Source organism: Heterodontus francisci, chromosome 24, assembly GCF_036365525.1.
Source record: "Heterodontus francisci isolate sHetFra1 chromosome 24, sHetFra1.hap1, whole genome shotgun sequence".
Lineage (NCBI taxonomy): Eukaryota > Metazoa > Chordata > Chondrichthyes > Heterodontiformes > Heterodontidae > Heterodontus > Heterodontus francisci.
Genome location: NC_090394.1, coordinates 38897551 through 39185908, shown reverse-complemented (window position 1 = coordinate 39185908; position 288358 = coordinate 38897551). Strand labels below are relative to the sequence as shown.

The following is a 288358-nucleotide window of genomic DNA, read 5'->3' as shown; positions in this document are numbered from 1 at the left end:
CAGAAGCAGGGGTCATAGTCTAAGGATATGGGGTAAACCTTTCAGGACTGAGGTGAGGAGAAATTTCTTCGCCCAGAAAGTGGAATTCGCTACCACAGAAAGCAGTTGAGGCCAAAACATTGTATGTTTTCAAGAAGGAGTTAGATATAGCTCTTGGGGGCGAAAGGGATCAAAGGATATGGGGGGAAAGCGAGAACAGGTTACTGAGTTGGATGATCAGCCATGATCATAATGAATGGTGGATCAGGCTCGAAGGGCCAAATGGCCTACTCCTGCTCCTGTATTTTATGTTTCTATGTCCCACCTCTCCATACATAATATGCGGGAGGGGGGGGGCGGCGCGGGGAACGCACGGTTCGGCGCAATGATACTAATGAGTCCCTGCGCAAAATATCGCTGGTCTTGGCGGCGGCTGCTGAATGCGGGCAAGCTGCTGAGTTCAAAGGGTGTCGCCGCAGATCGCGGTGACCGAATAAAATTCAGCCCTATGCATTGTTATGATGACAAGTCACACAACTTTGGGTTGTATTCCCTGGAATTTAGATGGTTAAGGGACGATTTGATTGAAGTTTTCAAGGTATTAAGATAGGGAGAAAATATTTTCGCTGGTAGGGGAGTTTAGGATTGGGGCATAGTCTAAAATTAGAGCCAGTTCTTTCAGAAGTGAAATAAAAGCAAAATACTGCAGATGCTGGAAATCTGAAATAAAAACAGAAAGTGCTGGAAATACTCAACAGGTCTGGCAGCACCTGTGGAGGGAGAAGCAGAGTTAACGTTTCAGGTCAGTGGCCTTTCATCAGAACTGGCAAAGTTTTGAAATGTAATAGGTTTTAAGCAAATAAAGCAGGGGTGGGGGAAAATAGAACTAAAGAGAAGGTTTGTGATAGGACAGAGAGCTGGAGAGATTAACTCACAAGGAGGTCATGGGGCAAAGACAAAGAGGGTGTGCTAATGGTCTAGTGAAAGACAAAGCATTGGTGCAGAGGGAGTGTTAATGACAGAATAATGAGCAGCCCTAGCCAAAAGCACAAACATGAAAAAAACAGTAGGCAGGCACATGGTAAAAACCAAAAAAAAAAAGAACAAAATAAAATTTAAATAGAATAAAAAAGGGCCAGTCATGCTCTGAAATTATTGAACTCAATGTTCAGCCTGGTTGGCTGTAGCATGCCTAATCAGAAAATGAGGTGCTGCTCCTGGAAGACCCATCATTTCAGCTTGTTCCTGTCCCACTGAACTTATTTCTTCCTTTCTTGACTATATCTTTTCTCCCCCGTCCAGTCTCTTCCCACCTCCATCCGTGACTCTTCTGACGCCCTATGTCATCTTGACAATTTCCAGTTTCCTGGCCTTAACCGCCTCTTCTTCATTAAAGGAAACTGCAGGGGATGGGAACAATCGAAATGTGGAGCTTATTCAAGGAGCAGCTACTGCGTGTCCTTGATAAGTATGTACCTGTGAGGCAGGGAGGAAGTTGTCGAGCGAGGGAGCCGTGGTTTACTAAAGAAGTTGAAGCGCTTGTCAAGAGGAAGAAGAAGGCTTATGTTAGGATGAGACGTGCAGGCTCAGTTAGGGCGCTTGAGAGTTACAAGCTAGCCAGGAAGGATCTAAAAGGAGAGCTAAGAAGAGCAAGGAGAGGACACGAGAAGTCATTGGCGGATAGGATCAGGGAAAATCCTAAGGCTTTCTATAGGTATATCAGGAATAAAAGAATGACTAGAATTAGATTAGGGCAAATCAAGGATAGTAGTGGGAAGTTGTGTGTGGAATCAGAGGAGATAGGGGAAGTGTTAAATGAATATTTTGCGTCAGTATTTACAGTAGAGAAAGAAAATGTTGTCGAGGAGAATACTGAGATTCAGACTACTAGGCTAGATGGGATTGAGGTTCACAAGGAGGAGGTGTTATCAATTTTGGAAAGTGTGAAAATAGATAAGTCCCCTGGGCCAAATGGGATTTATCCTAGGATTCTCTGGGAAGCTAGGGAGGAGATTGCAGAGCCTTTGTCCTTGATCTTTATGTCGTCATTGTCGACAGGAATAGTGCCGGAAGACTGGCGGATAGCAAATGTTGTCCCCTTGTTCAAGAAGGGGAGTAGAGACAGCCCTGGTAATTATAGACCTGTGAGCCTTACTTCGGTTGTGGGTAAAATGTTGGAAAAGGTTATAAGAGACAGGATTTATAATCATCTTGAAAAGAATAAGTTCATTAGCGATAGTCAGCACGGTTTTGTGAAGGGTAAGTCGTGCCTCACAAACCTTATTGAGTTTTTCGAGAAGGTGACCAAACAGGTGGATGAGGGTAAAGCAGTGGATGTGGTGTATATGGATTTCAGTAAGGCGTTTGATAAGGTTCCCCATGGTAGGCTATTGCAGAAAATACGGAAGTATGGGGTTGAAGGTGATTTAGAGCTTTGGATCAGAAATTGGCTAGCTGAAAGAAGACAGAGGGTGGTGGTTGATGGCAAATATTCATCCTGGAGTTTAGTTACTAGTGGTGTACCGCAAGGATCTGTTTTGGGGCCACTGCTGTTTGTCATTTTTATAAATGACCTGGAAGAGGGTGTAGAAGGGTGGGTTAGTAAATTTGCGGATGACACTAAGGTCGGTGGAGTTGTGGCTAGTGCCGAAGGATGTTGTAGGGTACAGAGGGACATAGATAGGCTGCAGAGCTGGGCTGAGAGATGGCAAATGGAGTTTAATGCGGAAAAGTGCGAGGTGATTCACTTTGGAAGGAGTAACAAGAATGCAGAGTACTGGGCTAATGGGAAGATTCTTGGTAGTGTAGATGAACAGAGAGATCTTGGTGTCCAGGTGCATAAATCTCTGAAGGTTGCTACCCAGGTTAATAGGGCTGTTAAGAAGGCATATGGTGTGTTAGCTTTTATTAGTAGGGGGATCGAGTTTCGGAGCCACGAGGTCATGCTGCAGCTGTACAAAACTCTGGTGAGACCGCACCTGGAGTATTGCGTGCAGTTCTGGTCACCGCATTATAGGAAGGATGTGGAAGCTATGGAAAGGGTGCAGAGGAGATTTACTAGGATGTTGCCTGGTATGGAGGGAAGGTCTTACGAGGAAAGGCTGAGGGACTTGAGGTTGTTTTCGTTGGAGAGAAGGAGGAGGAGAGGTGACTTAATAGAGACATATAAGATAATCAGAGGGTTAGATAGGGTGGATAGTGAGAGTCTTTTTCCTCGGATGGTGATGGCAAAAACGAGGGGACATAGCTTTAAGTTGAGGGGTGATAGATATAGGACAGATGTCAGAGGTAGTTTCTTTACTCAGAGAGTAGTAGGGGCGTGGAATTCCCTGCCTGCAGCAGTAGTAGACTCGCCAACTTTAAGGGCATTTAAGTGGTCATTGGATAGACATATGGATGAAAATGGAATAGTGTAGGTCAGATGGTTTCACAGGTCGGTGCAACATCGAGGGCCGAAGGGCCTGTACTGCGCTGTAATGTTCTAATTCTAATTCTAATTCTAATTCTAATTCTAATTATGGACGCCTAATTTCTCTACACCTTCATCCCCCACCAGGATGGTTTGAGGGCTCTCTGCTTCTTCCTTGAACAGAGGCCCAACCAGTCCCCCATCCACCACCACCCTCCTCCGCCTGGCTGAACTTGTTCTCACGTTGAACAACTTCTCCTTCAACTCCACTCACTTCCTTCAAATAAAAGGTGTTGCTATGGGTACCCACATGGGTCCTAGTTATGCCTGTCTTTTTGTGGGGTATGTTGAATATTCCTTGTTCCAGTCCTACTCAGGCCCCCTCCCCCAACTCTTTTTCCGGTACATTGATGACTATATCGTTGCCGTTTTCTGCTCCCGCCCTGAACCTGAAATCTTCATCAACTTTTCTTCCAATTTCCACCCTTCTCTCACCTTTACATGGTCCATCTCCAACACTTCCCTTCCCTTCCTCGACTTCTCTGTCTCTATCTCTGGGGATAGACTGTCTACTAATATTCATTATAAGCCCATCGACTCCCACCGCTACCTTGAATACACTTCCTCACACCCTACCTCCTGTAAGGACTCCATTCCATTCGCCCAATTTCTCCATCTCCGACGCATCTGCTCTGATGATGCAACCTTCCACAATAGCGCTTCTGATATGTCTTCCTTTTTCCTCAACCGAGGATTCCCCCCCCCCCCCACCCGCAATGTGGTTGACAGGGTAGTCAACCTTGTCTGACTCATTTCCTGCACCTCTACCCTCACCCCTTCCCCTCCCTCCCAGAACAGCGCCAGGGTTCCCTTTGTCCTCACTTTCCACCCCACCAGCCTCCACATCCAAAGGATCATCCTCTGCCATTTCCGCCACCTCCAGCATGATGCCACCACCAAATGCATCTTCCTCTCCCCCCCACACCCCCCCCCCGTCAGCATTCCAAATGGATCGTTCCCTCCGCAACACCCTAGTCCACTCCTCCATTACCTCCAACACCTCATCCCCTTCCCACAGCATCTTCCCACACAATCACAGGTGGTGTAATACCTGCCCTTTTACCTCCTCTTTCCTCACTATCTAAGGCCCCAAACACTCCTTCCAGGTGAAGCAGCGATTTACTTGGACTTCTTTCAATTTAGTATACTGTATTCACTGCTCACAATGTGGTCTCCTCTACACTGGGGAGACCAAACGCAGATTGGGTGACTGCTTTGTGTAATACCTCCGCTCAGTCTGAAAAATGACCCCTAGCTTCCTGTTGCTTGGCCATTTCAACACAGCCCCCTGCTCTCATGCCCACATCTCTGGGCCTGCTGCAGTGTTCCAGTGAACATCAACGCAAGTTCAAGGAACAGCACCTCGTTTTCTGATTAGGCATGCTACAGCCAACTGGACTGAACATTGAGTTCAATAATTTCAGAGCATTATTTATTTTAATTTGTTCCATTGCCGGAACCAATCTTCCCAGAGGCGGGATAGGCTGACGTCAACTTTTCCACCCAGAGGCCAATTGAGGCCCTTAGGTGGCTTATTTACAGCCAATTAAGGGCCTCTTGCCACCACCACTGGGATCATTCCAGCAGCAGAAGGGCCTCCGCCACTCAGGAGGATGCCTTGGAAAACGAGGCACCCTCCCTGCGGGCTTGGAGGAGTTCCCTATTTTGTAGGCAAATTGTGGCCCATGGAGGAACCCCCCTCCCTTGGACTGAACGCCCACCCTCCAAACATCCCTCACCAGGGCCTTCTGGACTCACCTCACCTACCTTGGGTCCAGGATTCCAACACTGGGCCTGGGTTTGAAGCTTCTGCAGTACCGGCAGTGGCCTCCACTCCTGGTGATGCTGCTGATACTGTTGAGCTGCTGGCCATGTGATTGGTCGGCAGCTCCTGGGGGTGGTTACCCCCGACCCTATTACATGTTTAAAGGGACAGGGATCCAGCTCCTTCAACTTTGATGGCCAAAGACCAGAGGATCACTCATGGGGCGTGAAAACATGCAGAGGTGGGGTTCCCCTGACTTTTCAGCCCGTCACCAGAACACCTGTGTCCTGCACAAAATCCAACTCACAAGGTAATAGAAGTTTGGAACCCTCTTCCGCAAATATCGATTGATACAAGAGCAATTGTTAATTTTAAATTTGCCATTGATAGATTTTTGTTAACCAAAGGTATTGAGGGATATGGGGCAAAGGCAGGTATATGGAGTTAGGTCACAAATCAACCATGATCTCTTTGAATGGTGGAGCAGGTTCAAGGAGCTAAATGGTCTACTCCTGCTCCTATGTCCACTTTTATTTTGCACAGAAATTACTTATTTACAGAGCAACAGGGAAACAAGGAGGATGAGGGAGAAAAAGAATACATCCAGATCATTGTAGCACTGGAGCAGTTGTCAAGAGACTGGAAGTGGGAAGTATTTGGTGCCACAAGCTGTAATGTGTCCTGCAAGGTTCCAATAACCAGCGTGCTCACATGAACCACAGATAGACACAAACCACTGGCACACCACACAAACCCAACTTCTAGACTTTCTACCGGGATGCTCGCAGCAGTGCCCAGGAGACCACAGGGCTCCTTGTCATAGAGTCATAGAGTGCACACGCCCTTCAGTCTGTAAATTAATCCATCCCTGCAGAATGAAAAAGTAATACTCTGCTAGGCCAGTGAGAACAGGGTAAGCTACTTGGACAGATTTATTTACAGATAAAATGCATTGAAGCAAAAAAGATATAAAAATGTGAAAATGGTCCAATATCAAAACTTACATTGACATATCAAATGGTTTGACTACAGAAGTCCAACAATCTTGCAGCTCTCCACAGTGATTTCTTCATAATGTGGTCATTTAATATTCATGGAGTTTCTATTTACCTCTAATATGAAAGAAGCTAGGTAAATGAGAAGACAAGACCACAAGAGTATCTGTAGATTACAAGTGTGCTGTCTCTTTGATGCAGAATCACATTTACTGAGGATGATGAGCTTTGATCCAGGTTCATCCTTGACTCAGTGGTAGAACTCCCTCCTCTGAGTCAGAGGGTGCGGGTTAAAGCTCCACTCCAAAGATTTGAATATATAATCCAGGTTGACACTAATGTGGTACTGAGGGAGTGCTGCAATATCAGAGGTGAGACAAATGAGACATCAAGTAATAAGGAAGGTGCTTGTCTGAATTCAGGTGCCTGAAAGTACTTACCTGGTAGGGGAGAGACCATGATCAGTGGCCTTTGATCCTGTTCCAGGTAAGTTTTGAGTAAGATGGCTGTAACCAGTTCTAGAGCTTCCGGTCAGGGAGTGCTTAACACTGTTCAGGTGGTGGTGAAGGATAAGGAAGGTGTTGCACCTGTTGACCGTACTTTCTTCATGAAGAAAATCCTTATTGATTGCTGTGGATTCCAAGCTGTGGACATCTTCTGTCTCCAGGACTTCCCCAGCAGTGGATATTTCGACGTGACTTTCAAGAACATGGCGGGATGCATCAAGTTCCTGAAGGTGTTCAGGGAGAAGGGAAACCTGGTGCCGCTGTCGATCCTCACAATGGAGCTACTCTTCACGCTGTCATTGCAACATGACTGGGTGGTGACAATTCATCTCTATAACCCCCATGCTCCTGTCGTGGACGTACTCACCTTCCTCGCCAGGTACGTCGAGGTGGCCAGCAGCAGCACTGATGCCTTGCTGCCTACAAGACCGCCTCCTACCCCCCCCACTCCGATATCACCCCAGTAGAACAAACCCTGCATGAGAAACCAGGAGGGGTTTCTGAGCCCAACGAATGTGAAACAGCTTGCATACATTATGGGTACGCAGGAACATACGGAAGGACTCGGACTAGCAAGGACAAATGGTGTGGGAAGCAACAGCTAACTTAAAAAATGGGTATAAAGATTGCTTCAATTAACGTGCATAGCATTAAATCCACTACGCGATGTGTTTCAACCTTGGACTACCTCGCCAAGGTCAAAGCCTCACCTCAGCACCTACAGGCAGTGGTTGCGATGGTGGTCCCATGGGCCATCGATCTAGTCCGTTGGAAATGATTCACTTTCCTCCGGCCTGGGTAATCTGCTGCGGTGAGGCAACTTCACCATCTCTGAAGTTAAGGAGATGGTGGACGGTCGCCTCCTCATAGCAGATGTAATGTACAACAATGCTCTGCTCCGGTTGATCAACGTGCACGCCCCGGTTCAATGCAGCGAGCGACTGACCGTCTTCCAGCAGCTCCCACTGCTGCTGGCGACGTCCAGGCCGGTCATCCTAGGTGGTGACTTCAACTGCATCATCGATGCAGCTGGACGATCTGGCAGTGACAACAGCAAACTGGACACTACATCCAGATTCCTAATGGAAACAGTAAAAGATGCCAAGCTGCACGACGTCTTCAGCAAACCGACAGACGGAGCGCAGCGTAGATACGCCTGGTCAAGATTGGACGGATCTGCCCGTTCCAGGATTGACTTCCTGTTTGTGGTCCCGTGCTGTCACGGTCGGATCCACCGACGTCAAGTCGGTGTTCTCTGACCATTGCCAAGGGCAGTCACTCTCATCTCACCTCTTGAGTTCAGCTCCTTTGTCCATGTTTGAACCAAGGCTGTAATGAGGTCAGGAGCTGAGTGGCCCTGGCGGAACCCAAACTGAGCGTCACTGAGCAGGTTATTGCTAAGCAAGTACCGCTTGATGGCACTGTTGATGACACCTTCCATCACTTTACTGATGATTGAGAGTTGGCTGATGGGGCGGTAATTGGCTGGGTTGGATTTGTCCTGCTTTTTGTATACAGGACATACCTGGGCAATTTACCACTTTGCAAGGTAGATGCCAGTGTTGTAGCTGTACTGGAATAGCTTGGCTAGGGGCGCGGCAAGTTCTGGAGCACAGATCTTCACTACTTTTGCCAGAATATTATCAGGGCCCATAGCTTTTGCGGTATCCAGTGTCTTCACTCATTTCTTGATATTACGCGGAGTGAATCGAATTGGCTGAAGTCTGGCATCTGGGATGCGGGGGACTTCAGGAGGAGGCCGAGATGGATCATCAACTCGGCACTTCTGGCTGAAGATTGTTGCAAATGCTTCAGCCTTATCTTTCGCACTGATGTGCTGGACTCCCCCATCATTGAGGATGGGCATATTTGTGGAGCCAGCTCCTCCAGTTAGTTGTTTAATTGTCCACCACCATTCACGGCTGGGTGTGGCAGGACTGCAGAGCTTAGATCTGATCCGTTGGTTATGGGATCACTTAGCTCTGTCTATCGCATGCTGCTTATGCAGTTTGGCACACAGATAGTCCTGTGTTGTAGCTTCACCAGGTTGACACTTCATTTTGAAGTATGCCTGGTGCTGCTCCTGGCATGCCCTCCTGCACTCTTCATTGAACCAGGGTTGGTCTCCTGGCTTGATGGTAATGGTAGAGTGGGGGATATGCCGGGCCATGAGGTTACAGATTGTGGTTGAGTACAATTCTGCTGCTGATGATAGCCCACAGCGCCTCATGGATGCCCAGTTTTGCATTGCTAGATCTGTTCGAAATCTATCCCATTTAGCACGGTGATAGTGCCACACAACACGATGGACGGTATCCTCAATGTGAAGGCGGGACTTCGTCTCCACAAGGACTGTGCGGTGGTCACTCCTGCCAATACAGTCATGGACAGAAGCATCTGTGGCAGGCAGATTGGTGAGGACGAGGTCAAGTATGTTTTTCCCTCGTGTTGGTTCCCCCACCACCTGCCGCAGACCCAGTCTAGCAGCTATGTCCTTTAGGACTTGGCCAGCTCGGTCAGTAGAGGTGCTACCAAGCCACTCTTGGTGATGGACATTGAAGTCCCCCACCCAGAGTACATTTTGTGCCCTTGCCACCCTCAGTGCTTCCTCCAAGTGGTGTTCAACATGGTGGAGTACTGAGTCATCAGCTGAGGGAGGGCGGTAGGTGGTAATCAGTAGGAGGTTACCTTGCCCATGTTTGACCTGATGCCATGAGACTTCATGGGCAACTCCATCCCTACTGTATACCACTGTGCCACCACCTCTGGTGGGTCTGTCCTGCCAGTGGGACAGGACATACCCGGGGATGGTGATGGCAATGTCTGGGACATTGTCTGTAAGGCGTGATTCCGTGAGTATGACTATGTCAGGCTGTTGCTTGACTAGTCTGTGGGACTGCTCTCCCAACTTTAGCACAAGCCCCCAGATGTTAGTAAGGAGGACTTTGCAGGGTCGACAGGGCTGGGTTTGCCGTTGTCGTTTCCGGTGCCGAGGTCGATGTCGGGTGGTTCGTCCGGTTTCATTCCTTTTTATTGACTTCGTAGCAGTTAGGTACAACTGAGTGGCTTGCTGGACCATTTCAGAGGGCATGTAAGAGTTAACCACATCGCTGTGGGTCTGGAGTCACATGTAGGCCAGACCAGGTAAGGACAGAAGATTTCCTTCCCTCAAGGACATTAGTGAACCAGATGGGTTTTTACAACAATCGACAATGGTTTCATGGCCATCATTAGACTAGCTTTTAATTCCAAATTTATTAACTAAATTCAAATTCCACCTTCTGCTGTGGTGGGATTCGAACCCGTGTCCCGAGAGAAATACCCTGTGTCTCTGGGTTACTAGTCCAGTGATAATACCACTACGCCACCACCTAACCTCATCATCACCCTCATCAAAAAGCGGAAGGGGGAAGAGGGCGGAAATCAGAAATTGGTGGCCCATCTCACTGCTTAATGTTGACTACGAGATTCTGTCCAAAGTCATTGCCAGTCGGATCAAGTCTGCTCTGGAGTTGGTGATTCACCCTGACAAGACTTGAACTGTGCCCGGCAGGAAGATCTCTGATAGTCCTGCGCTACTCAGGGATACGATCGCCTATGTACGGGACAGGAGGGTGGACACATGCCTCATCAGCTTGGACCAGGAGGAGGCTTTTGACAGGATATCGCACACCCACATCATGCACATGCTTTCCAAAATGGGGTTTGGGGAGGGAATCTGCAATTGGATCAAACTGCTCTGCACAAATATCAGTAGTGCAGTCTCGATCAATGGGTGGGAATCAGAAAGTTTCCCAATCCAATCTGGAGTCAGACAGGGCTGTCCTCTCTCCCCTGTCTTGTTTGTTTGCTGTATCGAACCTTTCACTGAGTCCATTAGGATGGATGTGGGCATAAGAGGGGTGACAATCCCAGGCAGCGGAGGCACTCAGGTAAAAACCTCCCTGTACATGGACGACGTCGCCGTCTTCTGCTCGGATCCACTGTCCGTTCGCAGACTGATGAGCATCTGCGACCAGTTCAAACTGGCCTTGGGAGCCAAAGTTAACCTCGGAAAGAGTGAGGCCATGTTCTTTGGGAACTGGGCCGACCAATCCTTTGTGCCCTTCACCATCAGGTCAGTCCACCTGAAGGTGCTAGGGATATGGTTTGGAGGGGCTGGGGCATGCGCCAAAACCTGGAAGGAGAGAGTAGCCAGGGTACACCATAAACTGAGCATGTGGGAGCAGCGATCTCTCTCCATTGTGGGTAAGAACCTGGTCATTAGGTGCGAGGCGCTCACGTTGTTGCTGTATGTGGCGCAGATCTAGCCTATACTCCACTCCTGCGCTGTGGCGGTCACCCGAGCCATTTTCCACTTTATCTGGAGATCCAAAATGGACCGGGTCCGGAGGGACACGATGTTCAAACCTCTGGATAAGGGCAGGAAAAATGTACCCAAAGTCGCCCTCATCCTGATGATCACTTTCGTGTGCGGCTGCATCAAGTTGTGCGTAGAGCCCCAGTACGCAAACACCAAGTGTCACTACGTGCTGAGGTTCTATCTGTCTCCAATGTTACGAAGGATGGGTCTGGTCACATTGCCGCGGAACGCTCCATCCAGTTAGACCGTGCCGTACCACCTATCCTTCGTTGGAAAGTTTCTGCGGGAAAACTCCTTTGACCACCAATCCATCAGGCAGTGGTCTGCACGGAACATCCTCAAGGCCCTACGAGAAAAGGAGATGGTGGATCCGGTCGGATGGTTCTCCGAGCAGACTGTTAAAGTCATTTGACAGAATGTCTCATCACCAGAACTTTCAAACAAGCACCAAGATGTAGCTTGGCAGGTGGTGAGAAGGGCCGTCCCCGTCAGATCCTTCCTGCACGCCCGGAGTGTCGCCCCCTCCACACGCTGCCCTCGAGATGGCTGCGGTGGGGAAGAGACAGTTGCCCACCTCCTTCTGGAATGTGTCTTTGCAAAGCAGGTGTGGAAAGAGATGCAGTGGTTTTTGTTGAGGTTCATCCCAAGCAGCTCTGTAACACAGGAGCCTGTGCTCTACGGGCTGTTCCCAGGGACGCACACCGAGACAAACATCAACTGCTGCTGGAGGACCATCAATTCAGTGAAAGATGCTCTTTGGTCCACCTGAAACTTGCTGGTCTTCCAGCCCAAAGAGTTGTCCACGACTGAGTGTTGCAGACTGGCACATTCCAAGGTCCAGGACTATGTGCTTAGGGACGCACTAAATCTTCGGGCAGCCGCTGCAAAGGCTCAATGGGGAAAGACCACTGTGTAAGGCCCTCCCACCAAAGTGAACTGGGGCTGGACCCATGGGAAACCCCTCGGGCTGTATACACCAAATATGGGTTTGCTGTAAGTGTACATGGCATGTAAAATGGAATGCAAGGGTTGTGAGGCAACTCACTCCTGTATCGAAGAAAACTGATTTCCTTTGCACTTTTTGGAATGTCAACTTGGTGCTGTTTTGAACTGTTTTGTAATGAATTTTTTTTTTTACAGATTTTTATGAATAAAGTATATTTTTTGGGGGGAAAAAGGTGCCTGAAAGTGCAGGCATCCTAGTATCTATATAAATGGGACAGGCACCCACCTTTAATATGTAAATGACTTAATTTATGGGATTTGGAATAGGGTCCAGACCAGGGCAGACCTGTGAGATAAAGTCCCATTGCACTGCATTATTGGCAGAAGAGCAGGACTTCCAGAATTTTGGGGCTTTTATGTATTGGGTTTAAAGAGACAATTACCAAGCCAAAACTAGATAAAAACAGTTTTATGTTTGTGCTATCCATATTTTCAACCACCCTGCTTATTGCATGTGTTTAAAGAAGTGGGATCCTTACCTGATCGTTTTTTCATGATATAAGTAGATAGTTTGATCCTTCTTTACAATGTTGTAAAGAAAGGCAAGCAGCCTCTCACCTGAGTCAGGCAGAGGGGAAAGTGTCACTACCAAGGGGTGGAGGGTAAACAGGAATTTGGACTATCTGTACAGATGACTTTTAATCCTAGTTTTTTGTTGCAAATGATGGTTCCTTGTTGGTTTTGTGTTTGTGAGCTCCAGTCACAGACCAGAAGGGCCTACTTATCAATCAACCATTAGACAGGCAGTTGTCTCCATGAAAGTACTGACTCCTGCATGGTGTATTCCTATGATGCTACCTTCCTGCAGCTGTCCAACATTACTCTCAAACAAGCCCTTACCTTCACAGGGTCATTATCTGCAGAGTTCAATGGAGATTTGTAAAAAGGGATAGCTAACCTTAAATGGCAGAACAGATTACTTTGGATTTTACATTGCAAAGCAGAATCCAGAGCATGAATAGAAGCTTCTGTTTCGAAGCCTTTTGTAAAAACTTCTCCCTAAAGGACTCATAAGAATATTCAATTACAGAATCTGGCTGCAATATTCGCTAATACAAAAACCTCCAACCAATGTATGTGATGCCAGGCTATTCTGAGCTTAAACAAGATAACTTTGGCACTACCAACCCACCACATTCTAAAGTCATGCCAAAGTGGGACAGGATCTATTTTTTGTTTTGATGCTTTGCCAAAGAAACAGGAATCAGAAGGGTGTGTTCATTGGTGAGTATAATAATATGTTAGAATGATGGATCCTACATGTGAGGTCTATTGCGGTTTAAATGGGTGCTGACACAAAACCTGCCACAGACTCTGGTGGTAGTCATGGGGAATGAGGCTGAAAGAATTGTCCAAAGAGTAGGATTTTGAACTTTTGGGAAGCCTGAAGTACTTTTTCAATTCCTGGTTCTAGTATCTTCAGCTTGTGAGTCACCCTAGAGTTAAGAACTTCAACTCCTCGAAGGTCTGGTCATGTGAATATGATAAGCAATGATTGGTAACAAAGCATGATACTGTACCTCACCTGAGCTCCAAATCCCAGGCGTTCAGCTCGGGTGAAGAAGACTTGGTAACAGCCTATAATGTATTTGCAGTTTAATAGTCATTCATGTGAGGGGTCATTGTACCCTATGTCCTGCAGCAGTCGTCACCTGGTAGCCTCTTGAAAGAAGGTAATTTCAGCAATATTATTCTTGGTACTTTGGATTCTTTTGATTAGTGGACGTGACACAAAAAATAGTTCAAACAGTAGGATCCCTTCTATAAATTGGAGAGAATTCCCTGGATTGCTAACAAGAGGTTTGGGCAAGTTTTTCAATAAAAGCCAACTACTGATTGCCCAAGGAACAATATAGGTTATAAAGAGATCCTGATCTTGCAGCAGAGGACTTGTCAAGCCTTAAAGCAGATTGGGAAAAGCCCTAGCATTGTTAGTAGGTCTCAAAAATGTACTCAATGGCAGGTTAATCCAGAGCCATGGGAGAGCTATCAATTGTTAGAGTTCTTTGAGGATATAACAAGCAGAGTGGATAAAGGGGAACCAGTAGATGTTGTGTATTTGGATTTTCAGAAGGCATTGGATAAGGTGTCACATAAAAGATTATTGCGCAAAATAAGAGTTCAGGGTATTGGGGGTAATGTGTTGGCATGGATTGTGGATTGGTTAACACACAGAAGGCAGAGAGTCATGATTAATGGGTCTTTTTCAGGTTGGAAAAAGGATCGGGGTGCCACAAGGATCGGTCCCAGGGCCTCAACTATTTACTATCTATATTAATGACTTGGAGGAAGGGACAGAGTGTAGTGTATCCAAATTTGCTGGCGAAACAAAAATAGGTGGGAAGGCATGTTGTGATGAGGACACAAATAATCTGCAAAGGGATATAGATAGGTTAAGTGAGTGGACAAAAACCTGGCAGATGGATTCAGTGTGGGAAAGTGTGAGGTAATCCACTTTGGTAGGAAGAATAAAAAGGCAGATTATTATTTAGATGGAGAAAGACTACAAAATACTGCAGTACAGAGGGATCTGGGTGTTCTTGTGCATGAAACACAAAAAGTTAGCATGCAGGTGCAGCAAGTAATTAGGAAGGCAAATGGAATTTTGGCCTTTATTGCTGGGGGTTAGAGTTTAAAAATAGGGAAGTCTTGTTACAACTGTACAGGGTGTTGGTGAGGCCACACCTGGAGTACTGCAGACAGTTTTGGTCCCCGTATTTAAGGAAGGATATACTAGCATTGGAGGCAGTTCAGAAAACGTTCACGAGGCTGATTCCCGGGATGAAGGTGTTGTCTTATCAAAAATGGCTAAACAGGTTAGGCCTTTATTCATTGGAGTTTAGAAGAATGAGAGGTGATCTTATTGAAACATATAAGATTCTAAGGGGGTTTGACAGGGTAGATGTTGAGAATATGTTTCCACTGGTGGGGGAATCTCGAACTGGGGAAATAGTTACAGAATAAGGGGGCACTCATTTAAAACTGAGATGCGAAGGAATTTCTTTTCTCAGAGGGTGGTGAATCTCTGGAATTCTCTACCTCAGAGAGTTGTGGAGGCTAGGTCACTAAATGTATTTAAGGAGGAGGTAGATAGATTTTTGAAATTTCGGGGAGTCGAGGGTTATGCGGAGCAGGTCTGAAAGAGGAGTTGAGGCCAGGGACAGATCAGCCATGATCTTATTGAATGGCAGGGCAGGCTTGAGGGGCTGAATGGCCTACTCCTGCTCCTATTTCTTATGTTCTTATGTAATACCAATTATATTCAAGGCAGAGCAAAGGCATCATTGAGGCTAAGTCTCCAGTGGGAAGAAGCAGTATGAACAAAAATCTTGTTCTTGGCCAGTACAACCGGTGTATCGAGCATTACCTCTAGGGAAAACTGTGGGTGACAGGACGCAGATTGTGCCAAGGTTGTAGATCCTAAACAGTGAAGGGGTGCAGAAAGGAAAGCAATCCCAAAAATAGAACATGCCGCAGAGATTGGCTATCTGTCTTTGCAAAACTTGTCATGCCAGCTGGGAGATTCTGAGACACTGTGGTGTGATTTGTAGTACTTTAATTGACGATTTTTGGTAGCATTGATATTAATCAGAGATGCGGATTCTGACTGACTTGGGTGTGCCTGGAAGTCAACGGTTATCTCTTGCTGCATTTTAGGTTGAGACTAAAAAGTTCTGGGACACAGCCATTTAATGACTTGCTGTGATGCACCTGAGACAGTGCTTGTATTGATCAGTGAATAAGAAGGCTTGTGAACATTTAATATACAGTATAGACATTTGTCATTTGAAGAAAACTGCTCGAGCAAATATTTCAAGAAAAAAATTGAACCACTATAGGGGAAAATAACTAGAAAAGTTGCAAGTTAACAGGTATCATAGTGTAGTGGTTACAGTTTTGGACTTGTAGCCAAGACAGCATGGCCCAGATTTTCCTTCCAGCAGCAGGAGAATGGTAGAGCAGGATGGATGCTCAACCTCCAACCCTACAACAACCCAGATCCATTTTTCTGGGTGGAGTTATTGTCTATGCAGGACAGGCCCCCTAGTGGAGTTCCCGCTGACATGATCAACTATACCATCCTTCTCCAACACCTCTCCTCCATTATCCAGCTGAGTTAGTCTGCTCTCGCCTGGTCCCACTCTTACCTATCCAGTCATAGGCAGAGAATTTCCTGCAATGGCCTCTAGCATAATTAGTATTTTTTAATTAAACGGAGTAACTAAGTAATCTAAAGCTAAGCCATGGCAGGAGAACTCGCACCCGTGATATGCTCCTCCTGTGCTCTGTGGACAATCAGGGACACTTCCAGTGTCCCTGACGACCATGTGTGCAGGAAGTGTATCCATCTGCAGCCACTGGCTATGTACATTACGGAGCTGGAACTGCAGGTGGATTCACTGTGGAGCATCTGCAATGCTGAGATCGTCGTGGATAGCATGTTTAGCGAGGTGGTCACACCGCAGGCAAATGCTGCAAAGGCAGAAAGGGAATGGGTGACCACCAGACAGAGTAGATGAATTAACAGCGCAAATAAATATGAACGGTTATGATATAGTTGCGATTACGGAGACATGACTGCAGGGTGACCAAGCATGGGAACTAAACATCCAGGAGTATTCAATATTTAGGAAGGACAGGCAAAAAGGGAAAGCAGGTGGGGTAACGTTGTTAGTAAAGGAGGAAATCAATGCAATAGTGAGGAAGGATACTGGCTCGGAAAATCATGATGTGGAATCTGTATGGGTGGAGTAAGAAACACCAAGGGGCAGAAAACATTGGTGAAGTTTGTCTATTGGCCCCGAAACAGTAGTGGAGATGTAAGGGATGGCATTGAACAGGAAATTAGAGATGCATGCAATAAGGGTACAACTGTAATTGGTCAAACCAAATTAGCAATAATAATGTGGAGGAGGATTTCCTGGAGTGTGCACGTGATGGTTTTTAGAACAATACGTTGAGGAACCAACTTGCGAACAGGCTATCCTAGACTGGGTATTGTGCAATGAGAAAGGATTAATTAACAATCTTGTTATGCGAGGTCCCTTGGGGAGGAGCGACCATAACATGATAGAATTCTTCATTAAGATGGAGAGTGAAGTAGTTGAATCCGAAACTAGGGTCCTGAATCTAAATAAAGGAAACTACGAAGGTATAAGGCACGAGTTGGCTATGGTAGATTGGGGAACTTTACTAATAGGGTTGACGGTGGATAAGCAATGGATAATATTTAAAGAACGTGTGCATGAATTACAACAGTTATTCATTCCTGTCTGGCGCAAAAATAAAACTGGAGAGGTGGCTCAACTGTGGCTTACAAAAGAATTTGGGGATAGTATCAGATCCAAAGAGGAGGCATATAAAATTGCCAGAAAAAGCAGTAAGTCTGAGCATTGGGAGCAGTTCAGAGTTCAGCAAAGGAGGTCAAAGAGGTTGATAAAGCGGTGGAAAATAGAGTGAGAGTAAACTTGCGGGGAACATAAAAACTGACTGTAAAAGCTTCTATAAATATGTGAAGAGAAGAAGATTAGTGAAGATAAATGTAGGTCCCTTACAGTCAGAAATGGGGGAAATTATAATGGGGAACAAAGAAATGGCAGAACAATTAAACACATACTTTGGTTCTGTCTTCACAAAGGAGGACACAAATAACCTCCCAGAAATGTTAGGAAACCAAGGGTCGAATGAGAGAGAGGAACTGAAGGAAATCAGTATTAGTAAAAAGATAGTGCTTGGGAAATTAATGGGATTAAAGGCTGACAAATTCCCAGGGCCTGATAATCTACATCGCAGAATACTAAAGGAGTGGCCCTGGAAATAGTGGATGTATTGGTGGTCATCTTCCAAAATTCTATAGACTCTGGAGCAGTTCCTACAGATTGGAGGGTGGCAAATGTAACCCCACTATTTAAAAAGGAGGGAGAGAAAAAACAGGGAATTATAGACCAGTTAGCCTTACATCAGTAGTGGGGAAAATGCTGGAGTCTGTTATAAAGGATGTGATAGCAGAACACCTGGAAAGCATAAACAGGATTGGGCAAAGTCAGCATGGGTTTATGAAAGGAAAATCATGCTTAACATATCTACTGGAGTTCTTTGAGGATGTAACTAGTAGAATAGATAAGGGAGAACCAGTGGATGTGGTCTATTTGGATTTTCAGAAGGCTATTGATAAGGACCCACTGCAAAATTAAAGCCCATGGGATTGGGGGTAATATACTGGCATGGATTGAGAATTGGTTGACAGACAGGAAACAGAGAGTAGGAATAAACGGGTCTTTTTCCAGGTGGCAGGCAGTGACTAGTGGGGTACCGCAGGGATCGGTGCTTGAGCCCCAGCAATTCACAATATCTATTAATGACTTGGGTGAGGGAACTAAATGTAACATTTCCAAGTTTGCAGACGACACAAAGCTGGGGGGGAAATGTGAGCTGTGAGGAGGATGCAAAGAGGCTCCAATGTGATTTGGACAAGTTGGGTGAATGGGCAAATGCATTGCCGATGCAGTATAATGTGGATAAATGTGAGGTTATCCACTTTGGTTGTAAAAACAGAAAGGCAGATTATTATCTGAATGATGATAGATTGAGAAAGGGGGCGGTGCAACAAGACCGAGTGTCCTTGTGCACCAATCGCTGAAAGTAAGCATTCAGGTGCAGCAAGCAGTTAGGAAGGTGAATGGTATGTTGGCCTTCATTGCAAGAGGATTTGAGTACAGGAACAAGGATGTCTTACTACAGTTATACAGGGCCTTGGTGAGACCACATCTAAAGTATTGTGAGCAGTTTTGGTCTCCTTATCTGAGGAAGGATGTTCTTGCCATGGAGGGAGTACAAAGAAGATTTACTAGGCTGATTTCTGGGATGGCAGGATTGCCATATGAGGAGAGATTGGGTCGACTAGGCCTATATTCACTAGAGTTTAGAAGAATGAGAGGGAATCTCATAGAAACCTATAAAAATTCCAACAGGACTAGACAGGCTAGATGCAGGGATGATGTTCCTGATGGCTGGGGAGTCCAGAACCAGGGTTCACAGTCTCAGGATACGGGGTATGCCATTTAGAACCGAGATGAGGAGAAATTTCTTCACTCAGAGGGTGGTGAACCTGTGGAATTCTCTACGGCAGAAGTCAGTGGAGGCCAAGTCATTAAATATATTCAAGAAGGAGATAGATATATTTCTTAATGCCAAAGGGATTAAGGGATATGGGGAGAAAGCGGGAACAGGGTACTGAATTAGACAATCAGCCATGATCTTTTTTGAATGGCGGAGCAGGCCCAAAGGGTTGAACACTCCTGCTCCTATTTTCTATATTTCTATGTTTTCCCATTCTCTGGAGTCCCCCAAGGATCTATCCTTGGTTTCCTCCTTTTTCTCATCTACATGCTGCACCTCGTAAACATCATCTGAAAACATAATATCAGGTTCTACATGTACATTGACGATACCCAGCTCTCCCTCACCACCACCTCTATTGACCTCTCCGCTGTTGTCAGCCTGCTTGTCCAATATTCAGTCCTGGATGAGCTGCAAGTTCCTCTGATTAGACATCGAGAAAACCAAAGCCATGGTCTCTGACCCCTGCATGAACGCTGTACCTCACCGTTGATTCTATCACCCTTCCGGGTCACTGTCTTAGGTTGAACCAAACTATTTGCAACCTCTGTCTCCTGTATGGCCCTAAGTTGAGCTTCCAATTCCACATCCTGTCCATCAGAAAGATGTCCGACTTCCACCTCTGTAATATTGCCCATCTCCGCCCATGCCTCATCTCATCGACAGAAATCCTCAACCATACTTCATTTACCTCCAGATGCTGTGGTGCTTTCCTGGTCAGCATTCCACCTCCAAAAACTTCAGCTCATTCAAAATACTGCTGCCGGTATCCTGTCCCGCGCAAGTCCTGCTCATCCATCAACCCTATGCTCATTAACTTACACCAGCTGCCAGTCCCCCAACAGTTCAGATTTAAAATTCTCATCCTCCTACTTAATTCCTTTCATGGCCCCTTGTTATCTCATTCAGCCTTACAACCCTCTGAGAATTCTGTGTTTCTGTGCATCCTCTTCTCCCAATCATTGGTGGTTGTGCCTTTAATCTTATAGGGTGTGAAATACCCTCCCTAAACATCTCCACCTCTCTGCCTCACTCTCCTCTTAAGGTCCTCTTTAAAATCCACCTCCCCGACCAAGCTTTTAGTCAGCCTATCTATTACATTCCTCTTTGCCTTGGGGTCCATTTTTGTCTGATTTACACTCCTGTGAAGCACCTTGGGACATTTTTCTACGTTTAAAGGGCCCATATAAAATGCATGTTGCTCTACTGCTTCTTGGTGGAACATTGTTACCTTATTGACCAGTTGGATGGCTGGTTAAACAGCTCTGCACTTTTTTTCTTTCCAGTTCTGAAATATTCTGCTTCTTCAGTATATTGACAAATATTACAAATGTTATTCTTAGAAGTCTTTCCTTTCTAACGATCCTGTAGTGTAGGCTGAAACCATCTGATATTTCTGCCTCCAAGGTGGTGGAGGTTTTAATGCCAGTTTTTTTTTTCAATTTGCATCCAAGTTGGTCCATTCAAAGAATGGCAGTTGGTGGCAGTTGGACAGGGCCATTCTCCTTTGTTTGAATCTGATTGGTTGCTAGTCACTCTCTCCCATTGGCTGCCATTGTGTGTTTGTTTGTTTTAAATCCATCACCTTTGCATGGCTCAGATTGGTTCTATTCTATCTCCCATCAACCTGATACTGACAGTTCCGTTCAGGGCAAATTATCCAACACAGGCAAGGAATGTTCATACTTTGAAAGCATCACCCTCCTGGCCATTCCCAGTCTACATTATTTAGAAGGCTATACATGGCTGCTAATTCATTCTCCCAGAGTAGAATATATTCTGCTTTTATTTCCTGCCGGTAACTGTCACCTGCCTCTCCATTACTGCATGTTACCATTATTTCTCACCCCTTTCCTGCCTGTAACTGTCACCATTCATATTTATGGAAGATTTTGGTTATTGTACGTAGATACATTCTGTTAAAATGTATGATCTGGGTTCCGCTATTCAGGGCTGTGTTTGGAAGGGAGATTCTTCTGCCTCTGGGATCAATTACCATTCCTGATAAAGCTTTGGGGGCCTCACTTCTCTTTTACCTGGCAGGTTCACCTGAGGCCTTGCCAAGGGCAGAATAGGTAAACTTTCACAGGGGATTTCAACTTCCCCAATATTAACTGGGATAGTCTTAGTGTAAAAAGCTTAAAGGGGGTGGAATTCTTAAAGTGCATACAGGAGAGCTTTTTGAGCCAGTACGTAGAAAGTCCTACAAGAGAAGAGGCAGTACTGGATCTAATCCTCAGGAATGAAGCTGGACAAGTGGTAGAAGTGTCAGTGGGGGAGCATTTCGGGGATAGTAACCATAACTCTGTAAGATTTAAAGAGTTATGGAAAAGGACAAAGACGGGCCGGAAATAAAGGTACTAAATTGGGGGACGGCCGATTTCAATATGATAAACAACAGGATCTGGCCAAAGTGGACTGGGAGCAGCTACTTGTAGGAAAGTCTACATCAGACCAGTGGGAGTCATTCAAAGAGGAAATAGTGAGGGTTCAGAGCCAACATATACCCATTAAGGTGAAGGGTAGGACCAACAAGTCCAGGGAACTCTGGATGTCAAGGGATATAGAGGATTGGATCAGGAAAAAAAAGGAGCCTTATGGCAGATTTGGAGTGCTGAAAACAGCAGAGGCACTAGAGGAATATAGAAAGTGTAGGGGGTACTAAAAAAAGTAGGAGAGTGAAGAGGGGACATGAAAAAACACTGGTGGGAAAGATAAAGGAAAGTCCTAAGGCATTTTATAAGTATATTAAGGGCAAGAGGATAACCAGAGAAAGAGTGGGGCCCATTAGGAACCAAAGTGGCAAACACAGGTGAGGTTTTAAATGATTACTTTTCATCTGTGTTCACTATGGAGAAGGACGATGTAGGTGTAGAGATCAGGGAGGGGGATTGTGATATACTTGAACATATTAGCATTGAAAGGGAGGAGGTATTAGCTGTTTTAGAGAGCTTACAAGTGGATAAATCCCCAGGCCCAGATGAGATGTATCCCAGGCTGTTATGTGAGGCAAAGGAGGAGATAGCAAGGACTCTGACACAAATTTTCAAATCCTCTCTGACCACAGGAAAGGAACCAGAGGACTGGAGGACAGAGAATGTGGTGCCATTATTCAAGAAGGGTAGCAGGGATAAACCAGGTAATTACAGGCCGGAGAGGATGTGATTGCACTGGAGAGGGTGCAGAGGTGATTCACCAGGATGTTGCCTGGGATGGAGCATTTCAGCTATGAAGAGAGACTGAAAAGGCTAGGGTTGTTTTCCTTAGAGCAGAGAAGGCTGAGCGGGGACCTGATTGAGGCATACAAAATTATGAGGGGCATTGATAGGTTAGATAGGAAGAAACTTTTTCCCTTAGCAGAGGTGTCAATGACCAGGGGGCATAGATTTAAGGTAAGGGGCAGAAGGTTTAGAGGGGATTTGAGCAAAATTTTTTTCACCCAGAGGGTGGTTGAAATCTGGAACACACTACCTGAAGAGGTGGTAGAGGTAGGAACCCTCACAACATTTAAGAAGTATTTCGATGAGCACTTGAAAGGCCATAACATACAATGCTACGGGCCAAATGCTGGAAAATGGGATTAGAATAGTTAGGTGCTTGATGGCCGGCACAGACACAATGGCCCGAAGGGCCTGTTTCTGTGCTGTATAACTCTATGACTCTGTAACCTGGTGATCCCTTAAAGTGGGGTTTAGGGGAAAATGATCTTCCCACGGTAGTGGAACTAAAAGGGCCAGTGCAACCTGGGTGGAATCCTGGCCCAAATGAGTTTCTTCCCAAAGTGGAAATATTCCTTTTCACCACCCCAGAGCCCAGGAATTTCAGGACATCTCACACATGTACAAGAAATTCTCTACAAGGCCTTAGAGAAGGCATTAAATTTCCTAGTACTGTTCACACTAGATGGCCCCAGTACTCTTACCAGTAGTAACCCAAAATCAGTTGGCACCAAGGATCAAATGACGATCAATACCAATGTTACTCAAGCCCAAAGATCTCCTTCACATCACCAAAAAGGATGTACCAGCATTCAGCAAGCAAGCATCAGAATAATTTTTCTTCCATCAAAGGAAGCAGTCATCCACCTAAATACATTGGCCAGGATGGGTCAGTAACATAGCTGGCAACTTACAGGACTGACATATCTTTTGACTGGAGAAAAGAACACCAGAATACCCCTGTTTGTCTTGGGTACTGCCATGGCATCCTTATGTCCAACTGAGAGGGCAAACGAGACCTCAGTGTAGTGTCTCATCCAAATGACAGCACCTTTATCAGCACCGCACTGAAGTGTCAATTTGGATTATGTGCTCAAGTCTCTGGATTGGGGCTTGAACCCACATTGTCTTACTTGAAGGCTGCTAACCACTGAACCATTGCTGATACTTAAGGAAGGATCCATTATTCTACTGGACAATATATCGTAGACCACCAAACAGTGATTTTCAAACATTGATCAAAACATCACTCTGCAAATCCCAGATTGTTGACCATCATAAACAGATTAAGTGACCATTCATCTGAATGCCTCATTCGCCTATGTAACACAAACATCTGTACTCCAAAAAAAAGTTTCTTGTACAAAACAATTCTGAGACAAATAGTATCATCTTTTCTGGCAGTAAAAATTAATCTAATTCTTCCTTCATTTATACAATTTTCACTTTATTATAAATCAGGATTGTCCAACATATGGCCAGTGGGCCAGGATCCAGCCCGCCAAAGGTTCCCATCCGGCCTGCGGATGTACCTCAGAGATGAGAAATTATCCATTGCCTTCTTATTTCAGACCAGCTTTTTTAAAAAATCACGCTGTCAGTTTCACAGCTGACAAGTGCTGGCATTGGGAATAGTAGTTTCACAACTTCAGACAGATTCGGGGTTTTCCGGTGGGTTCCAACTTTTTTTAAAAGCAAAGATCTGGCAAATGGAGTATAATGTGGGAAAGTGTGAAATTGTCCACTTTGGCAGGAAGAATAAAAAAGAAGCATATTATCTAAATGATGAGAAATTGCAGAGCTCTGAGTTGCAGAGGGATGTGGGTGTCCTAGTGCATGAACTACAAAAGGTTAGTATGTAGGTATAGCACATAATTAGGAAAGCTAATAGAATGTTATTGTTTATCACAAGGAGAATTGAATACAGAAGTAGGGAGGTTATGCTTCAGCTATACAGGGCATTAGTGAGACCACATCTGGAGTACTGTGTACAGTACTGGTCTTATTTAAGGAAGGATGTAAATGCGTTGGAGGCAATACAGAGAAGGTTTACTAGACTAATACTTGGAATGAGTGGCCTGTCTTACGAGGAAAGGTTGGACAGGCTAGGCTTGTATTCGCTGGAAATTAGAAGAGTAAGAGGCGACTTGATTGAAACATATAAGATCCTGGGGAGTCTTGACAGGGTGGATGTGTAAAGGATGTTTCACCTTGTGGGAGAATCTCAAACTAGGGGTCACTGTTTAAAAATAAGGGGTCGCCCATTTAAGACAGAGATGAGGAGAAATTTTTTCTCTTAGAGGGTCGTGAGTCTTTGGAATTCTGTTCCTCAAAAGGCGATGGAAGCAGAGTCTTTGAATATTTTTAAGACAGAGGTAGATAGATTCTTGATAACAAGGGGGTGGAAGGTTATCGAGGGTAGGCGGGAATGTGGAATAATCAGTTCAGCCACGAACTTATTGAATGGCAGAGCAGGCTCGAGGGGTCGTGTGGCCTACTGCTGCTCCTAATTTGTATGTTTGTATGATCATATGTTCAAAAGGGGGGACAGAGAGAGAGGAGGGAAAGAGGAAGAACAGAGAGAGAGACGGAAGGGGGGAGTCAGAGAGACAGAGAGAGAGGGGAAAGATGGGCGACAGAGGGAGAGAGAGGGAAAGGGGGGACAGAGAGAGGGAAAGGTGGGGCACAACACAGAGGGGGGAGCATCACAGTGGGGGGGAAACACAGAAGGGGGGACAACACAGAGCAGGGGGAACAACACAGAAAGGGGGAGCAACACAGAGAGGGGGGCACAACACAGAGAGGGGGAACAACACAGAGAGGGGGGCACAACACAGAGAGGGGGAACAACATGGGGGGAAACAACTCAGAGGTGGGGGAACAACACAGAGAGGGGCAGAACAACACTGAGAGGGGGCAACAACACAGAGGGGGGGAACAACATGGGAGGGAAACAACACAGAGAGGGGCAGAACAACACTGAGAGGGGGGAACAACACAGAGAAGGGGGTAACACAGAGGACTGGATTTTAAAAGCCTGCCGCCAATCTCGGTGGCAAGCTCAAAAGATGGTGGCCTGCATGTGCGGGCCCCACACCAAACAGCCACCACCATCTCACATGGAAGGGGCGGGCTGTCCGTCACCGGCAATGGTGTCAACTGCCTGTGCATTTTTAAAGGGCAGCCAACCCTGCCGGCATATGTAAATTTTTAAAGATACCTCCCCCAAAATTTATCAAATAAATTTCTAATCCCCCTTTCCCACACACCCCCCCACCAATTACAATTACAATTACATTAACTATTTGCCTTTCCCTCCCCAAACTCTTACCTTTTATATCTGACCTTCCCCCCCACAAAGTGCAAAAAGTTTAAAGTTCATCCCTTACCATCATCCCATACACCAATTACATTTATTTGACTCCATTCCTCCCACCTCCCCACACCCCACCATTGAAAATCTTAACTTCTCCCCGCTCCCCACCAGTAACCCGCTGGCTTTCCCCAGACATGGAATTGATGGCACAGGAGTGCCAGCTGCTGTGCCAAAGATCGCGGCGGGCACATAAGATTTAAGGTAAGTTGATTTAAATTTATGCATGTCAGTAATTTAAATATTTAAATACAGGTCCTGTCTCCCAGCAGTGGGGGCCCACCCCGGAGCCTCGCGCTGCTGGGAGGATCCGGCTGGGCCCTCCTGGCGTCAGCCTCCGTGGCAGACCACTTCCGGAACCACCTTTCGCCCCCACCCCCACCCTGCCACAGAGCTCAATGTTGTGGGCTTGGTAAAATGCAGCCCAGAGAGGGGGGAACACAGAGAGGGGAGAACATAGAGACAGACAGACAGACAGACAGAGAGTGATCAAGATCACTCCTGATAGATGGACTTCTATGTGGAATACTCTGCATCGCTAAAAGTGTGCAGGCAAACATTGACCACTTGTGCAAGCAAAAAACCTCCACTAAATCAGTGTCCAACCTAGTGATGAGAAAGTAAGTCAATAAAGTAATCTTCTCATTTAAAGCTTCTTCACAAAAATGCAGATTTGTTGTTGTTTTGATTCATAGTAAGATAAATTTTTAATGCCTTTATTTCTCCAAAATTGTTTCATTGGCCCCCTATGTAAGACAAAAATTGTAATGTGGCTGCCCCACACAAAAAGGTTGGACAATGCTGTTATAAATGATAGTACATTTTTACATCCTTTTAAAAAAAATAAGCATAGAGAAAGACAGTGGCAGTCAAACAGACGATTAAATTAGCATTAATGAAATTACGCATGCAAGGTTCTTCACTGAGTAAGTCGGTGTTGGCCAAAATTTCACTTGGTGGAGTGTTCTCTGCCTCTTCCTTCTGATTCATCCCACAAAACCACAACAGAAAGGATATCAGCTTCGACCTTTCCTTCACTGATTCAGCTGTGGGGGAGAGAGAGAAATGCAATGATCCAACTTGCCAATTGTGAACATAATACCAGAAGATCTGATCATGGAACGGCACTGAAAAACTGGTGGCTTCTGCCCTGATTTGCTTGCCATGAAAATCATTCACCTGATCAAGACAATGCAAAAATGGCATGGAAATTCAGGGACAAGGTTCTCATCACAACTATGTATACTTCTGTTGGGTGGAGATTATTAGCCATAATCCTGGACCACTGCACACTAATATGCAGGGCGGCACAGTGGCGCAGTGGTTAGCACCGCAGCCTCACAGCTCCAGCGACCCGGGTTCAGTTCTGGGTCCTGCCTGTGCAGAGTTGGCAAATTCTCCGTGACCGTGTGGGTTTCTGCCGGGTGCTCTGATTTCCTCCCACAGCTAAAGACTTGCAGGTTGATAGGTAAATTGGCCATTGTAAATTGCCCCTAGTATAGGTAGGTGGTAGGGGAATATAGGAACAGGTGTAGTAGGAATATGGGATTAGTGTAGGATTAGTAATAAATGGGTGGTTAATGGTCGGCATAGACTCGGTGAGCTGAAGGGCCTGTTTCAGTGCTGTATCTCTAAATCTAAAAAAAATCTAGTGTAGGTAGGTGGTAGGAGAATGGTGGGGATGTGGTAGGGAATATGGGATTAATGTAGGATTAGTATAAATGGGTGGTTGCTGGTCGGCACAGACTCGGTGGGCCGAAGGGCCTGTTTCAGTGCTGTATCTGTAAATAAATAAAATAAAGATATGATCACAGAGGATTGCTTACCCACTGAGAGACTGGCATTGCTTTTGTTACTGACTTCCTCTAAATGAAGCTCACCACCTTCAGGCTGGTCTGGGAGAGAGTATAATTGATGACAGAATTATATATCAGTTATAATCGCGTTGCATTGTGTGTCAAAGCAATAATGGTGCCGGAGTGCTTACCTGTTGAGAGGCTGATGTTGTTTGTGTTGCCGATTTCTTCTCGGGGCAGCTTATCTCCTTCAGGTTGTCTCATTGTAGAATTCATTTTGTGTGCAGCTGGTAGAGAAAAAGTACAGTAGATTATGGAATTTTACTGGTAATGTGACGATGCTCGTAACCTATTCTGGCCTACGCAACCTTCCAACTATGTAGAAATCAGATTCTTCATTCATTGCACTTCACTAACCATCAGCCAGGCCAGTGAGAGAGCTGGAAATCTCTAATAGACAAAGAGTCCTTTAAGAGATTTTCCAAGTAACACATGTGAGTTCCCTTCCTGCATCTACAAGCTACCTGCTCATGATCCACCAGTTGAGAACATCGTGTCAGAGATAAAAGTTGACCTTAGACTCATATTAAATTGTGCCATAGGTCGGGTAGTTGTTACGTTTGCTTAAGTTGTGCCAAATCAAGGTCTTGTCACAAACATGTCAGGGAGAGGTTATTGGTGTGCCCCTAACACATTGTGTCAGTGCAATTATCATGGAGGACTCCTAGCCATTGATAGCGTGATTCTGCTCATGTTAGTAGTTCCTTGCCATGTAGCTTACCTTCTTTAGGCGGCCCTGCCACAGTATCAACTCTTTCAAAATGGGTGTACCACGTCAAGCGTCTAATCTAAGATTGAAGAAGAAAGATTATAACACAATGTACCAGTATGCTGATCTTGCTGTGGTTAAACAATCTTGGCTTGCAACATCAGACAAGTTCTGAAAGAACCCTGTTCATTTGACTCTCCAAGCAGACTTTATCCAGGCGGAATTTATGAGCGACAGGCACATGCACTTTGGGTGAGTCATTCCCAGTTATGTTCTCGTCCCATTTCCAGCGGGGTGCATTGCTCATCCTGATTTATTATCTTGTAGCCATGCTCCCTGGTTTCAGAGCCAGAAAGGATGTTCTGTTAGAGGCTATTTTCAGACTGGATAGATGTGGTGAATCTGGACTGATCTATGAAGACATTTCTAAAACGAAAAAAAATCTAAGGGTGGTGGCGAGTTGGACGGTGGTAAACAGGCAGTTAAAACTGCCCAAGGTAAAATTGCACCAGCCAGAAGCTGCCAGGATCCCACCGTTTGGTATTTTAACCTTCTACACTGAGCAGGTGGCAAGGACACCGAGCCAAAGCCGGTGGGGTCCTTTTTTACATTTGCATGTCGGTAATTGAGACAACTGCGATTTTAGCTTGAGGCCTGAGTGGGGAAGCTGCCCTAACGTTGCGCCGTGAAAGCCAGTCAGGACCAGACAGGCCCCTTCGGGCCTCACAAGGAAAACTGAGGCCTCCCCTTCTATACCGAATGAGATTCACACCCCCACTGCCACACTCCCCACCTCCTACATTGTGTCAATGGACACTCTCCATGCCTCCCAATTTTCCACACTTTTCATGGACCGCCCACCCAGAATTGCTGGGAGGCCAGCCAGTGAGATTTTAAATGAAACCCAGGAGCTAAAATCACCCGGGTTTCATTTCTGGAGCAGTGAATGCGTTTCCAATTCACCTCACCTTCCACCTGCCCAGAAACCATTGGAGTTAAAATCAGAGCCAATGTTTCTCATGATGTAGAGACATTAGTTATTGGCTCGGTTTTTACATAGGCAATGGTGGCCAAGCGTGTGCAGCCATTGCGTTGTGGAGAGGCCCAGCAACTTAAATGCGCACTGTAACGCATAAATCCAGAGGTAACGGTGGGCCAACCTCGCAGTATCAGTCGAGGACCTGCAGATTAAAATGAGAGATATAGCTGTAGCAAGAATTGGGCTGATTGCCCACTAGCAACAAATTATTCTGATCGATAAATTTGGGTATTTTGAGGGATTCTTCACATTTTGCGAATACTTAATGAGGACACAGGCACCTGAAGGGACCTTTCAAAACAGACACAAGTAGATTTTTCAACTCTCGTCAAATTTAATTTATCAGACTTTTTGAAAGTTCAAATGGATTTAACAAGATTTATCTGACGTTTAAAACATTTTAATGTAAATGACTTTTTAGCAATGATTTAACAGATGTTTTAAATGTTTCAATGTATATCACATTTTAAAATGATTTAGACTTTTAAAAAATGTTTTAATTTATGATTTCTTAAAGTGACTCTGTTCAAATTTATCTCATTTTAAAAAAATATGCTATAAATTTATGATTTTGTAAAGTGATTCTGATCAAATTAATCTGATTTAATCTTTTGTTCTCTTAACATTATAACACGCCAGAAACCGCAACAGCTGGATTTTGGCAGTATCTGTGGTTGTGGCTCCTAGTCACTGCACCATGTGATCCGCCCTTTCCACCCACGCTACAGAATGCTGCAGGACCAAGCTGAAACCCACACCTTCCTCCCTGGAGTTGAAATTTTTGCTCCCACCATTGCATCAGGCAAGTTCGCAGTTTAGTCCAAGATGAGTGGCAAACACATCGCTTCGCCACTGACTGCAAAACCTGGGCCGTTAAGATTTTAAAAATATTCACAATAACTCAAGCTACACTTCTCTGTCTCTCCCAAAACTGTTTGGTTTTGGACTTGGTAAAAGGTGGCAGCCCCGCTATGGGCCATCCTTCAATATATAATACACTTACTTCAGCTTCTTTTATTGGATCTGAGAGCAGTCAAATTTTTTACACTGAGAAACCCACAATAAAAGGGTCCAGTAGCATAGGCAGCACAGAGCCAATGTAGAAAGGAATATGAGAAATGATGAGGTAAATTCAACCCCACTCCCACTCTGTCCTCAGCCTCCTACACAGTTCTAATGAAACTCACTGGAAGCTCAAGGAACAGCATCTCATCTTTTGATTAGGCACTTTACAACCTTCCAGACTCAAAGCTGGGCTTAATTTTATCTTCCCTCTGGGGCAGTCCGGGAGGCATGGGGGTGCCCATAAAATGGCAAAGGAAGACAGGGGGTAGAGTGTCCATCGTCTTCCCACTGCCATGCCATCTTGCCAGCAGCAGGGAAGGTGGCAGATGGCTCTCCCACCCAGAGTCCAATTGAGCCACTTAAGTGGGTAATTAAGGGCCTTTTTCCACACCACCAACCCCCACCTCTGCTGTTGGCATTTTAGCAGTGGCAGATGGGCCCTCCATGTGGTAAACCTGCCTGCTAAACCCTGGTGGCCTCCCAGAGGCTCAGGTGGTGGCCCACAGTGGGGAGGGGGGACCCCAGTGGAAATGGCCACCCCTGCAGCAATGGCACCACCTGCCCTCACCAACCACCATACCAAACACCCCTACCCCACCCCCAAACCAGGGCCTGCCTGACTGGCCCTGGCACCCCCAGATTCCCCTTACCTGGTTGGGTGGGTGCCATCCTTCCATGGTGTCCTCTTCTTCCAGATGCAGCCCCAGCAGTGGTCACCACTCCCAGTGGAGCTGCTGAACTGCTGGCCCTCCAATTGACCGGCAGCTCTTGGAAGCGGGCAGCCATCCTTAATAGGGACAGCAGCCCCAACAGCAACAAATTAGTTGCCTGCCCCCTGTAAAATGTGGCTCCGGGTCCCACAGAACACCAAAGTGGATTCACAACCCCCACTTTCGGGCCCATTGGCGGGTTCTGCACCACGAAAACAGAAACCCGGCCACTGAGTTCAGCAATTTCAGATCATAATTAGGAAGCAGCTATGAAACCACAAGACTGAGGCTAATATCCACCTACAATGCAGTGATGTTCTCACACTTACTTCACCAAGTGTTCTATTCCAGAAAGCTAGTTGGTGAAGGATAGAACTGGAACCAATCTTTACATACTTTTATATCTATTTACAGGGTTACACATTACAGCAAACACCTCCTAATCCAACAACCACAGTTTTAGTCATTACCATTCCTACTATTTTTTCAGACAACAGGTGCTGTTCCCATTTATGGCTCTTCCAGACACATCTTTTGTTTCTTTACTTGTTCCGTTATCTTGTTCTGCACCATCATCCTTTTTGTCATTTAATCACTCCTGCTTCCCATTCTATCACAGACCTTCCTTTTTGTTCCTTTCTCCCCTCCCCTCCTTTCCCTACCTCTGTACTTGCTTAAAATGTCTCTAGCTTTTGCCAGTCCTGCCAAGAGGTCAACAACATGAAATGTTAACTGTCTCTGTTCTCTGTTCATTTTCAGATTTCCAGCTTCTGCAGTATTTTGCTTTTGATGTAGTAATGAGTAGCTGATGGGAAGTTTCAGTTTTAAAATGAGGAAGCAGCGAGGAAACCACAAGACTGAGGGTGACATCCACCTGCTATCCAGTGATGTTCTCACACTTAATTAACAAAGTGCTCTATTCCAGAAAGTCAGTTGGTGAAGGATAGAACTGGAACCAATCTTTACACACTATTATATCTATTCACAGAGTTACACATTACAAGCACACCACCTGCATACAATTAAACACAATTAGTATACAATTAACACAAAGGCTATGTCCGGCTCTCTTACTACTGTGAGGAAAACCACACTTGCCAAGAATGAGGCATATTAATTTTGTCATATGGAACATTAATTTTAAACTCTTACTGGACTGAAAACATGGCTGCACCTGCATTCTAAAAGGACAGTGGCTGGAAACATTTGCATTCTAAAAGACAGTTGCCTGGAGAAGACAATGGAACTGCTCCCTAATTCAATTAACCAGATAGATTTTGATTAAAAGACATTGAATGTATGAAAGTCAGCATTCCAGCCCCTACTGAGGATGTCTACTAAGGTTGAAAGAATCCACAAAACCTCGCCGGGCAGGTTGTTTTAAAAAAGGAGCTAATCATATGACTGGCCTGCTGGCCCAGGTTTGGTTGGAATCGTGCCATACAGAAAAAAACAGACTGCAACTGAACTTGAAGAGAGAGCATCTCATGAAAAGAGACTGCAACTAGATTTCAAGAAGATAACCTCTCCCTGTCTCTCTCTCTCCTTCTCTCATGCAAAGACAGGGATCCATGGAAGAAACTAAGCCTCAAGACAGAAAACCATTGAAATAAGTTTGTAAGTGTGCACTGGGCCCCAACGAGACAGGAAGATTTAACTGCAATCAAAGACTTAACATCGAACTCAAAAGACAGTAAATGTACTCCAGCTATTGCTTCATATCTTTCCCCTTGATTCTTTCTCCTTTTCCGTCTCTATCTGCACGTGTGTTTATCGCGTATGCATGCTAGCGTGATCGCGTCGGGTTTTTTTTAGCAGTTTTAACCAAATTAGAGTTTTAAGGTTAATAAACTTACACCTTTCTTGTTTAAATCTAAGAAAACCTGTCAGGTTGATTTCTTCACCATTACAACTGGAGAGCAGTGAACAAGGATTCACTGAGGGTAAGCTAAAAACACGGTGATTTAAAAATTAAACTCTGTTATGACCAAACCAGGAAAAGGCTGAGAGGGAACCCCTAGACCCTTTCTCACCTGGTTGTAACAGAAATTTGGGGGCTAGCGTCTGGATTCAACCCACAGAAAAACTAGAAATTTGAAGTGGGAAGTCAAATTGATCCAATCAAAAAGAGAAAAGATTTCAATACAGGTTTTCTTGTGGTTGTGTGTGCGAGAATACTAACATGTCTGCGACTAAAGCCAGTAGCTCCCCAAGCCAGGGTGAAGTAACTTGGGATAAGTTAAAAGCACTGTCTATGGAAGAGTTGAGCAAAATGGCTGAGCAGGGTGCGATCACTGTCCGCACCAAGGCTAGAACGTCCGAACTGCTAAGACTAGTGGCCAACCATTTTCCCTTGAATCTGAAGAAGCTGAAACAGGGTTAGAAATAGATTCCGACATGGTATTGCTAGCAAAGATACAAGTGGAACAGAGGAAACTTGAATTAGAAGACAGGGTAAGAGAAACAGAGAGACAGGAGAAAGAAAAAAGAGAGAGAGAGCAAAAGAAAGAACCTTCCAGAAGGAAAGTGAGGGAAGGGAACTGAGGCGACTTGAGTTAACTAGGGGGCGACAGAGTAACCCCAGTGTAAGCATGGCCAATATGGGGAATAGTAATTCGGGGCTGTGTACAGAGTTGTTAAAATATTCCCAAATGATCCTAAAATTCAATGAGGGAGATGTGAAAGCATTTTTTGTATCTTTTGAAAAACTTGCAAGGCAGTTTTAGTGGTCAGCTGAGGCTTGGACTCTCCTGCTACAAAACAAGTTAATAGGAAAAGCCCACGAGGTTTATTCCCTGTTTCCAGATGAGAGTTCATCCAATTATGAACTGACAAAAAAATGCTATCCTCGGGGCATATGAGTTAGTACTGGAAGCCTACCTCCAGAAGTTTAGAACCCTCAAGAAGCAAGGTGATCAAACTTACTTGGAGTTTGAGAGAAGTAAGCAGCTGGCTTTTGACCAGTGGCTGAGGGCTCTTAAAGTGCAGCTTAGGTATGAAAACTTCAGAGAGGTAATTCTGTCAGAGGAATTTAAAAACTCTCTCCCACTCTACATAAAGACACATGTAGAGAAGCAAAATGTTTCTAGAGCCAGGCAAGCCGCAGTTCTGGTTGATGAGTTTGCTTTAACATACAAGTCGGTTCCCCAGGGGAGAACCTTTCCTAGTTACCCCCACAAACCCGAAAAGGACAAAGGGTGGGAAGGTGATAGAAGCCCAAGCCATCCTGGGAGAGAAAGAAAAGCTGGAGACACAGGGGGCCCTCCTCCAGCCAAAAAGATAATGCTGCAAGTAGGAGTGAGACCCAGAGACCTGTGTGCTTCCGTTATAATAAGGCAGGTCATCTAATAGCTGACTACTGGACACTACGGGGAAAGCCTGAAGGGTTAATCAGGGCACACCCGCTCAGGGAAGGAGAAAGGATCCTGATGGAAAGCACAGCTGAACAAGCTGTGGCTTTAACTACAGTAATAGTAAGAGCTAGAAAATGTACTGCTGCAAGTGCAGGAAATTTTAATAGGATTCTGGAAAGTTATCAAGATTTTGTGTCTAAAGGGAGAGTAACCCGATACCCCTCGAGTGGGGCAAGCAAGCCCATAGTAATCCTCAGGGATACAGGGGCCACTAGATCCTTTTTTCTGCGAAAATGTTTGACCTTTCCCCCAGAGAGTGCAGTAAATACCAGAATGGTGGTGAATGGTATTGGAGGGCAGTGTACGTCTGTACCTTTACACCGGGTGCACCTGGAATGCGACGTAGTTTCGGGGCCAGTGACCATCGGGATTGTTCCTAGTTTGTCTTTGGATAGGGTTGACCTGCTCTGACATAATGATCTTGCAGGGGTGAAGGTGGTAGCTTCCCCAGTAGTGAAAAAGAAACCGCAGGAGGTCAGAGAGACAGGGCAGCGGCAGGAAACGGTCCCCTGCAGTTTGCCTGCATGTGTCGGTGAATTGGGCCATGCTCAAACCGGCTCCCCCAGAGGAGACTGAATTGGCACTGCAGGCAGATGACCATGAGGTCTGTCTGTCTGAGACTTTCTTTGGCACGTTAGAAGACCCAGGGAATAAATTAAATGAATCTTCCCTAGCTGAAGCTCAGCGAGCTGACCTAGTATACAGAGAGTTAGCACAGGCTGCCCAGTCTGAAATTGAAGCAGAGGGAGTCCCTGACTGCTACTATTTAAAGAATGAGGTACTGATGAGGAAGTGGAGTTGTCCTCACAGTCCTGAGAGCAAGGAGTGGACAGTGGTTCACCAATTAGTAGTGCCGCAGAGGTACCAGAGAGAAATATTAAGAATGGCCCATGAGATTACAGTGACTGTACATGTTGGTATATGAAAAACCAAAGCCTGCATAAGACAGCAGTTTGATTGGCCAAAACTCCACAAAGATGTGGTGCAGTACTGTAGGAGTTGCCACATGTGCCAGGTTGAGGGGAACCCCCAACCGACAGTGAAATCTGCACTCCTAAGTCCTGTATCGGCTTTTGGGAAATCCTCCAGCAGAGGGCTGGTGAATTGTAAGGGACCTTGCTGAGAACAAAAATGGACAGAAAAGCACAGGGCTGGTAAAAAAGTTAGAGCAGAAAGGGGAAAAAGGGACAAAAAGGACAGGTTAAAGGAAGACCAGGAGGAATCCCAAATGGAAACCCCTACTGTCCAGTCAGCAAACCCCAAAATATTGGAAATATTAAACTCCACATCCTCCTATGTAAATGCAGACATCAGAAGTACCCCACCAGAGTTGTTAACAGCATTTACAGAAACCTGAAGAGGCAAAGAAAGTCCTCAAGAAAACAGAGAAACTGTAAGGGTGATGCCTCACCTAGTCGAGATGCCGCTGGGGAGTACAGTAGAATCTGGACAAATACCTGCAAGCAGGAGTGTCCCAGAGGACAAAGGGAATATTAGCAAAGAATCCAACCCCACAGTCAGGCGAAAAGGGAACCAACCATCCCCTAATGTTGAAAAGCCCTTGCATGACTCATCAAAGCACTGAAAGAGAGTACAGAATGGATCCACCCACTACTGACTCTCATGAGCAGAACTCCACACTTGAGCTAATTACATCTAACCCTCCCCCTGCAGACCTCAACAGACACCCTAGGCAGTCATGGAAATGTGCAAAGTGAAAAACCACCCCAAAAATCACATGTATATTGGGATGCCAAACAGGGCAGTTTAAAGCAGCACTGCTACCAAGGAAAGACAGGCTGTAACATTTTTAGGATTTCTGAATGAATGAGAATGAATGAGAGAAATGCATGTGTGTTTTCCTGTACTTACTCTTCTCTCTATTCTCTTTTAATGTAATGCTCTTCTAAAATTGCAGTTCATTCTGCTGGATGTGGAGGTGTTAGGAAAACCACACCTGCCAAAAATGAGGCATATTAATTTTGTCATATGGAACATTAATTTTAAACTCTTCCTGCACTGAAAACATGGCTGCACCTGCATTCTGAAAGGGCAGCAGCTGGAAACATTTGAATTCTAAAAGACAGTTGCCTGGAGAAGACAATGGAACTGCTCCTGATTCAATTAACCAGATACATTTTGATCAAAAGACATTGAATGTGTAAAAGTCAGCATTCCAGCCCCTGCTGAGGATGTCTACTAAAATTGAAAGAATCCACAAAACCTCACCGGGCAGGTTGTTCCAAAAAAGGAGCTAATCATATGATTGGCCTAGGTTTGGTTTGAATTGTGCCACACAGAAAAAGACAGACTGCAACTGAACTTGAAGAGAGAGCATCTCTCCCTGTCTCTCTCTCTCTTTCACAAAAAGAAGAGACTGCAACTGGATTTCAAGAAGACAACCTCTTCCTGTCTCTCTCTCTCCCTCTCACGCAAAGGCAGGGACCCACGGAAGAAACTAAGCCTCAAGACAGAAAACCATCGAAACAAGTTTGGAACTGTGCACAGAGCTCCTATGAGACGGCAAGATTTAACTGCAATCAAAGACTTTACGTCGAACTCAAAAGACAGTAAATGAACTCCAGCTATTGCTTCAAATCTTTCCCTTAGATTCTTTCTCCTTTTCTGTCTCTATCTGCATGTCTGTTTATCGCGTAAGCTTTCTAGCATGGTCACGGCACGTATTTTTAGTAGTTTTAACCGAATTAGAGTTTTAAGGTCAATAAACTTATACCTTTCTTGTTTAAATCTAAGAAAACCTGTCTGGTTGATTTCTTTGCCATTAGAATTGGAGAGCAGTGAACAAGGATTCACTGAGGGGAAGCTAAAAACACGGTGTTTTAAAAATTCAGCCCTGTTGTGGCCAAACCAGGAAAAGGCTGAGAGGGAACCCCTAGACCACTTTCTCACCTGGTCGTAACACTATTCAACCACATTCACTTCAGTTTTACAAGCAAATATGAACATACAAAATTGACAGGCAAGAAAAGACCAGCTGGTCTATCAAGCTTGCCCCACACATCATGAAGATTGGAGCATCATGACGAGATACTTCCCTCCCCTTTCCAGAGACTCACTACTCTCTGGGAAAAGAGGAATCGCCTAACATCCAACTACTCATGTGCGGTTTAAATACACATCCCCTGGTTCTGTAAGTACACCAAGGTCCTTAAGCCTCTCTCTTAGCTGAGCTCAATTTTGTTTTTGAAGTGACTGAATCATTTACCTTTTCTGGATCTGGAGGTTTTGTACTGAGACTGATGACCACCACAACGATCAGTGTAAAGACAGAAAGGATGATGGAAAAGTGCAGGTAATGAACGTACTTGGTCACCAGAGGCCGGTTATCAGGGTGGCCACACAGAGGCTCTGGGTAAATAAAATCCAAAGCCATTCGAATGCAACCGGCCAGGATCCCTGTGAAGAGGCCCCAGAACGCGCCCTGTGCATACAAGCAGAGTCAGACATGAGTTCCATAGTTCATCCAATACCTCAATGAGACACATTCTCTGCAAGATTTTTTTTTACATTGAAAAGCAAAAGTAAAAGGGTCACCACCACCTTCCCAGGGACAATTAGGGATGGGCAATAAATACTGGCCTAGCCAGTGACACCTAGATCCCATGAAAGAATAAATAATAAATAAATAAAATAAAGCAAAGTAGTATACCGAAAAAATAGCCTGAGCCTTCTGAGCTCTGCCACCAGACAATCTTTTACAGGACCTGCAGGAAGAAGCTGATCGCTAACCTCCTGACTAATTGGTGGTGCCTGGGAGGTACGTCATTGTTTTAACTAATATTCCAGAATTTGAACACAATTTTCCTTGGTGCAAATGGATTAAAGATCATTGAATAGCTGGGACAGGCTCTGCTCTGTTTTCTGATAAATGGAACATACAGTTTTTTGTAAATTCTCTTTGGGCTGCCCTTTACCTAATTGAGAAGTTCTGGTACATTGCCAGATGTGCAAAGGGATAGTACGAGAGAGTACTCCCCATCTTTTCAGGGAGACACTGGGCTTCCAATTGGTGTATCCCTTTGTCATTGCTAACAATAGGAGCTCACCAAATAGAATTGACCTAGAGCCCAGGTAGCTTCAGTATATCACCTTATATTAACTGAAAGTTAATAGTAAAATCTGAAAGTTAATAGTAAAATAAATCTTAGAGCAACAGGCACCATCTCATTTGTTCGTTTCCAGAAGCAGCCAGCTATGAAGACCACAGCGACAGGCGGCTGTAGGTAGGAGCTGATAGACTGGATGTACATGAAGAGCTGGCCACCTTGGCTCATTTGCACCAAAGGAATCCACAGGACAGATAGCGCCACCAGGACTAGAACAAACACCCTGGAACAAATGAAAAATCAAATTTAGAAACGGCGCATAGAAGCCTTGTCTCCACTCAATGCTAATGCAACAAGACACTGGTGAAACTTTTCTGCATCTGTAATTTCCTATTTAACAACTTTTTTTTGCAAATTCCTAAAGGAAAGGCTTTTTGTACCGACATGGGAGTTGGGGAGGTGGGGGATGCTGAATATCCACCAAAACTTCAGTGGAAGCCCATTAGAATGGCCAGAAACCATGCTGGGACTCAGTTACGTTAGGTTCTGATCCAACAACAGGATTTATGGGATGGCTTTGTAGAAGTGATCCCTTTGTCCACCTTTTACAGGGCTATCGACATAAGGAGACAGGAGTGCTGACAGCAACTGCAAATGTCGAAGATCCTGCAGCCTGGGGTATGCTAGGGACTTGGGATATGGTTGTGTTGATACACTTGGAACAGGCCAACCAACTGGCAGTTCTAGGGACCATAGCTGGACTGATAAAGTGATATTAAGGCAACTGAATCTTCTTGGGATGAATTGGTACCCTCCCCCCCCCCCCCCTCCACACCCCGCCTAGACTTTTCTACATCTTCAGTGGGGGTTAGTGCCCCAAATGCACCCCTATCCTGCCGAAGGCATCTAAATCAGATGATCTCTGCTGCCCCTACGAACATTGGTGGGATAAGCAGCAGGGTTAATAAGTGGCACTGATGTGAAGATGCAACATTCCATGGATTTTTGCAGTGATACAAATAGGGTGGACATTCAATTTAATTCGGTGCATTTAAACTTTGCTGATTTCCCCCTACCATATTTCCCCTCCCTCCATCATACCTCCTTGTAGCCTTCTCTGATCTAAGGAGAATAATCCCAGTTTCTCCAGTCATTCCACATAATTAATTACTCATCCTTCAAACGAATCTAGTAAACCTCTTCTGCACCCTTTCCAAAGCCTTCATGTCCTTCCTAAAGTGGACCAGAATCCAGAATTGGACACAATACTCTAGCTGAAAAGTAATTGAAGAAAAATGCCACAGATAGAAGTGCTCAGATAACGAAAGCTTTATTGAAAGGAGAGGAGTGCTGGAAAATGGGATTAGAATAGTTAGGTGCTTGATGGCCGGCATAGACACGATGGGACGAAGAGCCTGTTTCTGTCATGTATAACTCTATGACTCTATGAGTATGAAAAAGGGCATAAAGATAAATGGAGAGAGAGCGAGACAGAGGAGCAGAAGGAGGAGGGAAATCCAGAAAGCCTCTTGTTGAACATGAAAATAGCTGATTTTATTTCTTAATGGTAAACACATTACAATCCTTCACTGAAGGGCTGTGGCAGATAAAGATAAAGATATGCATATTGAGAGGAGATCATTCTGAACACATACTGCAAGTGCTGGTTTGAGAATCGAGAATTGTTCAAAGTGCTTCAGATATCCCAGTGTTGTGATGCAGGAGCATTGCACAGAACAGCCTATGTTTACGGGAAGTAGTGGAAGCTTTGTAGCTTATAATTCAATGCAGGTTGAATTTCACATCTTCTCCATTGCTAAAGCTGCATCCAAGAAGCTCAGTTTCTTTTTAAATTCCAATCACTTTCCCCTCACTAACTCTTCAGCTCTATTTAAAGTTAAAGCCTGTCCAAGACTTGAATACCTTTCCCATACCTCAGGATGTTCTTTCAGAACCTCTCTCTTAATACTGGTATGAGGTAAAGTTCGTCATCGAATAGAGAATACCACTCTCACCTCTCGCTTCCAATCTCTCTCAGTTGGGAATTTTCTGGTCCCTATTTTATTGATACTTTAATGATAGGTGAAATTTGAGAATTTAGGGACATTCTCTTGACATCAGTAAGTGATGTATCAATGTTAACAATTGGCTAGATGTAGACTGAACAAGTCTACTCTGATCTAAGCATGGGGTTTGGAAGCTAACATTTATATAGCCCTTTTAATGTAAAACGTCCCAAGGCACTGGAAATAGAGGTAAGTAAGAAAGGTAGCCGCTGAGCCAGGAAGGGACGGTTTGAGTATATAAGATTAAGAAGTGATATAAGGGAGGTTTTGAAGATGATTAAAGGAATTGATAGGGCAGATAGTGTCACAAAAGGGTTTTTTTTGTACTCAGAACTTAGAATTCTTTGTGTTTTAAAAGCTGAGAAAAAGATTTTTGTTCAGTGGAAGAGACCTGCAAATAATTGGAATTTCTGCAATGTTTTGAAAGGAAATTTGTAACAACAGTTGAACTTTATGGGTGCTTTGAAAGAAAGTCGAACTTGTACAAGGACAGGAAAGCCAGCAATTTCAAGGAAACCACAGGAGTTTGACCTTTCTTCAGAGCACTTTTTGAGTGACATGGAGAGACACCAGGCTAGATTTTACCAGCTTCTTGATGCCATGGATGATGGCGGGGAGGCCGTAAAATACTTGCGGGAGCAACCCCCCCAAGACCCACGACCTTGCCTCGCCTTCTGTGATCTAATGAGGGGAAGTACCACCCTGGCGGCGGAGGGGCAGTACAGAGGTTCAACTTCCTTTCAAAGCATCCCTGAAGTTCAACTGTTGTTATGAACTTCCTTTCAAAACATTGCAGGAATTCAAATTATTTGCATGCGTCTTCCACTGAACAAAAATCATACGGAGCTCCAAGACGAGACACTAGTAGGGATGGGGGAGGAGTGCAAATTTCAGGGTGTGGGGGAAGGGGGGAAAGGACTTTTGATTGATGGGGTGGATGGTGGGAAGGGGCCAAGGTTTAAAGGAGCTAAAGGTCGGGGGAGGAAAAGGTGAGGATCAGACCAAAACTTTTTTGGGGGGAATGTCTAATTAATCCATCGATTCTTCCTCGGGGGTGTGTGTGAGGGCAATGAGAATGTTATTAGGTGTTTCACTTACATTTGCACCATGTTTTATCTTTAAAAATTTAAATGTCATGTAAGGGCTTGAAGCCCTTTAAAAATGGCGCCGGTGCCAGCACAGTGGCGCCGGACACCGTTGCCAGGGACGCAGCAGCCGCCCCCTCTATATCACTGGGGGCGGCCGCTCCATCCCCTCCATTTAAATGAGCCCCCGCGTGTAATATCGTGGGGGCTTGGCGGCAGCACTTCTGTGTCGGAAGGGCGCTGACTTCACAGTGCGCCGCCGCAAAGTGCGGCCATGATAAAATTCAGCCCACTGTGACTGGAAATGTGACCATGTTCAGGAAGGTTCTTTTTTCACCTTGGACCCTTTAAAAAGCCAGTGAATTGGACAATGGGCAGGCATTTGAAATGTTTGCTTTGACCTGCCTGGAACAAGAGAGGGAGATCCAGAAAAATGTTACCTCTCTCTGTGGCGCAGTGGTTAGCACCACAGCCTCACAGCTCCAGCGACCTGGGTTTGATTCTGGGTACTGCCTGTGTGGAGTTTGCAAGTTCTCCCTGTGACCACGTGGGTTTTCGCCGGGTGCTCTGGTTTCCTCCCACAGCCAAAGACTTGCAAGTTGATAGGTAAATTGGCCATTGTAAATTGCCCCTAGTGTAGGTAGGTGGTAGGGAATATGGGATTGCTGTAGGGTTAGTATAAATGGGTGGTTGTTGGTCGGCACAGACTTAGTGGGCTGAAGGGCCTGTTTCAGTGCTGTATCTCAAAATAAATAAAAAGGAATCCTGCATTTGAAAGGTGGCAGATTCCTATTGCCTCCATTCTCTGAAGTATTCCTGCATCCAGAGTGGTTCCTGCTGCCTCCTGTGTTTTGGAAGATCCTGAAATCTTAAGAAAGCTTCTACTGCTAGACTGCTGTTTTAAAACCCCAAGCAGACCTGTTGTTGCACCACTGCTGAAAGATCTGTGTGACACCTGCTGCAGACAAATTGACTTGAAAAGCCTACCCATCACAGATTGTTCATCAACCTCGCCCGGACAGACTTCGAGTGGCATCCGACTATTCGACTCTGGGACACCTCACCATACCAAAAACATCCTACCAGAACATGATAAACTCAATTATTTTTATTATTCCTTCTATTCCTTAGAAACAACAGTAAACCAAAACTCCTTTATCCCCAGTAAACCATTTTTTAAAAATGTATGTGTATGTGCATGAGGATTAGGTAAATAAGGAGTTTTTCATATATAGATTTCTCTCATTAGTAGTTAAGACCTATTATTTCGTTTGTAATAAATAGTTAATTTTGTTGTTGTTTAAAGAAACCTGGTTTGGTGTGCTTTATTCTGGGGAAAAACTACAGTGTTTAATTTGGCTATTCTTCAGTAGGTGGGGAACTTTATTTGATATGCTATGACCTGTGAAGTAGTGGGACTGAATTAACAGTGCATTACTCCCGCTTTGGTCTAACATATTAATTGGGGACTCTTGTCAGGAGTGTTTCCAACGCTAACTATGTTAATTGTAAGGAGAGTAAATAATTGAGGGGAAAAAAACAACCAGGTTTCTTGTGTAATAGGGTAAAGTCTACACCACTGGAATGGCATTAGCAGCTACTGCAGTTTTTTTGGGAAAGGAGAATATGTCCCTCAGTGACTTGACAACTTTAACCAAGATTAAACTAAAAGATTTGGCAGCACAATTGGGGTTAGAATAGAAATCAGGTGCTAAAAAACCAGAGATAATTGATGTAATAACCCAACATTTAAAATTGGAAGAAGAAAAAGAAGAACAAGAAGATAGTAAGTCAGAGAGTGATGCAGTTGAATTGGCTAAAATTCAGATAGAAATGAAAAAACTTGAGCAGGAACAAGAAATGAAAAAATTTGTGCAGCAAAAGAAATGGCAATTAGAAAACTTGAACTTCAGACAGAAAGTGAAAGAGAAGAGAAGGAATTTAGATTAAAAGAGATGGAACTAAGACAAACGAGTGGTCTTGACTCCAGGGAAAATTCTGGTCAGGAAGAATCTGAATCCAGCCCAGGACCCAGTGAAAAGCTGTTTAAATTTATACAAACGCTCCCTAAGTTTGAGGAAAGGGACATAGAGGCATTTTTCATTTCTTTTGAAAAAATAGCCAAACAAATGAAATGGCCAAAGGAAGGCTGGACACTGCTTATGCAAAGCAAGTTGATGGGCAGAGCTCATGATGTTTATACCATGCTTTCTGAAGAGGCTTCTGCAGATTATGCGATGGCAAAAAAGGCTATTCTCGCTGCGTATTAGTTAGTCCCTGAAGCTTACCAACAGAAGTTTCAGAATCTCCGGAGATTGGCTGGGCAGACCTGTGTAGAATTTGAGAGAGTATAGCAAATTAATTTTGATCGTTGGATATGGGCAATAAAGATGGAAGCCATGTATGAGAACCTTAGAGAACTGATTCTCTTGGAAGAATCTCTCCAGTAGTGAGAACTCATGCAGAGAACCAAAAAGTTTCAAAAGCCAGGCAAGCAGCAGAAATCGCTGATGATTTCGAGCTTGTGAGTAAGCCAAAACCCTTTGTCCGTCACCCCTACAAACCAGAGATGGATAGAAAGTGGGAGAGTGAAAGGAAGGTAAGAAGCCGGGGACAAGATGGAACAGCTGGAAATGCCCTGGAATCCCCTCCTCCAGGCAGAAAGGAAGGTGCTGAGGGTAGAAGTGAGGTCCACAAGCCTAAGTGTTATCATTGCCACAAGGTGGGACATCTTCGTTCAGAATGCTGGAAGTTGCGAGGTAAACCCATGGGACTTGTTAGGGTACACAAGTGCACAGAAAGGGGCTCTGACTGAGAGTACAGCAGAACAGGCTGTAGCTTTAATGGCAGCTGTAAAACCAGATACAAAAACTAAATTGAGTGTAGAGGTTGAAAATAAGATATCTGAAAGTTATAGGGAATTCTTGTCAAAAGGAAAAGTAACTCCATAGCCCTCAAGTAAGGCAGACAAACCTATTCTAACACTTAGGTATACAGGAGCAAGCCAAACTCTTTTGCTGGCGAAAGGTATAACATTTCCACCAGAGAGCGCACTGAATGCTAAAGTTTTAGTTAATGGTATTGTCGGGGAGTACATACCTGTACCTTTGTATCGAGTGCACCTAGAGTGTGACCTAATGTCTGGGATGGTAACTGGAGGAGTTGTCCATAGTTTGCCAGTAGAGGGAATTGACCTACTCAGAGGGAATGATTGCATTGGAGCAAAAGTATCAGTTTCTCCTGCAGTCGCCGGGATAAGCCAGGATGTACAACCTTCGCCACACATGAATTGGATGGAGGGGAATCTATTCCGATAAAACAGCATTCTTACCACTTAAGTCCAGGCCCAAGAGAAAGCAGAAATCTAAAACATGCTGGAAAACAACTTAATTGAACCTTGTCAAAGCAGCTGGAGTTCGCCAATAGTATTAGTGCCTAAACTTGATGGGTCAATCCAACTTTGCATTGAATACAGAAAAGTCAATGCAGTAACGAAGGCAGACTCCTACCCAATTCCTTGCTTAGAAAACTGTATCAACAGAATGGGCAGTGCCATGTTACATACAGAGATAGATTTGTTAAAGGGATACTGGTAAGTTCCTTTGACACCTCAAGCTAAGAAAGAATCCGTTTTTGTCACATTGGACGGGGTTTTCCAGTATCAAGTAATACCATACAGGTTAATAGATACTCAAAACCTTCTCAGAGACTAGTGAACCCAGTAGTGGCCAGTGTTCCTAACTGTGCAGTTCACCTTGTTAAGGTGCTGGTCTATAGGGACACTTGGAAGGAACACATGAAACAACTGGGAGGCTATATTTGGAAGGTTGCAATTGGCTGATTGGGAGAATCTTTGTGGAAAAGTTTAAACCTCAAAATGCCAGAATATTCAGATGGAGTTTATTATTACAGCCTTATCACTTGAAGATTATACACATTTTAGGAAAAAACAATGTTACCGCAGATGCTTTGTCACGAATTTAACTTTGTTGAGTTACATGAGTAACAATGGTACAAAGCAAGGTTGTGTTAACTACCAATAGAGTGAATGAAGGGCGTGTGTGCAAAAATGTGTTTAAAATGTTTTCAACTCCTATTTTTACATTGTAACGAAATGCATTTAAAAATGGCATTACATTTCGCCAAGGGCAGAGGTGTTACAAAAGTTTTTTTTTAACTCAGAACTTAGAATTCTGTGTGTTTTAAAAGCTGAGAAAAAGATTTGTGTTCAGTGGAAGAGACCTGCAAATAATTGGAATTTATGCAATGTTTTGAAAGGAAATTTGTAACAACAGTTGAACTTTATGGGTGCTTTGAAAGAAAGTTGAACTTGTACAAGGACAGGAAAGCCAACAATTTCAAGGAAACCACAGGAGTTTGACCTTTCTTCAGAGCAGTTTTTGAGTGACATGGAGAGACACCAGGCTGGATTTTACCAGCTTCTTGATGCCGTGAATGATGGCGGGGAGGCCGTAAAATATTTGAGGGAGCAACCCCCCCAAGACCAGCAATTTCAAGGAAACCATAGGGGTTTTGACCTTTTTTCAGCTTCTGAGTGACAAGGGGGACACTGTGTCTGGAAATGTGACCAAGTTCAGGAAGGTTCTTTTATTCACCTTTGACCCTTTAAAAAGCTGGTGAATTGGACAAAAGGCAGGTATTTGAAATCTTTGCTTTGACCTGCCTGGAACAAGAGAGGGAGACCCAGAAAAGTGTTACCTCTCTCTGTGAAGGAGACTTGCATCTCTTAAAAAGGAATCCTGCATTTGAAAGGTGGCAGATTCCTATTGCCTCCAGTCTCTGAAGAATTCCTGTATCCGGAGTGGTTCCTGCTGCCTCCTGTGTTTTGGGAGATCCTGAAATCTTAAGAAAGCTTCTACTGCTAGACTGCTGTTTTAAAACCCCAAGCAGACCTGTTGTTGCACCCCTGCTGAAAGATCTGTGTGACACCTGCTGCAGACAAATTGACTTGAAAAGCCTACCCATCACAGATTGTTCATCAACCTCGCCTGGAGAGACTTCGAGTGGCATCCGACTATTCGACTCTGGCACACTTCACCATACCAAAAACATACTACCAGAACATGATAAACTCAATTATTTTTATTATTCCTTCTATTCCTGAGAAACGGCCGTAAACCAAAAATCCTTTTCCCCTGGTTAACCTTTTTTTTATTGAATGTATGTGTGTGTGTGCATGAATGTTAAGGAAATAAGGAGTTTTTCATATATAGATTTCTTAGATTAGCAGTTAAGACATATTATTTCTTTTCCAATAAATAGTTAATATCGTTTTTGTTTAAAGAAACCTGGTTTGGTGTGCTTTATTCTGGGTAAACTACAGTATTATTCTGGAAAATTACAGTATTTAATTTGGCTATTCTTCAGTACGTGGGAAACTTTATTTGATATGCTTTGACCTGTGGAGTAGTGGGACTGAATTAACAGTGCATTACTCCTGCCTTGGTCATAACAATAGAAAGAAATTATTTCCTCTTGTCCTGTATAGGTTTGGAGGTGGCTAGAATAAGGGGACCTTATAATTAGACCAAGGCCAATCAGAAGTGATGTTAGGAAGCACTTCTTCACACAAAGGGTAATGGAAATCTAGAATTTTCTCTTCTAAAAAGCTCTCAAGGTTGGGAGTCATTTGAAAATTTCAAAACTGGGATTGCAATTTTTTATTAGGCAAGGGTATTAATGGATACAGAGCCAGGGTGTATGATGGAATTAAGATATGTTCAGCCATAATTTCATTGAATGGCGAAACCGTCTCGAGGGGCTGAGTGGCTTACTCCTGTTCCTACTCAAAGTATTGATCAGAAGCTAGGTCAAATAGCAAGGGTTTGAGACAGTGTATAGTAACAAAGAATCATTTCTAAGACAGGTAATTCAGATCTATGAAGGCACAGCAAAAAGCCAAAGTTTTATTTAATTTTATTAAATTTAGAGTCCAAAAGTATTGGAATTTTATTCTTTCATGGGATGTGGGTTTTGCTGACAAGGCCTGCATTTATTGCTTATCCATAATAGTCCTTGAGAAGGTGGTGGTGAGCCACCTTCTTGAACTGCTGCAGTCCATCTGGTGTGGGTTCTCCCACAGTGTTGTTACAAAGGGTGTTCCAGGTTTTAGACCCAGCAACAGTGAGGGACTGGTGACATATTTCCAAGTCAGGATGGTGTGTGGCTTGGAGGGGAACTTGCAGGTGGTGGTGTTCCCATGCACCTGCTGTCCTTGTTCTTCTAGTTGGAAGAGGTCAGGGATTTGGAAGGTGCTGTCGAAGGTGGCGTGGTGAGTTGCTGCAGTGCATGTTGTAGATGGTACACACTGCTGCAACTGTGCATCGGTGGTGGAGGCAATGAATGTGGAAGGTGGTGGATCGGGTGCCGATCAAGCGGGCTGCTTTGTCCTGGATGATGTTGAGCTTCCTGAGTGTTGTTGGAGTAGCACTCATCCAGGCAAGTGGAGATTATTCCATCGCAGTCCTGACTTGTGCCTTGTAAATGGTGGAAAGGCTTTTGGGAGTCAAGAGGTGGGTTACTCGGTGCAGAATTCCCAGCCTCTGACCTGCTCTTGTAGCCACAATATTTATGTGACTACTCCAGTTCAGTTTCTGCTCAATGGTAACCCCTAGGATGTGATGCCACACTCAGTTAAATGCTGTCTTGATATCGTGTGCGATTACTCACACCTGACCTTTTTTTTTTAGAGATACAGCACTGAAACAGGCCCTTCGGCCCACCGAGTCTGTGCCGACCATCAACCACCCATTTATACTAATCCTACACTAATCCCATATTCCTATCACATCCCCACCTGTCCCTATATATTTCCCTACCACCTACCTATACTAGGGGCAATTTATAATGGCCAATTAACCTATCAACCTGCAAGTCTTTGGCATGTGGGAGGAAACCGGAGCACCCGGAGGAAACCCACGCAGACACAGGGAGAACTTGCAAACTCCGCACAGGCAGTACCCAGAATCGAACCCGGGTCCCTGGAGCTGTGAGGCTGCGGTGCTAACCACTGCGCCACTGTGCCGACCTCTTGCGTTCAGCTCTTTTGTCCATGTTTGGAGCAAGGCTGTAATGAGGTCAGGAGCTGTGTGTCCCTGGTGGAACCCAAAATGAGCATCGGTGAGCAGGATATTGCTGTTTATGTGATACTTGATAGCACTTCCATCACTTTGCTGATGTTCGCAAGTAGACTGATGGGGCAATAATTGGCCAGATGGATTTGGCCTGCATTTTGTGGATAGAACATACCTGGGCAATTTTCCACATTGTCGGATAGATGCCAGTGTTGTAGCTGTACTGGAACAGCTTGGCTAGGGGCGCGGCTAGTTCTGGAGCACAGGTCTTCAGTACTACTGCCAGGATGTTGTTAGGACCCTTAGCTTTTGCAGTATCCAGTGCTTTTAACCGTTTCTTGATATCATGTGGAGTGTATCAGCTTGGCTGAAGACTGGCATCTGTGATGCTGGGAACCTCAGGAGGGGGCAGCGATGGATCATCCACTCGGCATTTCTGGCTGAAGATGATTATGAATGCTTCACCCTTATCTTTGCACTGGTGTGCTGGGCTCCCCCATCATTGAGGATGGGAATATTTGTGGAACCTCCTCCTCTTGTTAGTTGTTTAATTGTCCACCACCATTCACAACTGAATGTGGCAGGACTGCAGAGCTTTGATCTAATCTATTGGTTGTGGGATTGCTTCGCTCTGTTGCATGCTGCTTCCGCTGTTCGGCAAGCAAGGAGTCCTGTGTTGTAGAAATGTGATGATAAAGTAAACCTGAGAGGTACCTAAACACAGAAAATCATTGCAAAAGAGCTAGTGTATCCAAGGTCACATTTGGTACAAACAAGTTGGATTGTTACATAGAGTCATATTGTACATAGTCATCAGTACACAAAAGATGCAAGTGTGGAATGGACGGCTGGATTTACCTATTGAGGATATAGCAACCACAGGTTCAACCTCAACAGTATTGTCTTTATTACTTGACAGATTAAAGACTGAGAGAGTGATTTAAGACCAAATCCATCACTGTGAAATTCCTGAAGTGAGAGGATTTAATTGTGAGGTGGAGCCAAGGCTTTCTGCTTTCCAACCTCCAGTTGAGCTGGGGCAGACAGCAGCAGGGTGATGCACAGAGTATCATTTGGCCATGTCATCTCTTGCACCTCCCCCACCCCTGATTTTCCTGGGGTGAGCCTTGTTGGATGTCCAGTACCTCCACTGTATCTGGGTGAATGTATAACAACATTCAAATGAGGGAAACACGGTTTCCATTTGACTCAAGGGCATTCTGTTTGTCTCAGCTCTCCAGCATTGAAAAACCATCAATAAAGAGGGAGGGTAAAATATTATTGCCAACCAAGACCTATGCAAATGGGGGGTGGGGGGGTGCGCAGGGGTACTTAAACCACTCTTTCATTTAAAAAATTGCCAATTAGTAGGCAGCACAGAAGTGATTACATCCCAACGGTGCCATAACCCCAGAGATCAGCTGTATCATAACTCCAATGTTCTGGTGACCACTCCCCACCCCAATACCCCCCACCACCACTGCAAGGCCAAAAATCCATTCAGGGTCAGGGGGCATCTCCACCCCTGTGCCACCCTACCCCCTGCACTCCCTCCACCCCCAGTGATGGAGCCCAATCAACGAGGGGTGGGAGAAAATCTAGGTCAAAATATCCAGAAATACTTGAGAAATGTAAAATGTTTGAGGATTGCATATGAGGGATTAGTAATTTTGGGAAATAGGGAAACTCTTCACAAGGCGTCATTTTATAATACTACAGGAGTACTGATAATATTTACAATTGAATAGAGCAAGTGAATTATTTAGTTGTAAATAAAGATTGATCTTTATTGGTTTTAAAGTAAGGAAGATGTAATGAGTTTACCTTTGAGTATGTAAATTTTAAGATGCTTTTGGTGTCGGTAATGCCACAATTAATGTTCTGGTTAGATCCTGACTAAAAAAATCAGTCAGTTTTCAGGATGGAGTTTCCGAGCTAGCAATGAAATGCTGTGCATAAAATTGTTTAAGACCCAGAATAAATCTACTTACTTTCTTCATATTCTGGATTATTATTTGGAGCTCTAACAAATGACGGCCAAAGCTCTCCCTCAATGTTCCTGGCTAAATCGTTGCCATATTTCCTTACATGACAACAGTAACTGCAATTCAAAGCATTCACTGTACGTAAAGCATTTTATGATGTTTCTGACAAACATGATAGAAAAACATTCCCTCCCCTCCCCCCCCCCCCCCCACCCCCCACACCTCCCTTGCTGCATGATGGCATCGAAAAGCTACCAGAGATAAGAAGCTCTTGCAATGAGGACAGGATGAAGATACTGGAACTATCTCCACTGGGGCAAAGAAGACAAACAGAGTGTAAGAAGAAGGAAAGACTCAGTAAAGAAGGTCCAGTGTTTTGAGAAACTAGGAAACAACTAAAGGAGGTGAGAATATGATGAGTCTTGATTTCAACACAATTACAAGACAAGGAGAGGAAGAACATGTAGGATGGTATATTAAACATTTTGGTCAGAAAAACAAAAGAGGGTCCATGTTGCTTATGGACAGATAGTAATTGTACTTTCGCCTGGACCTTCTTCTTCCCAGGCAGCTCAGTATTTTCCTACCTGCCAACAATCATAAGCTCCCACTCAGGGCAGTGAGGTCGGATGTGGTGCCAGACGTCCATTGTAAATATTGTACTCGCACTGTTAAAAATTGAAGTGAGGGAAGACATGAGGGCAGCGATCATTACTGACATCATCAGGCCTCGCAGTCCTGCAGTGGAACAGTGAGAACAAGAATGGGGTCAAACTGAGATTTGTACTAAAAATTGCATCATAACAGTGACTGAGTTACAGAGGGTGACAGAACAGTGCCAGGATAGAGTGGTACTTTTATTAAGTCATCAGTGTATCCTGTGAAGCAACACACAACCATATCAACTCTGCCTCTATCTGGTTATGAGTCATGCTTAACCAATCACCCTCCTTTTCTGCAGATCTATCACACCAACATGGGGAAGAGGAAAATGAGAGGGAGAGCATCTTCCTCGTGGACTACATACAAACTAGGAGCAGGAGTCGGCCCCTCGAACCTGCTCCGCCATTCCATAAGAGCATGGCTGATCTGTTTGTGGACTCAACTCCACATTCCTGACCACTCCCAATACCCTTTCAGTCCCTTGTCAAGAATCTGTCTATCGTTGCTTTAAAAACATTCAATGACCCTGCATCCACCACTCGTTGGGCAAGAGATTTCCACAGACTAACGACTGTTAATCTGTTAATTGTGTATCAATGATTTGATTATATGCAGTTGGAGGGTGTTAATTGGGGTCTTAATTGAGCACTTATAAGCAGACACTTACTGAGACTGGTGAAGGGTTTTGAGTGAGGATCTACTTGTTTGTAATCCTTTTATTCTGCACAATAAATGTGAAACTGAGTAAAGATACTGTGACGGAAACCATATCTGCCAAATGGAAACATATTAATTTCGTCATATGGAACACTAATTGAATGCTTACTGGACATTGAAAATAACTTGTTTAAGAAGACCCCAGAGCAGTGGCTGAAAACACGGCTGCAAATTTGCATTTTGAGAGACAGTTGCACAGAGAGACAATGGAAGTGCTCCCTGATTCAATTAGCCAGATGGGTTTTGTCACTCGTGATGATCAAAAGACATTGAGAGTCATTGTCTGTGTAAGAGCCAGCATTCCACCCCACCCCACTCCGCCCATTGAGTGTGTCTGATAAGCTTTGAAGAATCAGCAAACCTCGCAGGCGATGCTGTCTCAGACAAAGAGCTAGTCACATGACTAACCTGCTAGCCAACCTGGGAATAGATTGAATTGTGCTCACAGAAAAGTTTTGGCAGACTGCAATTTTGAAGATCAAAGAGAAACAAGGTCTCTCTCTCTCTCTCTCTGTCTCTGTCTCTCTCTCTCTCTCTCATGCAAAGTTCCAGGGACCCACGGAAGTAACTTAAGCCTCAAGACAGAAGACACCTGCAACCTTCTGGTATCAGTGAAACAAGTATGAAAGTGTGCACTGGGCCCCAATGAGAACTGCAAGACTTAACTTCAATCAAAGATTTTACATCCAACCCAAAACCAGTGATTGAACACCATTTACTACTTCAAACCTTCCCCCTTTAATTCTTTCTACTCCTTTGTATTTATTTGTGTGTGTGTTTATCACGTATGCACACTAGCATGATTGCATCATGTATTCTTAATAGTTTTAACTGAGTTAGAGTTTTAAGGTTAATAAACGTACACCTTTTTTGTTAAACTTGATAAAACCTGTCTGGTTGATTCCTTTACAATTACAATGAGAGAGCAGTGAGCAAGGACTCACGGAGGGGAAGCTAAAAACATTATGTTTTAAAAGTTAAACCCTGTTACGGCCACACCAGGAAAAGGTTGAGAGGGGAGCCCTATACCCCTTCCTCACCTTGTCGTAACAATATGCTCCAGCATTATCCTTTCATAACAAGCTTTCTGGAGTTTAACATGGTAGCAGAGGATGGTTGCCTAAAGCTGAAAGTTGGAAACTATGAATTTTTTTTTTACATAGAAAACTAAAATCTCACGGGCTATTGGGGAAAATATAGCAGAAAGCAAGTGTAAATTGTGCGGGTATGATTACCCTCTGATGTTCTGGGAGTCTGAACCATATGACCAGTGGAAGAATGAAGTGTATATGTGGATATGGGTTTCATCTCTACCAAAGAGGAAACAAGGGATGGCCTTTGCGTTGTAACTTCCTGCCGAAAGTAAAATCAGAAGTAAAGTGTTTTGTGGATGCTTGTCAGTTGGATACTGATGAAGGGTTGGATCTTCACTTCGAATTCTTGGATGAAATTTACAAGAAAGTTGATCTATTGAATGAGGCATGGCCAGACTTTGATAGATTTTGGAAAACAGATAGTTATTCAATGGAGGAATATATCATAGACTTTAACAGACTGTATAGAAGATTGAAGAAATTCAACATGGAGATCCTTGGTTCAATGTTAGCATTTGAATTGCTAGATTGTGCTAGGGTGTCGCATATGGACAGGCTCTTGGTTCTAACTGAGGTTCAGTTCTTGGACAAAGACTCCCTGTTGGATCAAATGTCTGCTGCCTTAAAGAAATTCCTGGGGAAACATTCATTTCCTGCAGCCCTGGTAGAACAAACAAGGCATTCTGCAGTGGCACAAAGAATGGAGGACTCAGTGTTTACTGGATTTCAAAATGGTCACGATACTGGAAGCAGGCGTAAGTACAATGGAAGAGTTAAAGACAGGAGGAATAAGGATGAAAGCCCCTTTAGCAGGTCTGGCAGAATTGGAACAGCAATCATAGGTGAATGAACCCCAGGAGTGCCCAAGGAACAGTTAATAGGTGCTTCAGATGTGACTCAAAGTATTATTATGCGATGAACTGCCCTAAATGAAGGGGCAGAGTCCTCATAATAACACACAATACAGAGAATTCTGAGGCAGAAGAGGAAGATACTGATGAATCTGAATGAATCGTATTAGTCACAAGGAGTTTTAGTCCAGTGATGAATGTGTTAGTTGCAGATTGGTTCAACTGTGCTGTATTAGATAGTGCTTGCATGTCGACAGTACGTGGAACTGATTGGTTATAATGTTATCCGGATTCACTTAGCAGTGAGGAACAACGCAAGGTTAAGGAATATAAAAGTACTACTAGGTTTGGTGATGACAGAACATTGAAGTCACTAAAGAGAGTAGTAATTCTATGTAAAATAGCTGGAGTAAGCCACTTTATCAGTACTGATGTATCTCTAGTGAGATATCTTTACTGTTGAGTAAGCCTTCAATGAAAAAGGCACAAATGAAACTTGATATGGAGCATGAGACGGCAATTGTTTTTGGAAAGTCAATGAATTTGTAGTTTACCCAGTCAGGGCATTATTGTATACCCTTAACAAAACCTGATGTTTATAATCAAAGTGTTAGAGAGGTATTACTGGCATCAGGTGTTAAGAATCAGAGATAGAAAGCAAATTGTCTCAAAGTTATACAGACAATTTACTCACTCTTCTTGTCAGAGAATAAAAACCCTACTAAAAGATGCAGGTGTGATTGATGAAAAGTATACGAGGATAATATAAGAGATTAGTGAAAAGTGTGAAATCTGTAAAAAGTGTCAGAGGACACCATCACATCCTATTGTCAGCCTTCCATTAGCACATGACTTTAACAAGGTCGTTGCCATGGATTTAAAGATATGGGACAAAGACAAGAATATTTCATTCTACATTTTTCGACCTAGCAACTAGATTTAGTCTTTCTACAACAATAAATAGTAAGGTCAAAAGGTTGATTATAGACAAAATTATGGAGAAATGGATAGGGACTGGACTTGGAGCAGCAGCCAAGTTTCTGACTGATAATGAAAGGGAATTTGCCAATGACGACTTCAGAGATGTGTGAAAACATGAACATTATGTTATGAATACTGCAGCTGAAATTTCTTTCAGCAATGGGCTCTGTGAAAGGAATCACGCAGTGGTTGATGAAATGCTGCATAAAATCTTAGCTGACTGGCCAAACTGCAAGTTAACAATTGCCCTGGCATGGGCAGCTCATGCGAAAAATTCACTTCAGATGGTTGCAGGATATCGCCCCTATCAATTGGTCTATAGGCAGAATCCCAAATTGCCTTCTCTACTGTGTGACAGTCCTCCTCCTCTAGAAGGTACTACAATTAATTCATTTTTTCTGCACATTTGAATGCTTTACGTGCAGGGAGACGGCCTTTCATCAAGGCTGAGGTCTCTGAGAAAATTCAGAGAGCTCTGAGGCATCATATAAGGCCATCTGAGATGGAATTTAACTCAGGAGATTTGGTGTATTATAAAAGGGAGGGTCATAGGGAATGGAAGGGCCCTAGTAAGGTAATTGGTTATGATGGTAAGTCAGTAGTTATCAGGCATGGAAATCAAACTGTTAATGTTCATTCCTCACGATTAGTCGGGATTGATTACAAAATCTCAGAATCTGAGAAGCTGATAGAGGGAAACGATGCACCTTGTACCTCAAATACTCATGTGTTTTGTGATGAAGGTCCTGAGGAACAGAATGAGGTAGATCAAGGGTTGGATAGTAATGTGAGGGATCATGATGCTCAGGAAAGAGCTATCGCATCCAAAGGACAATGCCTCGAGTAGACACTCGGGTGACATATATTCCAGAAGGGTCCAATAAATGGAGGGATGCAACAATTGTGGGAAGTGCAGGAACATCTACAGACAAGTTTAAATATTGGTTAAATGTTCAAGATGATGGCCAACAAGCAAAGGCCATAGACTGGTAGAATGGGGTGAAAGAGTGGAGAGTAAGAAAATGCAGTGCAAGTTCTAATATTGGGTCTGGAAGTGACTCTTGCATAAGGAAGCAATCACGTACTGGAGAAAGAGCCTCCGATAAAGTGCGAGGGAGATTTTCTAGCAGTAGTTCCGAAAGACATCAAAGTGCTAATAGAGGCTGTAGTATGAACAGATTTCACAATGAAACGAAGGCTAGAGGGCAATCTCGGAATAGAACTAGAAGCAGAAGTCCTCGTGACAGTGAAGTTTTAGTGGCCGCCAATAAACTTGAGGATAAACTAATGAGAGAAGCAAAACACAAGGAATTAGAGATTTGGAGAGAGTCTGGAGTTTATTCTGCAGTACTAGGTAGCGGACAGCCGGCCTTGTCACATAAATGGATTTGTACTGAAAAAAGTCCTTTCTGATGGAGCTTATAAGGCTAAAATGAAGCTAGTTGAAAGAAGGTTTGAAGAGTGACTGAGTGATAGAAATGTTAGAGTGGACTCTCCCACAGCTGGAAAAGTAATCTTGAAAATCCTTTTAGCTCTAATGGCCACATATTCATGGAAGACATAAAAGCCGCATTTCTGCAGGGTGATATTTTTCAAGAGAGGAGTGTTTCTGAAACCACCTAAAGAGGCAGCAGATGCAGAAAGAAAACTATGGAAACTGAACAAATGCATCCATAGCCTTAATGATGCTTCCAGGGTGTGGTATTTCTTGGTAAGATCTGTTTTTATTGAAAATTGGTTGTGTTCAACTAAAAGCAGATCCTGTGATGTTTTATTGGTATCATAAAGGGAAACTTTCAGGCATTTTCATGATGCATGTTGATGATTTCTTATGGGGTGGTACTGCAGATTTTGAGAAATATGTTATCAATAAGATTAGGGCAGAATTTAAGATTTGGAATCAGGCTTGTGGGGCCTTTAAATATATTGGTTTAGATAGTAAGCAGACTAAGTATGGAATAACTTTAAATCAACAATCCTATTTAGAGAGTGTTACTCTCATCCCAGTTAATTGTGTTAGGTCATCACAGAAGGATGATGATGTATCTAAAGCAGAGACTGAACAATTGCAAGGTTTGATTCGTCAATTAAACTGCTTGTGCTCTCAGACTCGGCCTGATGCGAGTTTTGATGTGCTGGAGTTAAGCACGATGATGAAACATCCAAAAGTTGAGAATGTTTTATGGGGAAATAAAACATTAAAAAAAGCTACACCTGGAGAAATGTGTACTGAAGTTCCCATCCTTAGGTGACCCAAAGAACATGAAGCTGATAATCTTTAGTGATGCTTCACATGCTAATTTTGCTGATGGGTATTCGAGTTGGTTTCATAATATTTCTGATAGGTGCAAATGGAAAATATTGTCCTTAAGCTTGAGAGGCTAAGAAAATGAAATGGATCGTTAAAGGCACTTTAGCTGTGGAAACACTGGGTCTTGTGGAGGCAATGGATCAGTCGATATGGATATTTGTCAAATATTTTGGGTGAAATTCTGAACAAGGGACATACTGAAGATAAGATACCCGTTGAAAGTTATGTGGATAATCATTCTTTGTGGGACAATGTACACTCTACAAAAAGTGTGAGTGAGAAAAGACTACGTATTGACCTTGCTGGATTGAAATAAATTCTGGAGAGAAAAGAAATCTCCAAACTTAAATGGGTAGATGTAAGTCATCAGCTATCCAATTGTTTCACAAAAAGAAATGCTCGTACAAAGAAATTGTTAGGGGTGCTAGAGGAGGGGCATCTCACAATGTAATACTTTGTACCCAATATGGAATTTATTTTGAAATGTTCTTTGAGCATGTTAATCCAAGTTGTATTATAAAAGGAAGAAGGGAATCTGTTACTCTGTTAATTGTGTATCAATTATTTGATTAGATACAGCTGGAGGGTGTTAATTAGGGTCTTACTTGAGCACTTATAAGTAGACACTTATTGATACTGGTGGAGGGTTTTAACAAGCTTTAACAAGGGTTTTAATAGCGACCCTCTGAGAGAAAAAAATTCTCCTCATCTCTCTGTCTTAAATAGGAGACCCCTGATTTTAAACTGTGCCCTCTAGTTTTTGTCTTCACACAAGGGGAAACATCCTTTCAACATTCACCTGTCAAGTCCCCTCAGGATCTTATATGTTTCAATAATATCACCTCTCATCCTTCTAAACTCCACCGAATGCAGACCAAACCTGTCCAATCTCATCCAATAAGATAACTCACTCACCCCAGGAATCAGTCAAGTGAACCTTCTCTGAACTGCTTCCAATTGTTTCTTAAGTAAGGAGATGAAAACTGTTCACAATGTGGTCTCACCAATGCCCTGTACAACTGTAGCAAAACATCTCTACTTTTATATTCCATTTCCCTTGCAATAAATGACAATATTGCATTTGCCTTCTTAATCGCTTGCTGTACCTGCATACTAACCTTTTGTGTTTCATGTACTAGGACACCCAGATCCCTCTGCAGCTCAGAGTTCTCAATCTCTCTCCATTTAAATAATATGTTGCTTTTCTATTCTTCCAGCCAAAGTGGACAAGTTCACACTTTCCCACATAATACTCCATCTGCCAAATCTTTGCCCATTCATTTAACCTATCCATATCCCTATACCCTCTTCACAACTTACTCTCCTACCTATCTTTGTGTCATCAGCAATTTTAGCAACCATAATTTCTGTCCCTTCATCCAAGCCATTGATATAGATTATAAATAGTTGAGACACCAGCACTGTTCCTTGTGGCACTCCACTAGTTACAGTTTGCCACCTGAAAAGGATCCATTTATGTCTACTCTCTGTTTCCTGTTAGCTAACCAATCCTCTATCCATGCTGCTATGCTACCCTCTACACCATAGGCTCTTATTTTGTTTAGTAACTGTTGATATGGCACCTTGTCAAATGCCTTCTGGAAATCTAAGTACACCACATCCACAGGTTCTCCTTTATCCACATTGCTTGTTACTTCTTCAAATTAGTTAAACACGATTTCCCTTTCACAAAACCATGTTGACTCTGCCTGATTGCATTGAGTTTTCCGAAATGACCTGCTATAACCGCCTTAATAATAAATTCCAGCATTTTCACTAGGCTGCATTTGCTGACAACGCAACCACTAGGCGGCGCTGCACTGGCACATGCACAAATGCAGCCTGTTTCACTTAAACGTCACAGTCTGTGATGTTAAGGCAGCTGCCAGGACTAAAGATGACGCTGCTCAAATAATCACAGAATGACAAAGTAAACCTATGATGGCACGCAATAGAAATCTAAAGTATAGTACCTCTGACAGTGCTGCACAATTCTAATTGATTTCAGTGCCATTCCGCTCTGGCCACTCGCTCTCTGCCTCCTGCTTCCTTCCCGCACCGCGCCGCCCTAAGAAGCAAGGCGATGTAGGAGCATGTGGCAGAGAGGAGGGAAGCGGCGCTGCCTTGAGCTAGCATCTGGAGGGATGGGGGAGAGAGTGGGTGGTGGGGGGGGAGAGAGCAGGTGGCGGGGGGTGGGCGAGGCGGGGTAGGGGATGGAGCGGAGCGGCCAGAGAGAGCGGTGAGGTGGTGGGGGGGGGAGAGAGAGCGGCGTGGTAGGGAGCGGAGCCAACAAGACGCGTTGCACGAAGATGTACATGTTACGTGATGACGTTGTCGGCGCATGTGCTAACCAGTCCTGGCAAGTCGGAATGCCACGCACGCACAGAGAGCAGGAGCCGATCTGCGCATGTGCACATCTTGGCGCAGCCTGAAGACGTCAGCGGCCGGCTGCATTGTCAGGAATCACTTTGTTTTCACTATGACAGATGTTAAGCTAACTGGCCTGTCGTTTCCTGCTTTCTGTCTTCCTCCTTTCTTGAATAGCAGAGTTACATTCGCTATTTTCCAATCTTATGGGACCTTTCCAGAATCAAGGGAATTTGGGAAAATTAAAACCAATGCATCCACTATCTCAGCAATCACTTCTTTTAAGACCCAAGAATGAAGTCCATCAGGACCTAGGGACTTGTCAGCCTTTAGTTATAATAATTTTCTCAGTACCCTTTCCCTGATAATAGTAATTGTTTTATGTTCCTCCTTCTTTTCAACTCTTGAATCACAATTATTTGTGGGATGATATTTATATCCTCCAGAGTGAAGACAGATGCAAAATATCTGTTCAATTCCTCTGTCATTTCCTTATTTTCCATTATTAACTCCCCAGACTCACTCTCTACAGAACCAACATTCACTTTGAAATACCTGTAGAAACTCTTATTATTCGTTTTTATATTTCTACCTAGCTTTCTATCGTACTTCAATTTCTATCTCAATATTCCTTTAGTCATACTTTGCTGTTTTTTATATTTTGTTCAATCTTCTGACCTGCCTCTACTTTTCGTTCAATTGGACGCTTTCTCTTTCAATTTGATACCATCTTTAATTTCCTTAGTTATCCACAGATGGTGCGTCCTTCCCTTAGAGTCTTTCTTTCTCACTAGAATGTATCTTTGCTGAGTGTTATGAAATATCTCCTTAAATGTCTGCCACTGCATCTCTACTGACCGATCCCTTAACCTAATTTCCCAGTTTAATTAGCCAGCTTTGTCTTCAAACCCTCATAATTACCCTTACTTAAGTTTAAAAGACTAGTCTTAGATCCACTCTTCTCACCCTCAAACTGAATGCATAATTAAATCATGTTGTGATCACTGCTACCTAGGGGCCCTTCACTATGAGGTCATTAATTAATCCTGTCTTGTTACACATTACCAAATCTAGAGTAGCCTGCTCTCTGGTTGGCTCTAGAACATGCTGCTCTAAGAAACTGCCCCAAAAACAGACTAAGAAAATTATGATGAAGATGGGGAGGATGTGACGGTAAATCCCCCTCATAAGTTCCTGGACTACGATCCTCTGCCACAACTCTTCAATCTGACCCCTGTGTCAACTTGCCCTTTCACTCCCACACACCAGTTGAGATACTTTCTCCTGGAAGGGAATTAGAAATAAGAACTAAAGATGGCAATCCATCTGTGTGAGAAAAAAAGGACGATCATGTAGCTTAGAAGAAAAAAGTCTCCTAAAGGGTATTAGTAAGAATATTCCCAGATTAACTTTCTGGCACTGTTTATGCTAATGATGGTTTTAATGGAAGGACCTGTTGGGATCCAGCAGCTTCAAGAAATGCCAGGTCCACTCGAATGGTCTGATGGGAAGAGCAGAACACAAGGTTTATCCCTGGATCAAGAGAAACATCACAGTGACAATAAATCATTTTTGCTGATAGCTACTTTTCACACTGTCCCTGATTAATTCTCCACTCAGACAGTGGTGAGAATGTGGAAATCACACCTACACGGAGTGGTTCAGGTGACTAGCATAGATGCATTTAAGGAGGAGTTAAATAAGTACATGAGGAAAAAAGGAATGGGATTTGCTGATAGGGTGGATTGAAGTAAATAGAGAACAAGGAGGCTAGTGTAGAGCATAAACACCAGCATAGACCAGTTTCTGTGCTGCAAATTCTATGTAATTGGATTGTTTGTACCTCCTGGCAGCAACTCCATTACTAGCTTTGGGTAGGCAATATCCGAGCAACCAACTGCATTCCCACAAATTCTGCGACAGGTATCAGCATCAGCACAAGCCACCTCGTCTAAAACATAAATGACGATACAGGTAAAAGTTTTGAGTATAAGGAAGATGTCACTCCATGAAATTCTGACAATGCCCAAAGTACAGACATCTCCTCACACTTACCCACAAACAGCACTCGGCTGATCATGCCTGGAAGCACCATTATGAAAACGGGCAAGATTTTCAAGTAGACAGCAAACAAGGAGCCACCTTTGGCATGAAGCAGTGTCTTGGCAGAGAGTGACCTCTGGACGATGACCTGAAGTTTAACACAACATGACAGGATCATTGAACACAATATTGCAAATGGTGGAAATCTGAAATTCAAAGACCAAAAATTTATCTGTAAAGAGAGGTTATGATATTTCAGATGTGTACCCTTCATCAGAACACTGGGGTCACTTCTTCAGACATCAACTTAGGCCTGATGTTAAGACAATTTCACTTCTAAACAATCTAATAATTGCCCCCGGTTGCCACTTCCAGGTCTGAAACTATTGACACTTCATCAACATCTTCTGCTTGGAATTTTACTTGAACAAGCACCAGCACAGGGACAGCTACTCAGAAAAAAATAGTTATTGAGAAAAAGAAACAAAACGGGATGATACTGAATCATTCTTCTGAAATTATAGATGGGACCAATGACCTGTGTCCACAAATGCTGGCAGTAGTCATCATATGAACATACGAACATACAAATTAGGAGCAGGAGTAGGCCACTTGGCCCTTCGAGCCTACTCTGCCATTCAATAAGTTCATGGCTGAACTGATTACTCCACATTTCCACCTACCTCCGATAACCTTCCATTCCCTTGCTTAAAAATATTCAAAGACTCTGCTTCCACCGCCTTTTGAGGAAGAGAATTCCAAAGATTCATGACCCTCTGAGAGAAAAAATTTCTCCTCATCTCTGTCTTAAATGGGTGACCCCTTATTTTTAAAAAGTTACCTCTAGTTCTAGATTCTCCCACAAGGGGAAACATCCCTTCCACATCCACCCTGTCAAGACCCGTCAGGATCCTATATGTTTCAATCAAGTCGCCTCTTACTCTTCTAAATTCCAGCGGATACAAGCCTAGCCTGTCCAATCTTCCCTCATAAGACAGCCTGCCCATTCCAGGTATTAGTCTAGTAAAATTTCTCTGTACTGCATCCAATGCATTTACATCCTTACTTAAGTAAGGAGACCAATACAGTACACAGTACTCCAGATGTGGTCTCACCAATGCCCTGTACAACTGAAGCACAGCCTCCCTACCTTTGTATTCAATTCCCCTTGCGATAAACAATAATATTCTATTATCTTTCCTAATTATGTGCTGTACCTGCATACTAACCTTTTGCGATTCATGCACAAGGACACCCAGATCCCTCTGCATCTCAGAGCTCTGCAATCTCTCACCATTTAGATAATATGCTTCTTTTTTATTCTTCCTGCCAAAGTGGACAATTTCACACTTTCCCATATTATATTCCATTTGCCATGTCTTAACCTATCTCTATCCCTTTGTAGCCCCCTTATGTCCTCCACAAGTTACTTTCTTACCAATCTTTGTGTCAGTTTGATAAAGTGCCATATGACAGGCTTGTCAGCAAAACTGAAGCCCATGGAAAAAAAAGGGACAGTAGCATCATTGGTACGAAGCTGGCTGAGTGACAGGAAACAAAGATTAGTTTAGTTTAGTTTAGCGATACAGCACTGAAACAGGCCCTTCGGCCCACCGAGTCTGTGCCGACCATCAACCACCCATTTATACCAATCCTACACTAATTCCATATTCCTACCACATCCCCACCTGTCCCTACATTCCCCTACCACCAACCTATACTAGGGGCAATTTATAATGGCCAATTAACCTATCAACCAGCAAGTCTTTGGCATGTGGGAGGAAACCGGAGCACCCGGAGGAAACCCACGCAGGCACAAGGAGAACTTGCAAACTCCACACAGGCAGTACCCAGAATTGAACCCGGGTCGCTGGAGCTGTGAGGCTGCGGTGCTAATCACTGCGCCACTGTGCCGCCCTAGTGAATTAGTGGTGAATGGTTACGTTTCGGACAGGAAGAAGGTAAATAGTGGGATTCCCCAGGGATCAGTGTTAGGCCCCCTGCTTTTTTGATGTATATTAATGACCTAAACTTGGGTGTACAGGGCACAATTTCAAAATTTGAGGATGACACAAAATTTGGAAGTATTGTGAACTGTGAGGAGGATATTAATAGACTTCAAGAGGACACAGACTGACTGATGGAATGGGAAGACAAGTGGCAGATGAAATTTAATGCAGAGAAGTGTGAAATGATACATTTTAGTAGGAAGAAAGAGGAGAGGCAATGTGAAATAACAGCTGCAATTCTAAAGTGGGTACAGGAGTGAAGGGACCTGGGCATATATGCGCACAAATCATTGAAGACAGCAGAGCAGGTTGAGAATGTGGTTAATAAAACATATGGGATCCTGGGCTTTATAAATAGAGGCATAGAATACAAAATCAAGGAAGTTACGGTAAACCTGTATAAAGTGCTGGTTCGGCCTCACTTGGAGTATTGTGTCAAATTCTGGGCACTACACTTTAGGAAGGATGTGAAAGTATTAGAGAGGGTACAGAAAAGACTTACGAGAATGGTTCCAAGGATAAGGGACTTCAGTTATGTGGATAGATTGGAGAAGCTGGGGCTGTTCTCCTTGGAGAAGAGAAGGTTGAAAGGAGATTTGATAGATGTTTTCTAAATCATGAGGTGTCTGGACAGAGTAGATAAGGAACTGTTCTTATTGATGGAAGGGTTGAGAACCAAAGGACACCGATATAAGGTGAATGGCAAAAGAAGCAACAGCGACATGAGGAAAAATCATCAATGGACTGTCTAAAGATTCCTATCCTTCCCTTCCTCAAACATACAGAAACCTTTTCCCAGTCCAGCCCATGAAATTATAATCAGTAGTAACAGATCAGTAAGGAGGCAGATGGAGTGAGAAGCAAACGCAATGACCGAGAAATTAGTCTGGGCCCAATGCATTCAGTTTCATCCCCCAGCTAGTTTGTGCTGAGAGAAGATTTTAAAAACGTAGTGAATTCGAGCCAATCGTATACACAAGCATAGAAGAGGCAATGTGTTAAGGCAGGAAATAGCAATAGGCGACTCCAAGTTTAGTTTCGAAAGCTCAGAAGAGAAGGTTGAGGTATGACATACTATTACTAATAGTAACTATAGGATGGTACCTGATCAGTGCACCAATACCAGATGGAAGGGATAGTCATTCCAATCAATACACCTGGCCAAGGAAAGTCAGAGGTCACAGGATCACGAAAAATGTGGAAAGCGTCTTTTCTCGGGAGGCCACAGGTTGTGTTGAGGTCACGGACACTTGGAATGGCATGGAAATACATTTCCTGAAGGCCTGAGTAACCTTCAACTTTAACGAAAGCTGTAGAGCAGAGACTTGTTTCATTGAACTAGCAGAAAAATACACTTCCATCCAGTTAACTGAAGGCTGAATTTGTACTCTGGAAGCCAAATAACACCATACAAAAAAGTATCCAACACCACTTTAAAAAAAGAATTCCTTTGGAATGTTTTTGAAGACACAATCTTTGTACAGAGCCATTTAATGAAGACTATCCTTTTGTGTAAAAGGGATCTTCTATTTCCTTTCTACCTCATTTTTAAAGGTTTTCTTCGCTCCCCCTTTCTCTCCCTAGCAATTGGTGATATTGCATTATATGGGTTATTCTGAGCTCACTGCAATGAGAAGCTCAAGCGAAGTTGCAGGTAGTTTTCATTCTCTTCCTGTGAGGACGCACTATGCCTCTGAGCAATATTCACCCACTGAGGTGCACTGGGACCTCACTATGTGAGGCATCACTGGTTTGAATCCCCTGTTACATTTTTTATGAGTGAGGAGGCATCAGCTTGGAGACAGTTCAGGAACAAAGTGAAATCTCTGAATTTATCAGTTTCCAGGATACATTTAATTTTATGCAAACATTATTCTTGTAGTATTCTAACAAATTCAATATCCTAGTCACAACGGTGAGAAGTGACAGTGTGAATTGCCCAGCTCTCACTGTAACAGGATACTGGACCCAATATAACCACATCTTCCAAAGAAGCAAAGACTATCTCTACCTGGAAATCTCTCCCTGGAAAATATCCACAATCGTTATCAGATTTCAATGAACCTGTGCTCAAAGGGAATGCGGTTTGGAGAACTGCTGCTAGCATTGCAACCCTATTCCTGACCCTCTCTCCCCACAAGACTGTGGAATCAGTGAACTTAATAATGTGTTGAAAATGAGATTAGAGACCTCATAAGTACCGGGTCAAGCAGTGACTCGGGGCAGAACAATCCAGCAACAAGACTGCCTTTATAAATGCAGTTGGCTCCTCCATTCCTTTAATATCAGCTCCAATAATGTGATGGGTATTGGCCCAAACTTTGTGACTGGTATCGGCTTTTACCATATGACTGGTATCAACCCTCTTTGTGCCAGTCCAGTGCAGCAGAGAGTCAGTTTTGATTCATATCACTGCAAGTTCTAACATTGGACACTCCATTCAAGTGCACTTACCATATCCCATGAGGATCAGAGCTCCAATCAGCATGATCACTGTCTGTAGCGCATCAGTGTATATTACAGCCGCCAGTCCACCTGTCAAATAAGATAAAGCAAAACTAAGCTGCACTCGGTTGGTGCAAATATCACCACCTTTTAAAAAAACACATAAAAAGAATGATGATGTAACCTCAACTGGAATCAGGAGAGAGATGAGAATTTCTGGGGCAGATACTGTGACAGGATGGTGTGGCTGTATTAACATATCATTACGCTTCACAGGGGGAGAATGTGCAATTTCTCAAACCTACCTCCAACAGTGTAGAGAGTGGTGATTGCCAGTAATCCAATCACTGCGATATACAAGTTCCAGTGAAGAGCTTGTTGAATAAAGACAGCTCCAGCATAGATATCAACCTGCACACAATACATTTACCACAAGATACATTACTCAGCAATATGTCACCACATAACCCCCACAGTCGAGCTCAAATTCCACCCATTCAGTGATTTATACTGCTGGGTTTGGGAGGAGAGTTATATATTGTGCTTATATATAAGTGATGCCACATAGTATTTATTCTTCACTCTAGCAGTCCTCAATCCCATGCACCTGCACTAACCCCATAGCCTTTATACAAGTGATACTGCTCAGTTTCTGTTTCAGTCATTTGTACATTTCTCTTCGCTCCTTTGCATCAATCTGTTTCTCAATGCTATATTCCTCCCAGAGATTCTTCCTACAGGGCATGTGCAGCTTTTCTTCCTTATTCCACTCGTAATAATTTCAGGTTAGGTTCGTACAGTTTGAATTTGCTAATCCTTGGTGTGTGTCCTGCAGATGTAGCAATACACTGTTTTCCTGCAATGGAAGTGTTGCTACACAGTCTTCAGTTGGCCTTTTCAAAATTGCATACTTACAGATATCTTTGTGAATATATAGATGAACAAATAGAGAATTGCAATAAAGAGCCGAATCCTTTGGCCTCCAAATCGTTTTAGTAAATATTCAGGCATAGTAGTGACCTGCAGAGAGAGAATATATTCATCTCTATTATAACACTGATAGAACGGAGCCAATTACACGGGAATCAGAAGGAAACGAGGCAGGGGGGAGTTCTTTTGGAACATTTCCAAAGCAAGAGAGATTAGTGCAGCGAAAGTGAATCACAGGCCCACCCATTAGATGAAGGAGAAATTGAAATGGACTGTCCATGAAAATAACAGGAAGTCACCACAGGTCAGGCAGCTATGAAAAGGTGTCATTGGATATTGTGCCAGTCATGACTCATTGGTAGCACTCTTGCCTTGGAGTCTTAAGGTTGTGGGTTGAAGCCCCACTCTGGAGGCTTGAGCGCTTGATAGTAGGCTGATGCTCCACTGCAATGCTAAGACAGAGGTGCTGTCTTTCAAATGAGATATGAAACTAAGACCTTGTCCGCCCTCTTAGGTGAATGTAAAAGATCCCATGGCAGTGGTTAAAAGATGTGGAAGGGATCCTAAATCCATTCTTATCTTTCCCAGAGCTCCATGTTTGAATCCCTCCAATCAGGTTTCCACCCCTGTCACAGTATTGCAACAACTTGTCAAAGTCATGAATGGCATCCTATGATCTGTCAATAGCCTTTGACACACCATCCTCCTCCAGTGCCTTTCCACTGTTGTCTAGCTGGGTGGGACAGTTCTCACCTTGTTCCATTCTTATTTATCTAATCGTAGCCAGAGAATCACTTGCAATGGCTTCTCTTCACACCCGCGCACGTTACCTCTGGTGTCCCCCAAGGATATATCCTTGGCCCTCTCCTATTTCTTGTCTACACGCTGCCCCTCGGCGACATCATTCAGAAGCATGGCATTAGTTTTCACATGTACGCTGATGACACACAGCTCTACCTCATCACCACCTCTCTTGACTCTTCCACTGTTGCTAAATTATCAGACAGTTTATCCGACATCCAGCACTGGATGAGCAGAAATTTCCTCCAATTAAATATTGAAAAGACTGAAGCCAATGTTTTCAGTCCCTGCTCCAAACTTCATTCCCTAGCTATCGACTCCATCCCTCTCCCAGGCAACAATCTGAGTTTAAGCCAATCTGTTTGCAACGTTGGTGTCACATTTGACCCAGAGATGAGCTTCTGACCTCATATTTGTGCTATCACTAAGACTGCCTATTTCCACCTCCATAACATCATCTGACTACACCCCTGTCTCAGCTCATCTGCTGCTGTAGCCCTCATTCATGCCTTTGTTACCTCCAGACTTGACTATTCCAATGCTTTCCTGGCTGGTCTCTCACATTTTACGCTCCATAAACTTAAGGTCATCCAAAATTCTGCTGCTCGTGTCTTAACTTGCACCAAGTCCCATTCACCCATCACCCCTGTGTTCGCTGACCTTCACTGCCTCCCCCTTAAGCAACATCTTGATTTTAAAATTCTCATCCTTGTTCTCAAATCCCTCCATGGCCTTGTCTCTCCCTATCTCTGTAATCTCCTCCAGCCCTACAACCCTCCAGGATATCTGCACTCCTCTAATTATGAATCCCTGATTTTAATCACTCAGTTGTCTCGGCCCTAAGCTCTGGAATTCCCTCCCTCTCCACCTCTCTATCCTCCGACCTATTTCACCAAACTTTTGGTCATCTGACCTAATATTTCCGTTTGTGACTCGGTGTCATATTTTGTTTTATAATGCTCCAATGAAGTACCTTGGGACATTTTATTATGTTAAAGGTGCTATAAAAATGTAAGTTTTTGATGATGGCCCACCCAATATTTATCCCTCAACCAACATCATTTTTAAAAATTGTTCATTTTGTTGGACTTTGCTCTGCATAAATTGACTGCTGCAACAGTGTCTATACTTCAAAAAAAACTAAATTAGTTTTGCATTTTGGGAGATCCTGAAGTTGTGAAATGCAAGGTTTTTTTTAACATTGATTGACGCAATAAGTCAAGCACCCTATTATCGTTGTATCATGTAGAAGGCGAATTAGATGTTCCTTGGTCTTTTCTTGTCTAGAAATTCCTATCTTCCTACATGTTTTAGAACTGCCTTTACAGCTGGCTGGAGATCACCTACTGTGCCAATTGGGAGGGAATTCCACGAAAGCCACTGCATGCACTTTCCGTGCTAGTGGAACTGATCCCTCGTAAACAGAGAGAGATCTCAACAGAGAGCTGCTCAGTCAAATAAAATCTCCTAAAATTGATTGTAATCAGGAGGATTGTAACACCTGGTTAAACTGCTTACTTTCTGCCCAGAGAAACCGAGGAGAGATCAAATAAAAAGTGGAAATCAGAAATTTTCCAGTGAACGGAGGTGACCAGTTTGTTCGAGAAAAGTTGAAAAACTTTACCTCAGCTGCAATGTAGATGGGGAGAAAAAACCATGCCAGCAGGATCAGAATAATCATTCCCTAGAAAAAGAAAAGGAGAAATTACTACAGTATAACTGGAGCAAGAAGATTCTATTACCAAATGTTATGGTCTTACGCTTTCAGGCAACAGTAACCTTCACCCCAGTGACCACCTCCCACCCAAGTGACTGCCCCCTGACGGTCACCGATGCCCACCCATGACCTGCCTCCCCCTCACTGTGACCACACCCTCAGCCCCCGACCGAAGACGTTGAAATAAAATAAGACAAAGCTCTAGACAAGTTGAATCGATTTAAAACAACACAAATGGAAGGAGGGAATGGTATTTATCCCAGTGTACTGAGCGAGGCATTAACAATCATTATGAGTCATAGAGTTATACAGCACAGAAATAGGCCCTTCGGTCCATCGTGTCCGTGCCGGCCATCAAGCACCTATCTATTCTAATCCCATTTTCCAGCACTTGGCCCATAGCCTTGTATGCTATGGCGTTTCAAGTGCTCATCTAAATACTTCTTAAATGTTGTGAGGGTTCCTGCCTCTACCACCCCTTCAGGCAGTGTGTTCCAGATTCCAACCACCGACTGGGTGAAAATTTTTTTTCTTAAATCCCCTCTAAACCTCCTGTCCCTTACGTTAAATCTATGCCCCCTGGTTATTGACACCACCGCTAAGGGAAAAAGTTTCTTCCTATCTACCCTATCTATGCCCCTCATAATTTTGCATACCTCAATCAGGTCCCCTCTCAGCCTTCTGTGCTCTAAGGAAAACAACCCAAGCCTATCCAATCTCTCTTCATAGCTGAAATGCTCCAGCCCAGGCAACATCCTGGTGAATCTCCTCTGCACCCTCTCCGGTGCAATCACATCCTTCCTATAGTGTGGCAACCAGAACTATACACAGTACTCCAGCTGTGGCCAAACTAGCATTTTATACAGCTCCATCATAACCCCCCTGCTCTTATATTCTATACCTCGGCTAATAAAGGCAGGTATCCCATATGCATTCCTAACCACCTTATCTACCTGTGCTGCTGCCTTCAGTAATCTTTGGACAAGTACACCAAGGTCCCTCTGACCCTCTGTACTTCCTCATGTCCTACCATCCATTGTATATTCCCTTGCCTTGTTACACCTCCCAAAATGCATCACCTCACACTTTTCAGGATTAAATTCCATCTGCCCGTTTTACCAGCCTATCTATATCGTCCTGTAATCTAAAGCTTTCCTCCTCAGTATTTACGACACCACCAATTTTCGTGTCATCTGTGAACTTACTGATCATACCTCCTATATTCACGTCTAAATCATTAATGTACACTACAAATGGCAAGGGTCCCAGCAACGGTCCCTGTGGTACACCACTGGTCACAGGCTTCCAATCACAAAAACAACCCTCGACCATTACTATCTGCCTCCTGCCACGAAGCCAATTTTGGATCCAATTTGCCAAATTGCCCTGGATCCCATCGGCTCTTACCTTCTTGACCAATCTCCCATATGGGACCTTATCAAAAGCCTTTCTGAAGTCCATGTAGACTACATCAACTGCTTTGCCCTCATCTACACACTTAGTCATCTCCTCGAAAAATTCAATCAAATTTGTTAGACATGATCTCCCCTGACAAAGCCATGCTGACTATCCTTGATTAATCCCTGCCTCTCCAAGTGGAGATTAATCCTGTCCCTCAGAATATTTTCCAATAGACTCACCGGCCTATAATTACCTGGTTTATCCCTGATACCCTTCTTGAATAATGAGGGAGTCACTGGACATTGAATAAGTAGATTGCGAACAGGCCAATATAATGACCATATTCAAAAGGTCTGCAACCATTTAAGGAAGAGTTAGATGCAGCAATGTTGGACTGTTGGATGAATGATCTATAATTATCTTGTGAACTCTCTGAAAATCAGAAATTTCTTTCCCACGTAGTATTGAAAATGTGTTAAAAAGTTATTCTATTCATTAATTACTTTAAAAAGGAACTTGGCAAATGCCTAACTAACAACAGATCAGGGTAATAAGAGTAAACATAGACAGATGATTTGAATACTTTATGTAACACCAGACTAGACCTGAAGTGTAAACACAAGAAATGCTGGAAATACTCAGCAGGTTTGGCAGCATCTGTGGAGAGAGAAGCAGAGTTAACATTTAAGGTCAGTGACCTTTCATCAGAACTGGCAAATGTTAGAAATGTAATAGGTATTAAGCAAATAAAGTGGGGGTGGGGCGGGAGATAACAAAAGGCAAGGTGTTGATAGGACAGAGGGTCACAGAGAATAACTGACCAGAAGGTCATGGAGCATAGGCAAACAGTATGTTAATGGTGTGCTGAAAGACAAAGAGTTAGTGCCGGGAGCGTGTTAAATGACAGAAAAATGAACTGCCCTGGCCCAAAGCACAAACATGAAAAAAACCAGTAGGTAGGCACATGCTAAAAAATGAATGATGAACCACTTAACTATTTAAACTAAATAAAAATAATAAATAATAAAAAAGACAAAATAACTAAAAATAAAAAGGGGAGCCCGTCATGCTCTGAAATTATTGAACTCAATGTTCAGTCCGGCAAGTTTGAGCGTGCCTAATCGGTAAATGAGGTGCTGTTCCTCGAGCTTGCGTCGATGTTCACTGGAACACTGCAGCAATTCCAGGACAGAGATGTGAGCATGAGAGCAGGGGGGAGTGTTGAAATGGCAAGCAACCGGAAGCTCAGGGTCATGCTTTCAGACTGAGTGGAGGTGTTCCGCAAAGCAGTCAGCCAATCTGCACTTGGTCCCCCCAATGAAGAGGAGACCACACTGTGAGCAGCGAATACAGTATACTAAATTGAAAGAAGTACAAGTAAATCGCTGCTTCACCTGAAAGGAGTGTTTGGGGCCCTGGATAGTGAGGAGAGAGGACCTAAAAGGGCAGGTGTTACACCTCCTGCGATTGCATGGGAAGGTGCTGTGGGAAGGGGACGAGGTGTTGGGGGTAATGGAGGAGTGGACCAGGATGTCGCAGAGGGAACAATCCCTTTGGAATGCTGACAGGGGAGGGGAGGGGAAGATACGTTTGGTAGTGGCATCACACTGGATGTGGCAGAAATGGTGGAGGATGATCCTTTGGATGTGGAGGCTGGTGGGGTGGAAAGTGAGGACAAGGGGAGCCCTGTCGTGGTTCTGGGAGGGAGGGGAAGAGGTGAGGGTAGTGGTGCAGGAAATGGGCTGGACACGGTTGAGGGCCCTGTCAACCACAGTGGGGGGAATCCTTGGTTGAGGAAAAAGGAAGACATATCAGACGCGTTGTCATGGAAGGTAGCATCATCAGAGCAGATGCATGGGTGATGGAGAAACTTGGAGAATGGAATGGAGTCCTTACAGGAGGCAGGGTGTGAAGAAGTGTAGTCGGGGTAGCTGTGGGAGTCGGTGGGCTTATAATGAATATTAGTAGACAGCCTATCCCCCGAGATGGAGACAGAGAAGTCGAGGAAAGGAAGGGAAGTGTCGGAGATGGACCATGTAAAGGTGAGAGAAATTGGAAGCAATGTTGATAACGTTTTTCAGTTCGGGGCGGACGCAGGAAAGGGCACTGATACAGTCATCAATGGAACAGAATAAGAGTTGGGGGAGGGTCCTGAGTAGGACTGGAACAAGGAATGTTCAACATATCCCACAAAAGGACAGGCATAACTAGGACCCATGCGGGTACCCTTGGCAACACTTTTTACTTGAAGGAAGTGGGTGGAGTTGAAGGAGAAGTTGTTCAATGTGAGAACAAGTTCAGCCAACGGAGGAGGGTGGTGGATGGGGACTGGTTGGACCTCTGTTCAAGGAAGAAGCGGAGAGCCCTCAAACCATCTTGGTGGGGGATGGAGGTGTAGAGAGATTGAACCTTTGTTACCTCTTGCCCCACTCCTACTTTATTTGCTTAAAACCTAATAATTTCTAACATTTGCCAGTTCTGATGAAGGGTCACTGACCTGAAATGTTAACTCTGCTTCTCTCTCCACCGATGCTGCCAGACCTGCTGAGTGTTTCCAGCATTTCTTGTTTCTATTTCAGATTTCCAACAAGTGTATTATTTTGCTTTTATAGACTTGAAATGTTATTTGTAGAATCTAAATGGTCAGGGTTGAATATTGTAGATTGGTAATGTAACAGCAATATTCTGGAGATTTGCCTCAATTTATTCATTATAACGAAGAACAAAAAACAATGAACAAAGAACAGTACAGCACAGGACCAGGCCATTCGGCCCTCCAAGCCTGCGCCGATCTTGATGCCTGTCTAAACTAAAACCTTCTGCACTTCCGGGGTCTGTAACCTTCTATTCCCATCCTATTCATGTATTTGTCAAGATGCCTCTTAAACGTCACTATCGTAACTGTTTCCACCACCTCCCCCGGCAGCAAGTTCCAGGCACTCACCACCCTCTGTGTAAAGAACTTGCCTCGCACATCCCCTCTAAACTTTGCCCTCGCACCTTAAACCTATGAATCCTCGTAACTGACTCTTCCACCCTGGGAAAAAGCTTCTGACTATCCACTCTGTCCATGCCGCTCATAACTTTGTAAACCTCTATCATGTCACCCCTCCACCTCCGTCATTCCAGTGAAAACAATCCGAGTTTATCCAATCTCTCCTCATAGCTAATACCCTCCAGACCAGGCAACATCCTGGTAAACCTCCTCTGCACCCTCTCCAAAGCCTCCACATCCTTCTGGTAGTGTGGCGACCAGAATTGCACGCAATATTCCAAGTGTGGCCTAACTAAGGTTCTGTACAGCTGCAGCATGACTTGCCTATTTTTATACTCTATGCCCTGACCGATGCAGGCAAGCATGCCGTATGCCTTCTTGACTACCTTATCCACCTGCGTTGCCACTTTCAGTGATCTGTGGACCTGTACGCCCAGATCGCTCTGCCTGTCAATACTCCGAAGAGTTCTGCCATTTACTGTATACTTCCCACCTGTATTAGACCTTCCAAAATGCATTACCTCACATTTGTCCGGATTAAACTCCATCTGCCATTTCTCCGCCCAAGTCTCCAACCGATCGATATCCTGCTGTATCCTCTGACAATCCTCATCACTATCCGCAACTCCACCAACCTTTGTGTCGTCCGCAAACTTACTAATCAGACCAGCTACATTTTCCTCCAAATCATTTATATATACTACAAAGAGCAAAGGTCCCAGCACTGATCCCTACGGAACACGACTAGTCACATCCCTCCATTCAGAACAGCACCCTTCCACTGCTACCCTCTGTCTTCTATGACCGAGCCAGTTCTGTATCCATCTTGCCAGCTCCCCTCTGATCCCGTGTGACTTCACCTTTTGTACCAGTCTGCCATGACGGACCTTGTCAAAGGCTTTATTGAAGTCCATATAGATAACATCCATTGCCCTTCCTTCATAAATCATCTTCGTCACAAAAAACTCAATCAAGTTAGTGAGACACGACCTCCCCTTCACAAAACCAAGCTGCCTCTCGCTAATAAGTTCATTTGTTTCCAAATGGGAGTAAATCCTGTCCCGAAGAATCCTCTCTAATAATTTCCCTCCCACTGACGTAAGGCTCACCGGCCTGTAATTTCCTGGATTATCCTTGCTACCCTTCTTAAACAAAGGAGCAACATTGGCTATTCTCCAGTCCTCTGGGACCTCACCTGAAGCCAATGAGGATACAAAGATCTCTGTCAAGGCCCCAGCAATTTCCTTCCTTGCCTCCCTCAGTATTCTGGGGTAGATCCCATCAGGCCCTGGGGACTTATCTACCTTAATGTTTTTCAAGACGCCTAACATCTCCTCCTTTTTGATATCAACATGACCCAGACTATCTACACTTCCTTCCCTAGACTCATCATCCACCAAGTCCTTCTCTTTGGTGAATACTGATGCAAAGTACTCATTTAGTACCTCGCCCATTTCCTCTGGCTCCACGCATAGATTCCCTCCTCTGTCCTTGAGTGGGCCAACCCTTTCCCTGGCTACCCTCTTGCTCTTTATATACGTATAAAAAGCCTTGGGATTCTCCTTAATCCTGTTTGCCAATGACTTTTCATGACCCCTTTTAGCCCTCCTGACTCCTTGCTTAAGTTCCTTCCTACTTTCTTTATATTCCTCAAGGGCTTCGTCTGTTCCCAGCCTTCTAGCCCTTACGAATGCTTTTTGTTTTTGACTAGCTAAAGAATGAATTTTCATTTATATATCTTATTTCCTGTCCTCAGTATGTTCCAAAGCACTTCGTAGTCAATGAATTATTTTGTTATATAGGAATATAGTGTAGCACACAACTAAATCCTGCAAACGTGAGATAAAGAGCCAGTTAATGTATCTTGGTGATGTTCGTTCAAGGATAAATATTGGCAGGACTTCAGGACAGCTCCCCTGGACTTCTTAACAATGTATTATGGGAACTTTTAAGTCTACCTGAACAAGCAGACAGGGGTTTTGTCCAAAAGATTTAACCTTTAACAACACAGCATGCGCTCAATACAACACTGAAGTGGTACCTAGATTACGTGCTGAAGACTATGGGGTGGGGCTTTAACTCATGACCTTCAGATGTGATCTAGTTTAGCAAAGGGAACTGAAATGGGTATTAGGCCCTCCACTTCAATGGGTTTGAAGCTCAGGAAGTCTAAGGAGTCCTAAATAACATGATGACTGATGCACTCCCTGTGCATTTCAGTCGTGTGCAACTAGCAACAAAAGTTGGTAGGCCATGGATCAGATTTGTACCCAAAAAAAACCAGGTGAACCGAGGTCCAATTTTGCACCCATTGTTAGCTATCTTTGAGACAAGCTGTCACTTGTGTAGCTACAGATGTTATAATCCTATTATCATTTCAGATGGTTAAATAACCTGTTTATTTACTTGTGATCCTTAGATGACCTGATTTACTTGGTTAACAATAAAAGACATATATAACACAACTTGGAGAGGGAAGAGAGAGCCTTTATAAACAGGTAACCTTTCTATACTAACTCATAAAACAAAACAAGCGTGTTACTGGAGCTCACGTTGAACTCATACGCACTGACAGCAATCCCGGAGGCTGCTCCTGTGCCAGCCAATCCGATGAAATGGCCACTTCCCACATTGCTGGCAAACAGCGATGCTCCAATCTAAAGGAGGAAAGTGAAAGAAGTCTCAGACCAGTCAGTGTCAAGTTCTATAATCGACAGTCAACAAATGAGGTCACAAGCCAGAATACTCACCGGCCACCATACCATGTTCTTCCCAGCTAAAAAGTAGCCTTTAACAGTGTTCCTCTTTGTCCTATGCATAGACTGACAGAAACAATAATGTGTCATTCTTAATCCAAGATAATTTTGTTCTAGCGACTGTAAGATCTCACATCAAAACAGTGATCCATTCCTTTCTCCTCGATCCAAGACTGACCCTCAAAGCTCTCCAGATGGGTGTAACGGTCCATCTGGAATCTTTGTGGTGCCTCATCCTGAAAAAAAGTTGGAGGGCAATCCGTTCCTGCCATTTTCACACAGGAGATTTTCCTATGACAACAGGAGGCCACTCAGCCCATCGTGTCTCTGCTGGCTATCCGATTAGTCCCACACCCCTGCTCTTTCCCCAAAACTCTGCAAATGTTTTCCCTTCAAATATTTATCCAATTTCCTTTGAAAGTTACTACTGAATCTGATTTCACCAACCTTTCACGTAGTGCATTCCAGATAACAACGCGCTACATGTGTTTTTTTTCCTCATGTCTACTCTAGTTCTTTTGCCAATCACCGTAGGTCTGCATCCTCTGGCTGTTGACCCTGCTGCCACTAGTTTCTCCTTATTTTCTCTATCAAAACCATTCATGATTTTGAATACCTCTATCAAATCTCCCCTTAACCTTTTCTGCTCTAAGAACACTAATCCCAGCTTCTCCAGTATCTTCACATATCTAAAGTCCCTCATTTTGGGTATCATTCTAGTAAATCTCTTCTGCATCCTCTTAAGGCCTTGATATCCTTCCTAAAAGGTGTGATACCCAGAATTGAACACAATACTCCAGTTGAAGGTTTATAAAGGTTTAGCATAACTTCCTTGCTTTTGTACTCTATGAGAGAAAAATTCGATTAGACCCAATATTCAGTGCAGGGATCACGATATGCGGTTATCCCCCGCTTGGTCCTGTTGAGGTGGACAGTATGCAAACTGCATGCTATCTGCTCATCAACCCCAGTTATAGCATGCAGACCCGTGCAAAATGCATTGCTGACTGGCTACACACACAGCAAGGGACCCAGTGCATGCATGGCAAGCACGACGCACAGCAAGCCTCCACTTCTCAAAAGCAGCCTGCCCCTCTTAAAGGAGAGCTGCGACGGGAGCTGTTGGAACAGTCTCAGGAAGGCTTTGATGGAAGGCAAATGGATCCATGGGCCAGAGAGAGTACTCCTGGGTTTTCAGATACACACAGGAGGTCAGTGATGGAGGTCAAAAGGAGCAGCAAAGCCAAGTTTCCACACAGGGCCAGGAAGCAGAACACATGTTTAACTGGGAGTGAGTAAGAGAGGCCATTAACAAGATCTGCAAGGTCCAAATGGCAGGCTGTTTAACATCACAATCTGCCTACTCTGCATACTTATGGCACATACATGGCACGCTCACACTAATGCCTTTACAGTCACAGTGTACCACACAGGCTGTGCTGTAAGTGACCAGAAGAGCGCCAGCCAATATTTTTACAATTTTGGGCTTCTATAGCGCAGCATCAGTGGCACTATAAAGCCCAATTTCACAATCTGTGACTATTAATAAGGCCAAGGATCCTGTATGCTTTTACAATAGCCTTTTCAACTTGTCCTGCCACCACCACATCTGGTCACTGCATAACATGCTTGTGTACATCTCCCTCTTCCCACCACAAATATACCATCATTCACAAACATTTCTCTATTAGCTGAACTCACACAACTCACATCCATCATCCCATCCATCACCATCCTCTACCCCGACTAATAAAATTGGCTTCCAGCGAACACAGCCCTTACCCAGAGTCCTACAGCCAAGACAAATAATAAATAGATGACCAGGACCACAATATCAGCCACATCCAGTATCTGCTGTGCTCTTGGAGTTTGGGCAGGGTCCACTGTGCTGGCTGGGGTGTTAGTTGTCTGCTCCATGGCCAACGGGATCTTGGTCTTCATCTCCATATCTCAGGCTTTGATGAGAATATTTTAAAAAAAGAATCAAATCGGATTTCATAATTGGAAAAATGAAATGATCACAATATTCTGTTAATAAATGCCAAAAAAGCACCTTAAAACTATCTTTAATTTGACAGTCTTATCTCGGAGAGTGTTGATAGAGTAGGTAGACCCTGCTGAATGCTTCTTACCTGAATTTCAGGTATAACTTTTTGCCTTTAGATAGGCATCACACAGTAATACTGAGCTACACTGTCTCAGCACTCATATGCGAGGGGCTACCACGGAAACAGGCAGAAGCAGGAAATCCTCCAGTACCAGTGGGAGCTGCTGTCCGAACAAGGCTCAGAAGAAAATGTGCTCTTTCTATACTTCTGAAAGATCAAATTCCAATCTTAGGTGTTATTAAGTAAATGAATAAATTCACTTTGGGTTAAAGTTTAAGTCAAATGTATTTATCTGATGTTAATTTATGCACAGCCAGGGAGCATCAAATCCTGTAAAAATCAACTGAACCTTGGAGTCCTTTAACAGCTTTCTCCTTATCTCCCAACAGCCTAGTATTCTGCAGTGTTCTCTTCCACTCTGATTAGTATCACTCTCTAGTTCCACAGGATGTCAACAACTTGCTCCCAGACCTCTGGCAATGTCACTGCTAGGAGTTTTATGAGAATGCTGCACCTTTATGCACCAATTGATACGAACAAACAAACGTACGAGTTAGCAGCAGGAGTAGGCCACTCAGCCCTTCAAGCCTGCTCTGCCATTCAATAAGATCACAGCTGATCTGATTGTACCCTCAACTCCACATTCCCGCCTACCCCCAAATACCTTTCACCTCCTTGTTTATCAAGAATCTATCTACCTCTGTCTTAAAAATATTCAAAGACTCTGCTTCCACCGCGTTTTGAGAAAGAGAGTTCCAAAGACTCACGACCCTCTGAGAGAAAAAAATTCTCCTCATCTCTGTCTTATATCAGCGACTCCTTATTTTTAAACAGTGACCCCTAGTTCTAGATTCTCCCACAAGGGGAAACATCCTTTCCATATCCACCCTGTCAAGACCCCTCAGAATCTTATATGTTTCAATCAAGTCACCTCTTACTCTTCTAAACTCCAGCGGATAAAAGCTTAGCCTGTCCAATCTTGCCTCATAAGACAACCCGCCCATTCCAGGTATTAGTCTAGTAACCTTCTCTGAACTGCTTCCAACACATTTACATCCTTCCTTAAATAAGGAGACTAGTACTGTACACAGTACTGCAGATGTGGTCTCACCAATGCCCTGTATAGCTGAAGCATAACCTCCCTACTTTTGTATTCAATTCCCCTCGCAATAAACAATAACATTCTATTAGCTTTCCTAATTACTTACAGTCCCTGCATACTAACCTTTTGTGATTCATGCACTAGGACACCCAGATACCTCAGCATCTCAGAGCTCTGCAATCTCTCACCATTTAGATAATATGCTTTTTCAGTCTTCCTGCCAAAATGGACAATTTCACCTTTTCCCACATTATTCTCCATTTGCCAGATCTTTATCTACTCACTTAACCTATCTCTATCCCTTTGTAGGCTTCTTATGTCCTCTTCACAATTTACTTTCCTACCTATCTTTGTGTCATCAGCAAATTTAGCAACCATACCTTCAGTCCCTTCATCCAAGTCATCTAAATAAATTGTAAAAAATCGAGGCCCCAGCACTGATCATCACACTATCTTTATCAGGACAAGTATAGGTGACATTCTCAACTAACGGAATCTTGCTTGCAAAGGGAAGTTTATCAAAAAATCATGGGTGGATTGCCTGCGACTTTCCATCCAATTATGTCAGTCAATGGAAAACTGGATTAAGCATCCACAATTATTCGTTAAGTTACCCGCTGTGGCTGAAGCTTCACCAACAATTTTGGGGCCTTGGAAAATTGCAGTCCAAAAGTCCTCATTGACTTTGCTTTACTGAAGTTCAAGTAAGAAAAACTGCATTCTCAATGTGAATGTAGGGCAGTCACAGAATCACAGAATTGTTACAATGCAGAAGGAGGCCATTCAGCCCATTGTGTCTGCACTGGCCCTCCGAAAGCACAACTCCCTCAGTTCCGTTCCCCCGCCTTCACCCCATAACCCTCCACATTTTTCCTTTATATATAACAGTCTAATTCCCTTTTGAATGCTTCAATTGAACCTGCCTCCATCACATCCTCAGGCAGCGCATTCCAGACCTTAACCACTCACTGCATGAAAAAGTTTTTCCTCATGTCACTCTGGCTTCTCTTACCAAATACTTTAAATCTGTGCCCTCTCGTTCTCGATCCTTTCACGAGTGGGAACAGTTTTTCTCTATCTACTCTGTCCAGACTCCTTATGATATTGAATACCTCTATCAAATCACCTCTCAGCCTTCTCTTCTCCAAGGAAAACAGTCCTAACTTCTCCAATCGATCTACATAACTGAAATTCCTCATCCCTGGAACCACTCTCATGAATCTTTTCTGTACTCTCTCCAATGCCCTCACATCTTTCCTAAAGTGCGGTGCCCAGAATTGGACGCAATATTTCAGCTGAGGCTGAACTAGTGTCTTATACAAGTTCAACATAACTTAATTGCTCTTGTACTCTATGCCCCTATTAATAAAGCCCAGGATACTGTATGCTTTATTAAATGCTTTCTCAACCTGTCCTGCCACCTTCATTGACTTATGCACATATACACCTAGGTCCCTCTGCTCCTGCATCCACTTTAAAATTGTGCCCTTTATTCTATATTGTTTCCTCATGTTCTTCCTACCACAATGAATCACTTCACATTTCACTGCATTGAACTTCATCTGCCCCTTGTCTGCCCATTCTACAACTTGTCTATGTCCTTTTGAAGTTCTACACTATTCTCCTCACAGTTCACAATGCTTCCAAGTTTCATATCATCTGCAAACTTTGAAATTGTGCCCTGTACACCAAGGTCTAGGTCATTAATATATATCAGGAAGTGCAAGGGTCCCAACACTGATCCCTGGGGAACTCCACTGCAAATCTTCATCCAGCCCGAAAAACATCCATTAACCACTACTCTTTGTTTACTGTCACTCAGCTAATTTCGTATTCATTACTACCATCCCTTTTATTCCATGAGCTACAAGTTTGCTCACAAGTCTGTTGTGTGGCACTGTATCAAATGCCTTATGAAAGTCCATGTACATTAACAGCATTGCCGTCATCAACCCTCTCCGTTACCTCCTCAGAAAACTCCAGCAAGTTAGTTAAACATGATTTTCCCTTAAGAAATCCGTGCTGCTTTCCTTAATTAACTCGCATTTGTCCATGTGACTATTGATTTTTGTCCCAAATTATTTTTTCTAGAACTTTCCCCACCACTGAAGTTAAACTGACTGGCCTGTAGTTGCTGGGCTTATCTTTACACCCTTTTTTGAACTAGGGTGTAACATTTGCAATTCCCCGGTCCTCTGGCACCACCCCTGAGTCTAAGAAGACTGAAAAATTATGGCCAGTGCCTCTGCTATTTCCACCCTCACTTCCCTCAGTATCTTTGGATCTTATCCGGCCCTGGTGCTTTATACACTTTAAGTTCAGACAGCCTATCTAATACTTACTCTTTATCAATTTTAAACCCCTCTAGTATCTGACTTACCTCCCAATTCAACATTGCCTGGGTTGCATCTTCTTCTTTGGTAAAGACAGATGCAAAGTATTCATTTAATACCTCAGCTATGCCCTCTGCCTCCATGTGTAAATCTCCTTTCTGGTCTCTAATCGGCCCCACTCCTCCTTTTACCACCTTTTAGCTATTTATATGCTTATAGAAAACTTTGGGATTTCCTTTAGTGCTAGCTGCCAGTTTCTTTTCATGCTCTCTCTTTGCTTCTTTATTTGCCTTTTCAATTGCCTCTCTGGACCTTCTATATTCAGTCTGGTTCTCAATAGTATTTTCTACCTGGCACCTATCATAAGCACACTTTTTCTTCATTATCTTAATCTCAACTTCTTTTGTCATCCAGGGAGCTCTGGATTTGTTTGCTCTACTTTTCCCCTTTGAGTGAACATTCCTTGACTGTGCCCCAACTACCTCTTCTTTGAAGGTAGCCCATAGTTCATCTATCAGTTTTCCTGCCAGCTTTTGACTCCAATTTATTCGCCCCAGCTCCACTCTTACCCCATTGAAATTGGCCTTCCCCCAGTTAATTATTCTTACTCTGGATTGCTCTTTGTCCTTTTCCATAGTCAGCCTAAACCTTATGATACAATGATCACTATCCCCTCAATGCTCTCCTACTGATATTTGATCGACTTGGCCCACCTCATTCCCAAGAACCAGGTCTAGCAGTGTTGGGAAATAAACCACTTTTCACTCTGTGTCCAGTGTCAGCATTAAGTAAACACTGGTAGATCAGGTGTTGCATTGGTAACAGGCTGGGTAAAACACCCTCTACAAAGTTTTCTAGGTTAAATGTAACATCAATGATGCAGAGTGAAGCCCCGACTACACTTCTCATCAACATGACTTTGCCCAATCTCAGAAGGTCACTTAGACCACACCAATACAACATTTTGTTTTTCTCTACCAGCCTTACTTCTATCTGATCACTAGATGATCTTGCAGATGAATACTAATTAGGGAGCAGTTTTGGGCTATGAAATTGTACTCAGTAGGATCTGAACTAAGACGATCCAAACATTGAACAAGAGATTGTCATTCCTTCAACTTTAAATGGATTAGGACCCAATCCAAGTGTTCAAAGCACAATTGATCTTAAATGAGCAGGAATAGGAGGGGTGAATTATTACTCACCGTCAACTCTGATAAGATTAACACTAAGATTCTAGAAAGTACAATGTACAAAGTTAATAATGGACATTGTCAGGTGATAAAGATCAACCTGTTGATCAATCTGTAACTGCAATAGAAAGGATTTGCATTTACAATGCACCTTTCATCATTTCAGGACATCCCAAAGTGCTTTACAGCTTTTGAAGTGTAGTCATTGCTGCAATGTAGGAAATGCGACCCCCAATTTATACACAACAAATTCCAAGACACTCGCTAACACATTTCCCTTTCTCTTGCAGGACAAGATGGAACACAACCAAAAGGAGCTAAACAGAGGAGATAGGCACTCCTGCATTTTCTAACCCTATGGAGGAGATGATGCTGACTATCATTGCGATGCTCATTGCTGATGCCTAGAGCAGCTGAAACCATCAAAGATGATGGTATCCTCACACCTCATCCTCCTTCTCACATCCCACTTCCCTTCATCCCATACTCTCTTCTGATTTACAAGTTGCAGATGATGTAAGCATGCACCTCCTACTTTCCACCTTCCCTGTACCACCACCTTACACTTGTGCCTTTTTCCTTTCAGATACCCAAGAGCTGCAACATAGCCAGGCAGTGAAGGAACAGCAACAAAAGATTGTTGGTGAAGACACAGCACTATTGCTTGATTTCACACTTGCAACCACCAGCTCAGATACAGACACTGTGCATAGCTTAGAGGATAGATTAGAGGCAAAGCTGCACATGATGATACACTGGATACAACTGGGCTGAAGCCAGGGGAGGGGGCAAGGATAGTGCAGGTGCAGCTAGAGGGTGAGGTCACACATGGGTTCCACTGCAGAAGATTCAGATGAACATTCAATGGTATGCACAATGAAATTCTTGGGGCATTGGGAAGCTTGTCAGAAAGAGTGCAGCCAATGTCAAGGAACATGGAGGAGTCCAGCACCAACTTGTCACATGGCTTTGTCCAGAGCTTGGAGTCCATTCTTTCCAGCAAGGGGGTGGTGGTCAACTCCATTTGCATACTCGTGGACCCAACCATGCTGCAGCATCTGATGGCTGATGTTGCAGCTTCCAGTGCAGCACACACAACAGCAACTCAACATCTGGGTGCTGCGATGGAAACTCAGACTGCTGTCATGCAAAGTCAGCTTGTTGCAATGCAAACTCAAGTTGCTGCCATCATGGCTGTGGATTACAGTGTACGAAAGAGCTTGCAAGGTGCCACAGCAGTCCAGCAATCTGTCTTCTAACAAATTACTAGGATTTCTGAGGCACCACCCTGATGTTTCATGGAGCACAAACCAACCGTCCTGTCTCTGGAAGACAGAAGTCATCTTCACACCCCTGTTTCTCTGCCAGTGCCCTTACTGTTGCCTGTCAGCCAGCCATCCTTGACTGCCACAGTCAATTCCAAGATGGTGCAATACACAGCCAGGCCTTCTAAGCCCAGAGTTGCTCTCTCCAATGCCATTTTCAGCTTCTTACACTGAAAGTCAGTAGCCCTCCGCTAGTTGTTCTACAAACACTGGGGTAGCACTGCATAGAAGCACTAGAAACATAGAAACATAGAAAATAGGAGCAGGAGTAGGCTATTCAGCCCTTCGAGCCTGCTCCGCCATTCATTATGATCATGGCTGATCATCCAACTCAGTAGCCTGTTCCCACTTTTGCCCCATACCCTTTGATCCCTTTCGACCCAAGAGCTATATCTAACTCCTTCTTGAAAACATACAATGTTTTGGCCTCAAATGCTTTCTGTGGTAGCGAATTCCATTGGCTCACCACTCTCTGGGTGAAGAAATTTCTCCTCATCTCAGTCCTGAAAGGTTTACCCCGTATCCTGAAACTATGACCCCTGGTTCTGGACTCCGCCACCATCAGGAACATCATTCCTGCATCTACCCTGTCAAATCCTGTTAGAATTTTATAGGTTTCTATGAGATCCCCCCTCACTCTTCTGAACTCCAATGAATGTAATCCTAACCAACTCAATCTCTCCTCATACATCAGTCCCGCCATCCCAGGAATCAGTCTGGAAAACCTTCGCTGCACTCCCTCTATAGCAAGAACATCCTTCCTCAGATAAAGAGACCAAAATTGCACACATAGTTCCAGGTGTGGCCTCACCAAGGCCTTGTATAATTGCAGCAAGACATCCCTGCTCCTGTACTCGAATCCTCTCGCTATGAAGGCCAACATACCATTTGCCTTTTTTACCGCTTGTTGCACCTGCATGCTTACCTTCAGCGACTGGTGTACGACAACACCCAGGTCTCGCTGCATATTCCCCTCTCAGTTTATAGCCGTTCAGATAATAATCTGCCTTCCTGTTTTTGCTACCAAAGTGGATAACCTCACATTTATCCACATTATACTGCATCTGCCATGCATTAGCCCACTCACTCAACTTGTCCACATCACCCTGAAGCCTCTCTGCATCCTTCTCACAACTCACCCTCCCACCCAGTTTTGTGTCATCTGCAAATTTGGAGATATTACATTTAGTTCCCTCATCTAAATCATTAATGTATATTGTGAATAGCTGGGGTCCTAGCACCGATCCCTGTGGTACCCCACAAGTCACTGCCTGCCATTCAGAAAAAGACCCATTTATCCCTACTCTTTGTTTCCTGTCTGCCAACCAATTTTCTATCCATCGCAATACACTACCCCCAATCCCATGCACTTTAATTTTACACGCTAATCTCTTATATGAGACTTTGTCGAAAGCCTTCTGAAAGTCCAAATAAACCACATCCACTGGCTCCCCCTCATCAACTCTACTAGTTACATCCTCGAAGAATTCTAGTAGATTTGTCAAGCATGATTTTCCTTTCGTAGATACACGCTGACTCTGCCCGATTCTACCACTGTTCTCTAAGTGCTCTGCTATAAAATCTTTGATAATGGACTCTGGAATTTTCCCCACTACTGACGTCAGGCTGACTGGTCTATAATTCCCTGCTTTCTCTCTACCTCCCTTTTTAAATAGTGGGGATACATTAACTACCCTCCAATCTGTAGGAACTGTTCCAGAGTCTATAGAATCTTGGAAGATGACCACCAATGCATCCACTATTTCTAGGGCCATTTCCTTAAGTACTCTGGGATGCATACCATCAGGCCCTGGGGATTTATTGGCCTTCAATCCCATCAATTTCCCCAACACCATTTCTCTACTAATACTGATTCCTTTCAGTTCCTCTCTCTCACTAAGCCCTGCGTTCCCCAACATTTCTGGTATGATATTTGTGTCCTCCTTTGTGAAGACAGAACCAAAGTTTGCATTTAGTTGATCAGCCATTTCTTTATTGCCCATAATAAATTCCCCTGTTTCTCACTGTAAAGGACCTACATTTGTCTTCAACAATCTTTTTCTCTTCACATACCTATAGAAACTTTTACAGTCAGTTTTTATGTTCCCCGCAAGCTTGCTCTCGTACTCTATTTTCCCCTTCTTAATCAATCCCTTGGTCCTGCTTTGCTGCATTCTAAACTGCTCCCAATCCTCAGGTCTGTTGTTTTTCCTGGCAAATTTATATGCCTCTTCCATGGATCTAATGCTATCTCTAATTTCCCTTGTTTTCCATGGTTTGGCTACCTTTCCCGTTTTACTTTTGCGCCAGACAGGGATAAACAATTGTTGCAGTTCATCCATGCACTCTTTAAATGTTTGCCATTGCCTATCCACCGTCATCCCTTTAAGTAACGTTTCCCAATCCGTCATAGCCAACTCGCGCCTCATACCTTCATAGTTTCCTTTACTAAGATTCAGGACCCTACATCCAGGGAGAAGACTCGGAGGGTGGAGTTCCGGACTGGTGAGTTACCTCGGGTGGAAAAAAACTGGGAAAAAAAACCTGAAAAAGTGATGTCACAGGAACGCTGTGACCTGATTGGCTGGTAGGGAATCTGCACTGAATTTGAAAATAAGACATTGATTAAAATTGGTTAAAACCCGAATTAACTAATTAATTAATAAGTAGAGGAGTAACTAAACCGGAGGGAGGAGATTACCGTATTTAGCATTTAATATTTATAGTAGAAATCTAGCGCTAGGGACCATATAGTTAATTGTAACTCAATTTAGTAAGGATTTAACAAGTATTTAAGTATTTATTGTAAATTAATTTATTAATTAGTGCTAGAAATGTCAGTTAGAGGGGTAAAGTGCTTCACCTGTGAGATGTGGGAGATCCGTGACGCTTCCAGCATTCCGGACAACAACATCTGCAGGAAGTGTACCCAATTGCAGCTCCTCACAGACCGCATGGATTGGTTGGAGCAGCAATTGAATGCACTTAGGAGCATGCAGGTGGCGGAAAGCATCATAGACAGGAGTTTTAGAGACGTGGTTACACCCAAGGTGCAGGCAGATAGATGGGTGACCGCTAGAAGGGGCAGGCAGTCAGTGCAGGAATCCCCTGTGGCTATCCCCCTCTCTAACAAGTATACCGTTTTGGATACTGTTGGGGGGGATGGCCTATCAGGGGAAAACAACAGCAGCAGCCAGAGCAGTGGCACCACGGCTGGCTGTGTTGTTCAGCAGGGAGGGAGAAAGCGCAGAAGAGCAATAGACATAGGGGACTCTATAGTTAGGGGCACAGATAGGCACTTCTGTGGACGTGAAAGAGACTCCAGGATGGTATGTTGCCTCCCTGGTGCCAGGGTCAAGGATGTCTCTGAACGGGCAGGGGGCATTCTGAAGGGGGAGGGTGAACAGCCAGACGTTGTGGTACACATTGGTATTAACGACATAGGCAGGAAGAGTGACGAGATCCTGCAGGGGGAGTTCAGGGAGTTAGGTAGAAAGTTAAAAAAGTAGTCCTCTAGGGTTGTAATCTTGGGATTACTCCCTGTGCCACGTGCCAGTGAGGCTAGAAATAGGAAGATAGTGCAGCTAAACACGTTGCTGAACAGCTGGTAGGAGGGAAGGTTTCAGATATCTGGATCATTGGGATCTCTTCCGGGACAGGTGGGACCTGTACAAGAAGGACGGGTTGCATCTAAACTGGAGGGGCACAAATATCCTGGCTGCGAGGTTTGCTAGCGTCACTTGGGAGGGTTTAAACTAGTGTGGCAGGGGGATGGGAACCAGAGCAGTAGGTCAGCAGGTGAAATAAATGAGGGGGAACTAGTAAATAAGGCCAGTAAGACTAAGAGGAAGAGCAGGCAGGGAGATGTTGTTGAGCACAGTGGGACTGGTGGTCTGAAGTGCATTTGTTTCAATGCGAGAAGTATAACAGGTAAGGCAGATGAACTTAGAGCTTGGATTAGTACTTGGAAATATGATGTTGTTGCTATTACAGAGACTTGGTTGAGGGAAGGGCAGGATTGGCAGCTAAACGTTCCAGGATTTAGAAGCTTCAGGCGGGATAGAGGGGGATGTAAAAGGGGTGGGGGAGTTGCATTCCTGATTAAGGAGAATATCACAGCTGTACTGCGGGAGGACACCTCAGAGAGGTCATACAGCGAGGCAATATGGGTAGAGCTCAGGAATAGGAAGGGTGCAGTCACAACGTTGGGGGTTTACTACAGGCCTCCCAACAGCCAGCGGGAGGTAGAGGAACAGATATGTAGACAGATTTTGGAAAGATGTAAAAGCAACAGGGTTGTAGTGGTGGGTGATTTTAACCCCCTATATTGACTGGGACTCACTTAGTGCTAGGGGCTTGGATGGGGCAGAATTTGTAAAGAGCATCCAGGAGCACTTCTTGAAACAATATGTAGATAGTCCAACTAGGGAAGGGGCCGTACTGGACCTGGTATTGGGGAATGAGCCCGGCCAGGTGGTCGAAGTTTCAGTAGGGAAGCATTTCGGGAGCAGTGACCATAATTCTGTAAGTTTTAAGGTACTTGTGGATAAGGATAAGAGTAGTCCTCGGGTTAACGTGCCAAATTGGGGGAAGGCTAATTATAACAATATTAGGCAGGAACTGAAGAATTTAGATTGGGGGCGGCTGTTTGAGGGTAAATCAACATCTGACGTGGGAGTCTTTCAAACTTCAGTTGATTAGAGTCCAGGACCGGCATGTTCCTGTGAGGAAGAAAGATAAGTTTGGCAAGTTTCGGGAACCTTGGATAACGAGGGATATTGTGAGCCTAGTCAAAAAGAAAAAGGAAGCATTCGTAAGGGCTAGAAGGCTGGGAACAGACGAAGCCCTTGAGGAATATAAAGAAAGTCTTCTTCCTTGGCCTCCTTGTCTCGGGAGACAATGGGTAAGCGCCTGCAGGTGGTCAGTGGTTTGTGGAGCAGCGCCTGGAGTGGCTATAAAGGCCAATACTAGACTGACAGACTCTTCCACAGGTGCTGCAGATAAAATTGGTTGTCAGGGCTGTTTTGCAGTTGGCTCTCCCCTTGCGCTTCTGTCTTTTTTCCTGCCAACTGCTAAGTCTCTTCGACTCGCCACACTTTAGCCCCACCTTTATGGCTGCCCGCCAGCTCTGGCGATCGCTGGCAACTGACTCCCACGACTTGTGATCAATGTCACAGGACTTCATGTTGCATTTGCAGACGTCTTTAAAGCGGAGACATGGACCACCGGTGGGTCTGATACCAGTGGCGAGCTCGCAGTACAAAGTATCCTTGGGGATCCTGCCATCTTCCATGTGGCTCACATGGCCAAGCCATCTCAAGCGCCACTGACTCAGTAGGGTGTATAAGCTGGGGATGTTGGCTGCCTCGAGGACTTCTGTGTTGGAGATATGGTCCTGCCACATGATGCCAAGGATTCTCCGGAGGCAGCGAAGATGGAATGAATTGAGACGTCGCTCTTGTCTGACATATGTTGTCCAGGCCTCGCTGCCGTAGAGCAAGGTACTGAGGACACAGGCTTGATACACGCGGACTTTTGTGTTCCGTGTCAGTGCGCCATTTTCCCACATTCTCTTGGCCAGTCTGGACATAGCAGTGGAAGCCTTTCCCATGCGCTTGTTGATTTCTGCATCGAGAGACAGGTTACTGGTGAAATCAACAGAAATCAACAAGCGTAAAGAAAGTAGGAAGGAACTTAAGCAAGGAGTCAGGAGGGCTAAAAGGGGTCATGAAAAGTCATTGGCAAACAGGATTAAGGAGAATCCCAAGGCTTTTTATACGTATATAAAGAGCAAGGTACTAAATGAGTACTTTGCATCAGTATTCACCAAAGAGAAGAACTTGGTGGATGATGAATCTAGAGAAGGGAGTGTAGATAGTCTGGGTCATGTCGATATCAAAAAGGAGGAGGTGTTGGGCATCTTGAAAAACATTAAGGTAGATAAGTCCCCAGGGCCTGATGGGATCGACCCCAGAATACTGAGGGAGGCAAGGGAGGAAATTGTTGGGGCCTTGATAGAAATCTTTGTATCCTCATTGGCAACAGGTGAGGTCCCAGCAGACTGGAGAATAGCCAATGTTGTTCCTTTGTTTAAGAAGGGTAGCAAGGATAATACAGGAAATTATAGGCCGATGAGCCTTACGTCAGTGGTAGGGAAATTATTGGAGAGGATTCTTCAGGACAGGATTTACTCCCATTTGGAAACAAATGAACTTATTAACGAGAGGAGACATGGTTTTGTGAAGGGGAGGTCGTGTCTCACTAACTTGATCGGGTTTTTTGAGGAAGTGACGAAGAAGGGCAGTGGATGTTTTCTACATGGACTTCAGTAAAGCCTTTGACAAGGTCCCTCATGGCAGATTGATACAAAAGGTGAAGTCACACGGGATCAGAGGTGAGCTGGCAAGATGGATACAGAACTGGCTCGGTCATAGAAGACAGAGAGTAACAGTGGAAGGGTGCTGTTCTGAATGGAGGGCTGTGACTAGTGGTGTTCCGTAGGGATCAGTGCTGGGACCTTTGCTGTTTGTAGTATATATAAATGATTTGGAGGAAAATGTAGTTGGTCTGATTAGTAAGTTTGCGGACGACACATAGATTGGTAGAGTTGCGGATAGTGATGAGGATTGTCAGAGAATACAGTAGGATATAGATCAGTTGGAGACTTGGGCGGAGAAATGGCAGATGGAGTTTAATCCGGACAAATGTGAGGTAATGCATTTTGGAAGGTCTAATACAGGTGGGAAGTATACAGTAAATGGCAGAACCTTTAGGAGTATTGACAGGCAGAGAGATCTGGACGTACAGGTCCACAGATCACTGAAAGTGGCAACGCAGGTGTATAAGGTAGTCAAGAAGGCATACAGCATGCTTGCCTTCATCGGTCGGGGTATAGAGTATAAAAATTGGCAAGTCATGCTGCAGCTGTACAGAACCTTAGTTAGGCCACACTTGGAATATTGCGTGCAATTCTGGTCGCCACACTACCAGAAGGATGTGGAGGCTTTGGAGAGGGTGCAGAAGAGGTTTACCAGGATGTTGCCTGGTCTGGAGGGTATTAGTTATGAGGAGAGGTTGGATAAACTCGGTTCTGAAGAAGGGTCACTGACCTGAAACGTTAACTCTGCTTCTCTCTCCACAGATGCTGCCAGACCTGCTGAGTATTTCCAGCATTTCTTGTTTTTATTTCAGATTTCCAGCATCCGCAGTGTTATGCTTTTGTATTTGGATAAACTCGAATTGTTTTCACTGGAACGACGGAGGTGGAGGGGCGACATGATAGAGGTTTACAAAGTTATGAGTGGCATGGACAGAGTGGATAGTCAGAAGCTTTTTCCCAGGGTGGAAGAGCCAGTTACTAGGGGATTTAGGTTTAAGCTGCGAGGGGCAAAGTTTAGAGGGGATGTGCGAGGCAAGTTTTTTACATACAGGGTGGTGAGTGCCTGGAACTTGCTGCCGGGGGAGGTGGTGGAAGCAGGTACAATAGCGATGTTTAAGAGGCATCTGGACAAATACATGAATAGGATGGGAATACAGGAATACGGACCCCGGAAGTGCAGAAGGTTTTATTTTAGACAGGCATCGAGATCGGCGCAGGCTTAGAGGGCCGAATGGCCTGTTCCTGTGCTGTACTTTTCTTTGTTCTTTGTCTCAGAATCAACTACGTCACTCTCCATCTTGATGAAGAATTCTATCATATTATGGTCGCTCGTCCCCAAGGGGACTCGCACCACTAGATTGTCAATTATTCCTCTCTCATTACACAATACCCAGTCCAGGATGGCCTTTTCTCTAGTTAGTTCCTCAACGTATTGGTCTAGAAAACCATCCCGTATATACTCCAAGAATTCATCCTCTATCGTATTGTGACTAATTTGATTTGCCCAATCTATATGCAGATGAAAGTCACCCAAAATTACAGATGTTCCTTTATCGCATGCATCTCTAATTTCCTGTTTAATGCCATTCCCAAAATCACCACTACAGTTTGGGGTTCTGTATACAACCCCACTAACGTTTTTTGCCCCTTAGTGTTTCTCAGCCCTACCCATACAGATTCCACATCGTCAGAGCTAATATCTTTCCTCACTATTGCGTTAATTTTCTCTTTAACCAAAAGGCAACTCCACCACCTTTTGCTTTTTGTCTGTCCTTCCTAAGTACTGAATACCCCTGAATGTTCATTTCCCATCCCTGGTTACCTTGTAGCCTTGTCTCCGTAATCCCTACTATATCATACCCGTTTACATCTATTTGCGCGATTAATTCATTCACTTTATTGCGAATGCTCCGCACGTTAAGGCACAAAGCCTTAGGCTTATCTTTTTAACATTACTTGTCCCCTTCCCATTATTTTTCACTGTGGTCCTGTTTGATTCTGGCCCTTGATTTCTCTGCCTATCACTTTTCTTATTCCCCTTACTGTCTTTTGTTCTTGTCTTTGATCCCCCCTCCGCTGACTCCTTGCAAAGGTTCCCATCCCCCTGCCATTTTAGTTTAAGCAAAGGCATGCTGAAGACAGGCACTAAGGGAATACGCAAGACTGATTAGTTGACTTTTGTATGCAATATGGCACAATTTAATTTATACATTTGGTTTGGAATGTTTATTTTGTGGTGGCTTTCATTTTTGCATTGTGGCCAAGTGGACTCTGTGATGGTCAGTGATAGATGGTCAGTGAGTATCTGGTTTATGCAGAAGCCTTGAAGTCAGAGAATGCTCCTTCAGCACTGCCACACCACTCCTTGTAGGCTTTTGCAGCATTAAACAACAATAGAAAGCACCAAAAACTATTGCAATCAAGGCACGGGCCAGTAGAAACCAATCAGCAACTAACTTGTAAGTAGTTGATTATCTCTTTAAATAGTGCTGGTTGTGGGTGCCCCTCCTGCTGCTGAATCCATGTTCTGCTGTGCAAGAAACATTAACTGGAGCATTGAGCTCCAAAATGGCACCACTGGCATCAAATCAGCATCATACGCTGATTGACATCACAATCTGCCTGCTCTGCATACTTCCGGTGACCATTCATTGCATATGTTCAGGGAAAATTGTGTTTAACTAACTTGCTTGAGTTTTTTGATGAGTTGACAGAGAGGGTTGATGAGGATAATGTGGTTGATGTGGTGTACACGGACTTCCAAAAGGCATTTGATAAAGTGCCACACAACAGGCTTGTCAGCAAAGTTAGAGCCCATGGAATAAAAGGAACATTAGCAGCATGGATACGAAATTCGCTGGGTGACAGGAAACAGAGATTAGTGGTGAATGGTTGTTTTTCGGATTGGAGGAAGGTATATCATGGGGTTCCCCAGAGGTCAGTGTTAGGGCCCCTACTTTTCTTGATGTATATTAATGACCTATACTTGGGCATACAGGGCACAATTAAAATTTGTAGATGACACAAAACTTGGAAATATTGTGAACTGTGAGGAGGATAGTGATAGACTTCAAGAGGACAAAGACAGGCTGATGGAATGGGCGGACAAGTGGCAGATGAAATTTAATCCAGAAAAGTGTGAAGAGGTTCATTTTGTTAGGAAGAACAAGGAGAGGCAGCATAAAATAAGGGGTACAATTCTAAAAGGAGTGCAGGAACAGAGGGACCTGGGAGTATATGTGAACAAATCATTGCAGGGGGCAGGGTAGGTTGAGAAAGTGATTAATAAAGCATACAGGATCCTGGGCTTTATAAATAGGGACATAGAGTACAAAAGCAAAGAAATTATGATAAATCTGCATAAACCTAGTTCAACCTCAACTGGAGAATTGTGTCCAGTTCTGAGCACCACACTTTAGGAAGGATGTGAAGGCATTAGAGAGAGTGCAGAAAAGATTCACGAGAATTGTTCCAGGTATGAGGAACTTCAGTTACATGGAGAAGCAGGGGTTCTTCTCCTTGGAGAAGAGAAGATTAAAAGGAGATTTGATAGAGGTGTTCAAAAATCATGAGGCGTCTGGAAAGAGTAAATAGGGAGAAACTGTTCCCGATGGTGGAAGGATCAAGAACCAGAGCTCACCGATTTAAGGAGATTGGCAAAAGAAGCAATGGCAACATGAGGAAAAACCTTTTTATGCAGCAAATGGTTAGGATCTGGAATGTACTGCCAGAGAATGTGGTGGAGACAGACTCAATCATGCTTTGAAAAGGGATTGGATTGTTATTTGAAGAGAAAACATTTGCAGGGCTATGGGGAAAAAATGGAAAGTGAGACTAGCTGAGTTGCTCTTTCAGAGAGCCAGCACAGACACGATGGTCCGAATGGCTTTCTTCTGTGCTGTAACCATTCTATGATTCTTTGATTTTACGTGCTAACACCATCACAAATATGATATCTGCACAAATCAACCCAAAAGTGTGCACATGCACTGCGAATGCCATTTTGGAGCTCTAAGTGGCACCCAAAAAGTATATGCTAACAACCTTAATTTCTTGTCCAAGGCATTTTAAATGGACACCAAGAAGTATTCCCATAGACAATAATATCAGCATTAGATAATTTTACTTACACAGAGCAGCATGTTTATTGCTGCAAGGCTGAGTGCATGCATGACCCCAAGGACACTATGAGACAGCATACTTTGAGCTGAGACATTAAGCACAAAGATGCATTTCAGGAAGTTCTGGGGATTTCAAGTTGTTAATTGCCTCGTATACTGCTTAACGAGTGGTTTATAATTATTGTTGCTGATGCATGCTGATTTGCTGGGCTCTTCATGATTTATAATGGAATTTAATCTTACAGAAACTTCACTGTTCAAAGTTTACAAGTGTATAGCTGGGACATGGCTCAAAGCATGTTCAATAAATTTGGTGTTAACAAACCGAACATCTACTTTACACATCATGGTGCAGCTAATATTCAAAACTATCTCAACTGTTAAATATTTTTACCATTTAATAATTTCCGCCATGTGTAATGTGAAGTAGCAAGATGTGGGAGCTTATAGGATTGCCAACTCTGGTTGAATACATTCCTGGAGATTTAATCACATGACCTTCTCGCTTCCAATGTCCTTGCACAGTCAAACAGCCTATTGTCCCATCTCCAATACATTTATAAACAATAATAAACAACAGTGTTCAAAGGAAATGAAAAGAAGTTTTATGCCTGTCCGATGTTTCTCCTGGGTTGCTTAAACATTATTCTTTAATTCCTGGAGGGTTGGCAATCATAATGGAATATAACATTGCATTGAATAGAACAATACGTATTTTTCTTATTCCTAATTGTGTTGTCTCATATTTGGAGCGGTTACTGATTTGGTTATCTCAGCAAGACCTATCAGACAATCTGTCTTCCCTGTCTTTATTTGCTTTTTATTCGCTAGCTTCTAGGGTTTTGACACTGTCAGCTGTCGGTGCGTACTACCATGGTTTACTGCTGATCCCATTCATGTGGATGATTTTATGTATTCCACTCAGATTGACCAATAACATGAATTGGGTGATGGGGAAGTTACATCCTCACAACAAACTTTGAGACTTGGGTGTTCCTCTGTTCATCCTTAAGCTTTCAAAAAGAATTTATTGTTTTTGTGGCTGCTCTTTGTTCAATTTACTGGATTACATTTCATTTGACCTTTAGGTACCTGACTTTGTGGTTTAGCTGATTTAAAAAAGCAAATATATAGTGACCATTAACTTTGTCTTATTTACATAATTGTAGAGCATGGTAATCCTTCTTATCAGATGGATAGTAGAGTGGACCTGTTGTTTGAAACTGGAGCCTGACTGAGATTCTTGTAAAGAGAAAGGAACTTGCATTTCTATAGCACTATTCACAATCTCAGAATATCCCAAACTGTTCTATAGTCAATGAAGGACTTTTGAAGTACAGTCACTGTTGCAATGGAAAACACAGCAGCCAATTTGCACACAGTAAGGTGCCACAAACAGCAATGTGAAAATGACTAGGTAATTTTCTTTTATTTTTAGTGATGTTTCGTTTTCATAGACCTGAAAATCCTTATTTTTCTTGTTTTGACTGCCCCTGCGGTAAACCTAGTAAATCAGAGGCTGTGACCTACTGTCAATGTGTGACTACTTCGGTGTGTGCAATTCTGGTTAAGTTCTACTTGACCTGAGACTGGTTAACCTTTTGTTTTTTTTATTGGATGAATGACAGCATGCTGGTCTAAAATAACAAATAAAAGCTTGACACTTCCAAATGCTGCTGGTGTTCAGCCAAAGCTGTGAATTTCCATTTTGGCAAGTGGTGTACAGACTCCAGCATTCAACCACAGCAAAATATTTCTAGCTCTATAATGGAGGAAAACATCTCAAAAGCATCTTGCAGTTAAGAGTGCAAAAACAAATGGATACTGCAGGAGTGTATAATGGAGAGGGTTGGGAGACTTTCAATGTAGCAAATTGCATCACAGTGCATAGGAATGGTTGAAAGGAAGGGTTTTGAAGATACTTCTGGAAGGGAGGTGGAGAAAAGATATGCAGGGAGTTGTAGAGGACAGAATTGTTATCAGAGCAATCAATGTTACATCTAAGCAGAAATTTCCTTTAGTTGGAGAATGAATGAACAAACTTTGAAAGCAAGCAAGGCTCGTCCACTGTGATCTATTTGCTAATGATTCATAGCCAGATCCCAGGTTGGCAGCTGAAGTAGCTTCTTAGGACACTGAAGGACCTAGAGGTACATAATCAAATCTGCTCACTGAATCCCATAGACATCATTACCAGATGGAAGCTGGGGATCAATGATGCTGTTCACAATTTTGTTCAATAACCCCAACAAATGTCTGGGAATTAAAATTTCTACATTTTTCAATGATGTGGAAATTCAAAAAAAAATGTGATCAGCCTATCATTTAAAGTGAGAGAGGGGAAATGATTTGGTCCAAATTTTTTAAATCATGAAAGGAATCGATGGATGGTGGGGCAAATTTTCATCTTTGTCTCCATAATAATCAGGCAGGTTCTCTTGCTTCTGTATATCATTTTCACCAGTGTTTCTGCAACTCTTACACTCACTCACCATTTTGTTGATTTTAAAATTATGGTGTTCATTGACAAATGCTTCCAGTCTTATTCTATCCCCGCAGCTCCACGCCTACCCATATCTCACCTCTCTAACCATGCCTTTTGGGAGGGGGGGAACGAGGAGTGGAGGACACCTCCCCTAATTCCCCACAACCCCTTCATTCCCTCCCTCCCCGACTTGTTCAGTATCCAACCTCACCCTTTTATAAGAAGCACTGTGGTGCAATTTGCTACATTGAAAGTGCTGGAGATGTGATTGAATTTCAATATTAATTCCAAAGACAGACAAAAGATTCCAAATTCCGATTAACTAACTCTTTTATTGCCAACTTTAATTACTTGTATGTGTACAATACAAAATGAAAATTAAGATTCATTCTGCACATTAGTAAGCGTGAACCCAATCTCCAGCTGCAGCAGTTTTATAAACAAGGGAAATAAATAATATTCACTATTGAAACGCATCATCTGACAGACAGTTGGGTTCCAGAGAATCACCCGCTGGATATCTCACAAGTATTACTCATCACTGCCCTGTGGAACTCAAAGTCATTTCATCACCTTTACTTTACTGCCACATCACTGGGTTTTCACATTCACCCAGTCGGATTGTATTTATTTTTCAGATAGGGCAATTTACCTGCTATGCAGTGGATGGGCATACGTTATATGATACAACTCAAAATATTGAACTTTATTTGTCATTATAGAGAATGGAGCAGTGGAATGAGCTCAGAATTGATGAAGGCCTACTTTCCTTCTCAAACAGACAAAATATTTTTCCACATGTCGCAGTGGTGCAGTGGTTAGCACTGCAGCCTCACAGCTCCAGCGACCAGGGTTCAATTCTGGGTACTGCCTGTGTGGAGTTTGCAAGTTCTCCCTGTGTCTGCGTGGGTTTCCGCCAGGTGCTCCGGTTTCCTCCCACAGCCAAAGACTTTCAGGTTGATAGGTAAATTGGCCATTATAAATTGCCCCTAGTATAGGTCGGTGGTAGAGGAATATAGGGGATGTGGTAGGAATATGGGATTAGTGTAGGATTAGTATAAATGGGTGGTTGTTGGTCGGCACAGACTCGGTGGGCCGAAGGGCCTGTTTCAGTGCTGTATCTCAAAATAAAAAAATAAAAATAATGTCCCAAGGCAATGGGGGGAGAAACCAGCCCGAAATGGTGCTTATAGCAACTTGGTTCAGAGGTTGTCCTCCTGACCTGAACAGTGTAGGGTTCGAGTCCCAGGACTGCCCATAACAGTTAGGCCTGGTGATCTAGTACCTGGATCCTCAGACAGAGTGAGTCCAGAGAGGTTGTTTCTATTTATTCATGCATCAAAAAATAAGGATGTGTGGAAGCACTACGCCTCTCTCTAGAGGGGGGGGGGGTTCAGCGAGTAAATGCATCACGTGCTGTGTCATACTGAATGTCCAGGTTCCATCTCCAGCCTGTCCGTAGCTAACTGATCTCCATTGGATGGAGATGTGGGGCAGGGCAGTCAATGGCTCAGCAACCGTGGGCTACCAGATGGGAAAACCAGGTGGAGTGTCTGTGCCTTCCCACAGTCCAACAGCTCGTGCTGGAGAATGGAAGCGTGCAGACATCAAGCATAGACAGGACAGGATTACCCATGGCTGAAGTGCCTGCCCATGCACGCTGTGCAGGTTCACAGGTGAATAATGGTCACTGGGCAAAGTGTTGGATGGCAGCTGGTGCTCTTGGAACTGTACCCCTGGAAAAGTCAGCTTGTTCAGGAGAAAGAGAGGACAATTGGCAAAGAAAGTTTGTTAATGTTAACTAAGTGTCATTTCAATGAATATTTAAGGATAAAGGCCCCCTGCAGCCTTGTTCTGGAGCCTTCCTTTAAAGTCACTTAAAATCCTTGCAACCTTCTGACACAGGGAGTGTCACTGGCTGCAAAGTGGTTAATTATTCAGTCTCCATTCAAGAGGGTGTTCCTTTAAGAGAGATGTGTGCATGTGATGAAACCGAGCTGTGCTATGGCAGGGGAGACTGTTCTTACTGAAGGCAGCTGGCATCAACCTGGTTGAAATGCTTCCTTTTTTCTGGTGACACTATGAGGCACAGCCTAGATCAGAGCTCACACTGAGTTCAAATCGACAGGTATTTTATCTCCATGAATATTTCCTAATTAATCTGGACTTCAGATAGTACACTGACTCAAAAAGCTGTAATGAGTTTATAAACATATTAACTAGGCTCAACCGAAATGGGTTCTGCGCATGGACTGCTCGACCTCTGAAGAACTATGTACCACAATCAGAGACAGCACAGGCAAAAGAGCCTCACAATCTCCGGATGTAAACAGGACTGGATTCAGATTCACTTAGCATAATGATCCAACCAGATGGGCACTCATGCTTGAGAAGAGAGCGAGCTCCATTGTCGTTGACGTAGATAAATAAGGACAGCGATTTTATATTTTATAAAAGTGGCATTATTTGAATAAATAGTATTTTCAGACACAATGTTCAGAAGCATCGTACTAGGGTACAAATCGCTGCTTAAAAAGAGTTCCATCTTTCTGTATCTTTTTAACTCACATAGCAAATACCATACAGTACCTAGGACTGTAAAGGCTCTTGCAATGTTTTAGGAAGAAAGCACAGGTTGTAAAGTCTAGTGAGAATTGACTAAACGAGTAGTAACCACAATAACAAAGGACTGGGCCAAACACCTGCTTAAAAGAGCAAAAAAAAAGCAAATTTTCAAGCTCTCAGAAAGGGATCCTCTCCCTTTCAGATAAGGAACAGGATGGGGAGGGGGTTGGAATCTTGGCTTCTGAAATGTGCTTTGCCTATGATGAACATTCTACATCAGAAATAAAGGGGACTTTTATTTTTAAAAATACAAACACTTGTGAACGAGTGCTTGGTGGTATGAATAACCTCTCCTGCTTCTGGGGTGTCAGTAATGGCAGGCCCACAGACCACAGTTGTGGATGTTGGTTCCAGAAAGGCTCCCAAATCTCTCATGGATTTCAGTTTTGGTTTCTCCCTCTCCTGAAGCCCCTAACTACGAACTGGAGAATGCTTCCACTGGCTTCAGCCACCCTCCGGTACCTTCCTACATTGGCCATTATTATTGTGCATGTACATGGACGGCGAATGTTGCCAGAATGTTCAACCATTGGGAGCATCACAGCAGAAGCACATCCTGTCCTTAACCAATATCCGCACATCCACAGTTTCCAGAAAGAGTCACTGGGTGGTGACCAGGTGTGGAAACTCTGAGTGATTATTTCCCTCTCTAACCCAGCAGAGCTGGTGTCAAGTGTGATCTCCCAACTGCTGCTAACATCACATTAGCTAACTCAGCACAGGGTGGAGGGCACATCTAGGATAGTCTGATCTGTTTATCTCAGTTTCACACTGGGAAGTGCTCTTACGCACCAGCCCATCAGTTGAACCATAATGATGTTAACCTTAAATGGAGTAATTCATGGTTGATCAAGCATCTACTTGAGACGGTAGAAGGTGAACTACATGGACCTTGGTTTTTCATTGCCTAATAATTCCTGTGTTCCTATATTCACAAGTCCAGGTTTGAGTACTTATCCCTATCTACTTACCCAGCTGGGTGTACTGACTCATACCTACCTGTTTCAAAGTGGACTGAACTCACCGATCGGTGCAATTTTAAACTGAGCCCACCTGGCCAGGTACTCAGTGTGACTCTGACATCAGATGCTCTGTTGTTGACTCTGTATCCTATCTGTTTCACATGACTTAGTTATTTAGGATGGGTGAGGAAAGAATTGCTGCCAACCAAAACATTCAAAGTGAGGCATTGCAGGTAAGGGCAGTAGGGAACTAGGAGCTCTCGGTTATTGGGGGAGAGGGTATAAAGGGTTTTGGATGAGTGAATGGGGACATAAAATATAAAGAAGAGGGCAGAGGAGGAAAGGATGCAGCTTCCACTGCCTCTCTACTGTGGGACCAAAGTTAATCAAAGTGAAGGAAACTGATACTGAGAGGCTCACATTGAGGAATTGACCTTGAGTTCAAGCCTCCAACAGTCAATGATATGATCTGTGTTTATTTAATTGTAACAAAACAACAGTGGGGGCAGCCATGTGACAGGCAATAGATAGGTGTCGATTCTGTAGCTGTGCTGCATTGTTGTCAAGTTGATCTCAGAGATGCCGCATCCAATTAGCCACTCCTCTTTCCAACGCTGTCATTACACAGAGCTCCTGATGCTGGGATTGTTTAGCATCTTATTCATATGTCAGTCAAACAAAACTGCACTTTTTGGCAAAACTGCTGTAAATGGGGAAGCATCATTCATGTCACCAGGCGAGTGGGGAAACCACCTTCAAGTTCTGCAGGTTCACAGAGGCCTGAGTATCGTTGTATGCCTTCTGTAATTCACAAAATATCACTGCATGGGTTAGCAAAACATTATGGTTCAGTTCCCATCACATAGTTCTAAATGCTATGTTCGATTGGTAAACAAGAATACCCAGGAAGGGTTCCAAACTGCTCAACACTTTTTCAGTTCTAGAGTAAGTTCGTATATCACCAGCAGTAACTACCAAATGTCCCACAGACAACTGATTCAGAGTTTTGTCATATAACAGTGTTGTAACATCCTACCCCCAGCAGTGGCAACTGTGCTAGTCTGTGCCATTTTAGGCTGATCTCAAATGCGTGACTCAAAGACTGATGTGGTAGAAGTGGGTTCCAGTTCATGGGGCACTGGCACCAGTACTGGGGAAAGTGGTGGCTGTACCGTTGGGACAGTCCACACCTGAACTGTGCTGGGTCCGGTGTTCTGGCGAGCTGCATAACTAGGGAAGTAGAGAGGGTTTTAAACTGAATAGTAGGGGCAAGGGATCAAATTTGGGAAGATATGGTAAATCAAGGAGTAGAGACAAGGCAAGAGAGAAAGGTATTAATATGGGAAATGATAAACAGACTGTGACAGGAAGGGACTGAGTGTACAATTCTAAGAATAAATCAAAAAATAAGGCTAGAGGTTACAAAAATAATAAAAAGGAGAAAACTAAAGGCTCTGTATCTGAATGCACGTAGCATTTGAAACAAAACAGATGAACTGACAGCGCAAATAGAAATAAATAAGTACAATCTGATAGCCATTACAGAGACATGGCTGCATGCCGACATAGATTGGGACCTGAATATTGAAGGGTACATGGCATTTAGGAAGGACAGGAAGCTAGGAAAAGGTGGAGGGGTAGCTCTGTTAATTAATGATGGTATTAGCGCAATCGAGAGGGATGACCTAAGTTCAGGAAACCAGGATGTAGAAGCAGTTTGGGTAGAGATGAGAAATGATAAAGGCAAGAAGTCTCTTATAGAAGTGGTGTACAGGTCACCTAACATTAACCACACGGTAGGATGGGGTATAAAGGAAGAAATAATGGCAGCTTCTCAGAAAGGTACAGCAATAATTATGGGGAATTTTAACCTCCATATAGACTGGAAAAATCAGATGGGAAAGAGGAAGCCTAGATGAGGAGTACATATAATGTTTTCGGGATAATTTCCTGAAATAGTACATTCTGGAGCCAACCAGAGAGCAGGCTATAGTAGAGCTGGTATTGTGCAACGAGATAGGATTAATTAATGACCTCATAGTTAAGGCAGTAGCAGCAATCATAATATGATAGAATTTTACATTCAGTTTGAGGGAGAGAAGAGTGGGTCCAAGACTAGTATTTTAAACTTAAATAAGGGCAATTATGAGGGCATGAAAGCAGAGCTAGCTAAAGTGAACTGGCAAATCAGGTTAAAGGATAGGTCAATAGAGATGCAGTGGCGAACATTTAAGGGGATATTGCAGAATACATAGAATAGATACATTTCAACGAGAAAGAAAAATTCCAAGGGTGGGACCTGCCATCCGTGGTTAACTAAAACAGTTACAGATAGTATCAAACTTAAAGAAAAAGCATATAATTGTGCAAAGTTGGGAGGCAGGTCAGAAGATTGGACAGAATATAAAAAACCGAACAGAATGACAAAGATTAATAAGGAAGGTAAAATGACAGTACGAGAGAAAGATAGCTAACAATATAAAGACAGATAATAAGAGTTGCTATAGATATTTCAAAAAGAGTTAACAAAGTGAGCATTGGTCCTATTGAAAGTGAGTCTGGGGAATTAATAATGGATAATAAGGTGATGGCAGATGAATTGAACAGATATTTTGCATCAGCCTTCACTATTGAGTATGCAAGTAACATCCCAGTATCAGCTGTAAGTCAGGAAATGGAAGGGAGGGAGGAACTCAAGAAAATTACAATCACCAGGGAAGTGGTACTGAACAAATTATTGGAGCTGCGGGCTGACAAGTCCCCGGGTCCTGATGGACTTCATCCTAGGGTGTTAAAAGAAGTGGCTAGTGAGATAGTTGATGCATTAGTTTTAATTTTCCAAAATTCCCTAGATTTGAGGAAGGTTCCATTAGATTGGAAAATAGCAAATGTAACTCTTTTATTCAAAAAGAGAGGGAAACAGAAAGCAGGAAACTACAGGCCAGTTAGTTTAACATCTGTCTTAGGGAAAATGTTAGAAGCTATTATTAGAGACGTTATAGCAGGGCATTTAGAAGATTCAAGGTAATCAGGCAGAGTCAACATGGTTTTGTGAAAGGGAAATTATGTTTAACCAATTTATTGGAGTTCTTTGAGGGAGTTACATGTGCTGTTGGTAAAGGGGAACCGGTGGATGTATTGTACTTAGATTTCCAGAAGGCATTTGATAAGGTGCCACATCAAAGGTTATTGCAGAAAATAAAAGCTCATAGTGTAGGGGGTAACATATTGGCATGGATAGAAGATTGGCTGGCTAACAGGAAACAGAGAGTCGGCATAAATGGGTCATTTTCTGGTTGGCAAGATGTAAGGAGTGGTGTGCCACAGGGATCTGTGCTGGGGCCTCAACTTTTTAAATTTATATAAATGACTTAGATGAAGGGACCAAAGGTATGGTTGCTAAATTTGCTGATAACACAAAGATAGGTAGGAAAGTAACTTGTGAAGTGGACATAAGGGGGCTACAAAGGGATATAGATAGGTTAACTGAGTGGGGCAAAGACCTAGCAAATGGTGTATAATGTGGGAAAATGTGAAATTGTCCACTTTGGCAGGAAGAATAAAAAAGAAGCATATTATCTAAATGGTGAGAGATTGCAGAGCTCTGAGATGCAGAAGGATCTGGATGTGCTAGTGCACGAATCGCAAATGTTAGTATGCAGGTACAGCACATGATTAGGAAAGCTAATAGAATGTTATTATTTATCGCGAGGGTAATTGAATACAGAAGTAGGGAGGTTATGCTTCAGCTATACAGGGCATTGGTGAGACCACATCTGGAGTAGTGTGTACAATACTGGTCTCCTTATTTAAGTAAGGATGTAAATGCATTGGGGGTTTTACGAGTCTAGTGTCTGGAATGGGTGGGCTGTCTTACAAGGAAAGATTGGACAGGCTAGGTTTGTATCCGCTGGAATTTAGAAGAGTAAGAGGCAACTTGATTGAAACATATAAGATCTTGACAGGGTGTATGTGGAAAGGATGTTTCCCCTTGTGGGAGAATTGAGAACTAGGGGTCACTGTTTAAAAATAAGGGGTCGCCCATTTAAGACAGAGATGAGGAGAAATTTTTTCTCTCAGAGGGTCGTGAGTCTTTGGAATTCTGTTCCTCAAAAGGCGATGGAAGCAGTGTCTTTGAATATTTTTAAGGCAGATGTATATAGATTCTTGATAAGCAAGGGGGTGAAAGGTTATCGGGGATAGGTGGAAATGTGGAGTAATCAGTTCAGCTATGAACTTACTGAATGGTGGAGTAGGCTCGAGGGGCTGAATGGCCTACTCCTGCTCCTAATTCGCATGTTAGTATGTATTTAACTAAAACTAATTTATCAGGTTCAAAGCTTATGCCTTAGTGTTCCTAATTGATCCCAGTCGTGGCAGCAGGGTCTCTGGAAATGACTGAGTCATACAGCCAATTATATACTTTTTTCATCACTAGCCATTGGCATTTCTTTGGTGTTCTAGTGGCAGGGCAGGTTCCATGGCATTGGATGCTGACGCTACGACAGAACCAGTTACACAAAGAGCAACGTGGGGAACACCACAATTGTTATAACTCTGATGTATGTCCAGCGCATGTAAATAAAGAGAAACCTATCCAATTTAAAACAAAGACATATATATAATCTCTATTCCTACCTCCTGATTCTGTCAATATTCATCCCCCACCCCACCCCCCGTCCCATACTTCCCAATATATAACCAACACACTGGGACAAAAAATCTAACCTTATGCTCACACAAAGGGTCTAAATTGAAAGAAATGTTGACTTGCTTTGAAAGACCATGAGCTCACAAACTCACCCTGCTGGGAATCTCTGCCAAAGGCCCTGCTGGGATCCTCCATTACCAACCCTGCTGGGAACCTTCATCAATGGCCCTGCTGGTAACATCCATCAACAGCCCTGCTGAGAACATCCATCAATGGCTCTGCTGGGAACCTCCACCACCAGCCCTACTGGAAACCTTCATCGAAAGGCCTGCTGGGAACCTTCACCACCAACCCTGCTGGGAACCTCCACCAATGCCCCTCCTGGGAACCTCCAATGGCTCTGTTGGGAACCTTCACCAATGGCCCTGCTGGCAACCTCCAACAGCCCTGCTGTGAACCCCCATCAACAGCCCTGCTGAGAACATCCCTCAACAGCCCTGTGGGGAACCTCCACCACAAACCCTAATGGAAACCACCACCAGCCCTGCTGGGAACCTTCACCACCAACCCTGCTGGGAACCTCCACCAATGGCCCTCCTGGGAACCTCCACCAATGGCCCTCCTGGGAATCTCCACCAAAGGCCCTCCTGGGAACCTCCACCAAAGGCCCTGCTGGGAACCTCCACCAAAGGCCCTGCTGGGAACCTCCACCACAGACCCTGCTGGGAACCTCCACCACAGACCCTGCTAGGAACCTCCACCACAGACCCTGCTGGGAACCTCCACCACAGACCCTGCTGGGAACCTCCACCACAGACCCTACTGGGAACCTTCATCGACAGCCTTGCTGGGCACCTCCATCGACAGCCTTGCTGGGCACCTCTACCAAAGGCCCTGCTGGGCACCTCCACAACCAACCCTACTGTGAACCTCCACAACCAACCTTACTGGGAACCTCCATCACCAATCCTGCTGGGAACCTCCACCACCAGCCCTGCTGGGGATCTCCACCACCAGCCCTGCTGGGGATCTCCACCACCGGCCCTGCTGGGAACCTCCACCAACGGCCCTGCTGGGAACCTCCACCAACGGCCCTGCTGTGAACCTCCACCAAAGACCCTGCTGTGAACCTCCACCAATGTTTGTGCTGGGAGAAGGAAATGGTGTCCTTACTGGAAGTATGGTGGAATGAAGTCTTATAACTGCTTTTGTGGGAGTTGGTGGGCTTGTAATAGATGCCAGTTGAATTCTTCATGTGTAAGTCTGAACCTATCTTCATACAAATTCTGCATATGAACAGCAGCAGAAACCCCAGCCAAGAGGACGCGAGCTCAACTGTGCAACTCTAACTGTGCTCATCTAACCATGCACAGACTGCACCTGGGCAACATAGTCATAGAGTTATACATCACAGAAACAGGCCCTTTGGCCCATCATGTCCATGGTGGCCATCAAGCCTATCGATTCTAATCCCATTTTCCAGCACTTGGCCCGAAGCCTTGTATGCTATGGTGTTTCAAGTGCTCATCTGAATACTTCTTAAATGTTGTGAGGGTTCCTGCCTCTACCACCTCTTCAGGCAGTGTGTTCCAGATTCCAACCACTCTCTGGGTGAAAATGTTTTTCCTCAAATCCCCTCTAAACCTCCTGCCCCTTAGCTTAAATCTATGCCCCTGGTTATTGACACCTCCACTAAGGGAAAACGTCTCTTCCTATCTAACCTATCAATACTCCTCAAAATTTTGTATACCTCAATCAGGTCCCCCTTCAGCCTTCTCTGCTCTAAGGAAAACAACCCTAGCCTGTCCAGTCTCTCTTCATAGCTGAAATGTTCCAGCCCCGGCAACATCCTGGTGAATCTCCTCTGCACTCTCTCCAGTGCAATCACATCCTTCTTATAATGTGGTGACCAGAACTGTATACAGTACTCCAGCTGTGGCCTAACTAGCATTTTATACAGCTCCATCATAACCTCCCTCCTCTTATATTCTATTCCTCGGCTAATAAAGGCAAGTATCCCATATGCCTTACTAACCACCTTATCTACCTGTGCTGCTGCCTTCAGTGATCTATGGACAAGTGCACCAAGGACCCTCTGACCCTCTGTACTTCCTAGGGTCCTACCATCTATTGTATATTCCCTTGCCTTGTTAGTGCTCCCAAAATGCATCACCTCACACTTCTCAGGATTAAATTCCATTTGCCACTGCTTAGTTTAGAGATACAGCACTGAAACAGGCCCTTCGGCCCACCGAGTCTGTGCCGACCATCAACCACCCATTTATACTAATCCTACACTCATCCCATATTCCTACCACATCCCCACCTGTCCCTATATTTCCCTACCACCTACCTCTACTAATGGCAATTTATAATGGCCAATTTACCTACCAACCTGCAAGTCTTTTGGCTTGTGGGAGGAAACCGGAGCACCCGGAGAAAGCCCACGCAGACACAGGGAGAACTTGCAAACTCCACACAGGCAGTACCCAGAATTGAAGCCGAGGCTGCAGGTGCTAACCACTGCGCCGCTCTGACCATCTTACCAGCCCATCTATATCATCCTGTAATCTAAGGCTTTCCTCCTCAGTATTTACAACACCACCAATTTTCGTGTCATTTGCAAACTTACTGATCATACCTCCTACATCCACATCTAAATCATTAATGTACATTACAAACAGCAAGGGTCCCAGCACCGATCCCTGCGATACACCACTGGTCACAGGCTTCCAATCACAAAAACAATCTTCGACCATCACAATCTGCCTCCTGCCGCTAAGCCAATTTTGGATCCAATTTGCCAATTTGCCCTGGATCCCATGGCCTCTTACCTTCTTGACCAATCTCCCATGCGGGACCTTATCAAAGGCTATAGTGAAGTCCATGTAGACTACATCAACTGCTTTACCCTCATCTACACACCTAGTCATCTCCTCGAAAAATTCAATCAAGTTTGTTAGACATGATCTCCCCCTGACAAAGCCATGCTGACTATCCCTGATTAATCCCTGCCTCTCCCAGAGGAGATTAATCCTGTCCCTCAGAATTTTTTCCAATAGTTTCCCTACCACTGATTTTAGACTCACTGGCCTGTAATTACCTGGTTTATCCCTGCGACCCTTCTTGAATAATGATACCACATTCGCTGTCCTCCTGTGGCCAGAGAGGATTTGAAAATTTGTGTCAGAGCCCCTGCAATCTCCTCCCTTGCCTCAGATAGCAGGCTGGGATACATCTCATCTGGGCCTGGGGATTTATGCACTTTTAATCCTGCTAAAACCGCTAAACCTACTCCCCCCTTTCAATGCTAATTTGTTCAAGTATATCACAATCCCCCTCCCTGAACCCTACACCTACATTGTCCTTCTCTATAGTGAACACAGATGAAAAGTAATCATTTTAAACCTCACCTACGTCCTCCGGCTCCACACACACATTGCCACTTCGGTCCCTAATGGGCCCTACTCTTTCCCTGGTTATCCTCTTGCCCTTAATATAATATAAGATCATAAGAACTAGGAGCAGGAGTAGCAATTCAGCCCCTCGAGCCTGCTCCGCCATTCAATACGATCATAGCTGATCTCACCTCGGCCTCAACTCCACTTTCCTGCCCGTTCTCCATAACCCTTCAACCCATTACTAATTAAAAATCTGCCCATCTCCTCCTTAAATCTACTCAATGTCCCAACATCCACCGCACTCTGGGGTACTGAATTCCACAGACTCACGACCCTTTGAGAGAAGTAATTTCTCCTCATCTCTGTTTTAAATCTGCTACCCCTTATCCTAAAACTATGACCCCTCATTCTAGATTGCCCCACCAGAGGAAACATCCTCTCTACGTCTACTTTGTCAATCTCCTTAATCATCTTATATACCTCAATTAGATCTCCTCTCATTCTTCTAAACTCGAGAGAGTAAAGGCCTAAACTGCTCAATCTCTCTTCATAAGACAAACCCCTCATCTCTGGAATCAATCTAGTGAACCTCCTCTGAACTGCCTCCAATCTATCTACATCCCTCCTCAAGTAAGGGGACCAAAACTCTATGCAATACTCCAGGTGCGGTCTCACTAATGCCTTGTACAGTTGCAACACTTCCCTACTTTTATGCTCTATTCCTTTAGCAATAAATGCCAAAATTCCATTTGCCTTCCTTATTACCTGCTGCGCCTGCATACTAGTTTTCTGCAATTTCATGCACGAGGACACCCAGATCCCTCTGCACCGAAGCACTCTGAAGTTTCTCTCCAGTTAGATAATAATTTGGCTTTCTATTCTTCTGACCAAAATGGATAACCTCACACTTATCCACATTAAACTCCATCTGCCAAATTTGGCCCATTCACCTAACATATCCATATCCATTTGTAAATTTCTTATTTCTTTATTGCAACTTACTATCCCACCTATTTTAGTGTCATCTGCAAATTTGGCTATAGTACCTTCTATCCCTGCATCCAAGTCATTAATATAGATTGTAAATAGTTGGGGCCCGAGGATCAAACCCTGTGGCACCCCACTAGTTACATCTTGCCAGCCAGAAAAGGACCCATTTATCCCAACTTTCTGTTTTCTGTTGGTTAGCCAATTCTCTATCCAAGTTAATAAATTGCCCCTAACCCCAAGTGATCTTACCTTGTGTATTAACCTTTTGTGCGGCACCTTATGAAATGCCTTCTGGAAGTCCAGATATACAACATCTACAGGATCCCCAATATCCACTTTACTTGTTACATCTTCGAAGAACTCTAGCAAATTAGTCAAACACGATTTACCCTTCATAAAATCATGCTGACTCTGATGGATTGCGCCTTGGGATTTTCCTTTAATCTTGCCTGCCAGTGTTTTTTCATGCCCCCTCTTCGCTTTCCTAATTACATTTTTAAGTACCCCCCTATACTTCCTATACTCAAGGGCCTCCACTGTTTTCAGCCCTCTGAATCTGCCATAAGCCTCCTTTTTTTTCTATATCCAATCCTCTCTATCTCTTGACATCCAGGGTTCCTTGGACTTGGTGGTCCTACCCTTCACCTTTACAGCAACATATTGGCCCTGAACTCTCACTATTTCCTTTTTGAATGACTCCCACTGGTCTGATGTAGTCTTTCCTACAAGTAGCTGCTCCCAGTCCACTTTGGCCAGATCCTGTTTTATCGGCCTTCCCCCAATTCAGTACCTTTATTTCCTGTCCATCTTTGTCCTTTTCCGTAACTACCTCAAATCTTAGAGTTATAGTAACTATCCCCAAAATGCTCCCCCACTGACACTTCTACCACTTGTCTGTCTTCATTCCCTAAGATTAGGTCCACCACTGCAACTTCTCTTGTACGACTTTCTACGAGCTGGCTCAAAAAGCTCTCCTGGATGCACTTTAAGAATTCCTCTCCCTTTAAGCCTTTTGCACTAAGACTATCCCAGTTCATATTGGGGAAGTTGAAATCCCCTACTATTATTACCCTATTATTTTTACACCTCTCTGAGATTTGCCTACATATCTACTCCTCTATCTCTCCCTGACTGTTTGGAGGCCTGTAGTACACTTCCAGCAAAGTGATTGCCCTCTTTTTGTTTTTAAGTTCTACCCATGTGACCTCATTTGAGGAATCTTCTAAGATATTGTCCCTCCTTACTGCAGTAATTGATTCCGTGATCAATAGTGCAATGCCACCTCCTTTTTACACCCGCACCCCACCCCCCCCCCCCCCCCCCCCCCCCACCCTGTCATGCTTGAAGATTCTATACCCTGGAATATTGAGCTTCCAGTCCTGCCCTTCCCTCAGCCATGTCTCTGTGATAGCAATATCATAACAAACCCAGGAGTCCCAGTCTGCACATGTCCCTATATCACCAGAGGATATCCTTACCTAACTATGCCATCCGGGGAGCTGAAACTGACATTTGAAAAGTAGTCACCGCCATGAAACAATTTGGACTTTTACCCTTCCTCTTGATTCACCCTGTGATTATGAAATTACATTCCTTTTCAACCTCTCCTGCTCACTATCTAATCTATTCAACTTGAGCAGATGATCAACTTTATTACCTTCCTCATTGCTAAATTCCAGTCATAATCACACCCTTTTGATTCTGTCGCATTATTCATTATGAATGTCATTCTTCCTTGAACTCAACAGCTGACTTTGGGAAACATTCTACACGGTTACACATCCGTCCCATCTCCATCTTCCACATTCAGACACAATACTATGACCCCGCAAGATGGCAGAATGCATTTCAAATGTTTGTTTCCTGGATTATCATGCATTCCCTCTCTTCTTTGTATACAATATAATTATCATATACTTCCTTCTATGTCTGTCACGTGGTTATATATTAACCCCCATGTATATGTTCGCATAATACCCATAGCACATTATCATACACACAGTCAAATAACCCTTCCCATATATATCATATGCACTATGATATATTTCTGTGTATATCATACGTCCTTGTACATATTTCCCAGGTATACATCACACATTCCCTTGGTGTACGCCACACATTCTATTACATAATGCCATACATTCATCTAACCTATTCCCCAACAATGTATATCATATTTCCTTGTCACATATTCTCTCCATGTGTACTACAAATCACATGACCTAACCATGTTCTCAGATATTTCTTCCTGTTTACATCATATGCAACACCACATAGTCCCCCTGCTCCGTGTATATTACAAGCATCTGTAATATATTCCCTCATGTATGACACATTCGTGTTACATACTTACTCGATGTTACGCATTCCCTTTCCTCTGCAAGACCTGTGCTGTCACTATCCAGGTCCAGGTCAAGCTCTCCCACAATTCCCCTAACAACACCAAAATGGCAATAACCAAAGTTTCAGATGACATTCTTTGTGACTGCCATCTTGCTGTATTATTCCCTCCTCATTCTCTTTGCAGCCTTTGACTCAGTCAATCACACATACTTCCTCCAGCTCTCTGAAATTACCCTTGCCCAATTCCACTCATCTATCCAATCATAGCTACAGCATCTCTCACAATGGCAATTATTACTGCCCTCACATCTTTACCTCCAGAGTCCCCCAAAGATCCATCCTTGGCCTTTCTTCTTCCTTATTTACATGCTGCAGCCTTGCATCCTCCATAGACGGACTCAACTTCCATATATATGGCAATGATACTCCATTCTGTTTCTCCACCACCTCTGTTGAGCCTTCATGGCTTCTGTTGTACTAGCATTTGTCTGACATACACTCTGACATGAGCCTAAACTTTCTCAAGCTAAACAATGCGAGGTCCAAATTCTTCAACTTCAATCCCCACCACAAAATTTGTATGCTCTCCATCAAATTGAGCTCCCTCTGTGTCATTACCTAGGGCTGAACATACTGTTCAGAACTGTGGGATTTTGTTCAACCCTGAGCAGAGTATCCGACCCAACATCCGCTTCATTACAAACACCACCTACTTCCAACTCCATAACATCATGCCCCACACCCCTCTCCATTCCTCCATCTGCCGCTGAAACCCTCATCTATGTCTTCAAAACCTCAAGCCCTGATTGCTCCAATGCTGCTCTGGCTGATCTCCCATTGTCCACACTTAGTAAATTTCACTTCATCCTAAACTATGTATTATGTACTTCACATATCCCCGTTGTATGTCTACATATATGTCTCCATATATATCGCATATTTCCCTTGTGTACAGTAAGCACGGATCATATATTCCCCTGTATAAATCTTTTCAAACACTGTCAGGAAGTTCTGACTTGCTGTTTGGTTTCATTTCTGAGATATTGTTTTGGTTGAGTTGGGTGTGGACGGTGTTTGAAAAGCAGTTGAAGATCAACCTGCCAAGGAATAAACCCAAGATCATCTTTCCTACACCTCTCTAAGAGACCCTGAGAGATCCAGTGTGTCAGCTCCTCTTTCCTCTTGTTGCTGACAAATCATGTGCATTCAGTGTGATAATGGAAACCCCTGGTGCCACATTTCTCCTGGAAAGCCTAGCAGATTATTTCTCGATATCTCCAGAACGAACTGCTCCAGAAAAGATCTCAGTGAGCTGTCACTGTATATCTGGATGCCAGACCAAAAGGAACCACTGACGTCCTTCCATACCTTCTCCTTTTTTCTTCAAGAATTAGCATGTATTTGGCCAAAGTATTCCTTTTTTGTAAAGCTTTTTGTAGAGCTCTGTAGAGAGAATTTCTTAATTTTTTCAGTGTGTGGGGGTTTGTGTATGGGTATTTTAAAAGGGAAACTTCATACTTCAAAGTTAATACTTTGCTTTGTTACTGGATAAGTCTTGTTTTATAATAAACTGATAATTTTGTTGTTTATTAAAGAAACCCAGTTGATGTATTTTATTCGGGGATAAAGAGTAGAGTATATGATTGATTGGTACCTGGGTAAACATTCAAATATATGTTGTGACCTGTGGAGCTGTGGAACTAATAAAGATTGCATTCCTCCCACCTCGGTAGTAACAGTATAAATCTGCGCATGCGCACACTGACGTCACCATGCAATGATGCCAGACGTAATGAAGTCCAAGTGTTGCCTCACCCTTAATAGCTGCATTCGCTGCCTCCATTCCCCCCAACAGTACCCCTCTTCAGCCACTCACTTCCCGCACACCTCACCACTTCCCCTTACCCCTGGGTCACTACCTCCTGGCTTCACCACTTCACCCTCCACCCCCACCCCTTGGCCACTCGCTCCTGGCCTCGCTGATTTCCCCCCCCTTGGCTAATGGTTCCTGCCTGCTTCCCCTTGGCTCGGCCGCTCAGTCCCAACCCCGCTGCATCCCGTACCTCGGCCACTTGCCCCCCGCTGCCCACCAGGCCCCGCGGCCACTCACTCCACACCTTGCCGCTTCAACCGCTTGCTTTCCACTTCCCCCCACCCCACCCCCCAACCTCCCCCCCGTCAGCTGCTCACTCCCCATGCGCAGCCTGGAGAAGCAGTGGGAATGAGCCGCTGAGAGTGGAGCAAGTGGCCGAGGGGTGGCGGGGGCAACACGGAGAGTGAGCGGCTGAGGATAGGAAGCAGTGAGGTAGGGAGCAAATGGCTGAGGGGAGGCAGCAGCGGGGCTGGGAGCGAGTGGCGAGCAAACGGGCATATGAGGAAGCGGCAAAGAGAAGCACAATGGCAGGAGGGAGCAGGATACTGTTGGGGTTGAATGGAGGCGGCCATTGCAGCCATTGAGGGAATTTGGGTTTAATTGTTTTTATGTGACAAATGGAGCAGCGCCATCGTTATTACTGGCAGCTGCCTGAGACGTCACAGACAGTGACTTTTCAGTCAATGAGGTTGCATTTGCACATGTTCCCATACTGTGCCACCTAATGGTTGCCTTGTCAGCAAACATAGCCTTTTGGAAATGTTCAGTGTGACTGGTGGCTAATAACGGCACTGATTTTCTGCAGGGTAATCTGCTAAACTATACCTCAAACTTTGTGATAAATTCTGCAAATATCCCGAAGAAAGCTTCAGTCGTGGTCATCTTTGAATCTTCTCCAAAAAACGTTGAGACTTTATTGAACTCCTCAATGGCTCGATTCTGCAGGGAGTCGAGGGAAGCAATGACGGGCTGGGCGTCCCCCAGGAATGCCTGACACACCAGTTAAGACTGAAATAGCAATACAGATCAGCTCTTGAGAACTTAAGGAGCCTTTCAAATCTTGAGCGGTGTGATTTGGGCCAGGTTCAAGCCTCACTTCACTGCAGGAATCACTTTATCAACCTGCTTCATCCATTTTTAGACTATTTGATGTCCAGCATAGGAAATGTTTACTCTCGTGTGACAAACTCCTGTTCCCTTGACATTTCTTACGGATTTTATACAACATCACAACATGCAACTTGTACAAAATAGCATGCTTTACTTACAGAATCAAGGTAACTTTCTGGGCATCTAACCTGCATTATACCTGACCTGGGAATGCTTGATGTGGCAGTGGAGATGGAGCTTTACTCTATCTCTAAACCATGCTGTACCTGACCTTTAAGTGTTGGATGGTACACTGCTGTTGTGGTATCCATGATCCCAAAGGACCATAGGCATCTCTCTCCATTAGAGAGAGAGAAAGTTGGTAACATATAGCTTGAGGGGCACCACTACTCAAGGGTGGGGCAAGGTGAGGAGGCAGGCCTACGTGATTTATCACAGCCAGTATAGGGATTGAGCCCACGTTGTTGGCATCCTCCTGCATCACATTCTAGCTGTCTAGGCAACTGAGCTAATCGACCCACATGGTACATAGAGTGTAGAGACATACCTGACATACAAAACTGATGGGTATGAAAAGACCGGACAGTCCATTAAGTCTGCCACACACTATAATGGCCGGAGCATCGTGACTTAACACTTACCTTCCACCCCCTCTGCTGCCGTGTAATCTCCTGCGAGAGACAAAAAAAGAAACACCCAGAGGCAATAATGGAAAATATACTCTAGGCCAGAGTTGTCCAAACTCTCCACGTGGGGGGGCCCACATTGCCAGTTTTGTCTTACGTAGAGGGCCGGTGAGACAATTTTGGAAAGATAACAGCATTAAATATTTATCTTACTATTCATCAAAACAACAACAAATGTACATTCTTGTAAAGAAGCTTTATGAGAAGACTAATTTGTTGACTTACTTTTCCTTCACTATGTTGGACACTGATTTAGTGAGCTACCTGGCATTTTTTTTGTTTGCACAAGTAGTCAGTGTTTGCCCGCACACTTGATGTAGCGATGCGGAGTATTCTAGATAGATGTTCATCTGTCAGGAGTGATCTTGATCAATCTCTCTCCCTCACTCTATCTCTCTCTTTGTTTTCCCCCCTCTCTGTGTTGTTTTGCCCCCCCCCCCTCCATTTGTGTTGTTTCACGCCCTGTCTCTCTCTGTCCTCCACTCTGTGTCTCTGTTCTTCCCCCCCCCTCTGTCTCTCTGTCCTCCACCCTGTGTCTCTGTTCTGCCCCCCTCTGTCTCCCTGTTCCCCCTCTGTCTCCCTTTTCTCTCTCTCTGTCTCCCTTTTCTCTCTCTCTGTCTCCCTTTTCTCTCTCTCTGTCCCCTTTTCTCTCTCTATCTCTCTCTGACAGTTGCAGAGAGCAAGAACGTTCAGCAGCTGGTTGGTCAGTTTTTTTTTAAAAGATCGCAAGTCACAGCTGACAGGTGCTGACAGCAAGAACAGCAGTTTCTGAACTTTGGACAGATTTGAGGTTTTCCAACAGGTTCTGACTTTTTTTTTTTAAAAAGCCTGCTGGAAAACCCCGAATCTGTCCAAAGTTCGGAAACTGCTGTTCCCACTGTCAACTGTGAAACTGATAGCACAATGTTTTAAAAGCCGGTCTGAAAGAAGAAGCCAATGGGAAATTTCTCCTGTCTAGTCACGGACTCCTGGCAAGGGTGAGAAATGGCCTGGGTACACTTTACATCCACAAACCTGATGGAAACCTTTGGCGGGCCGAATCCTGGCCCACGGGCCATATGTTGGACAACCCTGTTCTAGGGAATACCTATCTGACCCCCTCAGGCCACAAAAACCACTCCAGGAGATCACATGGTCATATATAATGACATACACAATATAAACAAAGATCATATGCACCGAGAGTGGCTGCCTCAGTGTTTTCTGTTTGAAAGGATACGGTCATGACTGCAGCAAATCTGTCCTCATCGGTGACTGCCATGTTTTCACAAGCTGTCTGTATATCCTTCCTGGTTGTGTGGATATCGATAATTTCAGTAGTTATCGTTCTCTGATTAACTGGAAAAAAGGGACAGTTTTATATTCTTCTGGGTCTTTTGCCCGTCCTGAATTGTTCCAATTCTTGTATCTTAGATTGTGAGTGAGCCGTCCTTCTCCACAATTTTGACATTGTCTGTCCTTACCTTGAGATCTAGATAAGCTTTAGTAATATGGATGGGAAGTGAACTGCAAACCCTGTTTAGTAATTGTTTTTAGCTACTGGGCAATGTCTTCACAATGTCTCACTCCTGTCTTTGAAAACAGTAAAACATCACCATCAATCCTAGTGTTAAGTTAGCAATATCAAGCAAATTTCTTTTATCAAAAAGAATACACACATATATAACTGTCACACACTACAGTTATAGATTTACAGCAAATATCCTTTCACCTAACTCCAAAATTCACATCACAGGTAATGACCATTTCCAAATCAGCTTTTCTAGGTCTTTAACAGCACCAACACTCCAACATCCAATATTTTGGGGGTCTTCACTAAACAGAAGTTTAACTGGGCCGACCATATCAACATTTTGGCTACAGAACAAGATTGAGGCTGGGTGCTCTGTGGAGATTGTCTCACCTTCTGAACCCTCAAAGCCTCTCAGCTCAATGCAAGGCTCAAGTCAGCAGTGTGATAGAATATTCACCTCTAATCCAGATGTAAGCAGCCACAACAACACTCGAACACCTTAACACCATCCTGCTAATGGTGGAGGGTCTCAAAGTTCCATCTTATGGGTTCTTGGCAAAGTAAAACATTTTTGGTTATCAGTGACTTACTTGTCACCATATAATCTGAGCACAGAGACTCAGTTCCCTTTCAGGCAGACACTGTTTAATGTTTTTAGCTAACCTTTTGCAGCAAGTGCCACAGTTGGAATCTCCTTGGCAAAATCCAGCAGCTCAGGAAAGTGCTGGCTCAGTGATTTGGCAAGAATGTGCAAGAAAGTAGATTTCCCATCCACAGTCTTCGTGGTGTCAAGCTGGGGCAGAAACATACACATCAAATGAGAAATGAAGCACGGAAAACTTACCAAACTCAAATAAAAGAAGTTTCCAACACTGTTAACCTCTCTCCTAGGGATGCAAACACAATTTACCACTTTTCTCCCCTTCCCCAAGGGACATCAGCACAATTACCACTACCCACCCCTCCCCCAGCGAGTGTCGACATTGCTAACCATTTACTCCATTTCCATTCCCAGCAGCTGATGATAGCCATTAATTACCCTTCTCCATTCCCCTAGGGGTATCAATACAATTAATCACTCCCCTTTCCTGTCACAGAAACTGCTGCCACCATTAATCATGACCATCTCCCCACACCGCACAAGCATTTCCAACTCAATTAATTAATCCCACATCTTCCCTCTCACACAGACCCAACAACAAAAGCAACTTCCTTGGGAGCCTCCATTAACATTGACACCAACTCATTATTTAATTACATTTGAACTCAGCAGATGTTACAGTCTGTTGCTCACCTCTGTCAGGAAATTAATTTTAAATCCTGTGGTTTTTGGGCTCTTAGGCTGTCCATTGTTGAGGTAATTTCCCATTGCAAGAACAAACTGTCAGAGTAAAGATGAAGAAACAATTACCAGGGAGTAAGAAGAATGCTGGTAAACCACAGCACTTTGACATATGAACGCAACAGATTCTGCTCTGGATTCCTGTCCATGCACAGATTCTCCCACTGGATTATCCCCACTGCATCTTCCATCAGACACATGGGGCTCCAGCTGCAGCATCACAACTCACTGAAGGAACACAGAGACCCATACATACATCAGGTAAGACCCACACAGACAGAGAGTGAGACCCATAAAGACACTCACAGACAGACCCACAGAGACACATGCAGGGAGAGACCCACAGAGACAAACACAGACACAAATACACAGGCAGGGGTCCACACAGAGACACCTACACAGACAGAAGATGTACATTGAGGCAGAGAAATAAAGAAAAAAAACTCACCTTTGACATCCTCAGTACATCCCAAAGTGCATTGAAGCCAATAAAGTATCTTTCAAAAATACTCAATTTTGCAATGATGGGAAACAAGGCGGCACAGTGGCGCAGTGGTTAGCACTGCAGCCTCACAGCTCCAGCGACCCGGGTTCAATTCTGGGTACTGCCTGTGTGGAGTTTGCAAGTTCTCCCTGTGTCTGCGTGGGTTTCCTCCGGGTGCTCCGGTTTCCTCCCACAGCCAGAAGACTTGCAGGTTGATAGGTAAATTGGCCATTATAAATTGCCCCTAGTATAGGTAGGTGGTAGGGGAATGTAGGTACAGGTGAGGATGTGGTAGGAATATGGGATTAGTGTAGGATTAGTATAAATGGGTGGTTAATGGTCGGCACAGACTCGGTGGGCCGAAGGGCCTGTTTCACTGCTGTATCTCCAAATCAAAAATCTAAATCTAAATCAATCAGCATATAGCAAGGTCCCACAAACAAATGACAGGAGAATCTAGTTTGATAGTGTTGTTGAGGAATATATTGGCCATCACATCAGCAGTATTCCCCTGTTCTTCTTTAAATATAGTGTCACGGGATCTTTCACATCTGCCTGAAAGGGCAGATGGGGCCTCGGTTTAATTTCACCATTTAATTTAAATGGTACCTTCAACAGTGCAGCACTTCCTTGGTACAGAACTGGAGTGTCTGCCAGGATTAAGGGCTCAAGTCCTGGAGTGGGACATGAACCCACAACCTACTGACTACCAGAGAGCTGGTGCTGCACCATACCAATAACATTGCACACATACAACAACCACAGCACAATACTGCAGCAATGCGGTATTATTTTCAATCCCACTTGTTGCTGCCTTGCCTTACAGGCAGGGATTGAGATGTGAACTGGAGCCTATTAAATCTACCAGGAGCTAGTCTGTTACCTCCAGAATCTTTGCCAGCTTCTTGCCACTTTTCAACTCGGCTGACGCCTTGTAGATACACTGCAGTCCTGCTTTTATCTCCTCTGTCTTCTCCTGCAATGTGATCTTGAAATGCAAGCTCTTCAGTCTGATTTTATACTCCTTCACTGACAGCATCTACACACATACAAGGATACAGAAGGGAAGGCTTTTCATGAATCCGTACTAAAGAACGAAGCTTTGGGCAAAAATATGAAGCAGGGATGTGATTTTCTCTTTCCTTTCTTGAGGCTGCTGATTTCTGCTGGGCACCCAAGTTTCTGTTTTTCATTGTGAATCTAGGCTGTAGGCCAGTAGCTACCTTCCACAATTCACTGCATAAACACCTCTGTCTCCCCACTTCCTTCTCTTTTCAGAGCCTCCCGAAAACCTATCTTTAACTAAGCTTTAGATCATACTCCAAGAAGGGCCCTGTGACTTTTTACTCCATTAAAGATGCTATATAAATGCAAGTAGTGATTACAGGACGCGGCAATAAGGCCTAGTGGAGTAAATAACCAACCATGACAATCCAGAAGCAACATTATTACAACAATAAGAACTTTATTGTAGATCTTCAGGGTAAAGGTCATTGGGGTTGAAGTCTCAATGTGGCAAAGTAGCTACAGGTGAAAAGGATCCTGGGGACTACACAGGAACAGGAGGAGGCCATTCAGACATTCGAGGCTGTTACATTGTTCATTTAGATCATAGCTGATCTCATAGAATCATAGAAATTTATGGCACAAAAGGAGGCTATTCGGCCCATCATGTCTTTGTCAGTTGAAGATCTATACAGCCTAATCCCACTTTCTTTTGATCTGAGACCTTGTAGGTTACAGCACTTCAAGTACTGAACAGTCTGCCATGTGGGATCTTGTCAGAAGCCTTGCTGAAATCCATGTAGACTACATCAAATATGCTACCCTCATTGACCCTCACTGCTACCACCTCAAAAATTTCAACCAAGTTAGTCAGACACAACCTTCCATTAACAAATCCATGCTGATCTGTATCTTAACTCATATGAACATACAACCATACGAATTAGGAGCGGGAGTAGGCCACTTAGCCCTTCGAGCCTGTTCCACCATTCAGTAAGTTCATGGCTGAACCAATTACTCTACAATTCCGCCTACCTCCAATAACCTTTTGCCCCCTTGCTTATCAAGAATCTAACTAGCTCTGCCTTAAAAATATTCAAAGACTGTACTTCCACCAGCTTTTGAGAAAGAGAGTTCCAAAGACTCATGACCCTCCGAGAGAAAAAATGTCTTCTTATCTCTGTCTTAAATGGGCGACCCCTTATTTTTAAACAGTGACCCCTAGTTCTAGATTCTCCCACAAGAGGAAACATCCTTTCCACATCCACCCTGTCAAGACCCCTCAGAATCTTATATATTTCAATCAAATCGCCTCTTACTCTTTTAAACTCCAGCGGATACAAACCTAGCCTGTCCAACCTTTCCTCATAAGACAACCCGCTCATTCCAGCTATTAGTCGAGTAAACCTTCTCTGAACTGCTTCCAACACGTTTACATCCTTCCTTAAATAAGGAGACCAATACTGTACACAGTACTCCAGATGTGGTCTCACCAATGCCCTGTATAGCTGAAGCATAACCTCCCTAGTTTTATATTCAATTCCCCTCGCAATAAACAATAACATTCTATTAGCTTTCCTAATTACTTACTGTACCTACATACTAACCTTATGCCATTCATGCACGAGGACACCCAAAACCCCCTGCATCTCAGAGCTCTGCATCTCTCACCATTTAGATAATATGCTGCTTTTTTATTCTTCCTGCCAAAGTAGACAATTTCACATTGTCCCACATTATACTCCATTTGCCAAGTCTTTGCCCACGCACTTAACCTATCCATATCCCTTTGTAACCTCTTTATGTCCTCTTCACAGCCTACTGTCCTACCTGTCTTTGTGTCATCAGCAAATTTAGCAATCATACTTTCGGTTCCTTCAGCCAAGTCATTTATATAAATTGTAAAAAGTTGAGGTCCCAGCACTGATCCCTGTGGCACACCATTCATTACATCTTTCCAACCAAAAAATGACCCATTAATGCCTACTCTCTGATTCCTGTTAGCCAGCCAATCTTCTATCCATGCCAATATGTTACCCCTTATAACATGAGCTTTTATTTTCTACAATAACCTTTGATGTGGCACTTGGAAATCTAAGTACAGTACCTCCATCGGTTCCCCTTTATCCACAGCACATGTAACTCCCTCAAAGAACTCCAATAAATTTGTTAAACATGACTTCCCTTTCACAAAATCATGTTGACCATGCCTGATTACCTTAAACTTTTCTAAGGGCCCTGCTACGACATCTTTAATAATAGATTCTAACATTTTCCCTATGACAGATGTTAAGCTAACTGGCCTGTGGCTTTCTGTCTCCCTCCCTTTTTGAATAAAGGAGTCACATTTGCTATTTTCCAATCTAATGGAACCTTCACTGAATCTAGGGAATTTTGGAAAATTAAAACCAATGCATCAACTACCTCACTAGCTACTTCTTTGAAGATCCTAGGATGAAGTTCATTAGGACCTAGGGACTTGTCAGCCCGCAGCTCCAATAATTTGTTCAATATCTACCTGCCTTGGTCCTGTAATCTTTCATACCCTTACCCAACAAATATTTATCAATCTCAATTTTGAAATTTTCAATTGAAGCCTGCACCTCAACAGCTTTTGTGGGAGAGAGTTCCCGATTTCCACAACACGTTGCATGAAGTGTTTCCTGGCATCATCGCTGAATGGCCTAACTCTAATTTTCAAGTTATGTCACCTTGTTCTGGACTCCACCCACCAGAGGAAACGGTTTCTCTCTATCTGCCCCATCGACTCCAAAGTATAGGGCAGGCTGGTGAATGGCAATTTAAGTGCTTGTGACATAGAACGGGAGCAGTGCCAGTTTCTCTGGGACCCACCTGTAGGGCGAACTGGTCTGGGTCACTCAGCTTACTGGGGTCAGCCATGTGCCTCCTGAAGTTCTTCAGCTCTTCCTCATCAGGAGCATAGAGCAGCAACTGCTTAATGTGAGAGGGCTCCAGACGATCGTTCTCCATTGTCATGAGGATCCGGTGGAGTTCTTGAGCCGAGAGCTTCAGGTGGGCAATGAGAATAGCTGACAGAAACAAACCCAGAGGGAGAATCAGTCATTGAAGAAAGGGAGGGGTGGAGAGGACATATTGAGTTATTGACAGGTATACTTGAAAATGAAACCGAAGGAAAGTGGGAACAATTTAACTGGTCCACTCACCATTAGACAGAGGAACTGGGGGACAAGAATAGCTGTTCAAACCCTCCTATACTCTCCAGCTTATAACTAAATAGAGAAGGCAAAAAGCAGCAACCTCCCAACTCTCTCCCAGTGGCTAATCCCTGTTCCATTCCAATCAGGCCCCAACCCTTCACTATCCCCATCCATCCAAACACCAGGCCCTAGCCCTCTGCTCTCCCCCTGCCCAGTCCCTCCCAACACAAGGACCAATCCCTCCTCTCTCTCTCTGTCTAGTCCACTTTCCTCATCGGGACCCTGTCCCTTACTCTCTCTCTCACCACGTAATCCCCCTCCCCCCATTACCAGTCCCCAATCCACCACACTCTAAGTGCCTCTCCCACCCAACATCACAACCCTGCCCTCCTTTCTCTCCTAGTCCAGTACCCCTTCCCTCCCAACAGCAGGCTCCAGCTCTCTACTTGCTCCCAGTTTCTAAACCTTTAATTCTTTTTAGAGAGGACTGTGAACTGGGAGAAAGAGAAGGCCTGGGGCTTGGGCCAGGACAGACGAAGGCAGTAGTGGGCTAGCTACTGGCAAGAACCCCAACTCTCAGCTGCTCTTTCACCTCTGCATGTTGTTACTTTTCCTCATCTATCTCTACTAGCCATGTCAATCCCAGTACCTGATAGCTGATATCTTCCCTTAGGCTTCGGGGCTTTATAAAAAAGGACAAAAGGATCCAAATTGAGTGAAATTGAGAAACTAGCATCAGTCACAGAGTGAATCACAGATGTACAGAGGAGAGAGGAGACAGAGGTAACAAGAAATGTGTAAGAGGGAGTGAGGGAATGGGGTTTTATACCAAGAGAAATTGCCCATGAGCAATTCTAGGAGGTTTTCTAATTAAAACAGGCCATTCTGTGCCCAGCTCTGCTGCAGCACATTGACTGTGGAGTGGGGGGGGGGGGTGGGGTGGGGTGGTGGAGGGTGCTTACACATGTTGTAGGCCTTTTTACGGGACAGCACTTCCACCACATCCTTCTTCTTAAAAGTTTCAGGTACAAAACTTGCTTCTGCAAAAAGAAAGTGAGAGAATAAGAAGAAATGCTCTAACAAGTACCACAAAGATCATCATGTGTCACTGGCCAGCACCAACCCATGTCAGGGCCATGAGACAAGTGTCCGCATAGGCCAAATGATGATTGCCCCAAATGGACAGAGTCTCCGAAAGGGAAAAACCTGAGTGTAGTGCATTATTCACCACTGAGGGTAGCCTGGCTTCATCCACATAACCAGTGACTAAACTACAGTGCGAATACACCAGCACTTTGGCGCATACAGACTGCCACGCACACAGTGTACAATTACTACTTGGCACATACTGTGCATACTCACTGCCTGGCACACACACAGTCTGGTGCACACTTTTAACCCGGCACACTCAGATGATGTGACACACTGTTGGGTTGGTGGGCAATGCCAGGCTGTCACTTACTGTTTGGTTTCTGGGTCCCAAAGTGCAACTCCAGATCCAGGTACTTGACCATGTCACTCAGCTTGTCATAATCCGAGTCTTCTCCAAACTGAGAAAAATGAAGGAAAGTGATTTGCGAAGATAACTGATTATCAGATGGTTTCACATCAACAAGGCACAGCACAGAATCCTTCTTATTACACAGTGACCGAGCTCCCACTGCTCTCCCTCACACTGAAGGCCACTCAGTGGACTGAGCCTGTTGCAAAGCTGGATTTGCATTTGGAAACATGACACACAGACAATGTGGGGAGCACAGTCCCTGTAATACAAGAAAACTAACAAAAAATTCTGCAACTGGGCCAAACAGCTTCCTGCCCCAGTCAGGCCCCGACTTCTGGACATACATGTGCTCACCCATTCACTTCCAAACCCGTGACCTCTACCACCTAGAAGGACAAGGGCAGCAAATGCATGGAAATGCCACCACATGCAAGTTCCCCTCCAAGTCACATACCATCCTGACTTGGAACTATATTGCCGTTCCTTCAATGTCACTGGGTCAAAATCCTGGAACTCCCTTCCTAACAGCACAGCAGGTGTACCTACCCCACATGGACTGCAGTGGTTCAAGAAGGCAGCTCACCACCACCTTCTCAGGGGCAATTAGGGATGGGTAATAAATGCTGGCCTAGCCAGCGATGCCCACATCCCATGAACAAATAAAAAAAAAATTCCCTCTCCTGACTCTTGTTGGCATAGGGCTCCATCGGCAGCAGTTGTCCCTCTGTCTCTCACTCAATTGCCATTTTTCATGTTTAAGCCCAGCAGACAATCTGACTGAGAGACATATCATAGACAAGGGTTAATCTGGACTACACATGCACATGCACATTTTCAGCCAGGTCACCGAATAATGATCAGGAGCAAGAACCCTCCAATTTTCCCCAACATATTCCAGGATGTTGAGACAAAAAGCACTGCTGCTACCACCATGGTTGAGAACAGCTAACTCAGCGCAATCTGAGATGGAGATCTGGATCCCTTCTGGTCTGTAATTAGTGCCTGCGTGTTTTCAGTGTCACAGCAACTATCTACTTTTTATAATGCTTCAGGTTCCCGTGTAAAATAATTACTGTTACCACTATGCAAAATTGACAGGCAGGAAAAGACTTGCTGGTCTATCAAACCTCATAATGGCTGGATAATTCTGACTACATACATCACCTTGCGCAACCCACTCCACTCCCCTCCCCCACCACTCACCATAGCCATGTAATCTTTTAGGAGAAGCGAAAAACCCAACAAGGGAAACAATACACTGGAAAATTTATCTCCGACCCCCTCTCAGGCAATCAAAACTAATCCAGGAGATCACATAGACCAAGTGTTATCTACAAAGCCACCTATCTCCATTTGATACAGGCTCTGTTCTATTCAAGGAGGTCCAACTCCATCATGAAGATAGAGTGTCAGCATCCACCACACTTTTATCCAGTATCCAAAGTAGAGGTTATTCTCCATGGACTGAGTGCTGGAGACATTGACCATGTGGATAGAGCATTTGAACCGCTAACCGTGCAGGCTGAAACCTGGCACTGCTGACTACATGGACTGAATGTTGGATCCATTGAGTGCATGGACTCAATGCTAAGCTGAGCACTATAGCTGAAGTCACTGATTGCTTGAGCCACTGAATACATATGTCATGAATGGATCAACTGTAAAGACCTGAATTCCCCAGTTATTCCCCTACCTGGCCCTGGTCATTGCCCCAAACTTCTCACCTTCCTGAAGTCAGAAATCCCTTCCCATTTTGTCTCTACCATGCCCACACCAAAGTCAGAGTTCATACTCTCTCTGTCACACCATGGCTTTACGGGTTAAACTTGGTAGGTCAACAGGAGCAAGCTGCAGGAACGCTAAAGGAGTTGCTTCACACACCTGACCCCAAATGGTCCCTTCGGAGTTCTCCACTTGCTCCCATCGCAGCCTCTTCACGCTCATGTGACTGGATTCGCTTCTGCGGTGAAACCCACGGTGCAGTGGAGGGGGGCCAGATGAACTTGGCAACGGAGGTGGGGGAGGTGGGGGAGGGAGGGGCATGGACTGATGCTGGCTGGAGGAGTAAGAGGGCGGTGGAGGCAACGGAGGTGGGGGCGGTGGTGGGATAACCCTTTTCAACTCTGAGATTAAGGTGATGGGTTTCGGGTCATTGAATTGTATGGGTGGAGGGGGAGGGGGGCTTTGAGGTGGGGGTGGGATAGGATCCGAACATGAAGAATATGTCAAGGAACTTCCATCGTCGCTGCTGCTGACGTACTCACTGGGGCTGCTTGGGTCATTGGTGCCGTAGATTCCCTGTTCCTCTGGAAAGGTCATCTTTGAAAAAAAAGAGCAAATCAATCAAGAAAAGAAAAAGGGCAGCTACAAAAACCCCATCCTCGCATCTTCTTCCCATCGACAAAACCCCATCCTCGCATCACCTTCCCATCAACAAAACCCCATCCTCGCATCTCCTTCCCATCAACAAAATCCCACTCGCACCTCCTTCCCATCAACAAAGCCTCATCCTCACATCTCCTTCCCATCAACAAAACCCCACTCGCACCTCCTTCCCATCGACAAAACCCCATCCTCGCATCTCCTTCCCATCGACAAAACCCCATCCTCGCATCTCCTTCCCATCGACAAAGCCCCATCCTCGCATCTCCTTCCCATCAACAAAACCCCATCCTCGCACCTCCTTCCCATCAACAAAACCCCACTCGCACCTCCTTCCCATCGACAAAACCCCATCCTCGCATCTCCTTCCCATCAACAAAGCCCCATCCTCACATCTCCTTCCCATCGACAAAACCCCACTCGCACCTCCTTCCCATCGACAAAACTCCATCCTTGCATCTCCTTCCCATCAACAAAACCCCATCCTCGCATCTCCTTCCCATCAACAAAACCCCACTCGCACCTCCTTCCCATCGACAAAACCCCATCCTCGCATCTCCTTCCCATCGACAAAACCCCACTCGCGCCTCCTTCCCATCGACAAAGCCCCATCCTCGCATCTCCTTCCCATCAACAAAACCCACTCGCACCTCCTTCCCATCAACAAAACCCCACTCGCACCTCCTTCCCATCAACAAAACTCCATCCTCGCATCTCCTTCCCATCAAAAAAACCCCACTCGCACCTGCTTCCCATCGACAGAGCCCCATCCTCGCAACTTACCATCTATATAACCTTCTCAGAACCTCCTTTCGGTTTATAAAGAAACCATTCATTGAGATTTGACCTTTTTCCTTATTCACGGTTATCTGTTATTTTATATACAACCCACTTCAACCCTACAATTAGATTCCAGCCCGTAACTCATTCCTGAGGTTCTGTATTTCTCAGCTCCTTGGTGAGATTCCTATCTGTAATTCAGGTCAGGGTAACTAATATCTCGCGATATCTATCTGTAATAAATTAAAAATCTTAAAATGTACAAAAGTGGATAGGAAAAGAACCAGCTGGTCCCTCAAACCTGGCCCACTAGACATGGTGTGACCCTTGCAAACCATCACCTCTATTCCCCCCAGTGATCTCTCCCCTATGACCCTCCTCCCCCCAATATCCCTCCTCCCTCAAATGGCCCGCCTCCCTAATGACCGTCCTTCCCCGAATGATCCCCCTCCCCCAATGACTCACTTCCCCCAAATGTCCCACCTCCCCACCTATGACCTCCCCCAATGACCCACCTTCCCCCTCCCCGGTGACCCTCCTTGCTCTTACCCCAAAGACCCTCCTTCCCCCAAAGACCCTCCTCCTCACAATGAACCTCCTCACTGAAAATGCCCAATAGCCTGCCTCTCCCAGTGACCCCGTCTTTAATAATCTTCATTCCCCCAGTCACCCCCTTCTCCTGTGACCTTTTAAATATTTGACACTCAGGAAATTGTCTGGTTCACTTCTGAAGGTGGACCCCCTCTCACTATGAAGCTGAATACCTGTTAATTGTCAAAAGCTCTTGAAAAACTTACTTCTTCATAGTCATTCTCTGGGGTCATGAACTCATCCATGATGGTCACTTTTTGTCCCAGTTGCTCACTCAGAGCGTCCAGGAACCGGTCCGTATCACGGCTGCGAGGAGGCCGGGAGAAGGTGAAGAGCTTCTTGCGGCGACTCGGGGGGCTGTTTATGATCTCCATGTTCTGTGGCGAGGGGCTAGGGCTGCCATCCAAGCTGACGTAGGGGTGTGGGTCTGAATTAGTGGGGGAGGGGTCATTGGGAGGGTGACAGCGACAGGGGTGTATGGGAAGAGGCTCAGTTTGCCATGACAGAGACATACCCAACTTTTTGCTGCCTGCAACAGAAACAAAAGTAATTATTTCAAAAATTCTCTTTCACAGATCCACATTAAATAAATAGCAATAAACAGACAGCTCTTTAGTGCTGACACCATTTTGTGCTAGACAGATTTCAGCAGCCAATGCCATTGCACCCCCTCACATACTCGATTGGCCAAATGGTTTCCTACTGTGCTGTACTATTTTATGATAAGAACAGTACAGCTACTGGCGGGGAGAAGCTGCAATTGGCCTCAGTACCCTGTGTAAGGGAGAGAGCCGACCCATTATTCTACATTACAACAGGGTCAACACTTCAAAAAGCACTTCATTGCCTGTAAGGTGTTTTGGAACATCCTGAGGTGGTGAAAGGTGTTGTAGGTGTGATCCTGCAGCAACCCCTTCAGGTACAGTAGCCAATGTTCTTTCTGCTAAAACTCCTATAGTTTCTGCTATTTAACTCTGCAGTGTTCCCACCAACGTTATACAAGCAAATGAGGTGTCCTTACAGCCACCCAACAGCCCTGAAGGCAGGAGAGCCAGTACACTCCAATCACTAGTGGGCAGGACAGGCCAGGTACAGTTGGCACTGTTTCTGGACCAAAGATCTGTGCAGCATATTGCACTGACTAAGAAAAGTTGGGATAGGGGATCAGGTGAGGCAGAGGTTAAAGACATAATGGCAGTGGTACCCATGTGTACGTGCAGTCATTGATGTGGAATCTGGCCCACACTACGGATGTGGTCTTGGCCCCTTAAGTCACTCAATTAAAATAACTAACAGTTGTGCCAGTTCCTGATTGAGTGCTGCTTCACAGAGCAGCCTGTGGAGGGAGTGATTGAGAAAAACTTTTAGGCTGAAGGTGGCGTCACTCTACCTGAATGGCTCAGCTGTTCGGGTACCGGAGATGTTCTGGGCAGAGATGGTTTCATCAGTTTTCCAGAGTAGCCTGACCCTCCGCGGGCTTCTATTTCAGCATAGACAGGAGATATCTGAGAACAAAATCCCACTCCAGTCAGCATCACAGAGAGAGAAGACAACAACAATAACAACTTACATTTATATAACACCTTTAACATAAAAAACATCCCAAGGCACTTTACAGGAGCATTATAAAACAAAATATGACGCCATGTAAGGAGGCATTAGGTCAGATGACCAAAGCTTGGTCAAAAAGGTAGGTTTTAAGGAGTGTCTTCAAGAAGGAAAGTGAGGTAGAGAGACAGAGAGGTGTAGGAAGGGAATTCCAGAGCTTAGGACCTAGGAAATGAAAGCATGGCCACCAATGGTGGAGCTCAAGAGGCTGGACTTAGATGAGTGCAGTTATCTTGGAGGGTTGTGGCGCTGAAGGAAATTGCAGAGAAAGGGAGGAGCAAGGCCACGCAGGGATTTGAAAACAAGGATTTGAGACACATGCAGCAGAGTTTTGGATGGCCTCAAGTTCACAGAGAGTTGAATGCGGGAGAACAGCCAGCAGTGTGCTGTAATAATCAAGTCTAGAGGTAACAAAGGCATGAATGAGGGTTTCTGCAGCAAATTTGCTGAGATCGGGGCAAAGTCAGGCAACGTTACTGAGGTGGAAATAGGTGGTTTTAGTGATGCCATGAATACGTGGTCAGAAACTCACCTCAGAGTCAAATATGAGACCAGGGTTACGAACAGACTGATTTAATCTCAGACTGTTGCCAGGGAGAGGAATAGAGGCCATAGCTAGGGACCAGAGTTTGGAGCAGGGACTGAAAACAATAGCTTCAGTCTTCCCAATACTTAACTGGAGATAATTTCTGCTCATCCAGTGCTGGATGTTTGGATAAGCAGTCTGATAATTTAGAAACAGTGGAGAGGCAAAAGAAGTGGTGGTGAGCTAGAGCTGGGTGTCGTCAGTGTACATGTGAAAGCTAACACTGTGCTTTTGAATGATGCCACCGAGGGGCAGCATGTAGATGAGAAATAGGAGGGGGCCAAGGATAGATTCTTGGGGGACACCAGAGGTTACAGTGCACGAGCAGAACTGTTCTGATGAAGAATCACAGATCTGAAACTTTAACTCTGTTTCTCTCTCCACAGATGCTGCCAGACCTGCTGAGTATTTCCAGCACTTTCTGTTCTCATTACTGTCAAAATTAGATGCTTTAATCTCAGTACAGACTATCAGGCAGTGATGAGCAATAGAGGGCTGAGTGCCGGGGAAGGGCTGAGTGTTTGATGGAGATGGATGAATGATAGGGTCGGGAAAGTGAATAAAGAGGAGAGGCAAGTGATAGGGAAGTGTGAATGAAAGAAGGAATAAGATATAGAAAATGGTGAGGAGTGTGATATCGGGAAGGATGAATAATAGAAGGGGTTAAGCAATAGGCAGGGGTGAAGTATGGGAGGGAATGTGATACAGATGGCGTAACACAGGCTGCGGGTGCAGTTGGTTGGGGGTCACAGTTAGGGGAATGTTTCTATGGGGTGGGGTTGTAATATGGGAAATGCATCACAGAAAGGGTGGCTGAGAATACATCAAAACATGAGCACTCACCTTTCTCAGGTTGGGTGTCTCAGGAAGGGATGTACCATCTCCTGCTTGTCGCTCCCCAGGGGTAAGGCGCATATATGAATCCCCTGCATCCCCAGCACCTCCTGCAAATAACAGACATATACAACTGGGTTTACAATCAACAAGTCATGGTATATTGGACAGTGTTCCAGTGAGGGGTGTGGGGTATATTAGAGAATGTTATATTGAGGGGTGTGAAGTATGTCAATGATTTTTCAGAAGTACACAGTATTGCAGAAATTATTTAAATGAACAAGTACACAATGTCACAACTTGTTTTGATTGATAAAGACAATCAAGATAGATCCCAGGGTTGAATGATGTTGTTGGTAATAGCTTCACACTGATTGGATAGGCCTGAGTAACCAGACATTGGCTTGTACAGTGGAAGCAATATTGCCTCTGAGCCAGATCGTCATGGGTCAAGTCCCACTGCACAGACCTGAGCACAAAATCTAGGCTGACACTTCAGTACAGTACTGAGGGTATGCTGCACTGTCAGAGGTGTCACCTTTGAAGAAGATGTTAAACTGAGGCCCTGTCAGCCCTTAGCTGAATGCAAAACATCCTATGGCACTAATCAAAAGAGAGTATGGGTTGCAGGGACAAGGAATGTGAGTGCTAGTCTGGTTTTGTAGTTCTGATGCTAAGGAAGCCCCTGAGAATATCTCCCTTGCCTTGAATAGAGCTCTCAGTGTCCCTTCAAATGCCTTTAAAGACCCAGATCGGAGCTGTCAGATAACAGGAGCTGATGTTTCACAAGGTCTCTTGAATTCCTTCATACATTGCTTTTGTGGCTGAGCTCCAAGGTATTTATTTCTTTTTAAAATGAGCAGTGAAACATTCTTCTCTTAATATAAATCACTTTAATTACCAAATTCGGGAGAGGCAGACAGGATACAATTACCTCATTACCATAAAACAATCTGCCTTTTATTAAATACTCTGGAATTCAGCAATTCAACTCCAAATCCAACTCAAATATGGACAGTAAAAAAAAATCCTCAAACTAAGAGTAACATATTGAATCACAAAAAAAAGTAACAACCTCAGCAAGCAACAAACCCACATATATAGAGTAACAGACCCAATCTCAGAAAGAATAACAAATCCAATTTCAAACAGACAATAACAAAATCAAACACCAGAACAAATTGAAATTCCAATTTAGAGAAAACAAACCTAATCTAAAAAAGAACAATCCCACCTCAGTGTTATAAATCAAACCTCAAATACAAGGAAAGTAACAAGGCCAACTTCAAACTCCAATAACATTGCCAATTTTGGCTGGACATATTCCTGGAGGTGTCATCACATGACCTCCTACCTCCAACTGCCCTGTTCCCACACTCCTGTCATTGTTCAATATGTCCATCCTCACAGCGCCCTGCCTTCCCACACCAATTCAAAAGCGAATCGACATTTTGTTGTCTGATGATTCTTGACTGTCAGTTGAACAGCCTTTTATCCCAAATGTCCAATATTTTTAGAACTAGTAAACAAGTGTCGAAAAAAATAAATACACAATTTTTTAATGTCCCTGTATTTTTTTCTCTTGGGAATTGTTCACAGCAGTATCCTGGAGATTAATCTTTAATCCATGGAGACCCCAGACTCTGAGTACCAAAAAAAAAGCAGACAGTTTGATGGTAATACGACCAAAACAGACAGGGTCCTAGGCTGCATTGCCTAGACTTTTCAGTATAAAACTAGGGTGACAATAAAGGGTTTAAAAAAGCTTTGTGGGTGAGACCTCATTTATGTGCAACAAAATGATCCCTGGTCCAAGGGCATTGAAATCAACTTTGTGCTTCAGGTTTGCATTTGTTGAAGGGCATAGACTTAAGAGGGACCTGATTAAAATTATTAAGGACTTAAATAACATACAAGCAGATAGACTGTTTAAGGTAATGGGCTATGTAGAACAGGAGCCACCAGAAAGAAGGGAATGAAGTTGGATTTGAGGAAGCTTTATTTCTAGAGATCAACCTGTGAAACAGCGACCTGGGGATGACGGGGTGGACTCACTCCTTGCAATCTTTCAAGAAGGTGTTAGACATATTTTTTGGAAACCTACTGGAGATCATAGCACAAGGAAAGTAAGATTTTAGATAATAATCAATGGGTAGGGGTTTGCCTTGGACTTGCTCGACTACCTGACAACGGATTTTTTTGACAGAGGTTTCCTGAATTGATTGCAGTGAATTAGATATGTTACCTGCAGCCAATTCAACAGGCAATTAGATCTATACTTGAAAAGTAGACATTTGCAAGGGCTATTGGCAAAGAGCAAGGGACTAGAACAAATTGGATAGCTCTTTCAAAGAACCAGCACATACACAAAGGCCTGAATGGTTTCCTGTGATGAAAGATTCTCAGTCTGCGTATCTTTTGTCTCTACAGATGGGGAAAGTGTTGACACAGGATGAATCCAATAAGAAGTGGAGTAAGTGTATAAAGGTCTGATTGCCATTTCTCATCCCGTGTACACAACATAGAATTTTTTAAAAACTCAAATAAAGCCGGTTACAAACCCAACCTCAGATAGAGTGTAACAAATCCAACCTCAAAGAGAGAGTAATTAACCCAACCTCAAATAAAGAGAGGAATAAACCCAACCTCAAACAGAGAGAGTAACAAACCCAACCTCAAACTAAGAGAGTAATAAACCCAACCTCAAACAGAGAGAGTAACAAACCCAACCTCAAACTAAGAGAGTAACAAACTCAACCTCAAACTAAGAGAGTAACAAACCCAACCTCAAACTAAGAGAGTAGTAAATCCAACCTCAAACAGCGAGAGTAACAAACTCAACCTCAGAGAGTAACAAATCCAAACTCAAACCGAAAGAGTAACAAATCCAACCTGAGAGAGTAGTAAATCCAACCTCAAATAGAAAAATCAATAAACCCAACCTCAAATAGAGGGAGTAACAAACCCAACCTCAAATAGAGAGTAATAAAACCTATCTCAAATAGTGAAAGTAATAAATTCACACTCAAGGCCAAGTAGCAGATAGTCCAGGTCAGTGACTGTTACTGGAAAATATGCAGCCAGTCAATCAGACCAGTGTATTGCAGGTATGAACATGTTGTAATTACATAGAGAATGCAACAGTATCTGAGAGAGGATCGATAATTTAGTTGAGAAAGTCTCCAATCCAAGACAGTAGCCTGTTTTTTTCTCACTGCCGCTGAAGGGCCCGCCATGTTTGTCAAGCATTTTCAGTGCTATTGCTAATCTGATTTCTGCTGGTCATAATCTTAGGTCATTTATGATAAAGAATGGGAAGAAAATCTGTGATGTGTAACAAAACAAATATAATAAAGGAGGTGAGAAACTTAGCAGCAAGAGGCTATCAGGTGTTAGGTGAGGAACCAAATGACCAAGTGAAAATGGAAAGATTAATGCCTGGATGTGGAATGTTGTTTTTCCATTTACTACCCGATTTTCCTACTGGCTGCTGACTCTCTCAGTTGGTATTATTTTAGGTTCAGAAGTTGGGAAGATTTACAGTGTGTGGTTGGTTACTGCTGTTTAGTAAGCTTGGACTGAATGAGATCAGCCTTGGTAGCTTGCCTTATTTCTGTTAGTCTTTCTCTCCCATATAACCCAGGAAACTGCCTACATGGCTGAAAAATGAAAGAATGTGTGTTGTACTCATTCAGGTTATGGTTTATCCAACATTGATCCCCTTAGGAATAGCAGACATGGAACACATTCTGAAAAAAAAACTGAGGTTAAGTCCCAACAGGCACTTTAATAACTGTCTATAACTGGAGAATGTGTACTGCAGCTCACTCTGCTGAGTCACACAGAGCCAGCAGCTACGCTGTGTTTTTGATAAACACCCAGTTCTCTTCGGGAGGAGAGCTACTTGTCAACAAGTAAGAGATAGCCAGGTTAACATTATGGGTTAGACCCTCCTTTGTAACTGCATCTTTTGCCTTTACAGATGCTGACTGCTTTGCTGTTCATATTTCACCATTTTCTATTGATATTTTAGATTTCCAGTGTCTTCCTTTAATCCTCATGGTTTACTTTAAGATTCTCTCTCTCTCAAGCAGAGCCATCTGATAAGCTCAATGCTGCTGTCTCACTGTGGCCATGTTCTTCCTTCAGTGAGACAATGTTTCACACACCTGTGGTGCCCTGTATATCAAGGGATGAGCAGAAAGGCTTTCCTCCTTCCCAGAGAAATGGCAACAAATGCAAGGTGTTTCTCATGAGCATGGATTGGAACAGTTTGCAATAATGACAGTAGTGTAGATTCCAATTTTCAAGGGCCACAGAAAGTCATGTGACTCTTTAAGCAGTGATAATTAGTATTTTGGTGTCAGTTCAGCTGTGGTTCAGTGGGTTGCAATTTTACCTGAGTCCCAGTCAAGAGACTTGAGCACAATATTCCAGGCCAATACTCCCAGTGCAGTACTGAGGGAGTGTAGATCAAAGATTAGCTTTGTAGAAATAATTCATATAGACTGACAAATTATGTTTTCCTTATTGACATTACACAGAGGTGCCATCTTCCTGATGACAGGTTAAACCCAGGTCCCGTGTGCCTTCTCAGGTAGATATAACAGATCCCATGGCACTATTTCAAAGAATATTTCTCCCACAACCAACATCACAAAAACAGATTATCTAGTCATTATCACCTTGCTGCGTTCGTCCTCATCCACAGTTGCACAGGGGGTGGAGCTGTGCTGAGCACACTGGCTGCTGAATCTAGAATAATAAAAAACCTGTGCTACACTTGGACATACGTTTACCATCCAGCCATGACCACTGAATCAGAACCAGCTACACTATAATATTACTTTGAGTGCACCTGCACCATCCAACGTCTCAGAGTTGTGATTGAACTCAGGCCAAACCTCTTTGCGAGGCATAGAAGGGAGGGCCTGCTGAGCCTACATATGAAGCAATGTCGCAACGACTGTCGATTACGAAATTGCAAACTCCAACTAGCAGTCAGTGAAGACTGAAGGTTCAAACCTCAAAGTTAAATCAACAATGGGCATGTCTGCCACTTCTTTGGAAGCATCAAAGCACGGCAGCCACGAGGCATACCACTGTATTCAGCTTTTTAACTTGGCAAGTTTCCATGAATGATGAGAATGTATCAAATAATAAAGCAAATAAATGTATTGAGAAATATTCACATGTCTTATGATGATAATTTGACCATCTGTGCCACCTTTGTGTTCATAATTCTTTAATTTTTCTCTTCCAGCCACTATGGCTTGGTGCAACCCGGACATTAGCAGCTGATGTGGAGGCAGTCTGCTCATTCTGCTGCTCTGGATGACCCCAGTGGGTGTCCTCTGGAAGCATGGAGCCTTGAGGGCTCCATCCTACTGGAGGTCTCCTACACTGGTGCAATCAGAGCGGTGGGGTGTGGGGGGAGAGGAGACGCCACTTACCCAGGATAGGCCTGACAGGAAGGCCTCGGGGCAGCTGGCATGCGCGACTCCTCCATCTGTGTGCACGATGGCACCTGCCTGTCTTCTTGAGGGGAAGGTGCACCCGGATGGAGGCCAAGGTGCCTCATCCCCTTCTCGCTTAGTAACTGGTGAACAGAGCCCATGGCTACAGCAATGGAATTCAGGTCAGAGCGCATGTGGGTCGAGTGCTCTCCATGGTGGTCGCCATCCTCTCCATGGAGGAAGCCATTAGTTCACATGCCTGAGACATGGCAGATGTCATGGCTTGCATGAACTCCTCCATCGCACATGCAAAGCTAACATGACCTCTGGCATCTCCAACATATGTTCCCCATGCATCTGCCGCATTTCCAACAGACTTCTTGTAGCCGCGATCAAACGATCATCATCATCGTGGGGCTCAGCAGGGGCTTGGTCCCCAGTAGACCTCTGAATGTCAGGGGACTGGGCTGAAACATGCACACTAAGCTGCTGGGGCATATCTGTGTTGTGCCCACCAGATTGTGACCCTGATTCTATGTGCAAACCACCTGTGGACCGTGTGGATGTAACTGTGCTGATGGAAGTTGCAGAAGAGGCAGGTGACGGAACTGGCATCATTGTCCCCAGAGACGAAGTCAACATTTTGATGGCGTGTTGCCATGCAATTGTGGGCACCTGCAGTGGAGAACAAACAGAAACACATGAAGCATCACCACAACATGAGATCATCAGTTTTTCATGCAATTATCCTGTGTGCCCATTTGGCTTCAACATTAAGGTTGGCACTTCATCTTTACACCGAGATGATCCAGCTTCGCCGTCCACGATGGATCGTCTTCCCTCCTCTCTGGGAGTCTGCACTGCCTCCTCCTCTGCTGGGGTCAGGTGTCTCAAGTCAGGTACACCACCCCCTGTTTATTGCGTTCACATTCATTGTGGGTCTGCTTGTCCTGCATGAGAAAGTGCTGATTTAATGACATGTCAAGTGACATCCCTTGTCCATATCCATCCCCATCACTTATTCTGGCCTGTCAGTCGCATGCTCCATCCAAGCTCTACCAGAAGCGAGACTTGCACTTTCGCTGAACACAAATGCTATTTGGCACCAGGATGACCACATAATCAACCGCCTGGCATGAAGTTTTACGGATCCCATGAGACACCATTTGTAAAACTTCGGACTCATCATGTACCCTCGCCGATCTGAGCAGGTCATTAACACGTTTCCTACACTGCGCCCAGGTTCTTCGTGTAACCCCACAGATCTACACCTCCTCTGCCATCTCCATCCAGGCTGCCTTGGTCAGGCGGGAGGTCTTCTGATGCCACCTGTAGGGAAGAGAACTTCCCACATTTCTCTGACAGCCTGGAGGTGCACCTGCAAGGAGGCATCACTGCACCGTGGGGTTGGTCTCTGCCTACTGACTGCCATTTTAGTGGTGGTGGTGATGAAAATATGACGACAAAAGCATAGGGAGATGCTGATGGTGTGGGAGAGTTGTAAAGACAGGTGAGGCTGGGTAAGAAATTAGAATAATTTAAGTGAAAGAATATAGAAATCTCTGCCTCCTGAAGTTAATCGGAAAAGCTGATGATCTTTCATGACTGCAATGAAGGCTGATTTATAACCCTGCCGTAAATGGTGCTTAGCAGAATGATGGTGGGTTCCACCAATGAAAAACATTCCCCACCGCATGATGTTATGAAAGTGCTCCTACTTAAAAAAAAAAATTTTTTGAGGATTCGTATTTTAGAATCATGGACACTAGTTTATTTGGGAAAACTGAAAAGACTCCATGGCTGTTTTTTACAAGTTCACTGAAAGGACACTTGAGATGCTGTGTTTGAAAACAACCTTTACTGGATGTCACATGCCTTAAGATAAATAGACAATAGAAACCTTGGTGACTTGGGGAAGATGTTTACAGAGAAGTGACATTATGATTTATGAGTGGGTTTCGCTTCTGAGATGTTGCTTTGGTTCTGTTGGGGTGTGGACTGTGTTTGAAAACAGTTGGAGAGCAACCTGCTAAGAGAGAAGCACCCAGCTTGCCTCCTTCCTCCTGTCTCTGTAAAACGCTGCATATCAAGTGTGTGGGAGCTAAAACCCCTGATGTCGCGTTTCTTCTGAGGAGCTCCTGGAAAGCCTGCCAGATTAATTCTCCACGCCGCCTGAAAAGAACTGCTCCAGAAAAGCTCCCAGTGACCCCTCTACATGTTCTCGGATGCCAGGCTGTGTGCCATTTTGGGACACAACATATCTCATCCATTTTCTTCAAGAATTAACAAGTATTTGGTCAAAGTATTCTTTTTTTGTCTTTTTTTTTTGTAAAAGAGCTCTGCAGAGAAAATTTTTTTTTTCTTTAACCAGTGTGTGTGTGAGTGTGTGTGTATGGGGTTATTTAAAAAGGGAACTTTCATATTTCAATCTGTGTGTTAATGCTTTGCTTCTTTACTGGATAAGTCTTGCTTTATAATAAACTGATTATTTGTTGCTTATTAAAGAAACCCAGTTGGTGTATTTTATTCAGGGATAAAAAGTAGAGCATATGATTGACTGTATTGGTAACTGGGTGAACATTTAAATATATATTGTGACCTGTGGAGAAGTGGAACTAGAAAAGACAGTGCACTCTTCCCGCCTCGGTCGTAACAATGATCGCACCCGTCACCTGTGCCCATCGCCATAACTTTAATTTTAAATTATAATCGCATGGGAACTGGTAAAAAGGGATGGAGCAGAAGTGCTGCCAACTTCCGATTCTGCTGTTAGTAAAGCTACGAGATGGATAAAATCTCACCCTACAACACTAACTTCAAAAGTACTTCACTGGCTGCAAACCACATTGGGACATCCTGAGGGTGTGAAATTCTTCATATTAAAGCAAGTCTTGCTTTCTTTTGCACTAAATAACACATCACCCTTCAAGGTTTATGAATAAAGTCACTGTAAGCAGTGGTTACCTTCGTCCTGTTTGCTGCACCTATTGGCAATTTCTGGTTGCTGAAGCTGTATGTTTTTTTACTGTGTAGGTAACGCTAAAAAGAGCTGAGGGGAGATACCAGACCATTCCTTTAAACAATGTTCATGCCTGGCAAAGTCCAGGTCTCGCACCTTCCTGCGGATGGGTGATGTCATGCTGTACTAATTATATGTGGCTGTAAAGACCAGCACTTCAGCACAACCTGAAACTGAAGGGAAATTCGTCTGGGATTCCTCACCAGCGTAAATCTGAAATTCCAGGTCTCACAGAAGCGTCTTTGCTGAACTTACACCATCCCCTAATCCAGACATTTCAAGGCCTGTCATTTTAATCTTCGGACACCCACTCTATTGATGTCATCCTCCACACAAGATCAGATGACAGGTTGTTCAACCTTGCCCCTCTTAGAGCGAAGACCAAAGTACGAAGGTCCTCATCAGGGAACTCCTCTTTGCTGACGATGCTGCATTAACATCCCACACAGAAGAGTGTCTGCACAGACTCATCGACAGGATTGTGGCTGCCTGCAATGAATTTGGCCTAAACATCAGCCTCAAGAAAACGAACATCATGGGACAGGACGTCAGAAATGCTCCATCCATCAATATCGGCGACCACGCTCTGGAAGTGGTTCAAGAGTTCACCTACCTAGGCTCAACTATCACAAGTAACCTGTCTCTCGATGCAGAAATCAACAAGTGCATGGGAAAGGCGTCGCTGCTATGTCCAGACTGGCCAAGAGAGTGTGGGAAAATGGCACACTGACACGGAACACAAAAGTCCGAGTGTCTCAAGCCTGTGTTCTCAGTACCTTGCTCTATGGCAGCGAGACTGGACAACGTATGTCAACCAAGAGCGACGTCTCAATTCATTCCATCTTCGCTGCCTCCAGAGAATCCTTGGCATCAGTTGGCAGGACCGTATCTCCAACGCAGAAGTCCTCAAAGCGGCCAACCTTCCCAGCATATACACCCTACTGAGCCGGTGGAGCTTGAGATGGCTTGGCCATGTGAGCACAATGGAAGATGGCAGGATCCCCAAGGACACATTGTGCAACGAGCTCATCACTGGTATCAGACCCACCGGCCATCCATGTCTCCACTTTAAAGATGTCTGCAAACGCGACATGAAGTCCTGTGACATTGACCACAAGTCGTGGGAGTCAGTTGCCAGTGATCGCCAGAGCTGGCGGACAGCCATAAAGGCAGGGCTAAAGAGTGGCAAGTTGAAGAGACTTAGCTGTTGGCAGGAAAAAAGACAGAAGCGCAAGGAGAGAGCCAACTGTGTAACAGCCCCGACAACCAATTTTATCTGCAGCGCCTGTGGAAGAGTCTGTCACTCTAGAATTGGCCTTTATAGCCACTCCAGGCGCTGCTCCACAAACCACTGACCACTTCCAGGTGCTTACCCATTGTCTCTCGAGACAAAGAAAGAGAAGGTCAGCTGAATGACTTGAAGCAGGTCAGCAGATTAAATTTGTGGAAATAGTATTTATAGATCATGTTCGTACAAGAAAATTAAATGGAATCGTCTCAGGCAAAGTGAATGGAACAGGTCTTGAGCCCAGCAATAATTCATCTGATTAAACCTGAAGAAGGTGTTATATTAGAAAGCAATAGGAGCTGATCAAGACAACTGAAACATTGAGTTGCTAAATAAAGTAACCAGTAAGCATTGAACACACTCATCCTGCAGCTGTGAACTAGCTTTCCGTAACGGCCACTGATTGCTACATGTATTATAAGTTTAATCATAATTTAATAAAAGTTTTTTTTCCATTTAGCCCTTCTTTCATGAAGGTGCTTATTTTTGCTGAGATACACTTCATGTACGCTAACCCTGTACCTCAGCCATGTGTCTAATATGTGAACGAAGGCAATGAGTGTCAATAGGAAATTCAGCTGCAGAAGGAATCATAACCGAGCCTGTTTCTGTACTCATCCAATGTCCAGACATATACCTTGCAGCAAGGTTTGCTGGACGGTGCTCAAGAGCAAGGACTTCCAACCAAATCATTGTATGTACTAGATCACCAAACAGGGACACATCCTTCACTCAATCATGCCCATAAAATACTCATACCTCTTGTGGATTCTTTTGAAGTACGAACACGCACGCTTCCATGATAGACCGACGAGGTTCTGACAGAGTTACGGCGAGGCCCTTCAGATATCAGCTCACCTTCTGCGGACTCTGCAGTAGAGAGAGGATCAAAAGTGGTCACAAGTGAAGATCAACAGAATGGATGAATTTTAAACACTCTGCTTGTAAGAATCAAAAGGAAACTCTAGCATTCCAATCAAAATTTTAAACAAGATAACATAGGTGGCATTGTGTCAACAAATCCCGATACAGGGATCAGTCAGTGCGTGTGAGAAATCACAGGGATGAGCCAGTGTGACACAGAGATGATAAACAGATTTGAGGCACTGTGACACAGAGTTAATCCGGGCATTCAGTGATATAGAACTTCTCCTTTGCAAAGTATTGTAATACATTGCAAGAATTTATACTCGAGGGCTGTGAACTTCCAATTGGTGAAATGCCAGAAAGTTCTGATAGACCTCATGTGTGCGTTGATATTTTTGACAGTTACTTAATCCAGTGCAAACAGCAAAACAAAAGGCTCCTGTCTCCTACATGCTCAATCATTCCTTTCTCGGATTCCACAGGTGGCACTCCTTGGGCAACCTTGCACAAACTCCTTTTCCAATCAGCTCATCTCACCTGCGGCTGCCTTGTATCCCAGGAATCTGGCAATCTTCTGGTGGCAATGTTCCTGCTCCTCATATGTCAGCAGCTGATAAATGAACTGCCAGATCACCTGTTTCGCTGGCGTGTCCAGCACAGGATAGATGTCAACAATCAGAGTATCGATGTTCCTGTGGGAGAACAAGTGAAGATTCAGTCCAGAGCTCATTAAAGGCAGGCAGACAGTTCTGCTTTGGGTCTTACTGCAGAGGTTCAGAACACTGAGAACTACAGAGGAAAAACAATCTGGGCTCTGATTTTCCACCATCAGGAAACGCTCCATTCTTCCTGCCATAACTTCAGCAAGAGATCCTGGAGAAACAGTGTGAATGGGCACCAGTACATTTCACCTGTACAGGACCCACAGTGTGTGAGCTGATCTCTGTACAGGACCACAGTGTGTGAGCTGATCACTGTACAGGACCCACAGTGTGTGAGCCGATCTCTGTACAGGACCACAGTGTGTGAGCTGATCACTGTACAGGACCCACAGTGTGTGAGCCGATCTCTGTACAGGACCCACAGTGTGTGAGTCGATCTCTGTACAGGACCCACAGTGTGTGAGCTGATCTCTGTACAGGCCCCACAGTGTGTGAGCTGATCTCTGTACAGGCCCCACAGTGCGTGAGCTGATCTCTGTACAGGCCCCACAGTGCGTGAGCTGATCTCTGTACAGGACCCATAGTGTGTGAGCTGATCTCTGTAAAGGCCCCACAGTGTGTGAGCAGATCTCTGTACAGGACCCACAGTGTGTGAGCTGATCTCTGTGCAGGACCCACAGTGTGTGAGCTGATCTCCGTACAGGACCCACAGTGTGTGAGCTGATCTCTGTACAGGCCCCACAGTGTGTGAGCTGATCTCTGTACAGGACCCACAGTGTGTGAGCTGATCACTGTACAGGACCCACAGTGTGTGAGCTGATCTCTGTACAGGCCCCACAGTGTGTGAGCTGATCTCTGTACAGGCCCCACAGTGTGTGAGCTGATCTCTGTACAGGCCCCACAGTGTGTGAGCTGATCTCTGTACAGGACCCACAGTGTGTGAGCTGATCTCCGTACAGGACCCACAGTGTGTGAGCTGATCTCTGTACAGGCCCCACAGTGTGTGAGCTGATCTCTGTACAGGACCCACAGTGTGTGAGCTGATCTCTGTAAAGGCCCCACAGTGTGTGAGCTGATCACTGTACAGGACCCACAGTGTTTGAACTGATCACTGTACAGGACCCACAGTGTGTGAGCTGATCTCTGTAAAAGGCACCACAGTGTGTGAGCTGATCTCTGTACAGGACCCCAGTGTGTGAGCTGATCACTGCATAGGACCCACATCATGTGAGCTGATCTCTGTAAAGGTCCCACAGTGTGTGAGCTCATTACTGTACAGGACCCACAGTGTGTGAGCTGATCTCTGTACAGGACCCAAAGCGTGTGAGCTGATCTCTGTAAAAGGCCCCACAGTGTGTGAGCCGATCTCTGTACAGGACCCACAGTGTGTGAGTCGATCTCTGTACAGGACCCACAGTGTGTGAGCTGATCTCTGTAAAAGGCCCCACAGTGTGTGAGCCGATCTCTGTACAGGACCCACAGTGTGTGAGTCGATCTCTGTACAGGACCCACAGTGTGTGAGCTGATCTCTGTAAAAGGACCCACAGTGTGTGAGTCGATCTCTGTACAGGACCCACAGTGTGTGAGCTGATCTCTGTAAAAGGCCCCACAGTGTGTGAGTCGATCTCTGTACAGGACCCACAGCGTGTGAGCTGATCTCTGTACAGGACCCACAGTGTGTGAGCTGATCTCTGTACAGGACCCACAGTGTGTGAGCTGATCTCTGCACAGGACCCACAGTGTGTGAGCTGATCTCTGTAAATGCCCCACAGCGTGTGAGCTGATCTCTGTACAGGACCCACAGTGTTTGAACTGATCACTGTACAGGACCCACAGTGTGTGAGCTGATCTCTGTACAGGACCCACAGTGTGTGAGCTGATCTCTGTAAAGGCCCCACAGTGTGTGAGCTGATCACTGTACAGGACCCACAGTGTTTGAACTGATCACTGTACAGGACCCACAGTGTGTGAGCTGATCTCTGTGCAGGACCCACAGTGTATGAGCTGATCTCTGTACAGGACCCACAATGTGTGAGCTGATCTCTGTACAGGATACACAGTGTGTGAGCTGATCTCTGTACAGGACCCACAGTGTGTGAGCTGATCTCTGTACAGGACCCACAGTGTGTGAGCTGATCTCTGTACAGGACCCACAGTGTGTGAGCTGATCTCTGTACAGGCTCCACACTGTGTGAGCTGATCTCTGCACAGGACCCACAGTGTGCGAGCTGATCTCTGCACAGGACCCACAGTGTGTGAGCTGATCTCTGCACAGGACCCACAGTGTGTGATCTGATCTCTGCACAGGACCCACAGTGTGTGAGCTGATCCCTGTACAGGACCCACAGTGTGCGAGCTGATCTCTGCACAGGCTAAGCTCCGTTGCGACGACAGCATGGACCTGCATGGTGCCTACCTGTGCTGGAAGAAGCCCTCGAGAGCCTTGCAGACACTGTATCGCTCCTGCGGGGTCAGGAGGTGCTCCAGTTGCTGGATGAAAGTTCTCCCTTGGAACTTTATACTGGATGGCAGGATTTCAGCCACCCACTGGAGAGATGTCAGTGACGAGGTGTATGAGGGAGAGTCCACAGGGTCTGGCTCTGAGCATTGCACCAGGAGGAAGAGAAGAGAAACAGATTATATACACAGGCACAAGGACCCAGACAGAAATACACACACATACACACATGTCCATACAATCAGGACCTTTCGCACAGGCATACACATGCATGAATACATAAACTAACAGACATACAGATACACATTTCCCATAGAAATATAGAATTATAGAAACAGCACAGAAAGAAGCCATTTGGCTCATCGAGCTTCTGCTGGCTCTTTGAAAGAACAGTTGTGCTTAGTCCCATATCATTTTTCCCTTTCCTCATGCTTGTACCACAGAATCACAGAATTGTTACAGTGCAGAAGGAGGCCATTTGGCCCATCCTGTCCAGACTGGTTTTCTGAATGAGCAATTCACCTAATGCCATTCCTCGTTTTCTCCCCGTAACCCTGCACATTCTTGCTTTTCAGATAACAGTAATTCCCTTTTGAATGCCTCAATTGAACCTGCCTCCATCACACTCTCAGGTAGTGCATTACAGATCCTAACAAATTGCTGCATGAAGAAGTTTTTCCTCATGTCACTTTTGCTTCTTTTGTCAATTACTTTAAATCTGTGCCCTCTTGGTTTCGATCCTTTCATCTACTCTGTCCAGACCTCTCATGATTTCAAATACCTCTATCAAATTACCTCTCAGCCTTTTCTTCTACAAGGAAAAAAGTCCCAACTTCTCCAATCTGTCTTCATACCCGAAGTTCCTCATCCCTGGAACCATTCTCGTGACTCTTTTCTGCACTCCCTCCAATGCCTTCACATCTTTCCTAAAGTGCGGCACCCAGAACTGGACACAATACTCCAGCTGAGGCCGAACTAGTGTCTTATACAAGTTTAACATAACGTCCTTGCTCTTGTACTCCATGCCCCTATTAATAAAGCATAGGATAGTGTATGCTTTATTAACTGCACTCTCAACCTGTCCTGCCACCTTCAATGATTTATGCACATATATCCCAGGTCCCTCTGCTCTTGCATCCCCTTTAGTGTTGTACCCTTTATGTTATATTGTCTCTCCATGTTCTTCCTACCAAAATGAATCACTTCACGTTTTCCTGCATTGAACTTCATCTGCCACTTGTCTGCCCATTCCACCAACTTGTCCACATTCTTTTGAACTTGTCCACGTCCTCCTCACAGTTAACAATGCTTCCAAGTTTTGTATCATCCGCAAATTTTGAAATTGTACCCTGTACACCGAGGTCCAGGTCAGTAATATATATGAGGAACAGCAAGGGTCCCAACACTGACCCCTGGGGAACTCCACTACAAACCTTCCTTTAGCCCGAAGAACATCTATTAACCACTACTCTCTGTTTCCTGCTACTCAGCCAATTTTGCATCATGTTGCTACTGTCCCCTTTATTCCATGAGCTATAATTTTGCTCACAAATCTGTTGTGTGGCACTGTATCAAATGCCTTTTGGACACCACATCAACAGCATTGCCCTTGTCAACCCTCTCTGTTCCCTCTTCAAAAAGTTAGTTAAACATGATTTTCCCTTAATGAATCCATAGTTTGTGGCTACTGAATATTTTCTTTTCACCCTGGTCATTGGGACAGCCTGGGGTAACGTATCTACATAGTACATAGTTAAATCAGTCTAGGCCATAAGCGAGGCAAGAGCTGGGCTATGTCATGATGTTAACTGAATGTTATGTGGTCTTGCATATTAGAATATAATAAGGTACATGCTGTACAAGTTAGGAGATCATCTGACCTGGGGGTTCAAAGGTCAGATAGCACATATTGAAGGATTGTATCTGTCGAGTAAAGATGGCTGAATAAAGTTTGTGAAGCAAGTTAAATCTCAGTCTTGCTAAGTGGCATTACTGGAGGATCAGACAGTGGCGGTGAGGTCTAAAATATTGGATTAGGTTACTCAACCGCTACAGTTGGATATGGCTTTTGGTGGATTGGTGGAATATGCTGGGATTAGGGGTGTAAATCCATTTGATCCCAACGGTGAAGACAGTATAGTGAGTGTGTGATGGGTCGCATGGCTTGAAGAGTTTGAGGCTTACACGGACAGCAAAGGCCTGTTTCTCAATGGGGCAACGTCGACGCAGCGAGCACAACGGAGAGCTTTGTTGCTGTACAAGGCTGGGGCATCAGTGAGAGAGACATTCAAAATACTTAATGGCACAGAACAGGATGATTATTAGAAGGCCATGGTTGCATTAAACAATCATTATATGGTGAAGATGAATGCAACATTTCAGTGACTTTTTCGATAGATGAAGCAGATAGGTGGGGAAACTGTTGCGCAATGTTTTACTCGATTGCGCCAAGATGTAATTATGGAAATGATTTGGATAATTAGCTCAGGAATCAAGTCATACAAGTTTCCAGCCGAACTACTTGAAGTGCAAGTTGCTTGAAAAAGATGTGTTAACCTTGGCAGAAACATTGAGGGTGGCGTCTTTGTTTGAAGCTGTGGAAGCTCAATTCCAGTTGATGAAGTTGGATGCAGACACTTCAGCTTCAGAATGTCCTAGATCAAAGTCAAGCCAATTGAGCAAGCTCAGATTTTCTAGACAGCTAGGTAGGAATGGCTCAAGTAAGATGGAAGAAGAGTGCTTCAAATGTGGAAATTTGGGACATTTTGGGAAGGATTCTCGCTGCCCTGCTAAAGGCAAGACATGCAGAAATTGGGAGGAAAGGATCACTCTGCTAGGAAGTGCAGAAGCAAAACTGGGTAGGGAGAAAAGTCTGGAAAGGAAAACTGAGGACAGAGGAATGGAAAAAGCAGAAATATATGCTGAGTAGAGAATGATGAGGAAAATGATGATGAATGTTATGAGGAATACATGTTTGGAGTCAATGATGGGAAACGTGGAAAAGTTCCAGTGCTGATTGGTGGGTGCAAGTAGACATCATTGTGAATACTGGAAGTGACAGCAATGTGATTGATAGGACATTGTGGGAAGAATTGAGTAAAGAATTGAGTGCACATCACGGAAATGTGTGAAGAAGTTGTATCCATACACATCCAAGATACCGCTTCAAACTGTGGGATGTTTCATGGATGTAGTGCAAGGAGGTGATGATAAGGTAGATGCAGAGTTCATGGTCATCGAGAGAAAGGGAAACCACTCATGGGCAGAGAGATGGCTCAAGCTTTAGGGGTGTTGCATATTGGCTTGAAGGTGAACTTGGCGAAGTCATTTGCTGAACTGAAGGAGGCGTTCTAACATGTTTTCCAAGGAATAGAAAAGCTTTGTGATCATCAGGTGAAGCTGACCATTGATGACAATACCAAGACAGTAGTTTACCCAGTACGAAGAGCACCTTTTGGATTGAGGAGCAAGGTTGAAGCTAAGATCCAAGAGCTCATTGATCTAGATATTGTTGAATCAGTAGAAGAACAAACACCTAGGGTGAGTCCAGTAGTGATAGTGCCCAAGCAAAATGTAGGCATAAGACTGTACATTGACATGAGGCAGGTGAATGAGGCAGTGGTTAGAGAATGCCATCCTATACCAACTGTAGATGAGATACTCCAGGAGATGTCAACAAGTAAGGTGTTTTCCAAGTTGGACTTAAAGTGGGTACCACCAGCTAGAGTTGCACCCAGACTCTAGGAAGGTGACAGCGTTTGTCACACACTGTGGACTGTACCGATACAAAAGGCTGTTATTTGCCATAAACGCAGCACCTGAGATTTACCAACACGAAATCAATTCAAGGTGTTCCAGGAGTGGCCAATATTTCAGATGACATCATTGCTCATGGTGCCTCTCATGAGGATCATGATGAGAGGTTGAGACTAGTGTTGGCAAGATTGCAAGCAGGAGTCTAACAGTGAATGCAGACAAATTCCTATTTGGAGTGTCAAAGTTAATATTTATGGGACACAAGTTGATAAGCCAAGGCATTAATCAAGTAACAGAGAAAGTTAAAGCAGCGGTAGAGGCAAGAGAACCACAAAATGCCAGTGAGGCGAGGAGTTTTCTTGGTCTTGTAAACTATTGTACAAAATTCATACCAAACTTCGCTACAATGGCTGATCCATTGAGGAAGTTAACAAGGGAGAATAAATGATTGGTTTTTGGCCAAGGGCAGAAGGATGCATTCAGAGAGTCATGGTCCTGTCGTTTTTATTTCCGGGAATATACGGTGTGCCTTTAAGGCTTGCAAAAGATCAGTACTGCTTTAAGAACCAGCAAGCCTCAGGAGTTGGAAAAAGTGCATTTTTGGTTGCTATTTGGAGACTGCAATTCAAAGGGTGCATTCTCATTACCTTGGATACAGCCACTTGGACTGAGCATCAAGCGATACATTTGTTACAATTCAATTTTGAACTGGCTTTTTAGTTGAAGACAGTCTGTTCTAACAGAACGCAGACAGACAGCTGGTGTTAGCACTTGAAAGAAGAGCACTCAGCCATTTAAACTGAAGGAAGAGAATTTAGTCTGTTTAATCATTATTATCTCTCAAAATTCTAAAAAGTCAAGACAAAACAGAGATCTCTGATCATTTAAACTGAAGGAAGGAAAGCTTCAAGTACTGCTGGAATTAGACTACGGACTGTTCTACTGTGGAAGAACCTATTTTTCCCATCGGACAGCTGTGAGGATTTCAAGCAACATTGGACTGTAAATTTGAAAGGACTCTAATTTTTTCTATTTTAAATGTTGTTTATATCTTCATAGTGTTCAAGAATTTAGTTTTTTTAATTAAACAGTTAATTTGTTGATTTAAAGACACCTGGTTTAGTTAGCCGCATTCTAATAGATGGTACAATTTGGCTGGGTCTTTCTTTAATTTGGAAAGTTTAAAATGATATGTTAGGCAATCTGTGAAGGGACAGGATTGAATTAACAGTGTGCTTCTCCCACCACAATCAGAATCGTATATTTTTTTGGGGGACTTTGACTGGAGCGGTCGGTCATGACAAGAGCACTGAAGGAAAGCTTGATGAGTAGTCACACTCTTGGATATTATGATCCCCAAGCACCAACGAAGGTCATTGCAGAGGCCAGTCTGGTGGCACTAGGAGCAGTGTTAGTACTGACACACGCTAGAGGACCAAAAGTCATCAATTATGCAAGCTGGTCTTTGACGTATGTGGAGAGGCGATATTCTTAGAGAAAGAGGCCTTGGGACTGATCTGGGCATGTGAAAGATTTCATGCATACATGTTTGGCATCGAAATTGAGTTGCTGACAGACCATAAACCACTGAGGCGATATACTCTCCAAAGTCAAAACCATGTGCTCGGATTGAGATGTGGGTACTCAGACTTTAGCAATGCAAGTACAAGGTTAGTCACATGATGGGGATGACAAGCATTGCAGATTCGCTATCAAGACTACTGAAAGTGGACAAACGGTCCATGCTAGAGAAGGAAGTGGAATCGTTAGTGCGATTTGTAACGGTACACTCGACACCCAGAGCAATGACAGCTAGGAAGATATAGAGAGTCAGACAGAGATCCAGAACTAGAAGACATCAGGCAGAGGATCCAGACAGGAGAGTGGGAGAAGTGTTTCTACAAGTTCTATGATGCTGTGAGAGATGAACTGTGCACAATGGGGAAATGTGTGCTCAGACTCGTGGTGCCAAGCCAGCTAAAGAATAGAATGGTGACATTGGCTCATGAAGGACATTTAGGAATGGTCAGTATGAAGCAGAACCTGAGAACCAAGGTTTGGTGACCTGGAATGGAGAAAGAGGCAGAAAATAGGGCTGTTAAGAAGGCATATGGTGTGTTAGCTTTTATTAGTAGGGGGATCGAGTTTCAGAGCCACGGGGTCATGATGCAGCTGTACAAAACTCTGGTGAGACCGCACCTGGAGTATTGCGTGCAGTTCTGGTCACCGCATTATAGGAAGGATGTGGAAGCTATGGAAAGGGTGCAGAGGAGATTTACTAGGATGTTGCCTGGTATGGAGGGAAGGTCTTACGAGGAAAGGCTGAGGGACTTGAGGTTGTTTTCGTTGGAGAGAAAGAGGAGGAGAGGTGACTTAATAGAGACATATAAGATAATCAGAGGGTTAGATAGGGTGGATAGTGAGAGTCTTTTTCCTCGGATGGTGATGGCAAACACGAGGGGACATAGCTTTAAGTTGAGGGGTGATAGATATAGGACAGATGTCAGAGGTAGGTTCTTTACTCAGAGAGTAGTAGGGGCGTGGAACGCCCTGCCTGCAACAGTAGTAGACTCGCCAACTTTAAGGGCATTTAAGTGGTCATTGGATAGACATATGGATGAAAATGAAATAGTGTAGGTCAGATGGTTTCACAGGTCGGCACAACATCGAGGGCCGAAGGGCCTGTACTGTGCTGTAATGTTCTAATTGTAAAAAAAAAAAATTTGGCAAATCCCATCATGGACATAAAGTCATTAGCAACCCCAACCCACCTGAACCAATACGCAGCACATTGTTACCAGCCAGACCATGCGAAGACATGGCTGTAGATTTTTTAGGCTTGTTTCCGTCAGGAGAGTCAATTCTGATTGTGTTTGACCATTACAGCCAGTACTACAAGTACATTATGATAAAGTCTACAACAGCAGAGAAAACAGTGACAGCACTGACTGAGATATTTGCGAGGCATGGTTTGCCAGTTACTTTGTACTCAGACAATGAGTTACAATTTATCTCACAGATGTTTGCTGACTACATGCAGGTTACAGGGATCTATCATCACAGTGACACCAAAATGGCCATAAGCTAATAGAGAGGTGGAACGTCAGAACCAATCTCTAGGGAAGCGGATGAGAGTTGCCAAGCTGAAGGCAAAGAATAGAAGGAGGCAGTTCTGTCACATGTGGCAGTGTACAGAGCAATTCCACATACTACGACAGGGAACAGCCCAGCAGAGTTGCTATTTGGGCAAAAATCTGCATCAAGATGCCAGAAATCAGAGATATCATTGTTGATCAAGAAGTTCAAGACCATGATGCTAAGAAGAAGGGTGGTCAAAGTTTTATGCAGATCATAGAAGGGGTGCCAGAGAGTCTGATGTGATGCCAAGTGATGAAATGCTAGCTAGGCAAGCGATTTCAAACAAGATGGGCACAACATTCTTTCCAGAACCCTATAATGTTATTTCCAAGACTGGAAATAGGGTGACTGTGAGGTCACCAGAAGGAGTAGAATATATCAGAAAAACGTCATATGTCAAGAAATATCAGCATCGCAGTAGTTCAATGATGCAGAACCCTGAGTCCGAACCAAATTTGGTTCCAGATCAAGATGCACAGATGGTGGAACAGCAAATAGCAGTTCAACATTGACAGGAGGTTCAGATGGCCATAGGGACTGATGAGGCACCTGGACCAGGGACCAGAGACTCCAGAGTTTCTGACAGCATGCTAAAAGCTTGCAGTCCAGAGGCACAGATGAAGGCTCATGAAAGGAAGCCGATACGGTCAAGTCAAGGGACGATAATAGTTCCTGAGATGGCAGGCAGAGCCACGGATTTTATCTAATGTGCATGTATTCATTTGTGTAATGTCAGAAAATCATGGACATGTTTTCAGACTGATGGGGAGGGATGTCATGATGATAACTGTGTGTAATATGGACTTGCATATTTGATACAATATGGTACTCACATATTAGATAGAATACGATACATGGGTGTACTAGTTAGGAGATTATCTGACCTGGGGGTTCAAAGGTCAGATAGCACATTTTGAAGGACTGTATCTGCAGAGTAAAGATGGCTAAATAAAGTCTATGAAACAAGTTAAATCTCAGTCTTGCTAAGTGTCGTTACTGAAGGATCCAACACCAGCAGTTCCTGGAACTGTCCATGTGATTGTGCCACTGGGACCAGCAGCAGCTATGAAACTGGTTTTATCCTGTGACTAACGCAGTGTAATCTTCAGTAAAGGTCATGTATCCTGAGATTCTCTCCCCTACATCGCTCTCCTCCTACGTGACAATAGTGACTAAACTTCAATAGTTATTCATTAGCTGTAGAGCACTTTGGGACATCCTGAGGTCATGAAAGGTGCTTTATAGAAAGTTCTTACTTAAAAAAACAGAATTCACACCTACACCCAAATGTTGAATGCAAACATATTGAAAAATACTTGCCCCTTCCTCTACCCACTCAGGCCCCACACAATGGTTCCGCCACTTGGGAGACAAGTCTTCCCAGAATTAGGAACCAAACTCACTAAATCACACCCATCCTAACAGCCTGTTAAAGCAGCTCTGTCATCAGAAACATGAAAGTGAATTTGGATAATGGCAGGTGACAAATACTGTCCACCAGAAGGCGCTGTCAGGCAGCAAATAGAGAAAAAGTGCACATCCACCCAGGACAGACTATCTTGGTGTGTTGTACATACTTGGGAACAGGAGATTCTCAATCAGAATTCTGTTTCCAGCCATCATTAAACTGTGTCACTAACATAGGAGAGGGACGTAGGAAGCGAGAGAGTCCCAAGACACGTGACCCTTCACTGAAGATCCCAGCTGCTTTGGTCTCAATGCCACAGGATGAAGTAAATAGACTTTGGTAAGAATGAGGGTGATGAGTATGCAGGAATTTATGCAAGAGCAGAGTTGGGCAGCAGAGTAACGCTTACTTTATTGAACAAATGGTAACTTTTCATTTACACTGCAAATAACTCTTTCCCTGCTGAATTAACATTTAGTGGCTAGAAATTAGGCTCCATAACACCGCTGGAGACAATGCCATGGAAGCCAAGGGCCTCAGAATGATACACACAGCGGTTCTGGCTGCTTCCAGCACAGTCCATCTGGTGCCCCATGCTGGGAAGAGCACTAGCGAGGGTGTGCACTCAGAGCGCTCAGCTGGTCAGATCGAAACATTAAACAGCTGTTCCAGCTGATTTACTACATGTCCTTGTTGAGCTGTGCAGATCCACTGAACTCATGCTCTATCCACTCACAAAAGAACATGCATTCAGGTACAAAAGGGATCCCCTCACTAGTGCTATTTAAAGGACCATTTACTTGCAGGTAAGGTGTTTTAGACTAACTTCTGCTATTCAAAAGATTGTGGAAGAACATTGGAGATTTTGTGATGTGTTGCTGGATTTGGGAAGGAGTGTTAGGAACATAGGAACAGTAGTAGGCCATTCAGCCCTTCAATGGCCATTCTAGATCATGGCTGATCGTCTACCTCAATGCTATATTCCCGCACTATCTCCATATCCCTTGATGTCATTAGCAACTAGAAATCTATTGATCTCTGTCTTGAACTTACTCAGTGACTGAGCTTCCACCACCCCCTGGGTCAGAGAATTCCAAAGATTCACCACCCTCTGAGTGAAGAAGTTCCTCCTCATCTCAGTACTAAATGGCTTGCCCTTTATTCTGAGATTGTGTCCCCTGGTTCTAGACCCCACAGCTAGGGGAAACATCTTTTCTGCATCTACCCTGTATATCCCTTTAAGAATTGTGTACGTTTCCACGAGATCGCCTCTCATTCTTCTAAACTCCAGAGAATACAGGCCCGGTCTCTTCAATCTCTCCTCATAGGACAATCCCACCATCCCATGAATCAGTCTGGTGAACCTCCGCTGCATTCTCTCTATGACAAGTATATCTTTCCTCAGGCAAGTGGACCAGAACTGCACACAATATTCCAGGTGCGGCCTCACCAATGTTCTATGCAATTGAAGCAAGACTCAAATCCTCTTGCGATAAAGGCTAACATATTGTTTGCCTTCCTAATTGCTTGCTGCACCTGCATGTTAGCTTTCAGTGACTTATGAACAAGGACAAATAGGTTCCTTTGGACATCAACACTTTCCAATCTCTCACCATTTAAGAAATACTCTGCACCTCCATTCCTCCCACCAAAATGGATAACCTCACACTTATCCACATTATATTCCATCTGCCATGTTCTTGCCCACTCACTCAGCCTGTCCGAATCCCCTTGAAGCCTCTTTGCATCCTCCTCACAACTCACATTCCCACCAAGTTTTGTGTCATCTGCAAACTTGGAAATATTACAATTTGTCCCCACATCCAAATCATTGATATAGATTGTGAACAGCTGGGACCCAAGCACTGATCCTTGAGGTACCCCATTGGTCACAACCTGCCAACCTGAGAATGACATATTTCATAGAGTCATAGAGTTATATAGCACAGAAACAGGCCCTTCGGCACATAGTGTCCATGCTGGCCATCAAGCACCTATCCTAATCCCATTTTCCAGCACTTGGCCCGTAGCCTAGTATGCTATGGTGTTTCAAGTGTTCATCTCAATACTTCTTAAATGTTGTGAGGGTTTCTGCCTCGACCACCCCTTCAGGCAGTGTGTTCCAGATTCCAACCACCCTCTGGGTGAAAAATGGTTTCCTCAAATGTCCTCTAAACCTCCTGCCCCCTACCTTAAATGTATGCCCCCTGGTTATTGACACCTCCGCTAAGGGAAAAAGTTTCTTCCTATCTACCCTATCTATGCCACTCATAATTTTGTATACCTCAATTAGGTCCCCCCTCAGCCTTCTCTGCTCTTAGGAAAATAACCCTAGCCTATCCAGTCTCTCTTCATAGCTGAAATGCTCCAGCCCAGGCAACATCCTGGTGAATCTCCTCTGCACCCTCTCCAGTGCAATCACATTCTTCCTATAGTGTTGCGACCAGAACTGTACACAGTACTCCAGCTGTGGCCTGACCAGCGTTTTATACAGCTCCATCATAACCTCCCTGCTCTTATATTCTATGCCTTGGCTAATAAAGGCAAGTATCCCGTAGGCCTTACTAAGCACCTTATCTACCTGTGCTGCTGCCTTCAGTGATCTATGGACAAGTACACCAAGGTCCCTCTGACCCTCTGTACTTCCTAGGGTCCTACCACCCATTGTATATTCCCTTGCCTTGTTAGTCTTCCCAAAATGCATCACCTCAGACTTCTCAGGATTCAATTCCATTTGCCACTGCTCCGCCCATCTTACCAGCCCATCTATGTCGTCCTATTATCTAAGGCTTTCCTCCTCACTGTTTACGACACCACCAATTTTCGTGTCATCTGCAAACTTACTGATCATACCTCCTATATTCACGTCAAAATCATTAATGTACACTACAAACAGCAAGGGTCCCAGTACCGATCCCTGTAGTACACCACTGGTCACAGGCTTCCAATCGCAAAAACAACCGTCGACCATCACCCTCCTCCTGCCACTAAGCCAATTTTGGATCCAATTTGCCAAATTGCCCGGGATCCCATGGGCTCTTACCTCCTTAACCACTCTCCCACCTTATCAAAATATATCATCCCTCCTTACTGCAGTAATTGACTCCTTAATCAGTAGTGCAATGCCACCTCCTCTTTTACATCACGCCCCCCTCTTCCCCCCACCGCCCCCCCATCCGTCATGCCTGAAGATTCTATACCCTGGAATATTGAGTTGCCAGTCCTACCCTTCCCTCCATCATGTCTCTGGGATAGCAATAATATCATATTCCCATGTGGTAATCAATGCCCTCAATTCATCTGCCTTGTAAGACTCCTTGCGTTAAAATAGATGCAATCCAGCCTTGCATTATTCGCTTGTGCCTTAACAGGTCTATATTTGCTCTGCCTTACAGACTGACTTAGTTTCTCTTCTATATTTGGCTATGCATCACCCTCTACTGTACTCTGTATCCCATCCCTCTGCCAAATTAGTTTAAACCCGCCAAAATCACGAGCAAAGCTCCCTGAAAGAATGTTGGTCCTGTTCTGGTTCAGGCACAACCTGTCCGACTTGTACAGGTCCCACCTTTGCCAGAAACAGACCAAGTGATCCAGGAAACTAAAGCCATCCCACCTGCACCATCTCTTCAGCCATGCATTCATCTGCTCTATCATAAGATCATAAGAACTAGGAGCAGGAGTAGGCCGTCCGGCCCCTCGAGCCTGCTCCGCCATTCAATAAGATCATGGCTGATCTTTTCGTGGACTCAGATCCACTTACCCGCGCTCTCACCGTATCCCTTAATTCCTTTATTGTTCAAAAAGATATCTACCTTAGCTTTAAAAACGTTTACTGAAGAAGTGTCAACTACTTCACTGGGCAAGGAATTCCATAGATTAACAACCCTCTGGGTGAAGAAGTTCCTTCTTAATTCAGTCCTAAATCTGCTCCCTCTAATCTTGAGGCTATGCCCTCTTGTCCTAGCTTCACCTGCCAGTGGAAACATCCTCTCTACTTGTATCTTATCTATTACCTTCATAATTTTATATGTTTCTATAAGATCCCCCCTCATTCTTCTGAATTCCAATGAATATTTAGCTTAGATTTAGTTTAGAGATACAGCACTGAAACAGGCCCTTCGACCCACTGAGTCTGTGCCGACCATCAACCACCCATTTATACTAATCCTACACTAATCCCATATTCCTACCACATCCCCACCTGACCCTATATTTCCCTACCACCTACCTATACTAGGGACAATTTATAATGGCCAATTTACCTACCAACCTGCAAGTCTTTTGGCTTGTGGGAGGAAACCGGAGCACCCGGAGAAAACCCACGCAGACACAGGGAGAACTTGCAAACTCCACACAGGCAGTACCCAGAATTGAACCCGGGTCGCTGGAGCTGTGAGGCTGCGGTGCTAACCACTGCGCCACTGTGCCACCCAATCTACTCAGTCTCTCCTCATAAGCCAACCCCCTCAACTCCAGAATCAACCTAGTGAACCTCCTCTGCACCCTCTCCAGTGCCAGTACATCCTTTCTCAAGTAAGGAGACCAAAACTGCACACAGTACTCCAGGTGCGGCCTCATCAGAACCTTATACAGCTGCAACATAACCTCTCTGCTTTTAAACTCAATCCCTTTAGCAATGAAGGACAAAATTCCATTTGCCTTCCTAATTACTTGCTGTACCTGCAGACCAACCTTCTGCGATTCATGTACAAGGACACCCAGGTCCCTCTGCATAGCAGCATGCTGCAACTTTTTACCATTCAAGTAATAATCCTTTTTACTGTTACTCCTACCAAAATGAATGACTTCACATTTATTAACATTGTATTCCATCTGCCAGACCTTTGCCCACTCACTCAATGTATCTATGTTCCTCTGCAAAGTTTCACAGTCATCTGCACACTTTGCTCTGCCACTCATCTTCGTGTTATCTGCAAACTTTGACACCCTACACGTGGTCCCCAACTCCAAATCATCTATATAAATTGTAAATAATTGCGGTCCCAACACCGATCCCTGAGACACACCACTAGTGACTGATTGCCAACCAGAATAGCACTCATTTATCCCCACTCTCTGCTTCCTGTTAGTCAACCAATCCTCTATCCATGCTAATACTTTACCCCTAACGCCATGCATCCTTATCTTATGCAGCAGCCTCTTGTGCGGCACCTTGTCGAAGGCCTTTTGGAAATCTAGGTACACCACATCCACTGGGTCCCCATTGTCCACCTTGCTCGCAATGTCATCATAGAATTCCAAAATATTTGTCAAGCATGACCTGCCCTTCATGTACCCATGCTGCGTCTGCCCAACGGGACAATTTCTATCGAGATGCCCTGCTATTTCTTCCTTGATAACAGACTCAAGCATCTTCCCCACTACAGAGGTTAAGCTAACCGGTCTATAATTCCCCACCTTTTGTCTACCTCCCTTTTTAAACAGTGGCGTCACATCTGCTGTTTTCCAATCTGCTGGGACTACCCCAGAGTCCAGCGAATTTTGGAAAATTACTGCCAGTGCACCTGCTATTTCTCCCGCCATCTCTTTTAGTACCCTGGGATGCATTCCATCAGGGCCAGGAGACTTATCAATCCTTAGCTCCATTAGCTTGCCCAACACTACCTCTTCCGTAATAAAGATTGTTTCCAGGTCCTCACCTACGTTCGTCTCTTTGTCAATTACTGGCATGTTATTAATGTCCTCCACTGTGAAGACCGATACAAAATACCTGTTCAATGCCTCGGCCAATTCATCATATCCCATAACTAAATTCCCCTTCTCATCCTCTAAAGGACCAACGTTTACTTTAGCCACTCTTTTTCGTTTTATATATTTATAGAAACTTTTGCTATCTGTCTTTATATTCTGTACTAGTTTTTTCTCATGTTCTATTTTACTTTTCTTTATAGCTCTTTTTGTGGCTTTCTGTTGACCTTTAAAGTTTTCCCAATCTTCTAGTTTCATGCTGTTTTTGGCCACTTTGTATGCCTTCTCTTTCAATTTGATAGCCTCCCTTATTTCCTTAGACACCCATGGCAGATTACCCCTTTTCTTCCAGTCCTTCCTTTTCATTGGAATATACTTTTGCTGAGCACTTTGAAAAATTACTTTGAAAGTCCTCCACTGCTCGTCAACTGTCCCACCATAAAATCTTTGTTTCCAGTCTACTTTAGCCAAGTCCTCCCTCATTCTATTGTAGTCCCCCTTGTTCAAGCGCAGGACCCTAGTATTGGATTTTATCTTCACACTCTCCATCTGTATTCTAAATTCAACCATACTGTGATCACTCCTTCCAAAAGGATCCCTAACTATGAGGTCATTAATTATTCCTGTCTCATTACACAGGACTAGATCTAGGATCGCTTGCTCCCTCGTTGGTTCCATTACATACTGTTCAAGAAAACTATCATGGATACACTCAACGAACTCCTCCTCAAAGCTACCCTGACTGAGCTGGTTCAACCAATCTACATGTAGATTAAAATCCCCCATGATAATTGCCGTACCATTTTTACAGGCATTAGTTATTTCTTTGTTTATTGCCCGCCCGTGGCACTAGCACGTGGCACCAGGAGTAATCCAGAGATTACAACCTTTGAGGTCCTACTTTTTACCTAGCTCCCTAAATTCTTGTTGCAGGACTTCATCCTTCGTTCTACCTATGTCTTTGGTACCAATGTGAACCACGACCTCTGACTGTTCACCCTCCCCCTTCAGAATGTCCTGCAACCGCTCCATGACATCCTTGACCCTAGCACCAGGGAGGCAACATACCATCCTGGAGTCACATTTGCTGCCACAGAAACGCCTATCTGTACCTATTATGATCGAATCCCCCATCACTATAGCTCTCCCACTCTTTTTCCTCCCCTCCTGTGCAGCTGAGCCACCTGTGGTGCTACAGACTTGGCTCTTGCTGCATTCTGCTGAGAAGTTATCTCCCCCAACAGTATCCAAAGAGAAAAATCTGTTAGAGAGGGAGATGCACCCAGGGGACTCCTGCACTACCTACCTAGTTCTTCTATTCTGCCTGGCGGTCACCCATTCCCTTTCTGCCTGAGCAGTCTTTACTTGCGGTGTGACCACCTCCCTGTACGTGCTATCCATGATGGTCTCAGCCTTGTGGATACTCCACAGTGTCCCCAGCCACTGCTCCAGATCTGAAACAGATTTCGAGTAGCTGCAGCTGGAGACACTTGCTGCACACATGTTCACCCAGGACACTGGAAGTGTCCCTGACTTCCCACATTGCACAGGAGGAGCACTCCACGCTGCCGAGCTGCCCTGCCATGACTTACCCTTAATTTACTCCCTCAAATTACTCAAAAATTAGAGATTATTTACACCAGGGACCTTGGTTCCCTAAAAAACACTACTTACGATATAAAAAACACTGTCGACCTTACCTTTCACTTTACTTTAGTTACTAACCCAGCTATTTACTGATACTCCCTAACAACAGCTACTCATCAACCAATCACATTGCAGCTTTCCTGTGATTTCACTGTTCACTTTGTTTTCAAACTCAGGCATGCCTGGACTCCTCTCCACTCCTCTCCCAGACGGTAAGTGCTCTGGGCCGCGATCCTCGGGCTCTATTTATCGGCTCCCAGCTCAGTGTTCTTCCCGCAGGTCCGCTCCTCTCCAGACGGTAAGTGACCTAGGCCGTGATCTTCAGGCTCTATTTATCCGCTCCCTGCTCCGTGTTCTTCCCACAGGTCCACTCCTCTCCATTCCTCTCCCAGATGGTAAGACGGTAAGCATTTATTCCTACTCTGTGTTTTCTGCCTGTTACCCAATTCTCAATCCATGCTAGTATATTACCCCCAATCCATGGCGCTTTTATTTTGCTTAGTAACCTCTTACGTGGGACTTTGTCAAAGCCTTCTGAAAATCCAAATCCAAATAGTAACATCTTGAAAAATTGCTAACAAGTTTGACAAACATTATTTCCCCTTCATAAATCCATGTTGACTCTGCCCAATCAGACCATTATTTTCTAAGTGTCCAGTAATCACATCCTTTATAATAGATTCTAATATTTTCCCTACTACCAACGTTAGGCTAACAGGTCTTCTGTTCCCCATTTTCTCTCTCCCTCCTTTCTTAAACAGTGGGGTTACATTTGCAACCTTCCAATCTGCAGGCACCATTGCAGAATTTATAGAATTTTGAAAGATGCTCACCAATGCATCCACTATCTCTGTAGCCATCTCTTTCAACACTCCAGGGTAAAGATCATCAGGTCCTGGAGATTTGTCAACTTTCAGTCCCATTAATTTCTCCAATACTAGTTTTTTTACTAATCCTAATTTCTTTCAGCTCCTCATCCTCACAGGGAGGGCAGAGATTTGGTGACCTGTCCACACAAAGGTTGCAACAGGTATGGGGGCTGTTGTTGCAATGCCTTTGGGTCTGCAACACAACCAGGAGATGGAGCAGAGGCTGCAAAGAGGGCAAGCTCCATGTGGAGGGGGAAGGAGGAGAAGTTGGAGGGAGAAGAGGAGGCAGGAAGGAGGCATCTGGGATGTCTTCACGCCAATGAGCTGCCCGTGAATGCCTGCTCAGACCGCGTTTCCCTTAGGTTGTCATCCCTTCACCACCATTGCTCCACTATACCCCACATTCCCACTCATCTGCAATGTCTCATCACAGCATCCTCTTGGCCAAAATCCTGCAATAAAAGCCACCAGCAAATTCCTTGCCATAACATCTTCATCAAACAACACATCCAATCATACAAGCAAAAATGAACTATTCATTCTTGTGCATTCTCTTAGTGCCTTTCTTATGGATGCCTTTGCCTGTCCTAGTGCTCCTACATAGTGCTGCCCCAAAGGCTGCAGCATGGCCGGTGGAAAACTTTTACTGGTGGAGACTGCAGATGACCTTGCAGGACAATCTCAAGCAGCTCTGGGCCTTGAAGGTCTGGCTTCAGATGGCAGCATCTTGCATGGGCAGCAGCAGTTTGGGCCTGCTGGTTGAGAGGCAACAGCAAGGGCACTGATCAAATGGCAGTAGTGGGAGCATGAATGCTGTCATCCACTAGCCACTACCACTGCCACCTCAGGTGGTGCCTCAACAATCCTAGTAATCTAAAAGCAAAATACTGCGGATGCTGGAAATCTGAAACAAAAACAAGAAATGCTGGATTCACTCAGCAGGTCTGGCAGCATCTGTGGAAAGAGAAGCAGAGTTAACGTTTCGGGTCAGTGACCCTTCTTCGGAACTGACAAATATTAGAAAAGTCACAGATTATAAACAAGTGAGGTGGGGGTTGGGCAAGAGATAACAAAGGAGAAGGTGCAGATTGGACCAGGCCACATAGCTGACCAAAAGGTCACGGAGCAAAGGCAAACAATATGTTAATGGTGTGTTGAAAGACAAAGCATTAGTACAGATTAGGTGTGAATATACTGAATATTGAACATCAGCAAGTGCAAACCTGAAGAAAAACAACCTGAAAAAAACAGTGGGTAAGCAAACTGAACAAACTAAGATGAAATGAAATAAATGCAAAAAAAGATTGTAAAAAATGTAAAAAGGAATGCAAAAAAGAAAAGGAAGAAAAAATAACAAAAAATGACTAAAAATGAAAGTAAAGTGGGGGGCTGTCATGCTCTGAAATTATTGAACTCAATGTTCAGTCCGGCAGGCTGTAGTGTGCCTAATCGGTAGATGAGATGCTGTTCCTCGAGCTTGCGTTGATGTTCACTGGAACACTGCAGCAATCCCAGGACAGAGATGTGAGCATGAGAGCAGGGGGGAGTGTTGAAATGGCAAGCAACCGGAAGCTCAGGGTCCTGCTTGCGGACTGAGCGGAGATGTTCCGCAAAGCGGTCACCCAGTCTGCGCTTGGTCTCCCCAATGTAGAGGAGACCACACTGTGAGCAGCGAATACAGTATACTACATTGAAAGAAGTACAAGTAAATCGCTGCTTCACCTGAAAGGAGTGTTTGGGGCCTGGGATAGTGAGGAGAGAGGAGGTAAATGGGCAGGTATTACACCTCCTGCGATTGCAAGGGAAGGTGCCCTGGGACGGGGACGAGGTGGTGGGGGTAATGGAGGAGTGGACCAGGGTGTCGCGGAGGGAACAATCCCTTCGGAATGCTGACAGGGGAAGGGAGGGGAAGATGCGACTGGTAGTGGCATCACGCTGGAGGTGGCGAAAATGGCGGAGGATGATCCTTTGGATATGGAGGCTGGTGGGATGAAAAGTGAGGACAAGGGGAACCCTGTCACGGTTCTGGGAGGGAGGGGAAGGGGTGAGGGTAGAGGTGCGGGGAATGGGTCGGACACGGTTGAGGGCCCTGTCAACCACAGTGGGGGGAAATCCTCGGTTGAGGAAAAAGGAGGTCATATCAGAAGCACCGTCATGGAAGGTAGCATCATCAGAGCAGATGCGTCGGAGACGGAGAAACTGGGAGAATGGAATGGAGTCCTTACAGGAGGTAGGGTGTGAAGAAGTGTAGTCGAGGTAGCTGTGGGAGTCAGTGGGCTTATAATGGATATTGGTAGACAACCTATCCCCAGAGATGGAGACAGAGAAGTCGAGGAAGGGAAGGGAAGTGTCAGAGATGGACCATGTAAAGGTGAGAGAAGGGTGGAAATTGGAAGCAAAGTTGATAAAGTTTTCTAGTTTGGGGCGGGAGCAGGAAACGGCACCGATACAGTCATCAATGTACCGGAAAAAGAGTTGGGGGAGGGGGCCTGAGTAGGACTGGAACAAAGAATGCTCGACATATCCCACAAAAAGACAGGCATAACTAGGACCCATGCGGGTACCCATAGCAACACCTTTTACTTGAAGGAAGTGAGCGGATTGAAGGAGAAGTTGTTCAATGTGAGAACAAGTTCAGCCAGGCAGAGGAGGGTGGTGGTGGATGGGGACTGGTTGGGCCTCTGTTCAAAGAAGAAGCGGAGAGCCCTCAAACCGTCCTGGTGGGGGATGGAGGTGTAGAGCGATTGGACGTCCATAGTGAAGAGGAGGCGGTTGGGACCAGGAAACTGGAAATTGTCAAAATGACGTAGGGCGTCAGAAGAGTCACAGATGTAGGTGGGAAGAGACTGGACCAGCAGAGAAAAGATAGAGTCTAGATAGGAAGAAATGAGTTCAGTTGGGCAGGAGCAGGCTGACACAATGGGTCTGCCGGGACAGTCCCGTTTGTGGATTTTGGGAAGGAGGTAGAAGCGGGCTGTCCGGGGTTGCGGGACTATGAGGTTGGAAGCTGTAGAGGGAAGATCTCCAGAGGAGATGAGGTCAGTGACAGTCCTTTGGACGGTGGCTTGATGTTCGGTGGTGGGGTCATGGTCCAGAGGGAGGTAGGAAGAGGTGTCTGTGAGTTGGCGTTGAGCTTCTGCAAGGTAGAGGTCGGTACGCCATACAACAACAGCACCACCCTTGTCTGCAGGTTTGATGACCATGTCGGGGTTAGACCTGAGAGAACGGAGTGCCTCAAGTTCAGAGGGGGACAGGTTAGAGTGAGTGAGGGGGGCAGAGAAATTGAGACGACCAATGTCTTGCCGACAGTTTTCAATGAACCCTAGTAATCTGTTGGAGGGTAAATTGTGTCAGAGCTTGCGTGTCCCTTTGAGCTCTGAAATTCGCATCCATGATGGCAGCAGTCTGAGCCTACATGGATCTCATGACTTCCTCCTGAGCTTCCATGTAGCATTCAGACATTGAGTGGCTTCTGCCTGTGCTGCAATGGAAGCTGAGACGTCGGTCACATCGTTGCATCACGAGCTGGTCCACAAGTGATGTTATGGAGTTGGTCGCCAGTTCCACTATGGAAAGAATTGGTTCCAAGACCTGCAAGATGCCTTGTGCCAAATCACAGCCCAACTTGGCCATGCTCCTTGACAGTGAGAACAGGCTGTCTGGCAGCCTTGCCAATGCACTAAGGATCTCGGTGTGCAGGTTCATCAGCTTTTTCCTGTGTGCTGCCCTATCAAAGTCCTCATCGGAGTCCCCTGCAGCAGAACTCGTCTGTAACTTCGCCCTCTGGTAAGCAGGCACACGAGTTATTATTTCTCCTGGTCTGGTTGCAGCCCACTTGTGCCTGGTGACTCACCATGTGCTGATCTCAACTATATACTAGCCTCCAAAGTTCATGAAGTGCCAGTATCTGAGCTGGTGGCTGTGAGTGTCAGATCTAGTGATGGTACCTTGTTTTAATTTGCATTTGTTGCCTCCATAATTGCCTTGAGAAGGTGGTGGTGAGTCGCCTTCCAAACTGCTGCAGTCCATCTGGTGTAGGTACACCCACAGTGCTGTTAGGGAGTTCCAGGATTTTGACCCAGCAACAGTGAAAGAACGGCGATATGGTTCCAAGTAAGGATGGTGTGTGGCTTGGAGGGGAACTTGCAGGTAAGTGGTGTTCCCGTGCATCTGCTGCCCTTGTCCTTCTAGGTGGTAGAGGTCAGGGGTTTGGAAGGTGCTATCGAAGGAAGTTTGATGAGCTTCTGCAAAGTATCTTGTAGATGGTACCCACTGCTGCCACTGTGCGCCGCTGGTAGAGAGAGTGAATGTTGAAGGTGGTGGATGGGGTGCTGATCAACTGGGCTCTTTGTTCTAGATGGTGTCTAGCTTCTTCAGTATTGTTGGAGCTGCACTCATCCAGACAAGTGGAGGGTATTCCATCACACTCCTGATTTGTGTATTGTAGATGGTAGACAGGCTTTGAGAAGTCTACATGGACTTCAGTAAGGTTTTTGATAAGGTCCCGCATGGGAGATTGGTCAAGAAGGTAAGAGCCCATGGGATCCAGGGCCAGTTGGCAAACTGGATCCAAAATTGGCTTAGTGACAGGAAGCAGAGGGTGATGGTCGAGGGTTGCTTTTGTGATTGGAAGCCTGTGACCAGTGGTGTACCACAGGGATCAGTGCTGGGACCCTTGCTGTTTGTAGTGTACATTAATGATTTAGACCTGAATATAGGAGGTATGATCAGTAAGTTTTCAGATGACATGAAAATTGGTGGTGTCGTAAATAGTGAGGAGGAAAGCCTTAGATTACAGGACAATATAGATGGGCTGGTAGGATGGGCAGAGCAGTGGCAAATGGAATTTAATCCTGAGAAGTCTGAGGTGATGCATTTTGGAAAGACTAACAAGGCAAGGGAATATACAATGGGTGGTAGGACCCTAGGAAGTACAGAAGGTCAGAGGGTCCTCGGTGCACTTGTCCATAGATCACTGAAGGCAGCAGCACAGTTAGATAAGGTGGTTAGGAAGGCATATGGGATACTTGCCTTTATTAGCCAAGGCATAGAATATAAGAGCAGGGAGATTATGATGGAGCTGTATAAAACGCTGGTCAGGCCACAGCTGGAGTACTGTGTACAGTTCTGGTCGCAACACTATAGGAAGAATGTGATTGCACTGGAGAGGGTGCAGAGGAGATTCACCAGGATGTTGCCTGGGCTGGAGCATTTCAGCTATGAAGAGAGACTGGATAGGCTAGGGTTATTTTCCTAAGAGCAGAGAAGGCTGAGGGGAAACCTGATTGAGGTATACAAAGTTATGAGGGGCATAGATAGGATAGATAGGAAGAAACTTTTTCCCTTAGTGGAGGTGTCAATGACCAGGGGGCATAGATTTAAGCTAAGGGGCAGGAGGTTTAGATGGGATGTGAGGAAATATTTTTTCACCCAGAGGGTGGTTGGAATCTGCCTGAAGGGGTGGTAGAGGCAGGAACCCTCACATCGTTTAAGAAGTATTGAGATGAGCACTTGAAATGCCATAGCATACAAGGCTTCGGGCCCAGTGCTGGAAAATGGGATTAGAATAGATTGGCTTGATGGCCGGCACAGACACAGTGGCCCTAAGGCCTGTTTCTGTGCTGTATAACCCTATGACTCTATGACTCTAAGTCAGGAGGTGAGGTACTCACCTTAGAATTCCCAGCCTCTGGCCTGCTCTTTTAGTCACAGTATTTCTATGGCTGGTCCATTCTGGTCAATAGTAAACCCCAATATGTTGCTAGTGGGGGATTCAGCAATGGTAATGTCATTGAATGTCAAGGGAGATGACTAGATTCTCTCTTGTTGGAGATGATCATTGTTACTTGCCACTCATCAGTCCAGCTTGAATGTTGTCCAGGTCTTGCTGCATCTGGACACTGACTGCGGCCTCAGTATCTGTGTAGTCGTGAATGGCACTGAATACCGTGCAATCATCAGCGACCATCCCCACATCTGACCTTATAATGGAGGAAAGGTCATTGGTGAAGCAGCTGGAGATTGTTGGGCCTAGGACAGTACCCTGAGGAACTCCTGCAGCCATGTCCTGGGGCTTAGATGCTTGGCTTCCAACAACAAAACCTTTATCCTTTGTGCTGGGGATGACTCCAACCAGTGAGAGATTTCCCTGATTCCCATTGACTTCAATTTTGCTAGGGCTCCTTGATTCCATACTTGGTCAAACACTGCCTTGATGTCAAGGGCAGTAACTCTCACCTCACCTCTTGAATTCAGACTTCTTCATCAGTGGTATGGTGTTGCTCTCTCTCTTTCTTCTGGGGCTGCTTTGGCTGGACAGGTGACAGGTCCTGGTTATCTAAAAGCATAAATGGTTTAATGTTTAATGCTTACACCATCTGCAGTTTGCATATCATGCCAGATAGCAGCATAAGGGCGACGTGGATGTTGAAAAGGGGCATAAGGCAGTAACATACTGTCATCCATTATGCTCATGGTGATGTTAGATGCTACTGGTTCCATCATAGCCCACTCCATGATGCGCAACACCATCTCCTCCATAGGGCTCAGGAGATGAATGCATATCTGTCCCTCACCATTTCGGCTTTGCTCCCTTCTACTGTGGGCAGCCTTGCTCTGCAAGAGAGAGGAGAGAATGTTAGTGGATGTGTAGCACTGTATTTGGGTGTTGTACCTACCACAGCTGAATAGCTGAAGGTATGTGGAAGCAGTGGGAAGTGGGTGTGAGGCCGGAAATATTGGAAGGTGTGTGAGAGTAAGGTGGAGTATACCAAATGTTAGGATTGAGTCGTGAGTGTTAGGGACTGCTGATGTGTGAGTGATGCGGATGTGATGCATTGAGCAGCATGAGAGGCTGGTGGAGCAGTGAGTAGGTGATGTCATGTGAAGAGACATCCGCTGACTTTTACCACCCGCGTGCAGTCATTGAACTTCTTCTGGCACTGGTGCCAGGTCCTCGGGGCCAAACTCTGGGAATTGGCCCCAAGACCATTTGCTCCCATTCCCTTCAGAGGGTGATCCTTGTGGGCCTCATGTGGTCCCGCAGAAACATAAAATCTCTTCTCCTGTCGACCTCCACCACTAAGGCCTCCAGAGTTGCATCCATGAACATAGGGGCTCCATTTTTGCAGCTTCTATTTGCAGCCAGTTTCAGTACAGGTAGTTAGCAGCAACTCCCTTCCAATGAGTGCAATTCCCCTTTAAGAGGGGCAGGCTGCCTTTACAGGAGTTCCTCAGGATAGTGCCCTAGGCCCAACTATCTTCAGCTGCTTCATCAATGACCTTCCTTCAATCATAAGGTCAGAAATGGGGATGTTCGCTGATGACTGCACAATGTTCAGCACCATTCGCAACTCCTCAGATACTGAAGCAGTCTGTGTAGAAATGCAGCAAGACCTGTACAATATCCAGACTTGGGTTGATAAGTGGCAAGTAACATTCGCGCCACACAAGTGCCAGGCAATGACCATCTCCAACAAGAGAGAATCTAACCATCTCCCCTTGACATTTAATGGCATTACCATCGCTGAATCTTCGACTATCAACATCCTGGGGGATACCATTGACCAGAAACTGAACTGGAGCAGCCATATAAATACCGTGGCTACAAGAGCAGGTCAGAGGCTAGGAATCTTGCACCGAGTAACTTGCCTTCTGACTCCCCAAAGTCTGTCCACAAGGCACAAGTCAGGAGTGTGATGGAATATTCTTCACTTGCCTGGATGGGTGCAGCTCCAACAGCACTCAAGAAGCTCGACACCATCCCGGACAAAGCAACCCGCTTGATTGGCACCCCATCCACCAACATTCACTCCCTTCACCACCAAAGTGCAGTGGCAGCAGTGTGTACCATCTACAAGATGCACTGCAGCAATGCACCAAGGCTCCTTAAACAGCACCTTCCAAACCCACGACCTCTACTACCTAGAAGGACAAGAGCAAAAAATGCGTGGTAACACCATCACCTGCAAGTTCCCCTCCAAGTCACACACCATCCTGACTTGGAACTATATCACTGTTCCTTCACTGTCGCTGGGTCAAAAACCTGGAACTCCCTTCCTAACAGCACTGTGGGTGTACCTAACCCACATGGTCTGCAGCAGTTCAAGAAGGCAGCTCACCCCGACCTTCTCAAGGGAAATTAGGGATGGGCAATAAATGCTGGCCTAGCCAGCAACACCCACATCCCATGAACGAATAAAAAAAAAGGAGCTGGCTAGCTGAACTACGAGTATCAGCATCTTCTGGGCGCCCTGCTGAGCACTCAGCCAAGCATGAATTGCAACAACTGCACACGAAAACAGGCCTTGCTGAAATTTTAGCCCTTACTCTTCATTTACACAGTGAGTAACCCTTACCATGTTGAATAAACTGTAACTGTTCATTCACACAGTGAGTAACCCTTATCCTGCTGAGTTACACAGTGAGTAACCCTCAACCTACTGAATGTATAGCAATTCCCTACAGTTACGCATGGAGTAACCTTTACCCCACTGAATGTACAGTAACTGTACAATTGAACAGAAAGTAATCAATTCCTCACTGAACAGACAGTAACTTAAGGTTCTACATTGGTTAACCCTTACCCTGCTGAACAAAGCTGAGTAGTTACAAAATAAGTAATTTTTACATTCCTAAACAAATGATAACTCCGAAGAATCATTATCCTGCTGAATAAACAGTAACCTATAAATCTTGGTGTAGCAGGAAAGGTGGGAGTTATGGTCCATCACAGAGCCAGACCTTCCATCCTTCAGCTGGGTTACCAGAAGGAGGATCATGCCTCAGGTTCTGTGTTCTGGGATTTTTATAAAAGGGACATGTTATATCGCAAATCTCACCTTAAATTTTATGAAGTGTCAAAGTTAAAACATACATCTGGAATTTACCAATGTATAATATTGGATGGAATGGATTTTCTGTGGCAATGAGAGTTACAAATTTGCCAAGATTGGCAGATAGGTGCTGATGTGTTAGAATCTGTATTATATGTGTTCGGCAGAGGGTCTGGACTGTTACAAACAGCCACAGCCCGTTCAAGCAGTTTTTGAGGAGTAGTTTTCTGTGCAACGTTGACCTTAAATCTGCGGAAGGGCCTCTTGTAAAGCACAGGTGACTCCACCTATACAACACTCTTACCTAAACACCCCAATGGGAATTTCTTTTGAGGGGTTCTCCCAATTGGAGCAAAGCCCATTTACGCAGTTTATCTGGGTTTTCAGCCAAAGATCAGGAGAATCCAATGGCACATTACAGTGAAACAGTATTACACTCGCTAATGGTGTCTGGCAGCAACTCCACTTACCAAGGGGGTAATTAAAAGGCCCGTCTTCCACCACGAGAGTGGGCATTGCTCCACTACCTTGTAACATGGCCACCACCTTCTCATGGGAGCAGTTTCTAAAACACACGCAAAGAAACTTGGTTACCAAGCAATCACACTGTTGCTCACAGTTGGCAGGGTTTAATTCCACACACACACAACTGGAACAAACTGTTTGCTCACAGAACAACTGAAAACCAGCAGGCGCTGTACTCTGGGGCCTACATTTGGATCCAGCTAAGATTGATTTAATGAGCCCCTTTCACTTGACAGTCTCAATCACATTCCAAGATGTTGAAACTCCTACCTGTCCTTTATCTGTCAATCTCACTCAGACAGGCTCTGGGATGGTTGGTTTTGGAAATGATGCACTGATGCAGTCGGAGGTGCTCTTCTCTAGTTGAAGTTAAAGCACTTGTTGGGACAGAGGAGAGCTTTACCCTTTATCTCTCAGGTACCATACCTGACCTGGGATTGTTTGATTGGACAATGTAGAGGGAGCTTTACTCTATATCTAACCTGTGCTTTACCTGACCTGGGAGTATTTGATGGGACAGGGTAGAGGGAGTTTTACTCTGTATGTGCCCTGGACTATACCTGACCTGGGAATGTCTGATTTGGCAGTGTACAGACAGCTTTACTCTGTATGTACTTTGTGCTCTTGCCCAACAGTAACAAATTATCATGTGTTAATATGTGCAATACATGCAGTAAACATACTGAACTCACCTCATGTCCAGCCCATTGAGAAACAGAATTCGATCTCCTGCCTTCAATCCAGATTTCTCAGCTGGACTTCCTGAAAGAGACACATTGTGAGCAATAGAGGGAGATCCAGCAAACATATGTTAGCCATCACTATCACCAGAAGTTTTAGACTAGCATAATTTTCCCACTTTATTTTACTGTCCCCTCCCTCTCCATCCCAGTTAACCCGAGCCTATGGGATGTGTTATTGCAGCACCACTCTGAACAGGCAGGAGACGAGCTCTGGACAATGGAGTCTGTGCCTTCCCCCAGCTGCCACCCCTACTGCACCGCATCCCCATATTCCCAATGCTACAGTGCCTCCTATGCCTTCAATTGCTGGAGCACCATCCATGCTCCCTCACGGCCACCCTAAGTGTGAGGCTGTGCATTCTCTGATATTGGCCTCATTATCAGAGCAGGGCCAGAGTAAGGCAGCTGTTCAACTGTTCAGCAACACCCACCTCATTTACTATGAACATCACAGTGAATCAATCAAAAAATCAATCCAGCAACATGGAATGTACAGCAGATTCTCTGCAACTTCTCACTAGCAAAATGCTTGATCACTGTATGAACTCACAAGCCAGCACTTCACTGACACAGCTGGGATCAATTTATAACTCACCTGGGATAATGGATTCAAGCCATACAGGGCCATGTCCACGCAGAGTAAAGCCAAAGCTCTTGTGGCCTTTGTACACTCGAATCGTTCTATTAAGAAGAAATGAATAATTATAATTTAATTAAAAGACAAGTAGTTTAATTTAAAAGGAACATATTCTTGGGAAGATTCTTTTTTTCAGAAAGTTCCAGCAGGGAGTGGGGCTGTTTCGAAACTGCATTAGTTTCTGTGCAAACTTGGCTTTTGGCAACCTGTGCCTAAATGCTCTTCATTAAAGTGGGGTGTGTTTCTACATTGTAAGTTTCTCAGTAACTTGGTTCAGAGATGTAGCAATGTGTCACCAATGTACACTGACATTTTCATCAGATCCCCCGAGTCTTCACTGCATGGATGTCCAGATTCATCCTTGGTCAGGGCAAAGAGGGGCAGCTATGACTGCTCTCAGTTGGAAGTGGAATGTGGGAGGACTGTGGATATTGGTAATCACTGTAGGTGTGCATTGTGAGCAGAAGGTTCTGAACCAAGTCCAGATTGTCTCCACAACAACCATTCCCTGGTTCAGACGCGTGTTAAAATATCATCAGAGTCAAACTCATGTTTAAAGAAGGACCCTGTTGGCTTTAGGCAAGTGCCCTTGGTGTTTGCTCAGAAAACCAGGTTAAAATCAGACAAGGCAGGATCAAGCCAGCTCTCTGGGGTATTTTCACTGCCCACCTTCTGGGTTTTGCAGTTAGGGTTAGATTTTTCCCTCCGATCTCTGGGGTCTAAAGGGTTGGTCAGGCAGGATCTACACCCCTTCTAAAGTCATGATCGATTTGATGTATTCGGATGTTTTCAGGCAGATATTCTTCTATTTTGTTTCTTCATTCATTCTTCAGTCAGGATAGGGTCAGTGAATGCACAGCTGGAATCCTCAACTGTCTTACTGCAAATATATCAGAACACCATCAATGAAATGACCAATAAGATGGCTGTTGCTTGCTTCCTCAGCCAGCTTTGGCTGGCTGGCTTAAGCTTCAGTTAATACATAGAAATAATGTTAATACATAGAAACAATAATCAAATGCTTTTGTTGCTCCTTTGGTCACGTTGCCCCTTAAAGGGCAGACACTGCTTTTCATTTTGTTTGTACCCAGTTCCTCTCCAAGTTGTTCGTTTGAAGGAGCCTTATGAATAAACACATTTAAGGAAATGGGTGAAAAGGCAGTTTTGAGAATAATCAAAAGTAAAAAAAATGATCAGATTCAGCATAAGACAAAAAGGGAAAGTGAAGAGGGGAAGAAACAGTCAGTGAAAACTAAAAATGAGATGGACACTGCACAGACAAGAGACAAAATCATGAATGGTTTTGATAAAGTAAGTGAGGAGAAACTGTTTCCAGTGGCAGAGGGGTTTGTAACCGAAGGACACAGATTTAAGATGATTGGCAAAAGAACGAGAGGATACTTGGGGAAACATTTATTTCACACAGTGGGTTATACTGGAATGCATTGCCTGAAAGTGTGGTGAAGCAGATTCAATAGTAACATTCAAAAGAGAATTGGATATATACTTGAAGGGGAAAAAAATATAGGGCTATGGGGAGAGAGCAGAGGAATTAATTGGATAACTCTATCAAAGAGCTGGCACAGGCACGATAGGCTGAACGTGCTCCTTCTGTGCTGTATCATTGTATGATTCTATGATTTTAGGAGATGGCGAGGGACAGTACACAGATGAGGAGAGATGAATGAAGGGAGTGACTCTGCATTGAAGAGAGATAAAGAGAGAGTACACTGTGCTGGAATTGATTCCACAGTATGTTGGTACTGCTCATTTTCAGAAAGCAGATGGTGAAAAATGTTTTCAATTCAATAATCAACATGTCACTGAAGAACTGGAGTGCTTGGGGTTTGATAATGGACAGGACCAGCTGCAATACATATTCCCAAATAGTTAAAGAAATGAGCGTGGAAATGGAGCAGTGGCTGAAATTTTTCACAGCGCATTAAAGACAGGAGTCATATTAGAGGTTTACCATTTATCAATGTTATTCCAGTCTTTAAATTGAACAGCAACCTGATCCCAGGAAGCACAGGCCTGTCAGATGCCCCATCCCCCCACCACCGAAGTCTTTGTGATATCAAGAAACCAAGGTAAAGGGGCAACGCCCATAGTGCAGGACACCAATGATACTCAAAATAGCAAAAGAAATGAGGCAAATCAGGGAATAGTGGTTAGGAAAATCCAAGCTGAGAGTGATTAATGTTGCAATGGATTTTCAAACAGAATGGAGGAGATGCTGTACTGGGAGGATTATGGGTCTTTCTGGGTTGGAAAAATAAGGTGGGCTGAATGGCCTTCCTCATCTGTGATCTTGTGGTCCTGCGAAAAAGATGAAATAAGAATAGGAAAAACCGAAGCCCAAGGGTTGGGCAACTGGGAGAGAGTGTCCAAGGAGCAGGAAGGAAGGCAGTTTGGGGTTCGGGCAGCAGTTCAGCCAAACAAGGTCAATCAATGAGTTAACCTCACAAGTCAATGAAGTTAATCAAATATTTCTGGGGTTTTTCTTTTTTTTTGTTACAAACAATAAATTCAGTTCATTTTATTTTAGGCAATGACTTCCGGTTCCGAGGGCAGCTCTATAAGTAAAGTGATGGAATTGCTGGGAGGTGGTGATTCTGTAATCCAGTGTTTCCATTCATTTTAATGAAATGAAGACTATTGGCTGTGTAGCTGGTTCCCAAAGACTAGGGCAAGTGAAATACTCAACAACAAAAAACGGTGAATCCCTTTGCAACGATGGCCATTGGGGGCACAATCAGGCAGTTTCCAGAAAGGGGCTCTGGCTTATGCATCCATGTCACACCTTGTTCCCTATTGGTGTGGGTAGCCATTGGGGAATTCAATTTATTCACCTCTGTCTGACGCCACATACACCAGTGGAATTCACCTGTGGAACAATGCCAGCATAAGTGCCAGGATTGCTGACTCGCAGATTTACAGGGTTCCTGTGGTTTTGCACAACAATGTTGAAGTGTGATCAAGACATACACAGCCAGTGGGAGTGGGTCATCATTAACATGGGCACAATGTGTATCAAAACAGACTTGGCCCGAAACATTATAAAATGTGTACTGTGTGCATAAATGCAGACATGAACACAGCTAAGATCAACATGAACACAGCCCGATTTAGGGTCAACGCAAACACTGCCAGAGCTTGGGTCAATGCAAACAGAGCCAAAATGTATCTGAGGTACAGATCAATGCAAATGGGGCAGGACTGTGGACAAACCGAAAAAGCAGTTCAGATGTAAAAAATATACGAGGGTGCTTCAATTGAAAGACAACATGAAAAAAAGCGACATCAACATGAACAAAGTATGAGCACCGACAAAACAAACCTGGAACAAGAAAATGGCAGCAAACAGGAGAGCACATCAACCCATTCACAACGTGAGAGCACACCAACCCTTCAAAACATGACAGCACACAAACCCATTCACAACACGAGAGCACACCAACCCATTCACATCGTGAGCACACCAACCCATTCACAACGTGAGAGCACACCAACCCATTCACAACGTGAGAGCACACCAACCCATTCACAACACAAGAGCAAACCAACACATTCACAATGTGAGAGCACGCCAACCCATTCACATCGTGAGCACACCAACCCATTCACATCGTGAGAGCACACCAACCCATTCACATCGTGAGAGCACACCAACCCATTCACAACACGAGAGCACACCAACCCATTCACAATGCGAGAGCACACCTACCCATTCACAACGCGAGAGCACACCAACCCATTCACAACGCGAGAGCACACCAACCCATTCACAACGCGAGAGCACACCAACCCATTCACATCGTGAGCACACCAACCCATTCACGTGACAGCACACCAACCCGTTCACAACATGAGAGCGCACCAACCTGTTCACTACATGAGAGCACACCAACCCATTCACTACATGAGAGCACACCAACCCATTCACAACGTGAGAGCACACCAACCTGTTCATTACATGAGATCACACCAATCCATTCACAAAGTGAGAGCACACCAACCCTTTCACAACGTGAGAGCACGCTGACATAAGCACGAGACAAGAATGCACACAACACAGCAGGGAACCAATGCAGACACAACACAAGAGCAAATCAACATAAACATTGCACTAGAGTTCACAGATGCAAGCTCGACACATTAATGTGTGACATAAACAGGATACAAGACCGTACTAATGCAAGTTCATCAACAGAAACACTAGAATGCACCAATGTTGGCACAATGCAAATGTGCACCAACACAAGCATGACATGAGAATGCACTGATGTGAGCAAGCATGGCAGTGCAACAAAATCACTATACAAGATGTATTGAAGCATTCATTACAAACAAAGGCACTATCGCAAAGCATAAGACCAATGTAAACAAGACATGATGGTGCACAACTGCAAACACAGCATAAGAATGCACCAAAGCAAGGATAACTCGAGAGCGCACTGGTGCAAACACAATTCCAGAATGCACCAATGCAGATACTGCACAAGAATACAACACACATTATGGCATTTGTGTTTCTGAGAGATGCATCAATGTACATGCAAACCATTACAAGTATGTACCATTGTAATTTTGGCAACACTTGTACTGGTCAGTGCAAACAGGACACCAGTGGTCTCCAAGAATAGAGCTCCCCCTACAATACCTTGACAATTTACCAAAACTAATGCATTATATCAAGGAGGTTTTTAATGACAGTCACACTGTTGCATCAGTGCAGAGCTCTGTGCACCTATAATATATGATTACTTCTGAGTTTGAGATGGGAAACCTGTTTCCTTACCTGCGGGAGGCTGCTGCTCTCACACTGCCTCCTAAGACAGAGCCCGTCTTTCTGATGCTCTGACCCTGTTCCTCCGGCTTCCGAGGGGTTGAACTGGCACGGGTGGAAACAAGCAGGCGTTCCTGGTGGTCTTCGCTCCTGCTCCTGCGCAGGCGGCTGGTGTTGTCGGCCTTGCTCTTGCTGCTGCGGACCTTGCTGATGAGGCTCTGTGACACCACCTCGTCGAACCGCTGCCGGTGCTTCTTCGGGATAAAAATCCTGGCAAACATGATGGGAGGGGAGAAAAAGGAAATCATCAAGCCACAAGCCTCCAGCACAAGCCACAGCTGACTAACTGACTACGAGCAGGTGTCAGCAAACAGTTGGGGAGGATGGAGCTAATCACCACCTCCGGTTAACACTGCTTCATCTGCAGACATTTACCTTACCCACGTGAGTATCTATTTTCTGAAACCGTGGGCAGTGCCAGGCTTGCTGCTTAAGTTGACAATCCTGTTAATTTGCCGTTTTATCTATCCACTTACACAGATTTCCATTCTAACACACAAGTCACCTGCACTGCAGGCATTTTAATATTAGTTTAGCATTCAGATGAGCATCTTGATGGATTCACACTATATTTAGATTGTGTTTAGCTGCTCCAGCTTGCTATTTTCTAGATTTTCTAGAGGGAACTGATGATCGAAATTCCAATGCCAAGGAAATGAATGGTCTCTGTGCCACCTGCTCGAGGGTCAAACATTTTTCACTGTGAACATCATGCAGAGTTACTGATAAGATCCTTTAACTTTCATGAAGCCCAGCTTTCAAGCCAATCTTTTTAACCTGTTCCAATCATTCTCTGAAAGGTGGTGATTGAAAAGGAATGAGAGAGGCTTCTAAGAGAAACTGCCTGCAGGGGCAATGTGTTCAACCTACGCATGCTGTTCAGTGATGCACACAATGTAGTGACAGCTCTAACAATCCAACAGACTGAAAGCTCCCAATTTGAAAGCAAGAAAGATCTGGAAATATCAATTCCTTGATGTGGCCTCAGGGATGGGCCCCACCTACAATTAGATAGGATTACATTGCTATATGGCACAGAAACAGACCATTCAGCCCAACCAGTTCATTCCACCATTTATGTTTCACTCGAGCCTCCTCCCATCTTTCCTCATTTAAATCTATCATCATCCCTCCAGTTCATTCTCCTTCATATGCTTGTCTAGCTTCTCCTCAAATCCATCCATACTATTCGCTTCAACCACTCCCTGTAGTAGTGAGTTCCACATTCTCACCACTCTCTGGGTACAGAAGTTTCTTCTGAATTGCCTATTGGATTTCTTGGTGACTACCTTATAGGTGACCTCTAGTAATGCTCTTCCCCACAAGAGGAAACATTCCCTCTGTATCCACTCTATCAAAACCTTTCATAATTTTAAATATCTCTATTAGGTCACCCTCAGCCATCTTTTTTCCCAAGAGAAAAGAGATCGAGTCTGTTCATCCTTTCCTGATATGTATACCTTCGCCTTTTTAGTATTATCCTTGTAAATCTTCTTCTGCACCCTCTCCAGTGCCTCTGCATCCTTTTTATATACTAGCGATGAGAAATGCACGCAGCATTCTAAGTGTGGTCTAACCAAGGTTTGATACAGGTTTGCTGTAGCTTCACTACTTTTCAATTCTATCCCTCTAGAAATAAACCCAGTGCTTGGTTTGCCTTTTTAAGGCCTTGCTAACCTGTGGCGCAACTTTTAGTGATTGGTGTATTTGTACTCTGAGATCCCTTTTCTACCCCACCTAGACTCGCACCTTCCAAGTAATTAGAGACCTCCCTATTCTTCCTATCAATATGTACTACCTCACATTTATCTGTGTTGAATTTCATTTGCCAATTATTTGCCCATTTTGCAAGTTTAAATACGTCCTCCTGGACAATAAGGAAGCACTGTGGAATTGGACAGGTAGGCTTGGCCGCACTTGCTGCTGAACTGATTTTGTGAGAAAAGAAATTCTGTTACTTTCAGAGGTCCTGTTTCAAGCCCAATTACTCCCCGGCAAATTATTTAAATCTGTCAAGGTCCTGTGACAAATGCCCCATGCATTCACTGAACACCTGGATAAAATGGGTACCCAGGAGCCTCCATGCTGCTTATTACAGAACAGCAGTAATTAAAGTGAGGGTGCCTGATTTGTGACAGTTGCATGCCACTGTTTCTGACTTGGTATTACTAAGCTTTGTTCACTTTAACTAACAGTTATTTCGATTCTTCTATTTGGATGCTGTTCTTCTGTTATTTAGCTCTCCTTTGCTGGCTGGCAGCCATAAAGGCGGGGCTAAAGTGTGGCGAGTCGAAGAGACTTAGCAGTTGGCAGGAAAAAAGACAAAAGCGCAAGGGGAGAGCCAACTGTGTAACAGCCCCGACAAACACATTTTTCTGCAGCACCTGTGGAAGAGCCTGTCACTCTAGAATTGGCCTTTATAGCCACTCCAGGCGCTGCTCCACACACCACTGACCACCTCCAGGCGCTTACCCATTGTTTCTCGAGATAAGGAGGCCAAAGAATGAGATAAAAAAAAGAATGATTTCGATTCTTCTATTTGGATGCTGTTTTTCTGTTATTTAGCTCTCCTTTGCTGGCCACTTGCAATAGCAGCATTTCTGCTGCCACTAGATGTCAACTGCAGCTGCAGGCACTGCACTTAGTGAGAGCTTTCCGCTGGGCCCTTCCCATGGCTGTCTTGGGTCCTGCTAATAGCTGCCTTGGGTCTGGTGGGGGAAAAGCAGTTCCAGCAGAGTGAGGCAAGGTAGGGGTTCTTGCACCTCAAGTACCTGCAGGGGATCCAGGAACTATGTCATCTCATGCAGGAACAACTACTTCAGCTTAGCTGCAGCAATTGCCTTCACTGATCTACACATCAGCAGGGAAGCTGTCACTGAATTATGCTCTCTTCTGGAGCCTGACCAAACTAGATCCACCAGGGGACAGTCCTACAAGTTGCTGTGAAAGTCACCATAGCACTGAATTTCTATGCCATTGGATCCTTTTGTGTCACCATTAGTGACTTTTGCCAGATTATTCAGATGTCGGCCCATCAATGCAACAAGCAGGTCACTGAGGTCTAGTTTTCCAGAGTTAACGAGCAAAATCTTACCATCTTAGTCCCTGGAGGAATGGCAGAACCATATTCGAGTTTGGAACCCAATCCCTCAAAGAGTGGGCTTTGTGGTTGCTCTTTCCCAGAGTAAACCAATTAACACTCTGCCTCTGAGCTCCAGACCAATTAGGGAGGCTGGGTGGGTTGGCACGTTTAATGTAGCAATGAAGGCTCTCTACTTAAAAGGACCCATGGTGTGAACCAATCAACATGAGGCAAGAAAGAGGACGGAAATGGATGGAAGACATGGAATGATAGATGCTGCATCCCTGGAGGTATTGCTGAAAGCAGTCAGGGCACGGACAGAGGTCCTCTTTCCGGAGAACGGCAGGAGGAGGCCAGCCAGCCACCCTCATCAAACAGGCTTGGTGGTGGTGCAGATGACCTAGATCCAGTGCCTTAAAAGGTTCAATGATGTTCTGAGATCCAGCAAGGTGAATGTCCTGCAACCGTCAGCTGGTAGCCATCACTCTCTCACCTCTTCAGCAATCTTCTACATAGTAATCCACTGCCTGACACCTTGCTAGCACACACATTCCTTTCTCCTCCAGCCTCCTCCTCAAATCTCCATCTCCACAGACAGCAGTAACACGTACTGGCAACATGGTACCCTCTCGCTCCCATGCCTCACAGACACCCCCTTCAAATGTCTTCCTGCCATCCTCAGCAATCACACATATCCCTCTGCCTTCTCTCATTGCAGAAGAGAGCCCACAACTGCCAGGAGAAGCAGAGCTGCATCCATGGCCATTCTGACTGCAGTAGAGGAGGAAGCCCTGGAGACAGGCAGGGTGGCAGCAGTATAGGTCATTGCCAATGGAGAGGTGGGGGTGACCCAGAGGCCTGGTGACATCAATAGATATCGCACTGCCACTTATGGTGAATCAATGTCACCAACAGATTAATTATCATGATCTGCACTATGCTAAGTTGGAACCCTGTTTCACCTATGTGCAGTCCTAACTCATGCCTTTCACCTCCTACAGATGCTGGATCTGCCACGGAAGATGAGGGAGGAGGCAGTGGAATCCTCAGAGGAGAAGCATCACTCTGACGAAACACAGTCACATTACTTATCTGCACACTCCACCAGTTCAGATACACAAACCTCGGTGGGTCCAGATTCTCAGCTAGATAGGACATGTGGGCAGGAGCAGGTGCTAGAGAAAGGGACAGCTGTAGTGTGTCCCCATTGGAGGGCAGATGGCAATGTTCAGCTGGACACAGAATGCTGAGCCTTGGAGTCATTCACTGAACAGGTACTTGTGAAGCAGCAAAGGGAAATGTGTGAACATCTGCCAGAATTTCCAGAGTCAGTGCGCACCCTTACGCAGAAGATGGAAGAGTCCGTCTCTACTATGAGTGTCGTGATGTCTTATGCATTTGAGTTCATGTCTACCTCCACTGATAGACTGGCCAACCTATGGAGAGCCATATACGACAGGCCACCAAGTGGATGATGGCCCACAATAATGGCCACACTATAGCTGCCCCTTTGCAAAGCATTGATCAAAGAATTTCTTGATGGTTGAACTCATTCAACTGCAGCCAAGTGTTCTCCTGCTCTTGGTTAGCAGGGAAGTGCAGGTGGGCCCTGAGAGGGAAGAGGGAGAAAGGGATAATGGCAATGGGAGCTCTTCTCAAGGCAACTCAACTTCACAGCCTTTGCCCTCAGCCCCTCTGACAGAATGGCGTATTTTAGAGAATTAGAACATTACAGCACAGTACAGGCCCTTCAGCCCTCGATGTTGCGCCGACCTGTGAAACCATCTGACCTACACTATTCCATTTTCATCCATATGTCTATCCAATGACCACTTAAATGCCCTTAAAGTTGGCGAGTCTACTACTGTTGCAGGCAGGGCGTTCCACGCCCCTACTACTCTCTGAGTAAAGAAACTACCTCTGACATCTGTCCTATATCTATCACCCCTCAACTTAAAGCTATGTCCCCTCGTGTTTGCCATCACCATCCGAGGAAAAAGACTCTCACTATCCACCCTATCTAACCCTCTGATTATCTTATATGTCTCTATTAAGTCACCTCTCCTCCTCTTTCTCTCCAACGAAAACAACCTCAAGTCCCTCAGCCTTTCCTCGTAAGACCTTCCCTCCATACCAGGCAACATCCTAGTAAATCTCCTCTGCACCCTTTCCAAAGCTTCCACATCCTTCCTATAATGCGGTGACCAGAACTGCATGCAATACTCCAGGTGCGGTCTCACCAGAGTTTTGTACAGCTGCAGCATGACCTCGTGGCTCCGAAACTCGATCCCCCTACTAATAAAAGCTAACACACCATATGCCTTCTTAACAGCCCTATTAACCTGGGTAGCAACCTTCAGGGATTTATGTACCTGGACACCAAGATCTCTCTGTTCATCTACACTACCAAGAATCTTCCCATTAGCCCAGTACTCTGCATTCCTGTTACTCCTTCCAAAGTGAATCACCTCGCACTTTTCCGCATTAAACTCCATTTGCCATCTCTCAGCCCAGCTCTGCAGCCTATCTATGTCTCTCTGTACCCTACAACATCCTTCAGCACTATCCACAACTCCACTGACCTTAGTGTCATCCGCAAATTTACTAACCCACCCTACTACACCCTCTTCCAGGTCATTTATAAAAATGACAAACAGCAGTGGCCCCAAAACAGATCCTTGCGGTACACCACTAGTAACTAAACTCCAGGATGAACATTTGCCATCAACCACCACCCTCTGTCTTCTTTCAGCTAGCCAATTTCTGATCCAAAGCTCTAAATCACCTTCAACCCCATACTTCCGTATTTTCTGCAATAGCCTACCGTGGGGAACCTTATCAAACGCCTTACTGAAATCCATATACACCACATCCACTGCTTTACCCTCAACCACCTGTTTGGTCACCTTCTTGAAAAACTCAATAAGGTTTGTGAGGCACGACCTACCCGTCACAAAACCGTGCTGACTATCGCTAATGAACTTATTTTTTTCAAGATGATTATAAATCCTGTCTCTTATAACCTTTTCCAACATTTTACCCACAACCGAAGTAAGGCTCACAGGTCTATAATTACCAGGGCTGTCTCTACTCCCCTTCTTGAACAAGGGGACAACATTTGCTATCCTCCAGTCTTCCGGCACTATTCCTGTCGACAATGACGACATAAAGATCAAGGACAAAGGCTCTGCAATCTCCTCCATAGCTTCCCAGAGAATCCTAGGATAAATCCCATCTGGCCCAGGGGACTTATCTATTTTCACACTTTCCAAAATTGATAACACCTCCTCCTTGTGAACCTCAATCCCATCTAGCCTAGTAGCCTGAATCTCAGTATTCTCCCCGACGACATTTTCTTTCTCTACAGTAAATAATGATGCATCCTAACCCCAAGACCATGTCTGCCCCTGCACAGATGCATTGGTGGGGCCTTCAAGGGCTCCAAAACCTAGAAGATGCATGCCATGGGCATCTCGTGTCAGAGCAGGGGAATGAGCAACCTGCTTTCAGCTTTACAGGGGTAGTACCATGGAGGAGTAAGAGAAAACAGATAGGGGAAACAGTCTTAGTTGCAAAAAGTGAGTCACTTGGGTGTATATAACTGTTACTGTCACATGGATGATGTTTATTTTAATGAAGACATGAATTTGTATGACCTACTAATTGTCATGCCATTAGTTTTTCTCCATACCACATTGACCTTGGGGAGGTAAATGCGATGAATGGCCTGAGTCGCATTGATGAGGATGTAAGGCTCTGAATGGAATGAGTGGACACATGTCTGCAGCAAGGACGTTTGTTGCTGGGCAGGGTGGGGAGTGGTGGGGTGGGATTTGTTTCCACAGGAGTTGGCATGGGACCAGTGCAATGCTGCAAGTATAGTTCTAAGCTGAAACGTGCCTGGATAAGGGCGTCGCGACCTGCTTGGGCAAGTAGCTCTATGGCTGCAGATACCAGTAGCAATTCAGGATGTTCCTCTTCCTCCAAGAACGCCAGACACTCTCCATTTTCCTCTGGAGCCAGCTCCAGTCCTCTCTTCAGTGCAAAGTTGTGTAGGGCGCAGCAAACCACTACTATCTGGGAGACACTTGGCAAACTGTATTGAAGGGTATCCCCAATAGGTCAAGGCACCGGACCCTTATTTTAAGCAAGCCAATGGCTTGCTCTATTGTGGCCCTGGTGGGGGTTTTTTTTATTCATTCATGGGTCGTGAATGTCGCCGGTAAGGCTGGCATTTGTTGCTCATCCCTAATTTCCCTTGAGAAGGTGGTGGTGAGCCATCTTCTTGAACTGCTGCAGTACATGGGGTGTAGGTACACCCACAGTGCTGGTAGGAAGAGAGTTCCAGGATTTTGACCCAGCAACACTGAAGGAACAGTGATATAGTTCCAAGTCAGGATGGTGTGTTGCTTGGAGGGGAACTTGCAGTGATGGTGTTCCCATGAATCTGCTGCTCTTGTCCTTCTAGATGGTAGAAGTCACGGGTTTGGAAGGTGTTGTCAAAGGAGCCTTGACAAGTTGCTGCAATGCATCGTAGATGGTATACACTGCTGCCACTGTGCTCCAGTGGTGGAGGAAGTGAATGCTTAAGGTGGTGAATGGGGTGCCAATCAATCGGGCTGCTTTGTCCTGAATGGTGTCAAGCTTTTTGAGTGTCATCCAGGCAAGTGGGCAGTATTCCATCACACTCCTGACTTGTGCCTTGTAGATGGTGGACAGACTTTGGGGAGTCAGGAGGTGAGTTACTTGCTGCAGAATTCCCAGCTTTTGTAACCTTCTCTTGTAGTCACAGTATTTATATGGCTGGTCCAGTTAAGTTTCTGGTCAATGGCAACCCTCAGGCTGTTGGTAGTGGGAGATTCAACAATGGTAATGCTGTTGAAGAAGATTAGATTCGCTCTTGTTGGAAACGATCATTGCCTGGCACTTGTGTGGCACAAATGTTACTTGCCACTTAACAACCCAAACCTGTATGTTGTGCCAGTCATTTTGTATGCGGGCACAGACTGCTTCAGTATCTGAGGAGTCGCAAATGGTTCTGAACATAGGGTCATAGAGAGATACAGCACTGAAACAGGCCCTTCGGCCCACTAAGTCTGTGCCGACTATCAACCACCCATTTATACTAATCCTACATTAATCCCATATTCCCTACCATATCCCCACCATTCTCCTACCACTTACCTACACTAGGGGCAATTTACAATGGCCAATTTACCTACCAATCTGCATGTCTTTGACTGTGGGAGGAAACCGGAGCACCCGGCGGAAACCCACGCGGTCACAGGGAGAAACTTGCAAACTCCGCACAGGTAGTATCCAGAATCGAACCTGGGTCACTGGAGCTGTGAGGCTGCAGTGCTAACCACTGCGCCACTGTGCAATCATTAGCAAACATCCCCACTTCTAACCTTATGATGGAGGGAAGGTCATTGATGAAGCAGCTGAAGATGGGTGCACCTAGGACACTACCCTGAGGAACTCCTGCAGCGATGTCCTGGGGCTTAGATGTTTGGTCTTCAACAAGCACAACCATCTTCTTTTGTGCTGGGTATGATTCCAACCAGTGGAGAGTTTTCCCACTGACTTCAATTTTGCTAGGGCTCCTTGTTGCCACACTTAGTCAAATGCTGTCTTGATGCCAAGGGCAATCACTCTCACCTCACCTCTGGAATTCAGCTCTTCTGTCCATGTTTGGACCAAGGCAGTAATGAGGTCTGGAGCTGAGTGTCCCTGGCGGAACCCAAACTGAGCATCGGTGAGCAGGTTATTGCTGAATAAATGCTGCTTGACATCATTGTCAATGACACCTTCCATCACTTTGCTGATGACTGACAGTAGACTGATGGGCCAGTAATTGCCAGATTGAATTTGTCCTGCTTTTTGTGGACAGGACATACCTGGGCAATTTTCCACATTGTCGGGTAGATGTCAATGTTGTGGCTGTAATGAAACAACTTGGTTGGGACGCAGCTAGTTCGAGCAACCTAGAAAATGTTCTGGAGTACAAGTTTTCAGTTCTACAATAAGATGACTCCAGTTGTATCTCTCCTGTGCCTCTGTGTTGGGGTTCCTCAATGGGGTCATCAGCCAGGTCTCGAGTTGGTACCCCTTGTCCCTTAGGAGCCAACCACTAAGGATGTCTGGCAAAAAGAGCTGTGGCACCTGATTCTGCTGAATGATGAACCTGTCATGAAGCTTCCTGGACTCTTGGCACGCACTAGCATGATCCCCTTGCTGTGACCACGTACCAGCTGCACTTTGAAGGAATGGAATCCCTTCCGTTTTGACAAAAATACACGACTGTTCCGATGGCACCTTGATTGTCACATGGGTGCAGTCTGCAATGCCCAGGACCTATGGAAATCCCACGAGGCAAACAAGGCCAACTGTCTTCTAGGTTTGACTGACTGCATCCGTCTCAAAGTTAATGTCATTGGAAATCCTCGCAAACAAGGCATCCATAACCTGGTTGATGCAGTTGTGGGCTGCAGATTGCGAGATCCTACATATGTCAACAGCTGTGCCCTGGAATGAACCGGATGCAAAGAACTTGAGAGCTGTGGTCACCTTGATAGCCACAGGCAATGCGTGTCCACCAGCACCTATTGGCCTTAGTTCTTCTTCCAAGAGGCTGCAGAGGTTCGCACCCACATGCCACGACAGCCAGAGCCTTTGGAGGCAGAGAAAATAGATGCTTTCAGGCTGACAAAGTGCCATAGAAGCATGCGTTTTTAAGAACATAGGAACATTAGAGCATTCATCCCCTTGAGCCTGTTCCGCCATTCAATGGGATCACGGACGATCTACAACCTAACTCAAATATACCCATCTTTGCCCATATCCCTCAAAACCTTTGGTTAACAAAAGTCTATGAATCTTATATTTAAAATTAACAATTAACCTCGTATCAACTACTGCATATAGAAGTGTTTCCTAACTTCACTTCTGAAAGATCTGGCTCTAATTTTTAGGCTTTGCCCCCTAGTCCCAGACTCCCCAACCAGCAGAAATATTTTCTCTCTATCTACTATATTAGTTCACCTTAATATCTTAAAAACTTTTATCAAATTACCCCTTAACTTCCTAAATTCTAGGCAATATAAACCTAGCTTGTGTAATCTCTTACAGCACAGAGGGGGCTATTCATTCTATCATCTCTGCCTTGTTCTTCACAAGTGGAATCCAACACTAACCCTACTTTCTCCTCATAGCCCTGTATGTTCCCTTGCTTCATTTATGTAATTTTCCATTAAAAGACACAGTGGTCTCTGCCTCAAGTACTCTCTCTGGCAAAGTATTCATTTTCCAACAACCTTCTATGTAAAAAAAAAATTCCTTAACCTCTGACCTCACGCTCAATGGCAATTTTCAACTGATGACCCCTCATCATTTACTAACAGATGAAATGGTCTTTTCTGATTCAGTCTATCAAAGTCCTTTATAATTTAAAGAATCTCTTTTACATCTCCTCATAGACCTGTGGAAATAGTTGCAGTAAATTAAGTTTTCATAATTCTGGTGCATAGATGTATCTATCTCATCAGCCATTTCTTCAAAAATCAATTAATTAACTTGTCTTTAATAGATCCATGCCAGCTGTCTTTGATTAACCCATGTGTTTTCTAATGTTTAATAATTGTATTTTGATTTATATATTCAAAGAGTTTGCCCACAACTCAAGTTGGACTACCTGGTCTATAGTCACCTGTTTTTCCTTCTTGAACAAAGTTGTTACATTGGAAACTTGCCAGGCTAACACAATTTGCATACTTAATTTGTATTGCAAAATTGTTTTCAGGACCTCTGGTATCTCCTTTTTGACTTCTTTCAATAGCTATGTGTGCATGCTGACAGGGCGCAGTGACTTAGCCACACTAAATTCTGCTAATTTGTTCAGAACCAGTTTTATTCCACAAGTGAGTCTCTGCTATCTCCTATCTGACTTCTTTCAATAGCCTAGGGTGCAGTCATTAGGGACTTATCAATTGTCACTGCTGCTAATGTTTTCAGAACCAATTCCTTTCCTACAGTTATCTGTAGTAGTTGTTCGATATGTTCCTCTGGTACACCTACATTCACATCATTCGTAAAAATCAATGTAAGATATTTATTTAATTCCACCTTTTGGATGAGACATTGAGCTGAGGCCTGCCCTCTTAGGTGGACATAAAAGATCCCATGACACTATTTCAATTAAGAGCAGGGGAGTTCTCCCTGATGTCTAATATTTATCCCTCAAACAACATCACTAAAAAAAAAGATAATCTGCTGTTTGTGGGACCTTGATGTGCACAAATTGACTGTTGTTTTTCCTACATTAAAGCAGTGACTATGTTTCATTGGCTGTAAAGTGCTTTGAAATGTCTGATGGCTGTGAAGAGTGCTATATAAATGCAAGTGTTTCTTTCTTTCACTTTCCATCCATCCCTCAAAGTGCATCACCTATTTTATTGTTGAAGTGGAACTGAAGGAAGCTCCAATCTTGGGCTGCGCTGCCTGTCCTTGGGAGAGTGCCAGTGGCTCCCTGGAGCATGAGCCTGCTGTCCTCTCTCAGGATGAAAGCAACTGTGCCACTCCACCTTTCAGCCAGCCAGCGCAGACTGCTGCCACCCATGGCAAGGTGTTTATGCTAATTGACAGGCTGGTAAAAATGTTCAAATCTGGGAGGAAACGCATAGTTACTGGGATGAGATTCTCATTAATTTGAGATAAGCTGTGGTTTGTGGAATTTTTTTCAGGTGCCTGATATGATCACCAGATTGAAAAGCACCAGGGTAGTGAACAGGATTACTATACAGTCCATTCTGTTTTTGCCAGCTATGCCCATCCCAACTGCATAGTGCTGTGTGCCTACTTCACTCGATGTATTCCTCATTCCCAGGGCACTCGGGTGTTGGGAGCTATTGAAAGCTAGGCCACTGGCATTACAGAAGCCCCGAAATGGAAAAAAAGTCAATAGGAATGCTTCCAGTCACTTCCGACACACAGGCATGTCCTGACTTTTCAGCTGCTTTCCAGGTGCTTCTGAATTAATTTTGTTGATTCAGTGTTAGTGGAATGCTGTGTTATGTTATTGGAGGAGTTTTGCTAATTTTTTGGATTTTCAAGGGAGTAATTCTGAATCCTGACAAGTATTCAAGATTCTTAAGGGAACAGACAAATTGAACTTCAGCAATATGCTCAGCATTACCATAGACTCTAGTACTAGGAGACACAAGCTCAACCTTAGAAAGGCAGTTAAGATGTAAATACACAGCGAGTTAACTACACGTTGAATATACCCAGAAGGCAGCTAGTGTGGAAAATCTAAGGGACAATTGGATAGATATTTCAGAGTTTGCTTGATTGAGAGGAATTTGTTTTTGGGGTCAGTCAGAATGACTTTAGTCTTTTTCAGTCCTGCACTTTCCAATGTTTCTGTGGGCTTTTTGCCAACGACGTTAATGCAGATTAATATCAGGCAATGCACATTGGAACAAGAAACAAGGATACACAATAAAAGGATCTGTTATGACTGAGACAGGAGGAGTGCGCTGTCTTTTCTAGTTCCACTTCTCCACAGGTCACATATATTTAAATGTTCACCCGGTTACCGATACAGCCAATCATATACTTTTTTTTTATCCCCAAAGAAAATACACCAACCTGGTTTCTTTAATAAAAAACAAAATTATCAGTTTATTATAAAACAAGCCTTAACCAGTAATGAAGCAAAGTATTAACACAGATTGAAATAAGAAAGTTCCCTTTTTAAAATCCCCAATTACACTCACACACTGGAAAAAATACAGAAATTCTCCCTACAGAGATCTGTTACAAAAAAGACAAAAAAAGACTACTTTGGCCAAATACTTGCTAATTCTTGATGAAAAAAGAGAATATATGGAAGGAGGTCAGTTGTCCTTTTTTTGGTCTGGCATCCGGGAATACGGAGATGGGTCACTGGGATCGTTTCAGAAGCAGTCCGTTTTGGAGATGTCAAAAATTATTCTAGCTGGCTTTCCAGGAGAAATGTGGCATCAGGGTTTTCCGCCAGCACACACTTGAATCGCAGGATTTTTTCCAGGTTCTCCGGAGCTGTGCAGCACCAGGGATTTTAGCTCTCCCACACTGGATCTTTGTAGGATTTCTTCAAAGAGGTAGAGAAGGAAGTCAGCTGGGTAGTTTCTTTTTCCTTGGCAGGAAAACACCAACTGTCTTCAAACAGTTCACACCCCAACTGCACTGAAAACAATATCCAAACCCCAAACAGAGAGTCGGCCTCCTGATCTCCATAGATGTGACTTCTCTGTAACCATTTTCCCCCAGGTCACCAAGGGTTCTGTTGTTTACTGAGCCCAAAGCACATGATTTCCAGCACAGGTGGTTTTCAAACAACACCTTAAGTGTCTTTTCAGTGAACTTGATTAAAAAAACACATCCATGGAATCTTTTCAGTTTTAACACAAGTGTTCAAAAAAAATACTAGAAAAAGGAAGCACTTTTGTAACAACTCTATCATTGGAGGAATGAAATGCCATTTTTAAATGTGTTTCATTACAAAAAGTGAAAAATTCAGATGAAAACCATTAAAACACATTTACACACTCATTCTCATTCACTCTTTACCTGTAGCTTATACAGTTCTGCTTCACACCATCTTTGCATTCAGATAACTCAAAGTAAAGTTAGATTCTAGACAAAGCATCCACAATTACATTATTTTTCCCTGCCACCTATAATAAGATTGTAAGAGTAAACTCCATCAGATTAGCCTGGCATTCCTGTTTTTGAATTTTTCCACAAAGGCTAAGGGGTTATGATCAGTATATACCAGTGTCTCTCTGTAGTTGTCGCGGACATAGACTTCAAAATGCTTAAGAGCCAGTAATAAGTCCAGTGTTTCTTTTTCCACGGTTGAATATCTTTTTGGTGTCAATTTAGCTTTTTGGAAAAGTATCCCACTGGCCTTTCTATGCCTGATTCATCGTCTTGTAACAGGACTGCACTGACCCCCAGGTCACTAACATCAATTGCCATCTTGAACGGCTTAGTAAAATTTGGAGCAGCCAACACTAGTTCATTAATCAAAAAATGGCTTTCAGCCTCTCAAAAGATGCTTGGCACTTCCCTGACTGCAATGCCTTGGTTTTCTTTGTTTGTATTGAATCCGTCAGTGGAGCAGCTATAGTGCTAAAATTTGGTAGGAACTTGGAGTAGAAACCACACCGCCAAAAACCTCATGATTTCTCACTTAGTCTTAGGGCTAGGGAACTCCATCAATGCTTGTATTTTTGCTGCTCTTAGCAACACTTCTCCTTGCCCTACTATACGGCCGAGGTAGGTTACTCTTACTTTTGCAAATTCACTTTCGGCAAGCTTTATCACTAAATCAGTCGATTGTAATTTTCTAAAGAGAGCTTCAAGTTGTTCCAAGTGGTCCTTCCAAGTGCCACTGTATACCAGCACATTGTCAAGGTAAACCACACAGTTAGGAACACTGGCTACCACTCGGTTCATTAGTCTCTGAAAAGTGCTGGGGCATTTTTTAGCCTGAATGGTATCACTCAGCATTGGAACAGACGGGGTCTGGTGTGACTGATATTTCTTCAGCTCAGGGTGTTAAAGGAACCGGTCAGTATCCCTTTAACAAATCTATTTTTGTAAGAAACGTGGCACTGCCCACTCTGTCAATACAGTCTTCCAAGCAAGGAATTGGGTAGAAGTCTGCCTTTGCTACTGCATTAACTTTTCTGTAGTCTATGCAGAATCTAGTTGAACCATCAGGTTTAGTCAATAACACCACTGGGGAACTCCAGCTGCTTTGACTGGATTCAGTTACGTGGTTCTCCAACATGTATTGGATTTCTGCTTTCACCTGGGCCTGTTTGTCTGGACTTAAGCGATAAAGATGTTGTTTTATAGGAAAGGATTCCCCTACATCCACATCATGTGTGGCTAAGGTTGTACAACCTGGCTTGTCCCTACAGACTTCTTTAAATGCTGTGAGTAGCCTTGTTAGATCTTATCATTGTTCTTCATCTAAATATGAAAGCTTTGGGCTGGATTTTAAAGCCCATCCGCTGTCGGTAACAGTGGCGGGGGATAATGAAGATAGGTACGGCAGAGGCCCACCACAGGCCCTGACGGCGGCTGGCCCCGTACTGATTTCAGTGGCGGCGGCGAGGCCTCGTTGCGGCCGTCCTGCCAATCGGCGACAGGACCGGCATTAAAATATGTAAATGCCTACTTACCATTCATCCCGCAGCGATTCTGCCATCACGTTGCCATCTTTATTCTTGCTGCCGACAGTGCCACGGCTTCGAATCCCCTTTCGGAGAAACGTGGTGAGACACCTGTGGTGGTGGGGGGGGGGTGGTGGTGGTGTTCACTATGCAGGGTGGGGGAGCCAAGTTACAATGCCTTGGATTGGTCGGAGATGGTGATGGGAAAGGTGAAAAGGAAAATGGTGCCGAACTTTGTGAGGGGAAAAGATCAAAGTTTCAATATAGGAATTCCAGCAGGGGAAAAAGGCCAGGAATGTTGTGATATGCCATTGGAGGGGGTGGGAGAACGCATGGAAAGGTCATCTCAATCATTTTTACTAAACTTTGTTACCTGGCCCTTTAAATTTTAAATGTGCATTGAGGGCTGTAAGCTCTTTAAAAATGGCACTTGCACATTCACGCCGGACGCCATTATTGGCTCGCCTGCCCCCTCCAGGGCATCGCGGGGGACGGGTGCCGCGGCCATGCAAATGAGCCGCCACGTTTGAAATCGCGGTGGCTCTGTAATGTGGTCCCCATGCACGCGGGCCACATTTTTTTATGTCCATCGCCTACTTTGGTGGCGGAGTCTTAAAATGCAGCCCATAGTGTCCAATCTCCCTGAAAATTCAGTATGAGCTAACCGGATAGTAGGAGGTTCAATTTGAGAATTGGTTAGGCCTCCTTCTGCCTCATCCTCACGATCCCTTTCATCCTTCACTGTCCCTAATACCTGAAATACCTGTGCTTCTTATCCTCCTCCCGGCGATGATATTGTTTCAACATATTGATATGACACAGCCGATTCTTTTTCCGGTGATCTAGTGTATCAATCAAATCATTTACTTTATCAATTCTTTTGACCACTTTGTATGGACCACTGAACCGTGCTTTCAGCAGTTCACCCTGTAAAGGCAGTAATACTAACACCTCATCCCCTGGTTGAAATGTTCAGGTTTTGGCATGCTTGTCTGACCATTTCTTCATGGTTTTTTGGGAAGATTTCAGGTGTTCCTGAGCCACCTTGCAGGCTCTCGTGAGCTGCTCCCAGAACATGGATACATAATCTAACACGGAAGATTCATCCCTCTGTTCTAAAAACCTTTCTTTAATTAGTTTTAAAGGACCTCTTACCTCGTGTCCATAAACTAATTCAAAAGAACTAAAACTGGTAGACTCATTAGGTGAATCCTTAGTGGCAAACAAAAGAAATTCTAGCCCTTTATCCCAATCATGGGGCTATTCATTACAGTATGCCCTGATCATCATTTTGAGGGTCCGATGGTACCTTTCTAAAGCTCCTTGTGCCTGTGGGTGGTAGGCAGAAGACTTTAACTGTGTTATACCCAATTATTCATAACTTAATGGAAAATTTTGGACATAAAGTCAGAACCTTGATCTGACTGAATCTCAACTGGTAATCCATATCTAGTGAAGAACTGGGTTAACACGAACATCAACCACCCATTTATACTAATCCTACACTAATCCCATATTCCTACCAAACATCCCCACCTGTCCCTATATTTCCCTACCACCTACCTATACTAGTGACAATTTATAATGGCCTATTTACCTATCAACCTGCAAGTCTTTTGGCTTGTGGGAGGAAACCGGAGCACCCGGAGAAAACCCACGCAGCCACAGGGAGAACTTGCAAACTCCACACAGGCAGTACGCGGAATCGAACCCGGGTCCCTGGAGCTGTGAGGCTGCGGTGCTAACCACTGCGCCACCCTTGCTAACCACTGCGCCACTGTTCGGCACAGACTCGGTGGGCCGAAGGACCTGTTTCAGTGCTGTATCTCTAATCTAATCTAATCTCTACCAGTACCTTAGCAGAAATTGTTCTCAAGGGAATGGCCTCTGGAAACCGAGTAGCCATATCCATGATGGTGAGTATATATTGGTGTCCTGCTTTCGTTTTCGGTAAAGGTCCTACACAGTCTACCAACACCTTACTAAATGGCTCCCCAAAAACTGGTATGGGAATTAGAGGTGCCAGTTTTATGGCAGGTTGCGGTTTTCCCACAATCTGACACGTATGGCATGTTTTACAAAACTGCACCAAGTCCTTGGAAAGACCTGGCCAGTACAAATGTTGACCTGTATGTGATTGGGGCTTCTGGATCCCCACATGTCCCGCTATAGGAATTTCATGGGCTCTCTTTAATATTTCCTGGCGATACTTTGGCGGTACCACAACCTGCAGTCTGCAGATCTGTGAGGAGGTTTCCACTTCATCAGAATTCCATTTTCAATATAGTAGCCTTCCAGAATTTCCTTTGCTTCAGCTTCAGTTAGAGCCGATTGTGCCACTTTATTTAACTCTGGATTGGCTTGCTGAGCCTTGATCAGATATATCCATCAAATTATCCAAATCTCTAAAGAAAGTTTCAGATCTTTGGTTATCTGTCTGTGGTGCAAACTTTACTTCAGACAATGGAACTTGTTTAGCCATTGCTCGGGTCACGACACATGAAGGAAAATTTCCTGGAACCTTTTCCTGCAACTGTTCTGTCTTTTTAACCTTACTTAGTTTTTCCATGACGGCTGGAGAAGCTACTACCTTCGCTCTGCCAAATCATTCCCCAAAAGTAAGTCAACTTCGTCTGCCGGCAAACTATGGACAACTCCTAGTTACCATTCTAGACATTAGGTCACACTCCACATGCACGCGATACAAAGGTACGGGTATATACTCCCTGCCAATACCATTAACTAAAACCTTGGCATTCAGTGCACTCTCTGGTGGAAAAGTTATGCTTTTCCCCAGCAAAAGAGTTTGGATGGCTCCTGTATCCCTAAGTATAACTATAGGTTTACCTGCCTCACTTGAGGGATAAGGAATTACTGTTCCTTTTGACAAGAATTCCCTATAACTCTCAGGTATCTTGTTTACATCACCCACACTCACAGCGGTTTTTGTACTTGGCCTTACAGCTGCAGTCAGAGCTACAGCCTGATCTGTCATAATCCCGGTCAGGACCCCTTTCTCTGCTTTAGTCTTGTGCACCCCAATAAGTCCCCACAACTTCCAGCACTCTGCATGAAGGTGTCCCACCTTGTGACAATGGTAACACTTAGGCTTTTGGACCTCACTTCCACCCTCAGCACCTTCCTTTAGTCCTGAGGAGGAGATCCCGGGATGTTCCCAACTGTCCTTTCTTGTCCCCGGCTACTTGCCTTCATTTCACCCTCCCACCTTATATCCTTCTCGGCTTTGTGGGGGGTGACAGACAAAGGGTTTGGGCTTGTAAACAAGCTCATAATCATCAGCAATCTCAGCTGCCTGTCTGGCTGTTAAAACCTTCTGGTTCTCTAATGGGTTCTTACTAACAGATGGAGTGCATTTTAAAATTCTTCCAGGAGAATTATTTTCCTAAGGTTCTCATACGTGGCCTCTACCTTCAGTGCCCACATCCAATGATCAAAATTAATTTGCTTTACCCTCTCAAATTCTATAAAAGCCTGCCCAGGCTGTTTCCGGAGGTTCCAAAATCTCTGCCTGTATGCTTCAGGGACTAACCCATAAGCAGTGAGTATAGCCTTTTTTGCCATCTCATTAACTACAGAAGCCTCCTCAGAAAACATGACATAAACTTCATGAACTCTGCCCATCAACCTGCTTTACATAAACAGTATCCAGCTTCCCTTCAGCCACTTCATCTGTCTGACTATCTTTTCAAAAGAAATTAAAAATGCCTCTACGTCCCTTTCCTCAAACCTTGGGAGGGCTTGCACAAATTTAAACAACTCTCCACTGGGTCCTGGGTTGGAGTCAGATCTTTCCTCACCAGTATTTTCCCTGGCATCAAGACCACCCCTTTGTCTTAGTTCCATCTGTTTTAATTCGAGTTCCCTTCCTTCTTTTTCACTTTCTCTTTGAAATTCTAGTTCAAGTTTTTTCATTGTCAATTCTCTTTCCTGTTCAAGCTCAAGTTTTTCCAATTGCAACTGAATCCTAGCTAATTCAACTGCACTACCATCTGGTTCACATTTTTCTTCTTCCAATTTCAAATGGTGTTCTATTACCTCAATTATATCTGCTTTCTTAGCTACTGGCTTTAACTCTAACGCCAACCTTTCTGCCAATTCCTTTCGTCTAACCTTAGTTAAGTTTCTCAAATCACTCAGGGATACATTCTCCTTCCCCAGAAAAGGTTGTAACATTTGACAAAGACATTCCGGTAGTGTACTTTACTCTAATGGACAAGAAACCTGTTTTTTTACTTAAATAAAAGCAAAATACTGTGGATGCTGGAAATCTGAACTAAAAACAGAAATGCTGGAAATACTCAGCAGGTCTGGCAGCATCTCTGGAGAGAGAAGCAGAGTAAACATTTCAGGTCAGTGACCTTTTCCTCTTTTCAATTAGTATTACCCCACTTACAATTACACATCGTCAGCTTTGGGTATCCCAGACAATGAGCCCCAATTATATGTTACAACCGAGCCAGAAGGAATGCACTGCCTTTTCTAGTTCCACTTCTCCACAGATCACAACATATATTTAAATGTTTACATTGTTACCGATACAGCCAATCATATACTCTATTATTTTATCCCAGAATAAAATACACCAACCAGGTTTCTTTAACAAATAACAAAATTATCAGTTTTACAATAAAACAAGACTTAACCTGTGACGAAGCAAACACACAGACTGAAATATGGAAGTTCCCTTTTTAAAATCCCCAATTACACACACACACTGGAAAAAAAAAATACAGAAACTCTCTCTGGAGAGGTCTGTTACCAACAAAGACAAAAGAAATTACTTTAGCCAAATACTTGCTAATTCTTGACAAAAAGAAGATATGGAAGGAAGTCAGTTGGCCCTTTTTTGGTCTGGCATCCGGGTATATGGAGACAGGTCACTGGGATCATTTCAGAAGCAGTCCATTCTGGAGATGTTGAGAATTATTCTCGTTGGCTTTCCAGGAGAAATGTGGCATCAGGGTTTTCCACTAGCACACACTTGAATCACAGGATTTTTTTCCAGCTTCTCAGGAGCTATGCGGGGATTTTAGCTCTCCCACACTGGGTCTATGCAAGATTCCCTCAAAGGGGTAGAGAAGGAGGTGAGCTGGGTGGTTTCTTTCTCCTTGGCAGGAAAACACCAACTGTCTTCAAACAGTTCACACCCCAACTACACTGAAAACAATATCCAAACCCCAAACAGAGAGTCGACCTCCTGACCTCCATAAACTTTGACATGTGACTTGTCTGTAACCATTTTTCCCCAGGTCAACAAGGATTCTGTTGTTTACTGAGCCCAAAGCACATGATTTCCAGAACAGGTGGCTTTCAAACAACATCTCAAGTCTCCTTTCGGTGAACTTGGTGAAATAAACACATCCATGGAATCGTTGCAGTTTAAACACAAGTCCTCAAAAAAAATTAAAGAAACGGAAACACTTTCGTAACAGATGTATTAACAAAAGTGGTAAAGAATAAGGATTAGGGTGCAATTATTGGCTACTCACTGACAGTAGAAAACCAGTGTGATGCTATATAAATGTGGCTAATGATGTATTGGGATATGGCTCAATCGTATTTTATATCACTCAAAACCAATGGGGAGGGAGAAGGAACAACTGCCCAGAGGCTTGTTAAACAGCTGATTATCATTTAAAATACCTGCTCATGCTCATTAAAGAGGCTACACGTCATTTTGGTGGCTAGCTCATTAACTAACGCCTTCTCCTAACAGTGACCAGTTATTTTGGCGTAAACATGTTGATGTTGATTTCAAGCGCTACTTAAAGGGATACTCATCAATTCATGTTCATTGCTACTGAAGCTCTGAAGAGAACCTCTGAAACATCTCATAAGACTTTCTGGAACATTTTATCAAGACTTTACCAATACTCGAACATCGAACAACATTTATTTTGGAAATTCTCAGAGGACTTCAAACACAAAGAGTAAGTGTTGTGCCAGTCCTCCTTATTAGAGTCACTAGGAGAAAGGAAGTGCTTGGTCATGGTGTGAGAATAAGAAATACTGAAATGTTGTTTCTACAGCTTGTGGAAAATTACCAAGAAGTCATTTTTACACAACATAATGAAATCACTGAAAAAGAGAACTGATAAGGGTATGTAAGTAAAGACCTTGAGACAGTACGGCAGTTAAAAATTGTGCTTAGGCAGAGAAAAGAAAAACAGCAAGAGTTAGAACAAAGGATGTAGTGAATAAGAAACTGCCCCACTAAGATAAAGGCTGACAGCTGCAAGTTAAAACACACAATGGAGAGCCAAATAAGGTAAAACAAAAACAAGAGTTAGGGGCTAGAAAGTTAGAGTAGGGGGAGAAGTAAACAGAGGAGGAGACTGTAGCAACTATAGGATAGGTTAGTGTCATAATATGTTATAACCAATAATGTAAACTAAAGGCGTGGAAAAATGAATTTGTATTGTATAAACATGAACTGAATATGTTGATCGGGGTGCCTGCTTGTCGGACATCCGATCTTGCAAGAACGTTAAATAAACTTACTTCTTCAGAGTTTGACTTGGTGTAAATTATTATTAAGTGGGCTACGTTTCTCACAATTGGGGGCTCGTCCGGGATCTCTTCATCATTGCCGGGACCGCGGCCGACGACAGACGAGAAGACGCGTCCCGTTAATTTAAAAACGGTCTCGTTTCTCTCGTTGGTAGCGGACCCGAGTAATCGACTAAAAATGATCCTAGGGAAGTCACTCTGAACGAGTATTTAGTGCGGCAGGTACACACGTGAAGTCAGGCAACTCCGTGCACGGACCAAGGTAAGAAAAACGACTTTTAAGTATTATCTTGGTGACTTATGGTTAACTGTAGGATAAGACCTTCTAAGTACTAAAAGTCCTTGAGGAGTGAATTTTACAGTCCTGCAGTATAAGACCCTTCAGCTAGGAGGTGAGTACTGTATGGTATAAGACCCTTCAGTTAGGAGGTGAATACCGTAAGGTATAAGACCCTTCAGCTAGGAGGTGAATACCGTAGGGTACAAGACCCTTCAGTTAGGAGGTGAATACTGTGGGGCAGTATAAAACCCTTCAGCTAGGAGGTGAGTACTGTATGGTATAAGACCCTTCAGTTAGGAGGTGAATACCGTAAGGTATAAGACCCTTCAGCTAGGAGGTGAATACCGTAGGGTACAAGACCCTTCAGTTAGGAGGTGAATACTGTCGGGTATAAGACCCTTCAGCTAGGAGGTGAATACCGTAAGGTATAAGACCCTTCAGCTAGGAGGTGAATACCGTAGGGTACAAGACCCTTCAGTGTACCATGGGAAATAAATCGTCTAAAAAGGAAGACGATGGGAGACAAGGAAAGTCTGCCGGCAACATCCCTCCAGAAAGTCCATTGGGACGGATGTTGGAGTATTGGGATTTAGAGTCAAAAACCAAGGAGAAAAAGACCCAAATATGATCTAAGGACAGCAAGAAGGACCACCCCTAAACCCGACGATAACGACGACGATAGAGACAGAGAGTCTCCTAAGACAATGATGCCCTTGAGAGAGGTACCAATAGGAAATAATGGAATTGGATTTGTTAGTGCACCATTAACGTCAGGAGAGGTAAGAGTGTTTAAAAAGGAAAATGAAAGTCCTCGTAGAAGACCCCTGAAAATTTGGGAAAGAGAAAACCCTCCCGGGGTAGGGGGAAACGAACCAGCCGAACAAAAATACCCTAATCAAGACCCGCAGTGGCAGAACAATAACGTCGGCCATAGGGGCCAGATGAAAGACCTTAGAAATCTGATAGTAAAAGGCATTAGGGAATCTGTCCCGAAATCACAAAATTTGAATAAGGCCTTCGAAGTAAGACAGGAAAAGGATGAGACTCCCTCAAATTTCTTACAGAGATTACGGGACACAATGAGGAAATATTCAGGTTTAGATCCAGAAGACCCGGTTGCCCAAGGACTCCTTCGAGTCCATTTTGTAACAAAATCATGGCCAGACATCCAAAAGAAAATTCAAAAGATAGATGGATGGAGTGAAAAACAATTGGACGAACTGCTCAGAGAAGCGCAGAAAGTTTTCGTTAATAGAGATGAAGCCAGAGAAAAACAGTGAAGCTTAAATGAGATGGTAATTGTACAAGTGTTCCACCCTTTTATGTTGTAAACAAGTAGTTGAAGCCCTTGCAAAACTTATGCCTTTACAGAGTTACCGCAGGCCCCTCTTATGGCACAAGCAGGCGGCGTATTGAGTGCGACCCCTCTGGGTGTTGAAGGCTGTTTCTAGACAAATAGAGACCATTAAAGGCACCTAGGTGGGATCAAAGGATTGATTTTTTAAAAATGTTTTGAAGAATCAAAAGGGGGACTGTGAGAACAGAATTTAGATTTTAGAATTTTTAAGAACAGAATTACATGGGAAAATTTAAGATGAAACAATTAATCAGTCATGTATTGCTAACAAGTTAGCTGACTTCATAACTTCAGGGCTGCAGAGGCAACTTGGCCTTGCAGCTGGTACAGCGAGAGAGAGAGAGAGAGAGACATTGTACTTCAACAGCACTCTTCTTATCACCCAGACATGACAATCCTAGGGGAAAGTTAGAATGAGAAACATACACGCCCCCTTGTTAGAGGGTGGCTCAGCCTACCCTAATGACCAGGCTAATTCTGATTCAACAGTTGCTGAGTTTTTTATATTTGCTTTTATATTATACTGTTTAAATGTTATTTGAGTAAATAGATCCACATAATCCTAGTGAATATATATAATCATATATAAGTTGATCAGTAGAGAGAAGGTTATCATAGAATGATAAAAGGGGGGAATGTGGAAGTGAGCAGAAAGGCATGGCACTGGTACTTGAAACAAGGTTACCCTGGACCAAATGTTTACCTATAGCGATACTCAGAATTCGGACAGCCCCTAGAAAAGATGTGGGACTGTCCCCTATGAAATGCTATTCGGATTACCCTATATGGGAACCAGGGGCGAGATACCAACCTTAGAAACTAAAGATTCGTTTCTCAAGAACTATATACTGGCGTTGTCTTCCTCATTGTCATTCCTCAGGAAGCAAGGCCTGTTAGCACAGACCTCACCTCTCGAATTTGCAGTGCACAAGATCCAACCAGGAGATTGGGTTCTGGTGAAATCGTGGAAAGAGACTAAACTACAACTGAACTGGGAAAGACCATACCAGACTCTCCTAACCACTGAAACAGCCATAAGAACGGCAGAAAGAGGTTGGACCCACTACACAAGAATCAAGGGGCCGGTACAACCCCCGGCCGAGGAAGGAACTTGGACAACCGAATTAACAGAAGAACCATTGAAAATAAAGCTAAAAAGACTTTGAGTAACGAACTTTTTTTTATATAGCGGCGCGAGCGCGGAAATACTGTCTGTAATATTGTGTGCCTTCTCTCTTTCTTTTCAAAAGTAGCCAGGAAATAAAATGGGTTGGATGTTTTTGTATGCAGTATTAGTCATCCCAGTAATGGGAAAAATAACAATGTGGGACGGAACTGACGGGGACAACGGTACACAGAAATCCCCAAGAGCCAGGACCCTCAGGTGGTAGAAGTAGACTGATGTTTCCTAATCCCATGTGGGGGCATACATAACCAAAGAAATTATCATGTGGAGTCCCTCCATTATTATGGGGATGGACTACTAACAGGAGACCCACTCCCACCAATTATATCCATTCACCAGAGCCCCATAAAACCAGGCCCAGATTGTCCAGATAAGGAATGCAACCCTATATATTTGACAATAAAAAGAACCGAGTGGACAGAAACAACTGGTGGAATATCCATCCAACGCCATCGGAATGGCTCAATAACAGAAGAACAACAAATCAAAACTATCCACTTCCAATTAGACAACAAGGTGTTTGGAGTAACAGTTAGAGAAGGGAAAAAGAAAGGTGAATTAAAATGTTGTTTTCAGGTAACAATAGATAAGACCGGTAAACCATCTAACAAACTAAAAAGGACCTCTCATAACGATCCTAACATAGTAAAAATAATAGAGGTAAAGGACCTGAGAAAGACAATTGAGATAGAAACCGGTTACGGGGACACAAATGCCTGGGTAGAATGGATAAAATATACTGTAAAAAGTTTGAAAAAAAACAATTGCTATGCTTGTGCATCTGGTAGACCGATAGCTCAAGTAGTACCTTTCCCGCTGGGGTGGGAGCATGACCGAAAGGGCATGGAATGCATGTTAGCCCTATATCAGGATAAGACGGCTTGGGGTATTCAAACTTGCATATCCTTGTCATTAATGTGCCCTCCCCTAGAGAAAAAAGATTCAAGGACTCCCCCTTCATTTTTAGCCACCAGTGTGAATCACACATCATGCGTAAGTCGACACGGTGCGAAGCTAACCAGAAATATGGGAGAGTTGAAGTCATGCATAGAGACTGAGGACGTAACTGGAAGAGTCAGGGGAGGGAACTACTCATCATTGAATGTCCCCAGAGCGGATTTATGGTGGTATTGCGGAGGAAAAATCCTGAGACAGACCCTACCCTCCCAGTGGAAGGGGACGTGCGCAATTGTTCAATTGGCAATACCATTCACCTTGGCATTTGAGAAACAAAAGATAATAACGAGGGAAAGGGGTAAAAGGGAAGCGATAGCGAACTCTTTTGACGACCAGGTGTACTTGGACTCCATAGGGGTCCCAAGAAGGGAACCTGATGAATTCAAGGCCCGAAACCAAATGACAGAATGGATAGTATCAACGGGAGTACAGACATTGAGAAGGCAGCTGAAATAATGCTCAGAGTATTTGAGAGGACATATGAGACCCCCTCCTCAGTATGTAGAAAACAACAAGGATTAATTAAAAGAAAAGGGGGAATTGTGAGAATAAGAAATACTGAAATGTTGTTTCTACAGCTTGTGGAAAATTACCAAGAAGTCATTTTTACACAACATAATGAAATCACTGAAAAAGAGAACTGATAAGGGTATGTAAGTAAAGACCTTGAGACAGTACGGCAGTTAAAAATTGTGCTTAGGCAGAGAAAAGAAAAACAGCAAGAGTTAGAACAAAGGATGTAGTGAATAAGAAACTGCCCCACTAAGATAAAGGCTGACAGCTGCAAGTTAAAACACACAATGGAGAGCCAAATAAGGTAAAACAAAAACAAGAGTTAGGGGCTAGAAAGTTAAGAGTAGGAGGAGAAGTAAACAGAGGAGGAGACTGTAGCAACTATAGGATAGGTTAGTGTCATAACATGTTATAACCAATAATGTAAACTAAAGGCGTGGAAAAATGGATTTGTATTGTATAAACATGAACTGAATATGTTGATCGGGGTGCCTGCTTGTAGGACACCCAATCTTGCAAGAACGTTAAATAAACCTACTTCTTCAGAGTTTGACTTGGTGTAAATTATTATTAAGTGGGCTACGTTTCTCACAATGGGCGGCTTACAAGGTGTCCTGTTATATATTGTTATACTAACTGTAAAGTGCTAGGAACTAATTAGCTAGGAACTAGTTGTTATGTGTAAGTATTCCAGTGGGGCCTCATTCACGGCTGCACTGGAGAGTCATGGAATATGTAACACAAAACCAGTTTCACCAGTCCTACAGCAGGCAGCATGGTGGATGAATGATTAAACAAAGACTCCAGCCTTTCCAAGTTTAAAGTGTGATTATATCCAAACATCTGGGAACCAGAAAACAACAAGAAGACGTAACATGGTGGCAGCGAGTGTCTGTGAGTAAACCTAGAACATTTAAAAAGAATTAGATTGGGAAAGTTGACCGAAATTAGTGCCAGAGAGAAAGAAAAAAACTGAGTGGCGCATGCGAAAACAAAAAAACTAAATGTCAGCCGGGACAGGAATGAATGCAAGCTACAGCCTACAATGAATTGGGAAGTTGATGATGTCGTACAGGCATTTGAGAAGTTTAAACAAAAGTGCAGTTTGATATTCAGTAGTTTCCTAAAAGGCACTTGTGAAGAGGAGAGGGTCAGCTATATCCTTCTGTGGGCTGGAGATAAAGGATTAAATTTATTTAACAGTTGGGACCTAAGTGAAGAGGACAGCAGAAACCCAGACAAAATTTTTGAAAGATTCAGGACCCATCTCCAGCCAAAATCAAATCATTGGATATACCGATATGAATTTCAAGACCTCAGAGAGGAACTAGGTGAGCCTATTGACAATTTTCTAACAAGATTGCAAATGCAGCCAGAAAATGTAAATTTAAGGGCACAAATGAAAGGCTGATGGATCAGCTTATTTGGGGTTCTGCATATCCTGAAGTACAGAAAGCTCTAATTGGAAAGGATAAGCTCACAATATCGCAGGCTGTAGGCACGGCCAGAGCACATGAAGCCACGAGCAGACAGATGAAGACACTGACTACCCAAACGGCTAGCCTTCAGTTAAGCCAGCAGGGTTGATGCAATGAAAACAACAATGAAAGAATGTACACCAGACAGAGAGAAAGGTGTGCAGGAGCTGTGGACGACCACATGAATTGACAAATAGAAGGAAATGTCCCGCATATGGATCAATCTGCAGAGCTTGCGGAACGACCAATCACTGGGAAAAGATGTGCACAACAAGGCAAGAAGGTGGTAGACGAGTCACCAGAGCCAGAGTAACAGGGTGAATGAGTAGTGAAAGAAACCAAAACATCCATACCCTGGAAGATGACAATGGGTTTGAGAACATGGTAGACTTAAGAACCATACAACTGCACAAAATGTCTGGATGTGACAGTTCCCAGAGAAAAGAAATTCACCCAACCATCCAGATCAGGAAGAAGCTGAGAAATAAGTCCACAAAAATAAATCTGAAGGTGAAGATTGATACTGGAGCACAGAGTAACATCATCCCGCTCAGACTATACCAGAAGATCTTTGCTGAAAATTTGGAGGAAAATGGTTATCCAAGGAAAGGTGTTCTGTAACCAAATGTTATGCTAACAGCATACGGGGGAAACAGAGTTTCGACAGCTAGGAACAACCCAAATCAGAGGGACGCACAAAAGAAAAGATGTTAACTGTATGTTCTACGTCACTGAAACAGATGGTCCAGCTTGCCTGGGGTTGAGGGCAAAACTGAGGTCAATGGGAATCAGAGGAAAACCCTCCGCTGGCTGGAGTCATACCTAGCACAAAGGAAGATGGTTGTGGTTGTTGGAGGTCAGTCATTTGAGCTCCAGGACATCACTGCAGGAGTTCCTCAAGGTAGTGTCCTAGGCCCAACCATCTTCAGCTGCTTCATCAATGACCTTCCTTCAATCATAAGGTCAGAAGTGGGGATGTTCGCTGATGATTGCACAATGTTCAGCACCATTCGTGACTCCTCAGATACTGAAGCAGTCCGTGTAGAAATGCAGCAAGACCTGGACAATATCCAGGCTTGGGCTGATAAGTGGCAAGTAACATTCGCGACACACAAGTGCCAGGCAATGACCATCTCAAACAAGAGAGAATCTAACCATCTCCCCTTGACATTCAACGGCATTACCATCGCTGAATCCCCCACTATCAACATCCTAGGGGCTACCATTGACCAGAAACTGAACTGGAGTAGCCATATAAATACTGTGGCTACAAGAGCAGGTCAAGGCTAGGAATCCTGAGGCGAGTAACTCACCTCCTGACTCCCCAAAGCCTGTCCACCATCTACAAGGCACAAGCCAGGAGTGTGATGGAATACTCTCCACTTGCCTGGATGGGTGCAGCTCCAACAACACTCAAGAAGCTCAACACCATCCAGGACAAAGCAGCCCGCTTGATTGGCACCCCATCTACAAATATTCACTCCCTCCACCACTGACGCACAGTGGCAGCAGTGTGTACCATCTACAAGATGCACTGCAGCAATGCACCAAGGCTCCTTAGACAGCACCTTCCAAACCCACGACCTCTACCAACTAGAAGGACAAGGGCAGCAAATACATGGGAACACCACCACCTGCAAGTTCCCCTCCAAGTCACACATCATCCTGACTTGGAACTATATCGCCGTTACTTCACTGTCGCTGGGTCAAAATCCTGGAACTCCCTTCCTAACAGCACTGTGGGTATACCTACCCCAAATGGACTGCAGCGGTTCAAGAAGGCAGCTCACCACCACCTTCTCAAGGTCAATTAGGGATGGGCAATAAATGCTGGCCTGGCCAGTGACTCCCACATCCCATGAATGAATTAAAAAAAACAGCAGTTGCAAAGAGCTGCAGATTAGCTCTGTAAACGATGAGGTGAAGGAGGCGACACTGAGGGTTGAAGACACCCATTGAAAAGCGCCCTCCGATCAGAAGCAAAGAAGATCTGGTACAAATGTACCCAGAATGTTTTGATGATTCGGTTGGATGCTTTGAAGATTTTGAATATCACATCACTACTGACCTAGTGATGAAACCAGTAATTCATCCCCCACCTAAAGCTTGAGAGCTCCAAGAAATGGAAGAAAAGAAGGTGATTGCCAGAGTCACAGAGCCTACAGATTGGGTAAATTCTATCGTGGTGAGAGAGAAGACAAATGGACGTCTAAGAAATTGCCTGGATCCCAAAGATCTTAACTAAGCACCAAAGAGGGATCACTACTCTCTTCCAACACTGGAGGAAATCACACCAGCACTGGCAGGGGCAAAAGTTTTCAGCAAACTTGATGCCAGGAATGACTACTGGAATGTGAAGCTAGATACAGAATCTTCATTGTTGACAACGTTCGTCACACCCTTTGGACGGTACAAATTCCTGTGTCTACCTTTTGGCCTCAAAGTGATCCAGGATGTGTTCCAACAGAAAGTAGACGAGACATACCAGGGATGCAAAGGAGCAGTCGGCATAGCAGACGATATCCAGATATATGGTATCATGACGACCCTCTTCATGAAGCCATGGAGAGAGCCAGGAAAGCTGGGATTAAGCTAAACACAGACAAATGCATTATGAAAGTGACAGAATGCCAGTTCTTCGGAATGGTGTTCACACCTGACAGAGTCAATTCGAGTCCTGAAAGAATCTCAGCCATCTCTGGGATGGAAGTCCCAAGAGATAAGAGAGAGTTAAGAAGTTCCCTGGGGGTGATACAATACATGAGCTCCTTTATTCCACACATGTCGGAACACACCGCAAACCTGAAGATGTAGAGTACCAGTGGACAGAGTCACATGACAGGAGTTTCAACAAACTCAAAAAGGCAGTATGCAAGGAGACAAGTCGGTCATACTACGACAGAAAAAAACTTGTCACTCTGCAAGTAGATGCTTCCACAAAAGGACTGGGAGCAGCCCTGGTACAAGAGAGAAAGCCAATAGAATTTGCATCCAAAGCTCTATCATCTGAGACAAGATATGCCAACATAGAAAGAGAGCTTTTGGCAGTTGTGTATGGATGTAAGAAGTTCCATACATAGCTCTATGTGAGAAAGTTCATAGTGGAGAGTTATCATCGTCCACTGGAAAAGATCTACAAGAAAAATCTATGTAAAGCACAGCAAGACTGCAGAAGTTACTCTTGAGGCTTCAGAGTTACGATTTCACTCTCAAATATAAGCCAGGAAGAAAAATGGTGCTGGCAAACACCCCATCTTGGCTGTCACCACAGAAGAAACACGAGATAGAAGATCTAGGCATAAAGATTCATCACCTAGTGAATGTAACATCACCGAAACTGAGTCAAATAGAAATGAGACCAGCAAAGATGAGGAGTTATAGATGCTCTCTCAGCAAGTGATCCAGGGATGGTCTGATAAGATATAGCACATACAGCCAGCAATACGGCAGTACTGGTCTGTCAGAGATGACATCTCACTGGAAGATGGTGTTCTACTGGCCGGATCCAGAATAATCATACCCAAAACAATGCAAGAAGAACTTCTCCAAAAGATACATGAAGGCCACATGGGAATGGAGAAGTGTAAGCTCAGAGCCAGATCAGCTGTGTACTGGATAGGCATATACAAAGATATCAAAAATATGGTGTCTACATGCAATGTATGCCAGAAGTGCAGAAACACACAGCAAAAAGAGATGATAGCTACTGAAGTACCACCCAGTCCATAGCATGCTGCAGGAGTCGATTTATTCACACAATCAAGAATGGTATTTCATAGTCACAGACTACTACTCAATGTGCCCTTTTATCTGGAAGGTGAAAGACTTGAGAGCCACAACAATAATCTCAGCAGTATGAGTTTTGTTCGCTGAGGAAGGGATTCCTGAAAGATTAATGTGTGACAATGGCACCCAATTTACATCCAGAGAATTTAAGGAATTTGCTGACCAGTATGGGTTCAACACCATCACCTCATCACCACACTACCCACGGGGACACAGATTTATAGAGAGGCATGTCCAGATGGTCAAAAAAAAATTTGTGAAATGCCAAGAGACGAAGGAAGACCCAAACTTGGCCTTATTGTCACTCCGATCTACACCTCTCAAGGCTGACATGAAATCATCAGCAGAGCTGTTGAATGGAAGAAAATATAAGACTTCTCTGCCCAGCAAAATACATCCTTCAAGTGACCAGGAGGAAGTGAGACAACAACTCACTGAAGCACAGGTAAGAGGAGAGCAACACTTCAACAAATGTGCTAAATCCCTATCCGAGCTGTTGAAAGGACAAACTTACACGTACAGGATTCAATCATGAAAACCTGGAGCCCAGCAAAAGTTGTTAGTGAAGCCGAGACCTCAAGGTCATACATCATTGGGACCAAAACCACCAACCAAATGAGAAGGAACAGAATTAATATTTGACCCACACCTGAGCTGGAACAACAGAAAAGACCATCAACATCACTGGAAACATCACTATCCAGCAAAACAACATTAACAACTTCGCCAGTAAGTGACAACATCGCCTGTACAGTGTGCCAACTCACCACTGAGAGCAACAAATGCCAAATCTACAAGATGGAGGCACAAAATCTTACCACCCAAACAATACCATGAATAATATTTTTAAGAAAAAAAATACACACTATAAAAGACTCTAAAAAGGGGTTCAGTTTATTTCCAAAAGTCAGTTGAGAATCTTTAGTTATATTGACAGTTATATTGATATAGGGGCATTCTGTTTTAAAGAAAGAGGGAAGTTATATATTGTTATACTATCTGTAAAGTGCTAGAAATTAATTAGCTAGGAACTAGTTGTTATGTGTAAGTGTTCCACTGGGGCCACATTCACGGCTGCACTGGAGAGTCATGGAATATGTAACACAAAACCAGTTTCACCAGTCCTACAGCAGGCAGCATGGTGGATGAATGATTAAACAAAGACTCCAGCCTTTCCAAGTTTAAAGTGTGATTATATCCAAACATCTGGGAACCAGAAAACAACAAGAAGACGTAACATCCCTCTCGGTCTGAATGATGAATGGAGGACATAAGACCAGGTAGAGCAGCACCAGCTACTGCAGGAGAGAGGGACAGGAGGGCAAGGTGGCATCCTTCCCCACTGCAGGTACAGGACATCCCCCTCCTCTGGGCCTCCTCAACCAGGACCTCCAGTGCAGTGTCCAAGAACCTGAGTGCCCTCTCCCTTACTCCCTAAGCAAGCCTGCAACATGCTGCTGTGCCAGCTACAGCAGAACTCATTTACAGTGCGAGGAGTCCACATATATTTCTCCATGAAAATTCCTTCTAATCAGCACTTGAGTACTAAAGCTGCAGGTTTCTGGTTTAGTGCCTCAAAGTTCAAATTACGGTAATCAACAATCAGGACCAAAATTGGGTACTAAATCCAGACTTTCAAACAGGTGTTTTATCAGCACAGTACCCAGTTAGTGACTGTTTTCACTGTGGCCAAAATAATACCCATTACTCATTGGGAAGCAAATTTGGAATATATGTTCAAGAAGACATTGATGCATTGGAGAGGCTTCAGAGAAGAAGGGACTGGATTCCATCAGATGTTCAATGAGTAACAGTTTCTTTGTGTGGTCCAAAGACAAGAGGATCCCAGAGTCAGTATCTGGTCTGTGCCGAAATAGCTGTTCTTTCCAGGTGGTGAGGCTGTTAGGATTGATTAGGGTTCACAGGAAAATAATTGCCAGACAGTCTTACAACGCACTGGTTACCACATTATATTCATACGGCATAAAAGATACATAGACTTTGATGAGGACCCAAATAAAACTGATGAGCTATGAAGAAAGATTAGAAAAGTTAAACCTTACAGTTTGAGGTGATCACCGCTGAGATATATAAAATATTAAATGATAAATTTTCTAATTCTGCTCCCAGCACAGAGCCTCACTCATCCAGATTAGAGAGTTGCCCATAGAGATCAGTGTGCCAGATTTGTGTTGCAACCAATGACTCAGTGATTTATTTTATCCTTTAAGGTAAAGCCAAAATATTATTGAAAGGATGTCCAGAAATGGAACTTAGTGAAAATGAAATTTAAAACAGATATTAGAAAAAAGTTCTTAGTAGTGAGGTGTTTGGACAAATCCACCAGGCATAGTAACAGAGACAAAAGATACTACGGACTTTCAAAGTACAATTAGATGCCATGACAAAATATAACACAGAAATGAACTTCAATGGGGGAATTTCTGACTTTCTTGTTCCTTTGTGGGACTAAATGGTAACTCTTTACAAAAGCTGTAACAGATATGATGGTCCAAATGACCTCCTTCTGTGCTGTATGATTCTATGATTCTTCTGATTGTTATCAGGAGGCCCGCTGGAAGCATGTGTGGGAATTGGAACGAAGATTTTCCAGTTGACACCTTTTAGATGTCGGCAGTAACCCATTTATTTCAATGGGATGATGCGATCTAGAAACCTAGGCTCAGGTGTGGACAGAATCATACTTAGCTAATACGTTGCCATTGGTCATTCCCCAGACTCTTGCATCAGGACTGGAGTTATTGATGAGATATGAGTGGGTTCGCAGTGCCTGTGGAATTGCAACCAGCTCAGGCCAGGACCATCTGGACAGAAAGAGAAAAAGGCCAATCTATTTGATAAATGATGTAGTTCTCTAAGGTGGCTAAGTGAAATTCACAGAACTGAACATAAAGAAAATTGAGAGGGGGCAAGATATAGATCTTTCCAATACTACGAGGATTCAGTATTATAGAAATAAGCAGCTTATTTGACTTAGACTGGCAGCACAAATTAACAAAGTGAAAACTAGAAATTAGAATTTCTTTTCCCACAGAGGCCTGGAAATGTGGAACAGACTCCAAGCAAAGGCAGCTGATGCTGTGCCAATTACAAAGAACTGCGTAACTATATTTTCTAGAACAAAGTGAAGGTTATAAGGATTTTAAAAATGCACAGGGGATCAAACACAATGCACAACAAGCCTTTCCTGTCCTGCTAGGGCCAGAGAATGCATTGCTTTTGGAAAAGGGAGTGGAGTTGACTGTGGTAAATTAGCTTTCTCATGAAATGGGTGAAGTTGGATAGAGTCCATGCAAGGGCAAACTATACAGGCCACAGAGGGACCATGCTCATGGGTTTTTTTATTAGATATTACATTTTCAAATTTAATGGCTCTGTAGCAGGGATAAAGACAGTAGCCACTGTAGGGTTGCTGCTTGTACCGTACCAAGGGTACAGACATCAGCTGATTGAGGGACTCCACCTATATTAAGCCAAGAATCAAGGTAGCAGCCACTGGAAGGAATCCATTCGTCTCTGCCAAGGATAGAAACATAGAAATTTAAATGGCCAGCACCAGAGTTCAGAGATGGAATGCACAGTTCACTATTTATTGATTTGGTCACCAAATGCCTATTCAATGCTCTCTTAAAATTAGTGATGTGATCAACCTTGATTGCCTCCATGGACAGTCCACTCAGAACATTCATTGTCCTCAGTATGAGGTAATTATATTTATCTAGCCATTCAGCTTCCCTCTTTTGGACTCAAACCCCTCATTGTTGTTCTCAGGACTATGGTAACCATTTTCTCAGGTTTCAATTTGATGACACACTTAAGGATCTTGAACACCTCATTAAGATCCCTCTCACTTCTGTCTTCTCTAGTGTAAACAAAGTCAGCTCCCGTGGTCTTTCCTTGTACTGAAGTTTCTGACGCCAGGCATCAAATCAATTATTTAACACAAGAGTAAAGTACTATAGATGCTGGAAATCTGATATAAAAGCAGAAAATGTTGGAAATACTCAGCAGGTATGGCATTCTCTGTGGAGCGAGAAACAGAGTTAACCTTTAAACGTTAACTCTGTTTCTCACTCCACAGATGCTGCCAGACTTGCTGAGTATTTCCAGTATTTTCTGTTTTTACATCAGTTGCATAACCCTTTGCTGCAACTTTTTGAGTGCCATGAGGTCCTTCCCATAATATGGTGACCAGAAATATACACAGGGTCGGGGAGGCACTGGAATAGTGGGAAATGACCAGTTGGGTACCCAAAGCAATAGATGAGAATGAACCAATTGCCTTGTGTAGGCTCAGTATCACATCTTGCGATATGTGTTCTATTTCGTGTGCTAAATAACCCAAGATCCTACTTGCTTTATTTACCAATGTCATAGACTGTGCAGACATTTTTAACGACCTGTCACCAATACCCTTAAATTGGTTTTCTATGCTGTATTATGTAAACTAAAAGCCAAGTGGAACTCTAGATAAACAGTATCCAGAATTCCCTTTATCCTCAAGCTTTAATGTCTCCTCATCAAACAGGTTTGTCAAGCGTCATCTTCCTCACTTTCCCATAAAACTATACTGGCAAGAACAGTGATTCCCTAAGTGTTTCACAATACCCTTCTTCAGGATAGTGTCTACATTTTACCCCTGACTAACATCAACCTCAGTGGTCTGTGAATTCTATGGTTTTTGCTCTTTTGTAAATGATAGGTGTTACACTACCTTTCCAAATGATTGGTACAACTCCTGAAGATCCCTACCCAATTTTAATAGCCATTCCCTTACAGCTCCTTCAATGTTTTCTTTGCTTCCTTAGCAGTAATGACCTCCACCTGAACTGGAATGGGACCAGTGTCCCAGTGAAAAGAGTAAATAGGGAGATGGCAAAGGCTTTAAACTATTAAGACAGGGTGGGGGCTGATGGTGGGGGTTCGGGGGGGTGGGGGGGGGGGGGGGGGGAGGAGTTGGAGTGAGGGAGGTAAAGAAATTAAACAAGCCTAAACATAGATGAAACTGGAAAGGAGAAGAGAGATTAGGATAGACGAAACTAAGGGGAAACATAAATGGTCAGCAAATAAATAGAGTTCTGGAACAGGATTGTAAATAGATGATTAAAAATAAAGTGAGAGGAACTGCTACGAAAATAAGTTAAACTGTCTGTGCAGCAATGCACAGCGGCAGCGGGAGCAGAAATGGACGGCATTCCCGATCGCCAAATGGGCAGCCACCCCAACGCAATCATGTGGCGGGCAACTGTGAGGTCCCACACATGTCCCCGGTGGATCCTTGGAAAGATCCAGATTCGTAAAAGTTTAGCATCACTGTGATCTTCAGGGCCATAGGCAAAGGAGGAAGGAGGCACCACAGAAGCGTGGGCAAAGGGGGTTAAGCACACCTCATCCTGACAAATGCATGGCTGGATCTCGTCCGCAGGCCACCCTCTTTTACAGTTCACCCCCACTGGGTGGCACAGTGGCGCAGTGGTTAGCACTGCAGCCTCACAGCTCCAGCGACTTGAGTTCAGCTCTGGGTACTGCCTGTGCGGAGTTTGCAAGTTCTCCCTGTGACTGCGTGGGTTTCTGCCGGGTGCTCCGGTTTCCTCCCACAGCCAAAGACTTGCAGGTTGATAGGTAGATTGGCCATTGTAAATTTCCCCTAGTGTAGGTAGGTGGTAGGAGAATGGTGGGGATGTGGTAGGGAATATAGGATTATTGTAGGATTAGTATAAATCGGTGGTTGTTGGTTGGCAGACTTGGTGGGCCGAAGGGCCTGTTTCAGTGCTGTATCTCTCTATGACTTTAATTCCCCTGAGAACTGACAGGAGGATGAGCCCCATAGGAAACCCCAGTCGAGGGTGAGGGGCTGCCATTAGCAGAACTGTCATGTTGGCCTCAGTGAGGTATGATTATCTCCCTCTTCTCCTTGCATAACAAGAGGGGCCCATAAAGGAGGAAGACATCACAGACAGGTGGAGGGACGCCAAACATCAGGCCTGTTTCCACGACTGAGGAGGAGACACTTGAATTGATGGCGGCCGCTCCATAGCAGATGGTGAGACTGGAGTCTCCGCACAAGAGAGTGAGGATGCACTTCCATCGACATACAGTACACTTCTGGAGACCCCCATGATGCATGGTTGGCTTGTCAAGATCTGCAAATCCTAACCCACACATTTGTGTTCTCTCATGCAAGTCGCCAACCACAGGAGACTCCAGTGGAAGGAGGGCAAAATTCTACCTCTGAGGAGGATCAGCAGTCAAAGGAAACAGCATCCCACAACTCTCCTGCACTTGCACCAGCACAGATACTTTCACCTCAGTGGGTTTGCGCTCAGCTGCAGATTCAAGGTCAGAAGCTGGTGAGAGCACCACAGACGCGCCAAGCAGCTGACTGAGGCTGAGACAGCTGACCCCTCTGACAGTCGGAGAACTGTGGGTGGCCAGGCCCATGATGAGCCTTTGTTGTCGTCAGTACAGGACATGCTGGAGTTGTAGAGAGAGGTAAAACAACATCTGGCAGAGATGCCAGAGGCCATACACAGCCATGAGTGAACGATGGAGGAGTCCATCCATGCCATGACTGCTGCCATGTGAGTGCATGGCTTCCTCCATCGAGAAGTTGGTGACCCTCATGGAGAGTCAGATGCACACAGACCTACATATCATCATCTTGGCCACGAGCTTGTTGCAGCAGTGGCAAGGCGAGAGAAGGACAAAATGCCTGGAATCATCTCCCACTCCTCATACCTCTCTGGTGAGCAGGGAGATTCAAGTGAGCTTTGAAAGGGAGGAGAGGCTGACTTTCAGGGCACTCAGTGTGGGTAGCAGATCCTCAGCCCCTCCGCCAGTGAGCCCAGCTCCAGCAGCTGTAATATCTGAGGAGAGTCCTGCACCAATGCAGGAAACCCTTAGGCAGCCAGGCCCCTCCAGGCCTCAGGAAACCAGGGGACAGCTGCTGAAGTCATCACAGGCCAAGGGGCAGCCTGATTGGAAGCCTGCCGCCAGACCAGCTGCTGTCCCTAGGATCATATCTGATAGAAGCACTCGTAAATGTATTAAGAAACCACCTAGCCACACCTGGGGAGTCATGGGTGTCTGCCGTCTGAAATGATTAATATAAAGTTCTTTTGTTCAAGTAATTAATGATCATTGTGTAACAGTCATTATTCCATTATGCTTTAATTGTGAGCTATTGACTTCTCCCTTCCTCCTTAATGGAATGCCAATATAACCACTGCCCTCATTAACTTTTGTTCTCCCATGGGCACTCGCAAGATTTGCAGCAGGACGCAAGTCAAGGAGCACAAAGGGAAAGGAGGCAACAGAGTACATGCATTGAGGTGAGACTTTATTGGTTTCTCTGAGTGGGCATCATGGAGGCTGGAAGCAGGTGATTATGAGGTTGCCTCCGTGGCATGTCACTCAATCTGCTTGGCCTCCGGTGCAAGGGCGTTAACATTCAGGGTGCTTTAACCTCTCCGTCCCCAGAATCCTCCTCATCGGTGGAGGAGTGACGCTCAGGCATCTCATCATGTAAGGCCTCCCCCTCTGCAGTGCTAGATTGCGCAGAGCACTGCAGACCATCACAATATGCAAGATTCTCACTGGGGCATACTGCAGGGCTCCACCAGATCAATCAAGCCAGAAGTATCTCATCTTCAGCAGCCCAATGGCCTGCTCAATGGTTGCTCGGGTGGAGCCATGGCAGATGTTGTACCTCTCCTCCACTGCATTGTGAGAGTTCCTCACAGATGTCAGTAGTCATGCCTTCAATAGGCAGCTCTTGTCCCCGAGAATCCATCCCTGAAGGCGAGCAGAGGTGCCTGGGACTGCCGAAGTATGTAAGTGTTATGGCCGCTTCCCAGGAAGCAGGCACCCACCTGCAGGAAATGCTTTTGGTGGTCGTAGACCAGATGAACATTAATTGAATGGAAGCCCTTCCTGTTGAAGGTGGCTGACTAGTCCGTTGGAACCTTGATGGCCACATACGTGCAGTCTATCACACCTTGCAGCCGGGAAAATCCAGCAATGGCCCTAAATCCAATGGCCCTCTCGGTCTGACTGTCAGGGTTACTCCGGTAGCGCACATAGTCACCGACCCTCTTGAACAGGGCATTGGTCACCTCCTTGATGCAGCGATGGATTACTGCCTGTGAGGTCCCACACATGTCCCCGGTGGATCCTTGGAAAGATCCAGATGCGTAAAGGTTTAGTGTCACTGTGATCTTCAGGGCCATAGGCAAAGGATGACCCCCCAAATCCTCTTGGCTGCAACTGGTCCTGCAGCAGGGTGCATACGTTGGTGACAGCTTCCCTGGAGAGTCATAGTCTTTGCTAACAACGCTACTAGGACATTTGGAGGTCAGTCTCTGGCGCTGGTGGGCCCTTCTTGCTGTTGCTCTCCTCATGGTGCTTCACAGGCAGGCACAGCTGCCTCCTGGCCCTCCCTCCGTCGGAGACACCGCATAACGCCACAGGGGTCCAAAAAGACAGGGTGTAGGGACCCATGTCAGGTGACCAGCAGGCCTTCAGACCCCTGTCGCTGCAGAGAGGACCCTATCCTGCCAACTGAGCTTTGACACTTCGCCTTGTGGACTCTCTGATGGTCCTCAATGCCCACCCTTGCTGATAGCTGACCCTCTCATCCAGCAGTATGGGTGACCAAACATCTCACAACAGTTGGCCACCAAGTACAGCCATCCAAACCCTGCCCCCACCTTGCAGAGAAATCGAGACCTGGAGACCTGGAAACCCCATGTCAGAGACCCTGAGACGCGGAACCCACTGTCAGAGACCCCAAGACTCCAAACCCCCTTGCAGAGCACACAGCAACACAGTCTGATAACGGCCTCTGCACCCACCCCCCCACCCTCCGCTTCCCCTATGCAGCACTGTTCAAAGCTGCCTCCCATCACAGCATTGGAGCGGCACTGATGCCTCTCGTCTCTGTGCCACCAGCTCTTAAGGGCCATAAACCCGAAGACACAAGTGCCGCCTAACGTCCACTAAATCACAAGTCTACAATTAAATTGAGGTGGATTAGATGTAAATTCATTACAAGCATCTGCTCAGCAATTTAAATGAGACTCCCGTCATATCAACATGGCAATGCCGCCTTGGTACTTTCCCGCCTGACTTAATCCAGAACCGATGTCACGATGCTGGATTTCTGAGCAAATAATTCCAACGCGATTCTCTGTCCCCTCATGCCACCATTCCTGCTTTCAACGGCCACATTAAATTCAGCTTCGTGTCTGCACTAAAACAGGGGCAATAATATATTGCAAGGAACCAGACATAATAGGGATTACTGAGACATGGCTACAGAAAACCCGATTGCAAATTAAATTATAGGGTACAACGTAGTTAGAAAAGATAGAGAGAGAAAAAAGGAAAATGCAGCAGCTGTACTTACTGGAGATGACATAATGGCAGTAGATAAAAGTGACACAGCCATCAGTAAGACAGAATGGGGATAGATATAAAAGATAATTAAGGGGTGGTCTACAGACCGCCTAATAATGGAAGAGAGGTGGAGGAAGAAATATGCAAACAAATTAAGTAAATGAGTAAAAAATTCAGTAACAACCATGGGGGATTTCAACTACTCAAAATTATTTGGCCAGAAGAGACATGTAAAGGGAATGGTGTTCCTATCATGTGTACAGGACTACTTTCTAACCCAGCATTTCAGAAGCCCAACAAAGGAGGATTTGCTGCTGGATCTATTAAGGGGAATAAACCAGAACAGGTAAGAGAAGGCAATAGTGAACATAAAATAATATGGGTTAGGATTAAGAACATAAGCATAGCAAGGACCAAGGTAATAGATTTGAGAAAAGCCGATTTTTGAGGCCTGAGAATAGAACTTGGGAAAATAAATCGATATTAATATTGCCAAACAAAATGTAGAACAGCAATGGGAAACATTTAAAATTGTGTTCAACAGAGTCCAAGAAAATATATTCTGCTAAAAAACAAGAACAAACTAAACAATAATGAGACACCATGGATAAATAAAGACATAAGGGAAAAATTGAGGGTAAGGAAGGGGACATACACTAAGTACATGGACAGCTGAGGAGAGCGTGACAAGGGAGAATACAAAGAGATTAGAAGTCAAGAAATAATTAGGATGACAAACAGGAACAATGAAATTAAATTATCAAGGAAGATAAAACAAAGTAAAATATTCTACAGGCACATAAATAAAAAAAAAGTGGAATAGGGCCACAAAGGACAGTCAGGATAAAATCACTGGCCGTGATAGCGAAATGGCAGAAATATTAAATAATTATTTGCTTCAGTATTTTCCAGGAAGTCAGATCAGGTGGACATGATGATCAGAAGATGTGATTTTAAATGCAGTTCTCTCATTTCTAATAAGAGGAGAAATTTTAAATAAACTAATCAAACTCAAGGATAAAATGCCTGGATTGCATCCGTGCATTTTAAAAGAATCTAAAGAAGAGATAGCAGGGGTACTATTACACAGATTCAATCATGTTAGAGAAAGGTGCAGTTCCAGAGGACTAACGTTTTACTTGTATTTAAGAAGGGAGATCAAACATATCCACTTTATACCAGTGGTAGGAAAAATAATGGAATCCCTACTAAAGGAGAAAAGAAAAACATCCAGAAGCCAAAAAGATAATAATGAATAGTCAGCATGGATTTCCATGTTTGACCAACCTCACTGAATTCTTTGAAGAGGTAACAGAGAGTAGACAAGGATAATGCACTAGATATAATTAATCTAGATTTCCAAAAGGCTTTCACTAAGGTACCACATGATAGATGAATGAATAATGTCCGAGCATATGGAGTCAGGAGGTAGGCAGCTTCAGAGCGCCAGAAGGTAGAATGTGGGGACCCACAAGGATCAGTACATGGAGCCCTGTTATTCACAATTTATATTAACGATTTAGATTTTGGAATCAAAAACACAATTTCTAGATTTGCAGATGACACCAAATTGGGCAGGGAGGGGGAAGGCGTGTGGGGTGTTGGGGGCCGGGAGGGGGATAGTCGACTCCGGCTCTCTTCCCACCGCACCCCCCCTCCCTCAGGCTCTCCTTCCCACCACCACCCCCACTGCCTCTCTCTGGCTCTCTTCCCCCACTCTCTCTGGCTCTCTTTCCCCCCCCCCCCGCCCCTCTCTGGCTCTCTCTCCCCAGCTCTCCCCTCACGATGGCTCAACACCCACCTCCCCTGTCTCCTCCTCTACCTGGCTCTCACGTTCTCCCCTCTCTCTCTTGCTCTCCTTGGCTCTTCCCCCCCCCCCCCCCCCCCCTCTCTGGCATTCTCTCCGTCCTTTCTCTGTCTCCCCCTCGCCGGGCCTAGACCGCAAGGCTTGGGCTCACCTTCACTTTAACCAGCAGGCTGAACGTGACTATTGTCTCCGTCGTGACCCATTTCGCACATTAATCTCCGGGGTTGGGCCAAAGCTAATCGCCTCGGTGGCATTCAGTACTCCCTGGGAGTTGTCATCCCGGATTACGGTTCCGTCCATAGCGACGGGAGCGCAGGGGGACTACATTTCCCAGCAGGTGCTCACTCACCGAAAACAGCAGGGTGGCCAATTGTCAGTCACAGAAATCTTTGGTGGGCTGGAAGAAATTTCTCATCCCTGAAGCTGAAAGCAACTGCCAAGGGCAAAATCCACACAGCTAGAAGGAGAAACGGCAGTTTACATCCGCGTGCCAGATGGAAACCTTTGGCGGGCTATATGTTGGAGAATCCTGGTGCATGTGTATTTTAGGGGAGGCTAGATAAGGGAGAAGGGAATAGAAAGTTATCCTCATAAAACTAGCAGAGGAAGGATGGGAGGAGGCTTGAGTGGAACATAAACACCGACAAGGACTGGTTGGGCTGAATGGTCTGTTTGGTCTGCTTCTTTGCTGTATATTTTGTATTAATCTATGTAATTCTATGTAAAACAGAGTAAAGATCCCTCTACACTGTCCCATCAAACATTCCCAGCGCAGGTACAACATGGGTTAGATACAGAGTAAAGCTTCCTCTGTGCTGCCAGAACACCATGCATAAAACCATCCTTATCTGGATTCAAGCACTGAGGGAAATTGGACAGTGTTGAACATAATACAACATCCAGGCCCCTAAATTCTACCCTTTTTAATGGCATCACTTCTTAAATTCACAGAAACTAGCAATCTGATATTACTCTTCAGACATCTCTTAACAAGTCTTTCTGTTAATCTCATTGAATGATTATGAAATCCCCTGCTCATTAACATTATAACCTGCCCTTAATTAGCTGATCACTTGCAGTGTTTCAATCAACCAGATGGAAAAGAACTAAAGATAAAAATTACACCTCTGGAATTAACCCAAATTAAACCGCCTGTGGTCCCACACTCTGATAATTATCCACATTGCCTGTGTCATATATATGTCAGTTAATTAACCCTAAAAGCACTAGTCATGAGAGATGAATTTGCTCAGGTAATTGCCACGGTAATTTCAGCGGAAACCCTGTTTACGTGTAAATGGGATTTTCACCAAAATTAAAGCGAGAGTTCAAATTTTTCCGAGAAAATTTACCCTCATCGTTTTTATTGTAATTACGTTACATTTTTGTGTGCCGAGTAGTTGTGTGAGTAAGAATTACTCATTGTCTAACTGGAAAGAGCTTCTTTTTATTTCGTAGGACAAGGATGCTCACTTTGTGACAATACAAGTTGTTGTTTATTCAGTAGAATAAGGGTTACTTAATGCATAAGTATATTGAGTTCCTGTAAAGGAATACTCAACATGCAGCAAAACAGTTGCTGGTTACGTAGCAAAGCAAGGATTAATTACTGTGTAACTGTACAGAGATACCGTTTATTCACCTATTAAGTGTAACTAACTGTACAAACTACCTGTTTATTCAGCAGGATAATGATCATTTATGATGTAACTGTATGGCATTGCTATTTATTTAGCAGGGCAAGGCTTATTCACTGCGCAAGTATAGAGAGCTCCTGTTCATCCAGCAAGACAAGGGTTAAAATACACATCATATTAGGTGCTAAAGAACTATTTCTGTTTGCCCAACCAAGTAAGGGAAGATTGAAAAGCCACAGTAGTTAAATTAGCAGATCAGTATCTGCAAGAGTTTTCTGGATTTCCTGGAAGAAAAGAACCATCAAAAACAATATTCCAATAATGGATTGTTTAATATAAAGCAATGGTCATAACTGGTGCTACTGATGGGTAACTCAAAACCACAGCCACGTGAAAGAATCAGCAACAGTCTCCAATTCATAAAAAAGAAACCACAAAATAGACAATTATGGCTGAGTATTCAATCAATCTTTCAACAGCTCATGCTTCATTAATATAGATATTTAAAACAGAAAAATACACAGCCCTCCCTTTCTCTTCCTAAAAGTAGCGTCTAATAATCTTTAAGCAACATTTTGCTTTCTACCTACTTCCTCAGCTTCATCAGAAGACATTAAAATAAATAAATCTCAATTCATCTACTCTCTTAACATTTATGACAGGGTGTGTGTTTCTAAATCCCTGTATATTTTAAAAGAGAATCCAGCTGAGCCTCTAATACTGAAAGAACATAAGATCCATACCGAAAGTGCCGTGACAAATTCCTGCTTTTCCCCATTTCTCAAATGTCTTCAGTATGCAGCACACACCTTGCACAGCAGTCGGGCAAACATTTCATCCCAATAAATGCACCGCCGACCAGAGGTGAGGAAGCTTCAAAGTGCAGGTCAGCTGTCTCTCAGCACGTTTGCTGGATGTAATGCACAGCACCACTGTTCTCTCTCACTCCAGTCACTCACTCAGCATCAGAATTGCAAACAGCTCCTCCGACACACTTGGTGATGTTTTCTCTCGCACAGACCCAGTTTTCACAGGAACAGTACGTAGCACGCGGGCTTGCAGAGTGCTAGTTAGGGAACTAGCTGTGTCGGGTGGTGTCTCACAATTGAATTAGTTTGATCTTGTGAGTGCAGGCAGCAGTATCTGAGAGACCGAGCTGTGAAAAAGCAGAAGGTCCCCGCTGAATATCAAGGTCCTCTGTCAATTTGTCTGCCAATGTGTACAGCTTTAGATAATTAGTTCAACTCAAAGTCAGGTCAGATTAAATGGAATGGTTGAAGAGAATCCTGCATTGAGGGAGAAAACTCGCAAGTGGATCCATCTCCAAGGTAGATGCAGTAGCTGTGTACCAGTCAAACCCAATCTCTGAAAGAATATTCCTAAACTGATTAACCCTTCCTTCCCTGGCCCAGGCAAAATTCTCTGTAGAAAGCCATTGTGGAACTAATATTAATATTATTAGGGCATTTGTTGAAGATGGCGTCAGTATTGCCAGGAATGAGGCTGCATTAATTACATTTTGAACGGATCTGAGAATGATTTTAACGATGCAGAATGCTACCAACTAGCAGAATCAAGTTGGATCAATAGCAATGGAGAGATCAACTAACGAGCACTGGGAGTTTGACCAAATGACAGAGCAGGGATTATCCAACTAACAGTGGACAGCTTGTTGGGGCAGTATAGGGGGAGTGTAGAGGCAGTGCTAAGCTCAACTGATGGAAACATTGAGCTTCATTGATGAACTTACTGAATCAATAGCAGCTTTGAGCTTGGTAGAATGGCAGAATGGAAATCAACTGACAGGACCACAGCTGGGCCGCAAGGGCTGAAGGACAGCACATTGGCAACTGATGTGGGGAGAAGTAAGGTTTGAACCTGATAATTTCACTTACCTGAGGCAGCTCATTATGCAGGGTGACAGTATTTCATGCTCCACACAGAGTTGCAATCATTAGTCATATTCTAAGTGTGTAACTAGCTCTTACAGTTCAGACCTACTGGTCTGACAATAGTGCCTGACACATTCTCCTTCCCAACTTTCCAGTCCCCAATCTAGGCAATAAATGGGTCAAGAAAATGTCAGGCAATCAAAATGTGCTAGAAAATTAAAGATGAATAATAAGGAGCTGAAGAAACACTGGGAATATTGGCCAAGTAAAAGGGGAGGGGCAGAAACTGATCCACAGTATGAGCCTGAGGACATTTTCCAAAGATAGAACAATGAAAAACACAAAAAAATCTAGTTCACAATTTGTACGTAATTCTGCAGTGTCCCAGAAAGTGAAGTTGGACAGCGTGTGGAAAGACAAATAGCCTGAGATCCAAACAGGCCAAAGCTGTCGGAGCCAAGATTTTTCCTCGTCAGTTACTGTACATCAGAGAGTGAGAGAGACAAAAGAGACAGAGATAGACAGAAAAGGGAGGCGGAGGCAGACAGAAAAAAAGATGGGTAGGAAGATAAAGCAGAGTAAAAGTTAGAGAAATAGACAGAAGATAGAGAGAGATCGAGCAATAGCAACACAGAAAGACAGGCAGAAACAGAATAATACCTAGATAGAGCAATACAGACACAGAAAGACAGAAACAGAAAGACAGAGAAATGGATACAGCAATATAAAGTGACCAAACAGACAGAGTCAGAAACAGTCCAGCAAACAGAGACAAACAGACAGCAGCAAATAAAGAAACACAGACACACACACACAGACACTCCCAATGAGAGACACACATAGTTAGAGACATGAATACAGAGGCTCAGAGAATACCTCAGAGATACAGAATGAGACACAGAGATGGGCATGGAGAGAGGTATTGAGAGAGAGAAAGAAAAAGACATAGAGGAACAGAGAATGCCAGAGAGAAAGTGAAAAAAGAGAGGGGTGCCTTAATTCCAGAGGGCAAGTGTGGTGTGTCAATTTCACAGTGAGGGACGGTTTGTTAATTTTAGGGAATAGTGTGTTAATTTCACAGTGTGAGGTATGGTGAGTCAATTTCATGATGTGAAGGATGATGAGTTAATTTCAAGGAATGAGGGTTGGTGAGTTAATTTCACAGTGTGAGGGATGGTGTGTTAATTTCACGATGTGAGGGATGATGTGTTAATTTCATGATGTGAAGGATGGTGAGTTAATTTCAAGGAATGAGGGATGGTGAGTTAATTTCACGATGTGAGGGGGTAGTGTATCTATCCCAGAGTTCAAAGGGTGGTGCATGAAACTGAGTTTGAGCCATTATGAATTGATCAGGTCCCATTGGTTCTTTGACATATTTATCTGAAGTTTGTTTCCCCTTTTTTGTGTGGTCTTTCTTCTTTGCTCTGCTAATCAGCCAGCAGGTTGGTAGGTGACAAAAGGGCCTGGTGAGGCAGGCCTAGCCCAGGAAAGGAGGTGATGGTTACCTTAGCCTGGGAATCGAACAGTTTGGTTTTCCCTCCCTCATTGCGGGATGCAGTGGTTGCCAGTGGATGGACAGGGAATGGAGGGATGGCGTGTGGGCACAGAGTTAACTTTGAGTCATGTGTACCCATGATGTGGTGCAGCTGTGTTCTAAGACTCTAGTGCTGTTGAGTAGACGCTTCTGTTCTATCATGTTCCCTGTGCAGTCCCTACCTGATATTGTCAATGAGCTGCTGCTGCTCTTCGGTGCTCAAAATCATAGGGAGTGCGTAGGCCAAGTAATCAACCTTACGCTCAGCTGCATACTGCTTTAGAAGGGTGAACAGCTTCTCTTTCACTTCAGGCTGCTCCCCAAGCACAGCGTCAATCTGCATTCAAAACAGAAATGTTGGTCAGCAGAGTGTCAGAGTTAAAAGCAACACAGGAGCAGTGAGAAATGCAAAGATGTGAAGACACAGCTACAAAGGCATCAGCGACTCCATCGCCCCCCGCATTCATCCCAGCCCCTGTTCTACTGCAGAGTTCAACACTTCAACATGTCGCTTGCACCAAACTGACACCTGCCTCTTCCTGGCAAAAGTGAAAAAGGATGACTGCACTTTTTTGAGTGGCAGCTTGTTGAGGAGAAATGGGCAGGAAGACTCTCTGCTGAATCCTTATCTCCAAAAAAGGTCTGCTGGAATTTTTCTATGCCCTTGTCCCTTGGGGGACAGATTGCCCCACCTTCTGTTTGTAAATGAGAGCAAGCAGCCAGGAATTGATCTTACGACCCATTTTACTGTGATTAATTTTACGGGGGGCCTCGAGTGCATTTTAGATCTTGAAACTTCCTCTTCCTCCCAGGAACAATACCTGGATAGAAGAAGCATTCAGATCCAGGTGGTATGCATGGTAAAGGCCACCAAGTGGCTTTCTGCAGTTTCATGTCTACTTCTGTTGCTTTCTGCCCCTCCCCATAACGGTTATCTGCATTGTGGGTTTTGGCTATTTTATGAGATTGATTGCCTGTCCCATTATGCTGCTGCAGCAAGTGAAATGCAGCAACAGAATCGTAGTTCCCTCCCTCTCCCCCACAGCAGCAGACTCCTGATGGAGAGCTGAGGTACTACTGGGAGTTCGCTTTGCACACGTAATTGATCCACACCCAAGAAAATTACATAAGTGAATCCGTAATTCGTTTTCCTGTGCCACAAAAATGGTAACTGAACATACCACAGCTTTGCCCAGAAACATCATTTCAAATACACACATTAGAAATAAGCAAGACACCAGATCATCTGGAAGTATGTGGAGAAACACATGAGCGGAGCTGACATACAGCAAAGTCACAAGCACAAATCACACCCTAAAATACAGCTCACACACATGACAAGCCTCACCAATCTTGCCTGTTAAAATGAATTACGTACTGGAGCAAAAATAAGTTTCAAAAATAAAGTGCACTTGAGGTCCTGCAAAATTGATCAAACACAGAGAGTAGCAGTGAGACGGTGTGGGATATATCAGAGTAATACAATATGAGGCATATCATGGAGTTTTACAGTGGAATATATTAGAGAATGTTAAAATTAGACATTTATGGTGTATTAGCGTGTTACCTCTTTGGCCTCCTTATCTCGAGAGACAATGGGTAAGCACCTGGAGGTGGTCAGTGGTGTGTGGAGCAGCGCCTGGAGTGGCTAAAAAGGCCAATTCTAGAGTGACAGGCTCTTCCACAGGTGCTGCAGAAAAATTTGTTTGTCGGGGCTGTTACACAGTTGGCTCAGCGTGTTACAGTGAAGGGTTAAGGGTATATCTGAGAGTGTTACAGTGAAAGGTGTGGGATATCAGAGAATGTTACACTGAAAGATGATATCAGAGTTCAGTGAATGGTTTGTGCATTATATCAGAGTATTTTTTCCATTTAGTTGGTTCCAAATATCTGTGTATTGCTGAAAATAGAGACATGTTGTCAAGCTTTTCATCTTGCACTCATTAGGACAATACGCAAGAAAAACCAATGTAAGGGAAAATAACAACTTATATCACATGAGAAGAGAGTGCTGACTGATTAGAAAGTGAACTCTGATTGGTAGAGGCGTTGCCATGGAGAATGCACCAGTTTACGGTGACTGACAGTTAACTGCCAAGCTTTGTCTGAAATTTAACCAGGCAGCTTGACTCTGATTGTTCAAGGCATTGTCCTGAGGAATGAACCAGCGAATGGCTGTCACTTATTTTGTTAGATGAAATAGGTGCAATGTGTGTACATGTTCTTTCTGTCTGCAAAGAACAGAATATATGTGTATTAATATATGTATCTTCCAGTACGCGCCAATGCGCCACATTGCGAGCCCTACTGACAATCTTAAACTGGTTGTCAGCGAAATTCTTAGCACACTGCAGATTATTTAGCAAATGTTGTCCAACAGCGGAATCACATCCAATGTTGGACACTATGTTTTGAATTTTGCAAGCACAGGCTGGTAGGATATGGCCTGTACCTTGCCCGTTGTGAATAGCGGAAAGGACATTTGTTTGATGCATATCCTTTCAGGGATCTGTGGACATACGCTCCAAGATCCCTCACTTTCTCTACACCTCAGTATCCTCCCATTTATTGTGTATTCCTTTGCCTTGTTTGACCTCCCCAAATGCATCACCTCACACTTCTGAGTTAAATTCCATTTGCCACTTTTTGCCCACCTGACCAGTCCATTGATATCTTCCTGCAGTCTACAGCTATCCTCCTCGTTATCAACAACACAGCCAATTTTTGTGTCATCTGCAAATTTCTTGATCATTCCCCCTACATTTATGTCCAAATCATTAATATATACCACAAAAAGCAGGAGACCTAGTACTGAGTCCTGCGAAACGCCCCTGGAAACAACCTTCCAGTCGCAAAAATACCTGTCAACCACTACCCTTTGTTTCCTGCCACTGATTGAGCTTGCTACACACCCCTGGATCCCATGGGCTTTTATTTTTTTTACCCAGTCTGCATTTCATGTTCAATTGCCCAGGTTATTAGGCACTGGAGCCACCGGAAACTGACTGTTCCCAAATTTAGCTTTGCATGATTCCGTCAGGACTGGATGGCTGAGTGGGAACCTGTTATGAATTCCCTGCCAGGTGAAGACATTCAGGAAGAGGAGCCAGGGCCAGAAGAGGCCGCTGTGGGGCCAGGAAAAGTGAGAAGGCTCTGGGAGCCAATTCCGTCATCTATATGATGTTGGCTTGAGGTCTCTGGGCCACACAACTTTCTGCCTGGAATGTATGGGAAATTGGCCACTGTGAAATGAGGCCCAGGAGTTAAAATAGCCTAGGATTCACTATTAGAGCAACGGGTGGGTTGCTACCCAGCTACCCAGGTACATTTTTGTTTTTAATGGTGTTGTTTTATCTGAGTTTATGGCTCCTGTGAGGAGGTATCAGCCTGATGGAGCTGAAGGAACATGGCACTTACACAGTTCAGTTGTGACATATCAGTTCAATTCTCACACCACTTCCTGAAACCTTCCCACATGACATGCCTCGTCAATGATATTTGCAAAGACTATTCAATAAAAAACATTTTTAAAAAACTGAAGAACATGAGAGTAAAAATATGAGTCAGAACAGGTATATATCGGGAGAGAGAGCAATTCCAACCCATTAAACATGTGGATCTGGGTTCCATTTTAAGGACAAGACACACTGAGACAGTTGACAATTATAAACCAAAATGGCTTCAGATGAATGAGAGCTCACTGGTTCATTATAGTTCTGTTAACTAAAGAAACTCTTTTCTGTTAACTGTGTGGTGTTTAAAATATTTCAGAAGCTACTCCGGTGAGCTGGCTTGGTGCCCCTCTCCAGTGTTAATTCATTCAAATGGAGAATAGACTCCAAGGGAGAATGTTTCAACCGTACTTGCAGCAAAATCTTAAATGTGGGTGTACAGAATGTGTTCACGATTTAACTATGGACAGCCAGCGAAGGAAATCATCCTCTCTGATATTGTTAAGCCCGAACTAAAGCACCTTTTTTCACTTTGAGTGGGTGAGTTCCATTATCCAACCCCCCGTAATTTTTCAAGGAATCACTTGTTATCATGACTAGTTAACTTTTGCCTTTCCATTTGGCAGGCAGTCGCATACCTTTTTGTTGAATTCCAAGGCTTTGAGCTTCCTTTCTTGATGTATTGCGTCAGCATTCTGGACATAATCTCGGGTACTGCTGCTGATCCGCTTGTGTCTCCTCCCAAAGCACAAGACTCCCAGTTTCAACGGTTTTCCATGATTGGCCTTTATCATGGCAGCAGCACCTTCATAGTGTTTTACTGGGATCCCATTAACCTCCAGAACATAGTCACCGCTCTTGAGCCCAAACTCAGCCGCAGGAGAATCTGGGAGACAATCCTCGATCTGCAAAGGACTATCACCGCTCAGATTGAAACCAAATCTTCCATCTGCTGCTGGCAAGAGGTCTACCTGTTCAATACGTGACACCACTCCAATACTAGGAGGAACAGTTTTACAACGTCTGGCTAGATTTGTTAACATGTCACAGTTCAGCGATGACACATCCTGCCCCTCGATCTCCAGAATCTGATCTCCTGGCTGCAGACCAGCAACATGGGCACTGCTGCCCTCTTGGACAGAGATGATGTAACAGGGACCGTTCCCGCTAATATGAAATCCAAACTCCTCTGGCCATCCTTGATTGGTGCTTGGCATTGTCGCAACTGGAGTAAAACAAAAGGGGAAATTTTAGACATCAAATGAATTAAGCCCCTTTCAAACATCCTGGAATAGAGAAAGGATAGAGAAAGCAACTTTATAAGAAACTGTTTATTATAAAACACTCATGAGAGGTGTAATGTCAGTCTAGAGGAGGTGTTTTGTGGAACTCAGTGAGGTCACTGTATGGATCCTTATTGTTTATAACTGATACTGTTAAAAAGGCATATGGGATCCTTAGCTTTATTAATAGAGGCATAGAGTACAATGGGTATGGCAGCATAGTGGTTATGTTACTGGACTAGTGATCCAAAGGCCTGGACTGATCATCTGGAGATGCCCACATCCTATGAATGAATTAAAAAGAAAAGCAGGAAAATTTTGCTAAACCTTTATAAAACATTTGTTGGGCCCTCGCTGGAGTAGTGCAGCCAATTCTGACCACCACACTTTAGGAAGAATATTAAAGCTTTACAGAGAGCACAAAGGAGATTTACTAGAATGCTACTAGGGATGAAAGACTTCAGTTACATGGAAAGACTAGAGAAGCTGAAGTTGTTCTCCTTAGAGCAGAGAAAGTTAAGGGTAGATTTAATAGAGATGTTAAAAGTCATGAAGGGTTTTGATAGAGTTGGATACAGTAGCAATGTAGTTATGTTACTGGACTAATTGATCCAAAGGCATGGACTAATAATCTGGAGACTTGAGTTCAAATTCCACCATGGCAGTTGGGGCATTTAAATTCAGTTAATTAAATAAATTTGGAATAAAAAGCGAGTATCAGTAATGATAACCATGAATCTACTGCTTCACTAATGTCTTTTAGGGAAGAAAATCTGCCATCTTTTTCTGACCTATATATGACCCCGGACCCACAGCAATGTGATTGACTCTTAACTGCCCTCTGAGATGGCCTAGCTAGCCACTCAATTGTATCAAAACTGCTACGACAGATTGCAGTGGTTCAAGAATATGACTCACCACCACCTTCTCAAGGGCAATTAGGGATGGGCAATAAATGCTGGCCTTGCCAGCAACACCCACGTCTCCTGGATGAATAATTTTTTTAAAAGGAGGTAATGTTTCCAATGGCAGAAGTATCCTATCTAGAGGACAAAGATTTAAGGTGAATGGCAGAACCAGAGGCACAATGAGGAAAAAAATGTTATATGCAGTGAGTTGATATGATCAGGATTGCACTGCTTGAAAGGGTGGTGGAAGCAAAGTCAATACTAACTTTCAAAAGGGAATTGGATAAATACTTTGCAGGGCTTTGGAAAAAGAGCAGGGGATGGGACTAATTGGACAGCTCTTTCAAGCATCTAGCACAGGCATGATGGGCTGAGTGGCCTGTTTCTGTGCTGTATCATTCTATTATTCTATAAATAATCCAACAATAAGTTCAGACCATCCCACTTTTAGTTTAACGATCCCACTACAAACTGAGCTATGAAACAGTTCTATTTCCAACCTATAACTCAACAATCCCACTTCAAATTGGTCTATAAACAAACAGTTTGATTTCTGATAGGTCTATAATCTAATAATTCCATTTCAGACTAACCTTTAATCCAACCAAATTTGTTTAAAATGTGTCTATAACCCAAAAGTCCCATTTTTGATTGGCATATAAAGCAACAAAATTACTTCATATCAGACCATAGCCCAACAATGTAGCACTCACTGCCACATGGAGTGATTGAAGCAGATAGCATAAACACATTTAAGGGGAAGCTTGTAGCATAGATGAGGCAAAAGAGAATAGAGGGATACAGAGTCTTGCTGGGAAGAGATAATTAGTGTGGGTAAAGGTCCATGAAGAGTATAAACACTGGCATAGACCAGTTGAGCCTGTTTCTATGCTGCAGATGCTATATAATTTATTTACAGCTCAGTACCAAAAACCTTTCTCCCAAATGTAAAATAGCATATCAACTCTGATAGTTATTCAAGTGAGAGAGCATTTCCCTCTTTCACGTAGAAAACTGAGGCTAAATTTTGTGACAGTAGGAGAACTTTACTTTCAGCAGTTTCAGGTTGAAAATTGGGCACCAAACCTCCCACGCTGAATATGCTGGATATACAAATTTAGGACAAGAAAAAATGAAAGAAAAGGGTTTGCACTCAATTAATATTCAAGTGGTATCTGACTACAGAAATATTGCCATGCACATTAGTGACCATTATCCAGGAAGCTGCCATACCTTCATTGTGCAGCAATCCATGGTGCCCAAATTATTTGAAGAAGAAACACTGGGGGTAGATGGCTGTTAGAAGACCAGGACTGTCTTTTGCATCCACAACTGTTGACCTCACTAAATAGTAGAAGAACACCTTGGCCTGGCTACCTCAGCATTCAGTCATATGTCCCAAAAACTGACCCTTAGATTTCACCTCTCTTTCAATCTTCAATAAAAGTATGCAGTGCAGCTTAAGCACAATGCACGAGAAAGCGCAAAGGGCAGTAGTTGTGTGCAATACTTGAAATAGTACTTCCCAGTAGGGATGGAAACTCCTCACAGAGGCTTGTGCCAGGTTTGATGAGTCCCACAAAGAATATGTGCATATGACAGAGGATAGTTACTTTCACCTTCTTCCTTATGGTAGTACATTTTTGACTTATTTGTAGCTAGGTACTAGGGAGTTGGGTGACTCCACTGACACAGTCAATAACCTCTCTCCATGCTTTTACAGGAGGGTGGACTTTAGCTTCAAATAGGGCCACCTTCCTTTGGGGCACCTCCAACTCTTCGACAACAACAACTTGCATTTATATGTCAACTTTTACAAAGTAAAATGTCCCAAGGCTCCTCACAGGAACATTATCAAGCAAAATTTGACACCGAGCCACACAAGGGATAATAGAACAGATGACCAAAAGCTTGGTCAAAGAGGTAGGTTTTAAGGAGTGTTTTAAAGGAGGAAAGTGAGGTAGAGAGGTTTAGGGAGGGAATTCCAGTGCTTAGGCCCCAGGTAGCTGAAGGCACAATCGCCAATGGTACAGTGTTTAAAATCAGGGATGCATAAGAGGCCAGAAATGGAGGAGTGCAGATAATGCATATCTTGAAGGATTGTAGGGCTGGAGGAGGTTACAGAGATAGGGAGCGGTAAAGCCAAGGCGAGATTTGAAAACAAGGATGAAAATTTTTTAATCAAAATGTTGCTTAACCGGGAGCCAGTGAAGGTCAGCAAGCACAGGGGTGATGAGTGAATGGGATTTGGTGTGAGTTAGGATACAGGTAGCAGAGTTTTGGATGGGCTTGAGTTTATGGAGGGTGAAAGATGAAGCATGTAGTGTCTACATTTATCTGCTATGCCATTGTAAACAATTAGGCAACTTTTCTGTCCACAACACAAATTCCCTTTTTATGGCAAGCAGCAGCCCTTTAAGAGCTTCTCCCTCACTGTACTTTGTGATCTTCAGTAAAATATGCTACAGATGAACCTTTCTGGGCAAGTTTTCCTGGGCCTGTAGCTTATTCAAAATAGTGGGTAAGGCTTACATTGCAAAATTCAACATGGCATTCCCTCACATCTATGGGCCAGGTGCACACTTAATATCTGGGTTAATGTATACAGCATTTATAGTTTTAAAAAGCTGTAAGGTTTCTCATTTAGATCCTTTGTGCTCCATTTGTCAGAAACTCCCACAAGGAGATTTATTTGACACCATTTTGATGAAAATGGCCCTTCCCCTCTGTACCTGAAATTCCACTGTTTTGCGCTGCACAATCTATACGAGTGTCATATAAAAAGAAAATCATTGTATGAGATTCTCTGGGGTATTAGATCTGGTCGGTAAGAGTCTATGATATGATGGAGGATATAGTAAGAACAGTCAAAGGAAGGAGCCACAGAAACCCTTAATGCTGTTGAATGATACTCCCCTAATCTTAAATAATTCTTTTAATCTGTGGAATCCCATTGTTACCCAATATGTCTCATCAGAGTCTTCAATTTTATTTGTTTCAAGTGTCTTGAGAGGACCTCCTTTGAGATCCCTCTCACAGATGTTAAAATGCAAAAAATAGACACAAATCCTCTTCAGAATGATGCAGTATTAATTTGCAACATTGAGTACCACTATTTAATACAAATTATATGAAAGCAAGTAGAGCAGGCTGCCCATACTCACTCACTTGGGTTTAAAATGTGACCCATTTTTCATGTGTCTCATTCTTAAAGATAAACATCTCACTCTTTTTGATCATAATTTTTATTCTAATCTTTCCCTGATGCTAACAGCACCCTAGCTAGTTTAGAATGAGCCATTGTTGCTTGGAGTCCTTGTATTTTCTATCAAAAGTATTTAATCCATATCCAAGCAGATCACAGTAAAATTAAAATAATAAGACAATAAAATTAAAATAATGAGACAGAAGTTTTGTCACCCCAAATTATAAATATTCTCTGTATAAACCTATGTAGTTCTGGTTCAGCAAAAGAAACAGACTTGTTGCCTTCGTTATAATCATTAGGTGGTGAGTGACTTAGCAGCCATAAAGGTCTGAGCTTTAATATCCAACACTTGGTACGCAGGTTTCCCTGGCACTACTTAATGCTCTTCACCCAACTAAACAATCTTACGGAACAAAGATTCAGGTTTAACATTGATTGATCTCCCCTCCCACTATCCCTGATCCTGGTCCCACGAATCAATCCCACCAGTAGGTGTCCCTGACAGCCTGGAAGAGATGAGGAACTCAACATCAAGCAAGTTGCAGACCCACATCCTATCACCTGGGAGCTGACACACTAGAGAATTTCCAGTATTTTCAGAATGAAGTCTGCTGTCATATGTCTGCGCTAGACGACACATCACATTATCACTCCATAACTCACAAAACACCCCTCCCCCAAACCCTTACATCAGCTGATTCTTCACCTTACTTGTTGAAGCTACAAAGTTTGTACCACACAAGGATTCACTGCCATTAGGCATGGTTGCTATGGAAATATAAACCAACAGATTAAGTGGCATTTGTGAAACAGCTCACAGCAGTGACATACTTACAGAAATCTTCGGGTAAAGAAGGCAAGTCACTTGGGCCCTGACTCAAGCCATGTCTGGACCTTCGACTTCTCAGCAGCCTCTTCATTCGGCTCACAATACTTTCCCTTTTAGCCATAGCCACAGATGTACAACTATGACTGTACCGGTCAAAAGATAAAACGAAAGTCCTGGATTGAAGTTCACCCCAAGTGCTTTAAAAAAAACTTTACAGTAGCATTTTCCAAAGCAGAGAACCCTGTCAGCAGCCTTGAAATACTGACACCACCGTCCTTCTCGTGCAGTCGATTCTCTTGTGCACCAGTCTCACACGTTTGTCTTTTACTGAATCTCTGATGTGCAGGAGGAAGTCCTGCCTCCTGCAGAATGAGAGCACGTTTTCCTTTGAATTCATCCCAACAGCAGCTGATGCAGGAGGAGCTGCTCAGTATCCAGAAAACAGACACACGCACGTGAAGTGCAGGGAGACCAATCATTCTGCTCTTAATTGCTGCCTTAAAAGAAGCAGCTGGGGATATTCAGATGTAGATGGAATTAGAGTCTGGAGAATTCTAAGATGGATTATATAGGGAAAGAACATTATGGGCTCAGAAGAATCATGGAAGTGGATCAGCACAATGTGACTCACATGAAAATAATACTGACATCTTTATGTACATTGATCCAATGCAAGAAAAAGCCCTCAACATTCCCCTAATCCTAAATAATTCTTTTAATCTGTGGAATCCCATTGTTACCCAACATGTCTTATCAGAACAAAGAACAAAGAACAGTACACCACAGGAACAGGCCATTCGGCCCTCCAAGCCTGCGCCGATCTTGATGCCTGCCGAAACTAACACCTTCTGCACTTCCGGGGCCCATATCCCTCTATTCCCTTCCTATTCATATATTTGTCAAGATGTCTCTTAAACGTCGCTATCGTATCTGCTTCCACCACCCAGGCACTCACCACCCTCTGTGTAAAGAACTTGCCTCGCACATCCCCTCTAAACTTTGCCCCTCACACCTTAAACCGATGTCCCTAGTAACTGACTCTTCCACCCTGGGAAAAAGCTTCTGACGATCCATTCTGTCCATGCCGCTCATAACTTTGTAAACCTCTATCATGCCGCCCCTTCACCTCCATCGTTCCAGTGAAAACAATCCGAGTTTTTCCAACCTCTCCTCATAGCTAATGCCCTCCAGACCAGGCAACATCCTGGTAAACCTCCTCTGTACCCTCTTCAAAGCCTCCACGTCCTTCTGGTAGTGTGGCAACCAGAATTGCACGCAATATTCGAAGTGTGGCCTAACTAAGGTTCTGTACAGCTGCAACATGACTTGCCAATTTTTATACTCTATGCCCCGACCGATGAAGGCAAGCATGCCGTATGCCTTCTTGACTACCTTATCCACCTGCGTTGCCACCTTCAGTGACCTGTGGACCTGTACGCCCAGATCTCTCTGCCTGTCAATACTCCTAAGGGTTCTGCCATTTACTGTATACCTCCCACCTGCATTAGACCTTCCAAAATGCATTACCTCACATTTGTCCGGATTAAACTCCATTTGTCATTTCTCCGCCCAAGTCTCCAACCGATCTATATCCTGCTGTATCCTCTGACAATCCTCATCATTATCCACAACTCCACCAACCTTTGTGTCGTCCGCAAACTTACTAATCAGACCAGCTACATTTTCCTCCAAATCATTTATATATACTACAAACAGCAAAGGTCCCAGCACTGATCCCTGCGGAACACCACTAGTCACATCCCTCCATTCAGAAAAACACCCATCCACTGTTACCCTCTGCCTTCTGTGACTGAGCCAGTTCTGTATCCATCTTGCCAGCTCACCTCTGATCCCGTGTGACTTCACCTTTTGCACCAGTCTACCATGCGGGACCTTGTCAAAGGCTTTACTAAAGTCCATATAGACACCATCCACTGCCCTTCCCTCATCAATCATCTTCGTCACTTCCTCAAAAAACTCAATCAAATTAGTAAGACACAACCTCCCCTTCACAAAACCATGCTCTCTCTCGCTAATAAGTTTGTTTGTTTCCAAATGGGAGTAAATCCTGTCCCAAAGAATCCTCTCTAATAATTTCCCTACCACTGACGTAAGGCTCACTGGCTTATAATTTCCTGGATTATCCTTACCACCCTTCTTAAACAAAGGAACAACATTGGCTATTCTCCAGTCCTCTGGGACCTCACCTGTAGTCAATGAGGATGCAAAGATTTCTGTCAAGGCCCCAGCAATTTCTTCCCTTGCCTCCCTCAGTATTCTAGGGTAGATCCCATCAGGCCCTGGGGACGTATCTACCTTAATGCTTTGCAAGACACCCAACACCTCCTCCTTTTTGATAATGAGATGACTGAGACTATCTGCACTCCCTTCCCTAGGCTCATCATCCACCAAGTCCTTCTCCTTGGTGAATACTGATGCAAAGTACTCATTTAGCACCTCACCCACTTCCTCTGGCTCCACGCATAGATTCCCATCTCTGTCCTTGAGTGGGCCAACCCTTTCCCTGGTTACCCTCTTGCTCTTTATATATGTATAAAAAGCCTTGGGATTTTCCTTAATCCTGTTTGCCAATGACTTTTCATGACCCCTTTTAGCCCTCCTAACTCCTTGCTTAAGTTCCTTCCTACTGTCTTTATATTCCTCAAGTGCTTCATCTGTTCCTAGCCTTCCAGCCCTTACAAATGCTTCCTTTTTCTTTTTGACTAGGCTCACAATATCCCGTGTTATCCAAGCTTCCCGAAACTTGCCAAACTTGTCTTTCTTCCTCACAGGAACATGCTGGTCCTGGATTCTAATCAGCTGACGTTTGAAAGACTCCCACATGTCAGATGTTGATTTACCCTCAAACAGCCGCCCCCAATCTAAATTCTTCAGTTCCTGCCTAATATTGTTATAATTAGCCTTCCCCCAATTTAGCACCTTCACCCGAGGACTACTCTTATCCTTATCCACAAGTACCTTAAAACTTATGGAATTATGGTCACTGCTCCCGAAATGCTCCCCCACTGAAACTTTGACCACCTGGCCGGGCTCATTCCCCAATACCAGGTCCAGAATGGCCCCATCCCTAGTTGGACTATCTACATACTGTTTCAAGAAGCTCTCCTGGATGCTCCTCACAAATTCTGCCCCATCCAAGCCCCTAGCACTAAGTGAGTCCCAGTCAATATTGGGGAAGTTAAAATCACCCACCACTACAACCCTGTTACCTTTACATCTTTCCAAAATCTGTCTACATATCTGTTCCTCTACCTCCCGCTGGCTGTTGGGAGGCCTGTAGTAAACCCCCAACATCGTGACTGCACCCTTCCTATTCCTGAGCTCCACCCATATTGCCTCGCTGCATGACCTCTCTGAGGTGTCCTCCCGCAGTACAGCTGTGATATTCTCCTTAACCAGGAATGCAACTCCCCCACCCCTTTTACATCCCCCTCTATCCCGCCTGAAGCTTCTAAAGCCTGGAACATTTAGCTGCCAATCATGCCCTTCCCTCAACCAAGTCTCTGTAATAGCAACAACATCATATTTCCAAGTACTAATCCAAGCTCTAAGTTCATCTGCCTTACCTGTTATACTTCTCGCATTGAAACAAATGCACTTCAGACCACCAGTCCCGCTGTGCTCAACAACATCTCCCTGCCTGCTCTTCCTCTTAGTCCTACTGGCCTTATTTACTATGTCCTCCTCATTTACTTCACTAGCTGTCCTACTGCTCTGATTCCCAACCCCCTGCCACACTAGTTTAAACCCTCCCGAGTGACGCTAGCAAACCTTGCAGCCAGGATATTAGTGCCCTTCCAGTTTAGATGCAACCCGTCCTTCTCGTACAGGTCCCATCTGTCCCTGAAGAGAGTCCAATGATCCAGATATCTGAAACCCTCCCTTCTACACCAGCTGCTCAGTCACGTGTTTAGCTGCACTATCTTCCTATTTCTAGCCTCACTGGCACGTGGCACAGGGAGTAATCCAGAGATTACAACCCTAGAGGTCCTGTTTTTTAACTTACTACCTAACTCCCTAAACTCCCCCTGCAGGACCTCATCACTCTTCCTGCCAATGTCATTGGTACCGATGTGTACCACAACCTCTGGCTGTTCACCCTCCCCCTTCAGAATGCCCTCTGTCCGTTCAGAGACATCCTTGACTCTGGCACCAGGGAGGCAACATACCTTCCTGGAGTCTCTTTCACGCCCACAGAAGTGCCTATCTGTGCCCCTGACTATAGAGTCCCTTATAACTATTGCTCTTCTGCGCTTTGTCCCTCCCTGCTGAACAGTGCCAGCCGTGGTGCCACTGCTCTGGCTGCTGCTGTTTTCCCCTGATAGGTCATCCCCCCCAACAGTATCCAAAATGGTATACTTGTTAGAGAGGGAGATAGCCACAGGGAATTCCTGCACTGACTGCCTGCCCCTTCTAGCGGTCACCCAACTATCTGCCTGCACCTTGGGTGTAACCACCTCTCTAAAACTCCTGTCTATGACGCTTTCTGCCACCTGCACGCTCCTAAGCGCATCCAGTTGCCGCTCCAACCGATCCATGCGGTCTGTGAGGAGCTGCAACTGGGTACACTTCCTGCAGATGTAGTCGCCCGGAACGCTGGAAGCGTTACGGACTTCCCACATCTCACAGGTCAGAGTCTTCAATTTTATTTGTTTCAAGTGTCTTGAGAGGACCTCCTTTGAGATCCCTCTCACAGATGTTAAAATGCAAAGGTCAAATGTACTTAACCCCTTGTGTTAATGGAAAGCTGGTTGCATGGTATGAAAATTGGTTTCAATCACAGTACAGAGGCTAGAGGCAAGCAACTGACCTATGGTCAGATTTATGGAAAGGTAAACTGGTAAATGAACAATGTTCAGTACAAAACAGCATATTTACAAATGTTTCTGTTTTTAAACAGTCAAAACAACAATGATTTTATAAACTTTATTATCAAAATGTCAAAATAACAGAGAATTCTCCTGTGCTAACTCAACATAAACCTGATCTCTGAAATACTGTCATTCATTCCTTATGTGGTAAAGAACTACATAAAGCCTCGGTTAGTCCTCCCTCTTTTGACCTCAGAGTGACTGGGGTAAACTCAGCCTCAGATATAACACTTAAACTCTTTTGAAGATATACCAAAACAAAACACATTAGAAATTGCATCACTCATAACTACATTAAGCGTGCAGCCATTCATAAATTACATAGGAATGTCCACGCAAAAGCAGCTGTCACCATTTCAATTTCAAAGACATCTTTCAGCCTAACTTTTTTATGCATTTCCAGGACGTGGGCATCGCTGCATATTATTGCCAATCCCCAATTGTCCTTGAGATGGTGGTATTAAGCCACCTTCTTGAAGTACGGCAGTCCCTGTGATGTAGATACACCCACAGTGCTGTTAGGTAAGGAATTTCAGGATTTTGATTCATCAACAATGAGGGAGCAGCGATATATTTCCAAGTCAGGATGATGTGCAACTTGGAGTGAAACTTGTAGCTGGTGATGTTCCCCTGCATCTGCCGCCCTTGTTCTTCTAGGTAGTAGAATTCAATTGTTTAGAAAGTGCTGTCTAAGAAGCCTTGGGGAGTTGCTGCAGTCCATCTTATACATGGCACATGCTGCAGCCATGGTGTCCTGGTGGTGGAGGGAGTGAATGTTTAAGGTGGTGGATGGGGTATAAATCAAGTGGGCTACTTTTTCCCGGATGGTGTCGAGCTTCTTGAGTGTTATCAGAGCTGCACTCTTCCAGGCAAGTAGGAGCATTACATTACACTCCTCACTTGTGTCTTGTCAATGATGGAAAGCATTTGGGGAGTCAGAAGGTGTTACTCATTGCAGAATACCCAGCCTCTGACCAGCTCTTGTAGCCCCAATATTTATGTGTCTGGTCCAGTTAAGTTTCTGGTCAATGGTGGCCTCCAGGATGTTGACAGTGGGGGTTTCAGCAATGGTAATGCTGTTGAATGTCAAGGGGAGGTGGTTAGACTCTCTCTTGTTGGAGATGGTCATTGCCTGGCACTTGTGTGGCGTGAATATTACTTGCCACTTATCAGCCCAAGCCTGAATGTTGTACTGGTCTTGCTACATGCGGTTTCATTATCATAGGAATTGCGAATGGAACTGAACATTGTGCAATCATCAGTGAACATCCCCACTTCTGACTTTATGATGAAGGGAAGGTCATTGATGAAGCAGTTGAATATGGTTGGGCCTAGGACACTGTTCTGAGGAACTCCTGCAGCAATGTCCTGGGGCTAAGATGATTGGCCTCCAACAAATACAACCATGTTCCTTTGTGTTAGGTATGACTCAAGCCATTGGACAGCTGATTCACTTCAATTTTACTGGGCTCCTTGATGCCACACTCAGTCAAATGCTGTCTTGATGTCAAGGGCAGTCACACTCACCTTGCCTCTGAAATTCAGCTCTTTTGTCCATGATTGGACCAAGGCTGTAATGAGGTCTGGAGTCGAGTAGTCCTGGCGGAACCCAAACTGAGCATCAGAAAGCAGGTTATTGTTGAGTAAGTGCCACTTGATAGAACTGTCAACAACACTTTCCATGACTTTGCTGATGATTGAGAGTAGATTGATGGGGTAGTAATTGGCCAGATTGGATTTGTCCTGTTTTTTGTGGGCAGGACGTACCTGGGAGAGTTTCCACTTCTTATCAAGGTGTCAAACACACTAAATTGAACAGAACAACACTTATGCAGAAAGATATCAGGAAATACTTCTTAGGAATAATGCATATGAAGTGACCCTTTGGCATCCCAAAATACAATGTATATTCTATGCAGCTTAGTAAAAACTCCCACACTACCTGTTTGTATCCTAGAAACTTGGGCATTTATAATGCCAGAAGAGGCCATTCAACCCATCATGTCCTTGCCAGAACTGTGCTAAGTTTAGTTTAGTTTAGAGATACAGCACTGAAACAGGCCCTTCGGCCCACCGAGTCTGTGCCGACCATCGAACACCCATTTATACTAATCCTACACTAATCCCATATTCCTACCACATCCCCACCTGTCCCTATATTTCCCTACCACCTACCTATACTAGGGGCAATTTATAATGGCCAATTTACCTAACAACCTGCAAGTCTTTTGGCTTGTGGGAGGAAACCAGATCACCTGGAGAAAACCCACGCAGACACAGGGAGAACTTGCAAACTCCACACAGACAGTACCCAGAATTGAACCCGGGTCGCTGGAGCTGTGAGGCTGCGGTGCTAACCACTGCGCCACTGTGCCGCTAAAGCAATCCAAAATTAATTCCAATGACCCACTCTCTTCCTACAGCCTTGCTCGGTTTCAGATATTTATCTAATTTTCCCTTAAAATATGCAAAAGTCTCCAACTACTGTTTATGGCAAAACATTCAACCCTCTAACACTCTCTGTTTTAAGACATTTTTGTTGATCTCTACTTTCATTCTTTGTGACAATTTTAAATTTATCCTCGAGCATTACTGCCTCACCAGCCAAGGAAATAGTTTTCTTGCTATTCTCCCTACCAAACCCTTAATGATCTGAAAAACCTCTGTTAAATTTCTTTTTTCCTTTCTCTGCTCCAGTAGAACTAATCCTGGTATTTCATCTCCTGAGAGTACTGGGCCATTTTTTGGCATACCTATGTAGAAAACCCAGATCCCATATGCCTTTTTTAAAGCTTTACCAACTTTTCCTTCCAAATTTAACAATTTCTGTATTTGTGTCTCTCTGCTATTTAGTGTATATTTCCTGCCATTCCTCCTTTCAAGTCACCTTATATTTCTCCACATTAAAGAAGAGACAGGGACACAAAGAAAGACAGAGGGAGAACAACAAATAAAAGATAGAAGTTCCGAAGAAGGGTCACTGACCCGAAACGTTAACTCTGCTTCTCTTTCCACAGATGCTGCCAGACCTGCTGAGTGGTTCCAGCATTTCTTGTTTTTATTTCAGATTTCCAGCATCCGCAGTATTTTGCTTTTATAGAAGTATGGAGATAGGCTCAGAGAAAACAATGCAGAGAATATGGCAGAAACATGCACACATGGGAAATAGCTACAGTATGACAGAAGGATCAGAGTTAGACAGAAAGGGACATAAAGAAATACAGAAAAGGGCAGTGAAAGAAAGAGATGCAGAGAGAAAAATTTACAGTGGGTGTTCACAAATTAATGGGGAAGGCCTTTTCTAAAATTCTTTCATGGGATGTGAGCATTGCTAGTAAGGCCAGCATTTGTTGCCCATCCAGCAAGTCCCTACAAGCCCCTGTTACAGCATCTAATTGTTTCTGCAATGATTCCAGGGTTTTTGCTTTCACTGTTCTATCTGGGAATACATTCCAAATGCTGAAAACTTACTATATGAAGAATTATTTCCTGATATTTGTCCTAAATTTACCTTTTATTAGTTTCAATCCATATCCCTGGAGGGGAGTCCTAGAGTATGGCACACTTTTGGTTCATTTCTTAGGCTTATAAAGTGTGGCTTGGCCATGTGAGCCCCATGGAAGATGGCAGGATCCCCAAATACACATTGTACAGCGAGCTCGCCACTGGTATCAGACCCACTGGCCGTCCATGTCTCCGCTTTAAAGACGTCTGCAAACGCGACATGAAATCCTGTGACATTGATCACAAGTCGTGGGAGTCAGTTGCCAGCGTTCGCCAGAGCTGGCGGACAAACAAAGGCGGGGCTAAAGCATGGCGACTCGAAGAGACCTAGCAGTTGGCAGGAAAAAAGTCAGATGCGCAAGGGGAGAGCCAACTGTGTAACAGCCCCGACAAACAAATTTTTCTGCAGCACCTGTGGAAGAGCCTGTCACTCTAGAATTGGCCTTTATAGCAACTCCAGGCGCTGCTCCACACACCACTGACCACCTCCAGGCGCTTACCCATTGTCTCTCGAGATAAGGAGGCCAAAGATAAAGTGTAGCTAAACCCTGGGAAGAAGTAACTAAGTGGAAGCGACTTGATTACTGGGCACAAGATGCCATTACTACCTCCCACTCATTAAAGGAGAACTGAGACAATGGAATGTTGGCCAGGGACTGCAAGAAGTACTGAGTCTGTTACAAACTGCTGAACAGCTTGTGAACTGAAGTAACCTGAGCTCAGACACTAGCTTGTGCTGGTGAAAACCAGTTTGAACTAATTAAGTTATGTGAAAGACAAGGGAGATATCACAAGAATGGAGCCTTATTTGGACAAGGAGTGATACCGGGGTCGTTGGGCCTGGGCCAATAAGGAGAAGATACGAACGAGGCGAGCAGGCCTAAACCAACGGGAAAGTGACAGCACAGCTCGAAGAGATAAGAAAGAAAATAAGTATGGAGAATCTCAGTGAGAAACTCCGGAGACCAACCATCGCAGAAGTGGAAGACCCTGCGTCAGCAACGCGGCGACGACGTAAAGGAGAGAGAGAACAGAATGCCTGGCCAGTGTCAGCTCTCCCATTTTTCGGGTATTATCCTTTATTTTCTGTGACTAGGTCAGGGAAGGTCAGAGGAACCTAGTGGGTGTGCGTATCGATTCTAGCTAGCTTTGTCATAAACTGTATAACCCAATTTGAGTTACATGCTTTTGTCTAACCAAGTGTATAAGCCTTATTCTTACATTGTACAACAACGTGAATAAAGTAAATTGATAGAAAGGACTGAGTTTTCTCCTCTTTGTACTAAGCCATTAACCGTAGCCGGTGGATTAGGTGGAGGGTGGCTCTCCTGTAACCCCGATATCCCAATCACCCAGCCTGAGCCTGAATTAAGAGGACTTAGTCCCACGTGATGGCCAGGATCAAGTGGGCGAAGGGAACAAAGGGGTCAAAGGGGAGTTGACTCCGCGCCACGGTTTACAGGAAGTTCTGGTGAAAATCAGCACTGCTTTGAGTCACAAATACACCAACTATCTTCATGATAGCAGCTGTTCTACAACTAACACTACAGAATAGAGCAGCAGTAATCCATTCTATGTACTGTTGGTTGCAGACTGCATAACTGTCTGCTTAGACATCACCACGATTTTTTAGTGAAAAAGAGAACTAAGCAGTGCCATAGAAGAACTGGTGCCTGTTTCCAATTCATGAATAGCTAAACACTGATTTTGTAACAGTAAGAAATGAGAACAGACCAGTCAGCAAATCAAGCTCACAACTTCCACAGCACTATTCTCACTATCCCCTAATCTCCTGAGGGAGGTGAATAATCACAGACAGGAGCAAATGAGAAAATGGTTCTCTTGATGGAGGAAGAGTGCCAATGCACAGTTGACTAAAAAGTGCCCACTCAAAGGAAAGGAATGTTTACAATGTTGATAATTCCAATGTTCTCCTGCTTGGCTTCCCATCTTCCACCTTGCATAAATTTCAGTTCATCTAAAGCCCTGCTGCCCATATCTTAACTCACACCAAGCTCTGTTCAACCCTATACCCACTGACCTACATTGGTTCCTAGTCCAGGAACACGTTGGTCTATAAGGTAGATTTTAAGGAGCATCTTAAAGGAGGAAAGATAGGTGGAGAGGTGGAAGAGGTTTAGGGAGGGAATTTCAGAGCTTAGGGCTTATACAACTGAAGGCATGACCACCCAATGGTGGGGCAAAAGAAAATGAGGATGCGCAAGAGGCTGGAATTGGAGAAACTCTGAGATCTTGGAAGAGGCCATGGAAGAATTTGAACACCAAGAAGAATATTTTAAATAGTCTTCTTCTCAGCAGGTTGAACGTGCACCCACTCTTTTTGGGGTTTGGGGGAGTTGGTGCACTTGCTGTGTTTGTGCAGAGTTACTAGAATTGCTGCACAACCAGGTTTTCCAAGGTCATGAGTGGTGCAAGGAGCTAGTGCACTGTGATTATAGACTGGCCTTGTAATAGTGCCCGCACTGGGTTGCTTTGGCCTACTTTCAGAGCTTGATATAGCACAAGCTGTTCAGCACTGGTTACAATAGCCGATATTAGTACAGCCAAATCTTGTTTTAAAAACAGAGTCTCTGTTATAGCAGTCTGCACTACAAATGCACTTAAACTACACATTAAGGGCTGGATTTTATCCTGATCGCAGGAGCGGGAAGGAGATGTGAGGGGGATGAAAAATTGGAAAGGGATGCACTCGCCTGGAAGCCCGACATCATGACACCAGTTCCGGATTTTGTCAGCGGTGGGAAAGCTCCAAAGTGGCATTGCCACTATGACGAGGCGGAACTGCAATTATAATTACTGATAAGGTACTTAGCAAATATCTGCATTGGCCTGACTCGGATTTAATGGAGGGGTTTCCTAGTTAGTAAACAGTGTACGGGGATTGCGTGCCTTCAGATCCCCGGCTACGGTGACAGCACAGGAAGATAGGGAAGTGTTGCATGGCTCCAGGAAAGGGAACGGTGGGGGTGCAGCAGCCACTGCCCGACAGTGGCGCAGCCCTCACAGCAAGGGTGGGTGCAAAGGGGTTGCAGCCCTGGTGGCAAGGGGCATTAGCCCATGATCAGAGGGAAGTGGCAAGGGGAAGGCTCCAAAGGCAAGCTCATCTCTCCAAGGACCAGGGCATAGCAGGGGGAGTGACCCACTGGAATAGGGCTCATAGACCCAATCTTTGTAGACCCGTGCAATGCACAGCAGAAATTCAGAGGGAGGCATGGCCAGGCGGTGGCTGGGCATGCTAGTGAAGGTTAGCTAGTGGAGCCACAGCAGCCAGCCCCGCCAAGAAGGGCTTATCCACAGCACAGAGCGTACCAGAGTCGCCTCAGTTACCCCCAGGTGTCTGAGCACCAGTGTGAGTGAAGACTGCAACTCTCCAGGGGGGCTGTCACCGACTTATGCACCATGCTGCAGGATGAGCTGTGATCCATGGGCTTCAGTGGACATCCTATGCCCGTGCGCCTGAAGATCACAGTGGCACTCAAATTTTACACACCTGGCTCTTTCCAGCGATCCACTGGGGACACATGTGGGGTCTCCTAGGCAGCAGCCCGCCGCTGCATCAAGGAAGTGACCAATGCCCTGTTCAAGAGGGCCGGCAACTATGTACGGTACCAGACGGACCCTGACAGTCAGGTGGAGTGGGCCATCGGATTCAGAGCCATTGCTGGATTTCCCCAGGTGCAAGGTATCATCGATTGCACACATGTGGCCATGAAGGCTCCCACGGAGCAGCCAGCCAGCTTCATCAACAGGAAGGGCTTCCATTCCATCAACATACAACTGATCTGCGACCACTGAAAGTGTTTCCTGCAGCTGTGTGCCTGCTTCCCAGGAAGCAGCCACAACGCCTACATACTTCGGCAGTCCCAGGTACCACAGCTTTTCCAGCCCCCCCGCGTGCCTTCAGGGATGGATCTTTGGGGGCAAGGGCTATCCATTGAAGGCATGGCTACTGACGTCTGTGAGGAGCCCTCACAGTGCAGCAGAGGAGAGGTACAATACATGCCACGGGTCCACCCGAGCGACTATGGAGCAGGCCACTTGGCTGCTGACTTCAGATTCCAGTGCCCTGATCAATCCAGTGGAGCCCTGCAGTATGGTCCAGTGAGGTTCTCATGTATTGTCTAGCACTGCAGAGGGGAGAAGCCTTGTATCAAGAGGACATGATTGAACGCCATTCCTCATCTGACGAGGAGGATGTGGAGGAGGAGGCCGGGCAGGCAGCGTGGGATGCTGAAGTCCTTGTACTGGAGGTGAGGGCCACTGAGAGAGGTGCAAGTGAGATGTGGACAATCTCATACATACACGGTTTCTGCCACCATGATGCCCATTCCAAGACACTCAATAAAGACTGACCTCATTGTATTCTGCACATTGCCTCCTTCCTCTGGCAATCCTGCACCTTGCATCCAGGCTCACTAGGTGCATGTACAAAGCTGAGAAGGTGCCCATACGCAGGCCGCCTCTGCGCTGACAGTCCATTGAGGGAGCAAACGTGAAGGTGGCATCTAACAGGGCGGCGGGGAAAGTATGAGAGATTCTCAGCAAGGAAAGTGAAATTCATTTATTGAAACGTTTACAATACCCAATAACAAAACCAAGTTGCACACACTCGTGAAACCCCGAGTGCGTCTAGGTGCTCTTCCACACCTGCTTCCATGTGCTTCTATGAATGTACTCCCTCTGCACTGGCAGCTGAGGCAAAGGCAGGCTGCTGAACATGCTGCCCCGTGGCCTTGGATGACCTTGGCGGATGTCCTCTGGCTGCCCGAGGCCTGATGGCACCAGTTGGCTGGGGAGTTCCTGCAAAGGTGCAGGAGCTCCTCAGTCGTCGCAGCTACTGGAGCTGGGGTCACTGGTGGAGGGGCTGAGAAGACACTGTCCACACTTGGAGCGCTCTGAGGGGAGCCCCCAGATGTGGACGTCTGCCTCATCTCCTCCCTTTCAAGGCCCACTTGAACCTCCCTGCTGACCATAGACGGACGAGGACCTGGAGAAGACACCGGGTGCCTCGTCCCCCTCTTGCCTTGTCACTGCTGCGCTGAACTCTTGGCTAAGGCAAGTTTATGCAGGTCTGTGCGCATCTCTGGGATGTGGCTCTCCAGGAGGATGGCCAACCTCTCGATTGAGGAAACCATGTGCTCACACGCCTGAGACATGGCAGCACTCATGGCATGGATGGACTCCTGAATCGGATGCGCATGACTACGCGTTGCCTCTGGCAGCTCCACCAGATATTCCTTTACCTCTCTCTGCAACTCCAGCATGTTCAGTGCTGTCGACACCAGAGGTTCATCATCAGCCGGGGGCTCAGCAAGGCCTCCCACAGTCCTCCGACTGTCAGTGGCTTCACCAGTCACAGCCTCTGTCAGCGGCTCAGATGCAAGTGTGGTGCTCTCACCAGCTTGTGGCCATGTATCTAAGCCCGAGCGCACACCAACAGAGTTGAGAGTTTCTGCATTGGTGGAGGGTGCAAGGGAACAGTGTGACAGTGCACTCTATGAGGATACTTCCTCCTCGTCCTCTGAGGATATGGGATTCCAGCAGTGCCAACAGGTGATCTACCCTCTGAGGTCCTATGAGCTGCATGTGAAAACACAAAACATTTACGGATTCTGCTGCATGGATCTGCCTTTACCAAGCATGAATAACGTGGTTCGCTAAAAGGTTGGTGGTAGCCGTATGACCACAATGTTTCCTCACTCTCTTAGTTGGACACTCAAGTCTCTCTATCTGCTATGGATCAACTGCCCTGTGAGCCCACTAGTTCCAGGGCCTCCTCCTCTGTCGGGGTCAGTTCTCAGATGTCCGGGATTCCACCTCCAGTCTTTGCCCTTTTCTTCGTGTTTTTCTGCTGCGAGCTGAAAGAGGGACACTATTATTCTTCCCATGAAGACCAGTAGGGCACTTGTTCTGGTGGCAGCCTTTTGGCCCGAGGGGGGGGCCTCCCGAATGCCTCCTCCTCATGTCCACTCTCAAGGGACGTGTGGGGGTCAAGCAAGGAGAGAAGACCAGTTGCCTTGGTGATGTAGCCATGCATCTGACATGATCTGCTGCTGCCTCAGCACCTGGGCACCCCTTTTGCAGCCACTCCCTGACCGTGTCATGCTCCCTCCTGTGTGACAACAAGCAGGCTCCAAAGATGGGATAGATATAGGTCTATGATGTAGGTCAGATGGTTTCACAGGTCGGCGCAACATCGAGGGCCGAAGGGCCTGTACTGCGCTGTAATGTTCTAATATGGAGGACTCACCTTGGCGAAGCAAAGGAAGTCATTGACCTTCTTGCGACACTGGACCAGTTTTGGAGGGTGACCACACAGTTTCTGATCTCCTCCGCGATCTCCATCCAGGCTTGCTTGGTCAGATGGGAAGGTCTCTTCCTGCCATCCCTGGGGAGGAGGAGCTTCACCTTTTCCTTACAGCATGGAAGAGAAACCACCGGAGTCTTCCATCTGACATGGTCCCTCTTGGCTTCTGGAGAGCTCCTGCCATTATGAGGACTTGGTCAGAAGCACAACAGCACAGGGACTCCAGGCAGGGGGGGGGGCGCAGCACAGGGACTCCAGGCAGGGGGTCAGCAGCACAGGGACTCCAGGCAGGGGGTCAGCAGCACAGGGACTCCAGGTAGGGGGGTCAGCAGCACAGGGACTCCAGGTAGGGGGGTCAGCAGCACAGCAGTACACCAGCACAGGGACTCCAGGCAGGGGGGTCAGCAGCAGAGGGACTCCAGGCAGGGGGCTCAGCAGCACAGGGACTCCAGGCAGGGGGGTCAGCAGCACAGGGACTCCGGGCAGGGGGGTCAGCAGCACAGGGACTCCAGGCACGGGGGTCAGCAGCACAGCAGTACACCAGCACAGGGACTCCAGGCAGGGAGGTCAGCAGCACAGGAACTCCAGGCAGGAGGGTCAGCAGCACAACAGTACACCAGCACAGGGACTCCAGGCAGGTGGGTCAGCAGCACAACAGTACACCAGCACAGGGACTCCAGGCAGGTGGGTCAGCAGCACAGGGACTCCAGGCAGGTGGGTCAGCAGCACAGGGACTCCAGGCAGGTGGGTCAGCAGCACAACAGTACACCAGCACAGGGACTCCAGGCAGGTGGGTCAGCAGCACAGGGACTCCAGGCAGGTGGGTCAGCAGCACAGGGACTCCAGGCAGGTGGGTCAGCAGCACAACAGTACACCAGCACAGGGACTCCAGGCAGGTGGGTCAGCAGCACAGGGACTCCAGGCAGGGGGGTCAGCAGCACAGGGACTCCAGGCAGGTGGGTCAGCAGCACAGGGACTCCAGGCAGGTGGGTCAGCAGCACAGCAGTACACCAGCACAGGGACTCCAGGTAGGAAGGTCAGCAGCATAGCAGCAGCAAAGGCAAAGCAACAGCCAGGTCAGTCAGTGAAGCAGTAGCTTAAGCACGGCTGGCAACACTTTAAATATAGTGCCAGCACCTGTGTTCATCTCCGCTGATGATGCCATTGACGTCTCACCGCCTACCCCCATCCTCCAATGAGACGGGCTGCGCGCCTCCTGCCTTCAAATGGGCCGGCTGCTGCATGATTCCAGTTGGCTTGCCAAACACGTGACGAGCGGTGATGCTGCCCTCATCCCGTCTCACCACCATGACCGGCGATGGGCTGATAATATTCAGCACTAAACCTCTTTTTTTTTTGCATCCTACCTGCATATCTTTTTTACCTCCACACTCTTAGAGGGGGCATGAAGAAAGAGGGTGCAGATATGGAAGAGGGTGCAGGAAGTCAATGCAGAATGAGAATATAGTAGGTAATGTGAGTTAACAGTGAGCAGATAGCAGCAAAAAGAGACAGCAGATAAACAGACTGAAGAGATATGGGGTAAGACAGGTGAGAGTACCATCATATATCCATTGTACCCGGGTGCCGATCAAGGAAAATATCTCTTATTGGATGCTCAGTTATTGAGTGTAGTCAAGACAGAGAGCAATAGATTTTTGGATATTAAGATAATCAAGGGATATGGGCATAGGGCGGGAAAGTGGAATTGAGGTAGAAAGTCAGCTATGAGCTTGTTGAATAGCCGAGCAGACTCGAGGGACTGCATGGCCTACTCCTGCTCCTATTTCTTATGTTCTTACATTCTTATGAGCTTCTGATTAACTCATGCACCAGCAACTTGCAATTCAACAGGAAGAAACAGTGGCACAAAGCTGGTGAAACGCAGCTTCCTGCAGTGAATGCAGAATGTGTATCCTAGGCTTTGAAAACAAAGATTTAAAAATATCACACCATCTATCACAGAACTGTAGATAAACGGCTTGAAAATAAAGGAATGATAATCAGGCGGGTTCTGCATAGGGCGTGTTACCTGCACTGTCAGATTACCATCCTGGCAAAGAAGACGAAAATTGATCCCATTCTTTCTCAGACCTCTCTGTCTGCATCTGGCTTTACCATCTACAGCTTTTTCTCTCACTCATTCTCAGGATGTGGGTTTCATTAGCAAGGCTGCCATTTACAGTCCATCTCTAGTTTCCTTGAGAAGATGGTGGCGAGCCTTCTTCTTGAACCGCTGCAGGTCTTGTGGTGAAGGTACTCCCACATTGCCAGGAATTCCAGGATCTTGACCCAGTGACAATAAAGGAACAGTAATATATCTCCAAGTCAAGAGGGTTTGTGACTTGGAAGGAAACTTGGAGGCGGTGGTGTTCCCATGCACCTGTTGCCCTTGTTCATTAGGTGTTGAAGGCCATGGATTTGACAGACACTGTCGAAGAAGCCTTGGTGAGTTACTGCAATGCATCCTGTAGACAATACACGCTGCAGCCACATTGTGCCCGGTGGTGGAGGCAGTGAATATTTGAGATGGTGCATGGGCCACCGATCAAGTGGACTGATTTGTCCTGGATGGTGTTGAGCTTCATAAATGTTGTTACAGCTGCACCCATCCTTGCAAATGGAGAGTTTTCCATTATACTCCTGACTTGTGCCTTGTAGGTAGGTGGTGGAGAGGCTCTGGTCAGAAGGTGAGCCACTTGCCACAAAATACCCAGCCTCTGACCTGTTCAAGTAGCCATAGTATTTATTTGGCTGGTTAAAAGTCAAGCTTAGTGTCACCAAATTGTTGGTGCAGATGAGGGAAAAGAGCAGAGTGGCTATTTTTTAGGCCTTGAGAAGACACCAATTGATTCAAATCCATAAAAGACCGTAAATTGAACCACTTATATTGCCGTAGTGAAGGATTACAAAACATTGAACATAAGGTGCACATTCTGTTACCTAGCAACAAGGATTAAGTCAGAAGTAAGCTGGCTGGCACAGCTCAAGTAATGAAACCAATTATTTCATGTCCAGCAGTATTTATTGACTGACACATCCAGTAAGGATTGAAGACTGCAGAAATAACTTTACTGCTGCATTTCGTACTACAGTTTATGGTGCCATGTTCTACTTGCATGGGTTTGTAAGGCAGAATTTAGGCAAAGCGTCATGGTATAGTGCAGGAGAGTCTTCATATTACACCATAGAGAGGTAGCAATCACTAAATTCTGTCACCCTGAATCAAAATTCCTATTTTAATTTTTAAATGCTATATTGACAATAGTGGACAGAGCAGAGTTGTACTGACCTCACAGATACTCATCATAATGAGGTACAGATCTGTTTTCCCTGGCTGGAAAGTCAACTAGAAGCCATAGTCTCAGGATAAAGGACAGCCGATTGAGATGAGGAGAAATATCTTCACTTAGACTCACAAGAATCAGCAGCTTCAGGAGAGAAGAGGAACAAAATGGCAAAAAATAAATTATACACAAAAGAAAAATGATAAGATACCTTGGTAAATGACGCAGTTGATGTCTTTTTTAAAGATCAGGTCAAAATAGATAGGATCATCTGGTTGATAATTGAGGTACATTGTCATCCCAGAGGGGAACAAAAAACATGAAAAACTCTGGTAAAAGCTCAGCACATTTTGTGACCATGATCAGCCCACTCTCCACTCAATAACTGGTAAGTTTTTGAAACGTTTAAAAATTAGATTTTCAGATAGAAGCTTTTGTTTAAATTGACAGTCATTGCAGAGATTGCAAGTACAAGCTGGCTGTGAGCCTACACCGCTTGGGGAATTGAACTACAATTAAGGATTCCTGTTGCTGATTGCACAGTCAGAAGTGTTAGTCTAACACAAAAACCCCAGTGCAGAGACCAAGAGGGAATTTTATGCTGGCGACGGGGGTCTCTACGTCAGGGGAAACTGATGCTGAGATCCCCTCATCGCCTCTTTTCCAGAAGGCCCGCCAAATTTAGTGCCAATCAGGCACGTAACTGGACAGCGGCAGGCCTTCCATAGGATTTAGGATCCCGTCACTGGAAGTCCTGGGCTTGCAGCACAACTGCGGAGATGGCTGCAGCGACCAGACACCGAGGAGCGGCACTGGAACCAGGCTTAAGGTAGGTCAGGGCGGGCAGGGTCTCGCGGGGTGGGGGTTGCAGGGAGTGGCCCTCAGTGGTTCCCCTCCTTCCCAATGCTGGGTCCCTCGTTCAGGCACTCAGTGCCTTTGAACGAGGCACCTGTCCCCACTCCCGATCCCCGGAGCCGGGAAGTAGCCCAGTTTTTTGTGACTTGCCTCCTGTGCGGCAACAGGGCCGCCCACCACACAGGTAATTGCAGCTGCAGCAGGAAGAGGCCCCTAATTGGGAGTTAATTATCCAGTTAAGGGCCTCCATTGGCGGCAGGGCGGGACAGCCATTCACAGGCCTTCCCAACTGGACTAAAATTCGGCGGACACAGCATGGTGGCTGGGTCCCCCTCGCCACCATTTCACCTGATTTTATGCTCTCCACACCTCCAAACATGCTGCAGGGGAGAGAATAAAATTCCACCCCAACTGTTCAACTAACATTCAAATTTACCACAGCGCAGTTACAGGATTCAGCAAAACCTGAATCTGTTAAACAAAGCACAATTTCAAACAAATACAATTTTTAATACTTACCCTGCAGAATAAACAGCAACTCTGTAGAAATGCAGTGAGTAAGCCTTACCTTACTTAACAGTAACTCCATGCTGTCATTTACTGAGGAGTCCTTGACCTGTTCAATAAACTACAAGTTTTAATCATTCCTATGATGTGAGTGTCGCTGGCAAAGCCAACATTTGTTTCCCATTCCTAACTTCACTTAAGAAGGTAGTGGTGAGCCGCCTTCTTGAACCACTGGAGTCCGTGTGGTCTAGTGCATCCACAGCTCTGTTAGGAAGGGAGTTCCAGGTTTTTCATCCAGCGACAGTGAAGAAACATTAATATAGTTCCAAGTCATAATGCTGTGTGGCTTGGAGGGAACTTGCAGGTGGTAGTGTTCCCATGTGTCTGCTGCCCTTGTCCTTCTAGATGGTAGAGGTCACAGGTTTGGAAGGTGCTGTTGAAGGAGCCTTGGCGAGATGCTGCAGTTTAAGCAACGATAAGGGATAATTGTAGGTCTTTCTGATGGATAAGCCAATGGCATTCCTCACCTTGTGATCTCATCTAACCCTCATCTTACTGGGACTGCAAATTGACCAGACTAACATCTATCCTTCCCTGAAATTTTTTTTAGATGGTACTCACTGCAGCCACTTTGCGCCGATGGTGGAGGGAGTGAATGTTTAAGGTGGTGGGTGGGGTGCCGATCAAGTGGGCTGCTTTGTCCTGGTTGATGTTGATTTTCTTGAGGTTGTTGGAGCTGCACTCATCCAGGCAAATGGAGAGTATTCCATCCCACTCCTGACTTGTGCCTTGTAGATGGTGGACAGCATTGGGGATTCAGGAGGTGAGTTACTCATTGCAGAATTTCCAGCCTCTGACCTGCTCTTGTAGCCACAGTTTTTATATGGCTGGTCCAGTTAAGTTTCTGGTCAATGGTAACCCCCAGGATGTTGACGGTGGGTGATTCAACAATAGTAATGCCATTGATGTGTTGTTACATGATGAGCAACTCTAATCCTGCTGAAGAACAGCAATTTCATCTAACTTTGGCTTCAACTGAAAGCATGACAGTGGTGCAAAGGGACACAATTTCATGCAATTATACAGAATTTACAGCATGGGTCTATACCAGTGTTTATGCTCCACACAAGCCCTCTCCCACCTTACTTAAGCTCACCCTATCATCATATCCTTCTATTCCTTTCTCTCACATGTACGTATCCAGCTTCTCCTATGCAATTCACCTCAACCATTCCATGTGGTAGCAGGTTCCACAGTAGATTCCAATTTCTTCCAACTAACAAATAGCAAATTTAGAACAGACTGCAAGAGGTTATTCACACATGCAGTGATGAACACCTAGGGCTGGATTTTATTCGCACACCTTGAGTTCGACGGCCTTCTGTCATGGAAGTGCCACCGGACAGCCCCCGTGATATTACATGCGAGGCTGATCTAAATAGACCAGCCACCCCCGATGACGTAGAGGGGGCGACCGCAGCATCCCAGCAACAGTGTCCAGCGACATCACGCAGGCGCCGGCGCCATTTTTAAAGGGCTTTAAGCCCTTAGATGAAATTTTAATTTTTAAAGGTAAAGTATTCAGAATTTTTAATTAACAGACAATAAAGATATGGAGGCCCTTTCCCAACCCACCCCCATCCCCCACCATGGTCATTTCAATGCCCAATATGACCAACACTTGCCTTTGTCCCTACCCAACCTTTCCCCCTTCAACCCCTTCCCACCATCCCACATCCAATAAAAAGTGATTTCACCACTCCCCCACCCCTCCCGCCCTGAAAAATTTATTCCTTCCACACTCCCCACCAGGTTCTCGCCTCGGAACTCCATAAATTTCGAAGGCACGCGAAGGACGAATGGCAGCCGTAAAATTGGCATGGGACGGACACCGCCTGCAGGTAGGTTAATTTACATGTCTTTATTGTTAATTTGAATATTCAGATGAAGGGCCCACAACCAGGCGGCGGGGGGAGGGCTGCACCGAGGTCCCCCCGCCGCCAGTGATATGCGGCTGGCCCTTCTCGCCATCGCAGGTCAAGGCGGGCCTCTCCCTGCAGAATTTTACCGCCTTCCTGCCGCGGCTCTCAGCATCAAGAGGCTGGTAAAATTCAGCCCCTAGAATGGACTTCCAGGAAGACCAGTGGAGTAAAACCCTGGAATCATTTAAGAAGCAACACTGAGGGATAACTGTAGGTTCTTTCTGATGGATAAACCAATGGCATTCCTCATCTTGTGATCTCATCTAACCTTCATCTTATCTGGACTGCAGATTGACCAAACTAACAATTCTCACAAAGCATATAACATAGGTTAGAGTGGAAATGTGTTTCCATCTATTCTTCCCTATAATTTTTTTTTATCATATCAGGACAGAACAGCTTCTGGTTCTGAAGTGTTTTAATAAGGGAGGATGAAGTGCAATGTGCTGCAACCGAGCAGCCCAAGTACAGGCCCCTCTCGGCCACAAAATGCCATGATGTGCAGGAAAACAGGAACCAAACTGAGGAAACAACAAATAATATGATAGTTATACTGCAGGGGCAACTGTAAAGGAACACTTTAATTTGGATTAAAGAGCTGCATCTGTTCTCCAATCAATGACCCATTTTCAGGAATTTTCAATTTAGATTTCCTTAGGGAATTCCTTTTTGGTGGTGAAATTGAAGAGACCGATTTAAACACTAACCTCTGAATTCATCCTTAACATTGATGCATGGATTCAACCTTCTCTTCAGAGATTTAACTTCCTCTCCAATTGAGAGAAAACTTGAAATGTAATTCAATGTCAAGGAAACTAAACCAAGTATAAATTAACTGTCACTGACCTCAGCGTGTCATGTCAGGAGAATTTTATTCACAGAGTATGTGCATGAGAAAGATGGAGCAACTGGATCAGTTAGTCAAATATTACAGAAAAGACTTGCCAATTTTCTCTCCCTGATTAAAAAAAACTTCAGTTGAACACAAACTATAATTATAAAAGCCATCACCATTGTTTAAAAATACAATTTTTGTCCAAGTTTTAATGAAAAATACTCCACGTAGCAGGTGCAGCAAGTGTGTCACATGGAGTTGATTGGATAGTGGCAGAAAGTTACCTAACTGGGATTTTCAGAGTTGGAATGTCAGTTTTTAGTACCACTTAGGCTTGTCCTAAAATGATCCATATACTTTGTGCTTCCAGTGTAAGCTTGCCTCAGTTAGTAGTGCACTCACCTAAGTCAGAAGATTGTGGGTTGAAGCCCCACTACAGATTTGAGTACATAATCTAGGTTAACGGTCCAGTATAGCATTGAGGGAAAGTTATATCAGCAGAAGTGTTCTGGGTAAGACATTTAAGCAAGCCTTGTTTGCCAGCTCAGGTGGACATGAAAAATTACACAACGCTATTTGAAGATCATGGAGATTAACTGGCCATTCGTTCATTCGTTTCCTGTTTGCTGGACTTTGTTGTAGGCAAATTAGATATCATGTTTATCAACACAATAATATTGACTGTACTTCAAAAAGTAATCAATTTTCTGTAAACTGCTTTGAAATATCCTGAGGACATGATAAGGCACTAAATAAATGTAAGCTTTACCATTCATTCTTCTCTTAAATGCTGGGATCTAGATAAAAATCCATTGACAACACCCCCTGTTACATCGAGCAAGGCAGAGTTGGCTTTATTCCCAGTACATCTGAGTAAGGAATCCAAAAGCAGAACCTCGCCACATGAAGCCAGTAGCTACTGTTCTGTTTGGAGAGGGGCATTGGCTCTTTTGCCTTTGCTGCCTGAGTCACTGCACTTCCCCCACCACATGGGGAGTGCAAATCCTTTACTACCCTTCAGATCGTACCCATGTTTAAATTACTGAAAATGATGAGAACTAACACAATCGTGGATGCATCTCAGCAATGTTTTCCAGCATACTGGTTGGCTCCATAAACAAGGTGCCTTCATTTAAGCAGCAGACAGTTATACCAGTGGTAACATAGTGAGAAGCCCACAGCAAGAATGACTTTAACGAGGTGATCTGAGCCACCATACATTATATTTGAGTAGAGTGAGAAACAACACACAGAGAATGTATTTCACTCCACACTCTGTACAGAAGACAGTATGATTACAAAAACTCGATGTAGAAAATGTCTCAGGGCATTTCACAGAGAATAAGGGAATGGACACCCAGCCATAAAAAGAGAAATTTGGAGGGCTGACCAAAAGTTTACTTGAATAGATGGGTTTTGAGAGGTTTTTAAAGCTGAGAGTGGGTTTGGTTGAGGGAGTTCCAGAGAGTATATTCAAGAGGTTTGAAAGTTGAGCAAAGGTAGGGGGAAACACAAAAGGCCAGAGTCAGGAAGTGACTAATATCAGAGGAGGCTTAAGGAGATAGGATTGGTCAAGGCTGTGGACGATTTGAAGACGAGAACAAAAATTCTGAATTTGAGCCAATGTAGATCAGCAAGGATGGGGGAGGGGTGAGCATAATTCATTGTAGGGTAGGATATCTGAGCTTTGAACAAGTTGTATGTTATGAAGGTTGGGAGGCTAGCAAAGAGGACATTGGAAAATCAAATCTGGAAGTGACAGAAGCATGGAAAATAGTTTCAGCATTGGAGGAGCTATAGCAGGAGCATAGGCAAACAATTCTACAGAAGTAGAAATCAAGCAGTTTTGGTGATGGAAAGGTTTAAACTTCAATTCCGGGACAAATGGGATACTGTTTGCATTGTCTAGCAGGAGACAGGAGCAGTGGCATGGAAATTTATGCCAGCAGCAAAAACGATTGCTTTAGTTGTTCTATTTTAGATAGCCAGGTGGTGAAGGACTGGAGCCTAATCTTTACTCACTTATAAGCTTTTATTTACAGAGTCATACATTACAAACGTGCAAACATCCAAACCCAACAACCATAGTTTCAGTCTGTTCCTACATGTAGCAGCACAAATGAATCCCCAGTTAATTCCCCAGGGAAAGGGCAGGGGAATGGGACTAGCTGAGCTGCTCTTAGACAACTTGCACAGACACGACAGACCTCCTTCTGTGCTGTAACCATTCTATGATTCTGCCCACCAACTGAATACAATTAAACAATCAATTAATATATAATCAACATCAGTCTTTCTGGTATTGTCAGGGGAAGGTTTCAATCATTGTGACATTTATCAGACAGGTCAAGGGAGACAGTGGAAAATTAAAGCTGAGTTTTATTACTATACACATGAAAGCTCACACCAAAACTGCAGATGATGTCACCAAGGGGCATCATATAAATGAGGATAAGGGCAAGGGCAAAACCTTGCAGGTTTCTGGAAGGATATAGTGGGATGGATAGAAAAACTATTGCTGGAGATGCATTGGCTACGTTTGGACAGATAAAAGTAGAATCATATGAGAGTAATCCCACAGCGCTGGTTAACAAAGGAGCGATAATGAAGGAAATGGCTTGGTTTATCATATCAAACAGTACTGAAATTTCAAGGTGGGATAGCGTACCATAGTTAGTCACAGAGGATGTTGTTTGTGACTTTGTTTAGGTCAGTTTACTGCTGTAAAGAAGGGAGAAAGCCAGGCAGGAAAGAAGGAAAGAAGCCATGGAATCTTTTACGTCCACCTGAGAGAGTAGAAAGGGCCTTGGTTTAAAGTCTCAGCCAAAAGGTGGCAGCTCTGACAGTGCAGTTCTCCCTCACTATGGCACCCAAATGTCAGCCTAGATTTTGTGCTTACGTTTTGGGAGTGAGACTTGAACCCATGACCTCCTGGAGAGTGCCCCCACAGCTTTGAGACAGATGAGCATGAGCCGTCAGAGTGCTACAAATTTAGCCTCAGCACTCTAGGTTAAGAAGGAGTCTCCTGCTTCCATCACTATCCAGTGATCCTGTTGGAAAAGATGTGCATATGGGGAAATGGAATGAGGACAGGACTGGTCACAGATAATGGTCAGGTTATTTTCTGTGCTATCAGAAGGGCAGAAATGGGCCTGCAGGTATTTGAATAGGGATTTTTGGGAATTGAGGGTATGGAGCTGGGAGGCAAGAACATGTTCAAAGAGCTTAGAATAGAAAAGGACACAAACTGCACTGAAGCAGATTGTGTAAGTAGGGAGCCAGACGAACGAATGACATTTACTCTGTGCAGGTCCTTATTGTTTACTGCATTTCACTGCAGTTTTTAATTAAAAAGGTCATTTCACTGCTTGGTGAAACAGACTAATTCTAATAGGACTTCTGAATATCAATTTTAAAAAAGGACATAAAAAGCATTTGAAATTGAGAGTTAGTGGCTGAGCAAGGTTGAATGCTGCCCTTCCATGTACAAGAACAGAATTTCAGGGACACTTTGTACCCAGATCCTGATCAGTTTTAACCTAATTACCTGTGAGCTGGGAGTGAGTTCTGCAAAGTACAGCGGCGCCCTAATTCCAGTACCCTACATAGTGAATTTATGCTGAACTATAAACCAAGACCTATTCTGGGCATCCTGCCTGTTCTCTGGACTCCCTGCGGAACACTGTTCCACACTTGATAATAGCTCTTCTACTGTCCTCATTTTCTCCCATCATTCGAGGTTTGAAGCAGAAATGTTGCAACCTTACAGCACTTACTCAAACAGGTCAACAGTTAACTTTTTGTGAACTTTTCTCCACAATTTTCCACCTGCTCTTCTGAAGACACTAACTCGTGGGGTACAGTTCCAAGGTGGCAGCTGCCCCACAGTACCTCAATGAAGCACATTCTTCATTTTTCAGCAGCCTATTTACCCACAGAGGACATCACAGCTGAATCCAAACCTGCCTCACCCGATGTCTGCACACATTGGCATTTACAACACAAGCTACTGGATAATGATGAGGAGCTGGAACCATGGCTGGTTTTCCCTTCCCTACCTAACACAAGGGTGCTGCTGAGGCCAACTGTTGCACTATAACTGCTCACACAGCAGAATTAATTCAGTACAAGCCAAGGAACTAATAACATAGTCTTCCCCAACACCCTCCGTAACTCAGTTCTGTATATAAAAATATGTATTACAGCTGTTACCAGTCTGAGAGAAGGATGCCACCATCAGGTGTTGATCTAGATGAGGGGAGGACGTCAGTGCCAGGGGATAGTCTGGATGGAAGGGGACAGAACTGGAGTTAGTCTGGATCAGAGGAGCAAGTTAGAGCCAGGAGTTAGAATGAAGGAGGGGAGATGATCAGAGAAAGGCACTAAACTGGATGGGGAATGGGGGCAAAACTAGGGGCTAGTCTGGATGAGGGGAGAGAGTTAAAAGCCAGGGGTTATTCTGAATGAGAGAAGGGGGTCAGAGCCAGACACTAAACTGGATAGAGGTGGAGGGAAGAGCCAGGGGTTAGTCTGGATGGAGGAGGGTCATGCCAGGCAGTACCCTGCCAAACACATTTGCCAGACCCCAGTCAGTTCCAACACAAACATGACTGCAGCATGGTGTTACTTTTCCACTATTAATGTGACTACACCATGGTACAAGTATAATATCTACTGTTACCATAATTATAAGAGCATGTGCGACAACTGTTACCATGACTACAGGAAACTGTGACATCTGTTACCAAGACTACAGGAGCATGTGTGACATCTATTGCCTTATGGGGCAATCACTCTCATTAATACAGTTAATTTTGTAACTATTTTTATCATGCGATTTACAGGTCACTGGCAAGAACTTTTACTCTGCAGGCCAGTTGTTTAATGTTCTCACAGCAATATATGACACGCAGCTGTTACCAAAACTACATATAATGCGATTAGCCTACTGTTTTTATTCGTTCCTGGGATGTGAGCTTCACTAGCAAGCTCAGCATTTACTGCCCATCCCTAATTGTCTTTGAGAAAGTGGTGGTGAGCTGCCTTCTTGAACCACTGCAGTCCATGTGCTGTAAGTACACCCACAGTGCTGTTAGGAAGGTTTTTGACCCAGCAACTATGAAGGAAGGGCGATATAGTTCCAAGTCAGGATGGTATGTGACTTGGAGGGAACTTGCAGGTGGTGGTGTTCCCGTGCGTCTGCTGCCCTTGTTCTTCTGGCGGTAGAGGTCATGGGTTTGGTAGGTGCTGTTGAAGGAGCCTTGGCGAGTTGCTGCAGTGCATCTTGTAAATGGTAGAAGCTGCTGCCACAATGCACCGGTGGTGGAGGGAATGAATGTTTAATGTGATGATTGGAGTGCTGATCAGGTGGGCTGCTTTGTCTTGGATGGTGTCAAGCTTCTTGAATGCTGTTGGAGCTGCATTGATCCAACAAGTGGAGAGTATTCCATCGCATTCCTGACTTGTGCCTTGTAGATGGAGGACAGGCTTTGCAGAGTCAGGAGGTGGGTTACTCACTGCAGGATTCCCAGCCTCTGTGACCTGCTCTTGTAGTCACAGTATTTATATGGCTGGTTCAGTTACATTTCTGGTCAATGGAACCCCCAGGACTTTGCTGATGGGGGATTCAGCATTGGAAATGCTGTTGAATGTCAAGGGGAAATGGTTAGATTCTCTCCAGTGGGCTGTTTCTTGGATGTAAGGTTCTGGTAGTCTACATCTCAGGTGCAAGGGTTGGGAGGGCTATATCTTGGGTGCAAGGGACCAGTGGGCATTGTATTTGGTGCTGAGCTCTCTGCAAAGGTGGGCATTGAGGGACATTAGCATGTATCCCAAGTAGCAAAGGGGAAGGTGCCAAGGCAAGTTTGTCTCTGCAAGGACAGCACTCTGGAGGGCTGCTGATCAGATGGCATTGGTCTCATGCACCCCGTCTTTGTGGACGCCAGTGCCCCACAGCAGCAGGCAAGGAGGGTCAGGATATAGCTGAGCCTGACCCTGAAGCCCTAAGAGAAGAGCAGCAGCAGCCTACCCCGCCAAGACGGGCCTACTGCACCAGAGAGTGTGCTGGATCAACTCAGCTGTCCAAATATCAGAATAGCAGTGTCAGTGAAGGCTGTGGCTCTCCAAGGAGGCTGTCATCGACTTATGAGCCATGCTACAGGATGAGTTGTGACCCTTGGGCTTCGGTGGACACCCAAGGTCGGGGCCCTGAAGATCACTGCGGCACTCAACAATTGCACGTCTGGCTCTTTCCAGGGATCCACTGGGGACATGTGTGGGGTCTCCCAGGCAGCAGCCCAACACTGCATCAAGGAGGTAATCAATATCCTGTTCAAGAGACCTGGCAAGTAAGTGTGTTACCAGAATGACCTTGATAGTCAGGCAGCGAGGGCCATCGGCTTCAGAGCCATTGCTGGATTCCCCCAGGTATGAGGTGTCATTGACTGCATGCCTGTGGCTATCAGGGCTCCAACAGAGCAGCCAGTGGCCTTCATCAACAGGAAGGGCTCCCATTCCATCAACATACATCTGGTCTGTGACCACCGAAAACGTTTCCTGTAAGTGTGTGACCACTTCCCGGGAAGCAGCCATGACGCCTACATATTTCAACAGTCCCAGGTACCACAGCTGTTTAGGCACCCTGCGCACCTTCAGGGATGGATTCGTGGGGACAAGAGCTACCATTGAAGACATGGCTACTGACGCCTATGAAGAACCCTCACACTGCAGCAGAGGAGAGGTACAACACCCGCCCCGGGTCCACCCGAGCGACCATCAAGCATGCCATTGGGCTGCTGAAGGGGAAATTCCAGTGGCTCAATCGATCCAGTGGAACCCTGCAGTATACCCTAGCGAGGGTCTCATGTTTCGTGGTGGTCTGCTGTGCTCTGCATAATCTAGCACAGCAGAGGGGGAAGGCCTTGCATAAAGAGGACATGATTGATCACCAGTCCTCATCTGACAAGCAGGATGTGGAGGAGGCTATTGAGCAGGCACCACCGGATATTGATTCCCTTGCACCGGAGACCAGGGCCATTGAGAGATGCGCAAGGGAGGCAAGAGACAATATCATACATACCAAGCCCCTTCAGAATCTTGTATGTTTCAATGAAATCGTCCTCTTTCTTCTAAGTGCCAGAGCGTTATAGGCCCAATTTACTGAGCTAATCACCATAGGACAACCCTCTCACCTCAGGAACCAATCTAGTGAACCTTTGCTGTACCGCCTCCAAGGCAAGTATATCCTTCGTTTGATATGGAGACAGAAATTGCACACAATACTCCAGGTGTGGTCTCACCAAAGCTCTGTACAATTGTAGGAAGACTTCCTTATTCTTGTACTCCAATTCCCTTGTAATAAAGGCCAACATGCCATTTGCCTTCCTAATTGCTTTCTGCACTGCAAGCCACCTTTCTGTGCTCCTTGTCAGAGTACACCCAAGACCCTCTGAACATCAATATTACTACCAAAGTGAATAACCTCACACTTTCCCACATTATTTTCCATCCGCCACCCTGTCATCCACTCAAAGTGTCTATAACATTTTGCAGCCTCTTTGTGTTCTGCTTACAGCTTACATTCCCACATAGCTTTGTATCATCAGCAAACTTAGATGCATTACTCTTGGTCTCTGTCTAGGTGTTACGGACAGGTGAGAAATGATAGGGGTGGTTCCCCATTTTTCACCTTTCAACCACCAAAGACAGCGTCTTATTAAAAAATGTTTTATCTCCTGAGCATTTTAATAGTCAACAAACAGACAAATGACAGGTTTTCTTGCAAGTTTAAAACAAAAATAAACGTTTATTATACAACACCCGAAAATGTATACAACTTCACCCACTCTCGCACACATACAGATATACACACACACACACACACCACACACACACACACACAAGAAAAGATGAGATTAAAAGATAACATGCATTTAGATCTGATGGTTTAAAGGTGTCCTCTGTTTAACTTGCGTTTCCCCAGGGTGAAGACTTGGAACGGTGCAGGCCTGTATTCTTTCCCCTTGTTCACTGAAGAAAGACTTGGGAGGTTTAGGAAGACGGATGCGCTGCTGCAGACTACTTTTGTTATATTCCAGCCAAAGGTCACTGGGGGAATCCTGGTACAATTTCTCAGGACTTGAAATGGTGCAGGCCTGTATTCTTTCCCCTTGTTCACTGAAGAAAGACTTGGGAGGTTTAGGAAGACGGATGCGCTGCTGCAGACTACTTTTGTTATTTTCCAGCCAAAGGTCACTGGGGAAGTCCTGGTACAATTTCTCAGGTAGGGAGTTCAAGACCAAACTCCAGTCACTGCCTACATTAGGCAGGATCCTGTCTCTCCGATGGCATAGATGTATCTCCCTCTCTTCTTCCTTGTCTACCCGGCATATCTTTATTAAGCTCCTTATCAGAAACCAGTTTCTGTTATGTGACCAGAGTTTCTCTCTCATTGTTCTCATAAATGGGGTCTGGGTGTCACTCATCTTCATTCCATCTTGATTAAATGGAGTTTTTCACATCCATTCTCGAGTGTGAATTTGGAGTCACCAAGTCTGCAATGCCATTGTTAACCCAATTCATTGGAGAGCAGTAGCCATTAACACTGAATGAGTCATTTACATTTTAATGCATTCTCAAGTCTTGTCCAGGCATGAAGATTGGCTCAGAGTTCTTGCAGTTTCCATCTGTATTAGCAGTATGGGATAAGGTCACCTGACCTCTTGACTTCATTTTGTTTTGTAGGAAAACTGTCCGTTCTGGGTTTGTTTCAAAAATTCATTACAAAGTTTATAATTTCTCCTTGCATGAGCATGACAATATGTCATTTAATATAGATTGTATATAGCTGAGGTCCCAGAACCAATCCTTGTGGTACTCTACTAGTCACAGCCTGAAAACTTGAGAATGCCCCATTCATTCCTACTCTTTGCTTCATGTCCATTAACCAATCCTCTATCCCTGCTAATATATTACCCCCAACTCCATGAGCCTTATCTTGCGTATTAACCTTTTGTGTGGCACCTGAACTAATGCTTTTTGGAAATGCAAGTATACTACATCTGGTCACAGTCATTTACAGCACAGAGGAGGCCATTTGGTCCATCAAGTCCATGCTCTACAGAGCAATCCAGTCAGTCCCACTTCCCTGCTTGATCCCCGTAGCCCTGCAAGTTTATTTTCTTCAAGTGCCCAACCAATTTCCTCTTGAAATCATTGACTATCTCTGTTCCACCACACATGTGGGCAGCGAGTTCCAGGTCATTACCCACTGCGTAAAAAAAAGTTCTTCCTCATAGTCCCCCTGCATCTCTTCCCAAAACCTTCATTCTGTGTCCCCTAATCCTTGTATCATTAGTTAATGGGAACAATTTTCCCCTGTCTAACTTATCTCTGCCTGTCATAATTTTGTATGCCTCTATTAAATCTCCCCTCAATTTCCTTTACTCTAAGGAGAACAACCCCAGCTTTTCCAGCCTAACCTTGTAACTAAAAGCCCCCATTCCTGGAACCATTCTGGTAAATCTCCTCTGCACTCTCTCAATGACCCTCATATCCTTCCTAAAGTGTGATGACCAGAACTGGACACAAAACTCCAGTTGGGGTGTAACCAGAGCTTTAAAAAGGTTCAGCATAACTTCCCTGCTTTTGTACTCTATGCCTCTATTTATGAAGACCAAGATCCCATATGCTTTGCTAACCACTCACTCCCGCTCACTCCCTCCGGCCATTGTGTGCTGCCATGTGTTTCGGTTAGGTTGCCTTCGTGTGATTATTTCAGCAGCGCCATCTTTAGTCCTGGCAGCTGCCTGAAGTCGCAGACTGACGTTCTAGTGGCACATGCTGCATTTGTGCCTGTGCCACTGCAGCGCCACCTAGTGGTAGTGTTGTCAGCAAACGCAGCCCTAAAACAATGATACTCCCAGATTCTACGTCTTCAGCTACCTTCACCACAGTACAGTGTGAACAGCCCTCATATTATCAAAATGGGGCCATCAAAAGCTACTGTATAGCCCATCAGGAACTGAAACCCAAAATCACATGGGCAAAACTCACACTTAATGAGTTTACCTTTAAAGGTAATCGTTTTGAAGAACAAAGGAGTCTTTTCCAGTTCAGCAATCAAGTCATCAACATCAGTCTAATCTCTCAAACCACACAGTCAACATTGAAAGCCATCTTGAATTCCAACACAATGCTGAGAGAGACCAGTTTCAGCTAACATTTGAACCCTGCTGAGATAAGTTGAAAGCCAGCTGCAGCAGAGAAAACAGAGTGCCTTTGAAACAATTCCTCCATCTGTGAAAACTGAACTGAGAATATCAGCATTGTCTTCAAACTGAAGTGGACCACTAGAAGTCTTCAGCAACCCAGCAAATACAAGATAGCTAGCAAACAGATGTGCAGCTTTAAACCTCACCTTATGAGAGGATCCCGCAAGTTTGCCTAAAACAACAGACTTTTACACCTTGAATTCTTAACACCTCTTACCCTTTCCCTTCTATCTTTATTCCCTTGTGTGTGCCTGTGAGAGTGAATGCGTGTGTGTGTGGTGTTGTAAACATTTTGGCTGATGAATATTGTTCAATAAATATTTAATTTTCTGTTTTAAACCTATGAGAAAACCTATCACTGTCTGTTCATTTGGCAAATAAAACACAGGGGCTGAAACACTAATTTAAACAAAAACACTGTCTGTGGTCAGTTGGGAGATGAACACTGGAAAACCAGCCATGCCATCACCTACCTGGCCATAACACTACTCTATATTTCAAGATCCAAGTCATTTAAATATAGCAAACAAAAGCAGTGGTCCTAGCACTGACCCTTGGGGAACACCACTGTCTACTATCCTCCAAACTGAAAAACAACCATTTACTACAATTCGCTACTTTCTGTCCTTAAGCCAATCTTTTATCCAACTGGACACTGACCCTCCTATTCCATGAGCCTCAATTTTGTTAACCAGCCTTTTATGTGGTACCTTATCAATGCTTTCTTAAAATCCATAAAAACAACATCCACCGCATTCCCTTCTTCAACCTTTTGTTACTTCATCAAAAAATTAAATTAGTTTTGTCAAGCATGACTTCCCTTTTACAAACCCGTGCTGGCTCTCCTTAATTAACTCAAACCTCTCCAAGGGTCTGTTGATCTTGCTCCCTGATTTTTGGCTCCCCTTTATCCAACTGACCAGTTACATCCTCAAAAAACTCTAATAAATTTGTCAAACATGATTTCCCTTTCATAAAACTGTATTGACTTTGTCCGATCATACTATGATTTTCTAAGTCCATTGATGATACTTCCTGAATAATAGATTCCAGCATTTTTCCGATGACTGATGTCAGACTAACTGGTCTGTAGATCCCAGTTTCCTCTCTTCTCTACTATCTCTACTATCTCTACAGCTACCTCTTTCAGAACACCAGAATGTTGGCCATCAGGTCCTGGGGATCTGTCAGATTTTAATCCCTTAGGTTTGTCCAATACTTCTTCTCTTCTGATATTAGTTACTTTATGTCCTCACTCTTATTAGCCTCTCGGTTACCCTTTACTTCTAGAATGTAATTTGTGTCTTCCACTGTGAAGACAGACACAAAATATTTGTTCAATGTCCCTGCCTTTACTTTAGCTACTCTCCTCTTTAATATACTTGTAAAAGCTCTTACAATCTGTTTTTATATTCCTGGTTAGTTTACTCTCATTCTAATTTTTCCCTTTTGATCAACATTTTAGTGGCATTTGTAGATGAGCTGGAGGCCGAGTTGCAGACATTGCGATGCATCACGGAGGGCAAAAGTTATCTGAACACATTGTTGCAGAAGGCAGTCACACCCCTAGGATAGTGTCGTCTGAATTGGTCAGTGGTCAGGGACAGGAGGGTGTGACTGTGAATCAAGCAGATAAGGGGATCGTGAAGGTGGGAGTGGAGCAGACTCAGCCCTTGTAATTGAGCGACGGTTTCAAGGTTCTTGCAGATGGTATGGGCAAGAGTGAGGGCTGTAGTGTGATGAGCAGACTGACCATGGCACATGAATCCATTAAAATGGAGGGAGTTAAAAGGAATGTAGTGGTGGCAGGGGACAGTATAGTCAGGGGGATAGACATCATTCTCTGCAGCCGAGAGCAAGAGTCTAGAGGCTGTGTTGCCTGCCCGGTACCAGGGTTCGAGACATATGCTCCGGGCTGGAGAGGATCCTGCAATGGGAGAGGAAAGATCCAGTGGCTGTGGTCCACGTAGGTACCAACAACATAGACAGGACTAAGATAGAGGTTCTGCACAGGGAGTATGAGGAGCTAGGCACTAAATTAAAAAGCACAAACTCAAAGGTAATAATCGCTGGATTATTACTGGAGCCATGTGCAAATTGGCATAGGGTAAATAAGATTAGAGAGATGAACGTGTGGCTCAAAGACTGGTGTGTGAGAAGTGGGTTCAGGTTCATGGGGCACTGGCCAGGGGAAAATGGAGGCTGTACCATTGGGACAGACTTCACCTGAACTGTGCTGGGACTAGTGTTCTACTTAGGAAGTAGAGAGGGCTTTAAACTAAATTGAGGGGGTACGGATCATGTAGGGGAAGATTGAGTAAATTAAAGGTAAAAGGCAATAGATCAAGGTAGTAATAAAGGCAAAGATGATCAGAGTATGGCAGAAAGGGACAGTCATTTCAAACTTAACAGTGTGCCAACAGATAGGGCCAGAGTTTACAAAAACAGTAAAAAAAACTGAATTAAGGCCTATGTACCTTAATGCCTGCAGCATTCGCAACAATACAGATGAATTATCAGCTCAAAGAGAAATTCATATGTAAGACCTGATAGCCATTACAGAGACATGTCTACAAGGAAACCAAAGCTGGGACCTGAATATCCAAGGGTACGTGACATTCAGGAAGGACAGGAAGCTGGGAAAAGGTGGTGGGGTAGCTCTGTTAATTAAGTGGGCATTAGTACTGTAGCGAGAGATAACCTTACTTCTACAGATCAAGACGTAGAATCAGTTTGGGTGGAACTAAGAAGCAACAAGGGGCAGAACACCTTGGCCGGAGTTGTTTATAGGCCATCAAACAGCAGTGGTAATATAAATCACGGAATAAATCAGAAAATTAGAGGTGCATGTAACAAGGGTATTACAGTAACCATGGGGAATTTCAATCTACATATAGATTGGGTAAACTTTGGAAAAATGTAAAGGTAACAGGGTTGTAGTGGTGGGTGATTTTAACTTCTCCAATATTGACTGGGACTCACTTATTGCTAGGGGCTTGGATGGGGCAGAATTTGTAAGGAGCATCCAGGAGAGCTTCTTGAAACAATATGTAGATAGTCCAACTAGGGAAGGGGCTGTACTGGTCCTGGTATTGGGGAATGAGCCTGGCCAAGTGGTCGAAGTCTCAGTAGGGGAGCATTTCGGGAACAGTGACCATAATTCCATAAGTTTTAAGGTACTTGTGGATAAGGATAAAAGCAGTCCTCGAGTGAAGGTGCTAAATTGGGGGAAGGCTAATTATAACAATATTAGGCAGGAACTGAAGAATTTAGATTGGGGGCGGCTGTTTGAGGGTAAATCAACATCTGACATATGGGAGTCTTTCAAACGTCAGTTAATTAGAATCCAGGACCAGCATGTTCCTGTGAGGAAGAAGGATAAGTTTGGCAAGTTTCGGGAACCTTGGATAATGAGGGATATTGTGAGCTGAGTCAAAAAGAAAAAGGAAGCATTCGTAAGGGCTAGAAGGCTGGGAACAGATGAAGCCCTTAAGGAATATAAAGAAAGTAGGAAGGGACTTAAGCAAGGGGTCAGGAGGGCTAAAAGGGGTCATGTAAAGTCATTGGAAAACAGGATTAAGGCGAATCTCAAGGCTTTTATACGTATATAAAGAGCAAGAGGGTAGCCAGGGAAAGGGTTGGCCCACTCAAGGACAGAGGAGGGAATCTATATGTGGAGCCAGAGGAAATGGGCGAGGTACTAAATGAATACTTTGCATCAGTATTCACCACAGAGAAGGACTTGGTGGATGATGAGTCTCGGGAAGGGAGAGTAGATAGTCTGGGTCATGTAGTTATCAAAAAGGAGGAGGTGTTGGGTGTCTTGCAAGGCATTAAGGTAGATAAGTCCCCAGGGCCTGATGGGATCGACCCCAGAATACTGAGGGAGGCAAGGGAAGAAATTGCTGGGGCCTTGACAGAAATCTTTGTATCCTCATTGGCTAGAGGTGAGGTCCCAGAGGACTGGAGAATAGCCAATGTTGTTCCTTTGTTTAAGAAGGGAAGCAAGGATAATCCAGGAAATTATAGGCCGGTGAGCCTTATGTCAGTGGTAGGGAAATTATTAGAGGGGATTCTTCGGGACAGGATTTACTCCCATTTGGAAACAAATGAACTTATTAGCAAGAGGCAGCATGGTTTTGTGAAGGGGAGGTCGTGTCTCACTAACTTGATCGAGTTTTTTGAGGAAGTGACGACGATGATTGATGAAGGAGGGCAGTGGATGTTGTCTATATGGACTTCAGTAAAACCTTTGACAAGGACCCTCATGGCAGACTGGTACTAAAGGTGAAGTCATACGGGATCAGAGGTGAGCTGGCAAGATGGATACAGAACTGGCTCGGTCATAGAAGACAGAGGGTAGCAGCGGAAGGGTGCTGTTCTGAATTGAGGGATGTGACTAGTGGTGTTCCGCAGGGATCAGTGCTGGGACCTTTGCTGTTCGTAGTATGTGAGATAATGCATTTTGGAAGATCTAATACAAGTGGGAAGTATACAGTAAATGGCAGAACCCTTAGGAATATTGACAGGCAGAGAGATCTGGGCGTACAGGTCCACAGGTCACTGAAAGTGGCAGCGCAGGTGGATAAGGTAGTCAAGAAGGCATACAGCATGCTTGCCTTCATCGGTCGGGGCATAGAGTATAAAAATTGGCAAGTCATGCTGCAGCTGTACAGAACCTTAGTTAGGCCACACTTAGAATATTGCGTGCAATTCTGGTTGCCACACTACCAGAAGGACGTGGAGGCTTTGGAGAGGGTACAGAAGAGGTTTACCAGGATGTTGCCTGGTCTGGAGGGCATTAACTATGAGGAGAGGTTGGATAAACTCGGATTGTTTTCACTGGAACGATGGAGGTGGAGGGGCGACATGATAGAGGTTTACAAAGTTACGAGTGGCATGGGCAGAGTGGATAGTCAGAAGCTTTTTCCCAGGGTGGAAGAGTCAGTTACTAGGGGACATAGTTTTAAGGTGCGAGGGGCAAAGTTTAGAGGGGATGTGCAAGGCAAGTTCTTTACACAAAGAGTGGTGAGTGCCTGGAACTTGCTGCCGGGGGAGGTGGTGGAAGCAGGTACGATAGTGACGTTTAAGAGGCATCTTGACAAATACATGAATAGGATGGGAATAGAGGGATACGGTCCCCGGAAGTGCAGAAGGTTTTAGTTTAGACAGGCATCAAGATCGGCCCAGGATTGGAGGGCCGAATGGCCTGTTCCTGTGCTGTACTGTTCTTTGTTCTTTGTTAATGTTGTGGAGGACGAATTCTTGGAATGTATGCGAGATGGTTTTCTAGAGCAGTACATTGAGGAACCAACTGGGGTACGGGCTATTTTAGATCTAGTATTGTGCAATAAAAAAGGGCTAATTAATAATCTTGTTGTAAAGGAGTCTTTAGGAAAGACTGACCATTATATGAGAATTTTACAGTAAGTTTGAAAATGACCGAGTTCAATCAGAAACTATGGTCTTAAATCTAAGCAAAAGAAACTATGAAAGTAAGAGAGGCAAATTGGCTATGGTGGATTGGGAAACTACATTAAAAGGTATGGTGGTAGACAGGCAATGGCTAACATTTAAAGAACTAATACATAGTTTACAAGAAAAATACATTCCTTCAATGCACAAAAACCAGGGCTAACAAAAGAAATCAAGGATTGTATTAGAGCAAAGGAAGAGACATATAAAGTTGTCAAAAAATGGTAAGGCTGAGGATTGGGAGCATTTCAGAATTCTGCAAAGCAGGACCAAGAAAAAGATTAAGAAAGGGAAAGTAGAATGAGAGTAAACTAGCAAGAAACATAAAAATGGGCTGTAAAAGCTTCTCTAGGTATGTATAAAGGAAAAGATTAGCATAGACAAATGTGGGTCCATTACAAACAGAGTCAAGAGAATTTATAGTGAGGAACAAGGAAATGGCAGAGAAGATAAACAAATACTTTGTGTCTGCCCTCAGAGCGGAAAATACTGAAAACCTCCCAGAAATAATGGAGAATCGAGGGACTAGTGTAAACGAGGAACTGCAAGATTTTAATATTAGTAAAATAAAGTACCAGAGAAATTAATGGGATAGATAATTAGTAGATAAATCCCCTGGACCTGATGATCGACATCCCACAGTATTAAAAGAGGTGGCTGTAGAGCACGGTTGTCCAACCTTTACAGGCGAAGGATCGTATTCTGATTTTTGCTCGGCCCAGGGGACCAGTGAGCAAATTTCGAAAGATAAAGGCATTAAAAATTTATCTTACTAATAAAAAGAACAAATGTGCATTTTTGTGAAGAAGCTTTAAACGAGAAGACTAATTTATTGACTTACTTTCTCATCACTATTTCGAAAACTGATTTAGTGACATACCTGGCATTATTTTTGCTTGCATATGTAGTCAATCCATGCCTGCACACTTGATATAGCAATGCAGAGTATTCTGGATATATATCCATCTGTCAGGAGCGATCTTGATCTCTCTCTCTGTCTCTCCCTGTGTTCCCCCCCTCTTTGTCATCCTTGCTGTCTGTGTCCACCCCTTCCCCGTCCCCCCTCTCTCTGCATCCCCCTCTCCATCTCCCTCTCTGTTCCCCCCCCCCCTTCTCTCTCTGTTTCCCCCCCTCTCCCTCCCTCTCTCTGGCAGTTGCAGTGAGCGGGAGCACTCAGCAAAGCAGCTTTGTGGTTGATCGGTTTGTTTAAAAACATCGTGCTGAGTTTCACAGCTGACAGCTGCTGAAGCAGGAACGCGCCTCCCAAAATCAGACAAATTCGGGGGTTCCGACGGGCTTTTTAAAAAAGTCAGAAAACTCTGACTTTGTCAAAGTTGGGAAGCGCGTTGCTACTTCAGCAGCTGTCATTTGTGGAACTGACAGCGCAATGTTTTTAATAAGGCTGGTCTACAAGAAGAACACAGTGGGAAATTTCCCATCTCCAGTCACGGAGCCCTGTGAGGATGTGGAATGACCCCAGGTACAGGTTACACCTGCGGGCCAGATGGAAACTTTTGCTGGGACGGATTCTGGCCTGCGGGCCAAACGTTGGACAACCCTGCTGTAGAGATAGCAGATGCATTGATGGTCATCTTCCAAAATTCTATAGACTCTGGAATAGTTCCTGCAGATTGCAAGGTGGCAAATGTAAACCCACTATTTAAGAAAGAAGGGAGAGAGAAAACAGGGAACTGCAGACCTGTTCGCCTAACATCAGTTGTAGGGAAGATACTAGAATTTGTAATAAAAGGTGTGATAACAGGACACTTGAAAAATAATGGTAGGATTGGGCAGAGTCAACATGGATTTAAGGGAAATCATGTGTAACAAACCTGTTGGAGTTTTTTGAGGATGTAACTAGCAGAATAGATAAGGGGGAAATCAGTAGATGTGGTATATTTAGATTTTCAGAAAGATTTTGATAAGGTCCCACACCAGAGTTTGCTAAACAAAATTAGAGCACATGGGATTGGGGGGAAATACACTGGCATGGATTGAGAATGGACAGAAAACAGAGTAGGAATAAATGGGTCATTTTTGGATTGGCTGGCTGTGACTAGTGGGGTACTGCAAGGATCAGTGCTTGGGCCCCAGCTTTTCACAATCTGTATCAATGATTTGGATGTGGGGATTAAATGTAATATTTCCAAGTTTCAGGTGACACAGGTGGAAGTGAGTTGTGCAGAGGATGCTGTTACAAGTGCTTTGTTTTTTCAGGAAAAAGAGGTGTGTGCCTTTAAGACTTAGAAAAGCATTTCTCTGAGAACAGTGAATGCTAAACTGGGTGGGGAAATTCAGTGGGACTGAATTAACAGCGCAGTACTCCCACCTTGGTCGTAACAATGCAAAGACCATCAAGGGGATTTGGAGAGGCTAAGTGAGTGTAAAAAAATTTGGATGATGGAATACAATGTGGAGAAATGTGAGGTTATCCTCTTTGGTAAGAAAAAGAGAAATACAGAGTATTTTTTAAATGGTGAGAGGCTGGGAAGTGTTGAATTTCAAAGGGACGTGTTGTCCTTGTTCATGAGTCACTGAAAGCCAACATGCAGGTACAGCAAGCAATTACGAAGGCAAATGGCCTTCATTACAAGAGGATTTGAGTATTGGAGTAAAGATGTCTTACTGTAATTATATAGAGCCTTGGTGAGACTGCACCTGGAGCATTGTGTGCAGTGTTGGTCTGCTTACCCAAGGAAAGATATACTTGCCATAGAGGGAGTGCAACGAAGGTTCACCAAACTAATTCCTGGGATGCGGGATTGTCCTATTAGGAAAGATTAAATAGACTGGGCCTTTATTTGTCAAGATGCCTCTTAAACGTCGCTATCATACCTGCTTCCACCACCTCCCCCGGCAGCAAGTTCCAGGCACTCACCACCCTCTGTGTAAAGAACTTGCCTCACACATCCACAGAACAAAGAAAAGTACAGCACAGGAACAGGCCATTCGGCCCTCCAAGCCTGCGCTGATCTTGATGCCTGGAGTTTAGAAGAATGAGAGGTAATCTCATTCAAAAATACAAAATTCTTACAGGGCTTGACACGGTTGATGCAGGAAGGATGTTTCGCCTGGCTGGAGCGTCCAGAGTCAGGGGACACAGTCTTAGAATAAGGGGTAGGCCATTTAGCACTGAGATGAGGAGGAATCTCTTCACTCAGAGGGTGGTGAATCTTTGAAATTCTCTGCCCCGGAGGGCTGTGGGGGCTCAGTCGTTGCGTCTGTTCAAGACTGAAATCGATAGATTTCTACATATTAAAAATATCAAGCGTTACAGAGATAGTGCAGGTAAATGGTGTTGAAGTAGAAGATCAGCCACGATCTCATTGAATGGTGGAGCGGGCTCATAGGGTTGAATGGCCTATATCTGCTCCTATTTTTTGTGTTCTCAGGCTTACTATTATTGTTTGCAACATTATCAGCCTCTTCTTTTAATCTAACACTAACCTTAACTTCCTAAGTAAGCTAGGGATGGATTTTTCTTGATGAGTTTTTGTTTTTTAATGGAATGTATTTTTGTTGAACATTTTGAATTGTTTCTTTAAATTTTTCCCACTGTTTATTTATTCCTATACCTTTTAGTCTATTTACCCAATCAACCTTAGCCAGCACTCCCCACCCCGTACCTATGTAAGTGACTTTAAGTTTAAGATTCGTGTTTGGGAATGGAGTATGTCACTTTCAAACTTCATACAGAATTCAATTGTATTATGAACACTTTTTCCCTGAGGATTTTTTTAAGAGGCAGTTCAGAGAAGGTTCACTTGACTGACACCTGGGATGGGGGCGGGGTGGGGTTATCTTATGAAGAAAGGTTGGATAGGTTGGTTCTGTATCCATTGGAGTTTAGAAGAATGAGAGGTGATCCTATTGAAACAACTAAGACCCTGAGGGGACTTCACAGGGTGGATTCTGAAAGGATGTTTCCCCTTGTGGTAGAGACTATAACTAGGGGACACAGTTTAAAAATAAGAGGTCGCCCATTTAAGATGGAGATGAGGAGAAAATGTTTCTCTCAGAGGGTTGTGAGTCTTTAGATAAAAGCAAAATACTGCAGACGCTGGAAATCTGAAATAAAAACTGAACGTGCTAAAAATATTCAGCAGGTCAGACATCATTTGTGGACAGAGAAGCAGATTTAACGTTTCAGGTCTGTGACCTTTCATCAGAACTGGCAAAGGTTAGAAAATAATTAGGTTTCAAGCAAGTGAAGGCAACGGGGGACGGGGGGGGGGGGGGGGGGGGGGGTTGGTGGGGAAGAGAACAAAAGAGTGTGTGATAGGGCAGAGGGCAGGAGAGATTAAATAACAAATCTGCCATGGGGCAAAGGCAAACAGCATGTTAATGTTTGTGGTGAAAGACAAGGTATTAGTCCAGATAGAGTGTTAACGGCAGAGTAATGAACACGGTGGGCCGAAGGGCCTGTTTCTGTGCTGTATAACTCTATAATGCTGTCCACATGAAAAAACAGGCACATGGCTAAAAAATAAAATAAAAAAATAAAAAAGGCCAGTCATGCTCTGAAATTGTTGAACTCGATATTCAGTCCGCGAGGCTGTATGGTGTCTAATCGAAAGACCAGGTGCTGTTCCTCGAGCTTGCGTTGATGTTCACTGGAACACTGCAGCAGGCCAAGGACAGAAATGTGGGCATGAAAGCAGTGGGGGAGGGGGGGTGAGGGGGATGGTGGTGTTGAAATGGCAAGCAACCGGAAGCTCGGGGTCATGCTTTCTTACTGAGTGGAGGTGTTCCACAAAGCGATCACCCAATCTGCGTTTGGTCTCTCCAGTGTAGAGGCGATCACATTGGGGCCTTGGATGGTGAGGAGAGGGCAGGTATTACACCTCCTGTGATTGCATGGTAAGGTGTCGTGGGAAGGGGACGAAGTGTCGGGGTGATGGAAGAGTGGACCAGGGTGTTGCGGAGGGAACAATCCCTTCGCAATGCTGACGGGGAGGGAAAGGGAAGATGTGTTTGGTGGTGGTATCATGCTGGAGGTGGCAGAAATGGCAGAGGATGATCCTTTGGATGTGGAGGCTGGTGCTGTGCCTGTTTTGTCATGTGGACAGCGTTGCTCATTACTGTGCTATTAACACTCTCTCTGGACTAATGCTTTCTCTTTCACCACAAGCCTTAACACATTCTTTGCCATCGTCCTACGACAGCTTTGTTATTTAATCTCTCCTGCCCTAATACACCCCTTCCCTTTTGTTCTCTCCCGCCAACCCTGCCCTCATCACCCCACCCCCCCCCCCCCCCCCCCCCACAACTCACTTGCTTAAAACCTAATTATTTTCTAACTTTTGCTAGTTCGGATGAAAGGTCACAGACCTAAAATGTTAACTCTGCTTTTCTCTCCAGATGCTGCCTGACTTGCCGAGTAGTTCCAGCACTTTCTGTTTTTATGTGACTCTTTGTAACTCTCTTCCCCAAAGAGCAGTAGAGACCGGGTCATTGAATATTTTTAAGGCAGAGGTAGATAAATACTTAACTAACAAGGCAAAGGGTATCGGGGGTTGGCAAGAAAGTGGAGTTGAGGCCACAATCAGATCAGCCATGATCTTATTAAATGGCAGTGCAGGCTTGAAGGGGACGAGTGGCCTACTGCTGCTCCTAATTCGTATGTTCACATGAGATTACTAATTAATCCTGCCTCATTCCACAATACTCGATCTAAAATAGCTTTGTCCCTAGTTGGTTCCACAACATATTGTTCCAGGAAACTGTCACAAAAGCATTCTACAAACTCATTTTCCAGACTACCTTTGCAATTTGATTGGTCCAGTCTATGTGAGGGTTAAAGTTCCCCACAATTATTACATTGCCTTTGTTACAAGCTCCAATCATTTCTGCTTAATGCTCTGTCCAACGGTATAACCAATGTTAGGGGGCCTATAAATTACTCCCACCAGTGCTTTCTGACCCTTGCTATTCCTAATCTCCACCCACACTGATTCTACTTCCTGATCTTCAAAGCCAAGATCCATTTTCACTACTATCTTTATGTCAGCTTTTATTATCAGGGCTACACCTCCTCTTTTTCCATTCTGTGTCTTTTCAAAATGTTGTGTACCCTGGAATATTTATTTCCCAACCTTGGTGTCATGCAGGCCCCCACCTGCCAAGCATGAGGCATATTAATTTCGCCACATGGACATTAAATTTCAAACTGTTGTTGAAGTGAAAAGACTTGCTTTAAAAAAATTGCCAGATCTTGGTTGGAAAGACATTTGTATATTAACAGACAGTGTTTGGAAGGACAAAGCAGCCACTCCCTGACACATTCAACCCACAATGGACTTTTGATCATCAGACATTGAAGGTGGGGGAGCTTGCATTCCAGGTTGACTGCTAAGACGGCTGAATACACAAACGGACATGGTCAAACCAGCTAGTCACATGACTAACCTGCTGGGCAACCTGAGTTGTTTGAATTTGTACAGTTTGGGCAGAAAGCAGAATGCTCTTGGACTCAGAAGATCTCTCCTGGCTGGCTCACCACAGCCTCTCCTGTCTGCCTGCTCCCATCTCTTTCTCACAAGCCTCTGAATCCACTGAAGACACATGAACCCCAAGAGAGAAAAGTCTCCAACAGCGAACAAGGTTTAAGAAGAATACAGGGCTCCAACAAAAAGCAATATCTACCTACAATCAAGGACTCTACAGCGAACTCGAAGACCTGTAACAAAAACTTTTCAGATATTACCTCAAACTTTTCCACTTTATTTCTTCTGCTCTTTTCTGTCGCTATTTGCACGTGCGTATCGTGTATGCATGCTAGCGTGGGCGCTATCATGTATCTGTAGGCATCAACCAAATTAGAGTTTGAGTTTAAGTTTAATAAATTTCAACTCTTCTTCTTTAAACCTAAGAAAGCCTGTTTGTTCTGGTTTCTTTGCCTTATAAGTGGAAAGCGGTAAACAAGGATTCACCAAGCGGAAGCTAAAAACATTGTGTTTAAAATTAAACCCTGTTACAGTAAGACCAGGCGAAGGCTGAGAGGGACCCCTAGACACCTTTCTCACCTGGTAGTAATACTTGGTCACTTTATAACCCTGTCTCTGTAACGGCAATTATATCTAAACCATTTATCTCTATTTTTGCCATATGTTTATCTATCTTATTGCAGATGCTTCGCGCATTCAGATAAAGGGCCTTAATTATTTTTTATACTGTTATTCTTTCGGTGGACCTTATTTACTGATGCACTATTACCATTAATCTCTCTGTCCCTAGCTGTCCCACTCTGCTTGTCTTTACCCAAATCGCTACATCATTCTATTGTCTTGGCTTTTCTCTTCAGATTTCCAAATCTTCCTTCACCTGAACCCTATCCCATACTTTTAATTTAAAGCCCTATCCACAGCCCTAGTTATACGATTTGCCAGGATTCTGATTTCAGCCAGATTTAACTGGAGCCCATCCCTATGGAATAGCTCCATTTTTCCCCGAGTAGTGGTGCCAGAGCCCCATGAATCGAAACCCCTTCTTCATGCAACACTCTTTGAGCCACGCATTTAATTCTCCAATCTGCTTTACCCTATGCCAATTGGCGTGTAGCTCAGGTAACAATCCAGATATTACCTTTGAGGTTCTGTGTTTTAATTTGGACCCTAACTCCTCAAACTCTCTCAGAACTTCATTATCAGTTCTATCTGTAATTGGTTCCTACGTGGACCACGACAACTGGATCCTCCCCCTCCCAATCCAAGTTCGTCTCCGGCTACAAGGAGATGTCCTTAACCTTAAAATAGTATTTTATACAGTTCTGCTATAATCTCCTTGTTCTTATATTCTACGCCTCAGCTAACAAAGGAAAGTATCTTGTATGCCTTCTTAACAACCTTTTCTACCTGTCTTGCTCCTTCAGCGATCTGTGGACATGCACATCAAGGTCTCTCTGTTCCTCTACTCTTCTCAGTATCTTACTATTTATTGTGTATCCCTTGCCGTGTTTGTCCCCCACAAATGCATTACACTTCTCCAGATTGAATACAATGTCACTTTTCTGCCCACCTGACCAGCCCATTGATATCTTCCTGTGGCCAACCACTTTCTTCCTCACTATCAACCACAGACAATTTTTGTATCACCTGCAAATTAATGCATCCTGCAAGTTGCTTGAGCATAGACATAGGGCGCTTCCTCCCTCAGGTACCATGACAACAATGCCCAAACAGGTACTGTGGTAACAGAAGTCGTTCTATCCTCACTCCCACAATCAACATAAAGATTGCCAATCCTTACTCACACCTTATCCATATAACACACGAAATCCCACTCACAATCACATTAACACTGTTTAAACCCTTCTCACATCAACACCATATAACATGTTGAATTACACATAGCTATTCAATGTACTTGCATACCAATGTGCCATGACACACACAAGATGCTTTCACAGCACTGAGATGTAACACATTAAAACATACGTAACCTTTACACAACTACCAGCTAGACCTGAAACACCAATAACATTGAACATTACCTGGAAAATCATCTCCCAATGTTCAAACGGTTTGTGGATCAATTACAGACTGAGCAAGGCTGTCAGAATGTCTGCTGCGAACTTAATCTAGCTCCTGTAACGTAATAAGCCATTCAATAATAAGCTAGGTCCCACATCATGCAATCCAACTGGCGACCCGATACACTCATTGTTACAATAATACTTGTGCTCAATAGAGACTCTGCTAAAACAGTGAAACAAAACAGCCCTGACTGCCCCAACACTGAATCTTTGTCTGTCCCAACACTGACTGTGTCTCTAAGAACCCCAGAAGTGATAGTTCCTTGCTGTGATTATCCCAATTACCTTCATTTATACTCATACACACTCATTTTCTCCGAATTCTGCAAGGAAGAATACCCCGTATCCACCCCACCAATTCCGTTCATGACTCTAAACGCTTGGTTCATAGTTCTCTGCTTCACTCTTTCTCCTCCCAAAGTGTTTTACTTTATAACAAGTTTTGTCCCCTATGATCGCTGTTCATAGCTGATTGATTTAAGTCCTGAAGTCAAACTTGTATTCCCTTGAATACATTTCAATGTTCTTGGATTTTCATAAGATCAGTGGGCAGTTCACCATGTGGTCTCATCAGCACTGTAGAATCAGTATAACCTCCATTGACTTGGGCTCTACTCACATCCCCTAGCTCAACATTCTTTATCATAAACTGCTACAATTCAAAATGTTTGTTCACTTCCATATCCTGATCTTCTTGCTAATCCCTTTCATTTAGTAATGTACCCTCAGATTTCCCATTTTTAGCACCACTGTACAGACTTCCCTATCGACTTGATTCAGATTCCATGGAAAACGGCTGACAGCTTAGAGGCTGTGAAAGTTGATTATGGGAGAGAAGCCATCTTTCAGTAGAAGAGTACATAATATAAAAAGTTTCTAATCTACCAACCACCTTTGAGATGACACATTTTGTTCTGTTGCTACCTTGATTCCCATTTGGCACTTGGAGCCTCTGATGTGAGTCTCCAAAAGGTCTCAAAATATTGAGTTGCTTTCTAATAATGTAACCAGACTGAGCTTCAATATTCTAGCTGCTAATTGGCTGAAAATAACTGACTTTTTTAATTTGTTCAGGGGATGTGGGTGTGGCTGGCAAGGCCAGCATTTATTGCCAATCCCTAATTGCCCTCGAGTAGATGGTGGTGAGCCATATGCTTGAACTGCTGCAGTCCATGTGATATAGGTAAACCAACAGTGGTGTTAGGGAGGAAGTTCCAGGATTTTGACCCAACAACAGTGAAGCAATAGCAATATATTTCCAAGTCAGGAATGTGTGTGACTTGGACGGCAACTTGCAGGTGGCGGTGTTCCCATGCGCCTGCTGTCCTTGTTCTTCTAGGTGGCAGAGGCCACAGAATTTGGAAGGTGCTGTCCAAGGAGCTTTACCAAATTGCTGCAGTGCATCCTGCAGATGGTGCACACTGCCGCCATTCTGCACCGGTGGTGGAGGGAGTGAATGTTTAAGGTGGTGGATGGGGTGCTTCAGTATTGTTGGAACAGCACTCATCCAGACAAGTGACTTGTGCCTTGTAGAATCATAGTGTCATAGAATGGTTAAAACAGAGAAGGAAGCCACTGAGCCTGACATGTCCGTGCCAGGTCTGATGCAAGAGCAACTCTGCTAGTCCCACAACGCCATCCTTTCCCCATTGTCAGCATTTTATTTTCTCTTCAAGTGTTTTTCCAATTCCTTTTTGAAAGCCACAATTGAATCTGCCTCCATCACACTTAAAACAGTGCATTCCAGATCCTAACCACTTGCTGCGTATAACAGCTTTTCCTCACGCCACCATTGTTTCTTTTAACAATCACCTTAAATCAGTGTCCTCTGGTTCTCGACCCTTCCACCAATGGGAACAGTTTTGCACTATCTACTCTATCTGGACTGCTCGTGATGTTGCACACATCTATCAAATCTCCTCTCAATCTTCTCTTCTCTAAGGAGAACAACCCAACTTCTCCAATCTATCCTCGTAACTGAAGTCTGTCATCCCTGGAATTATTCTCATAAACCTTTCCTGCACCATCTCTAAAGCCTTCACATCCTTTCTAAAGTGCAGTGTCCAGAATTGGGCACAATACTCCAGTTGAGGCTGAACCAGTGTTTTATAAAGGTTCATCATAACTTAGTTGCCTTTGTACTCAATGCCTCCATTTATAAAGCCCAGGATACCATATGCCTTTTTAACCACTTTCTCAACCTACCCTGCCACCTTCAACAATTTTATACCCCCCAGGTCTCTCTGTTCCTGCACCCCCTTTAGAATTGTGCCCTTTATTTTGTATTGCATCTCCTCATTCTTCCTACCAAAATGTACCATTTCACACTTCTGTGCATTAAATTTCATCTGTTAATAGTCCACCCATTCCACCAGCCTGTCTAAGTCCTCTTGAAGTCTATCACTACCCTCCTCACAACACAATACGTCCAAGTTTTGTGTTATCTGAAAATTTTGAAATTGTGCCCTGGACATCCAAGTCTAAATCATTAATATATATCTAGAAAAGCAGTGGTCCTAGTATCAACCCCTGGGGAACCCCACATGTACCTTCCTCAAGTCTGAAAAACAAAGGTTCACCATTACTCTCTATTTCCTGTCAATCAGCCAACTTCGTATCCATGCTGCTACTGTCCCTTTTATTCCAGGGGCTGCAACTTTGCTGCCAATCTTATTTGGCACTCTATCAATTTTCTTTTGGAAGTCCATGGACACCATCTCAACTGCATTACCTTCACCAACCCTCTCTGTTACTTCGTCAAAAATCTCAATCACCTATAGATGATGGACAGGCTTTGGGGAGTCAGGAGCCATTACTTGTGCAGAATTCTCAGTCTCTGATTTGCTTGTAGCCACAATATTTATATGGCTGGTCCAGTTAAGTTTCTGGTCAATAGTAACCCTCAGGATATTGATGCTGGGGGTTCAATGATGATAATGCTCATAGAGTCATAGATACAGCACTGAAACAGGCCCTTTCGCCCACCGAGTCTGTGCTGACCACCAACCACCCATTTATACTAATCCTACATTAATCCCATGTCCCCTACCACATCCCCACAATTCTCCTACCACCTACCTACACGAAGGGCAATTTACAATGGCCAATTTACCTATCAGCCTGCAAGTCTTTGGCTGTGGGAGGAAGCTAGAGCACCCGGTGGAAACCCATGCGGTCACAGGGAGAACTTGCAAACTCCACACAGGCAGTACCCAGAACCAAACCCAGGCTTCTGGAGCTGTGAGGCTGTGGTGCTAACCACTGCGCCACTGTGCCACCCTGTTGAATGCTGTTGAATGTCAAAGGAAGATGGTTAGATTCTCTCTGGTGGAGATGGTCATTGCCTGGCACTTGGTGCAAACGTTACTTGCCACATATCAGCCCAAGCCTGAATGTTGTTCAGGTCTTGCTGCATCTGAGTATAGACTGCATCATTATCTGAGGAATTGCAAATGGTAGTGAACACTGTGCAATCATCAGCGAACATCCCCACTTCTGATCTTATGTTGGAAGGAAGGTCATTGCTGAAGCAGCTGAAGATGGCTGGTCCGAGAACAATATCCTGAGGAACTCCTGCAGTGTTGTCCTGGGGCTGACATGATTGACAAAGAACAATCACAACCATCTTCGTTCGTGCTAGGTATGACTCAAACCATTGGAGAGCTTTCCCTCGATGCCCACTGACATCAACTTTGATGCCACACGCTGGCAAATGCTGCCTTGGATAAGAACATCAGAAACAGTAGTAGACCATATGGCCTCTCGAGCCTGCTCTGCCATTCAGTACGATCATAGCAGATCTTCTACCTCAACTCCACTTTCCTGCCCGCTCCCCGTAATGCTTGATTTCCTTGAGATTAAAAATCTATCAATCTCAGTCTTGAATATACTCAATGCTGGAGCATCCACAACCCTCTAGGGTAGACAATTCCAAAGTTTCACAACCCTCTGAGTGAAGAAATTTCTCTTCATCTCAGTCCTAAATGATCAACCCCTTATCCTGAGGCTGTGCCCCCATGTTCTAGATTCCCCAGCTTGGGGAAACAACCTCTCAGCATCTACCCTGTCAAGCCCCTTCACAATCTTGTATGTTGCAATGAAATTACCTCTCATTCTTGTGAAGTCCAAAAAATATTGGCCTAATTTACAAAAGAGCTAAGTTATCCATAGGACATCCCGCTCATTCCAGGAACCAATCTAGTGAACCTTTGCTGTACTGTCTCCAAGTACATCCTTTGTTACATATAGATACCAAAACTGCACACAGCACACCAGGTATGGTCTCACCAAAGCCCTATACAATTGTAGCAAGATTTACTTATTCTTGTACTCCAATTCCCTTGCAATAAAGGCCAACATGTCATTTGCCTTCCTAATTGTTTGCTGTACCTGCATGGTAACATTCTGTTCCTTGTACGAATATACCCATGTCTCTCCGAACATCAACATTTAAAAATTTCACACCTTTTAAAAACTATTCTGCCTTTTTATTCTTACTGCCAAAGTGAATAACCTCACAAATTCTCACATTATATTCCATCTGCCACCTTGTTTCCCACTCACTTCACCTGTCTATATCTCTTTGCAGCCTCTTTTTGTCCTCCTCACTGTTTACCTTCTCACCTAACTTTGTATCATCAGCAAACATAGAATCATTACTCCCAGCCTTTTTGTCTAAGTTATTAATATAGATTGCAAGTAGCTGAGGCCCCAGCACCGATCCTTGCAGCACTCCACTAGTTACAGCCTGCCAACTTGAAAATGCCCCGTTTATCTTTCTTCTCCACTTCCTATCCATTAGCCAATCCTCCATCTGTGCTAATATATTACCCCCAACTGCATGATCCCTTATCTTGTCTATTAATCTTTTATGTGGCATCTTATCAAATGCCTTTTGGAATTACAAGTATACTAGATCTACTGGTACCCCTTTATCTACCCTATTAGTTACATCCTCAAAAAACTCTAATAAATTCATCAAACGTGATTTCCCTTTCATAAAACCATGTTAACTTTGATCATACTATGATTTTCTAAGTATATTGCTAAGACTTCTTTAATAATAGATTCCAGAATCTTTCTGATGACGGATGTCAGGCAACTGGTCTGTCGTCACCCATTTTCTCTATCTCTCCTTCCTTGAATAGTGGTGTTGCATTTGCTAACTTCCTACTTGCTGGGACCACTCTAGAATCTAGGGAATTTTGAAAAATCATAGTAGTGCATCCACTATCTCTACAGCTACATCTTTTAAAACCCTAGGATGTAGGCCATCAAGTCCTGGGGCTCTGTCGGCTTTTAGTCCCTTAAGTTTCTCCAATACTTTTTCTCTTCTGATAGTAATTACCTTATGTTCCTCACTCTTATTAGCTCCTTGGTTACTCTCTATTTCTGGTACATAATTTGTGTCTTCTGCTGTGACGACGGACACAAAATATTTGTTCAACGTCTCTGCCATTTCCTCACCACCCATGATAATTTCTCCTATCTCTGCCTCTAAGGACCAAAGTTTACTTTAGCTGATGTCATGGGCAGTCACTCTTACCACACCTCTCCAACTTAGCTCTTTTGTCCATGTTTGGACCAAGATTGTAATGAACTCTGGGGCCGAGACATCCTGGCAGAACTCAAACTGAGTATTGGTGAATAGGTTATTGGTGAGTAAGTGCCGCAATTAATGACACCTTCCATGATATTGAGAGCAGACAAATGGGGCGGTAATTGACCAGATTGGATTTATCCTGCTTTTGTGGACAGGACATACCTGGGTAATTTTCCCATTCCCAGTAGGTGCCAGTGTTGTAGCTGCACCAGAACAGTTTGGCTAGGGGCACAGGTTGTGCTGGAGCACAAGTCTTCGAAGTATTATCAGGGCCCAAAGCCTTTGCTGTATACAATGAGCTCAGTCGTTTCCTGATTATCACGTGGATCAAATTAAATTGGCTGAAGACTGTCATCTGTGAAGCTGGGGACCTCAGGAGGAAGTTGAGATGGATCATCCATCTAAATGGCACAGTGGCGCAGTGGTTAGCACTGCAGCCTCACAGCTCCAGCAACCCAGGTTCAGTTCTGGGTACTGCCTCTGCGGAGTTTGCCAGTTCTCCCTGTGACTGCGTGGGTTTCTGCCGGGTGCTCTGGTTTCCTCCCATAGCCAAAGACTTGCAGGTTGATTGGCCATTGTAAATTGCCCCTAGTGT

The 288358-nt window shown here is 44.5% G+C and overlaps 2 protein-coding genes across 10 annotated transcripts; both read right to left on the bottom strand.

Moving 5' to 3' along the window:
• Positions 1-26487: 26487 nt before the first annotated feature.
• slc5a11 (solute carrier family 5 member 11) lies at positions 26488-79268 on the bottom strand. Of its 9 annotated transcripts, none has more exons than XM_068055984.1 (18): positions 79016-79268; positions 78745-78917; positions 76957-77028; positions 76759-76863; positions 69718-69777; positions 67278-67382; positions 66668-66773; positions 66372-66452; positions 65022-65227; positions 61921-62056; positions 61709-61816; positions 51469-51619; positions 38766-38934; positions 37811-38026; positions 28370-28436; positions 27780-27875; positions 27619-27687; positions 26488-26838 (listed from the first exon to the last, which is right to left on the bottom strand). In XM_068055984.1, exons 2-18 carry the CDS (start codon positions 78907-78909, stop codon positions 26627-26629), a joined length of 2124 nt encoding a protein of 707 aa, XP_067912085.1. In that variant the 5' UTR covers positions 78910-78917; positions 79016-79268; the 3' UTR covers positions 26488-26626. The 9 variants fall into 9 exon arrangements, with proteins under 9 accessions (XP_067912085.1, XP_067912086.1, XP_067912089.1 ...); XM_068055985.1 differs by having other exon boundaries at positions 79095-79268; XM_068055988.1 differs by lacking the exon at positions 61709-61816.
• A 22767-nt stretch (positions 79269-102035) lies between these two features.
• Positions 102036-253777, bottom strand: grid2ipb (glutamate receptor, ionotropic, delta 2 (Grid2) interacting protein, b). The gene is made up of 23 exons (XM_068055983.1): positions 253709-253777; positions 230103-230689; positions 226195-226349; positions 178278-178535; positions 173435-173520; positions 172789-172858; positions 172042-172136; positions 146166-146349; positions 143625-143779; positions 142980-143090; positions 132467-132567; positions 130820-130934; positions 129636-129958; positions 127558-127995; positions 125635-125722; positions 125135-125212; positions 123847-124043; positions 120872-121027; positions 119457-119543; positions 118826-118955; positions 117869-117987; positions 115679-115843; positions 102036-102396 (listed from the first exon to the last, which is right to left on the bottom strand). The coding sequence occupies exons 2-23, from the start codon at positions 230679-230681 to the stop codon at positions 102325-102327; spliced, it is 3762 nt and encodes a 1253-aa protein (XP_067912084.1). The 5' UTR covers positions 230682-230689; positions 253709-253777; the 3' UTR covers positions 102036-102324.
• Positions 253778-288358: the final 34581 nt, after the last annotated feature.

Excerpts from the sequence above, each read along its gene's own strand:
- slc5a11 (XM_068055984.1), bottom strand. The coding sequence starts at position 78,909 with ATGGAGATGAAGACCAAGATCCCGTTGGCCATGGAGCAGACAACTAAC. Across the intron at positions 66,774-67,277 it reads ATATATTCACAAAGATATCT|GTTGATATCTATGCTGGAGC; the intron begins GTAAGTATGCAA and ends TATTGTGTGCAG. Across the intron at positions 38,027-38,765 it reads GGAAACGAACAAATGAGATG|GGCGCGTTCTGGGGCCTCTT; the intron begins GTGCCTGTTGCT and ends TTGTATGCACAG.
- grid2ipb (XM_068055983.1), bottom strand. The coding sequence starts at position 230,681 with ATGCCAAGCACCAATCAAGGATGGCCAGAGGAGTTTGGATTTCATATT. Across the intron at positions 143,780-146,165 it reads GAGGGCTTCTTCCAGCACAG|GAACATCGATACTCTGATTG; the intron begins GTAGGCACCATG and ends GTTCTCCCACAG. Across the intron at positions 127,996-129,635 it reads CAGAGAATGACTATGAAGAA|ATGACCTTTCCAGAGGAACA; the intron begins GTAAGTTTTTCA and ends TTTTTTTCAAAG.